At 40.0% G+C, this 281,522-nt stretch overlaps 3 protein-coding genes across 7 annotated transcripts; 1 reads left to right on the forward strand and 2 right to left on the reverse strand.

Annotated features, from left to right (window-relative positions):
• Window positions 1-33,344: 33,344 nt before the first annotated feature.
• plxna3 (plexin A3) lies at window positions 33,345-155,137 on the reverse strand. The gene is made up of 38 exons (XM_084720144.1): window positions 154,803-155,137; window positions 125,329-125,776; window positions 124,788-124,978; window positions 121,875-122,422; window positions 121,354-121,518; window positions 114,629-114,811; window positions 74,151-74,291; window positions 69,387-69,487; window positions 66,264-66,387; window positions 65,970-66,126; window positions 65,570-65,669; window positions 64,723-64,837; window positions 58,991-59,191; window positions 52,102-52,198; window positions 51,010-51,200; window positions 49,777-49,925; window positions 49,575-49,695; window positions 49,316-49,452; window positions 49,040-49,213; window positions 48,856-48,949; window positions 47,647-47,766; window positions 47,377-47,496; window positions 46,198-46,341; window positions 44,195-44,429; window positions 43,379-43,521; window positions 42,218-42,373; window positions 41,318-41,418; window positions 41,089-41,155; window positions 40,645-40,791; window positions 38,640-38,799; window positions 38,420-38,523; window positions 37,096-37,192; window positions 36,880-36,957; window positions 36,690-36,802; window positions 35,580-35,749; window positions 35,276-35,488; window positions 34,431-34,581; window positions 33,345-34,294 (listed from the first exon to the last, which is right to left on the reverse strand). Exons 2-38 carry the CDS (start codon window positions 125,655-125,657, stop codon window positions 34,199-34,201), a joined length of 5,733 nt encoding a protein of 1,910 aa, XP_084576270.1. The 5' UTR covers window positions 125,658-125,776; window positions 154,803-155,137; the 3' UTR covers window positions 33,345-34,198.
• A 12,147-nt stretch (window positions 155,138-167,284) lies between these two features.
• On the reverse strand, window positions 167,285-189,956 carry ptpn18 (protein tyrosine phosphatase non-receptor type 18). 2 transcript variants are annotated; one of them, XM_084720145.1, is made up of 16 exons: window positions 189,743-189,955; window positions 183,386-183,494; window positions 180,354-180,430; window positions 180,017-180,112; window positions 179,773-179,811; window positions 179,053-179,121; window positions 178,901-178,963; window positions 177,749-177,891; window positions 177,286-177,352; window positions 175,282-175,359; window positions 174,959-175,048; window positions 171,193-171,242; window positions 169,014-169,139; window positions 167,898-168,103; window positions 167,717-167,806; window positions 167,285-167,390 (listed from the first exon to the last, which is right to left on the reverse strand). In XM_084720145.1, the coding sequence occupies exons 1-16, from the start codon at window positions 189,812-189,814 to the stop codon at window positions 167,317-167,319; spliced, it is 1,449 nt and encodes a 482-aa protein (XP_084576271.1). In that variant the 5' UTR covers window positions 189,815-189,955; the 3' UTR covers window positions 167,285-167,316. The 2 variants fall into 2 exon arrangements, with proteins under 2 accessions (XP_084576271.1, XP_084576272.1); XM_084720146.1 differs by lacking the exon at window positions 183,386-183,494 and having other exon boundaries at window positions 189,743-189,956.
• Window positions 189,957-191,133: 1,177 nt separating this feature from the next.
• Window positions 191,134-244,677, forward strand: gripap1 (GRIP1 associated protein 1). 4 transcript variants are annotated; one of them, XM_084720147.1, is made up of 30 exons: window positions 191,134-191,286; window positions 194,398-194,464; window positions 197,517-197,578; window positions 197,801-197,827; window positions 198,061-198,168; window positions 198,552-198,714; window positions 199,399-199,565; window positions 199,926-199,965; window positions 205,297-205,463; window positions 208,066-208,113; window positions 208,989-209,020; window positions 209,819-209,866; window positions 210,796-210,895; window positions 211,804-211,881; window positions 213,061-213,153; window positions 213,603-213,644; window positions 214,991-215,125; window positions 215,443-215,538; window positions 215,794-215,904; window positions 216,746-216,847; window positions 217,084-217,197; window positions 218,545-218,622; window positions 226,701-226,796; window positions 227,055-227,111; window positions 227,576-227,675; window positions 229,306-229,436; window positions 231,434-231,550; window positions 232,183-232,276; window positions 242,069-242,241; window positions 243,996-244,677. In XM_084720147.1, exons 1-30 carry the CDS (start codon window positions 191,239-191,241, stop codon window positions 244,074-244,076), a joined length of 2,775 nt encoding a protein of 924 aa, XP_084576273.1. In that variant the 5' UTR covers window positions 191,134-191,238; the 3' UTR covers window positions 244,077-244,677. The 4 variants fall into 4 exon arrangements, with proteins under 4 accessions (XP_084576273.1, XP_084576275.1, XP_084576274.1 ...); XM_084720149.1 differs by having other exon boundaries at window positions 191,135-191,286; window positions 205,393-205,463; XM_084720148.1 differs by lacking the exon at window positions 213,603-213,644 and having other exon boundaries at window positions 191,135-191,286.
• The last annotated feature ends 36,845 nt before the right edge of the window (window positions 244,678-281,522 follow it).

Raw genomic sequence — 281,522 nt, forward strand, 5'->3', positions numbered from 1 at the left:
TCTTATCTGGCCAGTCTGTGAGACTGCAATGTCTTCATGGATCACTGCTGCAGAAGGGTTCAGAAGTAGAAGTGAAAATAAATCTGCTTTTTAATCCCCAGAGTTTGAAACATACACTCTGAGCTCCCCTCCTGCCGATGAAGGAGTCGACATCAGAGCGACTCCGGTGTTTCTTCCTCCAGGAGCTCCAGTCTGCCACCGACCCTCTCCTGCAGAGCTCCCTGCCTCCGAGCAGCTGTCTGTCAGCTCTGTCTCAGCTTCTGAGCTGACAGACTCCTGGATTGAGCATGTTGCTCATTAGCTCTGCTCTTTTTAAGCTGCTCTGACTGATAGTTCAGTTTTATAGCAACTTTTCCTGCAGGAGTTTCCAACATTGATTCATGTCTCACCAAAGCAATGTGCACGTGCAGCTGCACTAGTGGAACAGCCAATAGGAACACCCCGTCTGACAAGCCCTGTGATTGGTTTAAATCTACCGTCACAGGTCAGATTCCCTACAGGCTGAAAATAGAGCCAAGAGGAGGCGCAGTTTAGTTCTCTCTAGTTCTCTCTCACACCACTTGATTTACAATAATGTGAAAAGTTATTAAGAAATTATTGATCAATGATACCAAAACAATGTAGCTTTAAATTTACACACTTTATACACACTGCAGTACCGGTGAGGAGCTGCTGGGGGCTCCAGAGAGGAAAATCAATACACACTTTTATCTCTCACTAGACACACAAGAGCCCATAAAGATAAAAAAGACCACACACACACACACACACACACACAGTTTTCTGTCTGCTTCATAAAAACGTCAAACCTCATAAAGACTTTTTATCTCCCTCTCTGTCTGTTTTTATGTTTTCTTCACCCTCTTCTTCTCCCCCTCTCAATTTTCACCCCTCCTCCTCTTCTCCTCCTTCTCCTCCTCCTCCTCTTCTCCTCCTTCACCCCCCTCCTCCAGTCGTCCTAAATCACACATTAAACCTCGTTAAAAGGTTTCTTCTGGTCGCCGGGCGGAGCAGAGTCAAACAGAGGCACTGAGACGCCTGATTGGCTGATGGCATTTTCTGGGTGGCCAATGGAAAAGTGGATAAAAGTGCAATTTTTTAAAAAGCAGCCGAGGCGAGCGGCCGAGCGACGGAGAGATGAATTAGTCATCTCACACACACACACACACACACACACACACACACACACACGCTGCACTAAGTGTGAGGTCATGTTCATGTGTGAAGGTTGTACTGTAAAACTACTGTAAGTGTGTGTACAACTGAGTCACCACATAATTCTCCCTTTTCATGTGTAATTACAGGGGAAAGTGTGTGTTTGAAGTGTTAGTGAGGGGCTGCTGTGTCTATAACAACTGATCAGCACCCCCACTGTCATTACCAACACCCCTACCCACACACACACCCACTACAGGAACACACAGGAGCTGTCAGGAGGGTTGAGTTACAACCAATGGACAGATTTTCTGGCAGAGGTAGACTTTATTGAAGCAAGATTTTTGTCTTTCTGCGGTAAATCCCAGCTCTCCCAGTACCTGTCACCTGTCATGTCTCTCTCCTGATGGTGCATACCGTCCCATCACGTTAAATTGTATACTAGTCAGCTGCGGCTGGCCAACAGAGGGCGTCAGGGCACTGTACACTGCAAAAAAAAAAAAAAAAAAATAGCTCAGACAACATAAAATTTCAAGGCAACACACTGCAATAGATTTTTGAGCCAAACTCAAACAACTCACATAAGTTTTGCTGACCTATAATCTTTAGTTGAGATAATTCACTTACTTCTTCAGACAAACTTAACAACTAAAAAAAGAATAAAAAAATAAAAAAATAAAAAAACTGGTCACAGTGAGCTGTGAACCTGATTTGTCTTTTTTGTGCAAAATTAAATAGTTTTAATTGAAAATATTAAATTTTAAACATTTACTTTGGTGATTTTACTCAATATTTTTGAATGTGTTGTGAAAATGTGCTGCAGTCTGTTACCTAGAAAACTATGATCTCTCTCTAAACACAACCTTCACAGATCACTGACTTCAACAGACTGTGATGCAACACGATTCTTAAGAACACCAAAACCATCACGAATCTTTGGACAGGGCTCTCAGAAATGAACTGTTGAGGAAACATCTGGGTTCAATCAAGGACACACATACACACACACACACACACACACACACACACACACACACACACACACACACACACACACACACACACAGATAAAAGGAGGTTGTGCAACTTTACTTTCTCTTTGTCAAATAAACTGCTCCTCTTTCACACTAAGTTTTCGGTCTCTGTCTCATCTCTGCATCGACTCTCATTTTCCACCACCTGTCTGTAAACCTGCACAGATCTTAAACAAAACGTTGTTACATTAGAAAACATAATTAGTTTGCACAGGTGCACAGAGGGGAACCCTACAACCAATCAGAGCCATGAAACATGTCATGCAGGCCTGAGTGACACAGGCTTATGGGAGATGTTTGTTCTGTTTTTAAGCAGGAAACAAATGGCAGCCTAAAACGTGTCACCAAAATGTGTTTCTGATCTGATTTTAAGCGAGAAACAGGTGAAGCAGAAGCAGAGTGGTGGATGTATTTAGAACCTCAGTGTGAGGAATCTATTGAAAGTGCAGGAATTAGAATTATTTTTCCTTGAAATTAAACACATTTGTGAGAACTTAAACTCAGAATCTCACCAAATTTGGTACGTGCATCAGTTGTTGTGTAACTTTATGTGTGATATGTGTTGTCATTGATGGGCGTGGCCAAATGGCTCAGCAACGCCCAAGCATGCATGAACACTGGCACATACTCGTTTCATGCCCAGACACTAAAAAGTCTATTGGACTCGCAGCCTAAATCCAACAGGAAGTTGGCCATTTTGAATTTTATTGTCAACTTTTGCTGCTTGATTTCAGATCCCCCTCTAGAGACAACCGCTTCCAATCAAGATGGCTGAAACTCAGATCAAACTGTCAGTCTGATCAGAAATGGATCAATATTCAGTCACTGCAGCACCTGTTTCTGTTAAGATGTTTTCAGAAATAGATTTTAGCTATAATATGATAAAGTTAGTCACCTGACTGCGACGTGAAAACAGACAGGGAGGACGCAGAGGGACCAACATGCATGAGCTCCATGTGATTCTCTGCTCAGGAAGTTGTCACTGTAAATATTTGTTTGCTGACATCTAATGATGCTAAATGTTGTATTTAACACCTTTAATGTCTAATGTCAAACACTGATGCTCTTTGATTAAACTGTCACACTGTGGCTGTAGTGATGCGTGCAGCCTTTAGGGGGCGCTGACAGCACTTTCACCCTCTCAGTGTTGTTGAATTGTGTTTGATTTACTGACACCGCTGTGCATAAAGCAGCAGGCGACTCTGAACCTCTGAAGTCTTTCTGCCCTCTCTGTTGTCACACATCATTTTTTGGAACAATTGGATCTTAAAGTCCACCAATCGGCCATGTTTGACCGTCTTCACCGTCTCTTAACTGTCGTCTGTTCTAACAGAATTATATTTCAGACTCATCGATCAGCTGCAACATTAAACCACAGACGACTAAACCCTCCTGAGTGTGTGTGTGTGTGTGTGTGTGTGTGTGTGTGTGTGTGTGTGTGTGTGTGTGTGTGTGTGTGTGTCTGTGCGTGTGTTGTTATCAGTGCTGTGCAGCCCCCCTGATCCTGGCAGAGCTGAGTCGGTTCATGCAGGGGGTAATGTGTCCTTCTGCTGGAGTGTGTGTGTGTGTGTGTGTGTGTGTGTGTGTGTGTGTGTGTGTATGTGTGTGTGTGAGTGTGTTTCAGTCATGGTGCATGGATAAAACGATTAGGGAAATACAGCCATGAGGAGAAAGAACGAATGGACTTTGGAGGAGAGAAAGATGAGGGAGCAGAGAGGAGAAAAGAAGAGAGGAAACAAGGGAAGGGAAGGAAAGAAGGATAGAAGGCAAAGGTAACAAGAAAAAGAGAGGAAAGGAAATGGGCTTCCTGATTGGTTCATCATCATTATGCCTGTTTAATCGCAGGTGATTTCTGATTGGTGTGTGCTGTTCCTCCAGTCAACCAATAGCTGCTTGAATCTGTTAATGAAAACTTCCTGTGGAGGTTTGACAGCAGCTCAGAGTCTCTGACACATTATTCCAGAAAGCAGCCTGTAATCTGTAATCTGTAATCTGCAATCCAATCAGAGAAACCTAAAATGACCCACAACCAATCAGAGTGATGAAATGTGTGATGTAGGCCCGAGTCACACATGCAGGTTGGTAGGTGTTTGTTCTGTTTTTCAGCAGGAAACAAATGGCAGCCTGTTCGCAAACATCTCAGATTTATTCAGTCTGTATCTTCTAGTGGCTGTTGACATGAGAAACATTAGGCTACATAATCCTGAGCTAATATAATGGTTTGTAATCAGGATTTAATTGGTCCCATCTTACACTGATCTAAAGCTCAGGTTGAAAGCACAGTGTGCAATGGATTTAATTTAATGTCCAAGTCCACCTTTGGTGTCTTGCACCAGGAGCCCACAGGTATCCTGCCCCGTCCCGCCCCTTGTGCGTACAGCACACAGCAGGATACACCTATCAGCTGTGCCCAAGTGCCATGATGAATAAACCAATCGGAAAGTCAGCATTCATCAACTTTGAGAAGCAGGTACGTCAGGAGTGCAGGCGCTAGCAGCATGGCGGCAGATTTCCTGAGAGGAAACAAAGAGAAAAGATTTTAAAGCCAGAGGACAGAGCTCCTGGTTCAAGAAGTGAAAGTGTGAGAGCACAAAATATATAGAGATGGCAAGATGGCAGGAACAGGTTTTAGCCGGTCTAATGCACAAGAGGTTTTGACTCAAATGAGCTGTGCACCAGATAACAAATGCGCCTGGCCATGTCTTCGTCCTGCCTTCAGTTTTAGCCCTCCTGCTCACGGCCACACAGACCAGGTGAACGTTTATTTTCTCACAGACGTGGCAAAAATGGCAACTGTGCTGGTGTCACAACTTGTCAACCACGAACAGGAGAAAGGACCCAAATGCAGAATGCAGCAGGAGTGGTTGACTCCAAAAGTTTAATAGAAAATATTTAAATCTGTGAAATGGCTTCAGGAAATTCTTAATCATTGGTGGCTTCTTGTAAATTCATCGTTAAATTCAACAAATTAAATCACTTCTTTTCTTGTAAAACTCTTTGTGTCAGTTTGTTGCAGCATCTCTGTACTCTGAAGAGCATCTACCTGTCAACAGTCACCTGCAGTTTCCACCAGGCGTGGCTGCACTGTGTTACGGCCGCAGCAGTCGGAGCGATTCGCAGCCTGTCTAGATAAGGCTTGTGTTTACACCAGAAGCGCTGTGATGCGTTTCAGACGCTCCGCTCTGCAGATATAAATATGAATATGCACTGAGTCTATTTTTGACTGATGCCACGTCAATTAGCACAGAGCAGGTTGAACGGGTAGGAAGTCAGACATGTAAAAGGCAGGGAGAATCCGGTTAATTTTCAAAATAAAAGACCCCGTGCAGACTCACGATCATGAAGCCAGACAGAAACCACTTAGCCTGCTTTTCCAGGGTAGAAGCACAAAGAGCAAGGATAGAGGACTGAGCGAGTAAACAAAATCAGATGGACAGATTTACAGAAGACGACATTTTACTGACAGTAAACATGTCAAATTTGTCAAATACTGCGAGTGGTAACTAATACCGGCTACTTCCTTGTCTCTTGTGGAGAAAGTTTCCAGACTCCCTTAAAAAATGTCTCAATTCTGTGACTTGTTGAGTGAAGAGACACATTATAGAGTTAATGAAACACTGAGGGTCAATCAACAGGTCACAGAGAATCAGAGATAATCTACTGTCTGTCAGGATGGTACACTGACATAGAAGAAGAAGATGATGATGATGAGAGAGACAGAGAGGGAAATGAGGAAGGAAACTGGAAGAAAAAGACGGTAATAAAGAAACTGACAGATCATGTGAATAAAATACAGAGAGTCAGATTAAGGATCCAACAGAGAAAAAAAAAAATGTGTGAAGAAGAGGAAGAAAGAAATGATGAGAAATGGAAATGAAGGAGGAAGAGGAGAGAAAGAAGACAGAGGGATTAGCAGTAGTGAGGATTACAACATGAAGAGAAGTCTTTGATGGTCTCAGTTATGAATGAGATGCTGTGTGTGTGTGTGTGTGTGTGTGTGTGTGTGTGTGTGTGTGTGTGTCACAGATTAACTCTTTATCATCCAGTTTAACAGAGGAGGATGTTTAAAGAGGATTAAAATGATATGACAGGTGAAGAACATATCAAACAAGAACAATGAATATTATTCTGCAGAATCATGATGATGTTCAGGTTTTTATGTCTAATTCCAACATTTTTAAAATTCTTGCTTCTTATAAAATCACACAAAGTGGAGACTAGGTGGTGGAAAGAATACTGACAATCTATACATTACATTACTAAAAAATATTACTCAATTACGAGTAAAAGTACTGGTGTCTGAAAAATACTCAAGTAAAAGTTTCTAAGGGTTAAAACATCACATTTCCAGCTGCTGCATTAGAGCTCAACCATTTTAAAAATATCTCATTCCAATTATTTTGACTGATATTGTAGCTGTGAGTTGATTTGCAATATTAGAGGGAATTATAATTTTTACATCATTATTCTCGTTTCATTGAAAAACACATTATGGTGTGTTTTTTTTTTCAGTCATTCCCAAACACTTGATTTTATTTGGTTCCCCACATAAGTAAAATATCTGCAGCACATCTTTTATTAAGCATTTCAAATGCGTATATTGTTTTACTTATTTCTTTTTCTTTAGGAGACAAAGACAATGAGACGAGAACCTGTTGACTGAGTCTAAATGAATTTATGTCTCATTTATAAAGTTTTAACGTGTGTGTGTTTTCAATAAAGTGTCAGGATAATAAGAGATGATGTGAACATGACAGTAAAAATGGTCAGAAATGTTCTTTCATAAGGTTTATTGGGTTGTGATGGTTTTGTCATTTCAAAAAATTGGGTGCTCAGGAGAAAATGATCTGCAGCAACACAACATTTCATTTTTACTGTAGACCATGTTGTTGTGACTCTGATTCACTGAGTCCTGTTCTGTAGTTTGTAACCTGATTAAATCTTTATTAATACTTTTTGTCATGTTGTAAAGTTCAGATATCACCTCATAATTCTTTATTTCTGCATGAAATTAAGATTTTTTTAATGCAAAATGTCTTTTAGGTTGTGTATGGGTAAATCTGTAAGATATTTATATTCAACATGTGTATATGTAAAATTGTGAAATGTCTTTAAAAGTGTGTCTGCTCAGATTTATGGTGCAGATATGGATGCGTTCAGGTTGTAGAAGAAGAAGTGGTCACATGACGGCGTCACCTTCAGTCATATAAAAACATTTTATGCTGTTGTGTCAAATAAAGATAAATCTTGTGTCTGATTTAATATGGTGACCAGACTTCATTCATTAAACATGACACACGGCGTCATGTGACCGGCTGGCACCCAATCATAAATGATGCAAAAGCTGCTCTTTTAGCTGTTGCTAGGCGGTTTAACCCCGGCGGCTCCGTGACGACTGTTTGCAGCCGCTGTGGGAGTAAAAGTCCGACTCCTCAGGAAACTGCCTCATAAAAAACATCTCTGAAAATCTGTTAAAATAAATAAATAAAGATGTCTCTTCTTTCAGTGTCTCTAAATGAATCAGTGAGCTCAACAGCAGCAGAGACTCCAGAGAAATATGACTGTCGGCAGATATGGATGACTTCAGTCAGGTTATTAAGCTTCATAATGTGATCTGCAGCAGGCGGCTCACTGGTTAACTGACTCTGTGTTCAGCAGTTTACTGTAAACTGGATTAGACTCAAGTCTGGTTTTGATCCACAGCAGCAGAGAACCGAAGACGCGTCGGTCTGTTTGTCCAACTGTTGGTCCAGAGAGGAAAACCTCAACAACAACAACAACAACAACAACAACAACAAGATAGTTAAAGTTTCAGGATATTTCTTTGTTCTGATATAAAGAAGCCAATTTTCACCAATGTGATGGGAAAAATATCCTGTAAGTCACTGAACTGAGAACCTTTCTCCAAAAAATTACTTAATACTAAATAATGAGAAACTATTTTGATTCAACGTCCAACAAAACTTTGTCTAAAGTCAACGACGCTGAATTTTCCTGCTATTTAAAGGACACATTATTCAGTTAATCCACAGAACACTGATTTGACGTGATTTAGCACATATTAAAAACATATTAAACAAAACAATATAAATACTGAAGCAAATCAAAATGCAGTTACAATTATTGGTTATGATTTTGAGTCTAAATATTTAGATCCAGAACCTGAAGTCCCTTTTTTATATAATATAGGTCTCACACAGAGGTTATATGAAAATAAAAGAAGAAAAAATGAAAAAGAAACAGACAGAGAAAAAAGAAAAATCACAACAAAATACACAAATATCTCAAAAAACATCAAACTCAACTAATACCAGTTGTAGGTTTTTCTTTTTGAAACACCGACAGCAGCTGATTCACGCGGTTCTTCGGTATGAAAACTGTCTGAGACGTGTTTTAACATGAAGATGAACAGACTGTCTGGAAAAATTCAGGCAAACTAGCAGTTTTATGAACAACTTTGTAAACAAAGTCACATAATGGAAGTTCATTAATATCAAATATGGACAAAATATTCACAGAGGGAGACCTGGAATTTAAAAATGTCGCAGCTCTAATGAACCATTTCTGAAGAAGAAAAAAGTGGCTTGATGGATGAAAAAAATGCAGTGGAACATACAACATTACAATATGAAAGATATGGATATATAAAGCTGTGAGAAGTGGAATTAACTTTCTGATTAATAGCAGGTGAAATAGAGACACTGCACACGTTTACATATGAGGCACAGCAGCACAACTTCACTGATTATTTCCTTCAGTCAGCATCTGATGGTAATCAATATTGTGTTTTCTTCACACACAGTCGAAGGTCACATCGTCAAACTGTTTTAACCGTATAAATCCTGACTTCCATGCAGAGCTTCTACTTTCCTACAGCTCGTACTTCAGCTGCTGAAATGTAAACAGTTTTTGTTGCAGTGATGTTACTGTGAACATAGAAACATTTAAAATGACTGGAAGCAGCTTCTCTAATCACTAAACCACCTTTTAAATGATATTGAGCAGCGTGAGCTTTCCAGGTGATTTCTTTATCGTGTGTTGAGTTGATGTCTGAGTATTTCTTTTAATGATTTACTTTGATGATGAGAAGCTGCTTACAGACACTTTAAATGTTTCTTTGTGCACAGTAACGAGTTGTGCTGCTGTGCCTCGTGTGTAAATGTGTGCAGTGTCTCTTTTAATCTTTTATTTCATCTACATGCAGCCCGTCTGCTGTTAATCATGCTGTTCATTTTTTATGATCAGTGTTTGCATCACTTCAGGTGGCTCATTTCGCTTCACTGGCTCTTGGTTGATTGGCTCTTAAAGGGACAGAGACGCCGGTTTCACTTGATGTTCTAGTCATGTGACATTCAAGGTGAAGCTTTTTACCTGCTTTGTTCTTAGTGAACTATTGAGCTCAATATGATTGTGAATGTTTTTAGTTATATCTGTACTGTATTCTATCTTTACCAGGGGTGGAAGTAACTAATTACATATGTAATTCAGTCATTTTTTGTGTACTTGTGCTTTTTTGAGTATATTTTGAAGTATGTACTTCATCTTGTACTTAAGTACGCATTTCACTATGTAATGTACTTAGTTTCTTTTGAGTAGTCAGTATTTGTTAATCAGTCCCTCCATGATTTTGCAGTTGTTTGTTGTTTTGGGGGCATTTACCTATTTTCATGGCAGCTTTTCTAGAAAATTTGTGCTGCATGTTGTGATGCTTTAAAGAATCTTTTGCAATGAAACTGCTTATGAAATTGAAAACTGCAACCAAAAAAGTTTTCCTTTTTTTTTTTTTTTTTTCGTATAATGTTCTTTCAGGGAGAATAAAACCACATTCTGTTCTCAGTAGCAGCTTATTTTGGGGGTTTCTATAAAAATACAAAAATAATAAGTGATTAAACATTGAGTCGCTGTGTGTGACATTCGTGTGTGGAGCTTCTGTGATTGATGATGATTGATCAATGATTGGTCAAGTTTGCAGAAGAGATTGTGCAGATTTCATGGAGATGAATCATCAACATTGCAACTTCCTGGAAGGACTGATTAAACATCAAGGGTTAAAAAGTAACTGATACTCTGAGTAGAGAAGAATACTTTCTCTGAATACTTTCTCTGCCTCTGAAACACGACTGATCTGAACAACCACACTGAACACTGACGCTCAGCCTCCTCACAGAGACCCGATCTGATCCGGTCTGAACTGGATGCAGGTTTGGTTCTGAAAGCAGTTTCTTTTTTTATTATTATTACTGCGACATGAAAATCAGTTAGAGAGACTTCAGCTGTGTGTGGAGGAGGTCAGAAACACTCTGAGTGGAAACGATGACATGTATTAATGATGAGAGCAGGCTGAGTGGACACACACACACACACACACACACACACACACACACACACACACACACACACACACACACACACACACACACACACACACCCTGTAATAGAATATTCTATGTTGGTACAGTGTCTGCCTCCATCAGTAATATCTGCTGCATGACCTCACCAGTAAACTGTATCACTGTGCGATGATGTCATCGCGCCGACTGGACCTCTGCTGTCACAAACATCATGATCTCAGTCACACGAGTCCAAAAACAAACGGTGGAGACGTCCAATCTGTCAGTGGCGTCTTTAATACAAGAAAAAGTCCTGCTGTAGTACTGTGAGCAGTATTCATGTGGTAAAAGTACTGCGTCTGCAGTAAAATCACTGGAATCTGATTGGCTGTGTGGTCCCGTGGTTCCCAACCTAAGGGTCGGATCCCTCCAAAAGCTCACCGGTTAAATCTGATGGGTCGTCACATGATGAATGAGAGAAGTTTCTGGAAGTTTCTGGATCCGGTTGCACCAATCACAGCTGTTTATTTAATCTGAGGCGGCGGGCTCTCTGAGCGTCACCGGTCCAGATTTAAAAAGTCACATGTCACGTGTGCCGCTGCTCTGATTGGTTGTAGGTCTTTTTAAATTCGGCAGGATCATCCACTTCATTTTACCATTTCATGGACCAAACAACTAATCGATCAGTGGAAAAATTATTGCCAGATTGATTCCTGTTTGGATCTATTTTTCAATTGACAGGACTGTGACAGGATCAATTATTAATTAATTGTTTAATTGTTTATTTGTATGTTTATCACCATGGATGATGAATAAATTGCTGTAATTATTTCCTTCCTTTGTGTCTGGATGCTGCTGGTTTCAGTCTCTGATGGTTCCTGGGAGCAGAGGGACAGAGGTTTGGATGAACCAACAGCTTGTTTTGCTTCTGTTTGTTTGTTGTTTGTTTGCTGTTTTTGTGCTCTTATCTGTGTACGCTGCCTCGGCTCATCATGTCAGGGTTACAGAGGGAGGGGGGCAGAGCGGCGGGAAAACAACAGAAACTATAAATTATTAATCACAAAAAGAAAAAGCTCATCATTTCATCTTTTTTGTGTTTCATTTTCTTTCCATCATATTTTGCATAAATCTGCAGAGGTTGTGATTTTGGGAGGAGCTTTAATTCTGGCCGTTTCCTCGTCTGTCCAAGTGGTTTGTCTCATGAAAACTAGAGCCAATCAGAATGTGGGACATCGTCTCAATAAGTGCAGTCACATATAAAGTGGGACACCTGATCACAATAATGACCACAGGCTTTCTGTTTCCAGGTCGTCACGTGACGTCTCAACATCACCTTTAAAGGAATTTCTTCACACTTCACACAACAACCTGGACTCAAAGATGAGCTGATCAGATTCTGGTGGTTAAAGATCAATCAAATCATTAATCATCATCAATAATTAAATTAACAAGATAAGCAAAAAATAAATACATTTAATTAAAAATAAATAGAACCATAATCCATTAAAGTTCCTGAGAAGAAATAAGTAATCAGATCAGATTGTTGTTGTTTTTTTTGTCTTTTTTTTTTAAACAGAAATGATTTAAGAGAATTCAACATGTTTAAGAGGTTCTTGATTATTTAAACAATATTATCACATGTTATATCAATATTTATTTGATTAAATATCACTTTTATCATCAATACTGGTATGTCACCACACCCCTGAACATTACAGGTTATTTTGTTTGATTCATAAAAGGACAGCATGTAACGACATCAGAAACTTTAGAAGTCAAGTTTGCACCAGATTTATAAACACCCTATATACATAACAAGCAGATGCAATAAATAAAAAAATAATCATAACTATAACAATAATAAAAGTGCAATACACAATACAGTAAATGCAGGTGCCTTACAAAATAAAAGCAGTAGGTTCACACTGCACAGTACAAAATAAAATATGAAATACACAATAACTACCTTATGAACACATTACACACTGTCCTGTATTATACACACTGTGACATACAGAGAAGTTTTTCAGTTATCTGAGACGAGAAAATAGAAATTTTGCAACATTAATTAGAAAAATAAGACTCTCACTTTTCCTCCATTTGCTGCAGAAACTGTTGGTTTTAATTAAAGACGCACAAACTGTGTGGTTATGTACTTGTAACTTCTGTCCAATAATGTCATAAAGTGTTGAGTCCAAATCATTTTTAGGAACAAATATCAGCCTGCGAGTTAGAAAATAAACATTTTGTCACTTTGTCTTTGAATCGAATCACGTCACATGTTGTTTTCAGCATCAGAGAGCTGTAGTTTTATCAGTACAGACCGCAACAATACAACAATACAACACAGACACACAATGAGAGCAGCGACGTGAGGAAAACGTGTGTGTGTGTGTGTGTGTGTGTGTGTGTGTGTGTGTGTGTTTTAACTCTGGGACTGCTGCCCATAAAGTCTCATTAATTTCATGGCAACAGGCCCACTGGACTACAGACAGAGAGCTAAACCTTCTGCTGATGAAGCTGTGTTCAAACACCAGCAGACAAAACTGTTCCACTGTGTGTCTCAACACTTGGCTGCTTGCACTTTGTTTGTGTTTGTGTGTCCTTCTTGTTGTGCGTTTGTGAGGACCGGTTTTAAACGGCGTTATGAGGTCTGTCATAATTATTAAGAAAGATCTCAGAGGGGGAAACAAACTTTATTCTGTGACCTGATCGGGAATTTCAGCTGTGTGACTGTGGAAAAATCAATCAGTCCATAAATAATCATTAGCTGCCGTCTGATACAAAATAGTTCACAATCGAATGAGATCAGATTGATTAGATCAGTGTTTTCCAAAGTTTTTTTTGGACCCACTTTTTAAAAATGACAAACCATCACGATCTGATTCATATCCGACTCAGATCGGTTCAGAAAGGCCTTAAGACCCCTGGAAATGCTTTAATGTGAAGATTGTGACATATCGTCAAACGGCGTTGCCATGACAGCACGGTGACGGTCGATGAAACACAGGAAGTTGCATTAGCTTCAGTGTACTCGGTCGGCTCGTTCATTAACAGTCCAGGTCTGAACATATGATATGAGATTTTCACGTTTCACCATCGTGCACAAAATCATAGTCACAGCGCCACCTACTGGCAACAGGAAGGAAGCCTCCTGTAACAAAAATCTTTTGATTTACATGAAATTTTAACAGTGTGATCGACACTTGATACACTGGGACATAACATGGCATTAGTGGCTGATCTGTAGCACCACCTAGTGGAGACAGGAAGTGATAACAAACTCCTTCCTGCCGTGTCAGATCCATGTGAATCTCGTTGAGGCCGCGGTCACCTCAGGCCCCGAGTGGTGCCGGGGTGCAAGGGCCTGGATTTTATTTTGTAATTTATTTCTTGTAAAACTTTGACAAAATAATTTCCTTTAACTTCTGAAAGGACTTAATGAAAGATGTAAAGATGTTTATTTCACTCTGCACCCACCTTGAGTTATTTCTATTATCATTTTTCTTAGTTTTTTCTTTCTTGTTGTTTTTGATTCTCTTTCTTAGTTAAATAAAACTTGATTTTGAATGTTGGTGTTTGTCTTGTGTTTGAAGATTCGAAAATAAAACAGTTTATTGCTTCTTCATTTGGGGGCTTTTTTCCAAGCAAATATTGATATTTTGCAATTAAATATGCATATATATATTTTGTCACCCCTTAAAGTCTCCATGCCGCCTTTTGCCACCCCATAAATATTTCTCTGGCTCCGCCCCTGCAGCCAGACGAGAGACGTTGGACTGTGTGAGACGACAACATCAGCAAACATCAGACGCAGATTTATTTGGTATGAGCACGCTGCAGCAGGTTTTGTTCATGTTGACAATAAAATAATAACCTTTAATGACCACTAACTGGTTTAAATGTGGAATCTGAGGCAGATCATCAGAATTTCTTGACTGAACTTGACTGAGTTTCACCTCTGAGTTCTTCCTCCGTCACCGGTGGGGATCCAGATGTTCAGGACAGCAGAGAGCAGAGGTCACATGACAACAAGAACATCTGAAACATAAAAACCTTTGATCATTATTTTAGGAAAACACTTAACTTTACAGTGTGCTAATATTTTCTTCTGTAAAATCAGCAAACTTCCATCACACACACACTCAATGTCACCATAAAAGAGTAATTTATGCTGCGTGACACACACACACACACACACACACACACACACACACACACACACACACACACACACCACACACACACCACACACACACCACACACCACACACACACCACACACACACACAAAAGTCCTGCTGACTCAGCCTTGTCATTTCTGTCCCATGTGGTTGCCGTGGTGACCACATCACGTGATCAGTAGAAAGGCTGAAGCAGATCAATTGAATCCTCGTCTGTTCTGTTTAATTGATTGATTAGAAGCCCTAATGGACGCCGTTCTTAACGAGCCATTAGCTAATTGGCTAGGGCTCCACTGTTAGGACAGAGGTGTGTGTGTGTGTGTGTGTGTGTGTGTGTGTGTGTGTGGGTGGGTGTTTGAGTGAAATGACATGAGACAGTGTGTTTCCTCTGCTCCCATTCATACAGATGACATTAATATTCAGCCAATCGATGAGCAGCAGGAGGAATTAGAAAATGTGAAGAGACAAAAAGGAAGGTGGGAGGGAGGAGACTTAAAATGTCTCAAACATCATGGAGATCAATTAAAACTTCACTTCCCATCACACACTTGTCATACCTGAAGAATACATATTTTGTTAGTTTTGACATCTGATGAAAATCTGAGAAACACTGTTGATTTTCTCTTCTTTTCTCTCAGGCTTCAAGTTATCTGTAAGTGCTGCAGCCAATCAGGTTTAAGGTGTTATTGATGGAAAAGATGTTTTCATTCTTCTTCTCCTGACTGGCTTATTTATTTAATTATTTAATTTTTAAACTAGCCGCAGTGTCAGTGTGGATTAGAGTGTTTTATCTTTGAATTAAAGCCAGGTCAGAGTTTTAATTCTCAGATTAGTCCTGGATCACAGAATTTAACCTGAGTACAGTTTCATGAGTCATTGTTTTGTGTTATTGTTACATTTTGCATCATGGAGACATAAAAAAAAAAGGTGACTGTCCAGGGATTAGTCTGTACCTTAATTTTATTCACTGGTGACTTGATGTTTCCACTTGGTTTTGTGTGTGTGTGTGTGTGTGTGTGTGTGTGCGCGTGTGTGTGTATTTGCTGTGGTTTATTCTCTGGACAGCAGACATTATTTTGATCCATTGCTCCATGGCTACTGTTTCCAGTTCCCATTACAGACACCATCTGAGAATAGAGCAGCCAGGTGGGACGTGTCTACCACCTGGAAACAGGCCCTCAGCCCTCCAATAACATCTCAGCGGAAAATCTTGTGCAGGTTTTGTCTCTGGACTGTTTGTATCACGACCTAAATATCTTAATTCAAGATATCTTTCCTCATTAATGAACAACACGTCTCGGTCCAGTCTAATCTCTGGAGAGAACATATTATTATCTGCTGTGAAGCTCAGTGATTAGTCTGATCCACTGGGATGTGTCAGCATCTATATCACTTAAATAAGAATCTAAAAATGTAAATATGAATCTAAAAGTCATTAAATGATGATGATTATAATTAAAATTGACATTTTTTTGCAGCGTGCAGCTTCCCACAGTTCTGTGTTCAACCTACTCTCAGGAGAGCGGTGGTTAATTTTCTCCTGAGGGATTGTGGGTATTTTCATCTCACTAACAAACACTGAGAGGCTCATTAACTGCAGCTCAGAGGGAGAGGAGGTTCGGTACAGTCTAATCCCTGGATGACTGGTCTCTCTTTACTCAGTGTGTTCAACCTGCGCCAACTGTTGAAATGTTTCCAGCGCTGTGAACGTGTGAGCGTTTTTCTACGACGGATGAATTTTCACCACTTCTGTGTTCTCCGTGAACGAGGCAGAAAGCTGCAGCTCACAGTAAAAACTGAAATGTTTCTCGGGTGAAAAATGCTTTAAAATGTCTGGCATGTGCAGCCAGAGAGAACATGGAGCCAGAACATGATGGCAGTCATGGATGGATTAGTGGAACAGGAGTCCGCGGCCCCTGAAGCCCCACACTCTGTTGGTTTGTGGGTTAGTTTATATGTAACGAGGCCGCCGGCAGGACTGTAGAAATCCTGAGGAGTCTGCAGCGTCCCGCTTGTTATGGTTCTCTTTATCTCCACATAATACAGCTGCACAGAGTGTGATCAAGGACGGCGGTCCACGGTGTGTTTTTAACTCTCAGCTGTCTCACAGAACAGATACGAGACCCTGACAGCCGGCGCAGGTCAACATCACACCGAACAAAACCATCAGCTCCAGAGGACGGAGGGACAGCGTGCTCATATTCAAATGTTTAAAGACATGGAGAAGACAAATCACTGCCTAGTATGTAGGACAGCACATCAGGTACTGCTGTAAGGACATGTTAGAAGAGATTATACTACATTTTGTCCACTGGTAGGACACATTAGGGGGCACCTCACTCTTTTGTCCTCACAAAGGACACTTTAGATGGTACTTAATTACATTTTGTCCGCTGGGGAACTGCACTTTTATTGGGCACTTTGTAACATTTTGTCCATTAGAGGACACTCAGTTTTATGTTTTATGTACCAGAGGTAACATCCAACGGTTCACTTTTACATTGTTGTTTTTTAAACATGGCGTCTGCATCATTCTGAGGTAATAAATACTAAACAATCAGAGGACAGCTGTGGGAGCCAATCATAGTAATGTAGGGCGAGACTAGGCGGGACTGTCTCAGGGAAAAAAACATAACATGTCTAAGTCTGTCCATGGAAGACAATGTTGAAACAGAGTGGAGACAAAAATACAGTGTTTTTGTCTCTGGTGCGCCCTCTAGTGGAATCCTCCACAGACAGACACAGAGACAGACAGACAGACAGACAGAGACAGAGACAGAGACAGACAGACAGACAGAGAGACAGACAGGCAGACAGACACAGAGACAGACAGACAGACAGAGACAGAGACAGAGACAGACAGACAGACAGACAGACAGACACAGAGACAGACAGACAGACAGACACAGAGACAGACAGACAGACAGACAGACAGACACAGAGACAGACAGACAGACAGACAGACACAGAGACAGACAGACAGACAGACAGACAGACAGACAGAGACAGAGACAGACAGACACAGAGACAGACAGACAGACAGAGACAGACAGACAGACAGACAGGCAGACAGACACAGAGACAGACAGACAGACAGACAGACAGACAGAGACAGAGACAGACAGACACAGAGACAGACAGACAGACAGAGACAGACAGACAGACAGAGACAGACAGACAGAGAGACAGACAGACAGACAGACACAGAGACAGACAGACAGACAGACAGACAGACACAGAGACAGACAGACAGACAGACAGACAGAGACAGACAGACAGACAGACATCAGAGAGAGATAACAGTTATTCCCGACAGACAGGCTGAGAGCTCTCTCTCTCTCTCTCTCTCTCTCTCTCTCTCTCTCTCTCTCTCTCTCTCTCTCTCTCTCTCTCTCTGTGTTTTGGTGATTCTTTTTTCTCTCCCTCTAAAATGTGCTGTTAATGGGCGTCTCCCATGACAACCATTATTTATTAATAACACACACACACACACACACACACACACACACACACACACACACACACACACACACACACACAGACCACTCCCTAAACTCAGACTGGGTGTCTGAGGTGCACAATATTTCAGAATTATATAAACACAGAGATGAATTTCTCTGAAGTCTGCAGGTCAGACTAAACTTTCCTCGTCTCAGCTCAGTGTCCTCTGAATCATGTCCATATGTGACGATTCTGCAACTCATCATTTACCTCCAGTAAACAGAAATGAAACACATCTGACTGATGTAGGAGACCTGCGCTCTCGTCCTCTGAGGGTAACGGTGGTATTTTTTTAATCCCAGTTCATCATGTTTTTGTGCGTAAATGACTGATGTGTCTGACGACATGGAGGATCCCTGCAGAGACAGAGCTTTACATTAAAGAGTAAGACTCTTTTTGTTTCACCACAAACAGCTGTTTTATCACTCACATCAAGCTAACTGGACTCTTTTAAAAAACTGCATTTTTGACATCGCCATGATTCAAACTGGACACGGACAAACTGAAACTCACCAACACCGTCTTGGTTCGTCTTTCCACTGTTTCAACAAATAATAACTCCAGCTTGATCAAATTCAGGTTTTGATTGACAAAGTTAGATGTGAAAATATTCTGGAGAGGAGAGAGAGGAAGGTCAGACATCAGAGAAGCAGCGAGGAGAAATGATCCGTAGACGTCTGACTGAAACTGGAAACTGATTTATGTTTTTTTCTTGATTTTGGAGGAAAAGAGGTTAGTCAGCTTTTACACTGGTGACATATTTGTAGTTCTGCAAAAGTACTTTTTACTCAAGTACTGTACTTCAGTGTGATTGAGGGCAGCAGCTCAGTCTGTAAGGACTGTAAGGGTTCAAGTCCCACACAGACAGACTACAGAGTGGACTGGAGACGTGCAGGTTCACTGAACCCCTGACTGACTGACTGTGTGTCTCTCTGATGCAGGTCTGTAGGTTCTGTTTGTGCATGTGTGAATTTCAGGCCTGTGTATGTATGTACAAAAATTACAAGAGTGAAAAGAATGTAATTTAAGGATTAATGAAGTATGTCTTACTCTTCTTCTTCCTCTTGAACTAGTTGTACTTGAGTTTTTCCATTTTCCTTCTACATTTATGTGACAGACGTCTGTAGTTTCTGGTTTCTCATTAAGAAAAGTTCAAGTTTAAACCAGCGGCTGCTCTACTTGTCAGCTGCTGATGAGACTTTTTCTAAACTTTTCTGATGGTTTAATTAAATAAATGTTCAAATCACTAAAAAAAATATCAAAGATTAGAGAAACGTCTTAAAAAGGTTTGTGCATCAGAACATCTGACGACCTTTGGAGGGGCCCGACCCTCAGATTAGGAACCACTGACCACTACGGAAAAATATAATAATATATAATTTTCAGAATAAGTTACTTTAGTAACTTAATAAGTTACTTGGCACTTTAATTACATGTTTATTATAATACTTATATATTTTAAATGACTTTTACTTGTAATGGAGTACTTTTACACCATCATATTGGTACATTTTCTATCTTTATGTTTTATGGTTGATTTTATGACTTTTCTTTATAAAACAAAACAAAAAGGTCTGAAAAATGTAAAAATGATCCTGAATTGATGTAAACGACCTCAGGACCTTTCATTACAGATGTTTCTGAGTTTATTAAACTGATATTAATATTGTTGTTTAATCTTCCAGACAACAAACATCTGACTCATCTGATTAAAAACAGAATCAGCTCATTTTCAGTGAGAGGAAGAAGAAGGAGTGATGAAGAGGAGACAAACAGCCCGAAGATCAGATTCAGCTCAACTCATAAAGTTTATTATCAGGTTGGAAAATAAGAATCGAGCCACGAGCAACATTTACTGCTGATACAGTCGAATCTATTTCTAAATGTTAGATCTCATTAAAGCTGCTGAGGGAGAAAATATTCCCTCTGTAGCTGCTAACAGCACACACACACACACACACACACACACACACACACACACACACACATACACACACACACACACACACACACACACACACACACACACACACATACACACACACACACACACACACACACACACAGATGATGCTGAACGCTGTGACCTCACTCTCGCTCATTAACACTTAACGAGACGCTCTGATTATTAACTTTAATATGATCAATCAAATCAAACTCAGCAGGAGCTTCAGACCAGCTGACAGATCCTCCATCTTTAACTCCTGATCTACAGTGATGGAATGTAACTGATTACTTTTACAGATTTGAGAAACCCGAGCAGGAAATATTGTATTTTTGACATCATTTCATTTATCTGACAGACTGATATCTTAATTTACTTTATAACCAAGATTTTACATATAAATAAATATGAAATATTTTAATTAATTTCATTTTACATGTAGAAACATTAAATGGTTCCAGTATACCAGAATATAAACAGATTTTTACATATTAATGCAGAATCTGTCTGAGTAATATTGACCAATCACATTTGAGCAGACTTTGGATGAATGCAGGACAAAAGGCACAAAGACTGAAATACACATCGATGTTTATGTTTGTGTTTATTATTCAGTCAGCGTCTATTAAACATGTCTTTTAAATTACATCATTTATTTTGAAGTAATTCGTTTGAGCTGACAGCTTCATGTTTTTTGAAACTTAGGTTGGATTGTCGCCTCCAGGATCTGCACCCAAACAGGAAGTGAACCCTGGTCTCCTGTGTGAAAGTTCTGTGTTTGACGCCGACCTGCTGCTGATGTGGACTTTCTTCTTCTTTATACTACGTTCATCCTCATCAGCTGACTTCGGAAGTTGTTTTATTCGCTTTTTAAAATGTATCTGCGTTCATATTCAGACATCAGTCGGGCTCAGGACACAGGAAACACTGAGTTCAGGTCTAATGGTGGGTCGGGTTTCGATGAAACGCTGGGAAGTGAAGCGCGTGAACATGATGTGATATAAACTTCCTTTGATCATGAAGTGTGATGATGCTCTACAGTTCTGTGGTTCACACTGCAGACTGGAGTCTCCGTTAACAGACACGTCTGTGTTTTGTCCACTCGTCTCCTCTGCACCGTCTCTCTTTATGGAAACTCATTGCAGATCATGTGACGAAAAACTAAAACATCCTGTCAGTTTTTATGATGAGAAACTTTCTCAAAATAACAAGTTAGTATATCAAAATAATAAATAAATGTATAAAATTATTCTTTGCCCTTGAGATAAATTCATTGCATTATTTTGTCATTCATTGTTTTATTTGAAACATTTATTTGAGATGTACTTTGATTTTTTTTTTTAGTTTGGTCCATGTCCCATCTGCTAACATGGAGGGGGCGGGGCTTATGACCTATACTGCAGCCAGCCACCAGGGGGACATCCAGATGTTTTGGACTCTGGAGCTGACGTGTCGTCCATCTTTACTTCTATAAATGTTTGGACTGAAAATCTTTGTGACGACAGAAGCTAAACAATCAATCGATCAATGGAGAATCAGCAGATTAATTCATCAATGAAAATAATCATTAATCATCTGTTCAAATAGAACAGACCAAGAGTCACAGGGGAGGTTTTACTGCACTGAAGTACTTTAATTTTGAATACCTGAAGTACATTTTTTCTGATTGGTCTGTCAGAGTTCTGCTTTGTTCTGCTGAATGGAACATGGAACAGGTGTGTTGACGTCTTGTTCTGCGCTGATACATAATTCTTAATTATTAGAACCGACAGGCCGACGTTAAAAAGTCCATTTAATCTCATGATGTGTCAGAATAAAAGTGCACGAGACAATATTTTGATCTAAAAGTCTCTCGACTCGACAAACATCAGCAGAATAAAAACAAGCTGACTGAAGAAATGATTACAGAGACCACAGACAGATCTGTGAGAGTGTGTGTGTGTGTGTGTGTGTGTGTGTGTGTGTGTGTGTGTGTGTGTGTGTGTGTGTGTGTGTGAGGCTTTGAGGAGCAGCAGAAACAAGGAAACTCATGACTCATCGCTTTTTACCGTTTATGATTAACGGTTAATTTGGGAGAGTGGCTGCATGTGTGTGTGTGTGAGACACCTGTAGATGCTGACTGGGCAGCTGGTTAACTGGCAGCACAGTCTGAGTCAGGGCTTTACACACACACACACACACACACACACACACACACACACACACACACACACACACACACACACACACACATGCTGAGCTGTAATCAAATCAAAGCTTTAATCTTTAACGAAGCTCGTTTGTCTCTCAGCTGCAGCTCGTCATGTTAACGAGCCTCAAGTCACAAACACACAAACCAGTGTTTAGCTCCGCCCACATCGTACCATAAGACTGGACTGATTGGTTGTGATGTCACAGTGATTGACAGGTACTCTGGGAACAGATCAATATAAGTCATTAACTGGTCATTAACCAGAAACGTCTGATGAGTTTTTCTGTAAGCATAAATCTATAGTTAAAAGTCTTAAAAGTGATTTTACGAATTCATAAATATTTCCAAATTTCTTATTTTTGTGGGTTCTCAAAACCTTCGATGTGTTTGTTGCTTCACATCCGTCTCATTTAAATATTTTAGTGTTTTATAAGCCTCTGATGAATCGTGTTGACAGTAAAGTTGCTCTTCATACGACGACGACCTCTTCAGACTTTCCTCTTCTTCATGAACAGAAACTGAAGGAGCTGAAGTTCAGTGTGTTCAGATCTTTAAAAAAAACTTTAAAAGAGCTCAGAAAGTTCAGTTCACTGAGATTAAAATTAACTAGTTCACATTCATTTTTTTAAAAAATACATTTATTTTGATATATAACCTCCTACCAGGGAGTCTGGCTAGTAGTCTGTAGTTTGACTCAATGTCCCACCCACAGCACAATCTGATTGGTTAGAAGTCACGAGTAACAGCCAATCAGCACAGACACACTGAGTCACAGACAGACAGACACAGAGCTGCTCTGGTAAGCTGAGAGGAGCTGTGTGTGTGTGTGTGTGTGTAGAAGTTCAGACAGCAGATATCACCAAAGTTTCAATAAATATCACAATCTTATGATCTGTTTCTATGACAACAGCATAGTTGCACGGTGGTGATGTCACTGGAGGTCATGTGACATCTTTAAATCAGTGTGTCTTCACAGAGATGAGCTGCAATCTGTATGGATCACGAGACAACTGTTGTTATGATGACATCATACAAAATCCTGCACGATATTCATGTTTTTAAATAAATTAATAATAATAACTATAAAGAATGGTTGTTATTTGAATGGCCTGGATTACGTATAACTATAGTTATTAACAACAATTAACAAAAAATTTTACACCACAGCAGAAAAAAAAAATGTTTACCAACATATTGTTGAAATTTCAAACGGAATTCAAAGTTCCCACTTTCCAGTTCAAATTAAACGCACCATAATGAATGAGAACTGCACTGAGGTGAAGAGACGAGTTTCTCACTGTAACAGACTCCAGTTTAGGCGTGTTTTTATTTCACGCTGACGTTTCTGTCTGTGCACGCTCCCCCTCTCTCTGCTGTGGTCACACTTTTTTTTTTAAATCTGCTGATGGTGTGAGTGACGTTCACTGCTGACGGAGATAACAGCGTTCATTTATTGCAAACTGACCTCCTCAGTTTACCTAAAATATTAGCAGGTTCAATGAACGCTGCTCTTTTAGCGCGTTCATGCACAACACTGGAAATCTGTTTCTGCTGCATCAAAAACATTTTCTGTCTTTTTGGCTGCAGTTCCTCTCATGTCCACTAGATGCTGCTCCAGTTAAACTCAGAGTGTTTTGAAAAGAGAAAAAAATCTCTAATTTCCCTCCACAAATACAAAATAAACAAATGAACAGATCAGCAAACCAGTCTGATTTATACTGCTGCATTAAATCTACACTGCAGCGTAGCCTCATACCTGCACAACAGAACAGGTCGCTTACCATCGACCTCTTGGCGTGTTGTGGCAGACTCAGGCTGTCTGAGGGGCGGGGCAGGAAAAAATAAAAAGGGCACCAGCTGTAGGTGGTGGAGCGGCGGGATGCTGAAGGTCGTGATGCATGGAGAGCGGAGGGCAGCGTATATGGACTGTATCACACACTTTGTCAGGGAACTTCTGCAACATTTTTGTCAAACTCAGAGTTAATCGCCCCCCTTGGTGCTTCTCTTAGTCCACCAGAGTCTAAAGCAACATACGACAGCTTACTTACCTTAACTACATCACATAAGTCATGTGACATTATACACATGGTTAACATAATAGTCTCAGTCTCTTTTGGTTTAGGCACCAAAACCTTTTGGGTACGTTTAGGTTTTTTATCTTTATTCTATTTTGGTTGTTACTTACTAATTGACTTTCGTCTGCCTGTTTCACGCACTTTACTTATTTTTACTTCACGTAAAACTCACTTTTGTTTGTATAAACTTTTAAATTAAACTCTCCTCAAACATTAAAGTGAAACTGATGACAGATCAACAGCTGCAGCAGGTCAGTAAAGACTGATTTACCTTCTCAAAGTTGATCACGTGAAATCATTGAAGAGTTTGTCTGAACTCTGAGCTGCGTCTCTGTCCCTCAGTCTGTCTCACCACCCGTCTGTCTCTGGTGTATTTTAATCAACTGTATTTCCTGATAATGAAAACCTGTGATAACAGCTCCTTTGTTGCGGCTGCTGATAAGCCCTGCAAAGCCTGGATCATTGTTCTCCATTAATTAGTCTGTACCCTTGCCAGCATTTGATGGCTGACGGTGGCGCAGCGGGACGCCGAACTTAAAGTCACCTTACAAACGAGCAGAAAAAGGTGTGATGTGTGAGGAGTCGGCGCTGTCACAACTCTGAACGCTGATTCTGTCACTTTCTTCGTCCAGTTTGACGTTTTTGATGCTCTTATGTTTGATATTTAAAGGTATTTCCTGTTCCTCGACAGTAATAAACAAACAAGTAAACACACAATAAAACCTGAGTCCAACTTTTCCATTACACTTTAGTGAAATCACACAAATATACAAACTCAGCAGAAGGCAATGGCAATGGTATAAAAACTGACACAGGCTATTACATGAAGAAGATTCATCATCATCATCATCATCATTACATTTTAACTCAGCGAAAATAAAAAAATAAAAACAAGGCAATGGCAAATGGTATCAAAAAATGGGCCCTGACTACATCCTGGAAAGCACTGCATCAAGGCGATGTGTGTTTCTGCGTTCGCAGTGAAAATAACAGTTTTTCCAGGCAGAGTGAATGAACGGCGGCGCCGTGGTGCAGCGGGAGGCGAATCACAAGGCTTCATGAGAGGACGGGGAGGATCTGATGACATCACATAAACAACAGGAAGTTGACAAATTTAGATTAGTCAGTAATAAACAGTCATGTCAGATGTGTTCAGCAGCTCTGGAAGGTTTTTTTTAAAAAGCATAAAGACAACCGAATGCAACATCCAGGATTTCTGCAGTAACAGGAAGTTTACTTTTCCTAAATCCAGTGAGACAATTGGATAAATTACGAAATTTTGATAAATTTTGGATCAAGTAAGTAGTTTTGTTCCCAACTGCAGCGACAAAAGAACAGAACTTTGTCTGGATTCGTCGTTTACTCAGATTTCTTCTTGAATCTGTCAACATTCAGCGTGTTCTCCAGCAGGTCTTCTGTGGACATTTGAAACGGAAAAATCAACTCGAGGTCCTCAGGACTCTTCGGTTCATAGTATCTGACTCAAGCACGACTGGAGGAGAGATGGGCAAAATCCTGCACCATTTTTCCTTTTACTGCTTGTTTGTTTGTTTGTCTGCAGGATTACAGACAAATTTCCGGCCCAACTTTCAAGAAATTTGCTGGAAAGGGGCAGTTTGGGTCGACGAAGAAGGATGGACACAAACTCTATTCAGTTCATAATATTTGAGTAGCAACATTACGAATCTTCAAGCTAATCGGACGTGGTCGTTGTCAACATATATAAAACCGATTGGATCCAAAGTGACTCCTCACAGTGAGTCGCCTGATCCTCGGGTTCGATCTGATCGATACTGACTGTCTACGTGTCCCTTTCAGATCAGAGTTTCTTTGTTTTTAAAACTTCTGAAGAAGAAGGAACGGGTCAAACCAAAATAGAACCCGGAGGTTTGACGAACCTGAAGGATCTCGTCGACTCTCATATCGTGACATCATGGCGGATTTATCATATCGTGGTTACAAATGTGTCATGAAGCCTCATGATCTGACACCTGAGGCGCCACCTGAATGAACAATCCCATCCTGAACTAAGACACAAGATCCAGTGTGAGCGGTGCTTCTCAACCGGTGGCTCGGGGACCCGAACGAGGACAAAACTTGGCGAGATCCGGGAGTTTGTTGGTGTAAAATCCAAGACTTTGTTCAGAAAAGTGCTTACAGATAAAGTTAATTTGAAGGTGATGGATGCTGACGCCCCCTCCTGCAGCAGCTGAGAAGCACCGACTCAGAATAATAATAATTATAATTGTAGTAATAATAATCATATTATGGTACAATAAAGACATCTGACTCCCCGTTCAAGCTCAGCGGGGAGTCCAGTGATCTGCTGTTGCTATGGTACAATGAAGCCCGCTGGGATTGGCTGTTGGCTCGACTTCTCTGTCAGTCAACCAACGGTCTGTTAGGAGTCTGCAGGGGTGGGAGGGGCTTAATTGGGGGAAGGGGAGGGGGTGGGGGCAGTCTACTCCCATTGGATGTCCAGGTGGAGATCAGGGCTGTTACCTGATTCCACTGAGGATCCCATTGATTGGCTTCAATATCTCATTGATATAAAATTGATTTTTTTTCTGATTTACCAGGAAATCAATGAGAGATTGATTGATTTCCATTGAAAGAGCACTGTGACCTGCTTCTGAAACACTTGTTTATTAGAAATAATATCCAATGAATGGAACTTTGATTGCCAGGATCACTTAAAATCAACTTCCATTTATTTCCAGTGGGAACTTAATGACACATTTTGTGGATGACAGCTAGTTTCTCATTGGTATAACATGGATTTTTTTCCAGTTTTCCATTAAAATAGTAATCAATCAATAGTAGATTGACTGATCCACTGTCATTGTCTTTGAAGCTCCCACTGATTATAAATGGAAGTTATGTTGGTTTCAAACGGGAGATTCCTAAAACTCACCAAAACCTTATGTTTTGTCCAAATGGAGATTGTAAAAATTGAAACTTTCATCAGTAGGAGTTCAGCTCTCACCACACTGAGTGGCAGAAATCAATTGATCCATTGGTTTTAAAATGGGAGTTCCTCAAATATCCCCACAAATCTCCATTGACAGAGTGTTAAAAACACTTAGAAGAATTCCATTTCACACCAACAGGAGATTATTTTCTCTTTCCTCACTGATTTTGAACAGGAGCAGCCCGTCTCCCTGCTGTTTCCCGTCCCAGCTCCCCTCTCTGCTCATAAACTCCTGGACACGTCGTCTGGATTATGAGTCAGAGGAGTCGAAAGAGTCAAACAAAGAGTCGGACGACTCCTCCGACTGTTCACGGTGTGAGTGAGGTGAGTCTGATGGACGATTGTAATCAATCAAATCTGATCAATCGATCTGTCTGCCTCAGTGATCGGACAAACAGGCACAGGATGGGAAACGACCAACCAGAACTCGTCTTTCCCTCTTTCCCTTTCATCAAATTTCTTCCTCTTCTGATTGGTCCACAGACTTTAATGTGGATGCAGTTGAGATGTTTTTCTGTTCTGAGTCGGATCTGATCAATGAAAAACAAAACAGGAAGTTCTTTACTAAAGGTTTTGATCAAAAAAAGGGTTGAGAGAAATCTAGAACATGTTTAATTTAAAATGACACTTTGGTACAACAGGACAGTTTCACACAGTCGGTGGTCGTTTCCCAGCCTGCACATGGACCTTTTATTACGTGTGTGTGTTAAAATGTGTGTGTGTGTGTGTGTGTGTGTTGTTGCAGTAAAAGTACAACGTTAAGCTCTTTCTCTTTAACGCCGTACAAACTCATAAATCGTGTACATCCTCCCACAATAAATATAAAACTCATCATAAAAAATAAATTAAAAGAGAAAAAAAAAGAATCACTAAATAATCAATAAATATCTCACCGCCGGAGAATGTTAAAAACTCTGAGCCGTCTATGTGTGTGCATGTGTGTGTGTGTGTGTGTGTGTGTGTGTGTGTGTGTGTGTTGGACACTGCAGCTAAAATGAGGTATCAATCTAATCCCTGTTTGTTTTGTTTGCTGTTCCAGGAATTAGACCCGGCCCTCCCACCAGCCTCTTCAGTCTCTGTTACCTCCTCCCAGCTGTGTGTGTGTGTGTGTGTTCAAATCAGAGGATGGATATGATGTCAAAGTGTGTGCGTGTGTGTGTGTGTGTGTGTGTGTGTGTGTGTGTGTGTGTGTGTGTGTGTGTGTGTGTGTGTGTGGAGAGAGACAACAGTGAAACAAACACACACACAAGCTGCCACAGTGGAAAAACATCCAAACGTCGATTCATCCTGAATTTAACTGAATTACTGAAGTTTCTCCATTTTCTCTCCTCCTCAGACGTCACAGAAGTTGTTACCAAAATAAAGTTGAAGAAATGACGCTTTATTTTAAAAATATTACAGATTATAGCTGTGTATTATTTAAATGATATCTGAGCACCTGAGCTGACTTTTTCTGACACTTTTCTTTGAGAAAATTCTACAGAAACATTAAAATAAAGCAAAGTTTTTAAATGTTAAAGTTTCTAAGCCGACAAGCAAAAACTTTGTTTTAATATGTTGATTCAAAATCAGGAACTATTTGATCTAAGAATAAGTAGATCTTAAATATCTGACCAGATATTCAAAATTGAAAGGAGAAAACAGACTGTGTCTTCTTTCAGGTTCAGGATTGAAGATAAAGATTGAAGGTCAGCCTCAACTATAATTAAAAACAAAATGAGGCAGATGAGTGCAGATGTGATCAAAAAACAAGAGATGGGTGTTTTGACGTAGTAAATAAAAATCAGGTTGTATGTAGACTGCGTCAGAATAAACTAACACAAAGGTTTTTTTCAGAGGAGGCTCAGTGACTGAAAGTGAAAACACTGAGGTATTTTAAATGAACTTTTTATGTATTTGTTTCAGTCAACAGATTTACAGCACAGACGTGGACGTTAACCTGCAGGGAGAGCAGGCTGCTGCTGCTAGCACTGCTAACATTAGCCACACTGTAGGGCAGCTAACACTGTCAACAGAAAACACATCTAGTGAGTTTGTAGGATAATGTGTGATGTTCATAATACACAGCGCAAAGTGCCACATTTCTGCGGAAATAAAAATAATATGTGGTTATTAAAGGATGTGATTAACGGCTTCAAACGGCTCTGAATACCCATTTTTTTATACAATGTTGAAACTAATCGATTAATAAATTGTGTGAAATTTGAACAGTTTTCTGCGCGTTTTCCTACTTTTACATTTATTAACTAGTCTAAACTTAAAAATCTGTTTAATCGGCTGGAAAATTAGTCACTGAGAACATTTCTAGAATAAACCATGTACAAATCTTTGGAGTTGCCGGAGAGAAATCTGCACCACAACATGAAGAAACTCCTCCACACCACAAAACCTCCATCCATCCAGTGAATTTGTATTTTTCTTTTATTCTTTCTGTGATGCCTGAAGTGTTGGTTTTCGTTCTGATGGTCACTGATGAGGGATCCCACAGTCCTGGATCAGAAATAAATCTGTTTTATTCTCCTCCTCTCTGCACTAGGAGTGTTTTCTCCTCCTCCTCCTCTCAGAGACCTTTCCTTCCTCAGCTGGTTTGATGGATGACGTTGCCTCCATCTTTTTCTCCCTGATCAGTATTCTCCCTCTCCTCCCTCTCAGTATTCCAACAGAGTCTCCTTCATCCCTCCTCCTCCTCCTCCTTCCTCTCACTTTAGCATGCAAAAAGAGAATCTGACCTCCTCTTTCATCCTGCTCCTCATGCCTTCTACTCTAACATTTATTTATCCCCTCTGCATTTGCAGAACATCAGGTTTTCCTCCTCTTCTTCACCTTTCTGCGTGCTGCACCCTCCTCCTCCTCTCTGCAACTGAATAGTAATTCCTCCTCTTCCTCACTTCCTCAGCATGCAGCCGGCGTTTCTCCTTCTCTACATTGTCTATGCATCATCCCTTCCCTTCCTTTACATTCTCCTCTTGGGATTTGCTCATTTCACCTCCTCTTCCTCCTCGTCTTCCTCACCCTTCAGCATGCTAACAGGAACTCTCCTCCTCTAAACTCCCATCTCATCTCATGGACAGCGAGGTAAACTCCGATCAAAATGGCGACGAGGGCACAATTAAAGACGACACGGTCAATTTTATTTGATTAATCTCTTATCGATGACTTTAAGTTTAAAGGGCGATCTGAGAAAAAACAGGAAACTAAGATCTGATCAGAGATTTCAAAAGCGTTGAAGATACCGATCGGCCGTTTCACACGGTGCGACTGTAAAGAAAAAGATTTTTAATTGAGCTGCAGATACAATCAGTGATTTAACGGTTGAGTTTCCACTGCAGCAGCAGCAGGATAACACACACACACACACACACACACACACACACACACACACACACACACACACACACACACACACACAGGTTAGATGAACAGTGGTATTGGTATGGTAGTGGCTTCCCTCCCTGTTCTATAATTAATCATCTAAAAGGCAGTCTTTTTATCAGGACCCGTCCTCCTCCTCCTCATCTTCTTCCTCACTCGGGTCCTTTTGGCCCCAAAGATTCAAACGACAGTGAAACAACAGCAAGAAAAAAAAAGGTGCTTTGTAGCTTTATGGCATCGCAGAGAGCCAAAAGAGAGACGCTTCACTGTGGCAGAACATTTTCACTGAACACAGTCTGACAGACCTGACGGTGTTTGAAACACATTAAATAAAGATGGGCTCCTTTAAGGGCTGCACAATTAATCAACATTTTTATCAAAATGGAAATATGGCTTTGGGGGCAATATTTGTCAAAGGCAAAATGTGTGAGATCTTGATTTGGTGCAGAAAAAAAATCACACTATATTCATTTTAACATGTTCTTCAATCAAAATAAGAATAATGACATCAAAATGATCATCGCCTCTAATACTGCAATCATCATCACAATCACAGAGGTCCTGCAGGTCACGTGGAAAAAAAGAAGCTGATATGAAAATATGTGCAGATTAGCAAAACGATGCATGCAGATAAATGAAAGATTTGTTTTATTGTTTGTTTTCCCCTGGAATAAAGTTTTTATTCTAAGTGGAGTTGGTGCCATAAAGTAATTAGCAGGAAAAATTGATGGCAGCAGAGTTAGTAGTTGTTGTGTTTATGAATTTGACTAATTTTGGACCCAAACTGGACCTCAGAACAACATTTGATCCAGCTGTGCAAGGTGAAAATGTTCTACCACAGAAGAAGAAGAGGTGTGTGGGGGGGTGAGGCGTGCAGCTTTGTCATGTTTGAAAGTTATCCATCAAAGATTTAACCATCATTCTTACAGAAAACAAGAGCGTTTCACGCTGGGTTCAGTTTTTTTTCAGTTGGTTGGAGCTCAGTCTTTTGTTTTGGACAGGGACCGTCCAGGTGGACGGAGGTACGACTCATCTGTCTGCAGAAAAACAGACTGATATATTTAGATTTGTAGAATCATGACTGATCCGACAGTGTGAAAGCGCCCTCGTTCTTCTTCAGGATGTACAAGAAGCTCATCAAAACAAAGACTCTATCTGAAGCTACACATGCAACAATTTAACCCCTCCAAACGCCACCCAAACCTCCAGGCCACGCCTCCATCCGATACACCGCACTCCCGTTCTGGTCAAACAAGCAAACATCCAGTTTGGCAAGAAAAAGAACCAAACCTTCGACACACAGAGCTGAGATTCAGTTCAGTTCAGCTCCTTCCAAGCAGAACTGACTCATTCAGTCCGGTTAAATCCGGTTCCGTCCGGTGGCGTGATGATGGTGCCGGTCTGGTCCATCGTTCTGTCTCTTGGCTCTCTCTTTCTCCAAACTCCGATGTAGCATAATGTTCAGCTTTATACAAGTTCAGCTCCTTAAAATCCATACTGTCAAATCCACAAAGTTCTTATTACATGTTAACATTTCAATATTTCTTTTTTTCCTTTCTTTTTGTATTCTTTTTTAACTTTTATACTTTATCATCATTATTATCATTATTATCTTTCTTTTTTTTGTTGTTTACAATTATGGCCACAAGTCTTAAAAGTTCTTGAGTCCGATCCGGTTAAAACTCCATTCCAGGTATGTTTTTGATCCGGGTTTGGTCCAAGTCCGGGTCCAGTTCTGACATGATCCGGTCCGGTCTTTACATGGCACTGGGCTTGTAGCTCTGCACAGTATTTCCCCCTGGGCACGGTTAGCATGGTGCTGTAAAGCATGGCTGTATGTGGGTGTATGTGCAAGGTCCGACGTAAAGCGATCTGCACCAACCGGCGTCTAAGTTCGCCAACTGGCGCTGAATCCAGAACTTCCAGTTTCCAGGTCGTTCTGGTCCTGAAAAATGCCGGTCAGTCCACTTCCCAGAGGGTCTTTCACTTCCGGAAAAATTAGCGAGTCAACCTGTGTATTTACAGACCTTGCCTGTGTGCCTGTGCTGGAATGTATTCAAAACTTATTCTGGATTCATTTCTGTTTAAATATTCACGATTCTGGCGAATTCCACAGTCTTGATTGGTCGGGCAGTACATTACTAAAGAGTCTTCCTGGCCAATAGGATGGCCAGAGGCCAGCATGACTGACCAATGACGGAACAGGGTCAAAGGTAGAGGAGGAATAAAAAGTGGGGTGGAAGAGGAAAAGATAGAAAGCAGAGGTAAAGATAGAGAAGGAGACGAAATGAAGCAAAGAGGAGGTGAAGTTCTGAAGAAGAGTTGAAGGAGGAAAGAGAGGAAAAGAAGGGTGACGGGTTCATGGACACAGGTACTGGTCGGTCAGTAGGCATCGGGCTCAGTGTGCTGTGGTACAGAGTGATTGTCCAGAGAAAACATTGAGTGGTTATTTAGAACAGCAACTCAGAAACTTCTAGATCCTGACGAGGCTCAGCTGAACAGTCCAAGGTCAAGTCAAAGTGTCTCTCGGCTCGTTCGGTTCTTCCACGTCTTTCCAGACAAAGCACTGATTTCAAGGTTCGGTCAAGTCATCAGTTTTTTTGGACATCAGTTTATTTGCTTTCTTCTCCTTTGTTAAAGCTTGAAACAACTTTCTGCAAACAAGTTCAGGACTGACTTTCTTCCTTAAAGCTCGACCTGAACGTCTGACGGTGAATCCCGATCCTTACGGACAAGACCAAGGATTCAAGGTGAGGGACCAAAATGAAGACATCAGCAGAGAGGCCTTGATTGACTTGACCTTGTGAGATTTAGCCTGGATCCATCCAGACTACGATGAGGCTCTCCTGTGGTCTTACTGTGACCTTCTGACCATCAGCTTAGTTTCTAGATCCTTCAGACCAAAACAAGTCTGTACCTTTGACGGAAACTTGACTTGACCTCTTGCTCTTCAACCCAGCATCGAGATGGTTCCAAACACCATAATTTGGTGAAACCTGACTCAGTCTTTAGCCTAGTTTCCACAGCCACGCCCCCTCGTTTCGATCCCTGCTCACACCTGCAGCAAATTTAAATCCAAATCCAAACCGACAGATGCATCAAGAAGGTTCATCACGTTGTAAATGTATCCAAATCGGTTCAGAAACTGATTTTCCACCCTGAAAACCCACCGAAAGGAGGTAGTCGGGGGTCCCAGCCAGTTAATCAGTCTTCAAATCAACCAATCGATCAATTGACAAAATAAATTGCCGATGGATTGATTGCTAAAGGGCCGGAGCTGTGGCTGTCAGTTCGGTCCAACACTGAGCAGTTCAGCTGACTGTTCAAACAGTTCAGAAAAACAAAATGCCCTCATTTCCCCCTCCCCCATTCTTCTGTCCCCATCCCCACTTCCGTCCATCAGTCCATCGGTCCTTAAGTCCATTCGTCCTTCGCCTCCTCTCAGCTGCTTCCAGACATCAGGTTGATGGCTTGCTCCAGTTTGTGCCTCAGTTTGTGTTTGCGACAGTACCCATCTCGATCCAACGCCGTCAGGATCTGCAGAGACGGACGGACAGAAATTAAACACAAGAATATACACACAAAGTATCCAAACAGCTCCAGTATGTGACCTGCAGAGACACCCAGCAACTGTGATGTCATCAAGACATGAAACCCCGCCCCCCACCCTCACCTCTTCCTTGTACTTGTTGATGTAGAAGTAGAGCTCACTGAGCGCGCTCAGTGTGTTGAACTCAGTGCCGTGGAGACGGGACTGTTCCACCAGGTAGGCGTCCATGTCCTGATCACTGATGCTCGGCATCTTGGCAATATCCCTGTAGTACCTGCAACACACACACACACACACACACACACGCACACACACACACACACACACACGCACACACACACACACACACACACACACACACACACACACACACACACACACACAATTAACTTCAAAGTAATCATATCAATGAGCTAATGAGTTTCTTTAAGGTTAATTTACTCAGATAATCACCTAAAAATCTAAGTATCCAATAATAATGGTGTAATTTTTCTTTTACTTTTGCCTTATTAGCTGTCAATACTAATTAATAAGATTTATGACATATGACGTTTCAGTGTACCATAATTTAAGTTCAGTATGTCACCACTTCTCTTATTGATGGAGTTACTTTGTAACACTAATGAGCCTCTCTGTTAACCTTCTAGTGATTTAGTTTTATTTGAATTTAATTAGCAGTTGGTTGTGGTAGTTGACTGTGTGAACTGAACTGTGTAAGTGGTTAAAGGGTAACCTAAAGCTAACAGTGTGGTAACTGTTAGCTTGTTAGGTACCTCTCCATCCACCTCTTTTAGTTATGTTTAGCAGCATTTCAGCTAGTTAGCATGTTTGCTAAGTCTTCACCCAGATCATGTAGTTTGGTTAACATGTTGCTACGTCTCCACACAGTTCTTTTAATGAACTGGTTAGCATGTTAGCTACCCCTCCACCCAGCTCTGGTATTATTAACTTGTTAGCATGTTAGCTACCTCTCCACCCAGCTCTTGTAGTTGGGGATGTCTTTAGCATAGAGCAGCTTGTTGGACGGAGAGTCTTTGCCGAGTCGGTGTTCGGACGTCGAGCAGGAGTCCATGAAGGTCTGAGCGACGACTGACAGACAGGCGTCGGTGATGCTGCTCTTGTGGATGTCGAACACAAACTGAGGATTCTTTATGACGTTCACCCAGAACCTGAGAGGAAGGCTGCACACACACACAGACACGAAACATGTCTTACATATTTTTGCCTCTGTCGCGTAGCAAAAGTCTTTGCTAACGTGTGATTTTCTCTCACCAGTTGCTCTTCCAGGTGTGTCGGACATCCGGGTCGCTGATCTGTCGTTTGTCGGCCTGCTCGTCCAGGAAGTCAAACATGTATTTTATAGCCAATGGGAGAGCAGAGCCTCGGTGGGCGGTGCTAAACACTGTCTCAAACAGGTCGTCCACAAACTTCTGCAGCGTCCCCTAGTTGTGGGAGGACCAAAGCACGGGATTAAATATTTTAACAGCCATAATTCAAGTGACTTAATATTACAAAATAAATGTCTCACTTTAGATGCAAAAAACCCTCTTTGGACCAGACTTGAATGTCACGACAGTTACTGCATGGATAACGTTCACGGTCCTTCAGGTAATAACTTTGACTTTACATGCAAAACCACTAAAACATTTTTTTTGTCTCTTGTGTCGAGAGTTAAAGGGACAGTTCAGATTATTTTAAGTATGGTTGTATGAGGAACTTATCCATCGTCAGTGTATTACCTATAGTTGATGGTGGTTTACATGCCCCCAGTCTGGGGAACTTAGCACGGATGCTAAGCAATGAATTGCAGTGGACAGGCTTAGCAACAAATGGCATTTTAGCTGCTTCAAAAAGGTCCATCTAAAACATCTATATCAGTTTAAGTGTACACCATATTTAGAATATTTTCACCACTTTACCTTGTTGTCAGACTGACTTTTCTTAAGGAAAATCAATGTTATAAAAGCCAACTATCACTCTCTTCAAACCAACCAAATCCCATTGACAAAATCAGTAATTTTAGCTCACAGAACACAGGAGGTGTTGGTCTGCTGCTGCCTCCATCTGTTAGTGTGTTTGTGTTGTTGTGTGACTTCAGTGAATCTGAACTAAAATTTTAAAACAACAAAGTCACAGATGGAGGCAGCAGCAGACCAACACCTCCTGTGTTATGCGAGGTAAAATTGCTGATTTTCTCAATGGAGTTTGGTTGAGAGTGATATTTGTCTTATATAACAGTGGTTTCGAGGTGACAAAATAAAATATGTGTTGCTGCTGACCCTGTCCACAGCACTACATTGCTAAGCTTCCTACACCAGTACTCCTGCTGCTTCTCCAAACTGTGTGTGTATGTGTGTGTGTGTGTACGAGTGTGTGTGTTACCTTGGTAGCCAGCAGTCTGGTCAGGTAGATCTCAGAAACCATCTTGCTGCCGCGGTCTCCTTCTCTCTGATCACTGTGTTCGTGATTCTTCACCAGGTGCCACAGTTTCGTTCCTGAAAGCAAACAACACGTATAAAGTACTGCTCATAACTACATATATTTATATATAACTATCCTGCTGCAGCAGTACCTGTCTCCTGGTCCGGGGTGATCATTGGAGCTCTGGATCTCAGACTGTCAGGACTGCTGGACGTCCGAAGTAACGACTCTGAACACACAGAGAGAGAGAAGTTACCTCCTGTGATTGGTTATCAGATCAGAGCGCGTGTGTGTATGAGTGTGTGTGTGTGTGTGTGTGTGTGTGTGTGTGCGTGTGTGTGTGTGTGAGTGTGTGTGTCTGTTGTACCGTATCTGCTCAGGGATCTGGTGAAGGTGAAGGAGTTGGCGATGTTGTAGGCAGAAACCTGCTTCTGGACCAGCGCCACCAGGGAGCCGTCTGTTACCTAGCAGCACACGGCGACACATCAGTCAATCAGCCAATCACTCCCATCAATCAGCTGACTAATTATCCATTCAGTCAGCTAACTCGGTCGATTCTTATCCCTGTCCACAATCTGAATACACTCCACATGTGTCACTGCAGGAGCTGATAAGGCGGCAGAACTCCCTCAGAGAACCGCGACTCAGACTGAGGCTGCACGCTGACGTCAGCCAATGAGAGGAAACGATTTCAACCTGCGTCCTGTGACGGTTTGTTAGACCCAAAAACTAAATAAAAATAAAAAACTCCTGTTTCCTAGATTAGTTGTAAATGTACAAGAAAAAACTGGGAGATTAAAGAGGTAAAGTTAAGAGAGAACAAACCGTTTGCTCTGTCCTTAATCAATCATTGGTAAAATTAACGATCAATTCATCGATCAATCAAACAATACCAAATGTATTTTTTTCCCTCAATTAAAGGTTTCTTTCCATGATAACATGTTCCACGTTCTCTGACAGGGTTACATACACCCTTAGATATAAAGCTGCTAACTAGAACCATATAGGGTTCTTCAGCTTGTCCCCACAGGAGAAACATTTTTGGTTCTTTTTAGAACTTTATATAAAAGTTCACTTGGAACCCTTTCAGAGAGTTCTACTTAGAACCAAGCATGAAGGATTATATCTAGAAACGTCTGAAAGGTTTCACCTAGAACCCCCACTGTGAGAGGTTCTACAAAGAACCCTTTTATGGTGCATTGGTTCTATCTAGAACCCTCTTTGGAGGTTCTATCCAGGAAGTTTCCATCTTTGTAAGGGTGCTAACAAGAATACATCTAGGAGATTCTATCAAGAACCTTTTTAAAATCCAAGAGTTTTGTCTAGAACACAACCAGGGGTTCCACTGAGACTCTTTTTATATTCCAAGGATTTTATTTAGAACACATTCCAAAGGTTCTACTGAGAACCTTTATATATTAGGGTATAAAGAACCTTTGAAAGAGTTCTTCAAGGATTTCAACAATCTTTGAAGAACTCTTTCTTCTACAAAAGCTCCTTTGGATGAAATTAATAATGGAACCCTTTGCCTTACAAAGAACCCTTTCTTCAGTTAGAACCCTTTTGGAACCCTTATTTCTAAGAGTGTAGCCGATGAAACATATAAATAGCTGCATGTTCCAGATGTTTATCTGATAGTAGATTGATTAAATTCTTGACGATGGATCACTGGTTAATTGATTAATGGTTACCTGGTAGTGAGCCAGTGTGTTCAGTCTCTTCCAGTCGCTCTCGATCTTGGTCGTCACGTCTTCGTCCTGCAGGATGATGCGGGTCAGTCGACCCTGACGCCACTCTGACAACACAAACAAACACAAACACGACGTCAGCGTGGCTCTGCTGGACTACATTTGAGGACGTTTTTTTGGACTCTGATCAACATTTCTCAATTGACAAGACTGTGAGACTTACCGAGGTCCATGTCGTCGGCCTGCGGTCTCTGAGAGAACGGGATTCCTTTATAGACGGCGTCCAGCAGCTTGTCTTTGACCTGAGTCACCGTGTCGCAGTTCAGCACCTTCACCGGCACCTCCGTCCCTGCCTCGCCCTCCGGAGGGATGCACATCAGAGTCTGAGAGACAGACAGCGAGCGGTCAGGATGGATTCGTCTGTCTGAACTTTATTACTGTGTGTGTGTGTGTGTGTGTGTGTGTGTGTGTGTGTGTGGTGTGTGTGTGTGTGGTGTGTGTGTGTGTGTGTGTGTGTGTGTGTGTGTGTGTGGTGTGTGTGTGTGTGTGTGTGTGTGTGTGTGTGTGTGTGTGTGTGTGTGTGTGTTGTGACAGTGAGGAAAACATCATTATCGACCAGCTGCTGAATATGAAGCCACAAACTCACACAAGAAAGAAATAAGAGACACATTACAAAGTCTTTACATGAAAAGACGTCTCCACACACACACACACACACACACACACACAGAACCCAGCATTAATTTACATAATACACACACACACACAGCTGGTTGACCAAATGGCGAGCAGAGCTCAGCTGTCAATCATGATGTGAAACCTCATTTTTGTATCATCAAATAACAAATTAAAAACAAACTGATGAGAAAATGAACACTTGAACAAACATCAACATGATAAGAACAAAATAAAATGACAGAAACGTTTATTTGATGAGTACTTTTATGTTTTAGTTTGTCCCAGGGGGCGGGGCTTATGACCTATACTGCAGCCAGCCACCAGGGGAACATCTGGATGTATTTTGTCCATATTGATTCATGTTGATGCCTGTAACTTTTCCATGATACTCAGCTGATATCTCTGTCCCTTTAAGTAATTTTTCAGCAGAACTGACAAATATTCAGCTTGATCAATAACCAATAATAATAATCATCCACTGAACCTTCTGCTCAGTCAGTTCAAACCACTGACAGAAAACAACCTGGACAGATTCTGGAGCTGAATGAGTTCACTCTGCCTGTCGGTTTTATCTGACAGAAACAAACCAAACAAAGCAGAAAGTTCTGCTGCTGCAAAATCTGATCCTGCATCCAATAACGAATTTGTTGTTATTACATGTTATCTAAATGTTTACAATATTTTGAATATTGCACTCTGCTAAGTTGATGTCTCTTTATTATTTTCCATTATTCAGTGTAAATAGATTAGATGTACTGCTGTCAGCTGACCAGGTGATCAGACTGTGATGCAGGTTTGTGGAGGAAATCTTAGAAAAAGTTACTGTGATTGAAAATCAGTGGAGGTTTGGATCAATATGAGTTTCTGACAATGTGATTTAAAGATGTCATGTCAGCAGCGGACTGAGCCGGACTGTAAGCTGGATCACCTGCTGTGACGCTGTAATCAATATTCAATAAACCCTCGTTCAAGTAAAGAAGGAATTTGAGTCAAAACATGATACTTTAAGTGTCAAAGGAAGTTGGAACAACAGGTTCAGACGTCCGTCCACAGCGAGACGAACAACATAAAGACAGAGACAGGTAAATCTCTTCTTCTCCTCTTTTTAATTAACAGCTGCTGCTCATAAAATCCTGCTGTCCTTAATCTGATGGATCACAGACAGGAAGTTCATCTAAACGTTACCGTCACACAGACGCCGGCCAACAAATTCAACCACAACACAACTTCGTAAATGATCCAAATCAAACATTAGTAGCTGGTAAAACTTTTTCAATTTTCATTTTTACAGTGTAAACCTAAATGGAAGTTAACATGTAAAGAAAAGCAACCATTATGTCAAACATTAGTCATTTTTATATATATATATTTTTTTGGCCAAAGTTACAGGAGGCCACTGGAGAGGAGCTGCAGGCTGCAGGTGTACAAAGAGATTATTGTATTTTAATTAAATACATTTTCCTTATCAGGATTTTGTGTTTTATTTTGATGCATTTAATGATACTTGAAGTGTGTGTGTGTGTGTGTGTGTGTGTGTGTGTGTGTGTTACCAGCTGTTTGTAGTCGATCTGCTGTCTGATGAGTTTGTCTTCACTCAGAGAGTAGCGAGCCTCTCCGGTGATGGCGTCGATCGGTCCTTTCTCCATCTGCTGCTTTATGGCACAGTAGAGCATGAAGAGAGGCTCGCCTGCACACTCCTGACACACACACACACACACACACACACACACACACACACACACACACACACACACACACACACACACACACACACACACACACACACACGTCAGCTCTGAGTCCTTCATTACCACAGTTTAATCCTCAACACTCATCAGCAGCAGGATTTAACCAATCCCCTTCACTTCCTATGAATAAATCAGCTGCAGCCCTCATCTGATTGGTCACAGTCAGACTGAGGAGGAAGAACTTAACGAGGTCAATTAAGGAAGGAAGGACTGAAGGAGGGAAGGATGGAGGAGATGATTGGTTACCTTGAGGAATCGATGCAGCAGGAAGGTGAACCAGTTTGTCAGCATCTTCTCAGCGACAGACTCCGTCCTACACACACACACACACACACACACACACACACACACACACACACACACACACACACACACCAATTAAAACATTTTAGATTTATCTGACTTTAATTGTATTATTTTAAAGAGTCTGATTTTATTTTCTTTGTTGCAGTTTTTCTTGTTTTTGACCTCGTACCTCCTCAGCAGCAGTTTGGGATGGTTCCTGTTCTCCAGGTTCTTCTCGATCAGGTCGGCCAGCAGCTGTTTTAGCACCACTGTAGCGTACTCCATACGACCCTGAGGACACAAACATCTGTCTGTCACACTGATCTGCTCTCTACTCCAGTTATTAACTGATGTTAACACCTGAAAAATATCCAATAATGAGGATTACTTAGTTACTAAATCAAACTTTATTGTGAATTATCAGTGTTCATACACAGGCAGCCCAAAATAAAATAAATACAAACACAAAATAAACTAAACTTTACTTGTCTAAAACTTACAAGAGCAAAACAAGAACATGTTAAAAGATAATAATAAATAAATAAATAAATAAATAAAAGTCAATAAATACAGATGATTCATTTTTAACGAACATTTAAACTAAAAGCAGCTGGAGACGTCAGTCCATCTGTCTGAAACATTAAATAAAAGAAAATCTGTGATGTCGGGATGAACGAGGTCATTTTAAGCTTCAGGAACTTTTAAAAGAACCTTAAAATCTGTTCTAAAACATACAGGAAACCAGCGGGGTCATGTGATCATTCTGATTAGTTTCAGTCTGACTGCAGCTTCATGAACCAGCTGCTGTTTTCTTAAAGAGAATCACAGCAGTCTAAACAGAGTAGAAAGTTTGAAATAGAGTTTCAAAGGTCTGACTGATGATTTTCCTCACAGATTAATGAGAATTATTTAAATCTGTTAACAAACACTGAGTGCAGTTTTTCTCCTGCTAGAAACCTTTTATTGAGCTTTTTAAAACTTTAAGTCAGTTACATTCACAGCCACAGGCCATCGAATGAGATGATATGATAATATAAAGATATATTTATTGATCGGCCTCGGAGCGTCAGCGGCGGTGAGCAGCAGGTACCTGCAGAGCAGCCATGAGCAGTGAGGCGACGTTCCCTCGGTCCCTCATGGAGAACGACCTCTGAGCCTCCAGAGTGTGGATGAAGGTCAGCAGGAACATCTTGTTGTTCAGTAACTGACTGAAGAGACGCAGAGCTTTTTCCACGTTAGCCGGAGACTGAAACACACACAGAAGAACACACACAGGTTAATCACGTTCCTGTTTTACTCAAAACTGAAAACTAAAGTGTGCAGCCAGACGAGCCTCATGAGTTCATATAAACATAAATTATCTGTTATTATCTCAAACTAATGTCTTAATATTTCAAAATAATGAGATATCTTCTCAAATAATGAGTTATTATCCTGAAATAATGAGCTATTGAGAAACTTTCTCAATAACTGGATAATAAATCATTATTTCCAGATAGTATCTAAAAATAGTTACCTATATAAATTATACAAAAATAAAATCACCTTTAACCCTGAAGTTAAACTAATCATTCAGATCACTGTCTTATTTGGTGACTGGATGACCTCAAAAAAACTGACAGTATCAAAAGTCTCACACCTAAAATGATGAACTTCCAGGTGAATCTGTTGCAGCCTCTCAAAAACAGAAGTACTATAAATATTTTAGATGCTGTTCTATATATTTAGGCTGTGTGTGTGGCTCAGATCGAAAGCGTCTGGCTGTACAGATCGTAATATTAACCCAAATTTTATGAGAAAGTCAGTAAATGTGGAGCAGGACGAGGATTAAAGCAGCAGGAAAAACAACATGAAAAGATGGAGTCTGGATTAAGAAGACAGAAAACCTCTGGAGCTAAAACGTCTCCGCTGAGAACAGAGACTCAGACAAAGAAACTTTTCTGCCATTTCTCATCCAATTCATGGAAATCCTGCCTCCACCCAGAGACTGATCCACTTCCACACCTCGTTATTAGGATCTGAGAGAGTTTAATTCATGTGTGTGGACGCAGAGAACAGAGGCTCAGTGGCTCACAGCTTCCTGCTGGCTTCCATTAATTAAAGCTGCACGGAGGCCCAGACGCTGAGGAGGCTGTGGAGGGCGGTTCACTTTCACTACACGCAAACTCACAGAGTTTAAAAGCAGCTCGACTTATTTCTGTGAAGTTCCCTCTGTTTGTTCTGAGGATAATGAAGAGATGTTTGTACGTACGTCGAGCTCTTTGAGGACGGGGTGTTCCTCTATTCCAGGGAACATGACTCTCATGGTGTAGGTCCGGTACTCCAGGAAGGGAATCTTCACTCCATCCATGTCGTTGGTCAGTTCCTGGATGTCCGTCTGCAGCTCTGCGAAGGCTGCAGGGAGGAAGAGGAAGAGGAAGAGGAAGAGGAAGAGGAAGAGGAAGAGGAGTTTTGACACCAGATTCTGGGGAAAGGTTTGTTTTTATCCCCTTAAAGGGATAAAACATATAAGATAAAGATAATCGTTATTTTAAGACTTTTCTTAAGGAAAATCAATGAGCCAAATATCACTCTGCAAACCAACCAAACTCCATTGACATAATCAGTGATTTTATCTCACAGAACAGAGAAGCTGTTGGTCTGCTGCTGCCTCCATCTGTTTGTTTGTTTGTGTTGTTGTGTAAAATCTGTGAACCTGAACTGTTCTTTTAAAACACTAAAGTCACACAACAACACAAACAAACTATCAGATGGAGGCAGCAGCAGACCAACAACTCCTGTGATCTGTGAGCTAAAATTACTGATTTTGTTAATGGAGTTTGGTTGGTTTGCAGAAAGTGGCATTTGTCTTATATGACAGTCTTTTCCTGTCAGAAAAGTCTGTCTGACAGCAAAGTAAAAGTGGTGAAAATATTCTAAATATAGTGTACACTTGTGTGTACAGATTTTTTTTAGGTGTCTAAAATACATGACAACAACAACAACAACAACAACAACAACAGAACTCTGGCACCGCGCTGCAGACATAAACACAGGCTAAAAACCCTGTTCTATCATCACGACGTACCCTCCTTGCACTCCAGCGCCACCCGGCTCTCCAGGTTGTCCATCTGCAGCTGGAGGCGTTTGAGTGTGCGGTCAGCGTCACGTGTTTTCCTCTTGTAGGCGATCAGCACGGCGATGATCGCGATGAGCAGGACGCCTCCGCCCGCTCCGATGCCAATGATAGCGGGCAGCGTCAGGGCGCTGTCTGAGTAGATATGGAGCGTACCTGGCGAGTACTCCAGGCCACCGACCAGGATCTACAGACACACGAAAAACAACAGAGTTACATGAGCCGGTTCCTCCAGGAAGCTGCGATCGCAACAATTTATGCAAATTCAATACATACATGTACGTATCAATGAACCGATTCAGTGTTTTCCATTTATTTCTGCGTTTTGCCATCGTTATAGACATTCTCAACACTCTGTGCACCTTTATTTTGTAACTTTGTGCTGGTGTGATATTTTTTTGATTTTTGTAATTCTGAGCCTTTTTGGTGAGAAACACTCAGAACAGAGGTTGGTTTTGTTCCCCCTGGAACAAGTTGTGTTTTATTTTAATGAATTATAACAAAAAAATCTCAATTTTCTTTTGCAATTTTCACCTGGTCCTGCAAATTTATTGCAAAAGATGCCTAAAAATATTGCAGTTAGAAAAGATGCATGCAAAAGTTTTAGCCGTTTTACTGCAGTGACTTTCCTGCAGTCTTCTGTATGGAAGCCCATTTTTCCAACTGAGACAAAAAAAAAAAAAAAGCCCCATGTGAAATCATGACTATTGTGACCCTTTTTATCTCTAATTTCTGCTGTTGTGAAATCAGTCATTTTAAGCAGCAACCTGGAGGGACTGATTTAACATCAGGGCTGCGCTGGAATAAATATAAAACGCTCCTTTTTATTGACACAACGGGAATGTTGTAGTTTTTAATCTGAATTTAAAGGTTCTATTTTTGGCTTTTTTTTTTGTTTTTTGTCAAAATCAGGTGCATGTTTAATACCTTTTAGCCACACACACACACACACACACACACACACACACACACACACACACACACCTGGATACACTCGTATATTAAACGTATATTAATGATCTTTGCTGTATGAATGTTTTATTAAAGCGTTTCCTTTCACAGGTTATAAATATCGATTATAAAACAGATGAAAGCTCGTATGAACAAACTGATGAATAAATGATGAAGATGTGCTGATGATGATGATGATGAAGTGATATGAGAGAGTGATGAAGCTCTAACATGACATTCTGTATTGATTAATAATCGATTGTTTTAATAATGTATCAATAGTTTGTTTGGTAGAGAAGTGGATGTGTGTCACCCTCTGATCTGTGACATCAGACCAATTACCCATGACTCCCTGTGGCTGCACTTAATGACTTTCACCTTTATAGAGACCCCCTCCTCCTATTCCTCCTCCTCTCGTTTCCTTTCCTTCTCCTTCTCCTCTTCCTCCTCCTCTCTTTTCCTTTCCTTTCCTCCTCCTCTTCCTCCTCCTCTCTTTTTCTCTCTGTCCCTAAAGCTTTAACATGATGGACATTCATTCTCTTCAAACGTCCTCATTGGTTCCCAACCTGAGGTCCAGGTCCCCTAAAGGGTGCCGCAAAAATCATAGATGGTCCCCAAAACTCTTTCTGCTCTGAAGTTAGGGTTTATACAAAAGTCTTTGTAAATGTATATAAAAAGACAAATTTTAGCAGTGACACTGAGGTTATGAAACATTTTTAGCATTAATATCTGGGTTTTTTAATTTTTTTAGTGTTGATCTCTGGGCTCTTTCCTATTTTTGGGGGTTGTTAAAAGAAATAATGTTAAACTTAGACTAGAAAAGAGACATGTGCCAAAGATAAAGGTTCTCAGCCTATAATGATGTTTGGAGTGAATCACTGTTCTCCAAGGAAAACAGGTGGGGAACTGTTCTGTTCACTGTTCTAAGTCACCATTCAACGTCGTTCAGTTATCAGCTACAGGTGGAATAAAAAAGAGGGCGGGGCTAAGGTCCCATCACTCACCAGGACTCGCTGCTCTCCGGTGAGATCTGGCGAATCACAGAGCAGCTGGTTCTCTGACACGGTCAGCAGGCAGGGAGACTCTCCAATCAGGACGGTGTAGTTGAGACGGTTGTTCCCGGGAGCCGGAGGGATCAAGTTCTTACCCTGAAACCAGACGGAGAAAAAATCTGTTAGGAGGAAAAGTCCTGCATTGAAAATTAACATAAGTACAAAAGTCTTAACTTCAAAATATACTTAAAGCACTAAAGTTCTTAATAGTATTTATTACTGTGTTATAATTATTGATTATTGAAGTGCTCATCATTGGTGAACATGGAGTGCTGCGCAGCTTGTGAATTTCCTTCTGCGATCAATAAAGTTTTGTCTTCATCTATTATATAATTACTCTGAGTTTTTTGTATCAATCTGAATCTGTGAAGAAAATAAAGTTATCGGATAAATTTAGTGTAGTAGAAATATAAAGCAGCAGAAAATGGAAATACTTAAGCACAGTACGAGTACCTCAAACCTGTACTTCAGTACAGTCAGTGTTGCTGAAACTACTTTAAAACTCTAGTTTTTAACAAAAGCTGTGAGATACGTCACAATGCAAAGAAGTTAAACTACATCCTGACTATTACACAGTTCCTCCAGGATCTTTTTTGGGGATTGTTATGGCCTAAAATTCCTAATTTCATGGAAGCTTTTCTAAAAAATTGTGTTGCATGTTGCGATGTTTTAGGTGTTTTTTGGAATGAAGTTGCAGCAGCACATTAAAATTGAAAAAAAAAAAAAAAAGTTGCAAATTTTGTTGAGGATAAAAACAAATTTTCTTCCAAGTCTTCTGAGTAACGTTACCAACAAGGCTTGAGATTAAATTCTAATAAAATCTACTTTATTTATAAACTAAGAAGTTGAATCTGTATCAGTCCAGGGGATTTTCACTGAGACTGATGCTCTGTTTGAAGAAACGCCCTGATCACATTCACACACGTGGAAGCTGCCCACCACAAACAGTCTGATCAGCCACTGACCAGTTGGGTTTCGCCTTCGCCACCCACCCTGCCGCTCAGGGGACTGAACTGGTGACCTTCTGGTCTCTAAACCACCACTGTGGTTCAGGTCACCGGTGACCTGAACGTGGTGGTTTCTCTCCTTCTTCTTCTTCTTCTTCTGGACTTCCTGTGTGTTTGTTCTCACCTTGAGGATGATGGGTGACCCTGGTTTGACCTCCAGGATCCCAGAATTCCCCAGGGGGTCAAAGGTCGGGTTGGGGTAGTGAGTGAAGGGGGTGGAGTTCAGGACCAGCAGAGAGGAGACCTGGACAGGACCAGAACATTCATACAACATTATTATAACATGTTTCTAAAGAGACTGACTGAAAACTCTCTGTGTGTGTGTGTGTGTGTGTGTGTGTGTGTGTGTGTGTGTGTGTGTGTGTGTGTGTGTGTGTGTGTGTGTGTGTGTTACCTGGTCAAAGATGAAGCCGAACTCGTCGGGCCGCAGCGCCCCCTCTGGTGGGTTTGGTTTGCTGTAAACTAAACCAGGAGCTAAACAGGTCATGGTGCTGTCGTTGACCACAGAGCAGAACTACAGAGGAAGACAGAAATGAGCAAACGTAAAACTTTTAAAGCTTTTAAATCTACTTATGCAACAAATAAAAACAAATAAATTATTACAAAAAACTCCTGACAAACCTTTGCATAGTAGAAATATGTAAATAAGAAAATATGTAACTATGTACATTTACTCTGGAGTACTGCTGTAGATTATTGCTACAGTATATAAAGTAGTTCACATACAGCAGTGAAATGCAACACACACATTAATGCAGCTGGAATATTAATCCAAAAACATCAGATATGACAGGAAAACACTTTCATACTTTAAAGGGATAGTTCAGGTTTTTTGAAGTGTGGTTGTAGGAGGTGCTTCTCCAGAGTCAGTAGATTACCTACAGGAGATGGCGGTCGACACGCCTCTACTGTCGCCTTATTTTAGACAACTAAAAAATTAAGTGTATGCTACATTTATTTTCAGCACTTTACTTTGCAGTCAGACAGACTTTGCTGACAGGAAACTGGTGCTATATCAGACAAATACCGCTCTCTTCAAACCAACCAAACTCCATTAACGAAATCAGCAATTTTAGCTCAGAGAACAGTGGACTTGTTGGACTGCTGCTGCCTCCAGCTGTTAATGTGTTTGTGTTATTGTGAGGTGTTGGTATTTTAAAAGGTTAGTTCAGATTCACAGACGTCACACAATAACACGAACACACTAACAGACGGAGGCAGCAGTAGACCAACGGCTCCTCTGTTCTCTGAGCTAAAACAGCTGATTTTGTTAATGGAGTTTGGTTTGATTATAGAGAAGGTATCTGTCTTATAAAACAGCGGTTTCAAGGTAAAGTGGTGAAAATATTCTAATTATAGCGTTACACTTAAACTGATATTGATTTTTTTAGGCATCTAAAATACACAGGGGGCGTGTCGACCGACGATGGATAAGTACCTCATACAGTCACACTTCAAAAACCCTGAAGTTTCCCTTTGAGTTCATTTTACTGATAATATTTGCTTTAACTTGGAGTGTATTTTACAGTGTTTTACTTCAGTGCAGGATCTCGTCTGCAAAGTGTTTAAAGTTGTTAAAAGGTTGATCAAAGGTTGTTCTCACGTTGTTGGTCTCCACTCCGCCGTACTTCGCTCTGACTTTGGGCTCCTGGATGGTCAGCAGGTTGGTTCCTGTCACTGTTATCACTGTGCTGCCACTGCAAACGCACAAACACACACACTCAGGTCACAGATCGATACTCTGACTGATTATTGATTATTCCTGAGGAGGATGTGGAGTGTTTTACTTGAGGATGGTCCAGTTGGGTTCGATGCTGGTGATGGTCGGGTCCTCGGTGTAGAAGTATTTGGTGTCAGCGTTCGTCACCTTGGCCCGGTCGATCATCAGACTGATGGTGGCGGTGCTCGAGCTTGACGAGCCCGAGGCCGGAGTGATGCAGATTATTTCCTGTTTGGTCCGTCTGGGAGGGAGGGAGGGAGAGAGAGAGAGGAGGAGGTCAGTGACTGACATTTGTTCATTATATTCCTTCACAGAAATAAAAACTCATCAGATCAGAACTGACTTGACAAACAGACACTCCTCCTTCTCGATGTAAACTTTGACGCTGCTGCCGGCGTCCAGATTTCGACCCGTCACCGTCAGCCTTGTTCCCCCAGAGACAGGTCCCTTCTCTGGATGGACACGATTGAAACTGGGGCTCTGGAGGAAGAGGAGGAAGAGGAGGACAACAAAATAGGTTACAAAAAGTACTGTTTATTGTTTATTGGGATCCCATTACTTGTTGCCTTGCACTGTAAAAAGATTTTCCTTCACACACTCACCACGAAGGAGTACGTCTGCGTGGACAGGGTTCGATACTCGGCGCTGCAGACGCCGATGCAGAGCTCAACCGGACCTCCTGGAGAGTGAGGGAGGAGAGCCTCGGCCATGTCGCACACGATCCTGCAGACACACACACAGAGTCAGACACACACACGCCTGCCACATGATCAGTCACGTGATCACACCAACACACACGCTGACCTCTCGGCGCTGATGTACTGCGCTGGGACGGGGTTACAGCGGACTCCAGCCACCTGCACGTGAGCGATCTCCTTCACCTGCAGACCCAGGTTCTCCCCCTCGATCGTCACCCGCGTCCCCCCCTCCCGAGGACCCGTCTGAGGGTCAATCTGTGGTGGGAGGAGTCGATCAATTATCAGTTATTAATGATCGATTACACTCAAACCAGACAGAGAAAACAGAACTGGACATCTATACAACATATTTCCAGTTTACTCTACTTTCTCCTTTTTACTCCACTACTCTCAGCTGACAGTTTTAGTTACTAGTTACTTTAAAAAAAATAAAATCTTTACACAGAAAACATATGGAAAGTTTAGAAAAACGTTTTAAGATCTTCTATAACTCAAATGATTTTGTGATCAGACGGTTACTAAAATACAGATGAAGGTTTGGAAATGACCTCACTAAAGTATTAAAGTTCTACAGCAAAATATACTCAGTAAAATGTTTCCTGTCAGTGTTTTTATTCTGTTAGGATGTTTTTGGGTGAATATTCCTGCTGCATTAATGTGTTTGTTTCTGATGCACGTTTCAAGTTGAACTCATTTTAATGACTCGATCTCCTGTTGGCGAGTTTAGTCTGCAGCAATGCATCAAAAAATTAAGAATAAAAATATTTCATAAAGTGATCCTCAGTGGAAAAAACCTCCCAACAGCTGTTTGGAGTTCAGTGAGACTTTGGCCGACTCTGATTGGTCAGCTGTCCGTCTGACCTGAGACAGGAAGTTCAGGATGTCAGGGATGATGTCTAAGTGTGTGTGTGTGTGTGTGTGTGTGTGTTCAGGTGTCAGCTGTGAGACATGCTGTGTCTCTCGTTGACCTGTGACCTCACAGCCGGCAGCCAGCCAATTAAATGACAGCAACTTGAGTATTTGTAATTAGTTACTTCCACTCCAGATAATAATGTTTTTCGTTTTACGTTAATGTGATTAATCACTTTGATGTTTGGTCTCTAAAATGTAAGAAAATAATATAAATCACCATTTTCAGTTTACTGTCATATAAGATAAAAACTCACTTCTCACAACTGAGAAACTGATGATGATATCTGGGATTTTTTTAATTACTTAAAGAATTGATTGATTATTAAAATATTTACTGATTGGTCTTCTGTTGATGAACCAATTGATTAATGATTTCAGATCATTTGACCCTGTCGAGGCCCGGCGAGGCCGCAGGTTCGATTCCTACCCTGGTGATTCGCGGGTGGCTGCAGCGCAGGTTGTGTCGTCCGTGGTGCATCCAGTTCTGCTCCGGTGAAGGACAGTGTTGTCTCAGGAGACACTTCCTGTTCTCTGTGCACCAACCGCACTCGAACGCCGCCGGAGCTTTGAGACACTGACCGCAGCTGGAGCGCTGAGCCTCGCACTTATACAGCAACGCTGACAGAACAAACAAACAAACAAACAAACAACATCGAATTTAGTGATTCTATGCAGAGAAAATCTGATTTAAAAAACTCAAACAAAAGACTTTAATTTACTTTATTATTGTACTTCTTCATATCAATATTCAAGCAAAATAAAAATCCAGTCTAAACACATTTATTTATTCATTTATTTATTTTTCTTTCATTATTGTACTATTATTATTATTATTATTATTATTTTAATAATAAAAACAGACCAGCGGCCACAGACAACAATAAACACACAAAAACAAAACAAAACCAACAAACCAATAAAACAAACAAACAAACACAAACACAAACAGTACACCAAAATCACACTAAAAATAAAACAAATACACAATCAGAACTACACATCTAAACAAACACAAACACACAACACATGTTGTAACGACCAAAACATCAAAACAGGCCGAACAATCGAGGAAACAAAGTAACCAAAATAAATTAAATATAATTTCATTATTATTATTATTATTATTTTATATAGATATAGACAAATATTAATATCATCAACTTTGTTCGACGCCTTTAAGACTAAACTGAAAAAAACAGCTCATTTACAGAAACACATAATCTTTTATTTTGCTTTTTTCTTTATCCTTATTGATTGGAAGTTCCCTTTTATAGTTTAGTTAAGTAACGGCAATGTGATGAGAAATGTGTTTTTACTTTGGCCAGTTCTTTTAGCAGGTAAAACATTATTTTATTATAATTTGTACAAATCTGATTGTTCAGGTAAAAAAATCAATAAACCAAGAGAACAATCAGACTGTATCAGGATGAGAAATGAGCCAAAATCAAACATTTTCAAAGACGTGTTTGTGTTATTGATAATAAATAACAGGTTTTTATTGATGACAAACAGATTTTACCTTTCATAGAAGCAGGTTTGTCGATGAAGAAATCTCCGTCCCAGACGATGGAGAAATCCACAGGGAGATCGCCGGCCTCGTCCCCTTCATACCAATACTACAGAGACATGGACAGACAGAGACATGGACAGACAGAGACAGACACAGACACAGACACAGAGACACAGACAGACACAGACACAGAGACACAGACAGACACAGACAGAGACACAGACAGAGACAGACACAGAGACAGAGACATGGACAGACAGAGACAGACACAGACACAGACACAGAGACATGGACAGACAGAGACATGGACAGACAGAGACATGGACACAGACAGACACAGACACAGACACAGACACAGACACAGACAGACACAGAGACAGAGACAGACAGACACAGACACAGAGACAGAGACAGACAGACACAGAGACAGAGACACAGACAGACACAGACACAGACACAGACAGACACAGAGACAGAGACATGGACAGACAGAGACATGGACAGACAGAGACATGGACATGGACAGACAGAGACAAAAACACAGACAGACACAGAGACAGACACAGACACAGACACAGACAGACACAGAGACAGAGGCATGGACAGAGACAGACAGACACAGACAGACACAGAGACAGAGGCATGGACAGAGACAGACAGACACAGACACAGACACAGAGACAGACACAGACACAGACAGACACAGAGACAGAGACATGGACAGACAGAGACAGACACAGAGACAGACACAGAGAGGGTAATTAACACTTTTTAATTGGAAAAAAGAAAATTCACTTCTGTGTTAAAATCAGGAAAACATTTTAATTAAAGACGGAGAAGGAATGAGGTGATTTACGGTGTTTGGGGACGTGTGGACGTCTTTTAAAAAACAGAACATGTCAACATCTCCACAGTCAGTGTGTTTAACAGTAACTCATATATCTGTTACTGCAGCTAACGTTAGCCTGCAGCTAATAGATGCTGTTTCTGCTGTTACAACTACTAATGTTAGCTACTGCAGCTAACACTGAATTAGCCAAAAGCTAATATTAACACATCACTAGCTGCTGTTACAGAAATATTTAGAAAGTGATATCTAGAAAATATTGAGATTGTGAGAGCTGTAGTAAAATTAGCTACGCCATGCTAATTGTACTACAACTAAAATCACAAAACCTGAAATTGTTACAGTTGTTTTACAGCTAATGTAGTGTGTTATTACAGCTTAATGTTTGCTATTGCAATGCTATTGCATTGTAAAAATATTGGAGACAAATTTGAACAATATTAGTAAAATGGCTAATATCATGACAACATGTAGCTAATAATTTAATGTTACTGAAGCTACAATTGTTACAGCTAGCATTAGGTGACATTGCTACAACTGATATTAGCTGTAGTAACACTGGCTGAAATCATATTATCCTTAGTAATACTGACTACATTTGCTGTAGTAACTGTACTATGATTTCAGCTAAAGTTACTGCAGTTAAAATTATTTTAGCTAATGTTACTAAAGGTAATAGCTTATGTTACTACAGCTAATATTGTTTTAGCTTATGTTACTAGAGCTAATAGCTAATGTTACAAAAGCTAATGTTATTTTAGCTTATGTCACTGCAGCTAATGTAAATATTGTTAAAACTGCTACAGCTAATATTTGCACAACTAACAACGCTATGGCTAAAGTTAATTTCATTGCTGTTGATAATATTTGTGCTGTATACATCATACGTACGAGTAGACTAGCTGTAGTTAATGTATCACTAGTTAATGCTAACACCACTGCTGTCATGGACGGTTTTGCTACAGCTGCTGTTATTACATTAGTGTACAGCTAATGACACTACAATGTATATTTTTATAAGTAAAATAAACAGCAGTAAATCAAATATTACCACAGGTAGTGTTGACTCTGCTAACAGCATCAGGCTGCAGTATATTTACACAGCTAACAGTACAAGTACAGCAGCACTACAAAGACAACAAAGCCTCTTCATAAAGGATAAAGTCAGCACTGCTTTGAAGAAGGAGGACGGAAAATAGAAACACACACACAGAGAGCAGAGCGGTGTTGTCATGGCGGCTGCAGGTCTCCATGGTAACCAACAAAAAGCAGTCAGAGAAACAACATAATGGATTTAGAGCTGATGGGAACCTGATCTACCTGCCGCTCTCTGTGAGTCTCATCTTAGATAAACAGTGGGGTGTTAATGGAACAAAACGCACAAGTGTTTTGTCTGAGTGTGTGTGTGTCTGAGTGTGTGTGTGTGTGTGTCTGAGTGTGTGTGTGTGTGTGTGTCTGTCTGAGTGTGTGTGTGTGTGTGTGTGTCTGAGTGTGTGCGCATGAAATGAACAATACATCGTCTCCAGTGCTGCTGAAAAGACAGAGACAGGCTGCGTCCTGAATATGTCAGCTCGACTCGAATGGCACCAGATAATCTGACGCCACACACACACACACACACACACACACACACACACACACACACACACACACACACTTATGTGGAGACAAATCAGGGTCATAAAGATTTTGAGGTTGTAAAACAATGTTCACAAATTATTTGACAGCCTGCAGTTGTATATCACTTTTTGTGTGCATGTGCAAAAAAAAAAAACTTTCATGCACATAAACAAGTTTGTGAATGTGTCATGAAGTTTTGCAGTTGCAGAAATATTCGGTCCACATGTTTGTAGCTGTAAAATAATTTTATGCATTTTTGCACACAGGAGTGTGAATTTTGATCTAAACATAATTTGTGCTCATAATTCATGCCCTGTAACTTCAGGGTCACATAAAGAGATAGGAAATTTACTCTCACTCACACACACACACACACACACACACACACAGACACACACACACACACACACACACACACACACACACACTCAACCACACATGCAAAGACTCAGTGAAAGTCGAGAGAGAAGTTGAGTTTTCTGAAAGATTGAAAATCAATGTGTCTTAATGATTCTGGTCTGCTCATTTCATTAACTCACAGCGCACAGACACACACACACACACACACACACACACACACACACACACACACACACACACACACACACACTCTTTAAGAGGTGGCAGCTGTATAACCTTACTTCAGCAAAAAAATATCTCCTGTTAAAAACTACCGTACCACAGGACCGAGGCTGCTGCTGCACACACACACTTCATGTGCATGCTCACACACAACTACACACACACATAAACACATGCACAAACACACAGACACACACAGAAAATTAACAAATTTCATTAAGTCAAGCAGCTCCAGCTCAATATTCCTTCCTCAGCAAAAACTACTTCACCATCATCCAACCAACCAGTGTTTTACTGCTTTTTACCTCACACACACACACACACACACACACACATACACACACACACACACACACACACACACACACACACACACACACACACACACACACACACGGCTGCAATTAATAAAGTGTTGATATTAAAATGATCTTTTCTGCAGAGCTGCAAGAACGACCACATTATTCATAACACTGTGTGTATGTGTGTGTGTGTGTGTGTGTGTGTGTGTGTGTGTTAGAGTGATGACCACACAGCTGAAATATGTGGAATACCAGGACCAATCGAGAGAGACACAGAGAGATGTGTGTGTGTGTGTGTGTGTGTGTGTGTGTGTGTGTCTAATGCCCTGATTTTCCATTAAAAGCAGCCAGCTGAGCCCAACAGAGCAGCATCATAACTCACACACACACACACACACACACACACGCTCCATAACCACTATGATGCAGCACTAACATGAATGAACTGAACTTTGATACCCGTCTTCCAAAGTTGGAGCATCTTTTAGAACCAAGCGGCCATTTTCCATCAACGTGGAACCGGTTCCCTTACGGTTCAAGAACCAAAGTTCTGAGTATTTCCACCTAAAGTGAACCAGTTTTGAACTTGAAATTTTTACAGTTATTACAGCTAATTGTCATTACATCTTAATGTTTGCTACCGCAGCTAATATTTAACATTTAAAATGGCTCTAATAGTTTTAGAGCCAAATTTGACAAATTACAGCTAATAGCTAATGCTATTACAGGAAATATGATTTTAGCTAATGTTACTGCAGCTGTTTTCAGATGTGTGGACCTATTTTTCAACTAGTGATCAATCTGGCGATATCTTTTCCACTCATTGATTAGTTGTTTGGTTCATAAAATGTCAGAACTCTGTGCTAAGATAAAAATGTTTCCTTTAATTCTTTGTTTAACCTTCTTGTTTTTCTTCCTCTGCAGACCGTGACCTGTCTCTTCATCTTTATAAAGCTTCCCTCTCGTGTCTATTGGCTGTTTGGGGCTTGCTGAGCGCCGTGATCGGTGTTTTCTGTCACTTTGCTTGTTCGTCTGTGTAATTCACTGCGAAATATTTTACCCTCCGGGACAATAAACTTAATTCCTGTTCTTTCTATGTTTCTTTTTCCTCTTTCCATCAGCTCTTTCTTGCACACTCTCTTGTTCTCTCTCCTGCTGGGTCTTAATGTCACAGAGCCGGTGGACACTGTTGGAGTGTGTGTGCCGATCTGTCGTCCCCATGGTAACCCCTGCCCGGTCGCTAGGCCTGTCGCTATGGGGTCAGAGGTGCCTGGCAACAGCAGCAGGAGTGTGAGAGTGTGTGTGTGTGTGTGTGTGTGTGTGTGTGTGTGTGGTGTTACTGTGTCTTTTCTTCTTCTGAAAACTGAAATGTTCACCTGCAGCTCCTCTAATGCCCACTAGGTGCTGCTCTGAGAAAACTCACATTATATTGAAGTGAATAAGAAAACTTCTTCCAGCACAGATGATTTTTTTTAACAAGTTCAATCTTATTTCCATAGTTTTGTCCATCATCTATCAGTTATAGCAACAACAGCTAACCCTTTACAGGAAGAAAAGTTTTGTTCAGTCAGGAAAACCAAACAATTAGCTACACAGACCGACCATATTTGGTATCAAGGTAATCCAAAAGTAACAAAGTAATCACATTACATTACTTTAATATTATGATACTGGGATTATATTTTGTCTATATTTTGATTAAGTAATCCTCCCAACCTTGACTTTAACAATATTTTGAGCTCTCCAGATGTTCCACACAGCTGTGAGAAGTGATTCATTCAGCTGTAACTGATGCTGCTGTCTGCTGGTCACAAACAAACACTGCCTCTGTGCTTTTATTTTGAAAACTGAACAGTGTCTGTGTGAAGAATGTGTGTGTGTGTGTGTGTGTGTGTGTGTGTGTGCGTGCGTGCGTACTGTTGTTCTAAATGGCCAATTTCCTCTGGGAATAGTAACTTAATTAAATACAGACACACACACTGACCATCTGTATGTGTGTGTGTTACTGTCTGCATTTAGTAGTGGTATGTCAGTGCATAATGTGTGTGTTTGTGTGCGTTTGTGTGTGTGTGTGAGGCGTCTTTGGGGTGGGCTCACCGACAGGAAGACAGATGAAGGACAGGAAATGAGCACGAGCAGACGGACAACAGTTGGTGTGTGTCAGTGCGTGTAGTGGACGGCGTGTGTGTCGCCTCAGAAAAGGACAATAATCAATCTGTAGTGTGTGTGTGTGTCAGACACATCAAGTCTGACCTCTGAACTCTGTAGGTCACTGGGTCATCACACACGCACACACACACACAGAAACACACACACACACACAGAAACCATACCCTGAGGTCACCATGGCAACTGTAAAGATGGAGGGCATGTGGGTGAAGATGTGGGAGTTGTTGTCCGATTGGTGATGTCATCCATTTTTCATTACAATGAGAAGCTGTTAGACTGTGTGTGTGTGTGTGTGTGTGTGTGTGTGTGTGTGTGTGTGTATGTGCTGATGCTGCAGTGTGTGTCACACTCGTCTGAGTCACCTTCACCCTCCTCTCAGCTTGCAGTGTGTGTGTGGGTTTTATTCTATTCAGTTGTCTCTCAGCCAATCAGAGCTCTGAACTCAACCTGTTATTACTGACCTGACACATTGTGATGTCACAGCATACACATACTATCACCATGACGACCACTACTAGTACTGCTACTACTGCTTTCAATACTAATACTAATACTTCTACTGTTGTGGAGTCAACTACTGACACTGTTTCCATACACTAAGCGTCACCATGACAACCACTACTGCTACTAATACTGCTACTTCCACTACTAAGTGTACTTCTTCTACTTCTAATACTGCCACATGTAATACTGAAACTGCTTTTGCTTCTTTTACTACTATTATCACTGGTAATACTACCACTATTACTACTACTCTTTCTTCAGTTAGAGTGTTACTACACCAACTACCAATACTTCTACTTCTTGTAAACATTTACAGGGCAGATGATACGCTAACAACCGCTAACGTTAGCTACACAGACCAACCGCTAAAGTAATCCATTAGTGTCAGACGAGTAGTGTTACTATGTCAACTACCAATTACTCTGTTTATTCCACTACCAATACCTCTGCTGCCTGTACTACAAGTATTGCTACTAGTACTACTACTGTGTCTATTAATAATACTCTGACTGCTTTCACAACAAATACCATTTCCTTGACAAGTATTACTACTTCCACTTCTACTACAGTTGTTGCTTACACAACTAATACTGCTACTACTGCAGATTCAGCTACTTCTGATACTGCTTCCACTACTATAAGTGCTTCTGCTACAAGTATAAATACTTGTACTACTGCTGCTTGTAGTACTAATACTGCTGACCCATACTGTACATCAGATCCTCAAGAACAAGACAGAAAAACAGACACAAAGAAAGACACCTGAACACTAAAACCTCAGAGGTACTGCTGTTCCTGCTACTACCATATACACATATTCCCAAAACACAGAGCCATCAAGGAGCAGTGCATGCTGGGTAATGTAGTGTCTCACCGAGGTATTCTGACACTGGATACAGGAGGAGTTGAAGCGGACGGCGGGGATGCGTTGAACTTTTCCCTGGATGTTGAACACACACTCGTAGTTCTTCTGACCCGACTGAGGCTGGGGAAGGTTACGAGCTCGCAACGTGATTGGACGAACCATTCCAGCCGGGACCAGGATGTCAGAGGTGGGGAGGATCTGAGGACAGCCCTGCAGGAAGAAGAGAAAGGTGAGTTAATACAAACTCGGCTATCAAACTCAACACAAACACAATTTTTTTATGTTAGAGTCAGTGACATACAAGACAATATCATCAGCATAGAAGTGGATTATACAGAGCTGAGCTGGAAATAAAACGTAATTAGCAGCGAGCCTCATGTTGATCCTTGAGGCACACCTTTATCAATCAATAGAAGTTAGCTTATTTAACATTTACTGTGTGTGATGGAACCATCCTCATCTGTTTTCCAAACTGAAGGATAAGTCAGAGATAAAATTATGGTTTTAAAAAAACAGTAAACAAACTTTAGATTCTGTTAAAATTCAAACTTGCATTCATTGAATCTTTTTAGCCACTTCCTGGCAGCAGGAGTTTTGTGAGGACAACATTGACAAATTAGCCTATCATCTTATTAGTAGCCGTTGATATTTAAGTGTTTTTGATTCAGCTGCTATCTTAAGGTAACTTGCATTACAGAACAGTCCAATTATTCCACTGGAGTCTAGAAATTAGCCCAAAATATTTAAGCCACTGAACTGATCTGTCAGCTAGCCTTATCTACACAATGATTAGCTGACCTGAACTTTAACTATTTTAGCTGCTAAAATGAACCAAATTATTTAATTAGCTCCTTAACTGGATGTCATGTAGCACAGAAAGTGTCACAAAGGGCAGAAAGATGCTAATGCATCAGCTTATAATGTAGCTCTAGCTAACATGTTAGCAACCAGCTGCCTGCTTCCACCTCCAGCAGACACAGAGCAACAGGATTATTTACGTGGAGGGGTGTTAGCAGTATTCATTTTCCTTTAAGCTCTGAGTAAAACTGTGTTTGTCTGCTGTTTGCTGCAGGGAACAGAAATAATGAGAGTGAAGCAGATGGAAAACATGCCACAAAACCAAAACTAGCAACAAAAAGAGGCTAAAAAGAGCTGCTGATAATCCTCTGTTGAGACACAATGAGCAGACACACAAACATCACACATTTCATCCATTGTTAATATGAATTATTGATTGGAGCAGCTTTAAATGTTGAAGCATCAGACATTATTAATAACTCTTTGTTTCCTGCTGTTAGTGCCTGAATGAAAAGCCTGTCAATCAATCTGGCAGCGACAGAAGCTTCCAGTCATTTTGGAGGAAAGAACAGCTGCAGTTTGGTTCATATTTACATCACTACATTTATAAATAAGAAAAATACAGTTTACATTAACCAGCAAATTCAACCAATCCTTTGAATTCTGTGCGAACTTGTAATTTTGCGTAATGCCCACGATTGCTGGGAGTTTAATTTTACTATTTTATGTATTTGTCCAGAAAATAGTGATTTATGCTTGTCATAGTCATTTTTGTGCTGTTTTAAAGACGTTTTAGTCGACATCATGAGCGAGGGGTCTTGTACTTTTCACCAGGTCAGCTGGAGTTTATCGACCTCAGTGCATCATAAACACCGCAAGAAATGAAGACGACGCTTCGTCATGTGTTGAACATCATATAGAAGGGAAGTGTAGCATACGTGTTTACTGAAAATATGTGAATATGCTTAAGTTAAAAAAGTCCACAGGAATCGATGACGGAAATGAAAATTTGGTTTCTCGTTGATTCTGTCGGGAACGTAATTTTGGGACCGATTCTGAAGTGGAACCAGGTCACATTCATCTACACTCTGTGCGCTTTTATTTTATAATTTTGTGCTGTTTTTGAGTTTGACCTTTTTTAGTGAGGAGCACTCAGAGCAGAGCTTAGTTTTGTTCTCCCTGGAAGAAGTTTCCTTTGATTTTATTGAATTATACACAAAAATAGTAACTTTCTTGTGCAATTTGTGCAAATAATGGCTATGAGCATCGCAACATGCCAGGGGTGGATCTAGAGGAAGAAAGAGGGTGACATGGAGACTTTGAGGGGTGGCAAAAAATACAAAAAAACAACATTATTGTGACGTGAGTATGGCGTTAAATAGAAATATCTAAAGGTGGAAATAAAAAGCAATAATTTGTTGTCTTTTCAAATCTTGAAACATCTTTTTTCTTTGGACATAAACCCATCACACAGCCTAAAATGTGGTCAGGACACATCATTAAATTATGTGCATTACAGCATCATCTCTTGCTGCATTCACTTGCACTTGGATTTCAGAGTTTCAGTCTTGGTAAATTTCCATCCAGCCACAACTTTTCATGTATATATTTTGAACAAGAACTGTCCAAAACTTTGGATGGCAGCTGGGGTGGCAAGGCATCTTTTACCTCTTTAGATCCACCCCTGCAACAATCATCACGGTTTTTTAGAGAAGCTGTCATGAAATCAGGTTTTTTTAGGCTGCAACAATCCCGAAAAAGACCCGCAAAATCCTGGAGGGACTGATTACAGATATAGGATTTAGATTAAGGATTATTATGAGTATATATCGAAAAAAACTGCCTGTTTGTCACACTATAAGTAACACACACACACACACACACACACACACACACACACACACACACACACACACACACACACACACACGGAGCTGACAAAGGCAGATATCTTATCACCGTCTGTCATCACTGACGACGGACAGAAACACAGTCAGAGTGTGTGTTCAGTAATGGACAGCTGGTGACAGAGCCAAGCTTCCTGAGGCTGCTGGAAACACACACACACACACACACACACACACACACACACAGACTGACTGTGTCTCTCAGTGTCTCCGTGGGGTGAAACCTTTATTAACGAGCGTCACCACGGTAATTAATTGCCTTGTGACTGACAGGAAGACCATTAGCTCCACAGGAAGTGGACCAGAGCGCAGCAGACACCAGCAGCGACTGTGGAGACTGACAGAGACTGTGTGTGTGTGTGTGTGTGTGTGTGTGTGTGTATCTGAGTCTGTGAGAGAGAGTCTCTCAGCAAACACTCGACATTTATCCAAACACTCGTCTCACCTGTGACAGACTCTGTCTCACCTCTTCTGTGACAGAAACATGAGACAGAAATGATTTTTTTACATGAAAGTGAAGACAACAGAGTGAAAGTGTAAAACGTCTCCAGGGAACGAGTGATAACGAGCTGACAAAGAACACTAATGAAACTTTGATTAGTGTCTCAAACACTCTGCTCTCAGAGTTAAAGTTCACTCCTTTTAGTCTCATTTAATCATGAAACGTCTTTTTTCTGATGGCACGCTTCCAAAAACTTCCACATTACACACAAACCAGATGTGTTCACATCCTGCACACTGTAATTATTATGAAGTTCTTCATTTTTCAGGAAAACTTTTTATTATATTCTGTGTACAGTGAGCACATAATAGGGCAACTTTTGAGGTCTTACGACGTTTTTTAAGCTTTTTGCTACAAAAAGATTTTCCTCATGTACAAACATTAACTTCTCATCCATGTGGGTTTATGGCGCCTACTGTGAGATTACAAAACAATTCCTGTGTAAATGACCCTTTGCTAAGTCCCGCCTCCAAACAGCAACTCTCCAATCATAGCTTAGCAACCACAACTAGGGCTGTCAAACTTTCCATTTCTCTCCATGTTGAAGGTGGAGGAGAGAAACACTCTACGTTTCACGAGTCTGGACAGTTCTTTGTCGTCTCTCAAAAATGTGAAACACAAGCACACATGTGTGGTGAATGGATTAACCTCTGTCTTCATCTGCTCTAATATAAGCTGCAAACATTAGCATGGCTAACTGGCTAACTAATGTTAGCTTACTAGCTGCAGTAACTTTCCCTCCAGTCAAACTTGTTAGATCCACTGCATCTGCATTTGTTCTGTGGGGTTTTGAGGAGGAGGATGTGGACTGATGAAGAATCAAAGTGAGCTGATGACGATGTGTCTCTCTCTCTGGCTCACTGTCTCAGGTCTAAGCCGGGTTAGCTTAGCTCTTATCCCGGCTCTCAATTTCAAAAATTACTCCCTATTTTGATGTTAAATCTGCCGCCGTTATCACTGGAAACTGCATAAATGCAGTGTAAGAATGGAAAGTTTGACAGGCGTAGCAACAGTAACCAAGCAGCAGACCAACAACTGCTGTGTTCTGTGAGCTAAAATTACTGATTTTGTAAATGGAGTTTGGTTGGTTTGTAGAGAGTGATATTTGTCTGATATAACAGTGGTTTCCTATTCAGAAACATCTGTCTGACAGAAAGGTAACGAGGTGAAAATATTCTAAATATAGCGTACACTTGTCTAAACACTGACTATGAATCAACCCCACTTTAAAAAACATGAACTGCCCCTTTAAGTGTGAGCTTTACGTGTCAGTGTTGTAGGTCGTCTTGCAGCTGCTGCTGTGTGTCTCTTCTTCTCTTTCTGCTGACAGATTCTTTTTATTTTCAGCTGCAGATGAAGAGATAGTCGGAGGAGCTCCTCTCCTCTCTGAGGCTTTTATTCTGAAGGAGACTTTAACCTGGCTGAATAAAGGTTAAATACGAAAACATCTGCCTTTCCTCTTCTCTTCGTCTCTCCTCCTCCTCCTCTCACACTCTCTCATCTCTCCCTCCCTCTCTCTTTAGTCAGCCTAATTGCCTTGTAATTAACATTAATTGCTGTGATTGGATGCTTTCATGTCAATTAAGTGGCTATTCATCTTCTATTAACCAATTAGCCAATCAGGGGTTGTTACTGTCGCCCTGTAATGACACCAAGCACCAATCACGTCAACGAGACGCCCTAACGGTGCGATCCCTGCTCGCTCTTTCTCTCTCTCTGCTGGCGAGATAACGAGCAGCCTGAGAGCAGCTCAGCTCGTTAGAGACTGAGAAGTAATCTGTTACTTCTGACAGGTGTAATCTAACTGCTCACATTCAGTTAGTTACTTATTATTTTGTTAATTTGTTTTATTCTCCCTTTTGGTGCTTTTCTTTTGAAAATGTTACCTCACCTCCATGTTTGATTTTTGTTTATTCCCTGTTGATTTCTGTCAGCACACGATTCTTAAATCCCACTTGTCACGGAGTCCTTGAACGCATCAGCAAGGAGAGTTTTAAACTGTGTGTGTGTGTGTGTGTGTGTGTGTGTGTGTGTGTGTGTGTGTGTGTGTGTGTATGTGTGTGTGTACCCTTCACTGTTGACCTGAAGCTTTACTGTTGTTTACTGAACCATGTAATGACAGAGAGAGCGAGCAGCTCTGACCTCCATGTTCCTGTTCTTCACTCCCTCACACCATCAGTCAGTGAAGAGGAGGAAGAATTCTGCAAACGCTGCAGCTTAAATCACTAAAGCACTAAGCATTTTCAAAAATTGAATTAATGAATAAATAACTAAATAAATTGTATTGTTATTGTTAATTGTAAAGTAGTAATTCAAATCAAATTATCCCCAGCAGGTCGTGTTGTTAAAAAAAATGTGTGATGACTTATTGATCAGGAAAATCTTTGGCCGGGGTGAAACCCTAAATCACAAATCAAAATAAAGTAAAAACATAGTAAAAGCAGACTTAAGAGTGTGTGTGTGTGTGTGTGAGTGTGTGTGTGTGTGTGTGTGTGTGTGTGTGTGTGTGTGTGTGTGTGTGTGTGTGTTTTTACCTCCATGTTGCTGACTCGTCCCTCCTGGAAGGAGCAGTCCTGTAGGTTGTTGGTGCAGACGTGACGATATTTACACCAGTGACACGGAAACACGCTGCTGACACAGGAAGTACACCTGGAGAGAGACAAAGAGACGAGGTGAGACAGACATCCGACAGGACTGTGGACCGCCAGAGGACAGGCAGGAACCTTACATCCAGTAAAACAGAGACGGAGGTTCAGGGATGGTTGATGGAGCGATAGCCATAATCTTTCATCTCCATTTTTTTCTCTAACTCGGTGACCATGGAAACGTTTACTGTTGGTCCGAGGGTGAAGATGAGCAGAAACATGTTTATAAAACATAAACATCGTCACTCTGCAGGGGTGAACACGGCAACTCATTCTAGACGTTGTCTCTGATTGGTCCACCATAAAACACAAAGACACAAACCTGAGCAGGTGAGAACACAGATGAAAGAGAAGTGTGTGTGTGTGTGTGTGTGTGTGTGGGTGTGTGTGTGTGTGTGTCCTCTGGCTATCCACACCAGCATGTTAAAAGACATTTAAACACTTCCAGTGCAGAGAGAGAGAGAGAGAGAGAGAGAGAGAGAGAGAGAGAGAGAGAGGGAGAGGGGAAGTGTTTCTGTGTTTTCTGTATCCAAGGTGCCAAGCTACTGTTGCCATGGCAACCACCACCACGCAGATTAGGTTATCCTCAATCTGGCCCCCGAAGGGAGGAGGAGAGGAACAAGGAGAGGAACAAGGAGAGGACACAAGAGAGGAAACAAGAGAGGCGAGGAGGCAAAAAATGGGAGGAGGTCAGGAGAGGAGGCTAGGTGAGGAGATGAGGAAGTTTCAGACTTACGAGTTGAGCACAGAGCAGTTGTAGTAGATGAAGTTGGTGGTGATGAACTGATGTCCCGTCTCAGTGGACCTCAGACTGAGCTGGACGACTCTCTTCTCTCCTGAAACAACATGAGGACGTCTCAGAGACACATCAGGAGGACAACATCAGGAGGACAACATCAGGAGGACAACATGGAGACATGTCAGGACGACAACATGGAGACAGGTCAAGAGGTCAACATCAGGAGGACAACATGGAGACACGTCAGGAGGTCAACATGGAGACATGTCAGGACGACAACATGGAGACAGGTCAGGAGGACAACATCAGGAGGACAACATCAGGAGGACAACATGGAGACACGTCAGGAGGACGCAGAGGACAGAGACACAGAACCAGACCAGTGTGTGTGTCTTACCGTAGGAGTGCGTGTGTGTCGGCAGGTCTCTCAGGGACGGGGACAGACACATCACTTGACCTTTAGCCAGAACCTCTCCAGGGGTTTCACTCAGGTCCTCAAACACACAGGACACGCCCCCTGACAGCGCCGGGACGTTCTGCACTCGAATGGTCAACTACAGACACAGAGAGAGAGTCAGTGTGTGTCCACGTCATCACCTGATCGTCCAATAAGACGCAGGTTTTACAGCGTGTTTAACCCGCCCACTGTTTAACTGAGGACAGCTAACGACCTGATTGGTCTGATTGGTACCTGTGTTGCCGGGGAGGTGACTGACATGTTGCTCGGGGTAACAGAGATGTCCACACATTGGTCCAGCCGGGTGTTGAAGTGCTGAGGCTCCTCCCACTTATCACATGCTTCCTGTCTGGAACACCTGAAGGGGTCAAAGGTCACCGTGAGGTCAGCACACACTTTTATTTATTTTCAAATTTTATCCTTTTTTTAAAATATATATAATTAATGTTATTTTAGATATTTATTACTTCATTATTATTTTGAAGTTTCTTATTTTCCAAATTATTTACTTATTCTGCTTATTCTTACTGTTTGAATGCTATATATTTAATATTTTACTTTTTATATTTTCATATTTTATCAATTCATTTTGTAACTTTACATTATTATTATATTGTAAAATGTAAAGTATTTGCTTAATTGCTAAGTTTTTGATTTCTCTGATTCAATTTTTAGACTATTTATTTATTTACTTTTTTATTTAATAATTCTAGTCATTAATTCAATAATTTATTCCTTAATTTTTAATTTAATCATTTCTTCTAAAGCCTACTTATTATCAATTGTTTTCATAATTGTATGTTAAAAGTTATAGTGTTTATTTATTTTACTTATTATATTCTTGTTTTTTATTCCATCATCCTGTGTGTCAGTAAACATGTGATTCATCTGTTTTATTACACATAACGTATGTTATTTGTTCCATTTATTATTCTATTTTTTAAAATTCATATTATTTAATTACTTACTTACCAAACGGCTTTTTAATTACTTTTCATTTTTAAATAATGTGAATCTCCCAGAGTGCATTTCAACACTCCCAGAAAACTGCAGGACTTGATTTAAATCAGTCACAGTTCATGTAAGAGTCATGAAGCTGCTTCACGTTTCAGTTCAAGAACCAGTTAACACTTTGAGATGGACGCCCAAATGATTGGTTTCATCAAAAAATATTATTGATGAGGTTATTGGGTGACCGTCCCTGCTGATCAGGATCAATATTACATGTTTTATATTCCTGATGAGGACAAACTGTTCATGACTCATGACATGAACTCCGTCTGTCTGCTGGTTTCAACATGAAGACGTCCTGAAGGAATCCAACATGTCCAGAACCTCTGCAGTCACTCTGCAGGCTTTTACTTTGAAAGGGAAGTTAATTGGTTCTTATCCAAAGAGGAACTTCCTGCACCTGCCTGGACGCAGAACATCAAAGACTTCTGACAACTGGAGTGTCAACAGAGTGTGTGTGTGTACCATTTATAGAAACATTAATGATGCCTCATGGGAACACACACACACACACACACACACACACACACACACACACACACACACACACACACACACACACACACACACACACTTCTGAGGCGTCTTCTTGTGTGTTTAAACCAAACACACATTTTCTTTATTTCTTTTTCTTCTGTCTCTTTTTCTTTTATTTAATCCTCCAGTTACAAGTGGCCAAAAGTATGTGGACAGCTGATCGTATGTATCATGTGACTGTGACATCATGTTAATGATAACGTTCTGTTCTAACAGCCTCCACTCGACACCATATACTTGGCGTCCAACAGCAACATGGACGCCAAAACTGCTGGTATCAAGAAGCCTCCGAGGCTAACAGTTTAGCTCATGAATGATACTGAAAAACACGACCTGTCATCCATGACTGGATGTACGGCCATGTTTTTTTTGGGGGGGAGAAGATGTCAAAAAACAATAAAAATATTAAAACAACAACAACAACATTTCAATAGTCTTGCTTTTATGTGATGTCGTCTTTTTATTGGTTTTACTCTATTTTATTGCTTTATTTTTATTTCATTTTATTGTTATTTTTATTTGTTTTATTCTTTTATTTCATTGCTTTTATTGCTTTTATTGTTTTTATTCATATTGTCATATAAACCTGATTGATACCTGATTTATCTATTGGGTTTTTTTTTAGTATCTTTTCTGTCTTTTTGTTTGAACTTCATCTGGTCTTGATCCTGTTTGGCTTCACTGTTCAGCTTCTGTCAGTTTATTATTTTCCTTGTTTCAAAGCTCTTTGTAAAACTCTGTTTTTAAAAGCTGTTATAAATAAAGTTATTAGATGTTGAACCTGCTGCAGAGATCAATGAATGAATTTCACTGGAAGAACAATGTTGTATAAAGACCAAACACACACTAAAGCACACTGTTATATCATATCATGTGCATCTAACACACACACACACACACACACACACACACACACACACACACACACACACACACACTTTGACAAAACACAGACCAAACCTCCTCCTGCCTCCTAATTGGCTGGCTGCCGGCTGTGAGGTCACAGGTCAACAAGAGACACAACATATCTCACAGCTGACACCTGAACACACACACACACACACACACACACACACACACAAATGACATCATCCCTGACATCCTGAACTTCCTGTCTCAGGTGATTCGACGAACAGCCGACCAATCAGAGTCGGCCAAAGTCTCGTTGAATTCCAAACAGCTGTTGGGAGGTTTCTTCCACTGAGGATCGCTTTATTAAATATGTTTATACTTAATGGGGTTTTTTTTTTTTATGCATCGCTGCAGATTAAATTCACAAACAGGATATAAAGTCGTTAAAATGAGTTAATCTTGAAACGTGCAGCAGAAACACGTTACTGCAGCAGGAATATTCTTCCATTTTACTGCAACATGAAGACTTTTACTACTTTAACTAAACTTTCCTGGTAATATTTACAAACTTTTACTTCAGGTTGAGTATTTTCACACTGTGTCATTAGTACTTTTACTGCAGTGAAGGATGAGGATTCTTCCTCCAGCGCTGCTCTCCACGCTTTTTGAAAATATCTTAAACGGCTCTGTAACTTTTACTTTCCTGTTTCATCTGTTTAATTGTGTTGAAATGTTTTTTTTATTCACAATACGATATTGAGACTTTTTTTAATGTTCCTTTTACATTTTGTCTCGATGCTTGTTATGTTTGATGTGAAGCACTTTCCCTGTTGTTTTCCTTGTTGTTGAAATGCGTGAAACAGATAAACTTGTCCTGATTTACTTCCTGTATCGAGACTAAAACGTCGGTCCAGGAACGTTTGGACTCGTGCTCGGTTCAGTTCTGAAGGTTCTTACTTGTTGAAGAGGACACACCAGCCGCAGTGAGGATCTCCTGAACCCAGACAGTCTGAGCAGCTGCTGTACTGCTCACAGCTCTCCACAGGAAGTCTGGTCACCTGAAACACACACACATTCAAAACAAACGTATTCATGTGCACTTTGACATGTTACATGTTGTTTTTAGGCTGCTGCAACAAGTCTCACAATAACACAAACAAACTAACAGACGGAGGCAGCAGCAGACCAACAACTCCTGAGTTCTGTGAGATAAAATGACTAATTTTGTCAGTGGAGTTTGGTTGGTTTGAAGGAGTGATATATTTGACTGATTTCACCATCAGAAAAGTCTGACAGCAAAGTAAAGAGGTGAAAATATTCTAAATGTAGCGTACACTCAGGCTGATGTTGATTTTTTTTCAGGTGTTCTGCTCTGTCCACAGCAGGACACGGCTGTATTGTTAAGAGTTTTTGGACAACAGTGGAGCTCTACGGCTCAGAAGAAGAAATCTGTGAGACACATATAATACTTGTTATAGATAAATTCATTCATATTTGGCTTCTTGGTGACAAAAAGGTGCTTAAAACTAAAGAAAATATGAAGTCTGTACAGAAAAATGTGTTTTTCTAAACTTTTTCTCTAACATTTAATTGATCGACAGTTTGATATTAAGGAGGCAAATTGACTTGATATTGATTTTATGGTTGTAAGACTTCATGGAAATCATCTGCTAATCATTTATTTGTGTGTGTGTGTGTGTGTGTGTGTGTGTGTGTGTGTGTGTGTGTGTGTGTGTGTGTGCATGTGTGTGTGCGCGTGCGTGCGTGTGTGTGTGTGTGTGTGTGCATGTGTGTTATCTCAGTGTGGTTTGGTGGTTTTCCGCTGACATTAACACAGCCTCAGGCCTGTGTGTAACACATTTGTCTTGATTTTGCAGACAGTTAGTCAGTGTGTGTGTGTGAGTAAGTGCATGTGTGTATGTGTGTGTGTGTGTGAGTAGTATCTTTTACCCAGAAGTCATTGCAGCCGGGAGACAGTAAACACAGTGAAACACAGTGGACACTCTGTCTGTCTCAGTCTCATTCAGATGTTCACACATGAATACGTTCATTGTCTCTGACACACACACACACACACGCGTGCGCGCGCGCACACACACACACACACACACACACACTGTCTCCTCTCTGACCTCATTATCAGGTCTTCTTCTTTTAAAGGAACAGTGACGCTGTATCTCGTCTCTGCCAGACTTCATTTAAAAAACGGCTGATTCTGCAGGTTTCATTCTCACACAGTCGTTCACGTTCACACCGTTTGTTCTCTGACACACACTCAGTTTAAACTGAACACACACATTCATCTGCTCCAACACGAGAACATGTCAATCATATTTAAAGTCTTTATCACATGTTAAAAAAAAACACACACACACAATCAAATGTTGTTTTAAATCATTTTCATGCAGGATTTTCATCTTTTCACAGATGAAATGTCAGATTTCACCTGTTTTGGATAATTTCATATTAAGTTTTCATGAAAATTTCATGAAATCAAAAAGGGAACTTTAAGGGAACTGAATAATAAACAACTGAAGGACCCACTTTGGCCTCAGCAGTAATTAAAGATTTCCTACAGAAGTTCTGCATTAGGTTCTTCAATAGATGAAGAAAAAAAAGAAGACTTCTGTATAAACATATTGTTATTTCAGCAGATTTCCTATGGAAGTTCTGTGTTGATTTTTTTTTAAACAAAGAAAATAATCTTTGTGTGAAAGAGAATCTTTGAAGTTCAATCATCAGACTTCCTGTAGACGTTCTGCATGATGTTATTCCAGAGATAAAGAACCAAAGTTCTATAGGAGAAAGACCAGTGAGTGTTAAATCAGCAGGTTTCCAGTAGAAGTTCTGCATCAGGTTTTTCAACAGATAAAGAAAACAAAGAACTGTTCTGTGCAGCATTACGCTTATATTCTTACTATGTTCTGACCATCATTTAGCTCATAAATCTGTGTCTGCGCTGATCTTAAATCAGTGAATATCTAATGGAAGTTCTGACTTTTTCCATGAGGAAAAACTCCACATGTGAGAAAGACATGCTGAGTTTAATCAGCAGATTTCTAACAGAAGCTCTGCATGAAGTTTTTCAACAGATAAAAAAAAAAAAAGAAGAAAATCCCTCTCAGGTGATGAAGAGTTGACTTCCACATGGACACCATCACATAAAACTGTTATTTCTGATGGATGTCAGGCTGATTTTTATTATGGAGCAGACATCCTGTAAAATTTTACTCTTTCAGATTGTTGAGTATCGAAGTCTTCAGAGTTCTTTATGTGATCGAATTTTAAACTAATAAACACAGCAAAGGTTTGATCCTTCATGTTTCTATTAGAAAGAAAGTCGTTTCTACAAGAAACTGCTCACAACAAAGTCTGTGGATTATCTCGAGCAGCTGAGTCATGAGTTCTAAAATGATTTCTAAAATTCAAGACAGACCTTCCATCTGAAATCTGCTGAAATTAAAACCCTTTGTTCTATAAAGAACAGTTTGTTTTCTTTATCTACTGAAAAACGTCACACAGAACTTCCACTGGAAATCTGATGATTCAACTTCCTTTTAAACAACGATTATTTTCTTTGTCTAAAAATTCAAGACAGAACTCAAATAGGAAATCTGCTGAAATAATCATATAATGAGTCTTTGTTCTATACAGAACTGTTCCTTTGTTCTTATTCCACTGAAAAACATGCAGAACTTCCATGATGATTTAACACTCATAAATCTTTCTTCTGTAGAGAACTTTGTTTTCTTTATCTATTGAAAAACTTTTTCCTTTTACCTAAAGTTTATTTAGTTTGTCAAAAAATCCAAGAATTTCTATTTGAAATTTTCTGATTTCTAAGATTTTCTCATGTCATGATGGATTTTTTTTGTATGAGGGGGAAAAAAAAGACAGAACGTCCATTAGAATTTTTCTGATTTAATTCTGATCAGTGCAGATTTATTAGTTTATTGATGATCAGAACATAACGAGCTGCTTTATTCAGCGTCTCCATCATGTCAGCTGTGAGTCTGGATGGATGTTGCGTTTCTGTTTTGCGTAGCAGGAAGTGATGTGATGAACGTTAAACACTGACAGAAATGTTCTGTCTCACACTAAACTGTACAGTTTACTAGCCGACAGTGTGTGTGTGTGTGTGTGTGTGTGTGTGAGAGAGAGAGAGAGAGAGAGAGAGAGAGAGAGAGAGAGTTGTTATGTAACACTGCAGTGAAACTGAGCTCTCCCACCTGTCAATCAAACTGTACCACTAAGATGATGATGATGATGATGATGATGGTTAGGTAGTTCACTCTGAGGCTACTACAATACATGGTCAAACGTTTGTGGACGCTCCAGGTGGAAATCGGATTTTTAAATAATCAGACTCAGTGACGATCAGCTGACCTCCACCAGCTGTTTACTGACATCAGACCCCAAACATGATGAGAACGTCAGAATAACCAACAAAGACAATCTGAAATACTGATATGTTTCTCAATTAAACATATGTGTGCGTGTGTGTGTGTGTGTGTGTGTGTGTGTGTGTGTGTGTGTGTGTGTGTGTGTGTGTGTCGTCAGCTGCACAGGAACTAACAGTTGTTGAACTCGACTCTGCTTCCTCTCAATGGTACAATAAGAGTTTTAACATGGGACACACACACACACACACACACACACACACACACACACACACACACACACACACACTCAGAAACACAGTGTGTATCGTGGCGCCAGCTGAGCGATATTCACATTCACAACTTCCTGTCTGCAGATGTTAAAACAACAGAATTCACACACACACACACACACACACACACACACACACACACACACACACACACACACTCACTGCAGTGCCTCTAATATGCTCTGTGTGTGTGTGTGTGTGTATGTGTGTGTGTGTGTGTGTGTGTGTGTGTGTGTGTGTAGCACATTAAAGTTGTCATTCTAGTGAATATTTTAATTATGACAAAATTCAACACAAAACTTCCAAAGAAAATCTGCTGATTTAAGACTCACACGTCTTTAGAAACGTTTTCTTTTTCTGTCTCTAATGAAAAACCTGATACACAACTTCCACTGGAAATCTGATGATTTAACTTAAAATATTTAATTTGTTCAAAGATTGTTTGTTATTTGTCAGAGTTTCTGTTTCAGTCTGAGCAGTGGAAATATACAGATCTGTGAGTTTAATGATCAGAACATGATTATATTAATATATTTTAATTATCAAAAAAAAAAATAAATTAAGACAGAACTTCCATTGGAAATCTGTCCTTCTTCTGTACAGAACTGTTCTGTGTTTTCTAGTGAAAAACCTGCATCAGGTTTTTCACTAGAAAACACAGAACAGTTCTGTACAGAAGAAGCAGAACTTTAATTGGAAAACTGATGATTCAGCTCCTTAAAATTGTTTCTTTCATGCATTATTTTCTTCACATGAATTCTATTAGAAATCTGCATGTTTTTAATATTCTGCCTCATATATGGAGAAAATACAGAAATTCTTTTAGATTTTTGTGTGATTTCAGTGCAAACATCCAGATTTGTGAGTTTAATGGTGGTCAGATCATCAATATATTTTAATTATCATAAGAATCCAAGCAGAACTTTTATTGGAAATCTGCTGATTTAAAACTCACTGCTGTTTTCCTGAGAACTGTATAAATGAAAAAACAGAAACATGACGTCTTCTTTCACTGACCAGAGATCAGACAAAGAGGTGTGCGTGTTTACCTGTCTGTCACTCAGCAGGTATATGTACTGATGGTCTGGACTGAACACCATGTCTCTCAGGATCGGCTTCCCCTCCACCACCGTCACCGTCTCATACAGCAAAGCATTCTGGGCCGGCGGCGGGATCCCATCCACGCGGATCTGAAACACATGAAGGAACAACACACGTTAGAGACATGCTCAAAGGCCAGAAGCCTGCTGGTTAGCTTGATGCTAAAAGTCCCATTAAACACAATGAGGAAGGCTAACAAGCTGCAGCATCACACAGAGAGCAGAAAACTACGAGAGCAAAACAAGATTCTGATTATAAAATAAGTTTGATTTCCTCATCCTGTTTTAAAAATCACAGACTAAAACCACACACACACACACACACACACACACACACACACACACACACACACACACTCAACCACAAGACTTCCATGATAACTTTTTGCATTTTCACTCAGAATTCATCATTTGAGTCAAAAATGGAAACTAAATCAAAAATGAACTCTGATGTCAATTTTGTTTCTTCCTCACTTACTGGCAAAATCACACTTAAAACCAGACACATTTTTGGAAATAATAATTATTTAAACACAGTCAGCTACATAAACTGACCAGACGATGAACTGCCAGAAAACAGAAGAGGTTCATTAGAGAACACACTGTAATATCTTTGTGATTCGTCCCAGAAATAATCCAGAAATAAAGATGATTTCAAAGATCTGTTGTGGACAAGAGGTGTCTAAAGTTTGGCCTGCAGGTGGCGCTGCACCTGTGACCTGATGCAAAATCATCAGAGTCACTAAAAACCATCAGGAGTGATCCTCTTTGAACCTCCAACGTTTTCCAGAAAGATCATGAAGATGAACCAAACTGCTGCAGCGACGTCTCACTCTGAACCAAAAGTGTTTTTATCAGAAAGACAGACGCCATTTTACAGACATGAGACCAAGTAATGGGATTACTGGATGGTGATGATGATGATGATGATGAAGATGACGATGATGATGAAGATGACGATGATGATGTTGATGGTGTGTGTGTGGTGTTAAACACAGCAGCGGGCTGAGCAGTCTGTTTGAAAATGTGGAGCGACTAAAATAAGATTCCCCAAATCTCCCCAAACCTCCCGCCTCCCTCCCCGCGTCTGACCCAGAAAAACACCACAGAGGAAGAGGAGGAGGAGGAGGAGGAAGAGGAGGGACATGGGGGGGAACGGGGGGTGCGGGAAACTGGGAGAGAGGAAGAGAGAGCATCGAGGACAGACAGGAGGGAGGAAAGAGAGATGAAGGAAGGAAGGAAGGAGGTGGGAAGAGAAAAAAAAACAGCTGGAGGTAAGGAGAGGAAATAAGGAAGGAGGAAAAAAGGAGGAAAAAAAGGTGAGGAGAAAAAGGAAGACAAGATGAAAGAAGAAAGAAAGGAGATAAGGTGGTGAATATAAGAAAGGAAAGAAGAGAAGGTAGGAGAGGAGGAATTGAAAGAAGGACATAAAGGAAAGAAGGAAGGATGCAAGACTGTGCAAAAGAAGGAAAGAAAAGGAAGGAAGGACAGAAGGAAGGAAGGAAATGAAACAAATGAGAAAGGAAGAATAAAAAAGACAGAAGGAAGAATGCAGAGTGAGAGAAAGAAAGTAGTTAGAGGTAAGGAAAGGAAGCAAGGACTGAGGAAAAAAAAGAAAAAAAGGAAGAAACGACGAGAGGAAGGATGGGAGATGTAAAGAGTAAAGGACAAAAAGAAAGGAGATAAGGTGGTGAATACAAGGGATGAAGGAAGAGAAGAAAAGAGGAGGACTGAAAGGAGGACACCAAGGAGAGATGGAAGGATGCAAGTTCTATGAAAGAAGGAAAGGAAATGATGACAGAAGGAAGAAAGGGAACAATACAAATGAGAAAGCAGGAATAACAAAAAAATGGGAGGAAGGAAATATTAAAGAAGAAAAAGAAAGAAAGTAAGAACAGAAGGAAAGAAGCTGAGAAAGAAAAAGAGCAGAGGAGAAAAGGGAAGAAAGGATAAGAGGAAGGAAGGGAGGGAAGGTGGAGGAAGCAAAGATGAAAGAAGGACAGAAAGAAGGGAGGTAAGGTGACAAATAGAGTGGAAGGAGGAGAAGGAAAGAGAAAAGGATTAAAAGAAGGAGACAAAGGAAAGAAGGAAGGATGCAAGGTTGGGTGAAAGAAGGAAAGGAAAAGGAAGTAAGGACAGAAGGAAGGAAGGAAAGGACACAAATGAGAAAGGACGAATACAGCAAAAAGCGTGAGAAAAAGAAAGGAGTTAGAGGTAAGGAAAGGAAACAAAGACAGAAGGAAGGAAAGAAAACAGAAGAAAAAGGAAGAAAGGATGAAAGGGAGGAAGGGAGGGGAGGTGGAGGAAGTAAAGGACAGAAAGGAGATAAGATGGAAGAAAGAAGAGAAGGAAAGAGAGGAGGACTGAAAGAAGGACACAAAGGAAAGAAGGAAGGAAGCAAGGTTTGATATAAGAAGCAAAGAAAAGGAAGTAAGGACAGAAGGGAGGAAGGAAACATAAATGAGAAAGGAAGAATACAGAGTGTGAGAAGAGGTAAGGAAAGGAAGGAAAAAAGAAAATGAGGGAGGAGGAAGGAAGGAGGCAAAGTAGGAAGGGAGAAAGGAAGGAAGGAAGAGAGGAAGGGAGAAAAGAAACAAAGAAAGATGAAGAAAGCCGAGCGAAGGATGAAGGAGGAGTGTGTGTAGTTCTCTGAGTGTGTTAATTAGCTGTCTGCTCGTTAAGCAGCCGAGCTTAATTAGAGCTGACGAGCTACACACACACACACGCACACACACAAACACGCACGCACGGACGGACGCACACACACACACACACACACACACACACAAACACACACACACACACACACACAGTGATGAGGCAGCAGGTCTGACTCACAACAGAACCCACAGTTACACAAATCCTGTTTCACGGACACACACACACACACACACACACACACACACACACACACACACACACACACACACACACACACAGGCAGCAGCAGCAGCAGCAGAGTGAGGGAGGAGACGTTAAAGTAGGACACTGCAGCAGACAGCAAATGCAACACACACTGATACAAGTTTCTGACAGAAATCTGAGCTGTAAAAATGTGTTAAAGTTATAATCCGTCAGTTTTTTTCTACAGTGAAACGTCAAACACTAAAACCCTGTGGAAAAGTCTGTCGGTTTTATTTTCTGATGTTTGTTTTTGACCAGAACACAAGAAAAAAACACTAAAAAGACAAATTTTGAATAGGAATTTGTTACTGTGCTGCTTCTAGTCTTTGTGCTAAGCTAGGCTAAATATTTCTCTGCACAGAGACGAGACATCTGACACAAAATATTGTGTGGCTCGTTCTGAATGATCCTGCAGATAAATCAGTCCTCAATCTATTCTGGTGTTGGCCTGTTTCTGCTTCTATTTGTGTTTTATATTTTGTACCTGAGTGTAATGACAATAAAGACCTTTCTGATTCTGACTCTAATAAAGTTTTGGTTTCTTCTGTTGGAGCTTAAAAATTCTGTTTTTCTACACTTTGTGTTGAGACACATTTCAAACCGTCGCACTCTCTGTTCACTCAGCTGTAATGAAGACACAAAGACTTTCACCAAACCTGCCAACACGGAAACATTTTGTCTGTTCACACACTGATCACTGGTGACCAAGACGAGAAACGATCAGAGGAAACAAGAGAAGAAGAGAAGAACACATGAGAGTAGAAGGAGAAGAAGAATGGAGTGATGGAGCGATAGAGGAAGTGACCTCTGACCTCCGGCTGGGAGTCAAACCGTCAACACCTGCTTTGTTCTGCACACAGCCTGAGGACACACACACACACACACACACACACACACACACACACACACACACACACACACACACACACACACGTGACCTTTAACCTCTCACCCTGAGACAATCCGTCTGCTGTCTGTTGTATTGTCTACTGCCTCTGTGTGTGTGTGTGTGTGTGTGTGTGTGTGTGTGTGTGTGTGTGTGTGTGCATGCGCTGACAGACACACTGTCGCTGTTAACGTTTCATTAACTGTCAGGATCACATGACAACAAACTGAAGCTGTTCAGCTGTATTGATACATGATCTGCACACGAGGAGAAAACATGGACGACGAGACGATAAAAGAGAGTTTGACTTTTCTTGTCCACGTCACAAACAGATGAATGACGTCACCATTCGGAGGAGATTCAACATAAATTTTATGTTGCAATAAAGTATTAAGAGAAAGCTGCTACATGCATATGATTACATAAAATAATAGAAACTAAATATATTTATTCAACATATCTTATTTCATTCTATGTAAACAACACATCACCATAGCAACGTTTGACTCTTGTTTTTCACACAATAAGAAAATCTGAATGTCTATTCAATGTTAATGAGGTGCCTCCTGTCTGTATTTGTTTTGTCCCTGCTGTTGTTTGTCTCTTTTGTCTTGTCAGGTCTCCTGTGTCAGTGTCCTCCTGTTAATCAATATTAATGAAAAAAAAAAAACATCTAAAAATAAAAACAAATTTAAAAAATCACATTAGAAAGATGGTTATTTGTTGAATGAAAATCTACTTGGGGCTCCAGGAATCAGACTTCCTGCTGCAGCGTTAAAACACACTCTGCTCCTCCATCCTGATCAATACTCGGTGGTTTGATCAGAGAGGATCGATCAGATCTGTGTGCAGCTGTTCTGATCAGACGTCCTGCAGCGAATCAATCAGCTGATCAGTTTACAGTTGAAGTGGAGTCAAAGATCAGATCAGATCAGAACCGACAGCCTCTGATCACTGATCAATAGATAAGCATCATGTGAAGGTTTTGTTGATTATCTAAATGTTTCAAGTGAAAAACTGATAAGGGTGTGTGTGTGTGTGTGTGTGTGTGTGTGTATGTGTGTGAGAGAGAGAGAGAGAGACCGAGTGAGAACATACAAACACAGGAAGTGAGCAAACAGGAAGTTCTAACTGAGTGTCGCCGGCAGTCACTTTAAAACTGATGGTTCTCACCACAAATTACACTGAGTACACACACACACATGCACACACACACACACACACACACACGCAAACACACACACACAGAGCATCCATTGGAAATTTGCTAATTTAATTCTCATTAGTCTGTTTCTTTTGTGCAGAGCTTTTTTTAATTCTCTTAAAAGAAACCAAGTCAGAACTTCCATTGGAAATCTGCTGATTTAAGCCTCATCAGTCGTCTGTGTGTGCAGAGCTTTCTTCTATTTCTCAAAATAATCCGGTTCAGAAGTTTGGTTGGAAATTTGCTGATTGAACCCTGAGAAATGTTTCTGCCGCACACAGTTTCATATTATTGTGTTTGTGATGACGGTCGGTGGTCGGTTTCAGTTTGTGTTAAAAAGAGTCAGATTCAAACTGAAGTTCTGCAGAGGTTTATACATGTTCACAAAAACTAATCACAGTTTTTCATTTTCACTGTTTATTCTGCTCAGCTGGTCAGAAACATGATATTACTGCGCACACACACACACACACACACACACACACACACACACACACACACACAGGCCTACAGCCAGCTGCCTGAAATTCCACTGTAATGCAATACCTCCAAGTATGTGTGTGTGTGTGTGTGTGTGTGTGTGTGTGTGTGTGTGTGTGTGTGTGTGTGTGTGTGTGTGTGCATGTGTGTGTGTGTGTGTGTGTGTAAACTATTAAATGTGTGGTCCAGCCCATGGAGGGAGAGAGAGAAGGGAGTAAAGCTGCCAGTTCATCTGAGATAAACCAACTCTATTACTGATACACACTGTGTGTGTGTGTGTGTGTGTGTGTGTGTGTGTGTGTTTAGGGTATTATCGGCCTTAAACACACACACACACACACACACACACACACACACACACACACACACACAAACAGCCGTACCAGCTATATGACCAATGACTGTGGTAACTGATCTGATTAGTGACACACACACACACACACACACACACAGCTGCTAAGTACTATTATTACTCTGTTAACTGCAGAGAGTCTGTGACTCTTAACAGACTGATTAACGCCCCCCTCTGACTCCAATTCAACAACATGATGTGGACAAAAGTATGTGGACAGCTGAACATTCCCTCATATGTAACATGTGACTGTGACGTCAGAAAGCTGCTTGTTTTTCTGCCATACAGTGTTTATTTATTCTTAATTTGATCAAAAATCCCAGTCAGGACTTCCTCTGGAAATCTGCCAGTTTAAGTCTCAGAAGTCTTTTTCTGTAAGGAGCTTATTTGTTCATCAAAAAAAGAAAAAAAGAAAACAAGAGAAATAAATTCCAATGCAGAAATTCCATTGGAAATCAGCTGTTTTTTCCCCTCACTTTGTGTTTCTATCTTATTTGTTTTTTTTTTTATTGGTAATCTGCTCATTTAAAATTCTTTTCTTTTTCACAGATAAAATATATTGTCTTTTCCCCTCCCAAGAAGTAAACATATAAAAACGCTTCTGATATGGTTACTTAGCAAATCTTATTATTCCTCCAGAGTCTATGATCAGAACTGTGTCCATAGTAACGGTCTGTTAACCCATATACAACAGACCTTGGAATGACCAATCAGAATCAAGTATTTAACAAAGCTATAGATAGAAAGAAAACCTCTAATGCAGAACTTGAATTGAACATGCTGATTTAAAACTCATGAGTCTTTCCTCAATGCTAAAATTATTTTCAATGAAAAAAAAAAACAACTCATGCAAAACTTCCATTAGAAATCTGTAGATTTAAGTCTTTTGAGTGTCCACATACTTTTGGCCAAATATCGTATCAGACAGAACTTTTCATTTTCAAATTTTATATTTTTATTTAATCTAATGTGTGAGATTTTGTAAGTGAATGTGTTTTATTTTGGCTTTGATCTTAAATGTAGTGTTTTTTAAATGGAGTTTGGTTCTGTCAGACACATTAGTGTCTGTTAACAGACTCATTCAGCTCTCATTCAATCTGTCTGCTTCTCTCTTTCATTCACACACACACACACACACACACACACACACACACACACACACTACACAGCCTGAAACTCAACACCAGGCTGCACTTTCACTACCACACACACACACACACACACACACACACACGCAGGCTGTCTGTTAGCATGCTACACTCAGGTTTCTTTCAGCTGCTGCTGCTCTTCTCGCTCCACGTCTCACTAATGTGAACAAATTTGAAAATTATGTTTTCCTCAAGTTCAGCTTTGATACTAAAGTATCTCAACAACAGATCAGATCAGTGTGTTTCACTGAAACCTGCACATGTTCAGGTAAAATCTCTGCTCGACAGTGTGTTTGTCTTTATATTAGAACAATAAATGGTTAAAATGTGCTGATTTATATTTATTTTATATTATATTACTGACCTGAATCTGTGCGTCTCATAGATCTCACTTTATTTAGTAAAAAACTAAATCTGGGTAAACACCCACTGGGAACCTGCTGATTTAAATCTCAGAAGTTTTTCTTCAGTTTATTTTGTTTCTGATTAAAAATCTGAGTCAGAACTTCTGATGAAAATCTGATCATTTACTCGCTCTGTGTGTCTTTTGTTTGTTTATTGAATAAATCCAATTAGGTCAGAATTTGCATTAGTGATTTAATACTCCTCTGCTTTGTCATGGATTTTATTTTCTTTGTTTATGAACAGAAAAATGAAACATTAGAGAACTTCCACTGGATTTCTGCTGATTAAAGTCTATATTCTATAAGGAGGCCGTTTTCTTTAAGACATAAAATCAGACTCAGAACTTAATTGGGGTTCTGCTCATTTACTTACTGTGTGTTTTTTCTTTCTTTATCAAATAAATCCAATTAGGTTAGAACTTTCATTATAAAAGATCTTCTGATTTGATTCTGATTTAATGCTCCTTTGCCTTTTCATGGAGCTTATTTCCTTTTTTATTAAAAAACACACACACACTGCATATCTGTTGATCAAACTCTCATATTTCTTGTATTTCTTCTGCATGTAAGGTCACATGTCAAAAAATCCCCGTCTGAACCTCCATTGAAAACCTGCTGATTTCATGCCTCTAACTCTTCCTCAAGAAATAAAATCCTAGTCTAATTTACTTAACCAATCTGATTAGTTTAGAATTTCATTAAAAACATCTTCTGCTAATAATTTTCTCTTACTTTGTGCTTCGTTCTCTATATTTCTCATGCATGATGGTTCTAAAACAGTCTGAACTCCTCTTGGAAAATTACTTGTTGTTCTCACTACTGTCAGAACCTCCACTGAAAATCTGCTGATGTTAATCTTCAGTGAAGTTAATGTTCAGATTTGTCTGCAGAGAGACGACGTCTTTTCTTCTTCCTCTGAGAGTTTAATGATGGTCATGAAACAACTAACCGTCAACAACACGTCAGCAGAGTGTCAGCTGTTATCACTGACATACCTTTGCGTCTCTGTTGTCATGACGACTACATCAGGATGTGAATGACTGAACGAGATGATTAAATATAAACTGGCACCAAAAAGTAAAAATGTTGCCACCGTTTTCTGATCAGACAAAGACGAGGGTACAGAGTGTGTGTGTGTGTGTGTGTGTGTGTGTGTGTGTGTGTGTGTGTGTGATGGAGGGCCATCCTATCCGTTTAGCTCCTTCAGACAGACACTAAACATTGTTCAGTCAGCCATCAGAGCCTGAGGGAGGAGGAGGAGGAGGAGGAAGGGCAGTGAAGGGTGAAACAGGCAGGGGGGAGGCAGTTAAGCTTATTAGTTCCTTCCCATCCCCCAATACACACACACACACACACACAGACACACACACACACACACACACACACACACACACACACACACACACACACACACACACACACACACACACACACACACACACACACAATAGACAATACTGAGACCACCAACTGATGGTTTTAACCCCTCAGGCTCACAGACACACACACACAGACACACACACACACACACACACACTTTAACTAAAAGTGACAGAGGAGGTGAAGGAGGTGAAAGCAGCAGGACACACACACACACACACACACACACACACTGTCTTTCTATTAATTTACTAACTAGAGGAGGACAGAGTTCTTTATACCAGTTCTTGGTAGAACCCACCAGGCTGATTCTAGATAAAACCCTTGGAATATAAAAAGGTTCTCAGTAGAACCTCCTGGTTGAATTCTTGTGAGCAAACGTAGAAAGGTAGAAAGGTTGTGGACAGAACCTCCCAAGAGGTTTCTAGGTGGAACCATAGGACCATAAAAGGGTTCTCTGTAGACCCTCTCACAGGGGGTTCTAGGGGAAAGCTTTCACAGATGGCTCTTGGTATAACCCTGTTGGGTTCTAGGTAGAACTCTTTGAAGTGGTTCCAAGAGAACATGTAGAAAAAGTTCCCAAAAGAACCAAATATTGTTCTCCTGTGAGGACAGGCTGAAGAGCCCTGTATGATTCTAGTTAGCACCTTTATTTATAAGGGTGTGTGTAAATCTGTCAGAGAACGTGAAACATGTTTCTGTGGAAATCAAACTTTGATTGAGGGGAAAAATACATTTGGTGTTGTTTGATTAATTGATGAATCAATTGTTAATTTTGATCAATGATCAGTTAAACTAAATGATTTCCTCTGAGAACATCTGCTGAGGTGTGGAACCGCTGACTCGCTGACCTTTGACCCTCACTGTTCTCTGCTCTCTTCACCTGGCAGCTCATCTTTTCCAGATCACTGATTTAGAGTCTGGTGTTAAACTGTGTCTCGGGGCCGTGTGGACATGTTGAGACATCCTGTGTCTCCTCACGTCTCTGCAGTCAGGACAGACTCACATGTTACTGAAACTGATGGAGAAGTTTTTCAAACCTCTGATCACAGGAACTCATAATGATCAGAGGAGTTTCTCTCAGGTTTGGGTTCATCTGCAGCTGTTCTCACATCTGTTCTGTCTGTTCTCATCTTTGTTCTTCAGTGATTCACTGTAAGATGCTGTCGTGTTACCCGTTATGGTTCTTACTTGTTGTTAATAACAAAAGACCTGAATGACAGTAAAACCCAACTCAGAACCTCCACTAGAAAACTGGTGATTTAACGACTGAACGTCTCTGTTCTGTTCAGAGGTTGTGTTCTTTATTTAGCAAAGAAAAACCTGCTGATTTGACTCTATAAAGATTAGAGACTGACCTTCTTTTTAACCACACATTCACACATATGTACTGTTGGTTTCTGAGAACGTGCAGAGCTGTGGCTCCAAAAGGACGTCGGACATGACAGGCAGCCATGATGTGTGTGGATGCAAATACACACACAGTTAAAAACAAGTATATCTGCAGCCTTCATCTACTCAGAACTTCCATTTAAAATCTGTTGATTTAACTCAACTAATTCTTCTTTATTGCTGCTCATTTTCCTTATTTGTCAAAATAAATACCAGTCAGAAGTTCTACTAGAAATCTGCTGTTTTATCTCTCATGAGCTTTGATGTCCGTTTCTTTTAGGCCTAATTCTTTCTTGTGTGAAGCTTAGTTACTTTATTTGTACAAAAAAAAATACCAGTCAGAGGTTCCATTAAGAATCTGCTGATTTAACTCCCATCAGTCTGTTGTCGTCTGTTCGTAGCTTGTTTCTTTTGTTTATTTAGCAAAATGATACCAGTCAGAACCTCCAATGACAGTCTGCTGATTTAACTCTCATAAACCCTCCTCCTCTTCAGAGCTCGACACACTCGAACAACTCAGGCTGATAAATGACTTAAATTATTAATCGGTGGATTAATCAACTAATTGTTTGAGCTCTCAGAGCTGAGAGGACTGATAGACAACGAGAACCACGACAGGACCCTCCTTTAAGCCTGGATTATCATCACCATGGTAACGATTACATATGATATAATAGATAATGTACACCCATTACCCCCCCCCCCCACCCCCACTCCCTCCCACCGCCTCTCCTGGATTGAGTGGTAGAGCGAGATAGAGATAAACAGAGAGAGAGAGGATGAAGTGTGAAGAGTCTTCAGTCTCTTCAGGGAGCTGACAGATTTGCTCGTTCTTCCATCATCTCCTTGGCAACCGAATAATAATTAATCCACCTCTCTCTCTCTCTCTCTGTGTGTGTGTGTGTGTGTGTGTGTGTGTGTGTGTGTGTGTGTGTGGTATGAAGGCATCTCTGTGACTGTGTGTGTGTGGATCATGTTTTCTGCAGTGTGTGTGTGAGAGAGATTTTTTGTGCAGTCTGTGGTGATGCAACAATATCTCTCCTTCACTATGTAGGGCAGCTGTTAGTGAGGAGAGAGATGATGCAAAAAGAGAAAAACAGGGGAGAGACGGGGGACGACGGGGGAGAGACGGGGGAGAGACGGGGGAGGAAGAAGAGGGAGTAGAGGAAGGGGGAAACTTTTCTCACCTGAGTGATGAAAAAATTGATTTTTCTACTTTAAACCTCTGAAGCAGAAACTGATTTTGAACAAAACAAACCACAGATTTCTTGAGCTGCAACAATTATTCATCAATTATTAAAATAAATGGAGGTTTGAGGAGTAACAGCATCATCTGGACACAAAAGAGTAACTGTATTCCATTACAGTTACAGATTACAAAGAGATAATCAGATTGCATTTATATTTATAGCAGGATCACCGTCCTGGTCTGAAGTTGGAACTTTCACCAATTTCTGTCTTTACATCAATCAATCAATCAATAAACTGAGAACAGCAAAAGAAGAACAGCTGCACAAACTAATAAATAAAACACTTAGAGATGCAGCAAGTAATCTATTATTAACTGACTATTAAATCAATCTGCATCTGTTTTGATAATCAATTAATCAATTTTAGTCATCTTTCAATTTAAAAAAAGTCAAAATCAATCAATAAATTGCACACAACAAAGGACAGAACAGCTGGAGAAAAAAACATAAAACATTATATTAGGCTGAACAATTCCATCGGATTTTATTCTGCAGTAATCCAAAAGGAAACATTACTGTAATATTGTAACAGGTTACTGATTACATTTCTTAAAAGGTAATCAGTAACTGCCTGATTAATGACTAACTACTGTGATAATAATTTCAATGGTTTGAATCTTTTTTTCAAAGAAAAGAGTTTAAATTCTCTGACTTCAGTTTGTGAATATTTTCTGTTTTCTGACGGTAAACTGAATCAGTTTCAGTCAGAGGACTTTACTTTGGCGGGGTGTGTGTTATTATTGTTGTTATGCAACAGTCAGAAAGACAGACGACGAAGAGCAGAGCAGCTCTGAGCGCTAAATATCTTTGACATGAGGAATCCACACAGCTGTGTGTGTGTGTGTGTGTGTGTGTGTGTGTGTGCGTGTGTGTGTGTGTGTTTCAAAAGCTCCTGGTGCTGCTGCAGGACTAATGTCATGTCTATGTAATAAGTACTATCACTACTCATACTACTTCTGTTACTACTTGTAGTACTACAAGTGTTCTGTGGTTCTGAGATGTTCTATTTTATAACTATAACTTCAGATGCTAAAAATCATCAAGAACCTCAGTATCACCACTGAAATCACAAAGCACCCGAATCTCACTGCTAAAAATCCAGATATCAAAGATAAATATGGTTTAATGCTGTATTGCACTGTAGATATTCGATGCTGTATTGTTGTGTTGTTAGTGTGTTACTGTAATTCTGGAGCAAGAATTTCCTTCAGGATAAATGAAGTTCTCACTTATCTTTTCTATCATGTTTCAAAATAAACAAATCCATGAAGAGGAAATCACAGCTGAGTGGACTGAGGTCAAAACCTCAGCATGTGACAGCTGGACAGACAGACAGGTAGAGAGACAGACAGGTAGAGAGACAGAGGACAGACAGGTAGAGAGACAGACAGGTAGAGAGACAGAGGACAGAGCTTCAGAGTGTTTAAAGTGTTCAGTGTGTTTGTCTCTCAGAGACAAAGAGCAGAACACACAGGAATGTTTCTGTCACTGTGAACTAAACATCATATAAAGTACTGATCGTCTGTCTCTCTGACCGTCCGTCTGTCTCTCTGACCATCTGTTTGTCTCTCTGTCTGTCTGTGATAAAAATACTACAGTACAAGTAAAGATCCTGCATATAAAATGTATTTTTACTCTCATTTCACAGTAAATATTTCACTGTGGTTTATATATTTTCGTATGTACAGTCTGTAATGAGCTCTCAGCTGGTTGTTCTACTGTGAGAAAGTCAGCACAGTTGTTTTTTAATCCGTATTAATTCACCAGAGAAGATTTTAATCTATGTTTTCTGTCATAACATATAAAAACATATTTTCTTTTACAGTGTATTTGTTTGATTTTTGTTATCTCACTGCACTCTGACTCTGTTAATATTCCTCCAGCTGGCTGTCAACTCCAATGGTCGTAATTCCAACACTGTCCAAACACTCACACACTCACACACACACACACACACACACACACACACACACACACACACACACACGTGCACGAACACACACACACACACACACACACACACACACACACACACATGTCACCAGTCAGCTTGTTACTCTCCACCTGCTGCTGTATATATCTGCCCATACATCTATCACTGTGTGTGTGTGTGTGTGTGTGTGTGTGTGTGTGTGTGTGTGTGTGTGGTCTGAGCCAGCTGAGCGTCTGTATTTGCTCAGCAGTAATCGTCTGCTTGTTCACATGGATGCAGTGTTTGCTGCTGTCCACACAGCCTGACCTCTGTGTGTGTGTGTGTGTGTGTGTGTGTGTGTGTGTGTGTGTGTGTGTGTGTGTGTGTGTGTGTGTGTGTGTGTGTGTGTGTGTGTGTCTCTGTCCACTTCAGTCCAGTTTATTTTGCTTAATCAGAAAATGAGAAACTGTCACTTCCAGTAAGGGCTGCGCAATTAATCAAAGTTTTATCAATGTTTTATCAGCTTTCTGCAATTTTCAAATTTTTTAAAGGTAAACTGTGTCAAAAAACTTTTAAATGAAAGAACGTGGCGAGGCAGAGACGTTCCATCCAACACATCACTTTATAAAGGGTCTTCATTGGATATAGATTCCTGCAAAAACTGATCACACCATAAAAAAAACTAATAATAAAAAATATTCAGTATCTCTCTGTAGTCAGTGGTTTGCCAACCTAAAACAATCAATATGTTTAATCAATATGTCAATATTTATTTAGGATATTTTCACCACTTTACCTTTCTGTTTATCAAATAAATAAATATCACCCTCTACAAACCAACCAAACTCCATTGATAAAATGAGTAATTTAACCTCATGTTGTTGGTCAAACTGTTAAAAAAAGGAGTCTGAATTCACCAAAGTCACACAACAACACAAACAAACAAACAAACGGATGGACGCAGCAGAAGACCAGCAACTCCCGTGTTCTGCAAAGTAAAATGACTAATTTCACCAGCAGAGTCTCGTTGGTTTGGAGAGAGTGATATTTGGTTTCTTTATTTGGAATATTTTCACATCTTTAAATTGCAGTCAGACAGCTTTTTCTGATGGGAAATTAGTCAAATCTATTACACTATCGTTCACCACCAGACTCTTTTAACAAAAACATTCATTTTTCCTCACACAAAATTAGACTTGTTGGTCTAACACTGCATCAGGGTGTCAGTTTGTGTGACGTTGGTGAATCTGGACAAACATTTTAAAACACAGAAGTGACACACTAACAGATGGACGCAGCAGCAGACCAACAACTCCTGTGTTCTCTGACCTAAAATTACTAATTTTATCAATGGTTTGTTTGATATTTGTCTTATATAACAGTGGTTTCCTGTCAGAAAAGAAAGGTTAAGAGGTGAAAATATTCTAAATATAGTGTACACTTCAATTTATTTAAATTTTTTAGGTGTCTAAAATATGTGTAGCTTCAGTACACAAACTGGGGGCGTGTCGACTGCCATCTACTGCAAGTAAATACACACAGAAGTACCTCATACAACTAAATAACCTGAACTATTCCTTCACTAAAACAGAAGAAACAGGAGTAACAAAGACAACAGCGCAGTTGTCCACAGTGTTTTTCTGCATCTGAGACGTCACAGTTTAGTTTCACTGAATAAAAATGATCCAATCAGCCTGTCAGGAGACAGACATGTTTATCTCGTCTCTTATTTCACGACTCCAGACTGAGCGATGCTTTCAGATCAGATTTACTTCACAGGATCTGTTTCCTTTCAGCAGATTCATCAAACAGCAGTGAGAGCTCAGCTAGCCGCAGTTAGCAGTTAGCAGTTAGCAGTTAGCAGTTAGCAGCTCTGGCTGCAGGCAGACGGAGACAGAGATCGTTGTAATGAAGACTGTGCAGAAAAGTTCATTAAGTTTCCTCTGATTTCACTGATTGCTTCACGGACTTCACCGCCGGTTATAATTACAGACAGACAGAGAGAACATTAATAAATTCTTTCTCTCTTTTTAATGATTGTTCTTTTAATTGATGATCAGTTTTTTTGATTTGACAGTCGACACCGAGCTCGTTAACACAGATCCAGGTGAGACAGAGACGGAGAGGCGGCAAAGAGCTAATTAATTTCTGTAGGAAAATAATTGTCACTCATTTCAGTGTGTGATGAAACATGAGGCAATAACACACACACACACACACACACACACACACACACACACACAGTCTCTGTGAAGTGGGTCGGGGTGTTTCAGTGGAAAACATCAGACCGACTGTGACGACGCCGGAGGAAACATTAATTACAGGACAGACTGTTAACGAGCTGCTTCTTCACACTCAAAACAGGAACAAAAACTCAGTTATTTTTAATCTCGACTGTTTCTGAACTGTGAAGGAAGCCATCTTGTAATTGATCGTTCTGTTTCCGCGGTAACAGGTATGAGTGACAGCGCGATGTGAGTGTGGGGATTTCCTCTGACAGACAGAAGGTGAAGAGGAGTTGTTGTGTTCTTCGTAGAAAAAAAAAGTGAGTGAAACAGTGATGACTCCTCAGCGTCACAACCAACAGAACAGACTGAAGGAAAAAAAACCACAGTGGGATAAAAGGTTCCTCCCTGAAGGTTCCTCTTTCATCAACTGACGTTCAAATGAGACTTGAACAGACGACGACTTGATAACTAGCAGAGCGCAGCAAGGAACTGAGCAAGCAGAGAGCTGCTCACCGCTGGTCTGGTCAAAAGTGCTCTTTTTTTTGGTACTCTCAGAACGTTTTGTCACCTTTATTATGACAGGAAGCTGAAGGTAGACAGAAAAGGAGTCTGACTGAGGTCAGTAAAGATCCGCAGCTACAGGGGAACTCCAGTCCTGTTCACTTTGCTGTAATATTTTGTTGTGGTTGGATTCACATTTGAACTGAAACCTGGAATTTATGGCTGAACAATTAATCAGAATTTTATCAAAATCACTATATGGTCTGCGGCTATTTTCAAACTGCAGGATGCGCAATATTTATTAAAGGTAAAATTTGTGTCAAAATATCATTTTAAATTAAATATTGTGGTGCTCAGAGGTGTCCTCGCCAACACGTCATTGTCTAGACTTTAGAAAACATCTTTGCTTAGTACAGATCCCTGAAAAAACACCATAATCATTTTCATGTGTTCTTCAATGAAAATGAAAATCTTACATGGCAAATCACACTGCAACTGCAACACCAGTCAAAATAACTGCAGAAAACCACCCAGCATTACCTGCTGCCTCAATGGTTCATGAGTGACATTCATGCAAGAGACTGTTAGGACTGGTGCAACTCGCAGGAAGCTAAAACAAGTCATCAAGTTTGCACAACAGTTGCAGTGATTGGACAAAATTTCAAGGTTGTGCAGAATTCACAGGGATTGGTTGAATTTGCGTGAACTGTTACGATCACAGCTTCCTGGAGGGACTGTTGAACAGTCTGAGAGGAAACTGATGATATTTAGAAACAGCAGAGAAAGAAGAGAGTCTGTTTTACTGGGAACACTGGACCTTATCATCACCATCACACGCACACGCACGCACACACACACACACACACACACACACACACAGGGGAGCTCCTGGGAACAGGAAACACTTCTCAGTGGGTCACAATGACGGAGAAACAAAGAGCTGTCTGAGAGACACACACATAATAAAAAGAGAAGTTGCTCTAAATTCTGCTGATCGTCTCACAGAGCTGCTGCAGTGAACTGGTTCCAGTCAGACTCTGACTGGTTTCACTGGTGCACATTTGACATATTTACACACATTTAAAACATAAATACAGTGTGTGTTTTTCTTGGATCAGCTGAAGATGTTCTGCTGCTGTTACACTGCTGTCACACACACGCACACACACACACACACACACACACACACACACACACACTGAGCCCCATTTCATACAGTATTACACCCCCCCCCCCCCCCCCCCCCCTCCTGTCTCTGTATCTTCTGTTAATGTGACCCAGTTTCAGGTGCTCAGTGGATTAAACTCAAACACTTTCTCCCCCTCTTCCTCTTCCTCCTCTTCCCTCTTTTTCCCCTCATTCTCATCCTTTTCCTCTCTGTCCTCCTCCTCTGATCTCTCTCTCCTCCTCCTCATGCAGATCTCCAGCTGAGCTGATGATGCTGATAAATATGTTGATCACATTTACTGATTAGAGCTCTTCTTCTTCATCGTTGCGTCTTCCAGAGCTGAATTATTCTGTAGCTCTTTACAGCTGCTGACAGAAACATCCTGAAGAGAAGCTGTTCACCAAATTTTATCTGCTGTAATGTCTCACACTTCTGCGGTTTCTGTCCACTGGTCGCGTGTCCAACACCTCTAAATACACTGATGCACTGTCAAGGTTTTACTCATCACTAAATCTTCCATAAATAGTGGTGAACTTCTTCAGATTATCTGAAGTGTGGTTGTGTGAGATGCTTTGGTCAGTGGATAAGCAGCAGACACCAACAAAATCAATATCAGTTTAAGTGTGTGTTATATTTAGAATATTTTTACCACTTTACCTTGCTGTCAGACAGCATTTTCTGATGGGAAAATGCCGTTGTTTAAGTCAAATATCGCTTTTTGCAAAGCCACCAAACTCCATTGGCAAAATCAGTAATTTAATCTGACAGAACACAGGAGGAGTTGGTTCACTGCTGCCCCCATCTGTTACTTTGTTTGTGTTATTGTGTGACTTCGGTGTTTTAAAAGGTACGTTTGGATCATCCAAAGTCACGCAAAAGCACAAACAAACTAATCAATCCAGGCAGCAGTAGACCAGGAACTGTGTGTTTTGTGATGTAAAATTACTACTAATTTTGTCAGTGGAGTTTGGTTGATTTGAAGAGTGATTCAGAAGTCTATTCAAAATTCTAAATATAGTATACACTTAAACAGTATGTATGAAGTTGTTTGTTTATGTTCTGATTACAGAACACAGGAAGTAAAAACCCGCAAAAATAAAAGCTTCAATGAAGACCATGAGAGGTGGAAAACTTGAGAAGAAAGCTTGATAATAATAATAATAATCCTTAAAAAACTCATAATCAGAACCATTGACACGTTCTGACCCATAATTAAGAAACTTGTTAATTAACAACTCACTTCACCACACACACACACACACACACACACACACACACACACACACACACACACACACACACACACACACACACTGTACAGTCTGTGTGTTATTTCTCAGAAGTCTAACCATGTTCAGATTTAGACTGGGTGTGGCAGCAGCTCACACACACACTTTACAGAGTATTTTGTGGATGAGCCATGAAAGAGAGAGAGAGAGAGGAAGCACACACACTTGCTTTTCATTCAGACCACACACTGTTTTACTACTCTGTGCGTGTGCGTATGTGTGTGTGTGTGTGTGTGTGTGTGTGTGTGACGTCAGGCTAAAACATGTCCTTTGGGACAAACTTTATGGATTTCGCTGTAAAACACGGTCAATAAGGAGAGAGAGGAAGAAAGAGAGAGAGACATAAAGATAAAACAGAGACAGAGAGAGAGACGAGAGAGAGAGAAAAGAAACAAGAAAAGAGAGAGAGAGAGATGAAGTCATTTCCCAAGGTGAGTCCTGACGATACACACACACACACACACACACACACACACACACACACACACACACTGCTGTGATAAACTGAGTGTGTGTGTGTGTATTTATCAGAGACTCCTGACCGAGAATGAAGAGTCATTTATCAGCTGGCAAGGACACACACACACACACACACACACACACACACACACACACACACACACCTGGGTGTTAAGAATGAACTTGGACACACACACTGCAGATAATATATTTAATGTAATATAAGAGGGAGAAAATAAATCCAGACCAAGATCTATTTTTGTTCACTGGCTCTTCATTTCCAGTTTTTTTATGATTGCTTACACACTAAAATGAAAAATACACACAGATAGTGAAAAGGAGCAAAACTTGAGCCCAGATCTGCACGACTGTAAGCACACTCTCAGCCTCACACCTTCTGCAAAACAATAAATACACTTACCTTCATTAGACACTGACATGATGTCATTTCTTTGTCCTTTCAAAATAAAACACAATTCAAACTGTGGATCAAACATGGCCGTCGGGTTTAAAGACACTTAAGGCCAAAACGCACTAAAAACAGTTTCCCTCTGACAGTTTACATCAGTGAGGATGTTTTAGACCACAGCAGACAGCAAACTGCACACCGACACACACCGAGGAGATGACGAGGGACAGACAACACCTGGACTCTTCATCAGGACTTACAATAATGCAGTGCAGCGGCAGATGTTTCATGGAGGAGACAAGCATCTGTCTGTTACTGAGACAGATATTTTAGTCTGCAGTATATAAACCACAGAACTCTACAGTAACATCAGGGGTCATGATCAATATATATCCATATATTCATGTACTTTACTCTTACAATATCTCTAAAAAACAGACTAGTTCATTAAAAAAAAAGGAGAAATATTGAGTGTTTCATTTTCAGCTGTGGTCTCTGTCTTTCCCTCAGATAAATGCAAAAACAACAAAAGTTAAACAAAGTTAGTTCACAAAACTTAAATATAAACTCAAAGATTTTGATACACTCTCTGATCTGACGAAAATAAAATATCTTCTGGGAGAAAATGGTGCCATCACCATGGAAACCAAAACATATGTCAGTGCATGAGGGACAAACACAACAACACGTGACAAATGTTGTGAATTTTCCTCTCAGATCACAATCTGCCTTTTATATTTTGTTTGTAGTTTCCTGATTTGAACTGATTAACTGATTCTATATAATGTGATTCAATGTTACAAATATATACAATTAGCTTGCAAAAATTTTCAAGACATACATGACAAAAAACTTTAACTGAATGATTTCATAGTAAAGTGGAAACAATTAATTGTAGTTTTATCGGGTCAAATTAAAGATGAGGTTGATCAAAGTTCACTTGCAGCCTGAGAAGACAAGTTCAGGGCCATAAAACCTCCTTCATTTAGGTTTTATTCTGTTATTTCTCCTGAACTTTGCTTCTCAGATTTATTGTTATTCTAAGTGATAAAGGAGGCGTCTTTGATCCTTATTTTGATTTCACCATTTTATCCAGAAATAATTTAAGTGGGAGGAAATTACAAGCTTTCATAAATTATGTGGGGATTGGTCCAATTTTGTGCCTGAAGGGCTGGACAGACACACAAACACATAAAAGCCTTATGAACACACACACACACACACACACACACACACACACATACACACACACACACACACACACACACAGGTCCCAGGTGTTTAGAGGTGCCTCCTAAACACCTGCATTTATTACTGTGGCAGCTAAACCGTACAAAGAGAGAGAGAGAGAGTTACAAGTCACTGCATCAAATAATTACAGGAAACACACACACACACACACACACACACACACACACACACACACACACACACACACACACACACACACACAGTGAAGAAAAGGCCTGGCAATCAGCCACACACACACTCAGAGGTCAAACAGTTAGGTAAACAGAGTAAATCATTACTGTGCTCGGTGGCAGGTTCAAACCCGTTAGCACCGCGACACACCGACGCTAACACACACTAACACTAATACACAGCTCACACACACACAAACACACACACGCACACACACACACACACACACACACACACAGAGGTAATGAGACAAAAGGCCCTCAAGACCTCCCGTCCTCCGTCCTAAACCACATCAGGTCCACAAAAGCTCGCAGTGATTTTTTTTATGTCCTTTTGACTGATACTGAAATCAGAATGTGTCCATGTCCATATATGTTCTCAGCAGCTCTGAACATCCACACCACGATTCCACTCAGTCTCACTAAAGTTATAAATCCTCCTTATTACAGAAAGCTACATGTAAACAGTTCAGAGACAAATGGAGATTTAGCTAGGCTATATTTAGATAAATGGACTCCATATGTGCTAAAATCTAAATACATTTTGAGCATATGGCTGCTGAACATGTTTCATCAACAGATTTTTTGACTAGATGCTGCACACAGAACAGTAGACAGACAGACAGACAGACAGACAGACAGGTAGACAGACAGACAGACAGACAGGCAGAGACACAAACACCAGCTGCTGTTAGCAAACCACCTACAAACACCTTCTCCTGCTAGAAAAGCTACACTCCTCTGCTAAATAACAGTATCACTGTGGTGTCTGCACTCTTCATTAGCAGCTAACGAAGTTACAATCAGCTAACATGACATGTAGCTACTTTCACAGCTTTCTAGAACGATCCAATTAAATTAAATTAAAAAGCACAAAATAAAAAGATTTGCAGCTAACAACAAAGTGTTACAGCTAACTGGCTAATCATGCAACAACTTTATCGTTTCCTGTTAGCATTAGAAAGGGTAACATAGCTGGCTAACAGTTCCTTCTTTTTATTATGTATAGCATAAAGATTTACAGCTAACTGTCTAAACATGCTACAACTCTCTTCTCCTGTTAGCATGACAAAGAGTTACATAACTGACAACAGTGATTTTATAACTTTTAGCATTAGAAAAAATATTAGCGCTGACTACTTAACAATGGTACAGCTCTTTGTAGGCCTGTATGTATCTGTTAGCATTAGCATTGAATCATTTTAATATAAGAGTTATCAACTTCAGTGGATCTTTATCTAAATAACCCTCTGAAAACAACATTTCTGTGCTTTTCTCCAATAAATTACATATAAATCTGTTTATCAGAACAAAACAAAAAAAGTGTAAAGATTAAAATCCGAAACGTTAATGACAGAAGTGGTATTTATAATACTAATATAATATAATATAAACATTTTAATGAACATATTCAGCAGCTGAGACTGAAACAAGTGACAGTTTCCAACTTCATCACAGGAGCTGATCCACATCTGCTTTTAACTGGAACATCTGGAAACACTCACACACACACAGTCAGTACTGTAAGTTGACGTTTTAACACCTCATTGATTCCTGCCCGCCAAGCCCCGCCCTCCTACACACACGCACGTAACAGTTATATTCCACCATTATGGAAACAAAATCATATCCTGGATAATGTCCACACACACACACACACACACACACACACACACACACACACAGTCGCAGGACTACAGAATACATAAACAGGCAAACAAATGCATGTAAGCACAAAAACACAACCCAAGGCGAATCAATAACTGCACACACACACACACACACACACACACACACACACACACACACACACACACACACACACACTGTGCAGCCTCTCAGTCACCCGTACAGAACAATGCCTTGACTTGCCAGACAGAACCATCAACCCATTTTAACTCAGAGCCTCTGGCACTGTGGCACAAACACACACACACACACACACACAGTCACTCACACACACACACAGTCACTCACACACACACACAGTCACTCACACACACACACACACACAGTCACTCACACACACACACACACACAGACACACACACACAGTGGATTTATAGGCGGCTGGTTGGCCCGTGACAGCAGCAGCTCGTCCAGGCAGAGACATAAATCTACGCCCAGGCTTCAGACACGGCCTGCTCTCCCTGATCCATTTAGAGGCTATTATTGGTGGAGGTGGTGATGGCGGTGATGGGGGGAAACCAATCAGATTGAACCTTCTGTTAAAGTCAAGGAACTCCGTGATTTCACCCCAAACATCTTACAAAAAGCTGATGATAACGCACAGGGAGAACAATGAGGAATTATAAATACTACAAGTAAACACTTTTTATGTTTTCCACGAGGAAGAATTTTTCTTTCAGTTGCAGACACAGCTTTCACAAAATATGAACACAGATTTTTGACCAATAATCATCAGTACTGAGGATATTTCCTACAAACACAGTATGATGCTGTAATGTGGCGTTTGTCCTGGTGAGGACGTGACGTCCCCGACAAGGAGACATGTTAGACATTAGGACAACAATACAGATGGTGCCGTGATGCAACACAATCATGGCTCCAAACATAAAGAATTATGAAGATAAATGCAGACCAGCAGAAGAATTTTTCCAGCAGCTGAGTTGAAAATAAAGTGGGCGACAGTGAGTTGAGCACGAGTCAAGAGTCCACAGCAGCTGTTAGCACCAAACAGTGTAGAACAGTAAGGTGGTACATGGAGAACTCAGTATTTTCTGAAGTGCTGCAGTGTGCAAAAAGTCAAAAAGAAACACTGAATTAGAAAGATACTGTGATATGATTCACGATTAGTGGGAATGATCAGATTTACATAATAGTTTTCATTTTCACCCAAACAAAAATGGTTAAACTCATGATGATGTGACATTTGTTGGAGTCTAAACCAAACAAAAAAATCTTTTCTAACATCTGGAGATGAAGATGTGTGGGTCAGAGCTGCAGGACTTCATTATGTCTGTCACACTTTTTACATTTAACAAAAAAACTGCTGCTTCTTCAATTTAGATTTTTGCACTTTAGAGGTATTTCAATTAACTGCGACTCTGTTTGATACTTTTTGAGATTTCACTCAGACAAGATGAGAGCAGAGTTTACACAAACAGTCTGAAAGTAAAACGTCCTCCACTTCTCTAAACTCTGACTGTTTATTTTGACTGCAGTTTATTTATCAGAGGAAAGAGACAGGAGTGTCCAGGGGCGACTACTGCACGCGCTCAGTAACACACACTTCACACACACTGAGAGGACGGCTTTCTCATTCTGGCCTCTACAAATAAAACTGACTGGACTGGAACGGAGAGATGTGATGTCACTGTGATGTCACCGCGATGTCACCGATCCATCCTGGACGCCTTTTTTTGTAAGTTATAAAACACGGATACCTCTCAGGTATCAGATTGGCTGATCTGTTTTGACAAAAATCTTAAAAATCAGGAAGAGAAAGGGGAAGAGGAAGGATTTCTCTGTTGCCCCGGCAACCACCAATCATCTCTAATCTAATTTACAGCCAATCAAAACAAAAACACCAGCTGGTCCTTAACTCAGTGTGAGCAGGGAGGCAAGTGTGTGTGTGTGTGTATGTTTCTGTATTGACATACATATATATATATTATATATATATATATATGTATGTGTATGTGTGTGTGTGTGTGTGTGTGTGTGTGTGTGTGTGGTGAGCCCAGGTGTGAAACTTCCTCCTCCAATCACACACCAATCAACTTCAGTTAATATCCAACCACGAAATATCACTGCTTATTGGCTAATTTACGTGTGTGTGTGTGTGTGTGTGTGTGTGTGTGTGTAAACAGTTACCATTGGGCAAATTCACACTTTAATTCCTTCTCATAACATTTAACCAATCAATGGCCTCTCTCTCCACTGAGGGAGCCATTTGATTGGCCGGGAGCCTGCAGTGATAATTAACCACAAAGTTCAGTTCGATGTCCAACAAAGATCCAGAAGAAACAAACAAAAAACCCACCCCACTAAAAACAAGGTCAGACACGACTGGAGGGAACATCAACACCACCGCTGATTCAGCCAATCAGCTTTTAGATTGATCACCTGCCGGGAAGTTTTTGGTTGAATATATTTCTAAGAAAATCAACCTGCAGAGACTGAAACTTTTTAGAGTTTATCATGTCTTCTTTTTGGGGGCGGGGTTTGAGACAGATTTGACAATCTCAGTGTTGGTGCGTTCAAGGACACTCCGACATCTGAGATTTGTGACCTGGCTGCTGAGAAACAACTGACTTCAATGCAAGAAATGACCAAAAACAACACATTTAAATTCATAGTTTGATGTCAACAGATCGAGCTAAATCTTAAACTTCCTGCTGATGAAGACCATGAGATAACGCTGAAAGCTCCAGCAGAAGCTGATAAGTTTTGTATTAATCGTGATTGTTTTGTCAGAGCAGGATTCAAAAGTTGAATTTTAATGAAATAAAGGTCAGCATGATAACATCAGCAAACTCTTGTTTTGTTAATTTCAACTTCATAATCTTAGCAGCGAGCTAACTTGTTAGCAGGTAACTCAGCAGTTAGAATATTACCAAGAAGTCTTTAATCTGAAATGCAGAACAACACAATGACAACAGACAATATGAAAACAGACAAAACACTGTGTTTCCTTTGTTGGTGTTGTTCAGGTATAAGACATCCCTTCAGAGTGAGGACAATCGTCTTTTATTATAGAACTACTCGCCTTCTTAAATAAAAAAAAAACGTCCCTGTGATGCATTTATCAGGTTGAAGTGAAGCAGAGCTGCAGGAGCAAACTGTTTTTAAAAACAGAAGAAAATGAAGGGAAATTGAAAGCGTCTAGACGCTGACTCATCCTAATCACTCAGGTTCACTCGCTTCATTTCCATCTGGAGACAAACAGAGAGACAGAGAGGACCTGTCCTGAGGTTTACATCACCAACAGGTGACACGTCTGTTTACTACCTGCTACGGCTGCAACGGATCACTGTTGTCTCGTTTCCCGTACGGATCGTCTCCCCACGATTCAGCACACATGTGATCCACTGACGTCATGTAACTATGAACGTGTGAAACACAGTTTTAGTGTCTCTGTTACTTTAATATCAGTAATAAAACCGTAAATCTGACAGCAGAGTGTCAGTGAACAGACAGGACAGATGCTGCTGTGTTTCACCCTGCAGCTCATCTCTGATTTTAAACGCGTCACATCGCCTCGACTGACATCACCACCATGACTTCAGATATTTTCACTGGTCTAACTATGCTGTCGTCATAAGATTGTGATATTTATTCAAACTTTGCTGATATCTGCTGTCGGAACACACACACACACGCACGCACGCACGCACGCACGCACACACGCACACACACACACACACACACACACACACACACACACACACACACACAGCTCCTCTCAGCTCACCGGAGCAGCTCTGTGTCTGTGCTGATTGGCTGTTACTTGTGACTTCTAACCAATCAGTGAAGCCTGCAGTAAACACAGTCCAGCTGGTGTGAATCGTCAGTCCTGCAGGTATTTAAAGGTAAGGTAAAGTATTGCAGATATTAACATGATGACTTGATGATGGCACTAAATGAAAAGTAAAAACAGTTGTGGAGATATTTCAGTCTTTGTTTTTATATCTTATTCTGCATAATAACTTATGCAGAACTATAATTTCTGGAATGTTTTACCTATGTACTGTCTTGCTTTTGCTGTTTGATTTAATGGTCTTTTAAATGCAGTTTTAATGTCCTCTTAATGTTTTATCTCGCATATCTATCGCATTTCTATGCTCCTGTAAAGCACTTTAAATGACCTGATGTCTGAATGGTGCTGTATAAATAAACATGCCTTTGGACTCTGTGTGCTTCAAAATCAAATTTAAACACTGATAAATTGAATCAGCTGATCCTGAAGCTAAACTACAAATGTATCAGGGCTAATATCATATTTCTATTATTTTGTTCTATATTGTGAATGATTTTAGTGAGAATGGTGGGTTTTGCATTTTATTTTCTCTGAAAAATATAGAAAAAAGACGATGATGTGAGTTTTGCTGGAGCCTAAACTAAAATGTTCATTCATGTCTGAAAAATATGATTTGTGGTTCAGTGCATCTCTGCAGCAGCACAATGCTTCATCTATAATGATATACTGTGACATATTTTAACTTCATTATAAAATTGCAGCTCCTGTGATTTAGATTTTGTCCATACTGCAATTTCAGTAGTATTTATATTAACAGTTCACCTCTAAAAACTTACTTGTATTTTATAGATATTTATGTTCTGACAGCAGCGTTTTCCCTGATTTTTGGGATAAATAAACTGAACATTGAGCTTTGAATCAAAGAATTCTTTATAGTGAGTTTGTTGCAGGTGACGGTAAAAAGAACGAAGGTTAAATGTTCCCTCCACAGGTGAGACACGCAGGTGCAGCCGTCTCCCAGTGGCATCAAAACAAAAGTTAATCAATAACCTCGTCTTCAGCGTGACGAGCAGCTCCGAGGTTCTGGTTCATCTCCAGATGATTTCAGCTCCGCAGTCAAAGACAGAAACAGGTGCAGGCTTCTCCTAATAATAATCATCTATATGAATCTAAATCAACAGATTAATTTCCCTCTCTGCTCAGCGGCGACGATTCAGCGCCGCTCGCTGCAGAAAGCACAAAATGATGTTTGGAAGAAGAGAGAAGCAGGTGCAGGCGGCTCGGTTACAAACAGACATTACTGTTATTAGAATAAAAGCCTCAATTCCCCGTCGTCTCATTAGCCAATAATGGCTCCGTTCCCTCTGAATGCCACAGCTGATTGGCTGACTCATCTCCGCTAATTCACTTTGTGCTAATGGAAAAGAGGAAGAGGAGGAGGAGGAGGAGGAGGAGGAGGAAGTGTTCTTTTATTAAAAAAAGAAAGAAAGAAAGAAAGAAAAAGCTTTCAGTCTGTGTCAGTTTGTGGAAATCTGCAGATAAAAAACAAGATTTGATCATTTTTACTGTTTGACACAAAGAGACATCGGCCACATGCCAGCTGGAGGAGTACGAGCAGCACTCGCAGTGCCAGCAGCACTGTTAGCAACAGTTACTATAGTAACAGCAAAAACCTAAGTTGTACTGAAGCTGTGAGAGGTATTTTAGCCTCAGAATCAGACTGAATTTCCATTAGGAGGAGATGCTCCAGATATTTATTAATGCACCTTCATAAGAGAAGGATGAAAACAGAAGGGTTGAAATTTGCACAGCAAGAAAATGAGAGCTGTGATTGGTCAGTTTGGGCTGTATGTATCTATCTATGACCAGACTCTTGCTCAACCCAAAGCATAAAACTAGCTGCAGTGCATGTGGGCCTCCAAAAACACCTGGATCCTACATTGCCCATAATGCAACTGGGTTGTGTCTTTCACAGGGGTGGTTGAAATATGCAGATCTTTTTTGAGTGAAAGTAGTAACATGATGTGAAAATTATTAGCATCAAAATAAACTGAAGGCGTCAAAAAACCTTCAAATATCCCATATCACTCAAACATACGCAATAATCAACTTTTAGAGCCAGCACTGCACTTCAGCATCATGAGCACATTAATGCAGCAATAATTATAATACACTGATATTATATAGAGGTATGTATGTTATGTTATATGAAATGAAATACAGCCAGAATGTCCTCTGGTGTCCTCGTCATTTCAATTTCACCAACAAATTCACCTTGAAGTAACGTTATGACCAAATGATGAGGTGTTTGTTTGCCTTCTTTGCTTTGTGTGTTTCCACAGCGTTGAAATCAGGCCCAACAAAAACATGCACCATTCAGTATATTTAGTATATATATATAATATTATTATATTTCCTCTGTTTAAATTGTTCATATATTTATATTTCCTCTTATTTACATTTTTTGCTCTCCACTTTGCTGCTGCATCACTAAAAACTTCCATGGGACAAATAAAAGAATATCTTATCTTAATCTCGTTATTGAGAGTCCAGCATCCCTGGTCGGCGGAAAGTCCAGAACTTTGTTCTCCGCCCCTGAATCACCTGACTGCATTTATGGTGTCGGTCTTAAACGTTCTAACTCACAGGCGGAGCAGAACTCCTCGTGACCACTAAACTGATCTTCTTGTGTGAAATCAGTGGAATGCACCTTTAATGGCAACACAGGCTGTCCTGTTACACACACACAAGAACACACACACACACATGCATGCGCACACGCATGCGCACACACACACACACACACACACACACAGAGTTCACACTCCAGTTCACTAAACCTGCAGGACTGACTGAGTGGGACCAGGTCAGACCAGAACACACACAGGACTCCGACATCAAATCCTCCAAAAGACATAAGAGTCCTGCTCTGATTGGACAGCTGACTCTGTTCTCAAGTGTGTGTATGTGTGTGTGTGTGTGTGTGTGTGTGTGTGTGTGTGTGTGTGTGTGTGTGTGTTCTCGTGTGTGTGTTTCGGGAGGTGCGGTCAGTGCAGCGTGTCTCCTCTCTCCCCTCAGGCCTGTTTGTTTTGGAAGGAGAACAAAGAGCTGCTCACTCACACACACACACACACACACACACACACACACACACACACACACACACACACACACACACACACACACACACACACCCATCCTCCCGGGACGTCCCCATCCAGCTTCCTGTCGCCTCGTTCTCTCTTAACATACTGATGACATCACCCTCTCTGGGCCAATCAGCTGTCAGATCAGCTGATACAACAACAACACTGATAGATGGGAACTCCAGTACTACTGTTGTCATGGCGACTGATACTACTACAACCAGAGCTGCTCGTGACTGCTGTACTGCTGCTGCTACAACTACAGAAGTGTACTGATGATACTATTTCTGATACTACAGGTACTACAACTGTACCACTACTGGTACTACTACTAGGGTAGACTGGGGATGGCTGCAACAGGGGACAGTTGCCACTGAAGACTCATTCAACATCTGCTGCAGCTTTTATTGAAAAAAAAGTTTTCAGTCATTTTTTTTGTCAAACTGTCCTGATTTTTTTTTCATGAATTAAGCAAACCTTACTGAGTTTGAGTCCTTGATCTTTTGACTTCTGCGTGATATTATTATTGTCACATGCGGCTGATAGAGTGGGGACAGTTGTAACAATGTGCTGAAACTGTTCCCAAGCTAAGCAGCCATTTCAAAACAGACCACAAAACATTTTCAAAGCAGATTATTTCTGTCTCATTGAAATATAGAGTGACTTAAAGACATCTGTAACATCTGCACACTGACTCAAGGTTGGCATTTGTGCTACACATAACAAACAAAACTCATAAAAACCATGCATACTTTCAGAATATTATTTAATATTATGGAGACAAAAATCAAAAGTTAATTAATTAAATTCAGTGTATTTTTAACATGTTGCAGCCGTCCCCTGATCATTGTCCCCTGGGCTGCAACATCTGACTTCTTCCTTTCAAATAAATATTGTGAACGACATGACAAAATTAATCATTTTAAGATGATATGCATATTGACTGACATATGTTTAATACATAAAGATTTGGTTTGTCTCCAAGTAACTGAGAGAAATGCAAACAGTGTTGCAACTGTCCCCAGTCTCCCCCACTACTGCTACTACTACTATTAATGCATCTAATCCAACTAGAACTAAACTATTATTCACTACACACACACACACACACACACACACACACACACACACACACACACACACACACACACACACACACTATCTACATGACAAAATGTTGCTTTATAACATAAAACATAAAATATCCTAAAGACATAATTTCACGAGGAAAAAAAAAAGAGAGACATTTGTAGTTTTATGAGAATAAATCATAAAAGTCACAATATTCTGAGAATAAAGTGCAGAAGATCTTCTCACTATTTGTCTTTAGTTTATATTTCTCAGTTTTGTCATCATGTGTTTAACTCAGGAAATTAAAAGTCAGCGTGTGACTCTGGTTGGTTTCTGTCTCTTCTCTTCATCACACTCCCATGATTCCTGGCAGCAGAGGTCAGAGGTCAGAGGTCAGAGGTCGGCCGCTTCATAAACTTAAACGTAAAGAATAAACATGATGTCTGCAGTGTTTACAGGCTCCCACAGGCTGATGTATGGAAGCTCAGAAGGGTCACGTGTTTAATATCCCAGTCCTGATGGACGACATGTTGACGTCACACTGACAGAGACGGAGGATCAGACTGTTTTCATTTAAATGGACAGACAGCAGCTGAGGACAGTAACCAAGTACAAATTATTTTCATCATCGTTTAATCTGTCAGTTATTTTCTGTATTAGTCGATTTATATCAAGTAAAATGTCAAAAAAAGGTGAATGATGTTGATCACTGTTGTCCAAAGTCCAAGCCGACGTCCTCAAATGTCTTATTTTGTCCAAAAATCTTCAGTTTTATTGTCATGGAGAACTTAAGAAACCAGAAAATATTCAGATTTAAAAAGCTGAAATCAGAGAATCTGGACACTTTTCATTGAAATAATAACTCAAAACAATTAACTGATTATCAACAGAGTTGTCGATTAATTTAATAATTGATTAATCGGTTAATTGTTGTAGCTCTGGCAGTAAATTTATATACAATTATATTTATTGTTATAGATAATTTTTTGGTGAGTGATTTTTTTGTCTTGTGAGTTATAATCAGATTTATTAAACAGACATTTCTGTTCTAAACTCCTTACATAGTTTTAGAGCTGCAACAATTAGTTGATTAATCGATTAATTGATAAAAAGAAATTTAGTGCCCTACTATTTTGATAACTGAATAATTGTTTCGGTCATTTTTTCAGCAAAAACGTCTGATGGCAGTTTTGTAAATGTGAGGATTTTCTGCTTTTCTGACAGTAAATGAAGAGTCTTTGGGTTTTGGACTGTTGGTTGGACAAAAGAAAACAAGTGAAGACATCAGTTTGGGATCTGAGACGTGATGAACAGTTTTAATCGTTTAAATTGTTGAAATAAATGTTGGAATAACCGATACTGAACATAATCGTAAGCTGCAGCCCTACATGGTTTCATTTAAAATAATTCATTATTTCACAAAAATCAAAAGATTAGTGCAAAAAAAAAAAATCCAAAAATAAAGACGTGTGCATCAGAATTTTGTTGTTGTTCTTTTTGCTCCCATTAATCATGTGATGACCCCTCAGATTTATGTGGTGACCCTTTAGAGGGGCCTGACCCCTACGTTTGGAACCACTGGACTAAACTATCAAACTGTACATAAAGTAGATCAAAGTATCTCCACCAAGAAACACAGATGCACCACTAAGAACGAAATACTTAAAATACTTATAATACTCAGAGTACCTTTTGCTCATGATACTTTTGTACTTTCACATGTAATAGAGTATTTTTTTGTTGAATTGGTACCTTTACTTGAGTAAAGGCTGTGAGGATTTGTTCCAGCGCTGGAGGAATGAGAGTTGGTATTTAAAAGGCAGGCGGTGGTGATTTGGGCAGGTTTCACTGTGAAGCTTCCAGAGAGACGTGAGGCTGCCAGCTCTCTGTGTCGACAGTCGGAGCTGATGTGATTATGTTGTTAGAGGAGGCAGACTGGGCCCCAGTCCCAAAACCACACTCCTCCTGCTGCTGCTGCTGCTGCTGCAGGGACACACCGAGCACTCCTCCAACCAGTACAGGACCAGTACAAACTCCTCAAACCAGTACAGGACCAGTACAAACTCCTCAAACCAGTACAAACTCCTCAAACCAGTACAGGACCAGTACAAACTCCTCAAACCAGTACAAACTCCTCAAACCAGTACAAACTCCTCCAACCAGTACAGGACCAGTACAAACTCCTCAAACCAGTACAAACTCCTCCAACCAGTACAGGACCAGTACAAACTCCTCAAACCAGTACAGGACCAGTACAAACTCCTCAAACCAGTACAAACTCCTCAAACCAGTACAGGACCAGTACAAACTCCTCAAACCAGTACAGGACCAGTACAAACTCCTCAAACCAGTACAAACTCCTCAAACTAGTACAGGACCAGTACAAACTCCTCAAACCAGTACAAACTCCTCAAACCAGTACAAACTCCTCAAACCAGTACACGACCAGTACAAACTCCTCAAACCAGTACAGGACCAGTACAAACTCCTCAAACCAGTACAAACTCCTCAAACTAGTACAGGACCAGTACAAACTCCTCAAACCAGTACAGGACCAGTACAAACTCCTCAAACCAGTACAAACTCCTCAAACCAGTACAGGACCAGTACAAACTCCTCAAACCAGTACAGGACCAGTAGAAACTCCTCAAACCAGTACACAACCAGTACAAACATCTCTAAACCAGTACAAACATCTCTAAACCAGTACAAACACGTCTAAACCAGTACAAACACGTCTAAACCAGTACAAACATCTCTAAGCCAGTACAAACATCTCTAAACCAGTACAAACATCTCTAAACCAATACAAACTCCTCAAACCAGTACAAACACGTCTAAACCAGTACAAACATCTCTAAACCAGTACAAACACGTCTAAACCAGTATTTAAAGGTTCAGTTCTTTCTGAAATCCTGTCCGTCCCTCAGAGACTCCCGTCAGCTGACACCCAGCCTCTCACTGGGCAGCAGTGGTGGAGGACTGTGGTTGGACTGGTCACGTCCCAGTTCGACTCTCAGGGTGGAGCTTCGTCTTTTTAAGAAGTGAAGCGGCGTTTTAACTGGTTTTGGTTCCGTCTGAGGGTTTCCTCTGTGTGTGTGGTCGCACAAACCAAACGTCCCTGTGCGGCTTCAGGTTTCAGGTCCTCGTCCACTTCCTGTTTGTTCCTCGCTCGGCCTCAGACCGCCACAGTTTAAACTGGTTTCAACATAATGAGCGGTTTCTTCATAGCGGACAGAACGGACGAATATCCGTCTGATCTGAGGGAACTGCTGCTTCTCCTCGTGTCATGATTTATGTCATATGTATTTTCACTATTGATCAGGGGTCAATAAAGTATAAATATTATGATCATTGTTGTTTTGTTGCTCAAAACTTATTTTGTGATGATCAGTTTGCCATCATCTGTGTTATTTTCTGTTTTAAGTTCTTAATAACTTGATGAAAGTGTTTTGTTTGCTGTTCTTTGTCATTTTTTTGTTCAGATTAGCTGAAGAGTTGAGCTCGCTGTGGTTCAGTGAACTGCACTGAATTCAAACGGTGGATTTATCTGCACTTTAAACACACATCAGCGGTCTGCGGAGGGTTGTGTTGTGTTTCCAGGCTCGGTGGCGGCGTGGCGGCGTCACCGTGAACCCCGGGGGTAAATAAACTCTGCAGGAGTTTCACTCTGATTTAAACGCCAGAAAAAACAAACAAGCATCTGGAAAGATACAGAACACAGAAAGAGAGACGCTGTTTTCTCATTTATGAGTCTGAATTATGATGCGAAGGACGCTGAAACTCTGAGTTCCTCCCGACACACAACATCCTGACAAAAAAAACAAGGTCAGGGACTAAAATACACAACTGACATTCTTTACATTTTATCCACCAAAGAGGAAGGATTCAGATCATTTATTTAACTCTTTGAACTCTGCAAAGATTACTGCTTTTTTAAAAAGTACTTTTAAGTTTTAAATATCTTGAATTATATATTATTATATTACTATTATTCATTTACAGGTTGCACCTTTTCTTTTTCTTTTCATTGACCTCTGTGTGAGAATAATGCAATAAAAACAGGCCTTCAGGTTCTGAACCTGAATATTAACACTCAACCTGTGGACATTCTTGTTATTCTTTATATTGTTTTGTTTATGTTTGTTTTGTTGTCTTTTTTAATATACGCTAAATAAAATCAAATCAGATGCTCTGCGTCCTTAAACTCTGTACAAACTGAGCTATAAGGTTATATAAGTCAAGAAAACATAATAATTGATTTAAGTATTTATATTCTCATGAAGTAAAAAATAAATACAAAAATCTGATGTTTTTTCATGAAATTTTAAAAAAAACTAAACTAAATATTAGATTCCGATTTTAGATTCTAAATGTTGAAACATGAACAAAATGTTTCTCCTAAATTTATTTTAGTTTTTGATCTGATATGATAAAAAGAGTACAAAGGCACTTTGATCAGTCAGGCTGCAGCGTCGCTGCCTGTAGGAGGCTCTTTTCATGGTGTTAAAGGGATAGTCCACATTTTTTAAAGAGCACTCTACATTTAGAATATTTTCTCCTCTTTACCTTTCTGTCAGACAGACTTTTCTGACAGGAAACCACCGTTATATGAGACAAACATCACTCTCTACAAACCAACCAAACTCCACTGACAAAATCAGTAATTTTAGCTCACAGAAGACAGGAGGTGTTGGTCTGCTGCTGCGTCCATCTGTTAGTGTGTTTGTGTTTTAGTGTGACTTTGGTGTTTTAAGGGTTAGTTTGGATTCAACAAAATCACACAATAACAGGGACACACTAACAGATGGAGGCAGCAGTGGAGCAGCAACTCCTGTGTTCTGTGAGCTAAAATTACTGATTTTGTCAGTGGAGTTTGGTGGCTTTGCAGAGAGTGATATCTGGCTTCTTTAACAGCGGCTTCCTGTTGGAAAAGGCTCTCTGACAGCAAGGTTAAGTGGTTAAAACAAACAAACAAAATAATGTAGTCAGATGTGTGTTTAACAAGCAGGATGAAAACACTGTGACGAAAAAAAGACATTCAAAGAATCAGAAAAATCCAGACTTTTGGATGGAGCAGAGGACAGAGATAAGAGACACAGACATGGAGGAGAGTGATGGACAGAGAGGAAATGAGTGTGACAGACGGAGATAAAGTCAACAGAGAGTTTAAGTTACGACTTGTTGTTGTTTCTTCTGTCAGAACGCACAGCGAGCTGCGGCAGCAGCAGCAGAGTCTCCATGTGAAATGAATCAGGACCGAGCGTCTCTGTGGAGGGTCTGCACGTCTCAGCACCGCACTAACTAAGAATTATGGGGCTTTTCCTGCTTCACCAGGACCGGCGGTTCACTGAACCACAGCAGAGAGGGAGAGAGGCACCCATACTGTTGGGCCGCAGGTTCAATTCCCTGTTTAACCAGAACAGACCTTTACACAAGCACTGAAATCTCCTATTTTATTCAGACCCTGAAGGCACCACATCTTTTTCTTTTTTTAGCCCTCCAGCTTTCTACTGACGATGGACAGACCGTCTCTGTTTTTAGTCTCTTGCCAAATTACCAATTAACCCTCTCCTCCTTAATTCAATTCATTAGAGTCAGAGCTCTCGTCCTGGTGAGAGCCAATCACAGCGGTCCAGTTAGAAACCGCTGGAATGCTTTAATAGAGACAAAGAAATGCATGTTTACTGACCTGAAACCAGTCAGAAAGAAGAGGCAGAGAGATTAATAAACCATGTCATGTGCAGGTAAAATCCTGGTTGATGAAGAATAAAACATCTGCTGCAGCAGCTGTGATGTTTTTACAGGTTTTTACACAAACTAACCTGATTTATAGATATTTACCTGCAAGGAACCAGAAAAAAGTGTGACTCCTGCAGGTTTAGTGAGGAAGAGGAGTCCTCTACTTTAAATGATTTGTTTCATCAGTCCATAACCAAAGAAATTCAGTTTCAGATGAAAACAAAGGGAGAAAAGCAGGAAATCTCCATATTTAAGAGGCTGAAAATAGGATTTTCTGACATTTTTGCTAAAAAAAAAAAAAAACTTTTTAATGACTAGTTGTTAATCAAAATAGTTTAACTAATTTTGTTTATTTATTTATTTTTAACCATTTACCCAGTCAGATTTTCTCAGCAGTCATGGGATTTTAGTTTAATTTAATTTAATTTAACCCTTACTGCTGAGCCATGAAACAGGTGTAAGAATATTTCCCTTCCTGATGTTTTCGTTTATTTTTGACTAAAGAAGCTGAACTTGAGCAAAGTGAACGTATGAACTCACCATCCACACAAAACTATCAGACCGGCACCTCTTGTGGTAAAAAAGTGGTATTACAGGCGAGGCTGGGCCGAGGCTAGCTGGTTAGCATGCTAACTTCAGTGGATATCTCTGTAACGCCACACACACACACACACACACACATCTTTAGCATCACGTCAGGGATTATTTTAGTTATTTTTTCACCGTTTTAAACTAAAATTCTTACATGTTGCACCTTTTAATGCAGTAGAAGATGAAAACAGTCGTGGTCTTTCAGAGGTGTTGTTCAGCAGAGCCCCGGGGCAGTTTGTTGTAATCCTCGTCTATTTCTAACCGTCTGGTTGGCTGCTGAAGTGGTGGAGAGAGTTTGTTGGACTGCAGCAGCTCCGAGAGCAGAGGAGGAGGAGGAGGAGGAGGAGGAGGAGGAGGAGGAGGAGGAGGCTTCACTAAACATAGAACAAGTGTTCTCCGCCAACATCTACAACCAAACCCAGCCATTTCCACCAATCTGCTCCCTACACAGACTGCACCTCCGGCTATTCCTCTGTTCCTCCCTCCATCCGCGGCTCTGCGAGGTCAGCTTTCAGAGGAATATCGGCCCCTGTCAATGAATATTAAAGCGGCAGCTGCGTGGGAGGAGAGGTGAGCGGGGTGAACGCCGAGAGGATTCATTCACATCGCCCAGCCTCCATTTTTACTTTTCAGGCAATTAAAATTCATCCTTCACATGGCTGGAAAATGGAGATGATTGTGAGGTCAAATGTGGAAGGAGAAGAGCTTTTTAAATGCATCTTTTAATTTTAATGACTGCTGATGTAGATTAATGTGTCTGAAGTGCTGCAGAGGATGATGATGTATGGAGCGGCTTCGTCCTGATGAAAACTACCAGAGGATTCACATTAATGATTAACAGCATCGTGACTCTCATCTGACCAATCATGTCACTCCATTCAAAAACAAAACACTTCCATTTAAAAATGATAAACTGGTTTAAAAAACTGGTGAAGGAGCCTGAATGATACATATTTCTTATTTTCACCAGGAAACAGAAATAAATTACAATAAGCTTCAGACAGAAAAACTCAGACACACACGTCCTGATCAGAAACAGAAGACAAAGTCAACCACATACAAATTTAAATCTACTTATATCAGGGATCAATCCTGAGATGCAGGACTCTTGTATCACCCTGAAGGGCTTTATTTCATCATAATCACCTGCTCACAGTTCGTTATCTTGATTATTACATGACTACTTACTAAAATAACAAAAATATTTCATGTTTCATGTTCTGTTGTCCTGATGTCCTCGTTTTAGGAACTTTATGTGTTCTTGTGTTGTGTGTTCTGCACTTCACGGGAACATTTGATGTGCTCTGCTGCTACATGTTCCTCCTTAATGCTTTTAATGTGTATTTTATAGCTATTCTTACGCCTGCTCAGGGACTACAGCTAAAAACCAACCGCAATGGCTAAATTAACACATTTACAGAAAGGTGTATTAATATGCACCGTCGCTGTCATGATACATTTTGTAAATAAATACAATAGTTAATTTTGTGGAGCTCAAAGCTTCTTTCTATTAGAAGAGAAAGTAGTTCTGGTGGAAGAAAGTAGTTTCTACATGAAAGAGCTCACAACAAGCCCTGTGGATCATCCTGAGTAAGCAGGTCAAGATTTCTGCAAAGAGACGCTGCTGTTGAAACTTTCAAATATATATTTTTGTCTCTCTCAAACTCAACACAAACACACAGACAGATGTTGACTCCTGTGTTCTGTGAGATAAAATGAATGGAGTTTTTGCAGAGAGTGAGATTTGTCTTATATAACTTCTATAATAACTTGTTATATAACTGCAGGTGACACAGTGACGGTGGATACGTTCCTCACACAGCAGCACTTCAGAAAATCCAAACTATCCCTTTAAAGATGATTAAACCTCATTAAGATTAAATATCCCACTTTAAGTCCACATTACAGCTTCGTCATGGTTTGCTTTGTCAGTTTTAGGGAATCTGTGCAGCTCAGACTCACTGAGGTCTTAAATCCTCCAGAGAGGACAGAGTCCGTCCTGCAGGGAGACACTGAGTCTTCATGCGACTGCAGAGCTCTGAAGGAGACACAAAACAGACACTCTGCGCTGCTAAGTGGGACATTTTTCTGACAGCAGTCTCTGCAGCTTTTTCTGTGACACTGATGAGACGAGTTTACAGCTTCAGAACATCGTCCCTGTCTGTCTGTCTGTCTGTCTGTCTGTCTGTCTGTCTGTCCTGCTGCACAGCTGTGCGTCTGTCTCTGCACCTCTGTGCTGTCTTTGTGTCCTGCCTGTGTATAAAACCCCTGAAATGAACAGATTTTGTTTGCTGTGTTATGAAATCAAAACAACATTCAGCTTATTTTCAGCAGCAGATAACAATAATCAGGACGGAGCCGCCGGCAGCAGCAGAGCTGAACACACCCCGAGCCGAGATGAGTTTTATAAGCTGCACGAAATATGTCAAAGAAATGAAATATTTATCAGAGACCTGCTGCTTCTTATACAGTTTTTTAAATATCACTACAACATTTGTGTTTTAGGAAACTTATTTTCCCTCGTTAATCAAAAATAATGAATCAATAAAAAATTTAACAAACACAAAAGAAAGAAAATTGACTCAATATTTTTAGGCAGAAATGCTAAACAACTGTAACATCACCATGAGAGAACAGAGCGCCGACCACAGAGAGTCCTTCTGGATGCAGCACTGAACATGTACAACTACTCTAAACAATTGATCAATTGGCATAAAATTAATAAGAGACTGTTTTTCCTTTGAACGACTGTAACAACTGTCATGTTTCTCATCGTGTTGGTCTACAAAAGATTAAGGCTGTCTTTATTTTTTACTCATTTATTTCTTTTTTCCTTCTTTTTTTTTGTCATTATTCAGGGTCTGTTTGGACTATTAATATTTTCTACCTTTTTTCATGACATACAAATTTACTTGATTTCATTGAACGCGTTTTCCTTTTAAAGGGTTGTTCTGCACAGTTGGTGTACTGCTGTTAATGCTGAGGATTCTGTAACATCTTTTAAAAATGACAATGAAACTATTTATCTAAAAAAAAGAAAAGATTAAGGGTGTCATTATTCTCCAAATCCATGGTTTGACTTTTGATTTTAAGGTTAAGATGAAGCACACTGGGCTCTCGCTGATCTAGAGGGCGCTGGTGAGCACTTTGACAAGATAAAGCGTCAAAGTTTTGAGCATTTAAAGCAGCAGCAGGTGAAACAACACAACGATGCAGCTTCACTCAGCAGAAAGTTACACAACTTCTCACACACTGAAAACCAACTTCAGAAGAGACAGACTTGCAGGACAAACACCTGATGTGTTGGAGCTGCGAACTGAAGGTGACAGGAAACTCAAACTGTCCGATCGGTTTCTGTCTATCTGTTTCCAGAGAACGAGACGAGCCTGCAGTGATTTTAAACTTGAATAAGGCAATTTTCTCTCCGTCGTCTCTCCTCTCCTCCGTAAATAGAAACACTAGAAAGCAGTCAAAGACCCAACAGCGATTTTAAAACATTCATGCAGCCATTTTCTCTCAGCAGCAGTTCTCAAACACTCTTTCTTCAGCAGAAACAGCACAAACAACTTCAACAGCAGCTTCTCCTGAGAGGCAACAAATCAACCAGCGACATCCGTCCATCCCTCCGTCCTTTCTTTACGTCCTACCTTCTTCAGCTGTCCGCTCCGGGTTCCCACAAACACCACCGTGTGTTCTCCGTACGTGTACGCGGCCACGGCGCCCATGCCCTCGGTGCGGTCCTCGTACAGCGGGTTCCCCTCGATGACCCTGAGGCCTCCCAGCGGCTGATTCAACACCAGGCCGCAGAAATCATCTCCGATCTGCTTCGGCTGTGAAACAGAGAGGAGGAAATGATTAAAACCACAGACAACTTTCATTCAGTACATATAATAATGATAATAATACCAATAAATGATAATGCAGGAGAATCATGATGAATTAGAAGAATAAAGACGAATCCACACCTGTGAGGAGGCAGGCAGGTGTGTCTTTGGTGCAAAATTCATGACATGTTTTTTGTTATCTTGACTTTTATGGTCTTGAAAGAAATATCTTTTTAAATCTAAACTGACCCTTCCTAAGTCCCGCCCCTTTCCACTCTGTGGTCCAATAACAGTTGAGCATGCTTGTTACCCGACAGAACCTCCACTTTCTCCTGTCCTGTTTACATCTTTTTCCCAGGATGGCGAAGGCATGTCCCACCCTCCTCTGCCTCTGATTGGCTTACCCTGATGCTACTTGCTAATTATCACATAATTAATGGTTGATTAATGTGGGTCATTTCAAATACATTACGTGGTCATTTCCACAGAGACCTGGAAATTAAAGCAGCACCAGTTGTTTTCTGAGTTGAAAAGAAAATCACACTTTGAATAAAAGTAAAGTAAAAGTATAGTAAAGTAAATTAAAAAAAAAAAAAAAAGATACTATGTTCGTACTCCATGTGTGGTCCTCAGTAATAATAAATCTGAACAATGAATATGAGCCCGTTGGAACCTTTGGAACAGGAAACAGAACAGGAGAGCATTGACAGATGTTCTGTGAAAAGGGGCGGGACTTAGGAAAGGTCAATTGAGAATTATTAAAGAACCATAAATAACAATAATCGGTGCAAACAGGGGGCGCTGTGATTAAACAAACAAACGAAAACACTTACTCTTCTGGTTGGCGTTTTTTCTCTCATGTGATTTTCATAAATACAAAACAAAAGACATAAATGTGAAAATGGTTGTTGATGGTAGTTTAGTTCCCACATGGTCACAGAAATAAAACTGTGTGTGTGTTTATGTGTGTTAGATGAGGACACAACATGTGTGTTCAGCTGTTATTTCATTGTGTTGATAAGTGAGGAGGATTGAAGACATATTTCTGTATGTTTCTGTGTTCAGAGTGTATAGAAACAGGGAGGAGCAGAGTTATTACAGGCTCACACACACACAGGCGGGCTAACACCCTGTCATTAGCGGGTTAAGGCCGTGACGCATCACAGCAACAGAACGGGGCGGAAAATCTGAAACACAGGAACGACGGTTTAACTGCACTTAAGAGGACTCAGATCAGCTCAGAGTGTCAGCTGATACTGTGAACATCACACCGCAGCTACAGTTTATAACACTGATCTAACTTTCTAACATCTCTCTCTCTCCCTGTGTGTTACTCCTGTCCATCCTGTCCTCGTAATATCATCTGTCTCGTCACGCTGTAGTTCAGAGATCAGACTGAAGCCTTCGCTGTGGACAGACGCCCGCAGCCCTGAGAGCTCGAACACAGGGAGGATTTCTACAGCTGACGTGTGGAGATGACAGATATCTTCTCGGCTTCCTCTGGACAAACTGACTTATTTTCATCTCAATAACAAATCAGACACGTTCTGGCAACTTTGTGAACCCCTGCACTTTTTCCTTCAGAGACTCTGATTTCCCTGAAAGGCAGAAACTGATTGCTCGCCTGCTGATGTCACTGTCCCACTGTTGCACAAATTTCTCACTTCCTGTGAAGTGTGAACTTCCATCCATTTTCTTTCACTTGTTTTTTGCCTCTGCCCCTGAAAGAATATTGATGCAGCAGATTTTACAAAATGCATACCTCTTTTCTTTAAAAGTAAAACAGAAAGTGTTCTTTGAAATCTGGTTTGGAAACAGTCGGGTTAGCTTAGCTCTTATCCCGGCTCTCTTCCTGTGGTGATCGTGGTCCAGCTGGTCTGGCTGGGTGACCCGTCTCAAGGTCCGCTGCACTAATCGAGTCCCTGCTCTTCCTTTTCCCACGTTAATGAGTGTATTTCTGTCATCTATCATGTAGATATACCTGCTGGATTTCACCATCTGACCAATGTTAGCTGAGATGTAAGCTAGCTTTAGCCTCAGTCTGTTAGCATTAATGTTATATCATGTACGCAGCTGTTAGCTAACTTTACATAAACACTTTGACAGGGTTCTTGTTTTAAAACGTGTCAGATGGAAACATTAAAACATCAGCTGGAGACTCTCAGCTGACTCAAGTCACGTTAGCATTAGCATTAGCTTACATCAGCAGCTACACTTATGAAATCTGCTTGTGAGTCTTTATTTTAGTGACAAAATCCACCGTCATCAGCTGGAAATGAGAATCTGCTTCTTTAAGGAATCACAGACCTCATTTTTCAACAGTTACTCCCAGTTTCATGTTAAATCTGCTGCTGTTATCACTGTAAACTGCAGTGAGAGAATGGAAAACTTGGCAGGCATAGCAACAGTAACTAAGGAGGACAGGGCTTTGCAAAAGGTCAACTGAATATAGGTCTAAAAGTTTTTGCAAATTATTTCATTTTGTTTTACATTTAAGTTTTACGTCTTTTAAGGTTGGGACGTTATTAATTAATTTCTAATAATTATGTACATATACATCATTATATAATATATATATAATATATAATGATTCTAACAATTTCTTCTTAATTAGCTGAATAAGCTGGAAATATTCAGATAAACCTGCACATGATCAACGTGCAGCAGCTGAAACATGTTGTGACTGACGGAGACGAGAGGAGACACAAGAAGAAGAGAACGCTTTGTTTTACAAGTGTGTGTGTGTGTGTGTGTGTGTGTAGAGAGCTCATCATTAACTGTGAAGGAAGGTCCTGAAGGTACAACACACACACACACACACACAGGACAGATTGTTACATGTTGTGCAGACAGGCGGCCTGCTGGTGACGCTTAATGAAAAACAAGACTGACACACACACACACACACACACACACACACACACACACACACACACACACACACACACACACATACAAACACAAGAAAAGGGACATTGTCATATTACATCCTAACAATCACACACACACTGGCAGACACACACACACTCCCTGCTGTTTATGATAAAAGAACGAGGTCAGAGCCTGGACACTGGCTCCGCCTCCTCCGTCTCTGCCCTCCAAACACACACACACACACACACACACACACACACACACACACACTCACAGTAACACGGGTCATTAGCTGATGTTTTTCATCACTTTCATCAGCGTGTGGCTGATTGGTTGGTTGGTTAGTTAGTTGCTTGGTTGGATGGTTGGTTACCGAGGGCAACTACAACCCCTGACTCCTCCATCCCCCTCTCCACTCCTCTCTTCTCCTCCCCTCTCCTCCCCTCTCTTCTTCTCTCCGTTCCCTCCACCATCCCGTTCCCAAATGCAAGCCCCAGCCCCTGGACTTGGATCCTGGCGGGTTTCCCTGCTCGGTTGCCATGGTTACCACTGCAGGCCATTACCACCATGAATAAGAACATCATCTTACCCCCCCCACCCCCGACCTGAAATAACCCCACTGCAGAGACACACACCAAGAGACACACCGAGAGAGAGACAGAGACAGAGACAGAGACGGGGTTCTCTCTGTCACGTTCTGATGTTTCTCATCTTTCATCCAGTCATGCAAATAAAGTTTATTTGTGCTTAAATTTCACCGAGAGAAACTGGTGTTCTTCACAGAGTGAGTGTGTGTGTGTGTGTGTGTGTGTGTGTGTGTGTGTGTCTGTCAGCCTGCAGGCAGCCTCTGGCCAGATGATGTACAGTATCCTCAGAGGGAAAAGAAACAAAGAACAAGTGAAGAAACTGAGAGAGAAAGGCAGAGATTTCACTCGCTGCTGCTGGTTTTCATTCATTCACCTGCTGAACGTTCATTAATGATTCATTAATGATTCTTTAATCACTTCATAAACCTGAGCAGCAGCTGAACTTTACTGTATTTACATTTGGTGTTATAATCAGGATCTTTCAGTTGTGTTGTTGCTCATTTAAACGTCTTATTCTGGTTTTAAGAAAAGATCAGAAGAGTTTTTGGATGTAAATTAAACACACTGAAGCTACAGGGTCTTAATGAGGACGACACCTCTCTCTCTGTCATGTTATCATTTAGAATTATGTAATAATAATAATAATAATAATAATAATAAAGATGCAAGCAGCATTGCACTGGCCCTTTCATCACAGTGACAGTCAGACCCTGTGGCGGCTGCAGCCACATTGCCGGATGCCGACTGGTCAACGGGGCTCTGACTTTTCACGGCGTGGCGCTTTAATGTGGCGCTATAACTATGAGTGAACATTGTCATGTAGATGTGTTCAGGGCTGGACTCTCAACAAACGTGAAGTTTGGTGCAGAGCGAATCATTTACACTTAAGTTATACGAATTTCGTGTTTCATGGTGAGACATTAAAACTCGACACCACGCCATGACCACAACCTTCAATACCATAAACCTTTTAATAACTGTTCATCACAAACTAGTCTAGATGGTACACACGGATTTTGAAGTAATCATGACGAATTCTGTTTGTTAAAATAGAAAGTATGAATATCGCCAAAATTAAACATGAATTTCAAAATGGATGACTTCCTGCTGTATTTATTTGTGCGTCTAGGCTTGATAACACATCTGCGTACCAATGTTTTTGTGCGTATCAGTGAAACTGCAGCGGGGGCTGATGTTTAGAGGGCGTGGCCAAGCCATTTAGCCCCTCCCATCAGCAAAAACCACATCACATGTAATTTGTTTTTGAAAGTGAAAAAAGATGATTCAGTTTTGCCTGAACAGTAATAATTTCTTCAGTTTTTGACACTGAGGTCGGTGCTCAGGCCCCAACAATAATAATAATAACAACAATAATGATAATGATAATAATGACAAAATATCATATATTATTTACAGACTGCTCTCCAGAGGCTCCCTGTGGCTTTGGCAAAAATTACACATTTTAATTTTCATAACTTTTCAAGGCAACATGTTGCCATAGATTCTCGAGTTTTGAGCCCGACTCAAACTCTTAAAGTTTTGAAAAGGTTTTCCTGAAGTCTGTGGCTCTTCTGTTCCTCCATAGAGGCTCCATGTGTCTTTGACAGCTGCATTTACACTGAATGAAAGGAAAGAAGTTTAATATTTTTATAGCTGTGTCCTAATAGTCGCCCACATTTTCATTTATTTGTTAGTTGCAGAAAAAAACAAACAAAAAAACCCCCAAAAACTTCACACTCCACTCGGAAGCTGCGACGTGTCTGTAATGTGTCATGAATGTGCAGCAACAAGCTGATTAATGACTCGAACTGACGACGCCGGTTGACTCGGAAATCTTTCGTCGGGGCCCTAAATATTTAACCAGCTAAAATATGTGCCATATTTCTACATCCATGACTCAACGTCTTTTCGTTTATCTGGAGGCTTGTCTCCCACGGCTACCTGTGGATGCTGCGTCCAAAAACAATCTAAAAAATCTACAAACAACAAAAATCTCTGAGGAAAATAGAGAATTTAATAGTCATGACTCCAGATAGATTTTTTTTGGGCTCTTTTAACAGTAAAAGTTGCAGTTATCACTTCCTGGATGCAAATTTATGAATCCAACTCCAGCGACAGCATGACCCGCCCTGCTCTGCCTCTGATTGGCTCAGCCTGACGATGAAGTTTTTGCTGTTCTGTTCTGCAGTCTCAAGTGAATAAATGGAAAATCATTAAACCGATTATTTCATCTGAATGCAGTCCATTAAAAACATTAACTTTAATTTTTTTTCAACCAGTTTGAGATTCAGTAGAAGTGTCCGTCACTGATGGATAAACGAGACCAAACCAATTACAGTGCAACACTTGCTGTAATTTGATGTTGTGGCCTGAATAGAATACAAACAGGCATTTAAAGTAGAAGTAAGACATAAGTCAACATAACACCAGATCTCCACTTTCAAGGGCCAATAAGTGGACTGACATCGACTGGTCAGACCTGCTAATGTTCAGTCAAATGAACTGAAATGAAATGAGTTCTTCTCCTTCTATCGTCTCCATTAACACACAGTGTTGATTTTTTTTTTTTCCACTTTGTTGCTGTAACACCATAAATTTTCCTGTTGTGGGACTAATGAAGGAATATCGTTCTCCCGCCTCAGTTATTATTAATACCACCAGATAAAACCATGAAGCGCTCAGGTTTGGAGCCCACATGCATCACGATCTTCTGTTCCAGGGATGGAAAATGTGTCAATTTGGGGGGAAAATATTAATCCCAGCTCCTCACCACATCACACCAGTCAACACTGCATGGGCCGACAATTTTCGTCCCCACAAAGTTTAACCCGAGTCTGCAGCCATGGCAGTTGGTGTTAGTCATAGCAGCTAAAGTCTGCACAGTCTGTGGTGAGTAAACATCAACTGCACAGACAGGCCAGCAGCCAAACGGTAAAAACTACTCAAAGACAAAACGTGCTTTTTCAACTTAAACCTTCAGCCGCCATCTTTGCTATCAACAGACGTCCCTCTCATCTATCGAAGAATTAGCTAAAGGAAAGACTGACGTCTCAGAGGTTTTAAAGTCTGACAGAGTTGGTGTCTCACCGTGTGGATGCAGGGAAGCTCCTTGTTGAGTAACCATGGTAACGAGAGTCGTCCCTCCCCGCGGTAACAGGAGCGGATCCTCTCTCTCATGGCCAGGTTGATGTCGTGGAGGGTGAACAGACAGAGGACCGTCTCTCTGGGAGGGTTCGAACGGTTCTTCTGACCCTGAAAACACAGAAAACCCACCGACAGAGTCAGAGAGGCGTCGAATCAAAGCCCGGAGAGGCAACGCACTGTCACAAAAACAACGAAGAAATGACAGCTTGTAGACAAATGAGAGATAAATCAGAAAGGTCACAGCAAAAGAGACAACTGAGACTGACAAAAAAATGAAAAAGATTTAAAGAATAAAAACAAACATCACAGAAAAAGTAAAGAAAACAGGAGGAAAGAAAAAAGAAGAAAAACAATCAGAGAAAATTGAACGAAAAAGACAAAAAGAGAGAAAGGAAGAAAGACAGAAAACAAAAGATCAGATAAAAGTTGTCCAATCAGGACAGAGGATGTTGGCGGTGACTCACCTGTGAGAAGACGACAAAGAGGACGTCGTCGTCCTCGGACAGGCCGAGCGCCTGGGCCAGCCGCCGCCCTGGTTTCTGTTTGTAGGCGGCCTGAACGAGCCGGTACTCGACGCCGTCTTTGGTGCAGCCCAGAGGAAACTCGACGTACGAGTAGAACTCGGTGTCGTTGGAACACATCCGGACGATCTTGGAGGTGAAGAACTTCTCGCCGCCGGCGTCCATCTGCGTCAGCTGCGTGTCCAGCTGCAGAGTCAGGAAGTAGACGTAGGTGCGGCTGGAGAAGCCGTAGACGTAGTAGATGTCGAAGGCCGGGTAGAGGGACAGCGTGTCCGATGGGATCTTGATCTGCGAGGAGACAAACTCGTCCTGGTAGACGAGCGAGAACATGTTGACGCTCTCCTCGTCCGCCACCAGCTTCCTGCTGGACAGCGTGGGGAAATACTCTGACTTTCCATCGATGGCGGCGCCGATGAACAGGCGGCTGCCGCCCTTCAGAGGCTTCTTCCTCTTTGGGTCGGCCGTCCAGTCGTCCTCGCCAACAACCACACCTGGAGAGGAGAGTCAGAGTCATGACATGATACTTCTGATCTGACCACTCCCTCCATCTGAACGAACCAATCAGCTTCTTACAGCTCTAGTTTTCAACTGATAAGACTGTGACAGAATAAATTTTTTAACATTTTCTGATATTTTAAGGACAAAACTGATCAATTATCCCCAGATTGATCACTAGTTGAAAAACAGATCCAACAGGTTGAGCGTACCTGTTATCAAATGTTTGGATCCGTTTTTCAACTGAAAAGATCGTGACAGGATCAATTTTTCAGCATTTTCCGACATTTTATGAACCAAACAACTAATCAGTTAGTGTAAAAATTCACCGGTGTGAAAACAGATGAAGCTCGCAGGTGTTTGTCTGGTTCCTCCACCTGTTTCCATGTTTTTCTGTTGCAGCATATTGCCTTTTATATTTAAAATTTTATTTTATTAGAATAAAGTGATCAGATCAAATGGAAGTTTCTGCCTTTTGCTTTGGTATGATCCAATATTTTTGGTACGCTCCACAAAGGCAGAATATAGGAATTTCCAAATAAGGTCAAAGGTCAAATCAGAGTTTAACATTAATATGTAGAAACAAGTTTGGCTCAAGTACCAGAAAACTTGAAAGTAATTTTTCTCAGTTCTGCACAAGAAGAACCTTAAAGTCTTACAGGTTTTCATTTTCTGAGGAGCTGCAGGTTCCAGGTTTTTTACTGGGGTGTCACTGGTTCTGCTGGTGTCCCACAGAGGCTGTTCCAGTTTAAAATTAGGAGTTTAATATTTAACTAATACTTCTATCACAGCGCTGTAAGTGCCATCAGATCAGAGAAACAGTTCCTGTGTGGTGTGTCAGCCTGTGTTTCACAGATCTGCTATGAGACGTGTTGACAAAGTGCGCTTGTCAATCATGTGCTGTTTTGTCCCGACAGTCTTCATTCAGTTTTTTTTTTTTGTTCTGACTAAAAAAACTACAGCAGCTGATTCTGAATAAAAACCTGCAAAACATTGTGACACCCTGACACATGATTGACACGTGCAGGTTGAAAAGCTTTTACAAGCCTGTCAGGAACAGAGTGGAGGGGAAACACTGGAGCTTTGTTTTTCCTTTTTAACATCGAAATTACCAAAACTTTGACATGATATCACATAAAATCTGCTGAATGTCTTTGAATTTAAAGCTGTGGAGAACAGACAGAAGACAATCTGACTGTAGGAAATATAACAGCAGTGAATTTACACTCTGAGACCTCAAAGGTGAGAGCAGGAAATATTATTCCTTAAAACATGCTTTACAAAGATGAATCTGCAGGGAAAAACAGCAGAAAATCAGACAGTTTTAAGATTTTAAATAAAGAGCACAACGGGTAAGAGGAAAAATATGTATTTGTGATTTTGGGGTGAACTGTCCCTTTAACAGTTTTCAAAGTAATAGCACATTTAGCCTGTCTTAGCACAACGGCTGGAAGCAAGGGGAAACTGTTAGCTTAACTCCACAAAAAGTTAACAAATACACCTGCTAACAACTCCTATCTAAAGTGGTCTGGTCTCCAAACCAAACCAAACTCCATAGACAAAAACAGCAAATTTACCTCACAGAACACAATCAATGGCTGCCTCCATGTGCTAATTTATTTTTGCTCGTGTGACTCCCATGTTTTAAAAGGTTAATTTGGATTCACTGAAGTCGCACAGTGACACAAACAAACTAACACACTGGGGCAGAAGTAGACTAACAACTCCTGTGTTCTCTGAGGTAAAATTACTGGTTTTGTGAATGGAGTTTGGTTGGTTTGGAAAGCAGTATTTCAGCTATTTTAGGTTAGGTTAAGTGGCAGAAATATTCTAAATATAGTGTACACATCCTAGACCTCTCTTTGTACAGGTTTCAGAGTTTAAACTCAGAGGGACAAAACAGTGAACAAAGGAGTTTGGTCCAAATGTCAGACATGTTATATAACATGTAAACTATATAGTTTACTGAACAAATCAACATATCATGCTGTTGTTGTATAATTTTTAAGTATAGGAGGAGTAATACTTCAGAATGCTATAAGCCAGTATAAGACACAGTTAGTATAGCTACTGCTGCGTGTTTGTTGTTACGTTAGCAACAAACAACTCAGATATCTAATGTCATGTTTGGTGTTTTTACCAGAGGGTCTTTCGCTAAGCTTAGCACAGACTGAAGGCAGAGGGAAACAGCTAGCTTAGCTAAATCACAAGATAAATTGTGGTCAGCAGAAAACAGTCTGTAATAAAAATTAACTGACAGTCTTGGGGACTGTTGCTGCTGGTTTCCGTCCCACACAATCTTTGTCTTGACTGTCTACCTGCCCAGGTGTATGTGACTCCACCCCCTTCAGCCCAGCTCACCTGCCATCCCATCAGCCTCTCTGGCTCCAGACAGGTAGTGCTCTTTGCGGTGATGCGGCTCTCCCAGTTTGAAGAGGTCCTCCAGTTTGAGGAACTGACAGACGCCCTGCCAGATGGAGCCACAGGCCACCAGTCTGTTCCCAGTATAATCCACCAGTAAGAGCTTATTGACATTATCTGACATCTCCAGTCTGAGGCAGAGAGAGACAGACAGGTGGGCCGTTACACAGGTGAGACAGACGGATAGGTGGGCATTATAAAGATGAGACAGACAGACAGACAGACAGACAGACAGATAATTGGAGAGACAGGTAAACAATGAGACAGATGGACAGATGAGGACACTGACAGGTAAAGTAGTGAGACAGGTGTAGACAGACAGGTAAACAAACAGACAGGTGTAGAGAGACAGGTGTGAAGAGATAGACATATGTAGACAGACAAATGCAGATAGACAGGGAGATAAAGAGACAGACAGACAAGTGTAGAAGCTAGGTGCAGACAGACAGGTGACACAGACAGACTGGTGCAGCAGACAGACCTGTGGGCGCAGGCCCTGACGCTGGGCGGAGGGTAACACTTGGCATTGTCCTCCACAGGTCCGGTCACATGACTTCTCAGCTCCGTCAGATTGGCCGACAGCTTCAGCACGCGGTTGACAGCGCCGACGAACACCTCACCTGTCCTCCGGTGGACCGTCAGGTGGGTGAGGGAGGTGTCGAAGGCTCGGTACACCGCCCTGCCCGACGCCACGGAGGGAGGGGGAGGAACCGCCGGGGCGGAGAGGAGAGGAGAGGAGAGAAGGAGGAGGGAGAGAAGGAGGAGGAGGAACAGAGGAGAGGAAGAGGAGGAAGAGGAGGAGGGGAGCATGGTGGAAAGAGAGAGGAGGAGGAGGAGGAGAGGATGGAGGGATGGAGGAGGAGAGGAGGGGAGGAGGAGAGAAGAGCTGGCTGCAGGTCTGATGAAGAGTCAGCTTCAATGGGACATGACTGTGGAGACAGAGAGAGACAGACAGAGACACAGTCAGCTACAGGAGCCTGTTGGGGACATTTGAAAACACATCATTTATCCATGTGATGAGCTACACGTCTCTAACAAAAGCTTAGTGCTAACCAAGGCTAATGTTAAATCCAGAGATGCTAACAAAAGCTGCTAACAAAGGCTAATGTTAGTTACTAGGATGGTGACAAAAGCTAACTGCTAACCAAGGCTAACATTACTTCCTGTGATGTTTTATGTTTGATTGTTGTTCTTTTTTTTTTTAATTTATATTTGTATTGTCGATTGGTTTTTAAGGACACATTCCAAATGTTTTTACAGGGGCGTGTTGGTAGTCAGTGTGAACACTCCTGAACTTTAATCTACTTTAGTCCCGACTTTATTCTAGTAAATTCTGACTTTCCAGATTTATGAGACTCTGAACTGTTTGTCAGGTTCACCTCCAGCCTGATGAGGAGCTTTAAACCGGCTATTATTTACAAGAAGCTCTGATAGCAGCAGCGAGTGTAGAGATTAGCTCTGTGAGAGTGTGTGTGTGTGTGTGTGACTGTGTGTGTGTGATCGAGGCAGATAGAGTTATTGATCTGTTTCCGTCTGTCTTCTCACTGATTCTCTCATAAAGCTTCAGCAGCTCCAGTAACACCAAGCTGGATGGAAACTTCACTCTCATCCTGGCAGCCATTTCTACTCCATTTACATCTGACTGACAGCTCCATTACACACACACACACACACACACACACACACACACACACACACACACACACACACACACACACACACACACACACACACACACACACACATCTATAATGCTTCCACTAAAAACTCTGTGAAACGTCACTCGACACTAACACCACAGATCCGTTTCATCTTTCTCTGCAGCTGTGAACGAGACAAAATGGAGGATTTTCCTCCGTTTGTGGTCGTTCGCTGCAGGTTTTGCATTAAGAACGCCTCCTGAACACGTTGTCAGCGTTGGCGTCCCAGTGGGAATTGAACCCTCGACTGTAGCAGCGCCTCATATCAGCATGCTGGTTTTCAGCTCAGACACTTTAATCAATAAAAGAGAATATGAGAAACTGAACATGGAAACAAACAAGGATCAGTTCCTCGTCTGTCAGAGACGGATTCATTTTCCTTTAATCTGATATTTTATTCCTCGTCTCTTTGCAAACATCTCTGACATTTGCTGGATTTTTAGTTTGATGCTGCGTTCGTGTACCACACGGTTCCCTCATTACCACGACCACACACACTGTAGTTTATTTTCACTCACATTTCTTCTGACTGCCGCTTTACAACAAATGTCAACCCGACCTTAATGGACAGGCCCGGTGTTATACTGTCAAAGTCCAGTGTGTTTAACCGTCTGGAGCTGAACATGAATGAGTTATAAACAAACAGACCTTTTTGTCTCCACCATCCATTATGAACTCAGAATGTTTCCAACTTAGCATGAAAGAGCTAACAGACACATCAACAAACTGATGGTAAAATAGCTGCAAAGTTTCCACAAGTGACAGTTACAGAGCAGTTCAATCCAACAGTAACACAATTCAGACCAAACAGAGGAGGAACACTTTTCACACACAAACAAACACTGAACACAACAAAAGTGTCTGATTTATTTAAACAGAATGACTACAAAGTTAGCTGTAGTGGAGCCATAAGAAACGTGTGAACTGCTAACCAAGGTTAGCTCATGGGATGGTAACAAAAGCTGCTAACAAAGGCTAACGTCAGTTTTCAGGATTGTAGCAAAAGCTAACAACTAAACAAGGCTAACATTAGTTCCTGGGATGATAACAAAAGTTAACTGCTAACCAAGGCTAATGTTAGTTCCTGAAAAAAAGATAAAACAAGACATGAACACCTCAGACGTTGTGACACGTCACAGACTAAATGATCCTGACTGATAACTGACAGTGAAATGAAAAGTTTGTGATGAAGGTGCTTCTCCTCTGCAGCAGCTCGAACATGTGAACAGTAGCTGACAGCTCTAATGAGTCCTCACAAACAAACTGCCCCGTCTTGTTAATTATGGCGTCAGTGTGTAATTTACGTTCTGCAAATAGAACACGACTTCAGACAGACATGGAGGTCTGAGCTCCACTCGGCAGCTTCATTAAACACACAAGAAGAAGAAAAAGAAACAGAAGAAGAAGAAGAAAGTGGTCTAAACGCATCCTCCACACGGTGACTGATTAACTCTTCATGTGTCAAACACTGTGTCATCTCCAGTGACAGTGATGAGAATATCTGCTGCAGTCACATGACCAGTTCAGCTCCGACTGACTGCCTCTAATGAGACAGTAGAAGAAGAAGGCAACGCTGTTTTCTGAATGGAAGGATAATAAAGTTTTTACTCCAGCAGCAGAGGGGTACAATAAGCTGAGTCCAACAATTAACCCTGTGTCACACTCAAACACACACACATTCTGAGACACACACACACATTCTGAGACACACACACATTCTGAGACACACACACATTCTGAGACACACACACACTCAGGAACACAAAGAGGCAGTGAAAGATCAGCACATTAGTTAATTAGCCTGCTGAGCTGAGGGGGAGACCAGAGAGAGGAGAGGTCGACAGATGGACCAGTGTGTGTGAGAGTGTGTGTGTGTGTGTGTGTGTGTGTGTGAGTGTGTGTGTGTGTGTGTGTGTGTGTGTGTGTGTGTGACTGTGAGAGAGAGAGAGAGAGAGAGAGAGAGAGAGAGAGAGAGAGAGAGAGTGTGTGTGTGTGTGTGTGTGTGTGTGCAGACAACAGACAGCTGGGCAGACAGAGGAGACAGATCGAGTTTCTCTAACTGGACTACGATTTCAGTGGACCATCCATCACCCTGCTGAACCACAGCCTGTGTGTGTGTCTGTGTGTGTGTCTGTGTGTGTGTCTGTGTGTGTGTGTCTGTGTGTGTGGGGGTCAGACAGAAAAGCTAACTGCTAAGAAAAGCTAACACTGCGCTCATGTTGCATCATTCAGACCAGAACTTTAAGCGTCCAATCAGAGTAAAGGTTCCTGCGTGCCTCCTCCCTGCAGGTGAGGAGGTGTTCAGATATTTCTGACAGGTGAGATAACGGCCCGTTTTTTTCTCACGGCCAACAAGTTTCCAACCTGTAAATAAATATTGTTCACACATCCAGAGTGTCGTTACACCTGCAGAGATTCTCAGAAAAACTAAAATATCTGCAGAACAAACACTAAAAGCTGGCCAAAGTTCATCATTCAATGCAACCAAACTCAAATTTAATGGATCTATAAATGTGGAGCTGCAACAATTAATCGATTAATAAATTATTTAACAAACTGTTCATTTAATCACCAACTATTTGGATAATAAATTAATCATTTTGAGTCATTTTTATAATAAAAATATGTTCAAATTCTCTGATTTCAAGTTTTCAAATGTGACTATTTTCTGTGTTCTTCAGTCTTCTCTGACAGTAAACTGAAATATCTTCTTGTCTTGGACTTGATCAATATTTTTCACCATTACAGATTAAGTGATAATGAAAATAATATAATAGTCTAATAATCTAACAAGATGCCGACCAGAAGCTGCTGATGTGTTCACAAAGGTTTAGTCTGGGAGAAAACGCCAGATTAGTTTGCGCTGTTCCTTCTTTATGAGCTCATCCAGAGTCAGACTGCACTCAACCATAAAAACAGATTTCATTTTATGACTTATTTAGTCATTTATATAATTTATGTTTTATGAAAAGCATACAGGATCCACAACTATCATCTGGTTGTGTGTAAGATGACAAATAAATGAACCTTGAACCTTGTACAGCAGCTCTGTAGCTACAGGAGCAGGATCTGTTAGCTGTGAATGTTCACAGCAGTGAGCTGCACTCATTTATTTTATTAGAAGCCTTCTGGTTTTTGTTTTGTTTGTCAAGTCGAGACTTTAATTTGATCAAATCCAGGATCTTATTTATGAGAAAACACGATTTATTTCAGATCTCACTGTTATTTCAAGAACTGATTATTTAAAGGGACAGTTTAACGCAAAATAAAAAATACATATTTTCATGTTAGCCAGAAGGCAAAGCTCTCGATCTACTGGAAAATCCACTCTCACCTGTGGATCATGAAGGGGTCATGGCCGAAAGAATGAGATCACAGATAGAAGTGGCTGAAATGGATTTTCTCAGGCGGGTGGTTGGCGTCTCCTTTAGGGACAGAATGAGAAGGAGGACTCGGAATAAAGCCGCCGCTTCTTTGTGCAGTTTGAGACAGTTAAGGTGGTTCAGGCATCGTGTAAGGATGCCACTGGAGGTGTTCCAGGCACGTCCAGCAGGGAGGAGGCTACGGGGCAGACCCAAGACCAGGTGGAGGGATTATATCTCCACCCTGGCCCAGGACACCTCAAGATCCCCCAGTCAGAGCTGGTTAATGTAGCTGGGGAACGGGATGTCTGGGGTCCCCTGCTGGAACCGTCACCTCCAAGACCTGACAGATGAAGACCGATGGATTTTTCTGTCGTCTGTCGTGTTATTTATCTGTTTATACTGATTTAGTGTGAGTTGCAGAGTTTTGTAGATGTCAGCTGTAGAGATATCTGCCTTCTCTACAACAGAAATAGATGTCATTCAGCTTGTGGTGCCAAAAGCTCAAAAAAATAAATCAATAAATACATTTAAAAAATTCAAAGCCAGAAATCCTGACCCGGTTACAAAAAATAGACTTTCTTCCTGCTGTAGAATCTACTGGAACTACTTTTCTACCAGAAACAGAAAGTAGTTCTTACATGAAAATGCTAATCAGCTCTGCAGATAACAGGGAGATCTGTCTTATAAATGACATCTTAAATTTTGTCTCAGTGGTCAAATAGAAGTCTCATTTTATCTGTTCTCACAGTTGTCTTTACTAAAAAAGTCAAATTTAAGATCGGTGCAGGAAGACAAAAAAAAAAAGAACATTTTAAAACCTTAAATTTGGCTCAAATCAGAGATGAGATGAAGGAGAAGCCGAGTTTAAGAAGTACAAGAAACTGTCTCATATTGGTCTTAAACTAAGCTCCTTAATGTCCAGGAGAAACAGGAAAGACTGGGACAAGATCTTAATTTGAACTTCCCTCTCCTCTGAGGTGCTTTAAAGTCATTCAGACACAAAAACAATAAAATCAGTCTTGGTTTTCTCTTTGTACGACTGCTGATACGCTTCAAACTCCTGGTTCTTTCTAGGGTTCCCTTCTCGACACGATCACTCACAAACAAATCTTCAGAGTTTCATCGTCTACAACAAAAATCTTAAATCCCTGACACACATGTTTACTGTACAGGACTGGAAAAATCTGAATAAATGTGAACTAAATCATCTGATTTGCTGTCATTCACAGGATTTTTAGACAAAGTTAACAAACTTAAACAAAATAAATTTGTACAGTGCAGTTTTCCTTCTGAGTGTTTTTGATTTAACCTCCAGATAGTGTCCAAACTCTCCACGCTGACGCCTGAACGCACCATCATCGTCTGTTTGTGTGTGCAACACCAAATCAGAGCAATGCACGCTCCGGTGGAGCAGCCAATCACAATGATTTTGTGGTTGTTTGTAATATTTTATCTGCATCTCTACAGTTTGTTTTAATATTTTCAGATTTCTTTTTAATTCCTGTATCGGTTTATTTTTGAATCAAACAGTTTACAGTTCAGACTCCACCCAGCTGCTGTGCCACCACCCAACCAGGAGTCATAACCCAACACCTCCCCTCCTCCATCACCTCCATCTGCCTCCTCACCCCCTCTGACCCCCTCCTCACCCTCCATCTCTGTGACTGAGGCTCTGTTTGAATCACAGGCTCCAATAAACACACAACAAAGACACATTGTGCTGCAGCTTCCTGGTCCAGAGGGCTGCAGGGTGGGTTTGGGTGGTGAGAGCTCCGGGGTGGTCTGATGGAGAGATGGACGGAGGAGACGGAGGAGAGCTGGACACGGACACAAGCTGTGTGACCATCTAACTGTCAGGAGAGTCTGAGGCAAACTTATGAGGTGTTGCAAAAGAGTAAAGTGTGAATTAGTCGTGTTTCCATCTCTGCTAGTGAGTAAAGTTTGGAACAGATGTGATGAGCGCAGAGGCTGACGGAGGAGAAACTCACTTCAGGAGAAACTTTATTTTCAGTCACAACAACACCGCTAATACCACAATCAGATGGAACTCCTGTCTATATGTGTTCAGAGGTGGGAAGTAACCAAGTACAAATACTTCATTACTGTACTGTGGTAGAGTTTTCAGGTATCTGTACTTCTCCCTGAGTAAAGACAGTGTGAACTTTTGTCTCCTCTGGACATGTTTCAGCTGCGTCCCTCAGCTGTTACAGGACGAGATAAACTTCACCTGTTCTTCTCAGGACGTCTTATCAGCGTCGGCGTGAAGTGAAACATGAAAGTTACGCGTGAAAGCTCGAGAAAGAGTCAACATTCAGACGGGAGAGATGTGTCTCACCTCTGTTTATACAGTGAGAGCAAAAACGTGAAACACTGTTTTATATGTGATCAAAAATGGACAAATAAATGGACAATAAACTCCTTGCAACTGCAAGTCAAGAAGCATAAATGGAAAATTAACAATAAAGTGAAAAAATATGTAAAAAAAAACTATGAAGTTTAAAGAATATTTGATTGAAATATGCTTTTTCTGTCCTGATGTGGTCAAAAATGACAGACTGTGCCTTTATTCTCCCACTGAGAGCGACTCTCCTCTTGAATCAGACAGTAAATCTGGTGTTGGAGTAACAAAGAGTCTGATCTAATTTGGTCTGATTGTTGTGTCACTTCCTGTAATTACATAAACACAGTGAACTGTGAACCACTGTGCTGCTTTAATACGTCCACTTTAATTTTACTGCAGCCGCCTCTGTAATTACAAACCGCTGTAAACTGTCTGACTGTGCTATTACCAGCTACAACGCTAACACGCTAACACCCTGTAGCACTGTGACTTCACTGTCCCTCTGTAAATCTGAGCTTCTCCTCCTCCTGGAGCTTCTTTGCTTCACCAAACTGAGGAGGTTAATTACAAACTGCTGCTCCCATCAACGCTGACATCATGTTCACTTAATAGAAGAAAGGAAGGATGGAGGAGGAGAGGTGGAGACCTTCTCCTCTCCTGTCAGAGCTAAATACTTCTTCTTTAAATCACATTATTTTACTGCACACAGCACGATGATGTCATATGACCGTAAAACCAGATCCAAAATATAACATCACATCTAGACTCACATCATCATAACAATGTGATATTGACATATTGACCAGCAATGATCTGGATCAATGTATCAATCATCAACGATCAGATATCATCATCTTAAAGATGCCTTTATTTTGAAATTTCCAAAGCATGTATAGTAGCACCTGGCAGGTAACAGCAATCAGATAAGACAAAGACAATGAGGAGATTTATGTCCCGCCCAAAACAAAATCAGCGGCGTTGGAATATTTTGGACGAGGCTGTGTTTGCTGTGTGCAAAAGTGTCGTTACGAGATAAAATACTCAGGAAACAAGAGGAACCTGGCTGACCGTCTCACTCTGCAGGACGCTAACCTCTGCTAACTTTGTGTTCTTTCTTGTTTTTATGGACAAAAGCAGAAAAGTAGAGTGATGGCTGTTCTGTAAATGTGCAGATGATACTGTATGAATCAAATCAAAATCATATCATGGATGATTCTGAGATATCAGCAAATATTACATTGTTGTCAAATATCAATATAATATCACATCATTTACACTCCTAATAACAACACATTCTCCCTCTCTCTCTGACTGAATCCAGATGTGTTTTTAACTGACAGCTGTTAGCTTAGCATAAAGACTGGAAACGAGGGGAAACAGCTAGCATGTTTTAACATCATTCATCCAAAGTGTTTAAAGGACAATTTGCAGATTTTTTTTTTCAGGAGGTTGTGTGTTGGACTGTTTTTTGGCTTGGTGCATGTCAGCCTGGGATGATGTCATTGGATGGTCATTATCAGGATGTTGTTGATGTTAGCAACAAGCTCCACGGCAACAGGCCGAGAAATAACTGCTCCATTAGCTCTGTGTGTGTGTGTGTGTGTGTGTGTGTGAGAGTGTGTGTGTGTGTGTGTGTGTGTGTGTGTGTGTGTGTGTGTGTGTGTGTGTGTGTGAGTGTATTAAACAGCCCATCTATTAGGCCTCTGTCATTACCACAAGGTCTCAGACCACACACACACACACACACACACACACACACACACACACACACACACACACACACACACACAGCAGTAGTAGTATATTCACCATCGTCAGTCGATCAAACTGTTATTTCATTAGAGGGAAACACTGTTAATCACATGACTCTGTGATGGTTGGAGTTTTTTTTTATTAATGGATCAGCTGATGGAAACCAGAGACACTGAACGTCTAAACAGAGTCTCCGTGGTTACAGCGGCGGCCATGTTGGCTCTGTGGGGGCAGACAGAGTTAAACAAACAGCTGTTAGAGGATGAAGCTACAAGATATGATTGTTTGAAAAGATGCATTCATGAATTTAGTTTTTTTTTTGATCATCAACATCTCTGCAGCTCTGCAGCAGCTTTTCAGCCTCTTTTAGCTGCTAGTTTTGGATTTTGGCACATTTCCCATCAGGCTCAGCTGTTTTCATCACCATATATGTTCTAGAAAACCCAGCAACCAAGATGGTTGAGACCAAATCAGAGGTAAAAGGAGGGTGAATATTGGATCATTCCAAATCATGATGTCGTTCTGTGTCTGCTGGATGTGGACGCAGGTCGCTGCACGATTTGGTAAAAGAATCACATTTAGATTATTTTGACTGAAACTACGATATGATTTGTGGAAATATTCACAAAAAAATTATTAAAATCATGATGATGTGATTTTTTTATTGAGGTCTGAACCAAACAAACATGTTTTCTTTCATCTGGAGAACAGGATTGCTGTTTTCTCACATTTTTCCTTTTACAAAAAAAGCTGTGATTTGGTTCTGGTTCTGTGATTTGGATCTTGCACTTGGCCATGTTCTGCAGCCTCGGCTTCTGTTTTTACTCAGCACACTGGATTATTGGATCTTATAGCTACAAGGAACTTTTAATTTTTTGTCGATTTTGGAGGCCCCTGTAAACAAGAATAGAAGCGTTTCCATCTTAATAAACATAAAATATAATATAAATGATTATTCTTCTTATTCAGAATCTTCTGCTGCTTCTTTCTAGCTGCCTGACACACAACTCACCGTAACTCTGTGGCTGGTTTATCTGGTTTGTGTCATTTAGAGGCATCAGGATTAAACTCTGACTCTTTCATAACCTGTTAAAATCTTCTTGTAGTAGCTTTAAGTGCAAAGAGTTCTGTGATTTATTGTCTTATCTCTGGATGATAAGGTAACGTGCAGAGTTTTTTTTTCTTCCACATCGACCGATCGATTGGTTGAAGTTTCAGCTGACCAGATTTTTTGTCGGTAGACTGCAGCTCTACGTTACACTGCTAAAAAAATATTTCACATCATTTCAGAACTTCAACTTCAGCTGCAAGAACCGCGAGAACAACTGTTTCTTCTTGCTCAAAACTCACATTTTAGGACATTTAATCTGTTCATGGTGGATTTTCAGTGTTAGCAGGTAGAGCTGCACAATGGATTTTAAACTTTATCAAAACCACAATATGTCTTCCTGTAATTTTCAAATCAAAGGAGGTGCAATATGTGTTAAAGGCAAAATGGGTAAAAATAAATTGGTACAGATTCCTGCAAAAAAAAAAAGAAAAAAGAAAAAATCCACACCATACTATTATTAACATGTTTTTCAATTAAAATAAGAATAATGATGGAAAAATGATCTTTACAATATCAGTCAAAATAACTGCAATTCGATATTTTTCCAAAATCTTTATCTTCAGCAAACTTGACCTGACCAGTAATTCTGCTAATAACTAGTACATATAAAAGTGACCATTTTATTTCCACAATGACTTTCATTAAAGAAAATTTATTTTGTTTTTGTTTTTAAGCTCGTAGTTTCCTTCTTTCTCTCCGGACCAAAGCAGAAAATGATCCCCTGATGATTCTTCCTATTTTAAGTTCAAAGCGCTGGATTGAAAACAAACTGAGAGCTGTTAACCGTTCGTGGACTGACAGGGAGCTCATTCATCAGACGGTTCTGATGACCTCTGACCTCTCTATAGATCAGCGCCGCACTGACAGGCCGGGCAGGAAATCTAAACAAAGTTTATTCCCGTGACTGACGGCAGAGTCACGCTGCATTTCACTGCACTGGAGGCTAAATTTATCTGCTGCGGTCGTACAGAGCTCAACAACTGACTGCTGATTGGTCACATCAGACTGAGACTGAGCTGGACTTCATCCATCAGAAATAAAGAACAGAGACATGATGCAGATCAATCAGGTATCAATATTACTTCTTATCTCTAATGAAAATGAGTGCTGATGCTGACTGGCATGAGTTTTGCATAATCATATAAAAATCAATTGACTGGGAGTGAACGGAGTCTTTATTCACAGCTGATGAGTTTATTACGGATCATTTTAACATTTGAATAAAGTTTGTTGTATTTGAAATACAGCAGAACTGAACGGAGCTCCATGTACTTGAATGCATCATGTTAAATTTTGATAAATCATAAACTCCAGCAGCTTTTCTACACTTGATCTGTGTGCAATCATCAAAAAGTTTTTCATGAAAACAAGAGTTTTACTGGAGGAGGACGAGCATTTAGAGTCTGTGAGGAACAAAATGAAACCGTGTTCTGTTCTGACCTTCGTTTTTCAACCTTTTCAAAACTTTATGATTCAGCGGTTGGCTCATTTTTATTTCATGCAGCAGGAGTGGAGAGTTTTAAGGACGCCCCTGACAGTAATACCATCCACAGTCGAGCAATGAGCTGCATGAATACGCTGCAAAGTGGCCCGGTGAAGGAAAACGTGGGACGAGAGTCAAAAAGATCTTTTAACTAAGAGACGGCGCACAGTTATCTGTGGTCAGGAGAGAAGGCTGTGGTAAAAAGCACACAAGAAATCAGAGTAATTCAGAGCTGGATGATGGTATAGATAATGTGAGAGTCTGCAGAACCGGTTTGATTTTTCTGTTTTCTCTCTGGTCAGTAAACGTTAATTTCTCTGTCTCTATTAAATCAGTCCAGCGGTTTCTAACTGGACCGCTGTGATTGGCTCTCACCGGAACGAGAGCTCTGACTCTAATGAATTGAATTAAGGCGGAGAGGGTTAATTGGTAATTTGGCGAGAAACTAAAAACAGAGACGGTCTGTTTCAGGTCCAACAAGCTGATTTAAATCTGATTTGAGTCCTAATGTTTCTGATGCAGATAAATACCAAACGCATTAATCTGTCAACATGAAGGGATTGTAGTATTTTTCACGGGAATTTCCAAAAGTCAGCATGAAAAGAATAAAATCTGATATTCAGAGTATCTGTCTGTCTGTGTGAGGGACAACCTGTCCAGCTGCAAACATCTCATTCACACCAAAAACATGTTTTTCTGACGTTATTTTTCATGGATGAAGCTGGTGACAAAAATGAACCAGAGCCAGGACACTAATGACACGTTTAGAGGCCAGAAAAATCTCCAACAAAAGCAAGAACCAAGAAACAGAAATAAAAAAAAAAACAATGTGGTGATTATTTTCCTCAGTTTTTCATACAGATGAATATTAATTCTCACTTCCAGCTTCTGCCAGACAAAAACTCTCACCGATAAAAAGCTTTACACTCCAACAGCAACACGAAGATACGGCACGAAATTATGAATATTTTGGAGGCGAACTTTGGATCCATCTAACCAAATTATCGAGCCTCTAAGAATAAATCACACGGTGGCAAAACGTTCACATCAAGTGAACGCGACCTGGAGCTCATTTTACTCGATAAAAAGAAGATAAACCAACAGACGTGAGGACAGAGAGCTTCACTGTTCGGTTCAGCAGCAACGTATTTCAGGACGTCACCAAAGAAGAAGAAGCAAAGGAGTGATTTTAGAGAGCCGACTGAGCCGGAGCAGCAGCCACCTGTAGGTTAGATGATTAAAGGGACAGTTCACCCAGAAAATATAAATTCAGTCATTATCTCCTCACCCATGTTTCTGTACATGGACAGATAACCAGAGGCTGAACGTTACACATGGATATATTAAAAAACAATGCAGAAAGATCGATTTTAAGAGCTGATATTGGATCAATGAACTAAAAATCAGTCCAGTTCATCAGCTGAGGAACTCTGCTGTTCCACCCTGAAGATCAGAGAGGATTATGGGAAAGACTACATGTCTAAAATCCTCATAAATGAACCTTAACTTCAGAATATTTTCTCAGATATTTAGCTTAAAGACCTGCAGACGCCCTGTTAAATGGCTACTGTTGCATCACTGGCAGGGGGAGGGGCTTGAAACCACCATGACTGAGAGTTTTGTGAGCGGAGCAGCAACAGCAGGTTTTTATGCTCTACGTGATTCAGTGTTGATGTAAAATCTCCACACTGTGTGATAAATGAGCTGAAACATGCAAAAACACCGGTATGGTCCTTTAAACTTCACGCATTGCAGGATTTTATCTCCCGACTGAGACAGAACGTCTCAGACGTCCAAATCAGACGTGCTCTGTGTGCGAACGTGGAGCTGAGAACCTTCTCTGCTGGCTTCATTAGCATCTAATAGAACCCGTTTACCTGAGAACATTAACAGCAGCTATTTTAGAACGTGTGAAGTCCATCCAGAGCAGCGCGGGAAAAAACTCTGAACCCTGCTGCTGTTTCAGTCACACACACACACACACACACACACACACACACACACACACACACACACACACACACACGAGTCAAACACACATTCAAACTGTCCAACAACAACACAGAGTGGTGCCTCTTCACCAGGAGAACGTCTTCGGTTCTTCTGCCTCTTCATGTTGACACAACTTGAATTTCAGCTGAACTTTTAAAGATGTTTTTCCAACTAACTTTAAATCAAATCAACTTTAAGTTCCAAAGCACAGAATTAGGACTGAAGCTAATTATTATTTTCATTATTAATTATTTTCAGATGCAACAACCAGGTCTGAACTAGAAGAAGAAGAAGAAGAAGAAGAAGAAGACGAAGAAGAAGAAGAAGAAGAAGAAGAAGACAAAGAAGAAGACAAAGAAGAAGAAGAAGACAAAGAAGAAGAAGACAAAGAAGAAGAAGAAGAAGAAGAAGACAAAGAAGAAGAAGAAGAAGAAGAAGACAAAGAAGAAGAAGAAGAAGAAGAAGAAGAAGAAGAAGAAGCTTTTAGTCGTCCCGGTCCGTCTGTGTGGGGGAAATACAGTAAGACTGCAGGTTTAAAATAGGACCGTCAGCTGCTCCTCCAGAAATCAAACCTTCATCTGTCTTCCTGTCCTCATCAGACTCACACTGCTGTGACCTCTGACCTCAGTCATCCAGGAGCTGAGTGTCTGCACATTATGAAAATTTGAATATAAATCTGATATTATCACAGTTAACCTGCAGGTTTAATAATCTACAGAATGACCCTTTTTATACAGCGATCACCTCAGTGTGTCTGCAGGTTTCAGATACATTTATTAAAAAAAAAAAAAGATCCTGAGATGAACCTGAACTGATGTCACACTGATGTTTTACACAGTTCAGACGTATATTTTTTATCTATTATGTTCCATAGTGGAGGTGAACTGCAGGTATTATACTTGATAAATATTGTGAAATATAATATCAACTTAAAAAAATTATGTCAGTTTAAGTATTTGCTATATTTAGAATATTTTCACCACTTCACCACCATTACATAAGACAACTGTCACTCTCTACAAACCAACCAAACTCCATTCACAAAAACAGCAATTTTACCTCATAACACATGATTGATCACAGCCTCCATCTGTTAATTTGTCTATGTTTCTGTGACTTTGAAGCTTTTAAGTGTTAGTTTGGATTCACCAAAGTCACACAACAACGCAAACAAACTGACAGATTGAGGCAGCAGTAGACCAACAACTCCTATATTTTGTGACATAAAATTACAGTTTTTGGTCAATGGAATTTGGTTAGTTTGCAGAGTGATAATTGGATTATGAAACACTGGTGTCCTGTCAGAAAAGTCTGTCTGACACCAAGGTAAAGTGGTTAAAATGTTCTCAATATAGCATACACTTGATCAACTGATATTGATTTAAGTGCAGTACATTGCTAGGCTTGGAAACCAACCAAATTCCATTAACAAAATCATTAATTTTACCTGACAGAACACAGGAGTTGTTGGTCTACTGCCGCCTCCATCGTTAGTTTGTTTGCGTTACTGTGTGACTTTGGTGAATCTGAACTAACTTTTTAAAACACAGTAGTGACACAAACACAAAGAATTAACAGATGGAGACAGCAGTCAATTGTGCATTGTGAGGTAAAATTGCGTTTTTTTTTATGGAGTTTGGTTGGTTTGGAGAGAGTGATATTTAGTTTATTTAAGAACTACTTCCTGTCAGAAAAGTCTGTCTGACAGGAAGGTGAGAGATGAAAATATTCTAAATATTCTACATATAGTGTACATTTTGCCGGCGACCCTGTTCACAGCAGCTGTACCACATGTTTGCCTGCTTTTCTTATGTTTGTGTCTCTTTAAATAGGGATGTGAGCTGGAAACTTAAGTTATACGATATTAAACTAAAGAATTCATTCCTCTACTTCACCCTGTTCACTCTGTCCTGCCGTTTAGTCTCTGGGCTGGACATGATGTGATGATTGAAGCCAAATATTTGTCAGGAGCAGACCTCAGATCAGATCTGAGAGCAGTCAGAGCGCAGACTGGACACACTTCACTTCATCTTTAATGGTTTAAAACTGCAAACGGAGACGTCGAGCTGAGACGTCAAGTCTGCGCTGAAAAGTCCGAACTGACGACAAGAAGAGAGACTGATGAAATGTCTCCATTTAAAAGGACCAAACCGCTGTTTTTTTTTTTTTTTTACACGTCATTTACCACAAATCACATGTACTTCAGCTTCCTGTGGAACAGTGAACAGAACAGATCTGAGAACATGTGTTTAAACATTCCAGAGAGGAATTCATCTAAATACTGAAACTGTGTGTGATCTGTACTTAATGAGTAAGGAAAAAAAGGAGTGTGTCATGGTCCTTTAATGGCTAAAAAGACTCCACCCTGAACACACACACACACACACACACACATACACACACACACACACACACACATACAGTGAGTGTATGTGTCCCTGTTGGTTCATAAAGCATTTCTATGGCTCAACAGCTGCAGAGGGATGCCACACACACACACACACACACACACACACACACACACAGGATGTATACACATACATGTATTTGACCCTGAACCCTGAAGGATTAAAACAGAAGAGACACACATTCACAGAGACACTCACACACAGTGTTGTAGCGTAACGTGCTACAGTAATATATTACTTTCAGCAGCAACTCAACAACATCATTAACAGGTTTTCAGTTATATTATTACATTTATTAGTCATGTAACGTGTCACCAAGGGGGACAGATTTAAATCCAGAAGCCAGAGGGCAAAAAAGTGCATCAGAGTTTGTAAAATACAGCCTCAAGAAATCTAACAGCCTCCTCACTGATGGTTCAAATATAAACCAACAATAAACCAACATGAAGCACTGAAGACTGAAATTTGCAAATGCAATATGTGATAAGATTAATGGGAATTAACATTTTTGCATCCCAATTGCATTTTCACTGAAAGAAACTATTAAAATCGTGATGATGAGACATTTGAGTTTGGAGAAGAAGATCTGTAGGTCAGGATGAGTTCACTGACTGTGGATCAGTACCTCATACAACCACACCGCAAAAAATCCAAACTATCCCTTTAATACAGTGGCATAAATGCAGCTTGTTCCCACAGACTGCGGCACCGCTGTGTCAGGTTACGACACAAAGAAAAAAAATCAACTAAAACTTTTACTTTCCGTCAGCTGGCACCGACAACAAACGCTGCTGCTCACATTCCTGCTCGCTGACTCCGAAACATGAACAGAGTTTTCTAAAGTCTTTCCAGAGTCATAAAATCTGCTCTCACAGGATCATCTGACTCGTACCTGAACGCCTCGTCCGGGTCCGTGAATTCAGAGCTGTTCTCCAGGTCACAGAACCCGCACGTGTTTGGACTGAAACCAGATCTGCTGGACGAGTCCCTGATGGACTGAACCACCATCATGTGGTCCCAGTGCAGACGTAAGGGAGTAATATGTTGCAACTGTGCATACACAAATGAATCCTGCGGTCCAAATAACAAGATGGAACCACAGACTGTATATTAAATAGGTTGCAATCCTTTCTAATATACGATCTCTGGTTGAAGCAAGTCTTTTCCCTCCACCCCCTCCTCTGCAGAAGCTCTGCAGGAACTCTGCAGGAGTGCAGGACCAGTCCTATACTGTAGTGAACTCTGTCAGTTGTCTGTGAATGCAAAGTTCAGCCTGTTACTCTGTTATTTAGAATATTTTCACCACTGCCTTGCTGTCAAACAGACTTTTCTGACGGGAAACCACCAGTATACATGACAAATATTGCTCTCTACAAACCAACCAAACTTCATTGACAAAATCGGCAATTTTATCTCACAGAACACAATCAATCACCTGGCAGCCTTCATCTGTTAATTTGTTTATGTTTGTGTGATTTTGGCGTTTTTAAGGGTTAGTTTGGATTCACCAAAGTCACACAACAACACAAACAAACTAACAGATGTTGGCAGCAGCAGAACAACAACTCCTGTGTTCTGTGAGCTAAAATGACTGATTGGAGTTTGGTTGATTTGGAGAGAAAGTTATTTGATGATGTAACAGTGCTTAACATTTTTGTTCAACTGAACAGTTACTCCTTCTAAAAGATTATTAATGTTTTCTTATGACTCATAAACAGACACTCATCCTGTGAACATTCGGTATTATATGAACTCTGATTAATGCAAAACTGGGAAACAAACAAAAGAAAATATTCCAGCCCGGAATAGAAACAGGATAGAAAAAGAGGACAGTAAAGTTGATGTCAGAAAAATATTTGAACTTAACATGTTTCATTAATCTCTGATGACATGTCATGGTCGTTTTATGATTCATTACAGTAAACATGAAACAGATTTCTCCTTTAAGATAATGAGAGTGGAGCGCCTTCCAACTTCTGATCAAAGCAGTTCAGACCTTCAGAATCACAAACAGATTTATGGCCAAGTAGGTTTTCACAAACAAGGAATTTGCTGCAGGATGTTGGTGCATAACAACAAATATAAAACTAAAAATATAAATAAAGATTAAGACAAATACTGTCAGATAAAACAGCATAAATAGAAAAGTAGAAAAAAGACAATAAACAGCAGCAGCCATGACCTCAACATGTGTAAAAAAAACTTTTATTAAATTAAATTTTAATTCATTAAAATAAAATAATTAACCATGTAATATCACAGTAGATATCCTCACAGTCCAGTACGGTAATAAGACATTTTTTACTTGCAATATTCGATAAATTGTTACATCCCTAACAAATAATATTTTATACGTGTTTATTTGATTTTTATTTTATGTTACTTTATTTTAACCTCTATTCAAATCCCTAAGTTGTTTTCCTGGAGTAAATGTTTATTTTCAGCCTGTTTTATGTGGAAAAAAAAGAAAAGAAAATCACCCTGAACACTCGACTGTTTGAAGGACGAACACACAACACACACCTGAACACTTCTACAGAAACACACACACACACACACACACACACACACACACACACACACACACATGAATGTATTTGACCCTGACCTCTCTAAGGGCCAAACACACGTGTACACACGTGTGTACGCGGGCACACACACACACACACACACACACACACACACACACACACACACACACACACACACACACACACACACACACACACAGCTGCCGGAGGTCAGGAGGCATCGAGGGAGGAAGTGAAGAGTGTCGGCTGATTGTTTCCTGCCTGTTTCTCGGCCCATCCTGAGTGTGTGTGTGTGTGTGTGTGTGTGTGTGTGTGTGTGTGTGTGTGTGTGTGTGTGTCACCTCTGATAAAACGCTGTGTGTGTGATTTGTGTTTGTTGTGTCACATCTGAAGCCGATACTGTCGAGCGTTCTAAATCAGCTTTCTGGAGAAAAGAAAACGAACCTGACGAGTCGACGCTGAGAACAAAAGTCCAAATATTTGAGACGTTTCATTGGTTCGGTCTGATCAGAGCTGCTCGCCGTGTTTCAGCAGCGTTCAGGGTCACAGTGGATAAAAAGGGAATGTTTCAAACTTTATAAAGACACATTTAATCCATCGGTCAGACTGATAACAAACTCAAACAACAGCTGAGTCGAGTCGACTGTGACTGGAGGTCAGCAGGTGTCGGTATGATACAAAATGTTCCTGTGAATAAAAACAACTTTTTATAACTTGAAACTTAGTTTATTAACCATGATATCAAGGACGAAACGAGACATGAGTCCACGCGGCAGACATATACCGACAGTGTGTTTGGTACGGTGTCTGCGATGGTTCAACACAGACGAGTGTGAACACTGCAGGTGATTTGACTCTGAATAAAAGTATCATATCAGAGGGATTAGTGACATTCAACAACACTGATTAAATCATGAGTCTGCTCCTTTCGCTCACACATTTTAAAATAGAAACTAGACTTGGACGGTATCAAGGTATTCTGGTATTTAAAAACCCCGGAGGTATGATTATATGGTGTGTTTCTGTATATTAATTTATTAACATGGAACTGAGCCATCAGAGAATTATTTGGAGGTAGAAAAGAAATAATTGGCTTGTCATTTCTGCTCTATACCCTCAGTCTCCTCGCTAATTAATTAAATATGACTAGATGTAGAAAAATGACTCAAAACGAGCAATAAATTAATGAATCTTGTCAGAATCTTGTCAGTTGAAAAAGGACCTATTTTTCTAGTCTTTCCTGTAACAATTGTCGATTGATCCGTTGATCATCATTTTAGTTGTTTGGTAAATAAAATGTAAAAAAAAATGTTGATCAAAGTTCAAAATGACGTCCTCAGAGACATTCAGTTTACTGTCAGAGAGGAATAAAGAAACCAGAACGTATTAAAAAAATACTCAAACTGGTTGATTATTAAAATAGCTGGTGATTAATTTAGTAATCGATTAACGGTTGCAGTTCTAATCCACTTAAGGAGTCAGTTTTGTTTTCCCCAAAACCCCAAAACAGTTATTAATTGCAATATTATTGAAAATGCAATATGGCCGAGTGCAATATCCAAACCACAGAACCGAGTCGCAATTTTTATTCAATATTCAATAAATATCACATTGTCACAACTTTTCACCAAAAATATCAAAAGAAAAGATCATCTCTATAAATCATATTACATACTGCAAACACAATTTCAGTCAAAATTATCACAATATGACTTTTTTACTGAACTGTGCAGCCCGAGTTCAGTCTGATCCAGTCCACCATCACAGCAGGAACACAGCTCAGGAAGTCCGCTCCGGGTTTTAGCGCCATATGTCGAGGTTAACAACAACAGCTGTATTGAAAACGAAAATGATCGATCACAGAGAAAGTTATTAAACTTTACTGTCACACAGTCGACCCTCACTGATCAGCATCATTCTGCAAAACCTCACTGTTTCTGTGTGTTTAAGATGCAAACGTTTATCATCTCTACTGACAACAGAAGCCACGCCCCCCTGTGCCGACATCACGCGGCACTTCATCAGGTAAAAACAACATATTTCTGTGTAAGAAACAAGTACAATCAGTTAAAAAATAAAATAAGATCCATGTACACATGATCCTGAAGCTCAAACCATCTAATGAATGAATTCAGTTCCAGGTAATTTAGCCGACACGTCCAAACCCTGCAGAAACAACTGCATTACTGCCTTAAATCTCCTCAGAAAACACAGCTGGACAACAAACACACCACAAAGTGAAGCAGATAAAGAACCTGCTCCGCCCCGTCCATGCGACGCCTCCATGTCCCATGAATCAGCTGTTTCTGTGGCTGGACGGATGAAACAGCCTGAAAACTCCAAGTCCTGCAACCACAAACCTCCTCTGCTTCTTTTTCTTCTTCTCAAAGTCAGATCTGAACACACACACACACACACACACACACACACACACACACACACACGCATCCTGAGCAGATAGATGACATCACTGCAACAGAGCGTCATCATCACAGACAGACAGACGATCATCCTGTTTTTACACGTATCTGCAGGTTTTTTTAAACACGGACAGAAAGAGGTTTTTAAAAGTCTCTCAGGACTTTTGTAGCTTCTAACTGAATCTCTGAGGTTTGAAATTTAGTTTCTTTCATGTTTGTTCTTTCAGTTTTCAGCTTCATTTCACTGTTTCTTGTTGATGAAAAACATGACATTTCCTGATTTTGTTGCCTCATAATAAACACTTTTAGATGAAAAAACCACAGTTTGCTCAGGTTTCATGTTTCCGTCACTGGAAAATTAGGGCGTCCGCCTGAAAGTGGACCATTTAAATCATCAGTCACAGACGCCTCAGTCAGCTCAGATTCTTACAGGTGAGTTTTTGGTCCCTTTGTCAGTCAGTGTGCATCACAGGAACAGGACAAAACTGATAGAAGCTACAAACATGTGCAGGCAGAAGATTTACATGAGGGTACATGAATATACTTTTATATTAGCTGGTGCACTTATTAAAAATTATTCTGGTGACCAACATGTATTTGTTGACTGATGAGAGAAGATAAATGAGTGGTTGGTAAACAAGTTTCTTGTTTTTTATCTGCATCATTGTACACAGATCAACTATATAGGACTTACTTTATAGGACTTAGCTTAGCAATTAGAGCTGGAGCCAATAAACGCAAATACCTGTGACTACTGCAGGGTCATGTGACCTGAGACTGAATGCTGATTGGACCGTTTCACACTGAAGACAAAAGCCAGATGTTAGTGGGTGTAAACGGGGCTTCAGACAGACTCAGAGGTGAACCACTGCAGGCTGAAAATATCATCTCAGAGTCTGTCTCTCTGTCTGCTGACTCAGCGTTTCCTCACCGCTGACTCTATTACTGACTCAGCGTGTGTGTGTGTGTGTGTGTGTGTGTGTGTGTGTGTGTGTGTGTGTGTGTGTGTGTGTGTGTGTGTGTGTGCGTGTTTATTTTTGAGTCTAATTGTCTACTAATAAACAATGATGTGTGTTTGTGTGTGTGTGTTACAGGAAGACAAAGTACTTTAGATTCAATGTACACACACACACACACACACACACCTGCAGGTAACAAGTTGACCTGATTTCAACTGAATTATAATGAAGCACACACACACACACACACACACGCACACACAAGGTCAAACACATTTGCATATGATCAATATTCCATAATAAGCAGCAGTGATGGATTTCCAATAAAGAGATTTAACGGAGACGCTTTGGAGAAGACACACACAAGCATGTGCACGCGCACACACACACACACACACACACACACACACACACACACACACACACACACAGAGAGTGTGTCGTGTGGCTCGTAGGCTGCAGGGTCGAAGGTTCAACTCCCTCTGGAGCTGAACTGGAGACCAGACTGATACTGGTGACCACAGACTGGAGACACACACACACACACACACACACACACACACACTCACACACACACACATACTCACACACAGATGGAAAAAGTGATGTGTGATGAATGTGCAGCAGGAAAAGTGAAGCTCAGGATGGAAACAAGTCGAAGCTTCAAAGAAAAGTTTCCAACAGGAGTTGACTGTTATCACGTCACCAACAAAATCAATTAATTTATCATCAATTAAAATAAATATTGATTCAAACTGTTTCCACTGAACAGGTCAAACCAACCTACTGATGGGAAAAACACCTTTTATCAGAATGTTTAAAATAATCAAACAGTACTATGTTGGAAAATGTTAGTTAACATGTGAATTAAAGGTAGACTTTGCAGGATTTTTCCCCCAAAAATCGATGCACACACTCCTGGAAAAATAATCCCTCTCAATTATCACAACCAATCAGAAGTGTGTAGTGGTGTCTGCATCTGCAGAGACTCCGCCCTCCACCTGTACCCTCTTATATTCTCATTATTTTGCCGCTCAGGACATTTTTTACCAACACAAAATATTCAAGAGTCATCAATCAACTGTCTTTCTGGAGCCTTTACAGACAGGAAGTGAAAAATCTACTGATTATACCTTTAATGGCACCCAGAATTTTTGCTGATGTTGCAATTGCGATATGGTTTGCAATATTAGATGGAATAATCATTTTTACATCATTCTCATTTTCTTGTGATTTTTCAAGGATCTGAAGGCCAGGTCATTTCTGCAGATACCTCATTTAAAATGGCAGTTTGACACACATTTTAATTTTAACACATATTACAACTCCTGCAACTTGTAAATTGCCCGAGGCCAGGCTGCAATTTCAATCAGATTTTGATCAATTCTTCAGCCCTGCTGCACACTGTAAAGAAAAGCATCAGACACACAACTGAGACACTTCAGAGGTAAAAACTCACATTAATGGAACTAGATATCAAAGTAGAAATCAGGGCTGCGTTCAGCCCCGACAAACCGCAGCAACAGGTTTATTTAAACACAGACAGTGGTGCTTTAAACACTCTGTTGCACTGCCTTTTTAACACATATGTGTTTATGTACATGTTGCTGCTGATTGGCACACCCACCAAATAAGAGAAAACATCATTTATCGACTGAATGTGAACCACACAGCTGCAACAACTGGTCACAGGGCTGAGACTGTATGATTTAGTAGTAAGAAGGTAAGTGTGTGCAGCTCACAAGTTAAGGAGAGCGAGCAGCAGAATGCTGTTACAGCAAACTTAAACTCAGCAGTCAGTTGTCAGTGTGGCAGCAAATGTACAGTTCAGCTAATAAACGCTGCAGCTTCTCAACACCAAGAATAGTCTCATCTGTTGTTTCACAACTGCTGGAAAAGTGACGCGGTTTGTCTCAAAGCAGGAAAGGCTAACATTAAGCTAACGCTAGCACAAGTGTTGTACCTTTATAACGTCGTCTCTGGTGTAAAATACCCCGTTCAGAAGCTTTGAAATCCAGCCTCGAACTGCATCGTCTTTTTGGAGGTGTGGTAAAATAAATCCAAAATAAATCCCTCCTGTTAGCATTTTGTTAGCCGCCCACTGGGAATCCCATGAGCCCTTTGGTGAGCATGTCAACCAATCAGGCTGCATTCCTGACTTGTGTTTGACAGCACTGATTAAGGCTGCACAATTAGCTGCAATTTCAAAAACAATTGCAATATGGCCAAGTGCAATATCTCAATCGCAGAACCAGAACCAAACTTCTTGTTTTCCAGATGTAAAAAAACGTTTTATTTTTATTTATCATTCCTGCTAATCGTATCACATATCACAATCTCAATTTCAGTCTAAATAATGACAACATGATTTTTTTTTAACATATCGTGCAGCTCCAGCACTGATCCTTAGGTATATGAATAAAAAATAAAGTTTACAGTGATGATGGAAACAGCTCCAGTCATTTCATCTATTAAATGTCATTATTTACAACCTCACTGACCAACATCCACAATGTGAGTGTAAAATGAAACCAGAGTGAGGAGTTTCTACATGAGAGCAGTAACCTGAGCCCTGACAGCTGTGACCTCTGACCTCTGACCTCTGCACTTTATTATTGATTTCCTGTTGTGTTGAAGCGGCTCTGAATCTTTCACATGCTCACAGTGACAACAACGACAAGCTGATGTTTAGCAAGTATAATGTTTACCACGTTGTGTGCTAGCATGCTAACATTAGCTAATTATCAGTAAACACCAGCTGAGGCTCGTCTGACCAACAGGATGCAAACTGCAGGTTTAAGTCCTTCCATCGGTCAAAGTACCCAGGAAACAAGAGAACAACCGCCGAGCTGGAACCCACACGCTGAAAACAACGAATTAGCACCTCAGACGCTAACGGTACGAAGTCGGGACAATGACAATTCATCAACGATCAAGTAAAATTTAATCGATCAACTATAAAATAAACATGAAACATGTAGCTCTTTATATGTTACATAGGCTACAGGGTTCCAAAAGGGATCTTCCTGAATGGCTGTGGTTCTACCCAGAACTATTTGCTTCTGAAGAACCCTTTTTGGAATAAATGGTTTGTCAAGGGTTCTTTATAAAACGAGGCGTTCCATTGAGAATCCATTTAATTCAAAGAACCTTTTTTAGAAGAAAGACTTCTTTGTGCAGTTCTCAGTAGAACCCCCTGTTTTGATTCTAGATAAAACCCTTGGAATAAAAAAACAATCTCAGTAGAACCTTCTGAATGTGTTCTAGATAAAACCATTGGAATATAAAAATGTTCCCAGTAGAACCCCCGGTTGGATTCTTGTTAGCAAGAAAGGTAGAAAGGCTCTGGATAGAACCTCCAGACAGGGTTCTAGGTGAAACTATTGCACCACAAAAGGGTTTTTTGTGAAACCTTTCACAGATGGTTCTAGGTTTAACCCTTTATGTTGGGTTGTTCCAAGATAACTTTTATTAAAAAAAGTTCTAACAGGAACCAAAAATGCTTCTCCTACGGGGACGAGCAGAAGAACCCTATATGGTTCTAGTTAGCACCTTTATTTCTAAAGGTGTATACAATGCTGTCAGAGAACGTGGAACATGTTGCTGTGGAAATAAAACTTTGACTGAGGGGAAAAATACACTTGGTGTTGTTTAATTAATCGATCGATTGATTGATCGTTAATGTATTTGATAAACACAATTATCAGCCACACCAAGCTAATGCTAATGCTAACACTGTAGCTTTATTTTACATTTGCTCCGCAGCAAAAGCATCACTTTCAGAAGCTTTGAACTACAGGATCTTTTTTGGAGATTTGATCAAATAAATCAATAATGATAAATTCTGCACAGAATAACTCCTGTAGTTATTTAGCCATTTCTTTGTGTTGGAAATAGTTGTTATTGTTAGCATGTTGTTAGCGCTACATGAACGGTTCAATAAAGTTATTACAGTTCATCCTGAGAGGAAAACATGAAGGTCTGAGTCACATTTATCACCGTCTATCCAACAGGTGTTGAAATGTTTCAGTCAGCGGATAAAAAGTGCAAAAAAAAACTGATCAGAAGCAGCAACAGTTGTCGGTCCGTCGAGCACGTCGCCGACAGTTTGCTGCAGATCTTTTAAACAGACTCAGAATCAGCTGGTCGGAGTGTTTACATCACGTCTCTCGTGTGTTTATCAGGTCACTAACAGACTGCAGTAAACTCAGCTACTGAGAGCTGTGACTGATCCAAACATCAGCTCACACTCACACACGTTCAGCTTTTTATAAATAAACTACAATCTGTGCATGAAGACGCACAATATACTGCTGCTGCGTTCAGGTCACATCAGAGCTGTCGGAATTATGAGCTTCCATCATCACATTGAAATTGTTACTGTAAATGCTAATTGATCAGTGGAAAAATTATTGCCAGATTGATCACTAGTACGTACGTCCCTGCGCTCCACCTGTTTTCACATGTTTGGACCTAGTTTTCAATTGACAAGATTGTGACAGGATGAATTAATCCATTGAATCATTTTTTAATTAAAAAAAGTCTAAATTCTCTGATTTCTGCTTCTTAAATGTGAATATTTTCTGGTTTCTTTCCTCCTCTCTGACAGTAAACTGAATATCTTTGAGTCTGTGGACAAAACAAGACATTTGAGGACGTCATCTTGGACGATCGATATATTTCACCCTTTTTGTGGCATCTTTATAGACCAAACAAATAATTGATTAATGGAGACAATAATTGTTAGTTGCAGCCCTTAGATGGTGGGGCTGTTTCATTACAAATATTAAAAGTTTTTGGTTTTTCTGTGCTGAATAATTCTGATGTATCTGAACAGTAAACAAACCTGGACGCCTCACATCAATAAAAGTCTACTGTTCAACTAAATTTTAAAGGGAGAGTTCAGATTATTTGAAGTGTAGTTATATGAGATACTTATCCAATAATCTGCAACCTGCAATCTGCAACAAAACCCCACAATGTATAGACTCATTTAATATAATCCCTTTCAATCATCACATATGACCCACTAGAGGTGTGTGGTGGCAAAATCCACAGAGATCCTGCAGCCCTCTGCCTCTATTTTCTCAAAATGTTCTTTTAAGAACAGCTTGGACAAATCCTATTGACTCTACCTTTAAATGCACGCTATATTTAGCACAGTTTCAACACTTTACCCTGCTGTCAGATAAGACTTTCCTGACAGGAAACTGCTGTTGCATTAGACAAACGTCACTCGGTGAACCAACCAAACTCCATTCACAAAATCACTAATTTTACATGACAGAACCCAGGAGTTGTTGGTCTGCTGCTGCCTTCATCTGTTAGTTTGTTTGTGTTGTTGTGTGACTTCAGTGAATCTGAACTAACCTTTTAAAACACAGATGTCACACAAACAAAAAAAAATTAACAGATGGAGGCAATTATCGAAGGTGTTTCATGATGTAAAAATTGCTGTTTTTGTCTATGGAGTTTGGTTTGTTTGGAGAAAGTAATATCTGGCTTATAAAACAGCTGTTTCCTGTCAGAAAAGTCTGTCTGACAGAAAGGTAAAGGGGTGAAAATATTCTAAATATAGGGAACACTTAAACTGATATTGATTCTTGTTACCTGCAGGTGTGTGTGTGTGTGTGTGACTTTTTTCTAAAATATGTTTAGCTGCATTTAGTGTCGTCCACCAGGACAAACTGGAGGCGTGTCGACGTCCATCTGAAGGTAACACACTGACTGAGGAACAACCACACTTCAAAAAACCCAAACTGTCCCTTTAAAGAGAGCAGAGCTGAAGAATCTGTGTGTAGTGAGACGTCTCTTCATCACACCATCCTCCTCCTCCTCCTCGTCTCCCGTTCTGATGATTTCAAAAACACACAGTGGTCGTCATCTTTTATTAAAACTGATCGATCACATTTTTGATAATCTATCAGGTTCATCTAACTAGAACACATCACTGTTTCTATGATCTCATCATCTTCATCATTTATTCTGCTGTTTTTCCTTCTTATTCTTTATTGATTGGTTGACTGTTGTTTATTTAATCAATACATTGATTAATATTACTTTCTTTTTCTTTCCTTTTCATCTGATTTGGTTTGAGAATCTTGATTTGTTGTAAATCTGTTCAATATTCTGTAACTTTCTCTGTGCAGCTGTTATTTTCCTCTTTAAATCTGCAGCTAATGATAATTTTTATTATTGATTATTCTACTGAATAGTTTCTCGATTTATTGGCGAATTCTTTGGCCTAAAAGAAAAAGAATCATTCTGTCCGACCAACAGAACAAAACACAGAAATAATCTGAGATAAAAGATGAAAAACAAAAGAAAATCTTCACGACTGAAATCAGAAAATGATCAATTTAAATGATTAACTGATGATCAAAATAGTTTCCAAGTGATTTTCTTTCCATTAACTGATCAATTAAAGGATTGATGGATCAATCATGGTGCTCTAATCTGTGCTTTTATTCACATTTACACAGAATCAATACGGGACAGTTTGATTATTGATCAGCTGATCGGGCTTATCTTGTTATTTTCTTCGCATGAAAAAAATAAATCTCCATTTCTTCTCCATTATTATTCAGATTCAACTGATCGATCAAGTTATTTATCAGATCATTGATCAGTAAAACATCTGTTGGTGAGGACACGTGGAGCTGCTGCATTATTCAAATCCTTCATTATCATACAACTGATCACATCCCTTATTGATGACATGATTGATCACCTACAGACATGCAGGTGACTGCTGTGGACTCACATTTTTATATTGATCCTTATAGCTGATCATGTTGATATTGATATTGATCAATATGAAAACATGTTTTTTATTGTCCTTGTGCTGTTTGATCATTAAAAACTGATCAGGATGTTTACTGATCACCTGATCACATCACTGATTGATATCTAAATGCATCTCCTGTCATGCGAAATCGATCATCAGCTGATTTCTCTTATTGATTGATGTGATTTCGGCTCAGTTTGGAGCTGTTACACAACTGACTGGATCTCTGATTGATAACCTTCATCCTGCCGTGAGTGGAGCTGATCATTCGCGGAGTGAAATCGATCACCTGCCGAACAGTTAGGAGCAGAACCCCGGATCGATCAGTATCTGGGTCTAAGGATGGAGGCTCCTTTCCGGCACATGGACGGACGGATGAAGGCGGATTCACAAAAACACAAACGGGGGTTTTCTGTGCGTGCTTTGCGGGGCAGCACCGCGGTGCGGGGCGACGCGTTCACGCGTTTTTCTGCGTTTTGGCCGCGATTTTAACCGTTTTTCTGCCGCCTCCCCCCCTTTGTTCTTCTTTAATGGATCGGCGTCTGGAGCCGTGCTACCTCCCAGACCCCCTCCTCTCCTCCTCCTCCTCCTCCTCCTCCTCCACCTCCCCCACCGCTCTCCCCTCCACACACACACGCACACACACACACACACGCACAAAACACACGTTTGCAGCCACAAATCACAGAATTTACGCACCGATTTTTACTGATTGAAACAGAGGAAAAACGCAGAGCGCGAGGCGCCGCTCGGTGCACCGACAGAGGCCGAACGTGTCTCAGAATACCCCGAGGGGAAGCAGCCCTACCTGGGGTATCAACCCCCACCCGGTCCCGCTGCTGCGTGGGAAGAAACCCGAGGAAAAACAGCAGATTTCCACGCGTAAAAACCACCGAGCGCAGCGGCGGAGGAGCGGCGGAGGAGCGGTGATGCGGCGGGGAGGCGAGGCGTTTTCCCCCCAAACATCCACACACATACACCCCCCTCCACCTCCACCTCCTCCACTACCTCCACCCCGATACCCCCACATCTGCCACCCGGACCTGAAAAGCCCCCACCCCTCTCCCCAACCCCCTAAAACAACCCCCAGAATCCTCCGGACCTACCTGCACGGACACGCGCAGAAAAAGTCCAATCAGTGATTTAAATCCACAGTCCCACGCGCTCTGCTGCTCCTGCCTCCGTCTTCTTCTTCTGCCGCTCCTCTTCCTCGCACACAGCAGGTCTGAGCTCAGGTGTTAGACTCGTCCAAACGTCCCGAAACAATAATCCAGAGCGGAGACACCGACCTGAGAGCCCCCATCCACACACAGCCTGCCGCGGCTTGGCTCGGCTCGGTCTGTCCCCGCTCCGCCACAGCCAGCCCCCCATCTGGACCATACCACTGCGCACCCGAGGGGGAGGGGGGAGGAGCCATCAGAGGAGATCAATCAAACCGATTCACCATCGATTAATCCACTTATTATCGAGCCTGCCAACATTTTTATTAATAAAAAGGGAATTTTGCGAAATTTTGTGCTAAAATCCTGATTGCTGTGTGTTTTTCTGTCGTGAAGCAGCTGCGTCACCCCTCCAAACAGTGCGCTTTGGTTCAGTCCAGCTCCTTAATCTGCTGTTTGTCTCCTCCTGCAGCCAGATGTGGTGAGAGAGACTGGGAGAGAGAGCATGAGTCACAGTGACAGAGAGAGGGATGTATGGAGAGATGCAGTGATATATATATAGAGATAAAGACAGAGGGCGAGTGAGGAGATGCATGACGATAAAGAGAGAAAAAAGAAAGATGGAGATGGAGGAAAATATGGAAAATATGTGAGGGACAGAAAGGAGGAAGAGGAGAAGGAGAGAATCAAAGAAAACAGGAACAGAAATATTGGAAAAAGAAACAGAAAGATGCTGAAAACGAGGCGAGTTAAAGAGAATCAGGATGGAGGAGGCACAGAGAGAAAGAGACGAATGAAAAGAGAGAAAAGGGAAGAAAGGATGAAACAGAGAGACGAAGGAGAAATAAAACATTAACAGAGAGGTGGAGAAACAGAAAAGGAGAGCAGGAGGGAAGAAGGACATCAGAAAAGACAGAGGGGATGATGAGGACAGGAAGAAGACAAGCAGAATTAAAGTTTTTAAAAAAATCTGCAGGGACCTCTAGTGGTGCAGAAGTGAACTGCAGGGTGTGTCACTACACTGTGACATCACTGCTGGGTGTGGCCAATCACAGATTTCTATAAATGCCATCAGGTATTTTGCGCGTCACGCCACGCCCCCCTTTTGGGCAGAAAAAACACTCATTTGAGTTTATCACTTCTGAGATATTAGGAGCTCAAATCCTTTGACCTGTCAGGTGAACAGTGTGACCGACGCCACCTGGTGGTCAGAGGTGGTACATCCTGACATAAACAAGTACATTATTGATCTCTCATTATTAATCTGTGACTTTTTAAGACACTGATTTACTGTTTCAGTCGTGTGTTCACCCTGGTGTCAACATCAACATCTGTACAAATGATGTTTATTCAGTTTTGTAACAGTGTGTGTGTGTGGGGGGGGGTTCACCCACAGGGGGCGTGGCCAAAGGAAGCCACTTCTGGCTGGTCTGATCCACGACCATCAACATATTTTTATGCACATTTTAAAGAGTCACAATAAAAAACAGCAAAATTACACTGTAAAAGCAGGTTTTCATAACGTTTCACCAACTACTGATCTTTTGTTGAGATGATAACTTTTGTTCTTCAGATAAAAATATATATATATATATCGAGTACATTTACTGAAGTAAAAGTAAATGTTAAAATTTTAATATTTTCGATTCAAACTAATTCTTCAGGTGCTAAAAAAAGACAAATCAGGTTGACAGCTCACTGTTACCTTTTTTTAAGTTTGTAAAACTCTGATTCAAGTTTATCTAAAGAAGAAAAGTAAAGATTATAGATCAGCAAAAGTTTTAAAAGTTTATTTCAAAACTGAAGAGTTTGAGTCAAAATTCAAAATTCTATCACAGTTTGTTGCCTTGAAATTTTTTTTACAGTGTAGAAAAGAACAGTTAATGCTCTTAATGGGAGCTGGAAACTTTTTCAAAATAAGTCGTGACGTGGCGACAATTTAATTGTGTTACTCAGTATATTAAAAACTGTACTTAAATATAATCACATTATATTCTTCTGTGTTTCTACAAACTTCTGCTTAGTAAAATAGTACATTTTTATACATCCTAAGTTTCATGAAATATATATAACTCAGTAAGTATGAATGTACTCTTAAAGTACGTAAAAACTTTACCTCAGTCATATTTTTATGCAGGTAGAAAATACACACAAACACAGGACTCACAACATGTAGCAGTTCAAAATACTGATGTACAATTTGAGTTATATAATAATATTTATCAGCAGTCCACTAAAAGTTCAGGTATTGAAGAAAAGTATGTTTGAAGAAATATACTGCAAGATTATTCACACAGTTAAACATATACTCAAATATTTAACACGCTGTTATAATCCTTTAAATATGGAGAAGAAAACTTCTCAGCTGAAGTTTCTAAGTAGAAGATGAAGATTTAGTGAACATCAGTAAAAGTTCAGGACAGAACATGAAATACACAGAACACAGAACACAGAACACAGAACACGTGTGATTACAGATTAGTCACATCCTGACAGGCTGATGAGTCAGAGTCAGACGAGCTGCTGCAGATACACCTCAGACAGACAGACAGACAGACAGACAGGGAGACAGAGAGACAGGGAGACAGAGAGACAGACAGACAGACAGACATACAGATAGACAGAGAGACAGACAGACAGACAGACAGGGAGACAGAGAGACAGACAGACAGACAGGGAGACAGTCAGACGGACAGTCAGTCAGTCAGACAGACAGACAGAGAGACAGAGAGACAGACAGGGAGACAGACAGACAGACAGAGAGACAGACAGACAGACTGGGAGACAGACAGACTGGGAGACAGACTGACAGACAGACAGACAGACAGGGAGACAGACAGGGAGACAGAGAGACAGGGAGACAGACAGGGAGACAGACAGACAGAGAGACAGGGAGACAGACAGACAGTCAGACAGACAGACAGACAGACAGTCAGTCAGACAGACAGACAGACAGACAGACAGACAGACAGACAGTCAGCCATCAGGACATGCAGAAACTGATTAAAGGTCAAAGGTCAAGTGTCTAAGTGACAAACATATTTCTGCACTCAGAGGGAAAATCAGCTGGATGATATCAGTGAGTTTAAAATTCATCCAGTGTGTAACAGCAGGTACTAACGGGATTTATTTCACCTCCTGCTGCAATGCATTCTGGTCTTTTTCCTGTTTATGTGCCTGCAGGACTTAGTGCCACATCATCATCATCATCATCATCATCATCATCAGTTTATGAAGTTTCTCCTCTTCAGTGAATCGTGTTGTTCATGTCGGCACCAGTTTGTTTTTAAGTTTCAGCTCCATCAACGTCTGAATCCAGTCCATCCATGAAGGGAAGTGTTGACACGTGACATAACGAGGTCAGACACGTCGCTTTGAGCCAAAACAGCAGGCGTGTTCGTATGAGACAGATAAACAGGGTCAATCACGAGTTTAAAAAAGAAACTTTTCATTGCATTTAAGGCCTCGTGTTTTATTTTCTTGTAGAAATCTGCTGCAGAGCGCTGTGATGAAGCACAGGTGTGACATATGAGTGACACTGTTAACATGTTAACAGAGGGTTGACTACACAGCAGCAACATTCAGTGTCGTATATAATAATTAGAAAAACAAGTTCCCACCTGTGAAAATTCACACAAACGGCTGCTCAAGTCACAAAAACTTTGTGCACGACTTCCACACGAGTCTCGTTACACGACACGTTGTTGTTGTCTGTTGATGTCACATACACAGAAACACGGCGAAAACTGTTTGATGGTAAATATATCAAACTGTCTTTTTAAAAGGACTTTAACAAATCTTACACACACTTATGAAACTAATTAAAGTACAAAATCACAAATTATCAGGTGCGCCTGTCAGACTGGGCAGAATATTATTATTATTATTATTATTATTATATTTTGGGGCTGTATGTTTTTGCTCTGCAGCCATGTCGGCTCTCCCTGCAGTCATACTGCTTCTTACCCATGATGCAACAGGTGTGGCCTAAACTCTGGTCATGTGACCTGTTACACTCAACATCAAAATAAATCTCACATAAACAGCAACACATTTATTTTAACCAAACAAAGTTTTTAAGGTGGTATATTTTAGACAAATTTTGAAGAAAAGTCAATTTTTAAATCTTATTTATTACATTTTAAGTTAATTAATTCAAACTGATGAAATTATGACAGAAATAAAATATGTAAGAAACATCTGTGTTTTGCTCGCATGTAATTTGTCATGATATTAGGTTGTGACTGCACATTTCTGTTCACATAGAGCGATCTAGACTAATTCGAAAATTATTTATTATCCTTAACCCTGATAATTAGTTAGGCAAACAATATTTTAGTAGATTTGCTTGTTTCCTTTCCTTTCTTTTCATTTCATTTCTTTCCATATTACAACTTAAAAGGAATGATTTCCATGTGAATGCAGCATGAACCTGAATAACCTGCCACCGTTTGACTGTTAACCACATCTTTAATGTCACATGACTTACTTTTATCATATAGATCCAGTGTCTGTTGTCATATATGTTGTTTTGGGAGTCAAATAAAACCTGACGGGACATGTCTCGTGTCTCGTGTCTCATGTCTCGTTGTCTCATGTCTCGTGTCTCGTGTCTGAATTGATCAGTAAAGAATCAAAGATATGAGATCAAACTGTGCTCATAAACACAGATACATGTGAAGATGTGGACTCTCTGCTCAGACCATCGGGGTGCGTTCAGCTCGGCTGTGGTCTGCAGCAGCTCACTCAGTGTTTCCAGAGCACGTCGAGCAGCTGGAGCCTAAAATAACCCTGAGTCAGGGCTGGGTTCAGGTTCAGGTTTAGACTGGGGTTAGATCCTGCATGACTCTGGGCTGCAGGCTGAAGGTTCGCCCTGTAATCAACTCAGAGTTTGACAGCTCTGGTTTTTTCCTTCTCTCTGTCTGTTTCTGTCTCTGTAATTTTCTTAATTGAAGCCACTTGAGGGGTCTAGCCCTCTCCTCGTTTCATCTTCGCCTTTTCTATTCTTTCCACTGCTATGGTTGCATTTATTCTCTTTCCTTTCCATTCTTTTTATTCTGTTTTCTTTACTTTCTTTTCCTTTCATTTCCTCTTCTCTCCTTTCCTTTTACTCTGTTTCCTTTATCCTTATCGTTACATATTGATGTTCAGGTTTGTTTCCATCCACCTTGACAGTAAAGTAAAGGTGCACAGAGTGTTTTTTGTCGTCTGAGGTGGATAAAAACAGAAACTGACTGAGTGAATAAACGGTCAACACAACAGCAGAAACAAACATTCATTCACATTTTATTTATTTGAATCATTTCCTGGATATTAGAATAATATAATTTAATTAATCAATTTAATGTAGTTAATCGATTTGAAACACATGTTGGTGGAAACTATAGTGAGTTCATCAGGAGAGGAAAACTTTACAGAGAGAACACGTTCATTTCTTTATCAACAGTCTTGTTTTTGCTCTCTCTCACTCTCTCTCTCTCTCTCTCTCATTTTTTTCTTCTCCCCTCCCCCCTCCTCTCACCCCTTCACCCCCCACCCCTCCCCCCTCTTCAGTGTAAATTGATGCCGATCACCCGTTAATCTTTTTAAGTCGGCGTGAAACAGCCAGCAGCATGCATGACAATGGACCTCTGTGTGTGTGTATCTGTGTGTGTATCTGTGTGTGTATCTCTGTGTGTGTGTGTGTGTGTGTGTGTATTTGTGGTTGCAGGACCTACTGTATGCTTCCTTCTTTACATCCCTGCTACTATTACAACACATCTGGACTCTTTCTCTCTCTCTCTCTCTCTCTCTGTGTGTGTGTGTGTGTGTGTGTGTGTGTGTGTGTGTGTGTGTGTGTGTGTGCAGCTGTTAGTTAAATCCTGAGTTTACGAGCTTGAAGCCACAGAGCAGAACAAATTCTCTGTGTCTCTGTCTTTATTTATTTTTACTTCTCTGAGGTTTGTCTGATATCCAACACATCTGCGTGTGTGTGTGTGCGTGCATGCATGTGCGTGTGCGTGTGTGTGTGTGTGTGTGTGTGTGTGTGTGAGAGTTGACATAGTTTATTACCCAGAACCCAAACAGACTGAAAGCAGAAAACACACTTGTTCTCTTTCTTTCTTCTTCTTCCTTTCACTTTTTAAAAACATCCACTTGTTTTTTTTCCAGCTGTGAACCTTTCAATCAGTTTGGAGTCAGCTGTGATTGGTTGTTGATGGTCAGGTGACTGCTCTGGGTATCGATCATGTGACCCTCTGGTTCCACCTGCTGCAGACAGACACAGTATGTAAAGAAGTGAACTGTGACGTCACCGCTTGATGTTTTCGAAGCCTCCAGTTTGACTCTTGGGTTTTCTTTTCTTGGAAGCAGAAGTGGCCATATTTGGACACGAGGGTGGAGCTTCCATGGACAGGAACTGCTGCTCCCTTGGGTGCACATCCTGGGGAGACAGGAGGTGACAGGGAGGGGGACAACTTCACCCCAACTTCTAAAAAGGTGAAGTCATCCCCCAATAATTTTTCTTTCTCAATGATTTTTTATTGGAAACTTTGATCATACAAAATACAAAGTACAAAACTGTGCTCCAAAATTTTTCCCACTTTTTTTTGTTGTGTTAAAACAGAGAAATAAAACAGCACCTTCCTCCAACCCTCCAATGAATGGTTTGAAGGCAGGATGTAGAGGTGAGGAACCACCTGCAGTGACGGTGCTGATGGGGAACATTTGGAGGTGAGCTCTGACATTAAAATGACTACATCACTGCTAAAGAGAAGCTAACAGCTGGTTTCAGACCAGGGTATAAATAAACATTCATAAATATAAACCACATAACAAATTCACATAATAAATAAAACCTAACTGAACTACAATAACTTAAAGTTAACAGTTAAAGCACTAAAGCTCCAGCTTCATACTTCAGGCTTTGGCAGAAATATTGTTGTAACTGTCTGCAAACTTTTGTTGCTTTTAGTGTTGAATTCTTTGGATTGAAATTTAGCTGCACTTCAGACAGTTTGACTCTGTGTTTTAACCATATGTGTGTTTGCTACGAGCCAATGGAAGGCTGCCTGCTGTGTGAAGAGGGCGGGGCCTATTTGTGTATTCGTGAATCCTTGAATACTAAATGATGGGAAGCTGCAGAGCAAAAAGACATTTTAGGAAGATATTTGAACTTATTTTATTTAAAAACATATTAGACACAATGTCGTACTTCTTACAGATCATTTTATGTTGTTTAAAACGTGACCGGAGGTAGTACTTGAGTAGATGTACTTAGTTACATTCCACCACTGTTTATACGATGATAATATATCAGATGTTGTGTTTACAACTTGATACAGAGTTTTTCTGCCCTCTAGTGGCCAAAAATAAAAAGAAAAAACTCCCTTTGGATGAGTTGTGTTACCTGACAGGACAATCTGCCTGACAGCCTGAACTCAGGGCAAAAAAAAATAAAAGTAACTGGTTAGAGGAAGTCGTCCATCCCTGTCTGTCTCTCCGTCTCTGTCTCTCTGTCTCTCCGGGGACGGGACGGCCGCCAGGCTTGGTGCTGAGGTGGTTTCCATGGTTACTGCTGAGCCTCACTCTGACCTGATTGTTCAAAAAAAAAAAAAAAAAAAAAAAAACAATGAGGGAAAACTTCAAAGAGGAGCTGCTCAGTTGCCTAGCAACAAGGCTCAGTGGCAGGACTGCTCTCTCTCTCTCTCTCTCTCTCTCTCAGTTTTAAATCACTATCTGTCTTTTTTCATCACTCTATCAGTCTGTTCCCATCTCTCTCCCTCTTTTCATCACTTTCTTCCTTTTTTCTCTCTTACATCACTCTTCCTCTCACCTTATCTCTCCTTTCTGTTTTCATCACTCGTTTCCTCTCACACTCAGCTCTTTCTCCTTCCTCTCTCCTCCTTTACTCCATCATCATGTTTCCACTCATTTTTCCTTCTTTTTCTGTTTCTCTCACTCGTCTAAAGTTGCTCTCTTCTCTCTCTCTCTCTCTGTCTGTTTTTCTTTTGCTCTCCTCTGCATCAAGTTTTTCAGTTTTCATGTAACTTTATTGACACGACACATTAACACATAAACAAATAAAGAAAAATATGTGATTATAAAACAAAATGGTTATTAAAAAAAGCAATCATTATGTACATCATTAAAGGGACAGTTCACCCTAAAATAAAAAATACATATTTTTCCTCCAGCCTGTAGTGCTGTTTATCAGTCCTGATATTTCTGCTGTTAGTTGGATTTTTTTTTTTCTTTGAACACATCAGCCGTACAGATGTCAGTCTTCTCTCTGATATAATGGGATGAGATGACACTCAGTCTGTGGAGCTCAAACAGGCAAAAAATAAATCGGACAAAATTCAAAACCAGTGTCTCATTCAAGAAATCATGACCCACTTCTTTCAAGAAGAAAGAAAATAGTTCTGGTAGATATTACAGTAGAAAGAAAGTAGTTCCTGCCTTTTGAACAGAGAGACTTGTGTGAGGTTATACTGTGATAAAAGAAATGAATAAACTGCAGTAAGTTGAAACTTGTTATGTGTGTGGATTTTGTTCAGGACAGGTCATGGAAGATTTATTAAAAACAGCTCAAAGTTATCATTAAATGAAGATAAAACAAAAATGTATGGTTGAAACTGAAAGAGTAAATGAAACACAATTCTTGTGAGAGATCATAGAGAGCCACATATAGAATATATCAAATAGAAATTATCCAAATTTATAGCTATCATTTACAAAACAAGGGATTGTTGAATAAGAAAATGTCTACAGTGAACTGTTCACTCATACTGTCATACGTGTCATATTCTGTTGATGTTTGGGGAAATATTTAGCCTATAAAACAAATATAGACACTATAATTAGAATTAAACTTCAGAAAAGAGCTATTAGAATAATAAATAAAGATGGTTATCATCGGTCTGATTGATTGAGTCCTGCACCTTAAAATTTTGAGATATTGTGTTTTTAAAAATAATGGAAATACTGTTTTGAGTTAGGCATCAAAATATTCCTGTTTATATTCAACACTTTTTTTTTTAATTCAGAAAAGGAAATTATAATTTAAGAGGGTTGAGCATCTTTGAAAGATGCTTTATTTGCTGTGAAAACGGAAGGATATTAGATTTGTTAATTAATTGGTCTGGAGGGGTCAGAAATTCAGTGTGTGTGTTTATTTTTTATCTTTTATTTTTTATTTTGTGAGTCAATAAAAAAAAAATCCAGTGAGTTCCACCAATCATAACAGTCCCTCTGTGCAAACGTCATACATGTCTGTCTCATCAATGTTTTGTTTAATTATTCACTATTTTTTGCATTGATATATATATATATATATATATTATATTATCACAGTTACTGAAGAAATTTGTCAGTGTTACTGACATGTTACTGACATTTATCATTTCTCTGTGCTCTTCTGTATTTTCTCTGTTTGTGCTGTTTTTGACCGACTTTGAGCTCCAAAAGGTTTTGTGTCTTTGTGTAAAACCCCTCAGGTGCTCTTCTTCATCTACAAATAAAACATATCTTATTAGAGTTTGTGTAATCCTCAGTCTTTGTGCTGAGGTTACTGAGAACACTCACAACAGAATGTGGTTTTATTCTCCCTGGAACAAGTTATCTTTGATTTTAATGAATCATACAAAAAATATGCAACTTTGTTTTGCAATTTTCACTTGATCCTGCAAAAAATGCCTAAAAACATCACAACATGTATCACAGTGTTTTAGAAAAGCAGCTGTGAAATCAGATGTTTCAGGCCACAACCATCACAAAAACTGACATATATAGGAAGAGATCGTCTGACAGTCAGCATGAACATGATGACACACACCGACAACTCGTCACATGAACACATGAACACACACGTTCAAAAATCTCTCCTTTAATTTCCTCTATCGCTCTTTTTCATCCCTCCATCTATTTCTGTCCTCTGACTGTGGATGCCTGTGGTCTCTGTCCATCGAGAGAGCCAACACCCATGACCTGTGTGTGTGTGTGTGTTAGTAACTACACACACACACACACACACACACACACACACACACACACACACACACACACACACACACACACACACACACTCAGCTGGCAGTGAAAGAGTTGCACTTAGTGGTTTTTGAGAATCAGAATGAATGACAGACAAGTGTGTGTGTGCGTGTGTGTGTGTGTGTGTGTGTGTGTGTGTGTGTGTATGAAGAGTCCTTTGCTAACAGCAAAGCATGATGGGAGTGTAGGAAGGTCCTGTGGTTGCAAACAATTCACACCACACACACAATGAAAACATAGAAAGGACTCAGTTACAGTACAATGTGCAGTGTGTGTGTGTGTGTGTGTGTGTGTGTGTGTGTGTGTGTGTGTGTGTGTGTGTGTGCTGAATCACCTCTGGTATCTTTCGTAACCTGATTCAGATCTGATGATGTCACACACACTCTCACTCACACACAGTCCAGCCAAAGGTTTAATTGAAACCACCTCTTCTTCCTTCAGTGTGTGTTTGTTCTCTTCCTTTACACGTGTGTGTATGTGTGTGTGGTGAAGCTGTAACTATATCATCTCACTGTATTACACACACACACACACACGCACACACACACGCACACACACAGTCTCTCCTGCTGTGTTTCATGCTGCTCTGCTGCCTCCTGCTGGTCACCAGTGGACCTGCAGCAGGTTTAATAAAATCAACTCAGCTCTGACTTTAAAGGACATTACACCAAGTTCTCTTCAATAACGGGGCTGCACAGCCTCTGAACACAATTGTGTGCTGTCCTCTGAGACTCTGGAGGACAAAACAACCCCTGATGATGTCATAAAGATGTCATCAGGGTTGTTTTAACATGTGGTTTGTAGAGTTTAAAACATCAAGCAGGGATAAAATTACTTCAATCAGCTTAAACAATGAGCATAAATAAATTAATCCCTTATATTAATAAAAATAATATAGTGATTTGCATAATGAGTAGTTTTACATTTGATGTTTGAAGTACACTTACCTATTAATACTTCTTTGTACTTTGTCTTAAAGTCTTGTAGCAGTCCCAGGTGCTCATTTGGACAAGGCCTCTTTAAAGGAACAGTTCAGATTATATGAAGTGTGGTTGTCCATAATAGTCCATAGTTGGAGAAGCTATCAGACAGTCTTTTCTGACAGGAAACCACTGTTATATAAGCCAAATATCACTCTCTGCAAACCAACCAAACTCCATTGATAAAATTAGCCATTTTAGCTCATAGAACACAGGAGCTGTTGGTCTGCTGCTGCCTCCATCTGTTAGTTTGTTTGTATTATTGTGAGACTTTGGTGATTCTGAATTGTCCTTTTAAAACAATGAAGTTACACAAACGCATAAACCACTGAACCAATCGAAGCAGCTGTCTCCCAGCAGCTCCTGTGTTCTGTGAGCTAAAATTCTTTGTTTCCTCTATGGAGTTTGGTCAGTATAGCATTTGGAATTTGGCTTCCTTCCACCAGTTCAAAGCTTCTGTGTTAGACGTGTAAACACCAAAACTCCCCCAGAAGAGCTCTGAACTACGCAGCTAACTGAGCTAACTAGCCAATGGCAGTTAAGTTATAGCTAGCAGCGGTTAGCGGCTACTTTACTGTCCATCAGGAAACTCTGTAAATCACAAGAAATGGAGGCGGAGCAGCCAGAGGACATCAGAGGGAAAACCAGAACACATTTTATTATTTATTTTATTATTTGATATTTTTTTAAGAATCTGATGTGTAGGACAGGACTTCTCTGCCTCACCACATTCATTCATTTTAATGTTTAAAGACACATTTTACCTTTAACAAATGTTGCACCTCCTGCAACTGGAAAAGTGCAGAAAGCCATAGTTTTGAAAAAAAAAAAAAAAAAAAGATTAATTATGCAGCCCCAATTCAAATAATGCATTATTTTAATCAACTAAAATTAAATTAAAACTAAAACAAGTCAGACTGACTGAAATATGAATGAACTTGTATTGTATTGCATTTGAGTCAAAAGCCTGCGACTAAAACTAAATCAAAATTATCTCTGACTTAGTGAAATCCTAAAATAAGACAATCAATCTTGGCCTGAACTTCTGGTTGTTAAGAGGTTAAATCGGTTATTTAAACACACGAGTTGTTTGAGTCATTTTAATAATTCACGTGTCAAATTCTTTGCAGTTTGTCAAAGTATCAAAAACAGTAATTTCTAAAACACGCAGGTGTTTAACATGAAGACCTGCAGCACATAAATATGAACATCAGAGAAACAGATCAGATCATCACAGAGACGAAACAACAGACCACGTCAAACCACACACACACACACACACACACACACACACACACACACACACACACACACACACACACACACACACACACACACACACACGGTCTCACAGTCACTTTAAAAATAACTGTTAATGTACTGATCCAGTCTCATCAGATCCAGTCCAGTCTGTAAACCAGATAAAGTCCAGTTGAACCAGTTCAGGTGTTTCATCTCTCCAGTCGGCTCCACTCAGCTGGAGGATCTCTGGGTCCTCTGGGCTTCTGAATACGACAATTAAACCCTGAAAGACACAGAAGTACTTTTAAATACTCACAAAAATACACAGAGAGTTCAAGGAAAACACTTTCTTGGACGTTGAAGTGAACAATGTTTACATTCTGGCAAGTGGCTCGACCGGTTACAACAGGATTTACAGAAATGGAACAGACGCTGCATTTTAATCAAAATGTTTATTTTAATATATTTTTTATTTTAAATTAATTGTATTTGAAAATTGCATTCTTGCAAATGTGCTGATGTGAGTGACATAATGATGCAATGTGTGACAGAGAAAAGGATTTCTCAAATGACGGACTGTTCCTTTAAAGTTTGTACAGGTGTACTGACCGATGCCACCAGGTGAACACAGGTTGGTCATGTCTGTGACGGAGGAGGAGAAATCTTCATAATCATCGTCTGTCGCCGAACGATGTTCAGCTGGAAGAGAAAAGAGTCAGTTTTTAATCTTTATTTATTTTTTCCATCCATCCTTCCCTCCCTTCCTTCCTTCCTGTCCTCTCTTTGTTACCTGGCATCAGGTGATATTCTCCACTGTTGTCCAGCGATGGTGGCCCCTCCCCCAGTCTGTGATTGGCTGGTGTTGCCATGTCGTAGATGGGTGCGGCAGAGTGTTGCCGGTTGGCTGGTTTGTTTCGGGGTTTGACGGTGCTGTAGAGCGGACCTGCTGACGCTCCCTCAGGGTCGTTGTCATAGTGATGAGACAAAGGTAGACTCCTAAAAGATCAATTATCAAGATACTGAGTGTGAAAAGCAAATATTATAAATGTATTATTATTATTAAATTATAGAAATATATATACAATAAAAGAAGGAACTACAACTAAATTTCCTTTTACGACCATGTTGTTAATGTTAAATAAGTGATCTTATATCCCTGTTAGATATATAAGAACATTTCTGACAGAAAGAGAAAACTGTAAAAAGTTGGAAATACTCAAGCTGAGTCAGAATTTTGACTTTCCACCAGCAGCATGAAACCACCTCTGGTTATTCTACACAATGTTTATGACTGCAGGCTGTCCCAGAGGTGACTCTCCACTCTGCACCACGGAGAATACAAAATCTATTTTTTTTATAGAAGTTGTGTCAAACTGCACAGAGCAGATCAAGCAGCCAGGAAATAAGAGACGGTAACGGCATGGAGAATCCAGTCAGTTTTCAAAATAAAAGACCTGCCTGCTGACTCGTGGTAGAAGCACAAAAATCAACAAGAAAGTCAACACAATGAAGGTGTTATGATACGGCTGAGCTCTCTAATATTAAGTTCTCTCTTCTTCTCTGCTTTGACTGCAGCTGGTTCCCCCTCGGTGTAGGTGGGAATCTTAAAAAAAACGCCAGGTGAAACTGCCATGACTCATCTTCAACGTAACAGAAACACAATAGAACAACTGAGGACATCCTGTCCTTTTGACGACTACACTTTGTAAATTGACCGCAGTGTGGTTTTACTGGCTGCTATTTTTGAAAACTTCTCAAAAATAAAAGTCATATTTTGCCTCTTGGTGCAGCTGCAGTGAGAAAAAAGGCTCTGACCTCTGGGAATCGACTCGTGATGACATTTATCACATGACACAAACTCATCAGAACCAACCCTGCGTGTTCTAACTTTAAGGTGTGTCTTTACCTGCTTCCATTGTTGGATTTGGTTGTGGCTACAGTAGAGTAGGCGGGGCCTGGTGGCGGTGGGTGGGGGTTTTTGGACTTGTTGACCACGGCGTACGTATCACTCATGTCAGTCTGCTGCGACAGTCTGTCACCATAAAGAAAGAGAAATCATAACATTTTTTAAAATATAGATTACACAAAAAGCAAAGAAAGCTACAGGCGGTCATTCTGACCCCACAGAGGTCACTGCTGTTGCACTGTTACTTTTTGCACAGTATTAGATGCATCTTGGTTGCTTAGCAACTATCATCGTCTCTATCAATAAATGTTCACATGTGGTCTCAATTTCCAATTTCCTGACATTAAAATACAAATAATTAATTAATTAGACTCAATTCAACAAAGTAGGGGAGACCAGGGATGGTTGTAACACTTTTTGTCTCAGCACCTATAAGTCACTGAATTAAAGCTGAAACAAAGAACCATATAAAAACATTATATTAAAAACTATATATATTTATATTCAGAATAAATGAATTAATCTCTTAATCTGATCCATCATGAGAGATAATATTTGATGCTCATGGACGTTCTAGTCGTTATGAAATTCTGAAACTTATCATGTTAAATTGAATTATTTCAATAGATTTTCAAATAAAATAATAAACCATCAGCTTTCTGTACAGTTTGTAACACAGCAGAGACGTAAGACAGAGTTCTAAGAAGTTCTTCAGGTTTATTATAAACTCAAGTTAAGTGTGAATTGAAGTGTGATGACTGTGAACTCAGCAGAGGAAGTTTTATTTTTAGCTGTTTAACCTTTGTGCTGTTCCTCTGGCAGAACATAGAACACAACAGAATAAAAACTGAGAATAAAACACCAGCTGCAGTTGTCAGATCTGATCTGATACGGACTCAGAAGGGCGGATGTGTTCGCTGACACTTTTGAGCTGTGGAGCTAACGACAGGCTAAAGCTTCTTAGCTAGCTAGGCAGAAACGTCTGGTGCTGCTTCAGCGCAGAAAAACATGAAGGATTTCATCCGAAGAGCAAAACTTCCTGATAGTGTTTACCCATGATTCCAGGTTAGCCTGCTGTTAGCCTGTAGTCACACCAGATAAATGGAAATATATCCTAAAATATGTATTTTTATCATGTTGCCTTGTTGTAGCAGCTTGTTAGCAAGTGAAACCACAGACAAATGATGTACAGCTACTTTTAATAAAGGTCAGCTGTTGTTTAGTTGTACTTGTTTATTCAGTAAGTTTTTAGCGCCTGTATGACGTCATGTGGGTATAAATAAATGATTTCAATTCAAATATTGACTTTACAACATGGATTTATTGATAACATTCAAGTAATTTGCATGCAGATTACGTCGACCCAACCAGCGGACGAAACATCCGACCTGCAGCAACACTTCCAACAGTGAGAAAACCACGGACCATGATGCTTTGCAAAAGAAACAAAGTGAAGCAAACGTCAACAGTAGACCTTTCACATAGCGTCAGTTTAACACTGCAGCCGCTACTGATTTACATCTCAGCAGGAAGTCACTGCGCTCCAAACTTCCTGCTCCGGCCGTGTGACTACAGTCGCCATGGTTACTGATTGTAACCAGTGTGGCCTAACCAGAATGGTCACAGAGCCGCCACACGGGAGGCAAAGTGGCTGATACACAATCAGTTTTTAATCTTGTTATCAGCCTTCTCTCCTGATTTTATTTTCTCTTTCATTTCTCACCTCCTCTTCATCTCTGCTCTCGTCTATTTTCACCTCCTCCTCCTCTTTTTCTTTTATCTACTTCCTCCTTCTACTCTCACCACCGACCTCTCCTTCCTCTCGTTTCCTTTCCTTTTTCATTTCCTTCACTTTTTTCGTACACCTGTTTTTTTTAATTTATTTTCTCCTCTGCTCTCTCATTTCTCCTCTTCTCTAAACCTTCCTCTCATTCCCTCCTCCTCCTCTTCCTCCTCCCTCAGCTCCCTCCTCTCCTCCCCCTGTGCCCTCTCTTGGCTCCATTTCCATGGTAACGTGGTAACATATGGGGATGGAGGGATGGAGGAATGGAAAAGGAGGGTGAGAAAGTGTTAATTTAACACCTTGGGGTGAGACATCATATCTGTCTGCCTCTCCACCAGCAGACAGACAGACAGACAGACAGACAGACAGATCTAGGAGTGATAGATGGACTGATACCTCTTGGTAGAAGCAGGTGTTCTTGTGGTTTTCTTCTCTGGTTTCTTCCACTGGTGAGGGAACAGAAAGCAGAACAGATCGGTTCAGTTTATTTTAAGGTTTTTAAAAGTCTTAAATAGATTTTATGTCGGTTATCAGGTCTTCAGAGACCAAGAGCAGTCGTGTGTGCAATTATTTCCTTCAGTTCTGTTATCTTGAGTTAATTCTTTTGTTATCTCTCATTTCCTCTTATCAAATGTTCATCAGAGATCAGGTGTGTCAGCACGGACAGATGGAGACCTGAGACTGATTTAAACTGGAAAGGTCACAGAAAATAGATAGAAAAATAAACCCCAACCCTGAAATGAAAATAGTTGAGAACACAGTATAAGAAAATCCTTGTCATACTAAATATTAAGATAAATATCCATAGAATATCAAACTAAAATATGAAAATATAAGTAACATACAAGGATAAACTGCACCATATATTTAAAAAAAGTAGTATACAAGAAAAAAATATCAAAAATGTAAAGAAGAGAAATCAGTCTCAGTGTTTTCTCTACATAAAGACATAAATCAACCTGTTATCATGAAGGAGAGCGCTGCAGCCGTCACAAACAAAACTGAGAAACTCCTGTGGACGACTGTAAACTGTCAAAGTTCGTCCACTAAAAGTTTTTTTTTTCCACTGACAGGCTCAGACTGTTATTCTAAATGTCTGACGTCCTTCCTGAAATGATCCTACAGAGACAGAGCTGTTTGTTAAAGAGTCGGATCCTTTTGTTTGACCAGAAACAGATGATTTATTTCTCTGTTCAAACTAACCAGACTCCATTTAGAAAACTGGAATTTCAACATTATTCAAACTGCACAGAAACAAATTAAACTCACATAAACCATCTCTGTTTGTCTTTCCACCGTTCCTACAATCACCAGCTCTGGTTTGGTTGAAGAACGCGTAAAGTCAAAATATTTTCACATTTAACTATTTCAACCAAGGAGCAACAACCAGAACCTCCGACCTCCGTCCCTAATGACATCAAGACAGTCAAGGAGCAACCCAACTGGATTTAAAATGAAAAGTGGAGCTGAATGTCATCTGCAAATAAATAATACGAGATACCAAATCTGTCTATGATTTGCCCCAGGGGCAGCAAATATATATAGAGAAGCAGGGGCCCCAGGACTGAGCCCTGTGGTTCACCATAAGACAGTGGACAGGAGTCAGACACAGAGTCTCCGACAGAGATGATACAACTTCTGTCAGTAAGATAAGATGAGAACCAGTCGAATGCTGTGCCTGATATGTTCTGCTGGTCATATCATGGGATCTTTAAGTTGTTTTCTTCTCATCTTGCTAATGTTAAAATGCTAATGCTAACAAACAGACAGAAGATAAACGTCTGTCTGCTCAGTTTTATGTGAACGTTTCACTCTGTGTCACCTCCTTGAATTTTTAGTGGATAAAATATCCCTTTAGCATCTCATTCTGAGTGAAAATCAGTTATTAAAAGTAAAGATATAGTTGCTTTTATATTAAGAAAATAAAGTGTCGCACCGTGTTTGTATTGTCTGCAGCCTTTGTCTTAAATATCCTGATTTGCACACAAGCTAGCGACCACGATAGCATGTGAGCTTGTGAGGCTAACTACCTCCAGCGGTGTTCAGTGTGACCTTCTTCCTTTTGTGTGGTTTATGAAGCAGAGTAGTTTAAAATTTTACCACAGTATTGTTGAGAGGCAGGACTGTGGTAAACAAACCTTCCTGACAGCAGCTCCCAGCCGCTCTGTGGTCTTTAATTCAAAACCTCTGACAAAGTTTACAGCACTTTTTTTCTTTACTGTTTCTGCCTCATTGATTTTATTTTTTTTTACACAATATGTAATTTCTGCTGTTAGAGGTCTGTCACATTAAAACAATAACTAAAATAAATATAATAAAACAAAAAAAAAAAAACAATTTGGGAGAATATAAGTTCAGACTGTGTTTGTGACCGTGGCTCTGAGCTGAGGATCCACAGTGAAGATTCAGGATAAAAACTTTATGGACATGATGTCTCTCAGATCGACTCGGCATGTCAGGACTTTAGGAGACAAACAGTATGGAGGCATTTTATGTTTGTTTTACATTTGAAAACTGGTCACCATTCACTTCCACTGTTTCTGAGATTCTGTGACACTGTTTTCTTGTCAAACTCAACTCTTAGTCCGTTTTGTGGACTAAGAAACAAACTTTCTCTGCTTCATCATAAAAGCTTTTAGACAACAAAATATCAGAGGACTTTAACTGTGAAGAATTTGTAGTAAATGACACGTGAATAACCAGCGTTTTAAAACCACCTGACTAAAGATGAGCCTGTATCAAGACACACCAAGTAAAAGTACAGATACTTGTATAAAAGAAGACTCTGGTAAAAGTAGAAGTACTGATTCAACTTGTTTACTGCAGTAAAAATGAAAAAGTTCAGGCTCTTAAATGTCCTCAAAGTATAAAAGTAAAAAGGTCGTCCTCTGAAGGACATTTCTACTGGACTTTACATGCTGTTACATTCTGTTTGGTCTTTTATCTTTTCTGTCGTTGTTGCATCTTTAACATCTTGTTTCATATTGTTGCGTTGTTTTCTGATACGTCTTGTTACGTCCTTCACATCGTTGGTGCATCTTTTGGTCATTTTCATCTGACGTCGTTTTGATCCTGTATTTTACACCCTTTTTTTTATCTTATGATGTCATTTTCATATTGTTGTGTCTTTTATGTTGCGTTTGTTGTTTCCGTCCTACATAAAAACTGTTTTAACGGTTGAGCTGTTCCGAAAATGTAAGGAGTAGAAAAACTTAGTTACTTCCCATCTCTGTACAAATAAAACCAAAGAGGTGATGTTAGACAGCAGGAAATTTTAAGACGTTGACAGAAACAAAACACACATGCAGTTTTTTTGTTAGTTTTTTTTACGGTACAGACGCTTCACCTCAACGCTCCACAGAACCTTTCTGCAAAGACAAAAAAACAAAAAAACGCGACCTAATGATACCGAAGCTTCACTCAGGATATTCGGAGACAAACAGCAAACAGACAACCACTCATATTTGGAAAAATCAGCCAGTACTCTGAAATACTTCTCCATCAAAAGTCAGTTTTAATCGTGCATCTCCTTTAGGTTTCAATAGAAGTGGCACCAGAGTCTGGAGTAGATGGTTCAGTTTCGTTGGTGTGAACACACCCCGACATTCTCAGTGCAGAACTTTTTACAGTGCAGTATTACTTGTGGTTATACTTCCTCCACCACTGCAACAGAAAATGTTTCTGCAGAAATCAATTTCTGTCAGTGTTTCCCTTTTTAATGAACTCATGAGTAATAATGTCGTCTCATTGAGCTCAAGATGAGACAGAAACACAGACTCACTGTTGATTCAGTCAAAGACATCAATAAGAAAATCAATCGATTGATCAAACTGAGCTTCATCAAACTAATATCTAATCATGTTCCTGCAGGTTAACGAGACGTTTTTATCATTTAAAGTGAACTTACCTGTCAGCATGTGTCCATCAGTACATTTCTTCCTGTTTAATGTTGTCCAGCTGACACTCTGTCTCTGTGTCTCTGTGTGGCTCTACTCCTAAACTGTCAGCAGCATTTACATACAGGAAGTCAGCTTTAGGTCCACTTCCTCTTTCTGCAGCTGCTCTCAGTCTACTTCCTTCAGACTCAGACTCCAACATGATTTAAATAACACGTCATAGTAAACTGAAAACTTTCTTTTTCTTTGGTTGATTTTATTTTTACCTCTGACAGGTTGCAGTAGAGCGAACCGTCCGACCGCAGGATTCGTTCAAACATGCAGACGACGGCCGTGAAGATGAACTGATACTGATCCTGCAGAAAGAAAAAGAGGAAGTTAATAAACTTTTCTCATCAAACTGTCGGCACTCTGGAGTTTTTAAAATTTCCCTCAACGTGAAGTTGGAGAGGATGAGTGTCATCTCTGTTTCACCGGGTTTTAAATTACACGATTGATTCACAGATATCAGCGACAGCATGAACAGTTGATTGGTTGTGTTTATTTTACCCACAGTTCCATGTGTTCTTCAGGCTGTAAAGTCACCTACTTTAGTTTGGACAGCAGACGGTCTCTGTCTCCGGAGCTCCAGGACGATCTTCATGATGCTGAAGTCTGCTGTGATCTGCTGCAGAGGAACAAACACAACACACAGAAACACACAGAGGCTCCATCATTTCTCTCTTTGTATGATCAATAACCAATAAAGGTACAATCAATCTGATGGCTCTCACAGTTTCTCTCAATCGCTTCGGTTCGTTTTTTGACAATGGGAGTCTGTGGATTTTTGTCAGTTTAGGGCAGGGCTCTATTCCTTTATGATCAAAAGAGACATTTTTGGTAAAAAAGAAAAAAAGGAAAAGAAAAGAAAATCTATCTGGAGCAGAAACAGTTAAATTCTATCTTTTCCCTGAAGACTTTTCTCTTTTTTCATTTAGCATCCATAGTTAGTTTATGGAGACTCAAAAAGACGAGCCATCATCAGAATTAAAAGGAAAAGGCTCCGAACCACAGACATGACTTCAACTTTATCAAACTTTTTCTAACCTATAATCTTTAGTTGAGATAATTTACTTTTATTCTTTAGATAAACTTTTATTTTCTTGTATTTTAAGCCATGAACCTGATTTGTCTCTGTTTTGGTGCCTGAAAATTAAATGGTTTTAATTGAAAATATTAACATTTTAACCATCATTCATTTTCAGTTCAATGGATTTATTCAATGAATTTTTTAAATAAAACTTTTTGGAGTTTCTAAAACTCAAAGATTTAAGTTGATCCAAAAAAGAAAAGTTAATTATCTCAACAAAAGATGTGGAGTCAGTAAAACTTTTTCAGAACTTTAAGAACCACTGAGGTGAAAAAATCACTGCTGTAAACTGTGAATGAGTCACGAGTGTTTCATGGGATGTCACAACGTCACTGCAGGTCTGTAAAATGTCGTAACTCACCCAAAACATTTCATTCATGCTTTAAAATGGAGATCCTGCATCTGTAACTTCTCCAACGGCACCAAAATCTTTTGCCATCATGTGAAATGTACTGATGGTTTTTCAGTAAGTCAACCCTGGAAATTTTTTTATATATATATACAATCTCTGTTTTGTCTTCCTGCACATATTTCTATTGAAAAGTCACATATTCAGAGACCCAGGGTAGATTTCAGAGTTTTACCTCCCAGTATTTATCATTTATATTCTTATTCTTTCTATTACTATTATTCTATGCCTCTTTATTGTATTATTCTTTCTTGCTTGTGTTTTTTTTTGTCTCTAATTGTTTCTTTCACCCTCGTTGCTGTTGTTGCTGCTGTGATGCCTGAATTTCCCTCCGGGGATTTAATAAAGGTTTATCTCATCTCATCTTAAATACAGGATTTGACCCAAATGAAAAAACTGGAGCAGCTCAGTGATGTTTGATGAACTATAAAGGCAGGGAGAGTCACACACAGGACACACGTCTGACCAAACAATAAATCCAACATGTTTGCTGTTTTCAGTGTGCAGGTTTCAGCTCGGAGGTTGTTGCTGTTTCCTGGAGAATCTGAAAACGCAGATAGCACCGAAACAAGCAACCAATTACAGGACTTACACCTGCAGTGTGCATCAGGTGAGACCGTCCAAACCAGGAGAACAGCAAGGAACAACATGCACCAGTTTAGTAAAAATAAAAAAAAGGACGAAAGAAAGAAAGAAAAAGAAGAGAACGTATCTCCTCCTTCTGCCTCCTGACTGTCATCTGGCAGCTCGTTGGACACTTTAGCAAACGTGTGTCTGACAGATTTTGTCAGATTTTGTCAAGAGTTTGATGATTTAAGAAGAAAATCAGCTCATCAGTTTTGATCAGCGAGCCATGTGCAGCTGGTTACTGCAAACTGTACTCGTGTTATTTGTGCACAGACTGATGGCTGATTTATTGAGGCTACTTATGTATTTTTCATTACTGCTCTTATTTTTATTTTTATTTTATCTCTTAGGGAGGAAATACAAAATGAAATGAAAACATTTATTCAGAATATGAAGCATTTCTCTGGTCGTGTGTTATCATGTGTTACCTTGGTAACCAGCAGGTCATGGATGTAGTCGAGAGCACAGATGACTCCTGTCCTCCCACAGCCCGCACTGTGACACACACACACACACACACACACACACACACACACACACACACACACACACACACACACACACACACGCAGGAACAGATGCAGTGTTCATGTTAACTGTGCCATCGTTAGCAGGTGTTACCTGCTGCATATTCACAGCCTCCTGCTTTCAGTGTGTGTGTGTGTGTGTGTGTGTGTGTGATGAGCTCCATATGTGTGATGCGGCCTGTTGAATGTTAATGACCATCTGACCTGCGATCTGTACTGCTGGCAAAAACAAGCGTCAGCAATGATGTGGAATTAACAGCCGTTTAGAGGCGGATGGAGTGTGTTTGTGTGTGTGTGTGTGTGTGTGTGTGTGTGTGTGTGTGTGTGTGTGTGTGTGTGTGTGTGTATGTGTGTGTGTGTGTACCTGCAGTGTACCAGCAGAGGCGAGGTGTGTGTTCCCTGGCTGTCTCTGACTCTCTCCAGCAGGTCCAGGACTCCTGCAGCCTCGTACGGAACGTCGTGATCCGGCCATGACAGGAACTGATACTGAACCAGAGAACGGCTGTCCTGGAGGAGGAGGAGGAGGAGGAGGAGGAGGAGGAAGATGATTGTGTGTCTATCCCATACATATATTTGAACACACAAAACACTCCAAAAAGACCTGTCCTGAACATTCCACAAAAAAAGGGGCAGCTCTGATTTCAGCTTCTTAAATGTGAATGTTTTCTGGTTTCTTTCCTCCTCTCTGACAGGAAACTGAATATATTTGAGTTGTGGAGAAAAACAAGACATTTGAGGACGTCATCTTGGACTTTGATCAACATTTTATGACATTTTATGAACCAAAAACCTAATCGATCAGTAGGAAAATTATTGCCAGATTGATCACTAGTTGAAAAATAGGTCGAAATGTGAAAACAGAAACAGAAGAACACAAAGACTAAATAGAAAAGGAACTAATGAGAAGCAGGTGGAACTCACGGTAAGCAAAAAGGACAAAGACAGGAAGTAAAGACACAGGAGAGACGACCTGGACTGCAAAATAAAACAGGAAATGACCAAATAAACCCAAAGACACTGATCAGATTTAAGACATATTTCCACATGATTTCTGCAGAACATCAGATCATTGTGTTTGGAGTAGTTTTGAAAACAGTGTGTTAGCATGTGCAGGTTGTGGAGTATGAATGTAAAAATAGCTCATAGATTTTGGAAAATGTGGTCAGTGAATGCATCACGTGTGAAAGCAGTGAAAAATGCTTCAGAGTTTGGTCCACATGGACTTCTCTTTCGCTGACTGTGTGAAGGGTGAAGGAAATGTGACTTCAGTTTGGAAGAAAATGTAAGAAGAAGACTGGAAGCAGGTGGAGGCTTTGCTCCATTCAACCAGGAAAAAATCCAAGTGTGTCTGAAAAGACTCAAGTAAAGCTGGAATTTGAACTTTTGTGTAAGACCAGGGTGAGACTGAGCTTTGGTTTAAAGAAGATAAAACTTATTTTCTCCTGCAAACAATCTAATCTAATCTAATCTAATCTAATCTAATCTAATCTAATCTAATCTAATGTGAGGGTTTGACCTGCTGGTATGTGACAGTCAGAGTTCTGATCATCAGGTCTTCATTAGGACGTGTCTCCCCCTGCTGGAAACACACAGAACAGCACATTTAAAACACATCCGTTTGATTTGACTGTAAAAACACTCAGATCTCTGTATTGTGTGTGTTCTCACGTTGTGGACAGTAAACGGTCCAAATGCAGCAGACTGATGAACTGGACTCCAGTAACACTCACATTTTTTCTGTAGAGGACAAAATATGACCACAGTTCATCTTAATAAAGACAAACACACTCAGATTTTACTGTGCTCAGACGACAGCGATGGAGCATCAGGATACGATGAGTTATTTTCAACTGAAGGCGACAACATGAAGTGAGAAACTGGACTGTGACGACACTCGTCTCTGCTCAGTGCTCTTTTTTTTTTTCTTTTTTTTTTTTTTTGTTGTTGTTGTTGTTACCTCTTTCACTTCTCCACAATTTCTGTGCCACGTAAACAATGGGTCTGCTGTTAGCCAGTTTTATTTAACCCTGCACTTTCTTCATACTGTGACATCAACAACAAAAAAAAAAATGTAGCTTGATGATTCAGCAGGGGCAGTTCAGGAGGGGGGCAACAGGGCAACACCCCTGTAACACTGCAAGAGACTACAATAATAATAAAATGATCACTTTCTTGCAAAGATATGGCGCTGAGACCATGTTACTGAAAGAAATACCAATTATTCTGATAAATATTTGATTTTTGTCTTCAATTTTGGAGCAAAGACAACTTCAACTTCTGTGTGTAAATTATCATCTGCACACTGCAGTTATGTAAGAGATAAAGTGATTATAGTAACTGCCAGCTGACACTGGTGTTTTATATCATTAATTCATTTATTTATTTTACCTTTCCCATCTCTATTTCTCTGCAGGCCATGACTATCACCTGAAACACACACACACACACACACACACACACACAGTGTCAGACACAGTCAGAGCTGTCTGATCTCTGATAAAAAACATTAGTTCTAATTGATTCAATTTCTAAAAAATAAAAGCAGAGGGTATTTATAAAAAGTATAGTTTTCATTGCATGTGTGACCCAGACTAATTCCTGGGCAGTGAATGGTTGATGGTGTGTGTTGGACCTTGACGTTGTGCTCCCAGATCATCCTCCAGAAGTCGGTCAGGGTGGAGCTCAGAGGAGCCTGAGAGGCGATGTACTTGTTGTCTCCTGACGCCCCCTGCAGGACAAACTGCAACATCACAACCAACAAACTGCAGCACAGAGCAGCTGAGAGGCTGCAGCAGATTTTCAGACACAATAACAGCAGTAGATGTCTTTTTCTCCTTGCTTTTTATGCCAGGTATTTTTTTTGCCAATCAACTAATTGACTAATTGATTAATAATTTCAGCTATTAAAGTATTGTTATGTTTTACATGAAGACAGACAGAGGAGAGGAGGAAGAGGAGGCAGCGGTCACCTTGATGAAGCTGGCATTGATGTAATCACACTCAGAGTCTGTGGTCAAGGGAGACAACACCACCCGAGACTGGTCATCTACACACACACACAAGCATGCACACACGAACACACACACACACACACACACACACACACACACACACACACACACACACACACACACACACACACAAAGAAGAAGTGAAGGTTCATAAATTTTTCAAGACTCTTTTTTTTCCACCTATGAAACAAAGTCAGCAAAGTTGTCAGCATCATTTTTGATGACATGATTGTTGTTGTAATACTCATTTTGGCCACAGGAGGCTGAAGTGCACCTCGACCCGATGTTCTCAACAGAACTAAAACTGTTCATGCAGAAGCTCAGTGAATTCAGCAAGAGAGAAAACCAAGAAAAAGTAAATCAGAAAAATTATCCTATGACTTTCTTTTCCACCTGTTCTTAAAGGACCAGTCTGCAGGATTAAGTGGCATCTTATAGTGAGCTTGCAGATTGTCTCACCTTCACATTCCAAGCATGTAGAAGAACCTATACTGGGCAATAAACTCACACAAAATGCAAACTGCAAAATATATATGATGTCAGTGTTTAGTTTGTTCTATTGAGTGTAACTAAAGATGGCTGCTGTGCCTCCTCTTCCTCCCTCTGCACAAAAATGAGTCCAAAATATCTGATATGTTCTGAGTCAATTTTAAGGAGCTTCATGTTGTCCATCTTTATATTTTTGTAAGTGATTAATGCCATACTGATTTCTATTCCTGCTCTATTCTGACAATAAATTCCTCTATATGTTCAGCTTCCGATAAACAGGATGTATTCTGACTTTCACTATAATCAGTCAGAACCCTCAGTGTTCTCTAAGAACAGGAGGAATGATTACAGCTAGGATCAGGGATCTGCAACCTGCTGCTCAGAGCCACATGTGGCCCTTTAGCTCCTCTCCAGAGGCTCCCTGTGACTTGAAAAGAAATCTTAATTTTCATTTATCATAGTTGTAGGTCTCACTGTACAAACAAAAAAGTTGAGCAAACTTTTAAGGCAATGTGCTGCAATAAATTAGATTTTTGGGCCCCAATTCAAACTTGTAAAGACTTTGAGTGTGATGGGTTTTCTATGGACCCAAAAGTGGCACTCTGGAAATCTGGGACAGTTGGTAATGAACTTTATTTTATGAGCTGATGAAGAAACACCGGTAACAGTTTGTTCTTCAGGCTTGGAGCCCAAACACAGTCTCTTGGTGTCTGACTCAAGGAATGGGTTGAGCCAAACCTGGACGCGGGACCGAGGGAGAAGACGTGAGCCCTCTGACCCGTACAGTTCCATCCTCTCGCAGGCAGGAGTGACGGAAAGAGGTTTACTGGAGGCAGAGTCAACGAGGCGAGGAATCCAAAACCAGAAGAGCGGATCGACGAAGCAGAGGAGCAGACGAGGAGCGTGCAGCAGGGAAGTTGGGACGAGGTGGAGAAGTCGGGACCAGGAGAGACTTTGATGACAGATGATGACATACCAAGCAGCCACAGGGACAGGCAGGCAAAAACCAGGAATGCTGAGACAGATCTCAAAGTCAGGGACCGAAGGCTGTGGTGAATATCCAGGAAACAGGCAAGGCAGGGGAGTCAGAGACGGGCAGGAGAGTCAGAGACGGGCAGGAGAGTGAGAGACGGGCAGGGGAGTCAGAGACGGGCATGAGAGGCAGAGACGGGCAGGACAGTCAGAGACGGGCAGGAGAGTGAGAGACGGGCAGGAGAGTCAGAGACGGGCATGAGAGGCAGAGACGGGCAGGAGAGTCAGAGACGGGCAGGAGAGTGAGAGACGGGCAGGGGAGTCAGAGACGGGCATGAGAGGCAGAGACGGGCAGGACAGTCAGAGACGGGCAGGAGAGGCAGAGACGGACAGGAGAGTCAGAGACGGGCAGGAGAGTCAGAGACGGGCAGGAGAGTCAGAGACGGGCAGGAGAGTGAGAGACGGGCAGGAGAGTCAGAGACGGGCAGGGGAGTCAGAGACGGGCATGAGAGGCAGAGACGGACAGGAGAGGCAGAGACGGGCAGGAGAGTCAGAGACGGGCAGGGGAGGCAGTGGGAGATCAGGCAGGTAATGAGTACTGGAAAGTCTGGTATGGATGCAGTAGAACAATCTGGAGTGAGATGCTGGAGAGGCTTTATACTGGGCTGATTGGGAATGAGCTGCAGCTGAACTTGCAGGTGAGTGGAGTTGGGCTGATGAGGAGGGAAACTGGGAGAATGGGGAACAGCTCAAAGGAAACTGGGCCTGCAGGACTGTGACATTCAGAGACTTCCAAAGAATCATATTTAAATATTCATGGAAGTGAAAGTGAATGATGGTTAAAACCATTTAATTTTCAGGCACCAAAATAAAGACAGATCAGGTTCACAGCTCACTGTGACCAACTTTTGAAACACTTTTTTTTTTTTTTTTTTTCAGTTTCAAAAAAGAGATTATAATTAATTTTCTCAGGTAAAGTTTACAGGTCAACAAAACTTGTAAAGTTTGTTTCGAAGCTCCAGAGTTTAAGATGGACTCAATAATCTATTACAATACATTGCCTTGAAATGTTTAGTTGTCTCAACTGTTTTTACAGTGTAAACTGATTCATACATTCTTGAACTGTAAATAAAATGAAATAAAATGTGTGTCATACACGTCTGTGGCTCGGTGCTCTGGATGCCAAATTTTAAAAAGAAAAGTCTTCAGGGAAAAGACAGATGATTTTTTCCTTTTTTGTCTGAAAATGTCTCTTCTGATAGTGAAGGCTGCAGACCTCTGAGTGAGATAAATGTGTTTCTATGTTCATGTAGTTACCTGATGTCAAAAATCACAAACCTCTCCTTTCATTTACAGATTTCCTCTCATTTGCTTCAGCAGTAAATATACAAACCTCCCTGTTCAATTTTTATTTATGTCACAGAGAAAAAGAAATAAAACTGAAATCTGATCGTCAAACTAAGAAAGAGACCAAATGAAGTGATGAAGACGTGCAGCTGAGTGGACAGAGACGGGCAGCGTGTTCCTACATGGCAGGATGTCTTTGTATCTGTTCTTCTTAATGTTTTCCTTCAGAGCTCCGGCCTCAGTGGTCAAACCCTGATCTCTCTTCCACACCAGGGTCTGTGAACGCACCGCCTGTCACACACACACACACACACACACACACACACACACACACACACACACACACACACACACAAAGAAGTTTATTATCTAATATAAATTCTGTGATATGATAAAAGAATCAGGCAGCATGAAAAGAAGAAGCAGATCCTCGTAATGATCACAGCTGGAGGAACAACAATTTTAAAACAAACAATAAATCTGAATTTGAAGAAGAAAATAAAGGAATAAGGAAGAGATTAGAGAAATAAAATAAGAAAACAGAATAATAACTGTGATAAGTGTCCAACTGTTCAGAATCACAGATGAAATCTCTCAACAACCATCAGACGATGCACGCACACACACACACACACACACACACACACACACACACACACACACACACACACACACACACACACACACTGATAATATTCCTTGTAAGGCTGTTTGAGCTCTCATTTCTGGTCTTGTTAAGTCATTTTTGGTCGTTACATTTTTGACATCTTGTTGCATCATTTTTCGTTCTGTGACATCTTGAACCTTTTTGGCTTCTGAAAGGAGATCATGCCAGAAAAAGCCCGGGAACCACTGACATAATGTAACATATAAAAGTGGGGCTGAGACTTCCTGTTTTCTCGTAGTAAAAGTTCATGTCCACCACAAACAGCAGCTCTGCAGGTTGTGTCACACACAACACGTGTTGAGACATTCACTGCTGGTTTGATTCTGAACATGAACCTGGTGACAAGAAGAAAAACAGAGTGAACAGAGATTATCACCAGAGTGGAAGCTTTAAAGTGAAACTGAGATCAGAGTGAAGCTCTGCAGCGTCTCAGGTGAGTCTTTCAGGTCTGAGTGACTCATTTCAGGAACAACGACAACGAGGAAGCGGCTCCAGAGGATTAATAATGAACCAGAGAGTCTGCAGAGAGAATGAGGAAGCAGGACTGTTGACTGACTAACCTCCACTGACACGCAGGAGAAAACAGACGACCTGTGGACTCACCTTTAGAACACACACACACACACACTGTGTGTGTGTGTGTGTGTGTGTGTTTCACCTCATCTGTTTATAACCGCCCTGATAAAAAAGCTTGTGTGTATTTTGGGGAAGACAAAGAGCCTGTTGTGCTCTTCAGGTGGTTTCATCCTCTGACAGTTTGTAGGAAACAGGAAATGAAATCGGTGTGATGTGGGACAAACCTCACACACTCACTGAGGACAAAGTGGGTCAGTGCAGCAGCAGAGACGAGGTGAAGAGATCAGAAATAACTCTGTGGTGGCCGTTTGTCACTTAGACATTTTAATTTTAAAAGCAAATGTGTCGCCTGCGTGTTCTTAGTCGCTATTATTTGTAGACGGGTCAAACTGCGGTGGTCAAACTGACACAGACCTGAGTAAAAAGTTTCCATCGTTAAAGGGTCAGCTCACTCAAATGACAAAGAAACATTTTCTTTTTTCTTTTTTCAGCATCGCAGCAGCCTGAACCACCAGCTCTGATACAAGAGACTGAATGGACTCTCAGGTGTCCACATGTGTTCGTGGACTGTGGACAGAGGACAGAGGCTGTATTAATACCTGCTGTATTCAGTCAGACGTGCAGACAGAGGTTCCCCTGAGCAGTGACAGCTTCAGAAACCCTGCAGGTTATTTCTGCCTGTTTCTAAAATCTCTCAGACCATAGCCAGAAATATTCAGAGCCTCATGTTATGTAAGAACAGGAAGGTGATGCTCATGATGCGTCACTGCACTGTGTCAAATATTACATTTATTAAAAAGTCAGTTTGATTCTGAACAGACAGAATCTGTCTGCTTATTCTTGTTTCACTTTTTTTTTATTCATATGTGGCTGTATACAGACTATACATATTATATACCAGCAATTCCCAAACTTAAAAATGTCATGGCCTGAAAAATATAAGATAAATTCTGGTGTTAATGTGAAAGGCCACCAAAAATGGCGTAACACTGTATTTGTCCGAGCTGTTCTTGAGCGCATCAGGACATCGAATACTTGTGTTGGTGAAACGCCCCCAAGTGCAGCAAAAAAAAACTCTACTATGTCATAAGTGATGACCGAAAGGGATTCTGTCATATGCGTCTACACACCGTTTTCTTCAGGAACATGTTGCAGGTTATACCTTTAAACTGAGTCAGATAAATGAAGAATAGCACATAATTATATCCTGTGGCTTTGTTTTATTAGTTCTGACAGGAAACCTCCTCGTAGTCTCTTAGATTAACCGTCTCTGTTTTCTCTCAGGTCGCTCTATCATAGTAAAGAGTTTATTTCTGAACTCTGTGAAGCTGCGTTCACACCACAGAGCCTCATGTCTTCATGTTGTCCTGCTGGTACTAAACAACGCTGCCTGTTGTCACATCGCAGTTTCACAGTTTCACAAAGTGTTTTATTAAGAAGGTATAATTAGACTGAACAGAAGCAAGATACGTTTCTGTGCAGAATCCTGCTCTCACTGTCAAAGTGCGAGTCAGTGCACTAGAAAACCTTCAGTTTCATGTCTAGTTAGCCTGTGTTAGCTAGCGTCTTCAAAATGGACAACACAGAGAAACAAAAAGAAAAAGAAGATGAGAAGAATAAAAAGTGAAAGAAGATAATCCAAAGGAGATATAACACAGCCGAGTCATAGCAAATTCTCAAAAGCAGAAGAGGTGACAAGATGTGACTTAAATCACTGTGAGAACAGAAATATGAAAGTATGATTGTGAGAGAAAACACTGACAAAAACTGTTGAGTTACAATAAAAGCTAATGTTAATATGTGGAACAGTTGTGTTAATGTTGGACCTTCTGACAACACAGATAATATATATAGTATTTACGTAGTGAAGAACTCTGAGTTTAAAGGTTTTTCACTGAAATCACCCTCAGAAAATCCTCAGCATGATTTTAAGCGATTTAATTTTTCCTAATGCCAGACAGATTAAACATTTTGAATCTGATAGCCATGACTTTGTACACAGAGGTGGAATAATCTGAAAAACAGCACATCAAACAAACTTCTGCTTAAAATAAAAAAAACATACTGAGAAACACTGAAGATTCTCAGAGAGCAGATTAAAATGAGCCTGAAACATATAAGACGTCATCGTCTGCATAAAAACACACATTCCAGTGTGAAGTGGACGAGAAAATATTCAGTCATTCCAGGAAGCTGCGATCACAACAGTTCACACAATTTCAACCAGTCCCTGTTAATTCTGCACAACCAATTTCATCCAATTACTGTGACTTTTATCCAAATTTAACCAATTATCATAGCTTTCTGCAAATTCCACCTGCAAGTTTTTTTTTTTTAAAGAACTCCAGTTTGTCATATTTATCATTGCTCTGTGCACTTTTACATTTTATAATTATGTGTTGTTTTGACTGAGTTGGAGTTCCAAAAATGTTGTGTCTTTGTGGAATACCTTCAGGCACACTTCATCTACAAATAAATCAGATTTAATCAGAATTAGCCTTTGCTTGCCCCCACAATTTCATTGCAAAAAAATGCCCCAAAATATTGTCACAACTTTTAGAAAAGCTGCTGTGAAATCAGGCATGTTAGGCTGCAGCAGTCCTATAAAAAGAGCATGAAATCCTGGAGGGGCTGAATATTTCCACTGAAGATGGGGTCATGTCCTCCCTCATTCTGAAAATCACATTTCTCTGTAAACAGTTTCCTCTGAGTGTCCAGCTGCCAAAATCCAGATGAGAGTTTATAGAAACTGAGTTCCTTTCTTGCCCTGAGTTTCGTCTCTCAGACCACATACAGGCTCCCCTCACCTTGTGATGGTGGAGACTTCACAATGCATTGCTATATATTGTTGGGGCCATACGCATGTTGACAGGAAGTTCTGCAGACAGGACTGCAAAAACTACTCAACCTGCACGTTATTTAATAAAATGATTATATTTGATTTACAGCTGGCAATGTAAAATGTCATTATTCTTCTAAAAAGACACTTTAACTCCCTGTCTTGTGTAGTTTATTTTATTTCATTTAGTCTCTGACAATCGGTGTTTTTAGTGGTATATTTACATATATATAAAAACATCCTTATACCCTTGTAATATTGTTCAAAGCAGTGTTTCCCAAACTCCTTTCTGGGGACCCACTTTTTAAAAATGAGGAACCATCGTTACCCACTTCAGGCCCTAACAATAAATCCTGAGAAGAGTTTAGAAAGATTCCTGAGCACTTTTACTGCCATATTATCCTCACACAGTTTGTCAAAATCATACACATTTTAAACACGTCATGAATTAGAAATAAATGTATTCGGCTAAGTTTACAGGCCGTCTTATTAATTTTATTTCCTCTCATCAGGAAAACTATAGGACATTTTAGAATAGAAAAGGACCCATACTGACCGGAGCCATCTGAAAACCACTGCTGGAGTTCACCCTGAGAAATAATTATGAAAAATTTCGTTTTCTTTTGTTTTCAGTAAAATACACAGTGGTGGAGGATATACATGCATGATGCATCATGATGTTTTTGTTGAATTGGCATTAATCTGCATCTGCAGAGTAACTGAAGTTATCAAATGAATGTAGTGGAAAGAAACGGACAATATTTGTGTCTGACTGTAGTGGAGTTTAAATATAAAGTAGCATCAAATAGAAAAACACAAGAACAAGTGGTTACACTAAAATATTACAGCAGCAGTAGCTGCATTTCCATGGACCTGAATATTACACTAATAAACAGAATAACAGCCCGATTAGGATCAGATTCTCTGATCAGGATGGGTGGTAACATGACACAATCTGGACAAGTTTCTGGGAGGAACAGAAATGTGATGGTAGCAAAACAGAACTGGTCTGTGACTGGTTCAACTTATTTGTTGGAGCTTGTTGGTCAAAAGGCTCAAAACAACAAACTGCTTTAAAAAGATGAACAAAACCAGAATCCACCAAACTGTCGACCAAATCAGTGACTGCAAGGCAGAAGTGATTCTGACTCACCTGCTTTTCAATTTTGCAGTCTAATGGATGTTCTTAGAAATTGTATTAACAGGCAGAACAACTTCTTCCTCTGTTATATTTCCAGCAGATTAAACACTTCACAGCAGGTGGAACCACTTTATGCATGTCAGTCCTAACCAGGGCTGCACAGTTAACGACATGTTGTGGAAATTACAATACGGCTTTCTACAATTTTCAAATCACAGGAGGTGAAATATTTGTTAAAGGCAAAATGTGTCAAAAAACTTAAATGAATGCCAGGAGCCTAAAACATGGACGCTCGTCAAGACGTGCCCCCAACCTGAGTCTCATCCCTCAGGGTCCTGCAGCTTGATGACACACCGACACCCTTTATCCCTGTTCATCCCTCAACCCCCTCATTCCTCACCTTAACCCCTTCATCCCTCAAGCCCCTTATGCCTCCCCTCGGCCCCTTTCTCCTTCTTATTGACCCCTACATCCCATCTTTATCCTTTATCCTTAAAACCCCTTCTTCCCTCTCCTGGACCCCAGCATCCCTCAGACCCTTCATCCTTCATCCCTCTCTTTGACCCTGATCGTCCCTCTGCACACGACTCTCTTCCCATCTACAGCAAATCCTGACACCAATCCAATAAACTACCTTTTATACCTTTTAACATACATTGTGGTCTTTGTTAGTGAAACCTCTAATATCACAAATCAGTCAAAAAATAAAATGAGATATTTTTTCTAAATTGTTCAGCCCTAATCCTGACTTCTAACTGTGTTTAGATCTGCATGTTTTACACAACGCAGCCTGACGTCACACACCTCAGCTGGTTTATCAGATTATTGGCTGCAGCTCATTTGAATAGCGAGCACAGGGACGGTAACACAGCAGGTTATTCCAGGAAAGCAAAAGGCTGACAGTATCCTCAACACTGTGTGTGTGTAGCAGGAAAAGTTAATGATCCACAGAGGAGGAAAGCAAAACAAACAGAAGTTTGTATGTTCAGCAAGTGAGTGCCACTCAGAAACTTCCTTCACCAGCAGCACTAACCTCAGACCTCAGCCTGACACCAGGGTTACTCAAATGCTTTTCACTTCATTTTTTGGCTCCAGAAATTCTCATGAGATTTTTAGAAAAGCATGTTTTTCAGACAAATCTGAATAAGTTGGTCTTCTGAGGCCTCTGTGACCCTGTTGTCACCCTAAAACTGTCTTGAACTCAGTTTTAACTACTAAACTGCAAACTTCAAACTGCACTTTGAGGGTGTGAAAATGTTGTCACTTTACTCTCACAGTGTCTGTGTGCAGCTGTAAAACAAAAAACAGACACTCACGTTGTACTCCTGATCCACAGTCGCAGGATCCACAGACTTCAGAGTGGACAGCACAGAGGACAGCAGCTCCATGTCTCATCAAATTACATCCAGCAGACACCAGATATCATCCAACACCTGAGCCTGAGCCTGAGCCTGAGCTGATCTGACCTCCTCTGACTGACTGACTGTGTCGGAGCTGCAGTTTGACCAAACCCCCCCCCTCTCTCTCTCTCTTTCTGTTCTCTCTCTCTCTGCCTCTCTCTACTTCTGTGTGTGTCTCACTTCTGTCTCTATTTTTAACTCGTGTTAGTTAATAATTGAGCAGCAGATAATTGAGCATGTCTTTCTCTGTGTGTGTGCTGCAGGAGGAAGTGTGAGGAAACTTTGAACGAAATAACAGAAAGTTCAGAGCGTGTACTCGATTACTTCACTGATTTTTAACGTGTCAGAGAGATTTTCCTTCCTCGAAGTAAATAAACCAAACACGTACCTGTAACTGTGGGCAATTCATTGTAATGTAAATGTTTTAAATCAAAGTGTTGACATACAGTGGAGATATTTTTCGTCTTTCACTGACAAAAAATGGTTTCCATAGTAGAAGAAATATAAAGTAAGATAAAGGTAGAGAAGGGAGAGTTACAAAACTTGACTCAAAAAAAAAAAGTTATTTGGTTTGTACTTGAACTTAGTCTAAAGATTCATTCTGATGGTGTGCATAAATTGGATTTAGAAAAGATGCTGAGCATAAAAAGACCCTGCACTGTAAACCAAATGCTCAAATGAATTATTTGTAGAAAATAGTGAAAACTTAACTTTTGTCTAGAGGCTTCTGTGAACTTAAAAATGTTGAGTTCCAGTATCCTTTTCATTCTTTTGTGTTTATCAAACTCATAATGTTCAATTAATGGGGCAAGAGTTCATAAAAAGGTCCCCAAAACACAAATATTTCAAAATATTTTTATTTTTTTATTTTTTTTTTAAATAAATTATTATAAATTAAATCTTTTATTTATTACTTCATTGAGTTTAAAATGAAATAATGCACCGTAAAACCAAATGCTCAAATTAATTATTTATATTATGTTGTGAAAACTTTTCAGAAAATGTATTTAGAGGATCTTTGAACTTAAAAATGTTGAGTGCCTGTTGAATTTTCTTTTGTGTTTATTAAACATGGTAAGTCATAATTATGGGACAAAAAGTGAACATTTTGACTTTTTATCTTATAACTGACTTTTTTATCTAATGTCTTATCATGTGGATGTTTTTGTTTCAGCGACGGAAATGGGCTTTCATAAAAACGTAATTAAAATGAAAAAAAAAAAAAAAACTGAAAAAAATTGAAACAGAGTCAGAGTGAGAAGTCTGTCCGTGTGTTTCCTGTGTGCAGCTCTGTTGGTTCAGTGAAACAGAGTCGGAGTGAGAGCTCTGTCTGTCCCCGTGCAGCTCTCTGCTCTCTGTTAGCCGCTCCGTCTCCTCCGCTAGCTTAGCCTGCTAGCTGGCAGCAGGTAAACATGGCCATGTCGCAGGCTCTGTCAGAGGAGGAGTTCCATCGGATGCAGGTAAGAAAAACCCGACAGGTGTCATTTCAGGCGGGTGGGCTGACACGCAGGCAGCTGTCAGCTGTGTGAACAACACCTGTCAGAACTGTGGACAGGTGCGGCATCACTGTCACAGACGTCCGCTCACTGATGCTAACAGCCGTTAGCCTCTAGGGTGGGAGCAGTAAACTAACGGTGTCCGTAGTTAGCTAGCAGCTATCTCTGCAGCTCCAGTTGTTACAGAGAGGACTGTGGTTATTAATGTATGAGTGTGAGGGAGCTGTCGGTCAGTCTGAGCTCTGTTTCTGTCCCCACTGATGACAAAATGTCAGCAGCATCTTTGACAGCTCAGTTCTGTATGCTAGCTCGGTGCTAGCTCTGCTTAGCTTAGCCTCCTCGTCTGAGAGGAACCAGGAGGAAAAAATGGTACTATGCAGTTAGCTTTTTAGTTAGCTTCCTGCTGCTAACTGTTATTTTTATCTGTTGGGGAGCTAACATGTTAGCATCCACGGGACAGTCGGCCCAATGAGAGTCACGGGGTCTGAGTCAGGCTAACACACACACACACACACACACACACACACACACACACACACACACACACACACAGCTCAGTGTACACTATTATATCGTAATAAATAACAGAGTACATGTACACAGTCAGTCTGTCAGTGTGTAAACATGAAGCAGACGGACTGACACCTGTTAGCATGCTAATTGCTAATTGCTCATAATGATGCTGTTTACATACAGGAGGTTGGAGTCTTAGTTGACAGTTTATTAGGTACGTCCATCTAATATTACACTAAAATCCACGGGTGTCAAACTCGTTTAGGGCCACATACAGCCCGATTTGATCTCATGTGATCCAGACCGGTAAAACCATGACATAATAACTTATAAATAATAGGGCTGGGTTAAAAAAAAAAATCGATCAATGGTTTCGAATTGATTTTCCTTTGCCTGGTCTTTTCTCCTGCATGATCTCGTAGCTCAAGATCTCGTGGCCGAGATTTCGCTAATTTTAGTGTGTGGGTCATGTTGGTCAATTCTTAATGAAAATATGACTATTTTTTAATAATGCACCAGGTTAGAGGGTTCCTTGTACAATTTACAGCATTAGTATTCTGTTTCATATCTAAGCAAAACTTTTATTGTAACTGAAATATCCCCAGTCAAACTGATATTTAATTGAATTGGGACTTCATGAATCAAATTGAATTGATTTGGGAAATCTGAATCTATACCCAGCCATAATAAATATACAATTTTTATTTAAAGGTATAGTTCATCCTACAATGAGAAGTCCCTCATTATCTACTCACTCTCATACTGATTGAAGGTCAGGTTTAGCTTTTTAATCCACAAAACGCTGCTGGAGATTCACAGGAAAACTGTGTTGCAGAATCTCCTAAACAATGGAAGTGAAAGCTGACCAGTTTTCAAACATAAAAAAAACAAATGGAAAAAAAAAAACCTCATAAAACACTGCCATACTGCTTGTCTGGTGTAATCCAAGTCCCCTAAAGCCCCGACATGCCAAGGTGACTTGAAAGACGTCATTTACACCATGGTTTTAGCATAAGTCTTCATTGTAGATCCTTAGCATGAAGCCATGTTCTTTGAAAACTGATCACCTTTCACCTCAGTCATTTGGGAGATTCTGCAGTGCTGAGGATTGTAAAACAGGCAGGTTTTCTTTGCATGAGCTGCTTGATAAAACCTAAAACTCCAGTCAGAGATAACAGGTTTCATGATGATGCTTATCAACTTGCTTTGTTAACTCAGACTTTCTTCGCCAGACTGTGTGCGCTCGTTGCTGCGTCATTTGACTCTTTTGCATAAACTGAAGCGATCGCAGGCCGACCACTTCAGTCAACATGAACGAGTAGTTACAATGGAGAGTTATGAAGAATATAATACTATATTATAACAAAATTCAACACTGGTGCTGCAAGTAAGATGAGAGAACAACGCTGGCAGAACATTTCTAATGGACTCAATGAGCTCTTAATGCTTCTGTCAGTCTGACACTGTCCCATAACGAAGGATACATTGAAATCACTTCAGTTTTTGGCCAGATCAAAGTAAAACCGATGTTAGTGATTGTCCATGAGCTGAGCTGCAATACCAGCAGCGCAAGACAGACTGACAGCCAATCAGGATCACATAAAAACATAATTCAAAGTGTCTGTAAGCTGCTTCATCATAACAATTAAAATCTTAATATGACCTGACGCAAATGGGGGAAAAAATGACTCTCTGCATCACCAAACTGAGGTTCCCATGGCAACACGATGCACACAGGTTGTGCTGCTGTAATATTTTATGTGGCTGTGTTGTGAACATTCAGCTCGGCAACTTTGTTTATTAATTTATTTCCTCATCAGAGAATCTATATTGCTCATAAAAAACCTCACTAGGAAAAGAATTGGGGAAAGAGTGATGGCTGATTTAATCTGAAACTCTGAACATAACCTGCTGCAGGCCAGGATATGAGTTCAGCATCAGTTGCCATGGTGATCTGGTCAGGTTAAAAGAGAGACACCTTTGTGATAGAAAACTTTAGACTCAACGTACCTGACTAATACATTAATCTTACTTCAGAGTGACACTGAATTAGATTCCTCTTCACTGGCTCCTCATCAGACTCAGAGTCCAGTTCCAGGTTCTTGTGCTCACTTTCAGAGCTCTGCAGGGTCAGACATCTTTCTGCAGTACAGATCTACTGCAGCCCTGAATCACCAGCCGGTCTCTGATCAGGGTTCGTTGTTTCCTCCTCGAATCCAGGATTAAAACTAAAGGAGACTTTGAGGTTGTGGCTCCTAAATTTTGGAGATAAAGATTGTTGTAATTGTCTGTTTACTCTTTCTTACTCTTACTCAGTTTTATTTGTATTATCTGTATTTATGCTGGTTGCCTTTTTTCTTTTGTGATGTTCTGCTGTTAAGAGGTGACGCATAAATGAAGTTACTGCAGCTCATCATTACAAAAGATTTATAAGCAGAATGAAAGCACCTAATTAAACATGAGGTATAATGATATCAGGTGATAACGTGTGTGTGTGTGTGTGTGTGTGTGTGTGTGTGTGTGTGTGTGTGTGTGTGTGTGTGTGTGTGTGTGCGCACGCAGGCTCAGCTGTTGGAGCTGCGGACTCAGAACTACCAGCTGTCTGATGATCTCAGGAAGAACACGGCTGGTAAAACTCTCCTCTGTTCTTTACATGACGGTGTTTGAGTTAAAGGTGCAGTCCGCTCTGATTATCTTCTCTTTAGCACCACATTAATGTTTAGACATTTTTGTCATCATCACAAAAAAGTGTTTTTTTTCCCACTCACATACCAGGAAAGACTCACTCAAAGGAGGAGGCTTGGTTGATATAATATATTGATATTGTATTGATATGATGATGTACATCACAGTAACATGATGTCATTTTCTGAACTTACCAGGCTGTTCTATCTGTTCTGTTCTTGTCTTTACTAATGATGATGACAAAATTTCATTGTGTTCATATTTTGTTTGAGCACCAATGATCGTTCCCAAAACACTGTCACGATGTTAGTGTGTCTCACTGGACGCACACTGTGAGTAGAAGTCCTGCCACTGGTCGCTTCCTCCAAGTGGCATCGCAGTGTCCGCCTGGGAAACGGCAAACGGTTAAAATGACAAATTAAGGCCTGGGACCCTAATGACACAAACATGAACAAGCTAACAGCTGTTAGCTTTTCTTTTGCAGTGATGTAGCCATTTTAAAACCAGAGTTCGCCTCCCGATGTGAAAATGTTCAACCAAAACAAGTTTTCCCTCGACACTATCAACACTGTTGCTGCGTCCTGGACTTAGCTCCGCCCAGGATGCATCAACACTGTTGCTGCGTCCTGGACTTAGCTCCACCGAGGATGCATCAACACTGTTGCTGCGTCCTGGGCTTAGCTCCGCCCAGGATGCATCAACACTGTTGCTGCGTCCTGGACTAAGCTCCGCCCAGGATGCATCAACACTGTTGCTGCATCCTGGGCTTAGCTCCGCCCAGGATGCTTGTAACTGGTTTAAAGGAATGCAAAGAAGGCAGGGTGTTTTTTTTCTTTTTCCCTCAATAGCAGAATGTGTGTGTGTGGAGTTAAACCTCTCTGCAGCACTATGTGAGACTATCACAATGTTGATAAATATCAATATCGACTGACATATTTAGATAAAAATATTGTGATATTTAACACTCAGGTGTAGTTCAGGTGCAGTTCAGGCTGAGGATGTGTTGACCAGAGGTGGAAGAAACATTCAGGTCCATTATTTACACAAAAGTACTAATATAAACCCTGCAGTGAAAATAGGATCTGCTAGAAGCAAAAGTCCTGTGTTATTACTTTATAAAGGTAAAAGTATGTAAGTTTTATAGCAACATTTAAGTAAAGTATCAAAAGTAAAAAAGTGTGAAGTCAGCAGACATCACCTTGGAGTTTAAAAAACCTGTGATGGACATTTGCTGCTATTTTCTGACATTTTATAGACATTTCAGCCTGAGATTAAACTTTATCATTAACTTTAGTCTTTCTTTCTTTCTTTTTTAATAACCACTAATAAAACAAAAATTTAAAAACAAAAAAAGGCAAGTGGGGAAAGTGAAAAAACATTAATGTTTAACCCTGCTCAGTTTATCAGTTTTCTTAAATGTAAAACTGCAGTTTATCAGAGCTGATAACAGAATTGGTGAAGTTTCTTGACCAGACTGAACTTGTACCAAACACATGAAATGAATTACAACAAAATTCAAACTTTAAAGTCTTGTTCCATTGGTTGAAGTAATTCTGAACATTTTTAAGAGACGTGTGTGTGACTGTTACGTTACGTAGTCATGGTGAAACCACATGTTGCACTGAGTCAGTGATCTAAATGTTCAGCGCAAAACACTGAAACGTGTGTTCATGTCAGCGTTTAGTCAGTTTGTAAGAAGACCTCTGTATGTTGAAACTTCATTGTGAAACAGTGATTGTAAAAGGCTGTAAACAACAGATTTGGCCAAAGCTGCTGTTGCAATAACATCCTGCTGCAGCAGAGTGACGACTGATAAGGCTTTTTATTGGTAAAGTTATCAGTTATTGTCTCATAATGATCACATTGAAATATTAAAGGCAGAGCAGATAAAAAATGTAGAGATTAAACAGACTGTTTTATCAGTTATACTTTTCCTCTAAAGTGATTTAATGTCTGTTAGTATTTGTACTTATTTTGTCTGAGTATTAACAAAAAGGTGTTCAGTCAAGATTCATGCAACAGCTGATAAAAATGCACGAGTACTGAGTACTTTGATTTTTGATTAAAAGAAGGCATAGTTCAGATTATTTGAATCAGTTTAAGTGTACACTATATTTAGAATATTATCACCTCTTTATCTTTTTTATCCAGACACCCACAAAAATGACAAACCATCATGACCCAATTCACAACAGGCCTTATCAATAAATTCTAGGAAGAGTTCCTTTGTGAATGATTGCATGTTCCTGATCATTTTTACTGCCTTTTTCTGCATCACGTTCTATTATATTGACACATTATTGAAAATCAATACACGTGTTAAAAGTTTAGAAATGACAAATAATTTCACTTCAGGCTGAGTTAACAGACCATCTCGTTATTTTAATTTCCTCTCATCAGTAAAACAATATACACATTTTAAATACTTTATAAACTCCAGATATAAATCTTAAATTTTTAAGATCCTGTCAGTGAAAAACTGTCCATATTCTGTCTATAGTCTTTTTTTTTTTTTTTAATTTGGGGACCCAAATAAAATCTCCTGTGACCCACCTGTGGGTCTCGACCCAGACTTTGGGAATAACACAACTGACAGACTTTGGTGACTTTGGTGACTTTGGTGGATGTGAACTAAACCTTTAAAACACAGAGAAGAATCATGTATTTTGTATTTTATAAGCTATAAGTTACAGATGATCCCATTCAAGACCAGAAACTATATATGAGCATAAAGAATTAATAAGAAGTATGTAAAAATATATACATTCTTCTACAGTATATAAAGATATAACAGTAATAACAAATATATACAATAAGAAGTGTGTAAAGGTGTGTGTGTGCCTTATTTACAATATATGTAACAGCAATATATAAATCCAAACCTGCAGTATATGTAAAATAAAATGTGTCTGACTTCATTAAACTGTGGCTGTTAAAATGATGATGATGATGATGATGATGATGATGATGATGATGATGATGATGATGTGTTTCAGAGCTGAACACTGTCCGTCAGAAGAATGTGGTTTTGGAAAGAGATTTTGTCAAAGCACAGAAGGTAATCAATACTTGATTATTAGGAATTATTCATATTTTCTGTACTTCTGTCTTACACAAACAAACTCGTTTTGCCTGAATGTTTTATATTCTAATAATAATAAACGCAATTATTTGACTTCAGTTACAAAAGTTTGAACAGTTTTTCTCTGATTATTCTGATTGAGTCACAGATTTCAGATTTAATTTAGCTCATATTGATCAGTTTGATTTTCCTTTTCAGGCTCTCAATAAGAGCAAGAAAGCTCAGGTGAGTTTACCTTGTTTGGTTGTTATGGTTACCACAGTACCCTCTGCTGGTCAGCTTGTGTCTCACACACTTCCTACACGTCTCATTATTATCTTCTTTTACTGTAATTTATATTACATACATTTTTAAATCTGTGTTTTTTGAGTTTAAGTATCTGAACATTGTTTTATTTATATGGTGAGTTTATATGCAAATTGACTGTAAACATTAATTTTAAGCTTGTATTGTTGTAGGAGGTGGACGCGTTGCTGAGTGAGAATGAGATGCTTCAGGGGAAACTCCACAGTCAGGAGGAAGACTTCAGACTACAGAACAGCACGCTGATGACTGAACTCTCCAAAGTAAATCTCACTTTGATTTATTTTACTAGTTTTACATTTAAAATATATGATTTTATTTATGTAACTAACACAGGAGGTGTAGCAGCACGTTAACAGAGCAGCAGCAGCTTCAGTGCTACGTCATGATGCATTCAGGAACAGAACTGAGTGTAGGTCGCCTGTGATTTGGCAACCCAACACTCAATCACTGTAGTTACACATTTAAAATGGAGGAACATAGACTTGAAGTGTAAGAATCTGCCTGTGGTCACGTTTCCGTGTGTGAAACGCTGTATTTATTACGCAAGTCTCAGTGTCAAGTCTGTCGGATCAGACTGAAGATGTATGAACGGCCTCCCACATGTATATATGTTGATATATGATTGTTTTGTTTTTTTTTCCAGCTGTGCACACAGATCGAACAGCTGGAACAGGAGAACCAGGGCCTGAAGGAAGGAGGAGGCGCCTCTGCATCCAACCCCCCACTCAACCCCGCCTCCTCTCCTGTGGATGGAGAGCTCCTCCGCCTCCAGGCTGAAAACTCCACCCTGCAGAAGAAAATGAAAGGTGTGTTGTTGCTGGCAGGTAAACCCACCTGTCAGACGTGACGTTGACCCTGTCAGGAGGAAGATTCGTCTTTTCACAGCTCTGACGTGTTTCATCTTTTCTATCTGGATTCAGCCGCTGCGAGCAAAGACGTGTAAAATATGTTTGTTGTTTGTGAGGTCGTTGGTTATATGCATCGATTCAAGTTGGCATAATAATAACTGTACACTATAAATTGTTCTGTGTTCTGTTGACAGTTTACATGATTTGTTTTGTTTAAAAAGTTAAGTAAAGAAAAGTTGATCTCTTTAGCGCGGTTTGTTAGCAAGTGTCTCAAAGTTCTCTAAAATAAAATGCAAAAAAGACACAAAATACAGACATAAATAAAACAGGGTGTCTGCAGGGTCTTAAAAAGTCGAAAATACAATAATCTGAATTTTAGGCCTTAAAATTTCTTAAATATGGTTTTGACAGGTCTTAAAAACTGTTGGTTGCACTTTTCTGTCTCGTGATTTTGGGTAAAATTTATATTGACAACGCTGTAAGAACTGCAAAACAAAACCAGCAAGGAAAACAAGAAGCACTGATGAAGTCCGGCCTCAGTGGACTCACTCTGCACTACATTTAATTCTGTCTTTGGATAAATCTCTTTTTTTTTATTTTTTTTATTTTGAACGATGAAACTTGATTCTGATTCTCCTGCAGCTCTCCAGGAGCAGTATGACAAAGAGCTCCAGAGACAGGCGGTCGCCCAGGGCAACCAGAGCGCTACCACGGAGACCGACGGGCCATCCAGTGTCAACGGAGTCTCTGATGTCACAGGGGGAGGGGAGGAGCCAGGCGCAGAGGGAGCCAATGACAGACTGGGACAGGTGATTGACGGAGAGCGTTTCTTAAAGGAATGTTTTTGTGTTTCTTTACAGTTTCAACACACTGAGCTGCAGGACTGTTGCAGAAAAATGTGTTAATTATGTTTTATTCACAATGTGTGAGGTTGAAACTTGAAACTGCTCCACAAATCGTCCAAAAATTTCACATTTCTGCCATGTCTCTCAAATTTTCACTTGAAAATTGGTGGTTAGTAACATATTATCTTGACTAAGAGCCATAATGGAAAATAAAATGTGGGATTAACACACAGGTCGACAAACGCTTGAATCTATATTTGATCATTTATATAAACGTGTTTCTGTATATTAATGTTTTTCTGTATTTTGTCTCCTTGTTTGCAGACGGAGGCTCAGCTGGAACACACAGGGAAACAACTACACGGTGAGTTTCTACTTTCTTTTTCTTACTTATTAGACAGAATTTCCTTTTAAAACAAAAACTCCTTTCCTCTCATGAAATTTCATAACTCTCTGGTCTGATAAACAAAAAAAAACATAAAATGCAGGGCTGTACCGAAGAGTTTGAAGCTTCGTTCATAACACTGACGCTTGAATTCTGCCCAGCTTTTTCTGTTCGTCCTGTTTAAACCTGGTATTTCTGCCTTTGGTATTGTACTTTTTTTTTTTTGAAAGAATTTATTTAAAAATGAAATGTTCTTATTATATACAAAAAGGACGGAGTAATGTGAGACAAGGTCATTTAAAATGAAACTCTCTGCAGACTCGACCTGCTGACAAGACAACGCTCTCATTGGACCAGAGTGCAGGGTATTGATCATTGATATTACATTGTTTATAGATTGAGGTTCAGTGATGGCTGCGTAGGATTGATTCTGTGTTGTCGGGTCTAAAGGTCAAAATTTATTAGGGCTGCAACTAACAAATATTTTCATCATCGATTAACTTGTCGATTATTTTCTTGATTAATCGATTATTAGTTTGACTATAAAATGATGGAAAATGTCGATCAGTGTTTCTCAGAGCTCGAGATGAGATTTTCAAATGTTCTGTTTGGGCCACAACCAAAAGAAAGTCAGTTTAGTATCACAGAGGAGTTAAAAAACAGAAAACATTCATATTAAATGAGCTGGAATCAGAAAATTTTGACTACTACTTCTTTAAAAATCAACTGATGATTAATTTAATAATTGATTATTCAGCTAATTGTTGCAGCTCTAAATTTATTGAACAAAGATAGATTTAATCATTTCCAAAATTCACACCATTTTTTTATCCAGCTGCTTCAGTCCATATTTGTTGGTCTTCAGCTTTTTAAAAACATTTTCACTGCAGTCAGATAGCAGTTTTCTCTGCTGAAACTGATGAGTTCTATTGATTAAAGAAAGTTAATTTGATAAAAAAAAAGATGAACTCACGTAATCTGATGATTCATTTTTCAGATTGAGATTTTTTTGGGGGGTGATGAAGAAATAAAATATGATGTCAGCTTCATTCAAAAACCTCAGTAAAAGCTTCAAATGTAAAAAAAGAAAGTGAATTTGGTACAGCCCTTCTAAAATGTTCAGTTTATTTTACTCAAACTAAATGATAGAATGAGAAAAAGTCTGCATTTGCATTAAAATAATGTTTACTGTAAATAATTCTATTTATTTAATCAGTAAACATGAAGTGCTTCACAGCTGATAGTCGACTCATGGACCAGTGAACCATTTAAATTTCACGTGGAAAGAACCAGCAGTTCTCCTCCATAACGTCTCGTTTCTGCCTTTATTCTCTTCAAGCTTTCATCTGAACACAAACTGTAAACCAGCACAAACAACTTTTCTTCTTTCTTTTGCTTCAGTTCATCAGATTATTTTCAGCTTCATTTAAGTCATTTGTACAAATTATGAACAACTAAATCATACACACAGCTTTTCTAGTCGTCGTTTGGCTTTAAGTGAAATCTGGCTCACGTCAAGTTAAAGGTTCAGTCTGGTGTTTCTCTATATTTTTCTTGTAATTGGCAAAGCTCATGTGTCTCAGTACTGCCTGACTTCCTGTCTGAGGCTCTCCACTCAATGCTCATTGGTTGAAAATCTTTAAAAACTCCTGACACATATACTGTAGTTTCATACTTAAAACAGAAAACATCGGTCATTTTTTCAAACGGCTATTTGCCATAGTTTGTATCACAAATAAACAGGAGGAAGTAGTGAATTTGTTTGGGACTATTTTCTGTGGCGGATTAATCCATATGTGGTGCAGCAGGAGGACTGTGTGTGTGAGACTGAATCAATATAAACTACTTTCATAATGAAGGAACACGTCAGCCAGTGCAACAGTTTGTCTCACTGATGTGTTTTTAATAGTTTTTTTTAACCACTGTGGAGCTCAGAGGAAATCAGGCTGAAATACACATTCAAGACTTTTTAGGAGATGAATTTACTGTTGTTTGAGTCTGAAAAGAATAAAGAACATCACCAGAGCTGCTGCAGAGAAATAAAATACAACTAAATGTTGACTGAGATGATTATTTGTTGATGTTATTGTTTTAATGCAGCTGAAGGGAGACTGATGGTGTGTTCAAGGACTCTCCGACATGTTTCAGGTTTCTGTCTTAGTGTCAGTATGTGTCACTCTGGAAGATTATAAGATTTGTTTGCAGTGTTCTGAGCATCTGCAGCAAAAACAAATAAGTTTGGAACCCAAAGAGTTGGTTCCCGGCTGGAACCAAAAAAGTCGCAGGTTTTCCTTGTGTGTCGTAGCGCGGTCTGTTGTTGATGGTTCTGCTCAAAACTGGTGGAAACATGGACTGGTTCCCTAGAAAGCACCAAGGTTCCAAGAATCTCAGACAGAACCGGTTCAAGAACCAGAGCTAATTCAGATGAAAAAGGTCTTTATTGATATCAGTTTTGAGTTTTTTCACCGTGATACGTTATTATACCAATCTATCAATTCTTAAGACAATGATTCGATATTAGTTGATATCACAAAGTCTGCATTGATACGATTTTGATTCAGTTTAATTGAGGAGTCTGTGATCGATATGAGGTGAAACACAAAAAACAAGTAAATTATGATTCGACAGTTTTATGACTGAACTCTTCCAGACATTTGTGACACAGACGTGCCATGGGAATTTCAAAATAAAGGTGTATATTAAAGCCGATGATATTCAGGTTCAGATCGACGCATCGTTACACCCCTAGTTTTGTGGCACGGTTAATTATTTGATGACACCTGGTGAACAATAGTACAACAACCTGAACAGAACAAAAAATATAAACAAACAGCGACACCTAGAGAAAAAATAGTTTGTCAATACATTGATAAGTTCATTGACAGAAAATTGACCTTTTTTCCATCATCAATTAACAGCGGTTTCATTTATTTGTATGTTTAGCTCACTACCATCCAGTAAATATCTTTTCTCATCTAAAGACAGAAACTTGACTGACTTTCCAAATGCATACTTATAACAATCCATTCCTTCTTTTACTGTTCGGCGTCCTTGAACACATCACTTCAGAGACTTATTAAAAAAAACTTAATCTGGTCCAAACTGCAGTAAAACACAATAACATCAGTTTGATGGAAACTCTGCAGCGAGTCTTTGCAAACTGATTTCCATTCAAATTAAATGAAACTAACGATCTAAAAGCTGATGTATGATTTGGTAAATCCTTTGAAATCTTCTTCCTAATAACAGATTAAGGTCTTGTCACACATGTATAAGGATATTTTTGAGGACGTATTTCCTCCACATTTTGGCCTCTTGTTCACTTGCAAACATCATTTTAGGTCACTTAAAACAGAGATTTTTGAAAATGGGAAACGATGACTCATCACACCAGTGTGGGTGTGGCGGGCCGCTGCACTGCGAGGTCATGTGGCAGAAAGACGTCACATAACTTGAAATAAATAAAATGGTAATTTGAACGTATTGTTGATGTAGACTTTCTGGCCCGGGATGCTTGTGTGAATGTTCTGAATCAATTTTTGTGTTTTCCTGGTGTAGAGAAACTTTGCAAAACAAAGGTCATGTGGACAAGATTTCTTTCAAAATGAAAGACAGTTTTTTTTTTTTTTTTTAAAGATATCAGTATACATGAAGACGAGACCTAAAACATGTGAACACACCACTGTGGCCCATTATGGTGCTTTTTACCCATAATTCTCAAATACTGTCAGTTATTTACCCGAAAAAGGCTTAAATCTGTTAAAGTTTCATTCAAATCCACTTCCCCTCAATGTTTTATGTTACTATCATCATTTAAATTCTGCTTTGTATTTGAGAATTAACGGTGACGTTGCAGCTTTATTGAAGCGTAGAGCAGCTAGCTGGCTCAGGGCAGACACACACTACAAACTGACTCAAACTGTCCAACTGTGAACAAACTGAACATTAACAAGAATTTAAAGAAACATCAACCTGAAATACAAGTTCAGGCTCATAAATCTGGTATTTTCTGGCAAAGGTGCAAAGCCAAAACTAATTTACAGCCGTTAACTTGATTTATAAAAGTGATTTTTTTTTCCATCCGTTCCAGTAATATTACTGTAGTCTGAATACTTGATGATACATCGAACTCAAGAATTTATATTTCTTAAATGTGAGTGCAGAAAAGTTATATCAAACTTAAATGACAGTTTTTGACTGTTGGCTGCTTTTGTATTTAAAAAAAAAAAATCTTCATCTTAAAATTTATAAAGGTGTTATTTTACTGAAAAGTGAAACGTTTTAAAGACATATTGAGTCTCTTTTCTACAAAAGAAAAGTTTCTGAAGTAAATAATGTGTTAGTTTTTGATTATTGTAATTAACTGATGTTGACGTCACACATCTGTGTTTGTTTGGTTCCATGTTATCAGATTTATCTAAATTTATAGAAAAATACAAGTGGAGTCATAATTACTCCTCTACAGGAGCCAAGAGCGGCCGTTCTTACAGTGATGTTTTTTAACGCCATTATCTGTAAATCACAAGTTAATTATTTTGTTGTGAGGAGAAACGAGGTAATCAACCCACTGTCAAGACAAAACAAAGGTGGTTTCCTGTTATTATTTGTAATATTTTAAAATCTGCAGCGTCGGGCCGTGCAGCAGCACAAGTCTAATCTACTTAAACAGATCACAAAAAATAAAAAAATCATTTGTTTGAAGTTACAATCAGACAAAAGTTCTCTGTGTGTAATCTTGAAGATGAGGCAAATATTAGCTTGATAAAAACCTTTTTGGTTGTTCCATGATCAAACCAGACAGTCAGTTTTTAGTTTCCAATAATTATCCTGTGATCATGAGAAAACAAAAGTTGTTTTCTTGTGATAAATTATCTCCTCATGTCAAGAAATCTGCCTTTTGTTTTCCTGAGATAATGAGATTAATTAACCAGTTATCTCAAGAAAATTAGCTTTATTTTCTTGAGATAACAAAATAATGAACTTGTGATCTAAATTACGGCATTAAAAAATAATTATCTCAAGCACAGTACAGCTGATATGTTGATTTAAAGAGTATTTAGAGATGAGACGTCTTGCTGCGGTTATTTGTTTTGATGACACGCTGACCTGAATGTGTTCAGATAAACACGCGGTCAGTGAACGCCTCTTACACTTTGTCGTGTCACAGTCGGTGTTTGACTTTGCAGCTCAGCCACAGAATCCCAGACTGAGATCTGGTCAGACTCCTCCAGAGTTCAGTGGAGTGAGGAGCTGCTGTAGTGTGTGTCTGGCCTAACAGACTGCCCCTGCTGTGTGCGGCGCCCCCTTTAGGCCTGTCAGAGAAGAGCGTAGAGAAGATTGTAGCTAAGCAGGCAGCGCTAGGCTGGTCGGCTGCTCTCTGTCCAATAACTCACTGCTTTGGACCAGAGCTGGAGATGGCACTGAACACCGAGCAGGAGGAGAAGAGGCTGCTGAGGGAGCAGATCCACAACCTGGAGGTACTCTATCACACACACACCTGACACACACCTGACACACACCTGACACACACCTGACACACACCCGACACACACCTGACACACACCTGACACACACCTGACACAAAGATGTGTGACTTCCATCCACCTGTTTCTACACTTTTTTAATCTGTACATTAAAAACATCTGAATGAAAAATGTGTGAAAATTTTCAGAAACACTTCACATCTGTCTGAAAGGATCAAATTATTTATCTAGATCGAGTTCTCTCCAGTATAATGGAACTAGATGACACTCAGCTTGTGGAGCTCAAAGAGACAAAAACTGCTGTTGAAAAATTCCGAACCAGCATCTTTTTCCAGCAGTCATGACCTGCTTACTCAGGAGAATCCACAGTCTCTGTTGTGAGCAGCTTCATGTAGGAACTACTTTCTTTCTGCAGTAGAATCAGCTGGAACTACTTTTTCTTCTACTAGAAAGAAATTAGTTCTTTCATGAAATTTCTTTGACGTGACGTAAAAAGATTGATATTATATTTATTTATTTATTTTTTTTAATTTTTTGCAGAAATAGTTTTATACAAGTTTTTGTTTTTTGAGTTAGAACTCCAAATACCAACATTTTAAGTTGGTAAATCCTCCCAAGTAGCAAAATACAGATAAATGAAGTGAATCCAGGCAGAGGGCTGCAGAGTCTCTGCAGATAAAGACACCATCACACACCTCTGGTGTGTCAGAAGTGATCAATGAAAGGGATTATGTTTATATGAGTCTGTATTTTCATTAAATTTACACTTTTGAAAGTTTTGCCCTGTCACCTGTTAATATAACGTTTAATGAATACCAATAGTATCATTGTTTGTCTGTTGAATATTTCAGTATTGATCAGTCAGGATCTGGCAGCGGGTTTGTGTCGGTTTTTCCTCGACAAATACTGATATTTATGTATTTGTGATGCAGCTTCCTGACACGGTGGGAAATTAACACCAGCCATCAGTCAAATGTTGGTAAAATATGAAAGTGTCTGATACAAAATAATGATGAATTATTGATTGGCAGGTGAATTTTAACATTTATCTGTCAGTGGCTGCTAGATGTTCACATTTTAAAAACTTAATTTCTCTCCTGAAGGATAGACCTGACATGAATGTGAAGGGATTCTCTGCTGGTTTAGGGAAGATGTGCTGGTTGACTTTTATCTGAAAGTCCACAGAAATTTGGCAAATTAAAGACAAATGGCTAATAAAACAGTAACCCTTTGTTTTTAGCTTAGTCATGAAATATTAGCCTGACAAACTCTGTACAGATGTGTTAAACATACCTCTGCTCTGCTGGAACACTTCAGCCTTTCAACAGGCGGAAACAGGAGGTTATTATGATACTTCATATAAATAAGCTGCAGTAATCAACAGTACAAAGCTCTGCTAGTTGTTTTTTACTTTAAAGGTTTCCCATAAGAGTGAGCAGCAGATTAAATAACATTAAAAATTAAAATAAATGAAACCGAAATGTTGGCAGATGAAATAGTCACGTGTAAGAGAGGGAACTAATTAATTCATGACAGGAACATAAATGTCAGCTGAGGAGGAGTGAAATGTCAACATGGAGCAGAACAGCTGAAGACAAATGCAGGGAAAAATCCAAATCACAGAAGCTGCAAATCTTTTGATAAAACAAAAAATGTGTGATAAACAGCATCATAATGACGTCCTGCAGAGCTGCAGAGACGTCCTGACGTACAGATCTTCTTCTCCACATGTAAGAAAACATGTTTCTCAGGTTCAGAACCCAACAAATCTCTCCATCACCATGATTTTAATATTTTTTTGTGATGCAAAAATTATGATTTTTTTTTTTTAGTGTATCATACAGACCTAGTTACAACAGAGTCATGTTTTATCATACAGAGATTTTATAATAATCTCAAATGATTGATTGATTAAATATGATTATTTATTTGTTACTAAAGATTTTGGACGTAACAGGATGTGTCTTCATTATTAATCAGCTCATATTTCCCTGTATTTTCTTTGAAATCAGCTAAAAAGTCTACTTTTCACTTTCACTATGATCACTAAACAATGAAAATAACTTTATTTTTATAGCACAATTTATGCATAAAGTATAACACAAAGTGAACATAACAGCAGACAAAATAAAGAATTTTCCAAAGCTGCGGTTTTTTAAAGTTTCTTCTCATGTAACAGCTCTTAAAATGACAAGATTTCACAGTGGAGTCTGGTGATGTTGTTGAATGGTGAAATCAGTTTTGTTCACAAACATCTGCTGCTGATCTCAGCGGGTCAGAGAGTTGCCTAACAACTGACAGCTGTGTCTGTGGACTGACAGGAGGTCAGTTGAGTAGACCAGGACACATTATGTTCACATGACTCAGACCTCCTCTGAATCTGATCTCAGAGCTGTCCACCTGTGATCAGATCATCCAGGATGCATGTTGACACCAGGTGTGAACCAGGTGTGTCTCTGGAATTTTAACTGCACTAAAATAAACGTAACTGTTGAAATGTTTACGTGTATAAACTCAAACCTGTTTCTCTGTTTGTTTTTGTTTACTTCACTCTGAAAGTGTCCGTAAACATCCTGTGTCTCCTGTCTGCCTGCAGGCGTCCAAACAGGCTGAAATCACCAAACTCCAGGAGGAGATAACAAAGGTAAAAGAAGCCTGACAAGATATCTCATTGATTAATTATTGATAGAGCTGCAGTGTTTAAGGTCAAGTATTAAATTAATAATCAGTTTATCATTTTGAGCACTTTTAAATGTGAATATTTTCAGGTTTCTTTTGTCGTGTGTGACAGTAAACTAAATATCTTTATGTTGTCATCTTAAGCTTTAGGAAACACTGATCAATGTTTTTCACCATTTCCTGATATTTTATCGACCAAACAACTAATCGATTAATCAAGAAATTAATCAACAATGAAAATAATCATTGTAGCAGCACTGATCCTTGATAATCCTTGTTTATACATTTTTAAAACATTTAGAGCTGCAACAATTAGTTGATCAAAAGATATTCAATTACTAACTGTTTTGATAATTGATGAAGTTTCAGTAATTTTTTCAAGCAAAAAGTCAAACATTGTCTGCTTGCAGCTTCTTAAATGTGAGGATTTGCTACTTTTTCTTGTCATGTCTGACAGCGAAGGAAGAGTCTTTGTGTTTTGGACTGTTATTTGGACAAAAGAGGAAGTCTGAGACTAAATGATTAATCGATTCATTGTGAAAGTAACTGTCAGATTAATCAACAATGAAATCATTCACAAACACAAAATTACAACTTTGTTGGGTCTTTGGTTTATTTTATTAAACATCACAGTGACTCTGCATTGGCTGTTCAGCAGAGTGTAAGAACATTTTATTCTGATTTCCTGTCTGTCTGTCTGTCTCTCTGTCTGTCTGTCTGTCTGTCTGTCTGTCTCTCTGTCTGTCTCTCTGTCTCTCTGTCTGTCTGTCTGTCTCTCTGTCTGTCTGTCTCTCTGTCTGTCTGTCTGTCTCTCTGTCTGTCTGTCTGTCTCTCCTCCAGCTGTCTGACAAGTTAAAGAAGAAACAGGAGAGGTGAGATGTCTTCAGGTTAAATTTACTGATCATTTACTGATAACAGAACATTGATACAGAACTCCATTGTGGTCATAAAAGTTTGAAGTCGCAGGTGAATTTTGTGATCCATGATCATGTTCGATGTTAAAGGGATAGTTCACCCAGAAATGAAAATTCAGTCATTATCTCCTCACCCTCATGCTGATTAAAGGTTGGGTCCACAAACTCTGCTGGAGTTTCACAGAAAAACAGTGTTACAGAATCTCAATTTAATTTTAACAATTTAAGCAGTTTTCAGATGTTGTAAAAAAAAACCCCAAAAACCTGAAATGTGTCTGTACTGCTTGTCTGTTGTAATCCACATCTCCTTATGTCCCCACATGCTGTCTGCTTGCATGTGCACACCGTCACACCACACACCCAGTTCAGACAGTGTGTATGTGAACGTGACCGTGGCTCCAACTAAAGATCTACAGTGAAGATTCAGGCTAAAAACATGGTGGAAATGACGTCTTTCAAGTCAGCTTTGGGGCTTTAGGAGACTTGTATTAGAAGAGCAGTATGGAGTATGGATTATGTTTTTTTTTGTTTTGTTTTTTTTTCCTTTAAAATTGGTCATCATTCAGTTCATTGTTTGAGAGATTCTGCAGTGCTGTTTTTTGGGTGAACCATCCCTTTAATCTGCAAGATGCAGTTCTTCTTCTCTTCCTCTGGAGGGCGTGAAAGTTACAGGAACATGAAGAAGAGCTGCAGCAGTCAGAACTGATCCATCACTGTTGATTGATCATAAAGTTTGTTTCTGTTGTTCTGTTGCAGTTTTCAGCGTCTGCAGGGAGAGAAGGAGGTTCTGTACAACGACAGCAGGTCAGTACTACACTTATACTACAACTACTACAGTTACATCTGGTACTACCGTGATACTTTTTATTCTACCATTTGTACCACTGCTGCTTCTACAGGTACCACTTTGACTGCCACTGCTCAGTCCCTCCAGGATTTCAGGGGCTGTTTTTGGGGATTGTTGGTCCTTAAATGTCTGATTTCACAGCAGCTTTTCTGAAAAAAAAAAAAAAAAAAAAATTGATTAGATGCTTGTTGCAGTGTTTTCAGGCATTGAAATTGCTGGAGCAAATGAAAATTGCAAAAGAAAGTTGCATTTTTTTGTGTAATTCATTCAAAGGCAGCTTGTTCCAGGGAGAACAGAATTATTCAAAAGTGTTCTCAGTAACCTCAGCAGAAAGACTCATGAGAACAAAAATTCTAACAAAATCTGCTTTATTCCCAAATGATGAAGGTCACCTGGGGTGTGTACCACAAAGAAGCATAATCTTTTTGAGCTCAAACTCAGTCAAGCACAAAATTATAAAACACAAGTGCACCAAGTATTGATGAATGTCAATAACAAGATGTATGTATGATGTTTTCATGGGGGAGATCTGTGGTGGTGGAACCTCTGAGAAACAGCTGTAATTTAGTCCAAATTGCAGAGTTTGGACAAAATGGCAAGGCTGCGCTGAATTCACAGTGTGAACTGTTGCAAATGTAACTTCCTGTAGGGACTGACGACTACTAATGATGGCTGCCATTTTTACTGTTAATACCACCAGTACCACTGCAGCTAATGCTCCTTCTCCTGCAGGTACAGATACTAGTTTAACACGTTACTGCAGCTTTTGAAACTACAGCCGTCTTCATGTTGCACCTTTTACTGTCACTCTGATGACTTTACAGCTGTCACTAACAGTCGTACAGTTGATGTTGTTGACTTGCCCTTATTGTTTGTTTCTCTGCAGGACAAAGATCGATGAGATCAACCAAAAGAAAGAGGAGGAGCTGAAGGCCTTGAACATCCGCATCCATAAACTACAGTCAGACCTCATGGCAGCCAATCAGGTCAGAGCTCAGGAACACACAGCGACTGGTGGAAGAAGAACTCTGATCTTGAACTTCGATAAAAATAAAATTGTAATTCCACTGTGCAACAGTGCTCCTGAAAAAGTCCTGAATTCAACGCCTTAGTTGAGTAAAAATGCAAAAGTTTTAGCATCAAAATACACTTAGAGTTCCAAAAGTAAACTGTTTCTTATACTGCTGGGCAGCTTAACCATAAATCATAAGTTATTAACTGATTATATTTTGTATTTAAAATCTGATTCTGTAAAGTGACGAGTAACTTCAGTCATAATATAAATGTGGAGGAAAGTAGCATAAAATGTAAATACTCAAGTAGCTCAAATAATCCTTTTTAATCTCACAACAGGGAAATTTGCAGCGTTTAAGTAAACAGTAAACAGCAAGATATAATAAATAAGTAAACAACTAAGATAAGAATAAAATTAGAACAATCCAAAAAAGTATACTTAATTACATTCCACCTCTGCAAACAGCATCACTTCAGCTCTAACTTAACAAACTGATCTTCACTCCACTATGACTTTTTTGTTGACTACCTGTTACTGGGAAAAAAAAGATTAAAATCAGAATGATGTGACCTTTTCTGGGGTCTGTATCAAACCAAAATGTTTTCATTCATCTGGAGAACATTTGTTGTTCAGAGGATCTCTGCAGGAGAACAGTTCTTCATTATAATGCAGATTTTGCACACATTTTTTTCTTCTTCAGGAAGCTGTGATTAGGCTCTGGTTCTGCGGTTTTGATGTTGCTCTTGGCCATATTGCGATTTTGATCATTTTAATTGTGCAGCCCTGATGATGATCATTAAAGCCTCAGCTGTTTGTAAACACCAACCAACTGCCAGTGTTTGTTAAAATCCAAAGTAACTGACGTGTGTTTGTGTTTAGACGACAGCTGAGCTGAAGGAGCAACTGCAGAGCAAAGAGAAGGAACATGAGCTGGCTGTTCACACTCTGAAAGACCAGGTAACACACACACGCACACACACGCACGCACACACACACACACACACACACACACACACACACGCACACAATCAGGAAACAGGAAGAGTGAGTTTAGAGATGAAGCGCAGGAACCAAACTGGATAACTCACGATAGATGTATATATGTACACATCACACTGACAGCTGCTTTACGTTGTTTCAAACGAAAATGGTGGCGACGGTGACGTGTGACCCAATATATATATATATATATATATATATGTATATGTATGTATATATGTATATGTATGTATATATATATATATATATGTATATATATATATATATATATATATATATATATATATATATATATATATATATATATATATATATACAACCTGATGTTCACACAGCCTGACATTTTGCAGCAAGACCTGCAAGCCTTTACTTAGGGCAAAGATGTCAGGTGCAGCAGAAGTTTAGTGAAATTCACATGTCAAAATAGATTTGATAGATTCTTACCCACGTGTAGAAATTCTTGTACACATCAGCAGATCACATGTTTGGATCAGGATACAGTTTTACAGCCGTCTTCCTCACACAACTGCAAATAATGAAGCAACAACTACTTTCTTCTTACTGATGAACAAACTGGAAAATGAGTGTGAAGAAAACATGAACTTGTTTTTCATTGATAATGTGGGCTGAGGAGGAAGGAGATGAGGAAACAAGGTGATGAGGCTGACAACTGTAGGACCTGCTGCCTGTTCTCTCACGTTCCCTGCCAAAGTGACTGAGTCATGAAAACTGGATTCATGTTCCCTCTGAACACGAAGTAAATAAAATCTAACAAATAACTTGAGACGTAGGAACAGAAGGAAACAGAACTCTCTTCACTCTGGCAGAGGAACATCCTGGTGTTTTTCTTGCTGCTGCTCTCTGTGTTTCTGACCTGTATTGTCCTTCTCTTTTCTTCCCTCTCATTCTGATCTTGTCTTATTCTTTTTTCTTACTTTTCTGTTCTTGTTGTTTTGGTTCTATTTGTTTTCATTTCTCTGTTCTTGTTTTTGTTTTCTGCTTTTGTTGCCTTTCCTTTATTTTCTTGCTTACTTTTTCTTTTATTGGTTCTCCTTTCTTTGCTGCTTTCTTTCTGTTCCCTTTGGTTCTGTCGTGTTCTCTCTGCTGCCCCCTGCCTGTGGTGCGTTGGTACTGCAGGTCGCTAATCAGAGCGCAGTCAGTCAGGAGCAGGTGGACAACATCCTGCAGGAGAACGATGCTCTGAGGACAAACCTAGCTGCTCTAGAACAGGTAACAAACCAAGAGAACGTCATATAGAAGCTTAACTCTACGACTAACTGCTAATAAACCTGAAGAACACAAGAACCATAACACATCATCATCTTTGAGGACTAACCTAACTGATCTAGAACAGTAAATAAACCAAGAGAACATCATCTAGAAGGTTCACTCCATCGACTAACTGCTAATGAACCTGGAGAACATACATAGAACCATAACACTACATCATCTGTCATCTGTTTTCCATGAAATTAGCTTTGGTTCTAGAACCGGATTCAGTTCAAGATCCTTGGAACCTTGGTGGTATCTTGTGAACCAGCCTGCATGTCCACCAGTTCTTAGCAGAACCTTTGTAATCGTCGATGTCATCAACAGATGGCGCTGCACAATAGTCTGAAGAATATGACTAATAATAATGTAGAACACCTCACTGTGTGAATCTGTAACCCATTTTACAGGAGAACAGTGCTCTGAGAACCAATCTGTGCGCTCTTGAGCAGGTAATTATAACTTAGACCTAGAACCCTTTTTCTTAGAACCTTAACCTTAGATCGATGGTCTGAAACTGATGTAGACTCCCAGGACCCTGCAGAGCACCTTATAACAACTGTAAAACTGACCTAGAACCTTAACTTTGGGTGCTGTAAGTACTAGAGACAGAACATTTAAAGGTGCAGTAACAGATTCTGGAAAAAGATATTTGACTGTTGAGTCTCAGTCCAGGGTTCTGAAGTTCTGAACCACCAACACAAAGTTCAGGGACAGAGAGAGAATGAGACTCAACAATCAGCTGTCTTTCTCCAGAATCACCTCAGATATTTAACCAAATCATAAATCACACCTGTAGTTCTCGATAGGATTCATTAGTTGTGTTAATATGTTAGAGAACAAACAATGAGAGAACCTTCAATCAGAACCCTCATCTAGAATCCCACATTGTGACCAGGACTGGGTTGCACCAGCTCTTCTTAAAGGTCCAGTGTCTCAGATTTAGAAAGATTTATTGTCAGAAATTGAATAAAATATTCATGTTTTCATTAGTATATGAAGAATATAAAGAATTGTTGTTTTTGTACTTTAGAATGAGGTTTTATATCTGTTATTTCTACAGTAGTCCAGAACAGACAAACCAAACTCTGGCTCCAGAGAGGGATTTTCACATTTCTCTCAAGTTTCATGGCCATCGTACGATCTCTTTCACACTTGGAAGGCTAGAGTGAGTTGAGGAGTATTCAATTGGTTGCGATCTAGAACCTCGCCACTAGATGTCACTAAATCCTTCACGCTGGACTTTTAAATCCTCCACAAAGTTTGTGTGTAAAGACTTTCTCTTTTCATACTGCATTTAGCCCCATGTTAAGGGAACCTGGGCCTAAAAGAGCTTTCACACCGGCACAATTCTGTCTCGTTCCAAAGTGGGCTAACGTCGACTTTAGCCTAGGGCTAGGTGGCTCTGCTCTGGAGCAGGGTTAGCCCCGAGTTTGTGGTGTTAACTATAACCAGGGCTACAAGCAGCCAGTGTGAAACAGCACTAAAAGTTTAGAAGAAGACAATCAGCCAGGTTAATGGAAAACACCTGTGTGAGAGTACAGAGGTAGAAGAAGGGCAGTGTGAATCATGTAGCCCAGAGATTAGCTTATCCCTGAGTTAACTATGTGTGTCTCCTGTTGATGTCCTTCATTGCTTCTGTTGTCACACACTGTGCTGTAAGATCTCTTGTTTAGTGTGTAATATTCATGTCGTCTGTGGCTCCATGCTGACTCTTCAGTCACCTCCATCATCAAACTCTTCACTAACAGCAGATCATTTAAAATATCTGATGATGAAGTTCTGATTCTGTGTTCAGATCCAGACGGTGAAGACGCAGGAGATGAATCTGTTGCGTGAGCAGCAGGAGGCGCTGACAGCTGAACTGCAGCAGAGACGATCTGAACAAGAGAGTCTGTTGGCTCAGAGAGACGACCTCGACTCCCAGCTGCAGGTAACGCGTTTACTCAAGTACACGTTCAAGATACTTGTCCTTTACTCAAGCATTTCCGTCTTATGCAAACATATACTTTTACTGCACAACATCTCAGAGACAAATACTGGACTTTTTACTCCACTACTTGGATCAGATGGAAAATTCATCATCGCAAACCTGAAAACAAGCTGTTTCTCTGACTTTTTAGAGATGCAGACTTCTCACAGGACAGACACTACAAACATATGATGATCTCATAGACCATGATGCATTGCTGTAGATTAAACTACAGCAGGGAGCCGAGACTTTTTATGTCCCGATTTGTTTTCCTTCAGGAGTCGAGTTTTGCCAACAGGAAGTTGTTGGAGCAGCTAACAGAAGAAGGACAAGAGAAGGAGAAACTGCTGAGAGAGCTTGACGAGGCTAAGAAGGTACACACACACACACACACACACACACACACACACACACACACACACACACACACACACACACACACAGGTACACAAACACATAAAGACACTTTGTGCTGTTAAGCTCAAGAACACTAATGATCATAACAAACCGCGTGTGTGTGTGTGTGTGTGTGTGTGTGTGTGTGTGTGTGTGTGTGTGTGTGTGTGTGTGTGTGTGTGTGTGTGTGTGTGTGTGTGTGCGCGTGTGCGTGCGTGCATGCGTGCGAGCAGACAGCAGAGAAGAGGAAGGCCATGTTGGATGACATGGCCATCCAGCTGAACCAGGAGAAGTCTGACCACAAGGAGGCGCTGTCAGACCTCAAACTGCAGCACGAGAAGGAGGTGAGACACCAGAGAGCTGCTGCTGCTGCATTTTACTCTTGATTTACTTTGTTTGTTCCCTCTGTTGTTTTTCTTTTATTCTTCATTTTTTCTTGTTTCATCTGTTTTTCTTTCTTAATTCCTTCTCTCCCTAACAAACACTTTATTTTTGTCTTTTTAGAGAGTTACCGGGTGTCTTCAGGAGAAGATAGCAGATATTTGTACAATCAACCAATTTATCATTTTGAAAGTTATTGCAGCAGTTGTGGGGTTGATACCATTTATTACACAAATTTGGAGCAAATCACTTTTTGACCATTTGATCATTGCTGAAATTGGTCGAATGATTTTTCGAATACTGTTTGGGAATCCCAGTATGCAGACATTTTCCAATAAAAGAAGGCAAAAATAACATACGTGCAAAAGCTGCACATTTTTTGCCTCAAACTTCATGCGATTAGTATAAAGTGTGTGTGTTTGAAAGGGGAGACTCTTGGGTATCCTTACAACTCATTTTCATGCAGATATCTTGAAGTCAGAAGTCAAGACACCCATTTTAAAAATGACAGTGCAAGTTTTTTTTTACAAGCCTAAATTTAGAGTGATATTTTTCCAACTTCCTGACGAGCTAGAATGACACAAACTGGTGGATTCATTTCATCTTTTAGTTTCATATGACACCAACATCAGCCTTTAAAACTGAGCCTGCTGCAGAAAGAAAGTAATGTCACAGAGTTGAAGAGAGCAAAATAAAATATGTACAAATACAAACCAGTTGCATCAGTTTTAGTGAATTAAGTCTGACTTCTGTCTGTTTTGTTTTTTTATTTTTGTCTCCCCTCTGTGTTTCCTCCCCCGTCAGGTTCTCGGGGTGAGGGCTCGGTATGAGAAGGAGCTCAGAGGACTCCACGAAGACAAGAATCGCTCTGAGGAGGAGATCCGACAGCAGCTTAGAGATGAAAAGGTAAACAGGAGGGTGGAGAGGGAGGATGTGGATGGTAAAGAGGAGCACCAGAGAGACGAAGAGCTGAGGAAGTTAAAACGGAGTTAGAAAGTCTGGAAAATAAATGTGACAGTTTCTAAACCTCAGATAAATAAAAGTTTTTCTCTCTTGAAACAAAACATCAGCGTGTTCTGATCTAAGTCCTTGTGTCTTATCCATTACTGTCCATTTTCTAATCATTATGTGTGTGTTTTCAGGCTCGGACCAAAGAGCTGGAGGGTCTCCAGCAGCGGGTGGAGGAGCTGCAGGCTCAGGTTCAGTCCATGGAAGGAACCAAAGGATGGTTTGAGAGACGACTCAAAGAGGCCGAGGTCAGTCTCACTGTTAACTAGACAACTGACAGCTCTGCCAGTGCTGGAAGATCAAATCTTAATTTGTGAAGATCAACAGATGTTTGGTTTTACGCCCTGATAACCATCATCTACTTCTTTAAAAAGATCTATATGGTTCCAACACTGTGTCGCCTTTGAAGTGTTTCTTTAGACACACACCAGACGCAGCAAGAAGAAGCCAGGGATGGAGGGAAAAATACTGGGAGACTCACTGATTCTGCCCTCTGGATTCAGTTATTGAAATGAAAGCTCATTTCAATCAATTTTTGACTCGATATTGAAAACCAGAGTCCTCCTCCACTGCAGAGATTTAAAGAGTTCACTGACCTCCGGTGGTTCAGTCATGTACATCTGTAGAATAGATATTCCTTTGTTAGTCCCATAGATTTGCAGTGTTACTGCAACAAAGTGCAGAGCAAAAATGTAAGTGAAATATTGCATAGTATTGTCACCTATGACATTACACCTGAAAATAAGTACTAATACTACACAGCTGGTGTGAAGTGTAGTGCAGACCAGTTGTCAGTTGTGGTGACATCAGTGTGTTAGATTCAGTCCTGCTTCAGATTCAGTTCGAAGCTACAAAAGTCCTGAGAGCTGACGGTTTAAAAACCTTTTTCTCTCTGCTCTCCTGCACACGCAACAGTGAGGGAGAGAAGGGAGGTTGTCACAGGTTGGCCGCAGATGGCAACAACCCGCCTGAAGGCTGGTCTGGCGAGCTCTTGGACATGATTTGGCACAGCTCAGCGCATTGTGTCCGGAAATGGAGATGCAAAAGAATGGCGAAATGCCAAGTGATGCTGGCTGTGGTCAGAGAAGAACCAGAGAGAAACTGCAGTACAGTCTTTCCCTACATAACCTCAGTGTCTTGTGAATTGAGTGTACAAGGTTCTTCATTGCTGTTCGCTGCATTGTGAAGATATTTTATGTATGAAAAATGAAAAATTTCCAGACAAATGTTCTCAAGTAATGTTGGAGCTGAAGACTGCAACTTTGAGACTGAAATAAATCTGTTGGTGTTGAGTTACAGGGAAGTGAGCTGAGCAGACCTCTGCAGCTGCCCCTCATCTCTGCTGCAGGCTACATTAGCTGCTGTTAGCATGACACACCTCAGTCTGAGACTCAGCTGCTCTTTGTTCAGTTGCATTGATATGTTGGTGCCAAAAAAAGACAAAGAAAGAAATCTCTTCTTCTGCTGCACTGATTTTGATCCTTTTCTTAAGTGTCCATCTTGAGTCTGACATCTTGAGTTTTAGGAGTTTGATGATAAATCTGTGCAGAACTCTTAACTTCTATGAATTTATATAACATTTGCTCTTTCTGCAGGAGAACATAGAGAAGAAGTCTCTGGAACATCAGGACGAGATCGAGCGGCTGCAGAAAGAACACACACTTCAGCTGGAGGTACACACAGAGACACACACTCACACGTGGTTTTCCAGAACAAGATGTTTCAGAGAGCATCTTTGTAAATATAAATATGTGTGTGTTTGTGTGGGGGTGTTTGTTTATACATGCAGTCAGTGTAGGTGTGTATTGTGTGTATCGTGTTTGCGTGCGTGTGTGTGCGTTGTATCCCGTCCAGCTCTAATTGAATGTGTGTTTCTAATTAAAGCGTGGCCGTCTCCATGGAAACGCAGACAGGTTAAATCGTGTTAACAGCAGATCAGAGTGGAGGAGGCTCATGTGAACGCTGACAGTCTGTTCTAGAGACTCTGAACATTCACACAATCTGTCAGCGTGTTGCTGAAAACACACTCATCAGTGAGATCCATCAGTCCTCTGTGTCGGCGTTTCACTTCTTCCTCTGTTGTTTGACCACGTTGACTCATCCCGTCTTTTTACACTCGCACAGATAAAGCCGGACTTCAGTACTGTAAGACAAATTCAAGCTACATCCTTCTGCTCTGCTACATCTCAGAGGAAAATGTTTACTTTTACTTCATTACATTTATCTGACAGCTTACTGAAACTTAAGATTATTGAACACAAAAAATACAGATGAAATAATTCATCATTAGTCCGCTGACATAAAATAAATTAACAACTATTCTGATAACACTTTAAATGATTTTTCATTTTCAAAATTTTAATCAGAGGATAAACCTTGAGATGCATCACCTCATTTTCAAGGTCGTCCACAGGCGCAAAACATGGACATTAACAAGTATTTGATAAAAATCAAGTAAATAAATATTTAAATAATCTAAATAATAAGTTTAATAATCAGCATCACAAAACAATTGAGACATGAACATCAGCAAGTACAAATAAGGACTTTCCCATCATCCCAAACCACACTGACTGTTTCCAGTGTCATCTGAACAAAAAAACAACGAGAAATAAAATAAACAGACTGAGTAACATTCAGACAAAATAATTATAAGCTAAATATTAATGTAAATACAATAGAGCTGCAATGATTCATCCATTATTAAATACAACTATTTAGATAATCAAGTCATTTTTTTAATGAAAAAAAGTCCTTGAATGTGAATATTTTCTGGTTTGTTTCCTCCTCTCTGAAAGTAAACTGAATATCTTTGAGTTGTGGACAAAACGAGACATTTGAGGACGTCATCTTGGACTTTGAGGAACAATAATTGACATTTTTCACCATTTTCTGACATTTTAAAGCAAACAACTATTAATCGATTAATCGAGAAAATAATGGACTGATTAATTGACTCATTGAATCATTCGTTGCAGCCCCAAAACACAGTGAAAACAAGATCAAGTGGATTTAAGATAAACAAGCAAAGAAGTGGATCTGAGTGGAAAAGACAGTCTGCTGGTGCTTTAAACTTAAAAACTACACCTTTAAAAATTTTAGGCACAATAAAAAACGGTTGTTGAGTGTTTAAATGAATGTGATGATCTGAATAGAACTAAAAACTGTTTTAAGTCTAAATGAGAGTTAAAATAAAACAAACTGAACAAACATCCAGTCAGTTAATGGAGCAAATAATCAGAAGATTAATCCATAAAGAAAACAATTATTAGTTGCATTCTGATTCAGAAGACTCAAAATCTTCTAATGAGATCAGACAGAACAACAGTCACACAGAAAAAAAGTACTCTGAATACTTTAAGTACATTTTCCTGATTGTACTTAAATACTTCAACTTAGACCTGGATGATAAACCTGAAAAGTTTATCATGATAATGAAGTTTCATATTCGTATATATTGATAATTATCAATCAGATGTCATGTTGTGTTCTTCAGAGAGTGGAGACAAAATAAAAATAAGAAGGGCTGCATCTGATGATGATTTCCATGATTGATTAATCAGTCAGTATTTTCTCGATTAACTGATTATTAGTTGTTTGTTTTAAAAAGTCAGAAAATGGTGAAAAATGTCAATCAGTGTTTCCCAAAGTCCAAGATGACGTCTTCAAATATCTTGTTTAACTCACAACTCAGAGATATTCAGTTTACTGTCAGAGGAGGAAAGAAACCAGAAAGTCTTCACATTTAAGAAGCTTTTTTCTTTAAAAAAAAATAAGACTCAAACAGATTAATCGATTATCTAAATAGTTGTTGGTTTATTTAATAATTGATTACTTGATTAATTGTTGCAGCTCTAAAAATAAGTTTGCTGTATAAATGGTCTTAATCAGGAAGTTCCTGCAGTTTACACACAGCACTGTTCATTCATCCATATCTCTGGAGTCGAGGTCATGATGTCAGCAGGCTGACGACGGCGTCCTGTTCCTGGTTCCTTTCAGTTCTACAGCGGCTCCCCTCCAGCTGTCCGACTTCTTTAACTGCACTCGTTTTATGAGCCGTCTCTGACTCAACAACACACCTGTTCAGTGATTGGCTGTTTACGTGTCACGGGCCGCACGCCGCATCATTAAAGGATATGACAGGCTGTTTATGAGCCGGGCTGTGAGTTTTTATGGTGGTTTGCATTTAAGTGAAGCGATCAAACATTTTACTGTTGTGCTTTCTTATTACTATTGATGATAGATATCATTTTATTGCTCAGGTGATTTTAACTTAAGGAACATTTTCAGCTCAGGAGTATTTTAACAGTGTGGTCTCAGTACTTCTACTGGAGGAGTCATTGAATCTCCACCTCCGCCTCCCTGTGTCCCCCTTCACAGGTGCATTAACAGGTGATACAGAGCAGTGAGTAGTGGGCCGTACTTAGAACTGGGATATTGTTTTTGATTATATTTATTGTGTAGTGGTTGTATATAGAATTGGGAAATCTGAATAGATGAATCATTGGAAAAGGAAGTGTAGGAATAAACAAGTGTGTGCTTCTTCCTGCGCTTTTTCAAACATGTATGATTTAATTTGCCTGTTGAGTTTGTCGTGTAGGTTTCTTGTTTATTGAACTTTATTGATATTCTCGTTTGGTTTTGTATCTTTTTTTCATTTATTTGCATTATTTTTCTTTTTGCCATGTTTGAAATAAAGAACTTTCATTCTTTCATTCAGAAGTTAACAAGAGAAAATTAAATGGATTAAGAATAGTCTTCAAAGTAAGATAACATCCAGTAAGAATAATACAGTGGAGTGTAACTAGGAACAGGAAGTAACTGTGTTAACTCTTTGATGTCAGTGTCAGTGTGTTGACGTAGTTTGTAGCTGGAGGCGTCCTGTCAGCAGCTTTACACACGTCTCTCTTATAGAAACATAAAGGCTTTTTATGGAAGCTGTTTTTCAGCTGCAGGGGGGTTTGATGCTGCAGAGCTGCAGATGATCACCGTGAAACACTGAGACACACACACACACACACACACACACACACACACACACACACACACACACACACACACATTATTAACTCTGTTAATACAAAACCCTGATCTGAGATCTGCTGCCTGCAGGTTTTCTGATCCTCATTTCACTCGCTAACGAACAGTTGAATATTGATTTCCTGATTTGTTCTGAATCATCACAAGCAAAAATAAAACAAAATGTAAAGTATATTTTTGGTGCCATTTTAAGAGTTTTATCGGGATAAACTTGTGATTTGATTTATTTATTTTGAACATTTAGATAAAATAAAAAGGATGAGTAGAAAAAAACAAAACATGATAAAAACCAAACAATAAATAACGCAACAATTTGCAATGAGAAACAGAAATTAAGATTTGATGTTTGAATAGGAGCAGGAAGAAGCAACATGCTTGTCCAGCCCTGCCCCTGATCCTAATCTATACCAATCCATCAATAATCAATTTGATCAATCTCATATTTACACCACTGTCATTTTTAATACCTGATCAACATTCCTGATAACTACAGTATCACCCTCAGTCTGCTTTACACTCCTTTTAATTATTTCTGTACCTCACACAAATATTTTTTTTTTCTGTTTTAAACTGTCTGATATCTTTACTTTGTTTGAATTCTTCACCTGGTATGTTCCATAAAATTGCAGTTACTGTGGCCAAGGATAGGCAAGAAATTTTCTTATCATTTCATGTTTTTATGTAAAGGAAAAGAAGAAATTAAACTCTCCCAAAAACACTTTTATTAATGAAATGATTCGACCTGAAAATGACACGATCTTCAGATCACAGATTACAAAACTCATTATCCCCAAACAATTAACTCTGCACACAAGAAAAACACATCAGGGCCTGAAGAAAGCACTTACTTTCGTTATCATTACAGTTTGATAATGAACCAATAAAGCACAACCCGCTGTGCATCATGGGATATGTCAGTGTGGATGTAACAAGACCTTTCAGCCAATCAGATTAGCAGGCTGACTTGGTTCTCCTCTGAGGAAACTGTTTCTCCCTGAAGGACCGCAGAGACTGACTGTCACTGATTACTCTGTGTGTGTGTGTGTGTGTGTGTGTGTGTGTGTGTGTGTGTGTGTGTGTGTGTGTGTGTGTGTGTGTGTGTGTTATCTGCTGGATAACAGCCTGGTACTAAGAGCAGAACGAGGAAACTTAATAGGAAAAGTTAATTAATGATGGAAGGAGTCTAATTAGCGGGCAGGTCGGCGGCTCTGCAGGTTCTCCGAGTGTCGGCGGTTTGAGTTTCACTCGTCACGTGTCGTTTCCTGTCTGACTGACTGAACTCTGACGGAGCGTAAAATCAAATCTCAAACTGGGTTAAAAATAATCTCTTGCATCTTCACAGAGTTTCTTCCTCCTGAAATCCTGAAAGATCCCCTCAGTTTTAGGTGATAGTTGATGATTATTAAAAGTTCATTATGTTAAAAAGAGGAAAATTTATTCACACCTTTAAGATTTAAAAGAAAAAAACTGCAAGTAAAGATTATTTTTGTAGTTCAGTAATCAATAGTCGATTATTTTCTCAATCAGTGAATTAATAGTTGTTTTAAAATGTCAGAAAATGATGAATAATGTTATTCAGTGTTTCCCAAAGCTTAAGATGACAAACTAAAGATGTTCAGTTTACTGTCAAAGAGGAGCGAAGAATTCAAAAAAATAATCACATGTAAGAAGCTAAAATCAGAGAAGTTTAACTTCTTAAAGAAAAAATAACATACATTTTCTGATTAATTTAATAGTCGACTAAGTCATTAATTGTTGCAGCTCCAGTGTTTTCTGCTTGTTTTGATGCATGAGCTGTAATTTAGATATTACAGACTAAATAAATTATTTTTGATGTTTCTGCAGCCTGATTCAAATTGATTTTCATAGTGAACTGAACAATAAAGGGCTGAAAGCAGGAGGACGGTTTCACACCCTGCAGTTTGTATTATGAACAATAATTTTTGAAGTTTAGAAGGAATCAGCAAACTTTTTTTGTTTATTTCTCCTGCATAAATAATATTCATTCAACTTTGTTTCACTCTATTTCCCTGGACTGCTGCTCCCTCTTCACTAAGCCCCGCCCTCCTTAGTTACTGTTGCTAAGTCTGTCAAGCTTTCCATTCTCACACTGCATTCATTGCAGTTTCCAGTGATAACGGCAGCAGATTTAACAGCGACATTTGTGAGTAATTTTTGAAACACGAAGTCTGTGATTAAATTAAACAAAAGCAGATTCTCATTTCCAGCTGATGACGGTGGATTTTCTAAAATAAAGACTCACAAACAGATTTCATAAGTGCAGCTGCTGATGTAAGCTAATGCTAATGCTAACGTGACTTGAGTCAGCTGAGAGTCTCCAGCTGATGTTTAATGTTTCCATCTGACACGTTTTAAAACAAGAACCCTGTCAAAGTGTTTATGTAAAGTTAGCTAACAGCTGCGTACATGATATAACATTAATGCTAACAGACTGAGGCTAAAGCTAGCTTACATCTCAGCTAACATTGGTCCACATCCTCCTCCTCAAACCCCCACAGAACAAATGATGCAGTGGATCTAACAAGTTTGACTGGAGGTACAGTTGCTGCAGCTAGTAAGCTAACATTAGTTAGCCAGACATGCTAACATTTGCAGCTTATGTCAGAGCAGATGAAGACAGAATTTAATCCATTCATGACACGTGTGCTCCTCCTGTGTTTCACGTTTTTGAGAGACAACGGTTACTAAGCTGTGATTAGAGAGTTGGTGTTTGGAGGCGGGGCCACGCGAAGGGTCAATTAATCGCAATCAAATTGCAATATGGCCAAGTGCAATATCCAAATCTCAGAACCAAACACAAATTGCAATTTTTTTGTGACAAAGGAAAAGACGACCTGAGCTAAAAATCTTTGTTCTCCAGATGAAAAAAAACAACATGTTTGTTTGGTTCAGACCTCAATAAATATCACAACATTATGATGTTAATGTTTTTTCTTTTTAATTGAACATGAAAATTGTGATGCAAAACTGGTCATTTCCACTAATCATATTGCAAGATCGCAATTTCAGTCAAAATAATCACAGTGTGACCGTTTTACCAAATCTTGCAGCCCTAATTACAATACAAACACAAGACTGTGAAGGCAGCTGACTCACAGTGTCTCAATAAACACCAACGCCTCCTCAGGCTTGTTGTGTTGAAAAATCCAACCAAATTAGACTACGAATAAGACATTTCCTCTATATTTTTATTTTAGTCAGTTCTGATCTTTTTACTTTTTTCTTTTTTACTTTTATTTCAGTTCACTAAAATGTTTTTTCACGCCTAGTTTTACTTCAGGTTTAGTTCACTATCAAATCTTTGGCTGCACACACCTACAAACTCTTTATTTTAAGATTTTCTTGCATTTTTCTGTCAGTTTCTTTTTTTGGTTTGTTGCCTGTGTCAGTGTAATAAAATCTGAACGCCTCAGAAATTAACACAAAAGCTTTTCCTGCCTAATGAGGTGTGTGTGTGTGTGTGTGTGTGTGTGTGTGTGTGTGTGTGTGTGTGTGTGTGTGTGTGTGTGTGTGTGTGTGTGTGTGTGAGGGTTGAGGTGTTTGACGTTACAGGGAATTAACAGACTCGGTTGTTTTCCTCCAGAATTACATGTTTTTTTTTTATTTTTCCTGCGTCAGGTGGGCGGCTGCAGCCTGGGGGTGTTTTTAATGTAGATTTTAGTCAAATTAATTAGCAGCAGAAGATTAGAGGGGAATTAAATGTAGTTTTTTTTTTATTATTATTCTAAATTAATCCCTCAGTCAGATGGATTAAGAGTGAGGGGCATCACTGGAGGTGCAGATGTGGCTTTTTTTTTTAATTGTTTCTTTCTCACAGAGAGCAGAGGGAGAAAAGTTTCTGAGAAAGGTCACTGTTTTTTACTGTTTTCACTGTTTTTGTCTTTTCTTTTACGTCTTAAACGGTGGACATCCATCAGAGCTGTGGGGTCAGTAACAGTTCTGACGTGGACGTCATGAGTTTAATCTGAATCGTTTTTGTTGATAATCAAGGAAATAAAATCATCCTGTGTAGTGTTTGACGATCTCATTGAAACTATTTTTAATTTTTTGGGCTTTAATTAATGCTATAACTAACAATTACTATAACTATTGATTGATCTGATGATTATTTTCTCAGTTCTTAAGTTATATGATCCATAAAATATCAGAAAATGTTGAAAACATTTGATGTCCTCAGATGTTTTTTTTTTTTTTGTCCTTAATCAAAGATATTCAGTTTACTGTCAGAAAGAAGTTAAGAAACCAGAAAATATTCACATTTAAGAAGCTGAAATCAGAGAATTTGGACTTTTTTTAATTTAAAAAATGACTCAAAACGATACGAAACCCAAAAATATTTAGGTATTAATTTGACAGCTGATTAATAATCAGTTAATTTTTGCAGCTTTTTATAAACCCGAGTCTAAAGCTGGTTATAATCCATGTTAAAAAGATCTGTTTTGAGTCGTTGTTTGAAACCGTCGACTGAGTCAGTGAGTCTGATGTTTAAAGACAAAGTCTAAATTTTGGGGTAATCAGTGTTGGACAGGGTCAGCAGCAACACCTAAAAAAAATCAATATCAGTTTAAGTTTATGCTACATTTAGAGAAACTAGAGTTTCTCCATCAGATCTGTGAGCAGTTGAACTTTAACCTCCCAGTTTAGAGAGACAGTGTCCTCATGTGTCTCTCTGTGTGTCTCTGTCCTGCAGGTGAAGCAGTCAGAGATGGAGGGACTGAAGCAGCAGCTGGTGGAGGTGGAGAAACAGAAGGATGAACACAACGACACCATCGGAAAACTCAAACAGGTGACAACTCAAACCATGGAAACTTATCCTCATTCTGTTTTAGTCTCCTCATACAACCCTGTGTTTTATAATCTTAAATAAATTAAGTGTTTATGTGTGTAATAAGTGTGGAAAAGTGTCACAACACACAGCTGTGGATATTTATATCACCCTTACTGTTAATTCAAAATCACTGGTCGTGGTTCTTTTAAGAAAACATCAAGTCAAAATAAGTTTATTTTCAGCTGTGAAACTTTAAATCTGCTTTTCCGTTTGCAGGAGATCAAGGACACTGTGGACGGTCAGAGGATTCTAGAGAAGAAGGGCAGTGCAGCGGTGAGTGCATGTTTACCACAGACAGACAGACGGACAGAGGAGCGATGGACGGACAGACAGACAGACAGACAGAGGAGCGATGGACAGACAGACAGACAGACAGAGGAGCGACGGACGGACGGACAGACAGACAGACAGAGAGGAGCGATGGACAGACAGACAGACAGACAGACAGACAGAGGAGCGATGGACGGACAGAGAGACAGACAGACAGACAGACAGACGGACAGACAGACAGACAGACAGAGGAGCGATGGACGGACAGAATTTGAATAGAGATGAGAGAGAGAATATATTTTGCAGAGTAATTTAAGAGCAGCCGTGCATGGAAAATAATAATTAAAAAGTAAATCCTTCACTGTGTGTTTGTGTGTGTGTGTGTGTGTGTGTGTGTGTGTGTGTGTGTGTGTGTGTGTGCGTGTGTGTGTGTGTGTGTGTGTGTGTGTGTGTGTGTGTGTGTACAGCTGAAGGATTTGAAGCGGCAGCTGCAGCTGGAGAGGAAGCGAGCCGACAAACTGCAGGAGAGACTCCAGGAGATCCTGACCAACAGCAAGACCAGGACAGGTACACACACACACCTGAGACACCCTGACTGTGTGATGTCACCACGATGTCACATGACTCTCTGGTCTGTGACTATGTATTGGTTTATTTCAGCCTCTATTACAGAGTTTAATGACACTCAGGCAGCGTATTTATTTGTCTGTTGAGTCTAAATATGTATTTTGGTGAAGTTGGATGTGGTGCTGATGTTGGTGGAGAACGATGCCACAAGAAAAAACAAAATGTTTCCTGTAGCAGATCAAACGGGCAGCAAGTGGTCAACCCAAACTCCAGACTTTACAACGTTTCAAACACAGTGTCCATGTCTTCCAGCAGGTTATTGATCAGAGCTCCACTCACCATCAATATATCAGAACCTGATGTCACTGAAACTAACAGGAAGAGTATTTATGGCCGGCATTCCCCTTTAAATGCTCCAGTAAGGAGAGACAGCAGTACTTGGCCAGAGTGTGTGTGTGTGTGTTTGTGTTTGTCTAAGTGGCTGCGATGTGATTGTAACGTGGCCGATGGGTCCGATAATCGGCGGCGTGCTAACCCTGCGTCAGGAGGTTCTGGCTCAGTCCGGAACCTGCTGTTCAATATTTAATGCAGCGCTCTGATTCCCAGAGCTGATGTGGACACACTGGCGTCTGCTGGCAAAACACACACACACACACACACACACGCACACACACACACACACACACACACACACACACACACCTGCACAGTTCTGTTTGTCTTCATTTAACTGGATTGTTATGTTGTTTTTCCACTTTATATTTTGTCGTTGTTGCAGATCTTTCTCTCTGTTTCTCCTGGACTCTTTCTTTAACAGTCCCTCTGTCACACTGTTTTTACTAGTTTATACACACACTCACATTCACACACACACTTACTCACATTCACACACACACACACACACTCTCAGAGCGGTGCAGGGCAGTCCTCAGCATCATGTATAATCTATGAGCAGTGATGAATGTTTAAAAGGCTCTTCTGCACAAACCTGAGAATCAGACATTTTAAAGTAGCCTACTTATCTGCCCACTCACAGCACCTGCATTAAAGGGACGGTCCACTGCGTTAAAGGGACAGTCCACTGCTGTGTTAAAGGGACTGTCCACTACTGCATTAAAGAAACAGGCTGCCACATTAAAGGGATGGGTCACTGCCCTGTTAAAGGGACGGTCCACTGCTGCGTGAAAGTGATGGTCCACTGCATTAAAAGGATGGTCTGTCAGTTTAATTAAAGGGATGGTCCACTGTATTAAAGGGACTGTCCTCTGCTGTATTAAAGGGACGGGCCTCTGCAGTAAAAGGATGGTCCACAACATTAAAGGGATGGTTCACTACTGTGCAGGGTTCACTGGTAATGATGGTGGGAGTGGCCTATCATGAAAAGGGGCATAACTTCCAAATTGATTCACAGACTCTCACAAGAACAGCTGATTAACTGTTCATGGCAAATGACAAAAAGGGGACGTGGCAGTGGGAGTGGCCTGTAACTTCTAAAAATGTCCTTATCCAATCACAAAATGACTGAGGGCACATATAAATATCTTAAAGGCACAGTTCGCTGGTTTGTTGTGTTTGTTGAGTGTTTTCATATTTTCCTGAGAGGCTGACGTGGATCATTTTCTCTGTGCAGGTCTGGAGGAACTCGTCCTGTCAGAGATCAACAGTCCCAGTCGGACTCAGCAGACAGGAGACTCGTCCTCCGTCTCCTCCTTCTCCTACAGAGACATGATGAAGGAGGCTCAGCCCACCAATCAGAACAAGGTGGGTGGAGCATCCAGCATAAGTTGAGTGTCTCCTCTTCATGGTATTGATACATATATTTTGTCACTTTTTCTCAATTAACACGAGGTATAGTTCGCTCTATAGTTTGTGACCTGTTATCACTGTGACGGGTCGGATCAAGACCTCTGAGAGGCACTCTGACCTCTCTAGTTGTGACGGCTGTTACCACGGTGATGACAGACTGTACTGTATCATCCAGTCATCCTCCTCTCTTGTCTCTCTGTTTTTGTATCATTACATTTATTTTCTCAGGAGTCTTTGAAGTTCCTGCTGTTATTTTTAGCTCCTTCATTGTTTCATCATGGTCACTCTCTCTGTGTGTGTGTGTGTGTGTGTGTGTGTGTGTGTGTGTGTGTGTGTCTATTGATAGAAACACTGTAAATAGAGCTGACAGCTTCAGTTTATGTAACTGAGTGTTTCTGTCAAAACTGTAGCATCTGTAGAGTCCACTGCCAGGTCAGTTTACTGTGGTGGTTTGGTCGTCATTAGCAACAGCATCACATGATAAAGTAGAGGGGATTGTGTGTCTGTGACATCGTGCTGCTGTAACATTTCCCATCAGACACCTCTGTGAGACGGAGCTGTGGAATCGGGCTTCTCTTTAGTTTATTGTCCACATTTTCAGACCCTGTTTACTCTTAAAGGGAGAACTTAGTTTCTTGTTTTTGTGTCTCAGTGACTAATGCAGACAACAAGTTTTGAAATGTGTCCAGTATTGAGGGAGAGCGCTGCAGGCTGTAATGTAATCCTTATGGATAGCTAACACATAATTACCATCCAAATTAGCATCAAGTTTACAGTAATATAATCTCAAAACACATCCATTTTACTTCACATGCTAACTAATTGTTGCTGGCTTCACAAAATTCACCATTTCTGTGTTCAGTTTGTGAAGAATCTGAGTTTGGAGGCTCACATTGTGCAGTTTTCAGGGACTCTAATAATTTTGGTCAAAGGTCTTATTTTATTTATTATTTCCTTATGGCACCAGCTTGATGAGCAGGAACAGCTAAATGTATTTTATTTAACACCTTTATACAATAGTGATGATATTGCCGTAATAAAAGTAATACTGACTGCCACATGATATGCATTGTTTTCAGAAATATGACTCTGGATATATACTATCTGTAGACGTGTATGATTCAACTTTGTAACGTGGTCTAGTCAGTGCCAAACAATCACAATAAATCGTAAAAAAGAATCTCAACACTTGAAGAGTTGCCATACTTAAGAATCACAATTAGCACCCAAGTATTGTGACTGAACTGAATCATGAGATAAGTGTATTTTCACATCCCTGCTGACAGAAGATTAAGATCCTTTTTGTTTAACAACAAACAGACGATTTATCACTCAGTTCAAATCAACCAAACTCCATTGAAAAACTAGTAATTTTACCTCACAGAACACAGGAGTTAGCTGGTCTGCTCCTGTTTCGACCTATTAGCTTATTTGTGTTATTTTGTGACTTCTGTGAATCTGAACTGATTCTTTAAAACACAGAAGTCACACAATAACACAAAAAGACTAAAAGAATGACGCAGCAGTAGACCAGCAACTCCTGTGTTCTGTGAGGTAAAATTACTGATTTTGTTAATGGAGTTTCGTTGGTTTGGAGAGAGTGATGTTTGGCTTCTATAACTGCAGTTCCCCATCAGAAAAGTCTGTGACAGCAAGGTAAAGTGGTGAAAATATCCTAAATATAGTGTACACTTAAACAGATGCTGATTTTGTAGGTGTACATTTTTAAGGTATACATTTATATAATTGATATATACCTCAATCGATAACAGAAGAAAGGTGATGTTGATGGAAGTTTCAGGTGCTGTTCGACGCAGCATTCTGAGGCTTTTGCACCTAAGAAGTTGTAATTTTGAATCAGCACAGCAGACACTGCTAACCCAGCTGACATCTACTGTTGTCTCTGATGTGATATAAACGTTCGTCTCTCTGTCTCTCTGTCTGTCCGTCAGTCCGGAGGCGGCAGCCCTCAGTCTCAGCGTCCTGCTGAATTATCAGACGACGAGGTCGGAGAGCTGTTCCAGAGACTCGCTGAGGTTCAGCAGGAGAAATGGATGCTGGAGGAGAAGGTGAGGAGTCCCTTCTGTTACCATGACAACCGCATGTCGCATGTCCCTGTCCTGTGTGTCTCAAACTATCAACAAAACGTCCGAAAAGTCAAACAAACAAACCTCCGTGTCCTCCTCCAGCGCCTCTGTTGTGCTTGTTGGTGGTTTTAACGCTTCACTTGATGCTCTGAGTCGACAGTCAGGTCAACAATGAAAAGTTCAGCCTGTTTTTAGAAGCAGGTTTATGTTTTAGATGCATTATTAATGTCCTGCAGGATTCAATATTTGTGCTGTTTCAGGTCAGGCCTGAAGCTGCAATATTTCATCTGTTCACTGATCGTTTGGTGTCGATACTCGATACGTTCTCACATAGAACACTGAAAATTTTACAGCTGCAACAATGCAAAGATGAATTTGTTTATTTTTATGAAAACACCTTTCATTTTTGTTTTACATATTAGAGACTAAAAAAAGAGAAACCTCTGTAAAACAGTACGTTCATTCTTCTGTTGGTAGACGACAGGAAAAAAAATGTACTTTAACTGAAATAACAATTCAAACACAGGACTTTAATATGAACAGAGTATTTCTGCACTGAAGTATTGAATCTTTTACTTTAATGAAGGTTGACTGAACATGTTTTTCTCCTTCAGGTGAAACATCTGGAGGTGAGCTGTTCATCGATGGCTGAAGACATCTGCAGGAAGAGCGCCATCATTGAGACCTACGTGATGGACAGCCGTATAGGTAAGAGACCGTCCCTTTAATCCAGTTGGTTAAAAGTGAAATCATTTTTTAATTTACTGTGATTAAAGAAGAGGTGGAGGAGACACCAAGACGCATTTCTCAGGACAGAGAAAACTCACCGGACACCACGAGAAACTTGTTAGAAGGAACTTATTCGACTAGCAGTTTTGTAGCTAGCTAGCTAAAAGTTAACTCTGCAGATCTTTGGTTTGTTTCTCACAGTGATTTTGTCATTTAGACTGATGTTATTTCTCGTCTCATCCTCTGCTGGTTTGTTTTTGTTCAGGCTGATTTTGTTCTTTCCACATTCTGAGAGGAGAACATTGTTCTCATCTTCTGTCCACTTTGATTTCTTTGTCTTTGTTGTCCATTTTGGAGAAGCTAGCTAACACTGACAATAGTGCTGTCAAGTGATGTTAAATGATGATGATGTGAGTGAAGTGTTACCATGGTAACTGAAGTGCTCATGAGCTGTAATATGACGATAATCACCATAAAAGCTTCTGGGAATATTTTAATTAAAGGGAGAAATTTAAGGTGCATTTTTATGATCAAAAGTTGGCTATAATCATTTTTGTGATGTAGGCAAATATCTTTTCTCAAATGTGTTTTATTTTGGAGAAAATAGGGGTTGAAATTACAGTAACTGCAAAAAGAGAGAGAAGAGAAACCACAGCAGACCTTCATAAATTCAGTTACTGTATTCTGACATGTCAAATATCTGCAAGAAAATCAAATCTGTAAAAATATGTGCAATATACTATATATATATAACAACAGAAAGAAAAATAGAAACATATTAAATAAGAGCACAGAGTCATAACTCTCAGACTCACTTCAGACTCTGAATCCAGGTGTGGAAATATATTAAGATTAATTAATCACTGTCGTATTTTATCATAAAGGTTTGATTGTATTACATACATGTACATCATCTGGGACTTTGGTCCATGAATATCAAAAAATGCCAATCAAACAATTGATCAATTAGTGGAAAAAATATTGGCAGATTGATAATTAGTTGAAAAATAGGTCCATACATGTGAAAACAGGTGGAGCACACAGACGTACGTACCTGTGTTCACATGTATGGGCCTATTTTTCAATTGACAAGATCTGACAAGAGAACAAGCGTCCCGTAATATAATGATAAATGTTGTCAATAAAAAATGACAGTAACAGTAATGTAAAGAATAACATACATAAACGGTGTAATTTCATTTAACAGCATTATCAGACTGATGATTTGATCTTATTTGTCATTATTCTGCTTTTTAAAGCTAAAGTGATCAGATAAAATGGAAGTTTCTGCCTTTTGCTGTGGTATAAAACTCAACTACAAGAAAACTGACAAGATATTTTTCTCAGTTCTGCACTCTGAGAAGTTCCTTACTGTTTCCTTTGTAGATCATTACACAGTTGTAATTAAATAAAGTAATTCATTTCAACATAGAACAGAGTAAAATCTGAAATGCAGTATACTCCCAGGAAATAGTTCTGTGGGTCGTTTTTTTGAATTTGTGTCAGGTTGAACGTAAACATGGTCGACATGTTCACATAAAAAGTTGCATCAGCTGGGAAACTTTGTCCGTCAGCTGTGACTGAGTTTGAGCACGAAGCATCATTGATGTAAAAACACAGAGTCCTCCTCTTCCTCGTTTGTTGAATCCTGTCAGCTCAGAACTGTTCCATCCTTCAACTGCAACACCTTGATCCTGGAGTGCATCCATGCACCGGTGCCTTTGACATGATTTTGTGCATTTTGTAGACTAAGAAACGATTATTATAATTAAAGAAATCAGCTTGATGAGATAAATGTGAGATGATTTCCTGTTTGGGAGCGTTGTGTTCAGACTCAGAGGGAAAATAAAGTGCGTCGGTCAGCAGAAAGTTCGCCGGCTCAGCATGTCGTTTATCTGACGACGACACTTTAATCCTCCGCTTCAGATACGTTCACACAGGTTTACATGGAAGGAACAAACCGTGTTTAACACCCTGACACGATGTCAGCTGATCACACTGATCAATCAATATGATCAGTGTGTATCAGTGATTTCACTGACAGACAGAGAGGACGCTGTGGTCTCCTGTTTGACCTCTTCAGGAGGATCTTCAGTCTGAATTAATATATTTCACATTTAATCTCTCTCTCTCTCCCTGTTAGTACAGTTCATCTCTGTGTCTCTCTCTCATGTGTCCCTGATGTTCAGTGTGGCTATTTTTAGCTGCTTTACTGTTTTAGCACAGTGCTGTGTGTGTGTGTGTGTGTGTGTGTGTGTGTGTGTTTTTTTTAAAAGGTGTTTTTTAATAACTCAAACTATCAGCTGATTTATTTTTCAGTTAAACACCCTCCTCCTCCTCCTCCTCCTCTCTTCATCTCTTCTCTTCATAATGACCGTCCCTGCAGACGTCCATGTTAGAAAATAAACAAACCGTGTAAAAAGTGGACGTTAATAAGAAAACCAGTGAGGTTTTATTTCTGGTTCCCACCTTCAGTCTGACCGCTGTTAATGATCATGTTGAAAATATTAATACAGTTGATGCCAACACACCTCTGAGGCTTAAAATAACTCACTGTAGAGACACCAGATAACCACATAAGAGAGTCAGAAAGCTGTGAGCATCGATTTAAAACATCTACAAGTTCACATCTACAAACTTGAGGTGAGTGGAGCTGCACAGTCTGCTGAGAAAAACAAGTCTCTTAAAACACAATCTAACTGAATCTCCATTAAATACTAAGTCTATTTTTCTTTAATACTAAACTAAAGCTGATATTGTTGATGCATCAACTATTAAACCTTTATAGAAACTGTACAAACAGCGCAGCGTACAGCAGCAGCGTAAAAACACTTTTTCTGCCTGTGCCCACTGACCCACGGCTTCATGAGGGAGTAAAAAGAAGTGAGATTTATGAGTTAGGGAGGTACGTTGAGCCTTAGACCAGAGCTTTCGATGTCAGGAAGGTGGCTGTAGTTTAACCCGGTTAGATCACCATGGTAACTGATGCTACACACTGAACCTGCATCTCTTTGGACTCCTGAAGGAAGCCGGAGCTTCCAAAAGTACAATAATGTTTCAGAATGAACTAGAAGTAGAATTATGTGGATTTCCTCAGAGATCAGTCCTGGAAACACTTCGGTTCGACATTAACTGTAAGTTTGTAGAATCTGACACATATAAGGATGTAATATACTGTGAGGTGTGTGCTGTTATTTTCTTCACTAGCCAAGTAGTCCAGCTCATTTTCCATCAGAAACAGCACATCACAGTTCAGGGCTACAGCTAATGATTATTTTCATAATCAGTTAGTCAGTCGATTATTTTCATAGTTCTTTGGTTTATGAAACATCAGAAAATAGTGAAAAATGTTGATCAAAGTCCAAGATGACGTCCTCAAATGTCTCGTTTTGTCCACAACTCACAGATATTCAGTTTTAAAGTCACATTTAAAGTTTTAAAATATAACACTTCTGCATTAAACTGTCTAAAAACAACTAGACATGAGGCTTGGATGGTATCAGGGTCAATACTGTCATCATAAATAAAGTTATCTGAAACACTGAAGTTGTTTTTATTGATGTAAAATAAAAATATACTGAAACTTAAACTAATAAAATTCTAATATTTAATTTATTAATAGGGAATTTATCCAAGAGAGAATTATTTGTAAGTGGAAAAGAAATAATCATCTGGTCCTTTCAGCCTCAGTCTCCCTGTTAATTAAATCTGACTAGATATGAAATCATGAAAATATATACATATACACTTTATTTTGACATGACTTTGTCCAACCATGAAAGCAGTTTATTAGCCACATGATACGTCTCTTAATCATCTCCCTTCAGGCAAATGATGTGCTGGTTTCCACGGCAACAAGTGTCATCAGGTCCTTTCATAAGAATCTGTGGAATAAGGCTGCTTATTTCCTCTATATTCATTAATCTATAGGTCAGACGTATTTAAACACAGAAACAGAACATTATAAGCAGGATGATGCTACAGTGACTTGTGTCACCAGCTGTCAGTGATTTGTTTTTTCACATAAATACCATCGTATACTGTGAAATGTCAGGAAAAATAGATACCATCCAAGCCTACTAGACCTATGTTATATATTTTGAGTGCTGTATCTATATTATCCCAAATGTTTCCAACAATATTCAAACCAGAGAAATCTGTATTTTACTGAAGGTAACAAGATATTTTCTTGCTTCCAGAAAACATGAACATGATTTCTGTCCGAGTCATGTCATGTAGATGATGGTAACAATTCCCATGATCCCACACCACTTCATCAAAATACATCTTTTGTTTTAATCAGAGGAAGGGAATGTTAGATTGTCTTTCCTGTATTGTTTTTTTTCTGTTTGGGCCGTTAAAAACCTAGTTTGGACACCAAATTGAAGCACTCTGTGTCCAGTGGGTCCTGGTCTGTCCCTGCTGTTTACACACTTAGTGACAAATTTCCTAAACACACTCGACCTTCATCTTCGTCAGACTTTCCCGTTCTGTTTGACGCGTACACAGTTTATGATGAAGAAGAGAAATAACTCACGTCCAGAAAACTTTCTAACAAGTGCCAAACAGATGGTGGCAGATTGACTGTAATAATTCATCGTAATATTTGAAGTAAACAAAAGCAGCTCCTGATTTTGAAGCGGAGAGTGTTGATTTATCTGAAATAATGACTGTTTGATCAGCTGTAGCTGTGATGTAAAACTGTGTGTGAAATGTGGTGTACAAATAGTTACCTTTCCTCCAGCCCTCCTCTCTTCCTTCATCCTGTTTTCTTCCTTTTTCTCGCTGTTTTTTTTCTCTCCTGCTGTTTTCAATTTCATGTTTGACTGGTTTAATTCTCCTCTCTCCCTCCATCTCACTCCCATTAACACTGTAATAATGGTAAATCTAATGGGCAGTAAAACTGAGAGCTGAGCTGCACACTGGACTCTCAGAGTGTGTGTGTGTGAGTGTGTGTGAGTGTGTGTGTGTGTGTGTGTGTGTGTGTGTGTGTGTGTGTGTGTGTGTGTGTGTGTGTGATGAATATTTGATACTGCAGCTGTTTGGAAACACACAGTCTCTCTCTCTCTCTCTCTCTCTCTCTCTCTCTCTCTCTCTCTCTCTCTCTCTCACACACACACACACAGTTATATACATCCAGTGTTCATTTACATTTAGTTAAAACTTGTCGTGAAAACCTGACCGAGCGTGTCTCAGCTGTTATAACCTGCTGCAGGGTTGCTAGGCAACAGTGTTGATGCGTGGAGCAGTTGGGGGGTCGATGCCTTGCTTCGGGGCACCTGGGCAGCTCCTGCTCAGGATGACACGTGTACCTGAGCAGTAAATAGGGACGCCTCTGTGCCGCTTCATCATGTCTGATACAGCAGCCTGGAGTTTCTGCTGAGAACAACGTGACTCCATCTCTTCACCTCTTAAACAACTACGATGTTAATAAAACATTTGTTTGGAGGCACTTTGCTTAACCTGCCATCTAAAAAAACATCAAACTGTGATACAGATATTCTCCCCATTATCAAAACTGCTTTACGCCCAGCTGCAGTGTCCAGATCGCAGAACCAAATCACAATTTTTACTGTGTAAGTACTAAGTACTGCAGAGAGGACCTGACGTAAAAATCTTCAGATGAAAGAAAACACGTTTGTTTGGTTCAGACCTCGCCAAGCATCACATCATCACGATTCTAGTGAGGTTTTTCTTCAGTAATAATGAAAATTGTGATGCCGTGTTTGAAAAGTGCTTGGATTTTTTAGATAAAGTGCTTGAAACTGTGATCATATTACTTTTGTAAATATATCGTCTCTCTAACTGGATAGTTTGAGATAAGACATAAAGCTTCATGGCTTTTTTCACACCAGATGAAGACGACTCTGCTCGAGCCTCGCTTAACACTCCGAGTTCGTGCTTCGCTAACTGGGATGGTTTGATGTCAGGCCTGACGAAGTGACGATGTTCTCTGATGGAACGGATGATAACATGCTGGGAGGCTGAAAAATACAAATGGTGGTTGAAGCGAGCACCAAATCCTGGATCAGCCTCCTGTAGAGTCTGCAGAAAGGAAAGAGTCTGCACTTCTGAGCCACACAAAGATTAAACTGTCAGAGGGAATTTTCAGTCCGGCTGACACTAAAGTTCACCATGAGCTCGTTTACGTGATGAATTCTCAGGTTAGATGATGTGGATTTTCAGGAGGGATTGAGGGTCAGACAGTATTTGAGTCCTTCTGTTGTCTGACAATTACAGCGTCTTTAAATGACAGCCAATAATCTGAACAGTAACTTTAGTTTCTTCCCACAACTGAATATGCAGCATGTTGGACTGATGCGTAGTTAGCCAGCTAGCAGCTAACTTTGGCTGCACTTTACACATAAACTACAGACTCTGCTTCATCTGCCCTCTTTGTTATCCTGCCATCATCTCTTACCAATAGATCAATATCTGCATGATCACTCCCTGACCATGCTGGAAGTGAAGCCTAGATATTTGTCATGTGATTGTTTATTGTCACATTCAGGTTATAAACAGGGTTGAGTGAAATCACATGTGGTCACATGTTTATGTCATGTTTTATAATCATCATATTCATGCAGAAACATTTGATGGCTCCTGCTTCACAAAGATTTTATGCTTTTCTTTTTAATTACTTAATTTTAATATAAATCTGAATGTGGATATGTCAACACTGATTACTTGTGTTATTTAATATTAGCGCGGGAATCAATAAGCATCATTGAAAGTTTCTTAATAATTTCTTAAGGATCTTAATTTTGGAACCATTTCCACTTCAGAGCTGGTTCTCGATGCCCGATCCAAGTCTTACAGACCAATGAAACATTTAGAGACATGGAACTTTGTTGTGTTTTCCTTTAATTTGTCACCTTTATGTAGAATTTATCTTAAACATAATTTTAGTTGTTTATAGCACAGTAACATCTGATTTATTGATTCATTCTGAGTGTATATACAGTGTAAATATGGAGTTTATCACAGCTTCAAGATGATGGAAAAACTTAAGAAAGTGCTTAAATCAGATTTTGTAAAAGTTGAAGGAACCCTGCAGACGATTAGAACATGTGACCGTGTGACTTCAGTCTGAACGTCCTCACTGAGGTTGATTTATGATGGAGGTGAACGCTGACGTCTTCACAGTTCAGGTCACCGGTTCGTTCAGTGGAAACATCCAGCTGTTCTCCAGCTGTGTGAGGCTGTAAATCCACATGCAGGTAAACACACTTACAGGTGTTCAGCTGTTAAATATTTACAGCACACACACTCTGCACAGTCAGCATCTTCAGACACCGCTGCTTTCTATAGGAACACACTGCTCTGTGTGTGTGTGTGTGTGTGTGTGTGTGTGTGTGTGCGTGTGTGTGTGTGTGTGTGTGTGTGTGTGTGTGTGTGTGTGTGCGTGTGTGTGTGCGTGATCTACACCTCACCATAAAACCTCTTCTGTTCTCTGCTTCCTCATGATGATCAGTATCTCTTTAATTTTTTCTTCATTTGTTTTTTCTTTCACTCCCATCAGTTTTTCCTCTTTTATCTGTCCCGCAGTATGTGTGTATGTGTGTGTGTGTGTGTGTGTGTGTGTGTGTGTGTGCGCGCGCATGTGTGTGCTGCAGTCTTTTTATTCCTCAGTTTTATGTAGCTCTCTCTCTCTCTCTCTCTGTCTCACACAGTTTGAGTGTGTTTGTGTCTAATTTTATGATGTTAAATGTGATGAACAAGCTTCTCTGTAGTACCATCAGGTGTGTGTGTGTGTGTGTGTGTGTGTGTGTGTGTGTGTGTGTGTGTGTGTGTGTGTGTGTGTGTGTTTGCACGTGTTTGGTAGTAAAACTGTCTCATTTACAGCTGAGCTCCATAAAAACACAACAGATCAACATCCTCCTCTTCTTCTCTTCTCTCCTCCTCCGTTTCCTCCTCCACTACATCTTTTGTATCCTCTCTCTTTCTCTTCTCGTCTCGTTTCCTTTCCCTCCTCCCTCGTCTCACATTTCACCAACAGTCCAACACGTGTATGAAGGTAAACATTTTGTTCAGTACTCCTCCTCCTCCTCCTCCTCCTCCTCCTCCTCCTCTGCTGTGTCAATAAAAACTAAATGATCCTTTGCCTGATTATAAATCAGCAGGTTTCACAGGTGAATCCAAACCCTCAGTTTTGTCTGTCAGGTGCTGCTTCAGCAGACTTACCTGAGGAGTGTTGAACAAATTCATCATCTCATTACAGCAGGAGGTTACAGCAGAGAGGAGGAGGAGGATCTGAACACACTCTGTGGCCAAAAGTATGTGGACGGGTGAACAAGTTGTGGAGCTTCCTCATCGTCCTTGTATCATTTGCACAGATCAAAGGAAGTTTTTGTGTTAGAAAAAGTGTTAGTGTTTTTTTTCCTTGATTTGATGATGACAGTTCAACAGTCTGTGGCTCTGAGACGTTTCGTCCTCCTGCTTCATGGTGTCATATAGAAACATCAGCCTGTCCAGTAAACAGACACTCAGCAGTGTTAGAGGGAGTCGGGTCAGACATTTAGAACCAGTGGGTCTGTCCTGGTCTGTTCCTGATCATCTTGTGTTCAGGGATTTTGTGTTCTGCCATCTGTCGTCTCTTCAGGCTTCCAGCTGGACTAAAACCATTAAACCAGTCTGTATCTTTTCTGCTGCTGTCGGCTTCTTCAGCTCATCAGATTTAACTTGGACACAGTGGACTGGATGTTTTTGTGTAAACTGTGTCTGAGTTGTAGTTTGTTGTTTGGTGCGAACACTGAAATCCTCTCAGGATGAATCCTGATAAGTTTAGTGATCCCTCTGAGATCCCTCTAATCTTCCTACGTCTTACTTTAGAAGTGCTTTCGTTTTTTGACCAGATACCTGTAGAACTAAATATCATTCCCATCCCACTCTGTTTGCTGCTAATAAATATACCTGCTAAACATCAGCATGTTAGCCGTCATTGTTGTTTAACAAACAGCCTCAAACTCACAAAACTGTAACCTAGATGGTTTATGAAGCTAATCTTTGCCTCAACCTCAAGATTAAAGCTTCAGAGAGCTCACACAGATGATTTTTTTTTTTTTTGTGATCACCTACTTATGTAGATACACTTTTTGTCTCTTTGTGCTGCTGCATTGCTGCAGATTTTCAGATGACTTTGACTGTGGATCAACTGACCATCACAACATTACAGTGGAAATATGTGCAACTAAACAGAGCTAAAACATGAACATTTAGATGGACTAAATTATGTCCACCAACAAAAATCTGCTCAGATGGAGTTTAGTGTCTCGCACACCATCAGTTTCCATGTCCACAGGTGTGTGACCAAATATACAAATTATAGGAATGAATAGTACTTTCTGTATGCTTTCATACTTCTCATGCATTAAATAAATTGATTTTGGATGAATGCAAAACACTGCTGAGTGTAGTAGATGATGAGTAAGTTTTAATTTTTGGGTGAACTATCCCTTTAAACTTTCCAGTCCAGCCTCGGTCGTCATCACTGTGGTTAAAGATTTATCTGCACCGTGTTGTTTTGCTGTATCATCTCCTCCAGGCAGAACTCTGTAAATGTTTTTGTGAGCAGCTGCTGTCTTTAAAACTCTTTATAAAAAGGTGCATTCAGCTGTTTAACAGTCTGACAGCAGAGAAATGTTTATTTGTCTCACTGGAAAAATCACAACAACACAACAGGAAAGAGTCTTTATTAATTCTGGAAGAAAGGATCTGATTCATCTCCTCTTTGTCTCCTCTCCTCCTCTCCTCGTCTCCTCGTCTCCTCAGACGTGTCGGGCAGCGCGGTCGGAGGTCACGGAAGCTCTCAGGGAGACAGAGGAGGTCTGGGTTCGGTCCTCAGAGATCTGGTCAAACCAGGAGACGAGAACCTGAGAGAGATGAACAAGAAGCTGCAGAACATGTTGGAGGAACAGCTGACCAAGAACATGCACCTGCAGAAGGTAACACACACACACACACACACACACACACACACACACACACACACACACACACACACACACACACACACACACACACACACACACACATACACACACACACAGTATGACAACTCAAACAGTTTTAATGACTGTAAATTAAGGTTGTGACAAAACTGCAATACTCTACAAACATCTGATCTCTGAAATTTTCAGAAATACTGAAAAATCCAAGAATTTCTCTTCAGACGTCGTTTTTTGTCCAAACTGAGAAAATTAATTTTAACACTTCTGTTATATCTGTCCGTTAGATAATCGACTAATAGTTTCCACACAAAACACAAATCGCACAAAAGTCCAGAGGACATGCAGGAAGTGATCAGTGTGACGTCACTGCAGCTCAGGGTTTCTGGGTAATGTAGTTCACCGTGAAGCTCACTGATGTTAGAAGTTAGAAAATGAAGCAGCTTTAAATCTACATGTTGGACGTGTGTGTTTGTGTGTCTGTGTGTGTGAAGCGTTGCCAAGTGGTGGGCGGTGGTAACTGTTCCCATGACGATGAGCATGAACAGCACAGCTTTAAACATGCTGAGTGTGTGTGTGTGTGTGTGTGTGTGTGTGTGTGTGTGTGTGTGTGTGTGTAGGGCTGTTAATTCATAGTGGGGGGTGAAGTTATGTTTTGGGGAGTGTGTGTGGGAGGACGGAACGCCCAGAGGGAGGTCCAGGTTATACACACACACACACACACACACACACACACACACACACACACACACACGCACACACACGCGCACACACGCGCACACACACACACACACACAGTACCCTTGACAGAGGAGACAAACTTAAGTTTCCTGTTTTGTTTTGTTTTTTTTTCTCTCTGCTGATCAGAACTCATTTTGTTCATGTTTATAAGGAACTCAAAGGTTCCTTCAGCTTGTTATTGTCTGGTTCCACCGCAGTTTAAAGACCCGGAAGATTCTGCTGATTAATCCACTGACGACCTTTTTTACATCATTTCTGTGTGCGGCCGTGCAGCGACGTACATCGTCGGTCCAGAGTGTTAAATTAACTTGTCCACCTGCCAAATGGCTCGTAAATGTTCACATTTAACCAGCCAATCAATAGATTATCAAAGTTTTGTTGGCCGGTGAGTGAAGTAAATCTATCAGCCATTAATTAATATGATTGATCTGATCAGTCTCTCAATGGATAATCTTTAACCTTACTGATTAAAAAACTGCTCAGTTTTGAGTGATTCCTGACTGTTTCCAAATTAAAATTTAATTTACAAGAAAAATGGTTATATATATTATATATATGTATATATACATGCATATTTTATATACATACATATATATATTTTTTCAGTTCACTGATATTAAAAAGAAAAAACAGAAAATCGTCCCCAAACTGAAACTTTTGCTGGACAGAGAATTTAAAGGATTAATCAGCTCATTATTTTATGTAATGAAAACTAGGACGGACACTTTTCACTTTTCTGAGATTTTCGAGACAAAAACTTAATCAGAACAACCGATAATCTGATAGATAAAATAATTGTTAGTAGCAGCCCGAAAGGTGATTTTTAAAAAATGATGTCAGATGTGATTTAAAGTTCCGACCTGTTCATCATTAATGAAACCGTCTCCGCTGAAGGTTCGTTTAGAATCGCATCACATGGTTGAACAGAGTTGACTGTTGTCATGGAGACGTACATGGTCAGATGTCCATGTTGTTCAACATTAATAACAGCAAACTGTTTCCTTCTGCAGGACCTGGAGGTTTTGTCCCAGGAATTAGTCCGACTCAGTAAAGACAGCAGTCCTGGAGGCAGCGCAGCCGGGTCGGGATGAGACTATCGCCTGGATCCATCCGTCCATTCCCTTCCCTCTCACATTTGTTCACCTCAGCTGGGTGTGGGCTGGGCTCAGACTAACACCTGGAACCATCATTTCTCCCTGCGTTCATCAACGTAAGACCTGCTGTGGGGGCCCGACTATTGACTGGAGCCACTATGATTTCACCACCTCAGTCTGCCTGCTGGGCCATGACTAAATACTGGATTTTGTCCATCTGTTGTATCTCGAGGAGAAGACAAATGAAGGGAGGAAACAGAAAAGTTTGGGCTCAGCTCATTTATGTTGCTGTTGAATGTACTGTGATTAGACTGCACCACTCAGTTCCTCTTTCGAGTCCTGGCTACGACCTGGAAAACACACAATGTAACAGACTCTAAATATTTACTTTTGCTGATTTGTATCTGATGTCTGTCTGTTGGGTCATGGCTAATTCCTGGAATACACATGCCTGGTACCTTAACAAAGTTCTTTTATTGGTTCTTACTGTGCAGTAACTCTGTTGTGATCTGGCTATTTCCTGGGCTTCCTGCATTCTAAATATCTGGAGTTTGACTACGACCTGGATCATTTGAGAGGTTTTCAGATTTGACAAAAATCATAAGGTCATTGTTTCTCTTGAGCTATCAGCCATATCTCATGAGTGTCTTTAGTTGCCACGGAGATGGTTTATTTCCTGTCAGGTGAAAACTAAACCATCTCCATGACAACTGAGCAAAGGTGTAGTAAGTGGACTTTGTGTTAAGTTTTTACATCAGATGAACTTTTTGTTGCTTTGGGTTTTTAACTCACACAGATCATGATCATATCAACACCAGGCGTTAGACCTACCCGACAAACGTGGCCGCTGGTCAACAGTTCGTTCTTCACCTCCAACTGAAAAGTAAACAGACGCAGTGTGAATTAAAAAAGTCCAAACTTAACACACACTCATGTCTCCTGTCCACACCGATGAGACTGTGGACTGTTTCCATCTCTTCACTTAACAAGTCATGTTTCCATCCAAACGTAGCACGAATTTTAACTGAATCAGAAAGAAAATGTGTCACAAATTCAACCTGATATCGATTGAAATGAGATTTCAGTTTCAGTAATTATTTCCATCCCTGCCTGCTTTTGGTATCTGAAGTGTTGAGTGTTTCCACGTCCCATTTTTAGAAAAAGAAATAAACACCTCAAGACAGCAGAAAAACTTTAGAGAAATCAAGGAAGTTTTCTTCCATCAACTTTTTCTGATGTGATACTTCAACATGTGAATAAAGATGTTGGAAACGCGGCTGCAGTCGGTGTGAACAGGAGAAGTGATTGTTGTTTAAAGCTTCACAAAATTCAGCTTGTTTGGAGACAAACGGCAACAGAAATAATAACTCTAAAATCTTTAGACATAAACTCTTAAATCACTAAAATTACAACAAAAAAAAAAAAGAAAAAGGTCACAATATTTTCTGTCGATATAACTGACACTCTGCTGGTGATCGTCTCTAACTCATTAAATCAAAGTGGGCCATGTCTATGTCATGGAGCACAAACATACTGGACTCATACGTTAACAGATTGTATGTTTTCTATTTCATTAACTGAGTTTTTATGTGTGTTTGTATGTCGGGCCGTGGTTATTTCCTGGTCACAACTGTGTGTCTTACATGTTTTTGCAGCTCAGCTACAATGTGAAACTATTCTGCATCCCTTCTTTTATTTATTCCTCCTCATACACTCGGGGATGTGAAATGGTTCATGGCTGGGGACTATTTGCTGGATAATCCTCATCCATAAAGTGTAATTAGTGCCTGTTATTTAGAGGTTTTATTTAAAAGAAATTTAAAATGAATTTATTAGCTCATTTTGAGATTTAGAATCAAAACAAAATGCATGACAACAAGATAAAATCTACTCAGAAAAACAGAAAAGTGGCTGAATTTTGGATGCGTGGAAAGATAAACTAAGATCAAAATTAGTTAACGACTTTTTTTTTTCTTCCCCTTCTGGATTGAAAACTGAAAACGAGTTGATTTGGGGTTTGGTTTCCCTCTCCTCCTCCTGTTGGGCATTTGATGTAGTTGGGATGCAAAATGGCTCAATACAAACTAAATGTCTGTATCTCTGCTTTATGCTAACAGAGCTTTTTATCTCCGGGGTATGTCTATATCTTGGATCACATGAACTGTAATTTGTCTTGCATTATAAATTTTTTGTGAGTTGTTTCCATTCCTGCTGGGGACTCCAAATGGTGCAGTAAAAACAAGCGAAACTGTCAGTTTTGGCCGCTTTTTTTTTTCCCCCCTCCATGTCGGGCCGGGTCTACTTCCTGCTTCAACAACAGATCTTCTGACTGTATCTTAGAATCTGCTTGTGTTCTGTGACTCATTCTGACATGAAGTCAAACCGTCTGCTCTGCCTTCGTTTCTTCTCTCGGACTCTGACTACGTCCTGGATTGAATGTCTGCTGCAGGCTGCTTCTGCCGACCAGGCTCTGACTACATCCTGGGCATTACCGCTTGTAGCAGACTGTGTGTTTTATGTTGTAGCTGCTTGTATATTTCTGCTTTATATTGGTTTGTACACTTCAAAAGAAATATACACTTCAGTCTGATGTTAAAACGAGTGAGAAACACCTGACATGTTTCAGTGCAGCTTCAGGAACAAACATGATAATAAATTTAGAAATATTCAAAAACATTGACTGAAGAAGATAAATCTGGTGTTAAAGATTTAAATGAGACTAACGTCACTGTAAAAACAGTCCACAGTCGGTCGAGCTGCACTGAAAACACTGAAGCTTTTTCTCCTCCTTTCTCTTGCTGCACCGGACTGACTGAGCGGGATCGGTCTATGTGCTGGGCGGCGTCTCGGCCTGTTGCTATGTTTTTGTCTGTAATGTTTAAATCTGTATATATACGCTGTGATATGACTTCTAACTGTATGAAGAATCAACGGATCTATTTATGAGATTGATGATGATCATGACGCTAATTATTGTAACAACGAGAACATATGATAAATGATAAAATATTGTCTGGAGACGACGACGACGACGTGTCGGTGGTTTTTATCTGCTGCTCACACAAACTTTCACCTGAACTACATGAGAACCAGAACACAGTTTGTGAAGGTTTAAAGTTAAATTTAAGACGTTATAAGACAATTACAGTTTAAGACTTTTTTCACTTCCATACTAAACAGTTACAAATACAAATTACATTAGTTGTAATTATTATTTGTACAATGTTGGTTTTGTTTTGTAGTTGTTGGTTTCTGTAGTTGTTTCTGGCTGATCAACACAAATTTTCCCAAAAAACACACATGCATCACACTGAAGCAGTAGTCAGTCCTCAGCAGTGTGCACGTACCCGTCATCCCCCGACTCTCTACACCTTCGTTTCCTGTCATTTCTTCAGCTTTCCCATCAGTAAAAGCCATAAAAAGGCTGAAAAAATGTAAAAAATGAGATTTAAGTTAATGTAACTTAATAAAAGTAACACTGGCTTCATAATTCAATCAAGTTGTCTCAAAATATTCCTCCTGATCTGAACTTTACTACATTTAAATTCTCTGTTTTGCTTAAAAATCATCCAGCGCCAAAGTCTTTTGTTTTGAAAGTCACAGTTCTGCATCACAAGTCTTTACTTCTTTCAGAATTTTTCCTCATGAATCAGTAAATCGAGCACTCAGTTAATTAATCGTCCACTCAGAACGTTTGTCCTCCACCAGCAGCTTCACAAAATCTGAATCTGATCTGAAACATCACAACAAGGAGGAAGAGGATGGATGAAGGAGACTCTCTCTGAAGTTCAGACTTTCCAGTGAACTCATAAAATCATCTTCATTAAATAAAGTTTGAATATTTTGTTCTATTTTTTTTTTTTTTATCTCTGCAAGCGATTAAAGAAAATGGTAAATGTAAAATTTCAACATATAGATTTCCAGTTGCACAATTTTTAAGGTGAGTTTAGAGAAACTTTATGAACTTTGCCGAATTCGTAAGAAAGCTTGAATAATAAATAATTTGTTATCGACAAATGTTCTACATGAAGTTATTTCTTCCTTTGTGTAAAAACCTCGTCTGTTTGTCCCAGCATGTCGTCTGCTGCAGGTTAAAAACAACACAGTTAATGTTTGTGAAACAGAAATAATAAACCTGCTGATCACCGGTGGAGAAACAACTGAGAGCTGAACAGGTGTGATTGGATCAGCTGAGACAGATGTTAATACCAGGTGTAAACAGCTCTCACTGTTTTCTTTTCTCTTTAATCAGGCAGCTTTTATCTACATGGCTCTGTCTATTACCTGAACTATATGAACTATAATGGATGTTTGTCGTGCACCGACTGTTTTAAACATAAATTCACACCTTCCCTCGTTAATAAACAGGTTATTTGCAGATTTGTCTCTTTTTTCTTGTATTTTAGTTTCCTAGCAGCTTTTTTTCTTTGTGCTGAAAAAAAGGTCAGTTTAAACCTTTAAAAGATGCTAAACAAAGACAAATTTGAATGTACTGTGATTCTGTTGGGCTCGGTCTACGTCCTGGAAACAGAGGAGGCCACGTCTCTTCAGTGTTCATCTGTTACATCAAAGTTTTCCAGAGGAAGTTGAATAAAGTTTGGTTCTTTTATTCTCCGCTGGTGACTTCAGTCTATCAGCTCTGTGAATCCTGCGCACACTTCCCACAATCCTCTCTGGTTATTGTTGGATCTTGTCGGGATAAAAACTCACTAAAGTTTGGTGATGGAGGTCGAGTTTCAGACGCCGCCTCGCTCTGCGCTAATTAGCTGTCTGGCGCTTCCTGTCCCGCAGAGAGAGACAGATTAGAGGGGTGACCGCTCGCCGCTGACGGGGTCCGCCTTAACGAGATACCGTCTGATTGGCTGGGGCCGGGGGTTAATTGAAGGAGAGGAAGTGATGAGTTCTTTCAAATGTGCTTTTAATTAAAAGGAAACCTCAGAGGGAGGCTGACTGTTCCTACGGCAACCTGTCTGTCTGTCAGATTGTCTGTCTGTCTCTCTGTGTCTCCACCTGTCTGTCTGTCTGTTTTTGTCAAAAAGCTGCTTATCTGCTGTTTTCTTCCTCTTCTTCTGTGTTTGCTACCTCAAATACCCATAATGCATCACTAGTGTGAAAATATAATTCAATTTCACCTGAAGAAAGAAAGACACCTTTTGGGACGCCTTTTCTACGTGTACTTCAAACAGGAAGAAGCAGATTTTAAATAATATCCAACTCTGTCATTTCAAAACGTTCCTGCTTCAACAATAAAGGTGTATTCTGTAAAATTCATTTACTTTATGGCTCCAACTTAAAAGGGACAGTTCACCCCAGAATCTAAATCTTCTGGCCTGTAGTCCCGTTTGATTTCCAATTTTTTAAAATGTACTTTTTGGTACTTTGAGCACCGCAATTTTCTGACATTTTATCGACCAAACAATTATTATGTGCATATAAATGCACAAAAAGATTCATGAAACTACTGACTCAAACTATTAGGAAGAAAATTCATGGAAGGTTTTAATTCAATATTATAAGACGTCACAAATTCAAAGTGTAAAGAAAAGTCAACAGAAAACCACAGTCACATATTTTGGTCATGTGAAGCAATAAATGGCTTTTGGGATAATTCTATTAGCCAACTGTCAAATATCTTAAAATAACTAGCTATTTTTTTTAATGTTATTCTTATTTTTATTATTATTATATTATTATCACTTATTTTCTGGTCTTGCTGTCATTTTCATTTTCATGTTTGTGTTTGTTTTTCTTTTTCACTCTTGATGTGCTGAACAATCTTCAAAAGAACAACAAAATCCTAATTATTTAATAATATTAGAACTCGATTAATCAAGAAAATAATTCATCGCCTATGAAAATACTGGTTGTTGCAGCGTTACTGTCAGCTGATCACATGAAACCTCACAGTAAATCTTCTGTCTGCTGAGGTTCTGTCTCATGTCTCCATGTTGCTGCTCGACGTTCTTCATCACTTCATCTTCATCTCTGATCAACACAAACAAGCAGAAACGTCGAGGTCAGCTGAAGGAAGAGTCTGCAGAAAATTCATCAGACATTTGACTAAATCCAGCTGCTTTCACGCCTGACTGTGATGAGTTTGGTTCCTTTTTTCATTTATTTTTCTACCTTCCTTCATCTTCAGAAAATAAACTGGAGATTTGGAGAACTGATTCTAAAACTTTGATCAATCAATCCCAAAAATGTTTTCAGAATGAATCAGTCCGAAGGAGAAACGTGAGGAGGTGAAAAGGACAAATGAAAGAAGAGGAGGAGGAGACGGAGAGGACAGAGGACGAGGAGAAATGAGAGGAGGGGGTCAAAAGAAGGAGAAAGGAAAGAAGAGATGATGGTCAAAGAAGAGAAGGGGTGAGGAGTGACACAAGGAGAAAAGGAAGAAATGAAATGAGACGGGAGGAGACGAGAGGAGACGGAGGGGAGGTGAAGGGGAGGATGACAGGAGGGTAAAAGGGCAGGAGAGATTAGAGGAGGAGGTGAAACTGTATCAGACTGGAGGGGCAGCTCTGAGTGACGGGGGGAGATGATGATGCTGGAGGAGGTGAAAGATGAGGAGGAGAAGAAGAAGAGTATCAGAAACAGAAACCTGATGGTTCATCTGTTCTAACCAGACTGAGGGTTCTAGTTAAACGTTCTATAGATTAACTGGATAATTTAATCTGGGCGTAAAGTGAAGTCAGGTCACTGGATACTGGACGTCTGGGGTCGACGCTGACATCAATTAGGGAGTAAATAAAATCTGAAATTGATAAATCGGCCAATATTCATATATTCATGTATTTATAGAGAGAGAAACTCCTGCACACTGTCTCACTTTCTGCTGACGATGTTTTAGTCTAAAATCTAAACGCAGAGACGCCTCAGTTTTCAATCGCCCAATCAGAGGACAGCTGAGATGATTAACTGAAAGTGCTCGATGCATCATCAGCCAGACAACAGAATTTTAAAAAATAATCACAATAAATAATACAAAAATAAATAAACCTTTAATATCCCTAAACCACCGCAGACCCTGCAAAAAAAACATCATCATATATCATCAGAAATGTTTGAAGACATAGAATTAATATAAAAACACGAGTGAGCATCAATACAGTTTAAATATTAGCAGGGAATTCTAAAGCAAGGGATAAAGAAAATATGGATATTCTTCAAAAACAAAACAGTGAAAATGTTTAATGAAGTCTGTGTGAGTCTGTGACAAGAACAGAACAGATCATCATCTGAATATCTGTAAATATCTTCACAGTGACAGCAGTGACCAAAGGTCCAAACTCACAGAAAAAACACCTGCACAGGTGTGGGCGGAGCCTCAAGATGATAGAAAGTTTTCTCTGTCCTGTCAACTTTAAAACTACATTTTTTTTTATTTTACTGCTTAAATATGAACAATATTTGGAGCCGTGACTTTACTGCACACATGGAAATGATTAAAATGACTGAAGGTCTTGCAGTAAGAGACCAGAGGTGTGTGTGTGTGTGTGTGTGTGTGTGTGTGTGTGTGTGTGTGTGTGTGTGTGTGTGTGTCTGTGAGGAAACACTTAAAGTAGAGACATACATGCACTGTATTGTTCAGCCCTGAGTTTAAGCAGCAGCAGTGAAACAGACCAGCAGTTTACTGTGATGAATTTAGATCTTCACTCTCAGCTCATTTATTCTCCTCTTCTGTACACTTCATCTGCTGCGTCTGCTGAAGCCTCGCTAAGATATGCTAAGGTAAGCTAAGCTAAGCTAACAGATCAGACCAGTTAACTACAGTTGAATGAATTCTGATGTATTATTCAGGTATTATAAAAAAAAGTATTTATGTGCAAATCATTTCCTGCCTAAATTCAGTTGAACACAGTGTATTTTTATTAATATACACTCATTCTGAATTTGATACTTGCAAAAAAGTTGTGACAGGAGCAATAAAATACTGGGACTGAGCTAAAAAAAACACCAGTTTGGCTAAAAAAAAAGAAACAAAAAACTAAAGAAACATTAAAACTTTGAGCTGAAGACACACCTGCAGAAGTTTCTCCAAAGATCTGACTCAGCTGCCTGAGAGAAAGAAGGAAACTTTATGTCAAATGATGTTGGTGCACAAAGATGAAGCGTAAATGGTTAAAAAGTGCATCATGTTACGATTAATTTGATATATGACATGTGGGGTCAGACGGGTTCTTTAAGGGTGAAAAGACAAAAATCTGTCTTTTCTGTTTTGGTTTGACACTTTAACGGGACATTTAGGGTGATAAAAGGTGTCAATGAAAGTCCTCACAAGTACAGAAGGACAGACGGGTGTGAGGATAGGATGATGATGTAACGGGGCTCTCTTATCGCCCCGGGAAACCAGGGGGTTGCCACGGCGATCCCCACATCTGACAGAGAGAGGGAGAGAGAGGGAGAGAGAGGGAGAGAGAGTGGAGCAGTCGGGTTACAGAGTTTAAAAAATTCACGAGTTTTCTCCTGCAGCGGTCCGCTAAATATAGACTGTGTGTGTGTGTGTGTGTGTGTGTGTGTGTGTGTGTGTGTGTGTGTGTGTGTGTGTGTGTGTGAGATGACAGAATCCGTCAGTTTGTTTTCGCAACAGAAACCAACAACATGTCTGACAACATGCCTCCTGAAAGAAAACACCTTTTACTGTCTTCTATTCTTCGCCAGAGAGGACATTAAACGCATCGCCAAAGGACACAGTGAATTCATCACGAGAGAGGACAGTAAACACACCACCAGAAAAAGAACCCTGAACACGCCGCCAGAGATCTGACCATTCTGGGAGAGGAATTCCCCAACTGTGTGACGTTAGTAACCACCTCAACAAGGATTCACAATCATAAAAAAGAACAGTAAACGCATCACCAGAGAAGACACTTAACGCATCACCAGAGAAGACAGTAAACAGGTCACCAGAGAAGACAGTAAAAGCATCACATGTGAAGTTTGTAATCACCTCAACACCTCAAGGATTCAACATGATGACAGAGAACAGTGAAGGCATCAGCAGCCTTTAGTGAAATATACAGTCATTAGTAAAAAAGTGAGGTTGTGACGACAGCAGACCGACTGGACGAGTCCTACAACAGATCAGGACCTGAACTGACGTTGTATCAAAGAGAAAAGTCCAAATATGAGAAAACTGCTGAATGTGATCATTTCTCCTGACGAACTGTCGGTACGAGTCGTTCTTGCACGAGGCCCGATGCTCCTCCAGCCACCATCATATAATTTTACATTTAATTTCACTGCTGCTTCTGAACTTTATTAAACGTCATGAATTTGCAGTTACACGACTCTGCTGAGCTGTCGGCCCCGTGAGCTTAAATCAGGCCAGTTAGCGGCTACAAGTCTTTGTAATTCTTTTTGCCAAGACAGAAAAAAATCTAGAGAATCTGCAAATCGATCATGTGATTCCAGCTGCCTTCGTCTCTGTTTGCGAGACCTCTGGGTTCAGGCTACATTAACTGAACAAGCTGTTCACAGTCCGGACGATTGACATGAATAAAGACGGACGCCGTGTCTCCTCCTCCTCCCACTGGACAAAAAAAAGAAGCCAAAACATCCCAGATACAAACAAAACCATCTTGTTCTGGTCATGTTTGTCTAAAAGATTATTTCTGGGGGGTTTCTGGTCCTTAATCAACAGGAGAGCTTCAAGCCACAGGCTGGAATCAAACCCACGGCTGCTGCTGAGGACTCAGCCTCTGTACCTGAGCTGCACGCTACAGGTGGGCGATATGTCCCTGAAATAATACTGTGATATTTAAAGTTATTCTGTGGTAACAATATTCTTGATGACAAAATACTGAAGAATATTTATGATGTAGAACTCTTGTTTTTGTGAACCGGGTGTCTCTGGTTGAGCTGCTGAAATGATCGTAATGCTCCTGTTGTTACAGTCTCTTTTCTCTAACTTCAGTTTCTTAAATGTGAATATTTTCTGGTTCTTTACTCCTCGCTGACAGTAAACTGATGATCTTTGAGTTGAGGACAAAACAACAACAAAACATTAAGAAGACAACAATCATTCAAACACAAACACTAAACACATCACAGAAGAACAGAGACAGTGAATGCATCACCCAAGAAAGCTCTTCGGTGTAACATGAGAGGCAACAAATGCATCACAAAACAAGACAATAAAGACATCGAAGGCATCATGAGAGAGAGGGCATACAGTAAATGCATCACAGAGGAAGACATTGAAAGCATCACCATAGAAGACAGTATACTGATGGCAGTGAATGCATCAGAGGTATTCATCCTTTTGTTGTTTCTGTGACTGAAGACAAACTGAAGCTCAACTTTACACTTAAACAGACTGAACTCATGGCTGACAACACACACACACACACACACACACACACACACACACACACACACACACACACACACACACACACACACAGTCAGAGTGCAGTGTGGGCCCCCAGAGGCCTCAGTGTATTGATTGGACTCTCAGTGTGTGTAATGAGAGCCGCTGCGTTTGTTTTTAGCTTCAGAGTGGGAGGAGAGAGATGTGGCACTGCGGCAAGACACACACATTAACACACACACACACACACATTAATACACACAACAACAACACAAACGCACAGGTCCAATCAGAGATGTCCGTGTCTTTTTATAAACACACACACACACACACACACACACACACACACACACAGAGTGAGCAGTGTAGGAGGCTGTAATTGAGAAGAAACAGCCTGAGGTCTGATTACAGCAACACTCAACACGTCTTCTCTCTGTATGGATGTAATTTGTCTTTTGTTCATTTCTTTTCTGTCTTGATTCCTTTAGTTTGTTCGTTTATTTCTTTCTGTTTGTTATTCAGTCTGTTTTCAGTCGTCCTGATGTTCAGTCCGTCCAGCAGCTCCAGACTGAAACACGTACTGGACGGTCTGTGATTCGGTGGTTCACACCTTCACGCTCCCCTCGGGATGAACCGTAAAAATTTGGTGACCCTCTGACTTTTCATATAGCGCCATCATCAGGTCAACATTTTAATGTGTCCAGTACTTTGGTTCACGACCACATACCTGCAGAAATAATGACATTCCCATCATCCTCAGCTGGACCCTGTGTTTACTGACCGTCCACCGGGGTGGGATTTACTTATCTGATGACTCCCACCTGATCAAACTTAGAAATAAATCAGAATAAATAATACAAATAAATAATAAGTCAGAGGAATAAACCTTTATTTATGGTGGAGTGTGTAGGATGAATTCAGCAGCGGAGAAGCTGCTCTTCAGTCTGGTGTCCAACCTGCGGCTCTGGAGCTGCATGAGGCTCTTCTTCAGTGACTTTGTCTAAAAAATGTAATTGAAATGAATAACAGCTGGTTTTAGTTTTCATTTAAATATTCATGCTTCATTGTCATTGGTCTAAAATGATTTTTGTAAAAATGTGTAGCTCTACACAGAACAAAAAAAAGTTTTAATAATTTGTCAACTAAACTACAACTCAGTAGATTTTCTTCTAATGTTCACTTGTTGCTAGTCTTAACTCATCGCAGGTTAGCTATGGATGCCAAACCCAAGAAACGAAAAGTTTCTGCTGAAAACAGCTGCGTCTCCAGACAGATTTTGTTTTTGAATACTTCTGTATCTCTTGTCAGACGGCAGCAGGGTGAACAGACTGCAGTCACAAGTTCACACTTAAAGAGACAGTTCACCTAAAAATGAAAATTCATTCATTATCAAGGTCAGGTTTAGTTTTCAGTTCATGAAACTCTGCTGGAGTTTCACAGGAAGACAGAATCTCACAAACAATGGAAGTGAACGGTGACCAGCACGACCAACGTGTTTATATCACGTAGACATTTCTGTCCATATTCACACTCTCTCTCTCTCTCTCTCTCTCTCTCTCTCTCTCTCTCTCTCTGTTTTATCAGCTGATAGAGTCGTTATAGTGAACGTCGCTCAGTTTAATTGCAAACTGATCTGTTCAGTTCACCAAAAATGTGAGCACGTTCAATGAACGCCGCTCTTTTAGCGTGTTCGTGCATGACGCCGCTCTTTTAGCGTGTTCGTGCATGACGCCGCTCTTTTAGCGTGTTCGTGCATGATGCTGACTGCGGTTAGGGAGGATATCCTCTCTTTGTTTTTTCAGCACCGCTGCAGCAGCTTCACTTCGTGTTTTCACCACGCTGAGCTCTTTGTTTCCACATGTTGGCTGCCGTCTTCCTGAATCATCTCCACAGATTCACAGTGATGTCATGGAAGAGTCCGAGACGTTCATGAACCAAACATTCTGATGCTATTTTAGCTTGTGAACTTTTAGAAGACAATTAATTAATGAAGTAGTGATTATTCTGTCTTCTTCTCAGTCTTAGCCTTCTTATTTTTATTTTTCTCTGCTGAACATCTTTGCGCAGCAAAAAAAGAGGTTTTTTGCAAATTCCACTCAATACTCAGGCCACAAAAATGACACTCACTGACCTCAAGGTGGCGCTGTAACAATCAAATTTACGTTTATCTTGAAAACAGCTCAGCCTGGACTCAAAATTCTTTCATCATTTTACTCGTTCAATTCATCATCTTTGCTGAAACGTCGACTTATGACTTCAGCTGAGTTTTATCGAGGTGATTCTCGTTGACTAAAGTCAACAATCTTTCATCAATTTAACGCCTAAAATCATCAACATCTGATTTTTACGACCTGTTCAGACCCTGTTCAGACCCTGTTCAGACCCGCCTGCAGGTCTCACTGTGTTACGTTCAGGTTGATTCACTCTGATGATGATGTTGTGTTTGTTTGATTGTTGTTCAGTTTGTGAGGAGCTGAGGACTGACTATTGATTTAGTCTGATCAATAACTGGAGACACATTATATTTAATGTGTCACATATCTGTTCCAGTGCTTCCTGTTCAGAAATATTTGTGACATTTGATAAAACTGAAGAAATATTTAATTTATGTGAAAAACTATATGAGAGATTAATGGAGAATAAAATAATCATCGCCTCTGTTTTGTGCTGACTCAGTGTGTTTCGCTGTTGGCACAGGTGAGTGTGTGTGTTGTTATCTCTTTTGTTGTGTGTGTTCAGACATTAAAGCTGGACTGACCTGACTACCAGGTCACATGACTCTGCTCTCTTTGCTATGTGATCTGATTGGTTTTAATGAGGCTTCATCAGAGCAGCAGCATCATGTTTCCCTCCTGCTGACACACACACTCTCTACTCAAGAAGTGTTTTATTATAAATATATGTTCAAATCTGAGTTTGGAAACATGAGCTTGTGTTCCTTCTTCTTCTTGTTCATCACACTGAATGAAAATCTGATCTGGATGGAAGGTGAACCACAATAATAAAGTGCAAAGACTGGAGGGTCAGTTTTCATCGGGTCATCAGGTCCACTGAGTTCAGACTGAGGGGGAAACTTTCCATCACTGGAAACAGAAGGTTATAATCACAGTGTTCAATCAATGATTTATCAAATATTCACCTGCTTCACATGAGAATCATTCATGTTGAGTCAAACGAGTGAAAAGTAGAAAACAGGATGGAAATCAAACATTTCTGTTTGTGTCAGTGCTGCAGAAAGATTCTGGCTCCACACACTGATATTCTGCTAGGATTAAAAAAACAACAACAACAACAAAAAAAAAAAAACACTCGGTCTTGTTCGTATTTCTCTGAACCAAACTCAATCTTGGGCGGAGCTAATCCCAGAACGCAGTGACAAGTTTCCCTGCAAAATGTGTCAATCAATAAAGTTCATCTTATCTTCAGTGCTGAGATGCACCAACATGTTGTTTTGAGTCCTAACAGAAGATTTACTGACAATCACATCAAACCTGAAGCCCATTGGCTACCATCTGATGACACCTCAGGGGAAACAGCCAATGTCTGGAGGTTTCTGGTGCAGCCATCACTTCCTCTTCCTCGCCGGTCATTTCACAGTCAACAACCTGAGATGTGAGGATGGAGTCGGAGGCTAATCTTTATAAAAACAGATATCTGTGTCTGAATGCAGATGATTTTTTAAAAAGCCAATAAAAACTTTTCATCAGATGATAGCTGAGGGGATCTGAGTTCAAATTTGGGCCGACGTGTTCTGAATCTGTTCACCTGGAAACTAGAAACCGTCTCAAACGTGACTGAGTGTTGGCTGTTATCTCTTTTGTTTTCAGAGCTGGACTGACCTGACTACCAGGTCACATGACCTGCTCTCTGTCTGTGTGATCTGATTGGTTTTAATGAGGCTTCATCAGAGCAGCAGGATTATGTTTCCCTCCTGCTGATACACACACACACACACACACACACACACACACACACACACACACACACACACACACACACACACACACACTGGACTTCTAACATCTTGACACCATGTTGGACATAAGTGTTTTCATTTTTACATGTTAGACTTTTGATTGTTTGCTTCTGATAATCCATAAAAATAATCAATTATCAGTGAGTCACAACTCAGACTACACACAGACACACACCAACACACACACACTGACTCACTACATTACATTATTTATTATTATATATTTTATTATTTTTTCTTGATTTATGATGCTTGCTTGTGTTCTTACTTTTGTGCATTACATAACTTTCATATTTGCTTACATACAATATTTACTGAGGTGAGATTTATGCTGTAAACCTCGAGGGTTTTTTAAAGTCTCACCTGCACAATTTGCTGTTTCTTTCTTTTGTTGTTGTTGTTGCTGTTGTTATTCCTGCTGCTGTTTTATTGTGCAAAATAAATAAATAAATTATAAGAAACAATAAAAACAAACCACAATACTTCCAATAACAAAGTCGTGTCTCTTGCCTACAGATTTTGTATTGCTATCTGTGTATAAAAGTAAAAGAATAAAAAAATTCCAGACTTCTCATTTATATTACAAACATGACTACAGTTACACACAAGCTGGTTTCTAGCATCAACTGTCTTGAAAAAAAAAAGTCCTTATGATTAATAAAGATCTGTGGACATTATTCTGCCTTCATCACACAGGACAGATGAAGACTGACAGGACAGCGTGGAGAGAGAGACAGGGGACATCATGGACACTCTTGGCTAAATGATTCACTGATCAATCACAAAAACTGATCTGATGTGACATATATCAATTAATGAACAATAAAAGATGAGAGAATCACGTCATGTTATCACACCACATGTATCTTCAGGGTTCAGTGAGATTTACACTGTTAAATCTTTTTCTGTGTGATATATATTCTTCTACTGTAAATCCTCACTGTGACATTTTTGCTGTTAATATTCTGTACAATCCAATCTGTCTGTCTGCCTAAACTGTTTACATTGATTTATTTTAAATATAATGCTACTACAATTTGTGTGCAATTATCCTGCACAGTTATCCATATATCTGTACATGTGAAGAGTGTAAACAGTCTGTAAAGTAAAGTTCTGTCAAATTTAGAACTTTATATTTTATATTTTTTAATTCTTATATATATGTATATATATATATATATGTATACCAACCACTTCCTGCTGATAATAATCCTGAACTGTCGTCTCACTGTTCTGCACTGCAGCAGACAGACAGACAGACAGACAGACAGCCTGTCCTACACACTGAAGCCAGATGAACGTTTAGTAAAACAAAACGCTGCGAGCGTCCCAGCTGGCAGACGGGACTCGCCGTCTGACAGCAGAACACAAAGTGAAGCCAGAGCTCAGCAGAACAGAGACACACACTGTCGGCTCAGCGTGTCAACAACTGATCCACAGGTAGATAAGGACGACAGGTAGACTGATGGACACACTGAGGACATAATGAAGCTGTCTCACAGAGACAGACAGACAGGACTGATGACACACAGACAGGAAGAGGCGGAGAAGAAGAAGAAGAGCTGATTTAATGATGACTGAATCAGGACCGAAGCCAAATACAAACTACTGATAAGTGGGTCAGATGATGGAGGCTGGACAGACTCCAATATTTAGATTTAATTTAAGACTTTTTAAGATGATTTTATACCACAAACAATTTAATACCTGTCTCACCACAGAATGACAGTATGTCAGAAAAACAGCAGGTCAGCAGGTCATCCAGTCACCTGGCAGGTGATTGGATGAACCATGTGGAGGAAATCGTTCTTTGCTCTTCTTTCAATGAAGAAATAACTGATGCTCTCACAGTTTCTATGCTAAACTCTTCAGAAGACGCCACTGTTTGTTTAAAACGAGTTGCTTCCATAGACGCTTCTCACTGTCGTCACACCTAAAAACCACGCCCACAGCTGCCAGTAGTCCCACAGGACACTGATTGGCTCACACCACCTCTGGTGCAGACACAGTCGGAGAACTTGAAGCCCGGCACAATGGATTCTCACATGATCATGAAAGTCCAGCTGCCTCGCAAGGTAAAGGGACTCCTTCCAGGTGAGTAAAGTTAGCATGAACACTGAATCTGAACCAGTCAAAAAAATAATAAAAATAAATAAATAAATAAATAAATAAGGGCAAACATTGAAAATCTGGTTGGGAACCAGAGTAGCTGAAGAACCCTAAATATATCCCCCAGCAGTACCAGACGTTCTGTGGCAGGTTCCCATTTGTTGATCTCACCTCATGTTAAAATAAGTTGCGGACTTCCTGCTGCCATCTGACTGAATCCACGCCGCGGTCTCATCTGCTCAGGGTTTTTTTCGATGCGAACCACCAGGCCTGAAAAAGATTTGAGGGGAAACACTGAAAATGTTGGAAAGTACAGAGAGAAAACCTCAGAGATCTACTGAGTGACCTCCTCTAGTTTTGTTTGTCATCATCTCCTTATTGACAACATGTCAATGTGTTAAAGAGCCTTAAGAACTAGAAGAAAGTTTCCCCCTGCATCTTAGACATGATTAGTCATTGATTATGTATTGATTATTCAGTCAATGGTCAGCTATCTTGATCATCGATTAATCGGTTCCAGTTGTTTTTATGCACAAACTGAAAATAAAAACACAAGGATGAAAACACACCGACTGAGTCTGTTAATTGAATTTATTTCTAACTGATCAGAAAATGTAAATATGAAAACAGGAGCTGATTGAAATTGATTGGAACTGGATGGAGGATTGATTGAGAGGAAGAGGAGTTTAATTTCTACCATCATATCATCTGTACAGTTAATCCCACACAGACAGACAGACAGACAGACAGACAGATCTGGTTACATCAGGACAGAACAGACAGTCAGGGGTCTCGTGCAGGGAGGACAGATGGACAGGTGAAGAGACAGGTAAGACTCAGCACACACAAACACGTGTGATCATGTTGCTGTGGTGTGTGACAGTTCAGAGAGACACAAAGAGAAGATCAGCAGGGCAGACAGGCAGAACAACAGACAGCTTCAGGTTTCAACAGGACCCCAAACTTTCCAATGACAAAGAGACAGACAGACAGACAGAGAGACAGACAGACAAACAGAGAGACAGACAGACAGACAGACAGACAGACAGACAGACAGACAAACAGAGAGACAGACAGACAGACAGAGACAGACAAACAGAGAGACAGACAGACACAGGCAGACAGACAAACAGAGAGACAGACAGACACAGACAGACAGACAGAGAGACAGACAGACAGACAGACAGACAGACAGCCAGAGACAGACAGAGACAGACAGAGACAGACAAACAGAGAGACAGACAAACAGAGAGACAGACAGACAGACAGACAGACAGACAGACAGACAAACAGAGAGACAGACAGACAGACAGAGACAGACAAACAGAGAGACAGACAAACAGAGAGACAGACAGACAGACAGACAGACAGACAGACAGACAAACAGAGAGACAGACAGACAGACAGACAGACAAACAGAGAGACAGACAGACAGACAGACAGACAGACAGACAAACAGAGAGACAGACAGACAGACAGAGACAGACAAACAGAGAGACAGACAGACAGACAGACAGCCAGAGACAGACAGAGACAGACAGAGACAGACAAACAGAGAGACAGACAAACAGAGAGACAGACAGACAGACAGACAGACAGACAGACAAACAGAGAGACAGACAGACAGACAGACAGACAGACAAACAGAGAGACAGACAGACAGACAGAGACAGACAAACAGAGAGACAGCTCGACTCAGTGCACTTTTGGCACCAGGTGCTTTTTTCAGTTTCATGCCCTCTGCAGCTGGTACTTCCTAAATGTAGGCGGGATTCTTAGCTGATCGTCATAGCGACGGCAGGTGAAACTGCTGTGACATCATGAGTGTGACACAAAGAACAACGGAGGATGTCCTTTAATTCTGACATCATCTGCAACCAAACATGGTAATGATTAATCAATGATTGATACATACCTTGTTAAGAATTTGATTGATGAAGTAAAATTTAATCTACTGTCACATAAAGATCTAAAACAGATTTTTATGAGAGCGCTCTGCATGTTATCTGATATTCAAGTATGTGTGTTAAACAGTGACGTCTCTGTGACGTTACTGTCTGTGTCGCTGCACGCATCATGTGACCATCGTGTGGCCGGGAGTGGAGGCGAGCCGAACCACGCAGGGGAAACACAGCATACGAGAGAGAACGATAAAGAGAGAAAGACAGACATAAACAAAGAGGGACAGACAGACAGAGAGACACCAGTAGTGTGGAGCGAGAGTGGACAATAAAAAATGTCCAACAGTGAAGTCGCTGCCAAATAAATATTAAAAGCACAATAAATTTGAGACTATTTATGAAGTTTTAGAACCAGATTCAGGATCAAAGACCACAGCTCACCCCCCCCCCCCCCCCCCCCCCCCCGACCCCCCCGTTTTCACACACACACACACACACACACACACCTCTATTTGTTCAAACAGGAACCACAGGAGGCTCTGAACTTCAGAGCTCATGAAGAGACGGTACCCCACCTGTCGTCCCCCTGCCACCAGCTGACACCATCACACCTGACTGTCCATCCATGACCTTCATCTCCCCCTTCATCCTCTCCTCCCTCCTCCCCTCCCATCATCCCTAAACCTTCCACCACCTTCTCTCTTTCCCTTCGTGCCGTGTTCCTTCCTTCTGACCCCGACTCCATCCGTCCTACATCATCTTAATAAACAGAGGTGGAAAGTAACACAGTACAAATATTTAGTTACTGTACTCAAGTTTTCAGACACTTTTTACTTTTCCTCCGTAAATTTGCAAACAAATATCTGAACTTTCTCACGTTTTATAAACAGACTCATTACTTTAGTTTTAATGACTTTGAGGTGAAATATTGATTATTGTTATTTTGCATCATTGTGCATCAAGACTGATTTAAACCTGAATGGACGAAACAATAAGACACACAAAAGACGACTGACTGGTGGATCCATCAGAGGACATCACAACAGACAACATGAAAATCACTACATGATCCTAATTCAGTCAGATCCTAGTCAGTAGAAATGTCCCTCAGAGGACAACTTTCTTCTTTTGTCCTCTGAGGACATTTCGGAGCCTGAACTTTTACACTTGTACTGCAGTAAACAAGTTGAATCAGTACTTCTACAAGTATCTGCACTTCTATACTTCAGTTAAGACTGTGTGGACAGAAATCACACCTCATCTTAAATTTACCTGATGAGGACAGAGCAGAAATCTACAGACCACTGCAGTCTGAATGAATACACAGATTCTGTAAACCATCTCTTATTGAAGAAAATAAATAAATAAATAAAGTTCCAAGGGTCTGGATGTTTACATTTCATCTGAGCTGTAAAGCTAGGACTTTCAAGTGTAATATTTTTTTTTATTTTTCCTCCACTTCATTACTTTTCACAGTTGTAGAAGAAACATTCTGTTTGTTATCAGCAGCTTGTTGTTTTAATAAAGACGATGTTGGATTTAACATCAGTTTCATTCAGTTTGACTCCTGAAAATATAAATCTTCTAATCAATAGTGTAAACATAATTAAATTTAGAATTAGCAGGTTGTTTAAATAAAATTCAAATGATATAATTTTTAAAAATATTTATGAATGATCAAAAGGCAGATTGAATCGCTCTGTTGTACATCCTGTTACTTTAACAAAGCTGTGTTCAGTACTGGTCGTACTAATAAAGTTTAAATTTCAAAATAAAAATAGATCTGTTAAAGTTCACTGACCTGATTTTATATTTTCTATATGAAAAAAATAATAATAAAAACTGCTGTATTAAAGAACAGAGTCAAATCTTGTCACATCCCATTATCTAATTGGCTGTACCTAAAGATGATGTCATCCCCTGGGACTGCAGCGGAGCATGTGATTGGTCGGAGCTGCCAGCCTGCAGCAAAACACATTTTTATTTAGTCCTATTATATATCATCCAAGAAGAAATGATTGTGTTTTATAACCTTCACTTTTCTTCTTTCATTCATCCCTCGTTCTCTTCTTTCTTAAATAACATCACATCTGTGTGTGTGTGTGTGTGTGTGTGTGTGTGTGTGTGTGTGTGTGTGTGTGCATAAAGCTGCCTGATAGAAATATAGATGAAATAAACACAGAGAAGCCATTACCTCCTCCCTCCTCCTCTTCCTCACTATCAGTGGCTCCATCATTACACTGACAGACCAATAATTACTTCTTTTTCTTCTTCTACAGTCCAGCCGTGTGAAACACCACATTATCTGTCTGTTCTCTGTCTGTGCTTTTTCTTTGGTCTCTAATTATTTTCGCCTCAGCTCAAACCTCCGTCCACCTCTCTCTGTATCTTCATCTTCGTCTCTCTTCATCCTCTCAGTTCACTCCTTCTCACAGCTGCTTCACTCTCAGTGCAGCTCAGGTTTTCATCATCGATCTGTACATTCAGTCCATAAAAATTACAATTACAGTCTCTCAAAGGTGAAGTCATGTAGTGTATTAACATTAGTATTTTCTGGGAAAATAAGAAAACTGCTGCTTTCCTCTTTGTTCTTAATTAATCATAATGATCAGGATGACGGCTCTTAAGATGAACAATTAAATCTGCAGAGATGAAGGAATGTGATTGGCTCCTCCTCACAGACAGACACTCTGATATCTGTTTAGATGCTTCAACAAATCTCCACACCTCAGACACACAAACATCACGTGCACATAATTAAAGCAGCATCCTGTCTGCCTGTCGATGTGATATTTCATTTTAAATACTGACGATGTGCCACAGACACACTGAACTAGAGATCTGCAACCTTTAGGACCAAAACAGGAACAGAAATCTGTCTGGAGCTGCAACTATTACATTTTATTATTTCCCTTAATGATGTTTCTTTTGATTCAGTGTCACAGCTTGTTTATGGAGACTCAAGAGGACGAGACGCCGTTATAATTTAGAGGAAAAGGCAAGGAGTCATAGAGGTTGGCTATGACGCACAGTTCAGCTGAAAAATTAATAAAACATTTTTAAATTTAGTATAAATGCAACAGATTTTTTATAGTTGACAAATGTGAGAATCACATTACACTGTAAAAAACAAAATAATACAATAATAGATTTTTGAGCCAAACTCAAACTCTTCAGTTTTGAAGTAAAATTTAAAAAGTTTTGCTGACTGATAATCTTCAGTTGAGATCATTTACTTTTTCTTCTTCAAACAAATTTGAGTCTTTGAGTTTTAGAAACTCAAAAAAATTAATTAATTAAATTAATTCATTAATTGAAAGAAAATTCATCTGCAGCCATTTTGATTTATTGTTTCAGTCATTTTTAAAGAAATCAAGTCAAACATTTTCTGGTTGCAGTTTTTTAAATGATATAATAAATTCTGTTGGTTGGACAAAATAAGCAAACTGAAGACGTCACTTTGGGCTCTGGAAAATTGTAAAAAAACAAACAAATAACTTTTTATAAATGTCAGCTCTTTTATTTTTCCTGTTCTAATATGTGTTTTCTGTTTTACTGGATTATCTTAATGTATTTATCTTACTTTACTTTATTTTGGACACAACATTTTATTTCAGTCTCTCCTCATATTATTAGCATTTTCTTTTGTATTTTATCAATCCACTAATTAATTCATTGATTAGTTTCAGCATTAATACAGATCCATTATTCTTCAGCCCTTTTCTTCTCCATTCTTTTCATTATATGCTGTAAATATTTTACTGACAGGCATAAAAACATGATAATAATAATAATTAGTTTGAAGGCCTCCACAGTAAAGCTGGTTTGACTCGTCACAAACTGATCATCACCAAAACTCTGGAAAGAATAACAACATTAACAGTTTGAGGGGTTAATAAATAAATAAATACATTCACTTTACTGTCAAACCACAGACAGTCAGACAGACAGTCAGACAGACAGACAGTCAGACAGACAGACAGACAGTCAGACAGACAGTCAGTCAGACAGACAGACAGACAGACACACAGACAGACAGTCAGACAGACAGACAGACAGTCAGACAGTCAGTCAGTCAGACAGACAGTCAGACAGACAGGAGGTGTGTCTGACTAACATTTTCAGAAGAAGTTTTGAAGTTTCCTTCATGGAGGTGAAGTTGTTCAGTTGTTCTTCCTCCATCACTTTTCTGACATTACTGTCAGCAGCGGCGTTACTAGTGTAACTACGTTTCTCAGTAACGTGGTCGTGACGTCGCTGTTTTCTTCATCAAATAGTTTTTCAGTAGTGAAGCTACTTTAGAGATCAAATACACAGAAGCTGCATTTCCCCACGCATTTCTAAACCGTAAATGCGTCTCTTCCATGTGACGTCACGTACCTGTCGTCCTGCTGATGCCCGCCTTAAAAACATGGCCGCGAACTGTGTGATGCGGCGGGGCGGGATGGAGCGCGCGCAGCAGGGGACGGTGGCGGAGGAGGAGGCGGAGACGTGACGTGAATCTTCATGACCAAACTTTAACAAGTTCATGTTACTGATCGAGTTCTCACAGAACAGTTACACGTTCCGGTGTTTACTGTGGAACCACAAAAGAAAAGCTCCTGTCAACATCCAAGACGTCCAACACAAACTTAAGGACACGTTCAGGTATTTCAGGTAAAGTTTTTTACTTTAGTTTTATTATAATAACCGTGATTCTAATAAACAGAACAATAAGCGACACATGAAGAGACCAGATCTTAGCAGCGTGAGTCAGATGAGACAAACACAGGATACAATAATCATCCAGCAAAACAAAAAACAACAACAAAACAAAACAACTAAAGCTTTTTAACAGAACAGTGGTTCTCGTCCAGCCTCAGCAGTGTGTGGGATCTCCCAGAACAACAAGTCTGGATCCATCTGTTTCACACTAATTAGTCTAAATGAAATATTTACTCCCTAAATTGTTTAAAACTTCAGGACACAACCAGAAAAGTTGAGTCAGGGTCACCTGGACTCCTGTGATGCTGATGAGACCTCGATCAGGACCAATCAGACGACAGCATCGATGCAGAGACGAGCAGAGAGGACAGAGATGTTCAGTCCGGGAGGAAACGTGTTCCTGTCATGTGAGCACATGTACAGTATACAGTACATACAGTATGTGTGTGTTGGTGTGTGTGTGTGTAACCGTAGCTGGTGGGACAGGAAGGACGGCGTTGTGTGTCTCGTGCAGCTGCAGTCTGATCCTGAGGACAACGTTTAATTATAGAACAAGCATGTCAAGATGATATCTGCTTCTGTCTGGAGGACCGGCTCAGTGTGTGTGTGTGTGTGTGTGTGTGTGTGCGTTAGAGTGGTTCATTATAGATCCTGATGATCTGATATTGAATATCTGGACATTATTTTAGCCTCCGTCCTCTGAGCTAAGACCTGTGAAGACATCAGGACAGTTAGTCCAGAGTCCAGACCACTTAAAATAAATGTTTGAACAGTTATTCTGGGTATTTTTTTTTTTTTTTTAGATATAAATAAGTTATTCTAATTATAGTTTTATGGTAATGTAGATTTTTTATTTTGTCCTGAGTTGGCTTTTAAAATGTAGGAGTGAATCAAAGACAACAGGAAGACGTCTGAATTGGGTTTGTGTCACCGCAACACGTCTCACTGCCAACTGATCAAACGAGACTGACCGAGCTGAGAGGCAGGGAGAACTGGAACATATAGACTGTTACAGTGATTCATCAAGTACAAAAGTAAGAGGAAAAGAGAAATGGTCACTAAATGTGCCGATTATAACACTATATAATTATGACAGAGTTTAAAGGAGAAGATCAAGGAAACATGTTAAGTTCCATTCTGGGACAGAATAACTGTTTTTGTTTGTCCGTTTCATGTTAATTAGAGATCAAAATAATGCCGAATGTTTGCTGAATGAGTCAGTGTCTGTTATGAGTCATAAGAAATCATGAATAATCTTTTAGAAGGAGTAGATGTTTCTAACAGTTAAATTGATCAAAGCATTAATGTAGTTTTGCAGCAGTGAGACAGTCATTGAACACCAGGGTGTGTATTTTCAGATCAGTTCTCAGGATAACAGGCTGAACATTTACATTAAATTAGTGCAGGACTCATCCTCACTTGTTATTTTCATATTGTAATGTTGCACTCATCCTGCACTCCTGCAGTGTTCCTGCAAGTCTTCAAGTAGGGGGAAACAACTCCCATTTAATTTGCCATCCATGGCTCTAACTTCTTATTTGGACTGCACTACTTATTTTCGGATGTGCAATTGTTACTTGTTACATATTGCTCTTTTTTAAAAAAGGTGTAAGGCAAAACAATCAGTATTATTATTGTACCGTTATTGGGCTTTTATTCTGAAAGGGCTCAGTGCTGTGTTCATTGGAGATAATAATGAAGTGTATCTCTTGTATTAAACTCAACACCAGTTCACTCAGTTCTCTCAATATTATACATCCATGTTGTTTACACGGTTCTTCTTCTGCTGTTGCTGCGACACCTGTATCCAACATGGACGACACACTGTGAAACGTTGAGTTTTGGACCCTAGCAGCTCAGGTGCATTAGCGACTTAGCCAGTTAAAAACCCATAGACATGAGTGTGCATTACCATTTTGCCCTCACACCTCTGACTATGCAAATGTTTAGAGATTCTGCCATTATTAAGAGTTTTGCACATCTTACTGAAAAAAATCAAGCGTGACTCCACAGTATTTTTTCACTTCATTGGTTTTACAAAGAGCCAGTCATCTGCACATCTGTGAGCTGTGGACAGGTCGTGGAAGCTCCTATTGGCTCAAGTGAGGTTTCAGTCAGAAGGTCAAACTGCAGCAGCCATGTTGAGGAACAAAAATCACTTTTATCTGCACATAAACTCCAGACAGACAGAGAGGAACAGAAATGGAGGATTACAAATTCTGCCGGTTTGTTTGTGCAGTGATGATACTGGATTGGATCGACTGGAACTTTTTCAATGGAACAGGACTGTTTTTATTTGAATATTATCGATGTGTAGCTGATTCATCAATGGTGAGTTGCCTCAGTCTTATAATTGATTCTTTGCTGGTTTGTTGGTGATTGTACCTGCTGTTGTTGATATTATTGGTATCCGTGGAAACACAAAAGATGTATATTTTGATGGCTGAAGAGTAAACACCTGCAGGGTGGTTTGGGCTTTAATTGTGTTATTAACTGAAAATGTTAGTGGACTGGAAAAAAGCGAAAGGTTACTGAGAATATTTAAAAACCCCAAAGTGTTTTTTTTCACATTTATGTTTGGCCAACAGCAGCCTGATCAATTTGTCATGTGACCCCCGATGGAAAATAACTGCCCACCCCTGGTGTAAAGGCTCCATAAATAACCCTGTTTGTGGATAAAACTCATGTTTACTTGTGGTCAAAAGCAGGCAGGCAGCTCGAAACAGGCAAACTTATTCAGAGAGAGGTCAGAGAGGCAGAACAAAAGGTTGGAAAGTTAAAGCAAACACACAAGAGACCACCTGGCAGGGAGTGAATGGAAATGGTACGGTATATAAACTGCTGCAGGACTGATGAGGGAGAGAGGGAGCAGGTGAGCAGGAGGGCGGGGGAGGTCAGGTGATGGAGGATGACTGGAAAAGGGTTACTGCAGGATGGGCGGGAGGGGCCTGCTCTGAAATGACAGAGTCAGTATGTGGCAGGAAAAGCAGAACAGACTTAGACAATTATCTTATAAAGCCATTATTTTGATAAAATCATCGGCTGGTCGACCTCTCATCTATTCTAAGACTCTAGACTAATAATCAGACACGCATTTTCGAGTTCTCCATAATTATCCTGTGATTTTGAGGAAACAAAAGTTGTCACAATAATACTGATACATTTCACCCGTTACATGAAGTAACGGGTGAAATGGATAAAAATGGAAATTTATGGGTGCAGAAAAATGAACTAACTGCAGGCGAGAACAATAATGTAACTCGTGCAACATGTTTTTTCCCTGGAGAAATCAGTGATGAAAATGTTTGTGCAGTCTTTATACATTTACATTCACTAATACAGTACTATCAAGCCTAATTAGGCAGCAGGATTTTATTGTGAAACCTACAAGACAACTTTTGACCTCATATCCTGTTAAACAATAGGACGTTGCCATTTGATACGACAGCGATGACAGCTAGATGATCACTAAAATGGATGATGTAAAGTCCACAATAGTCAGTGCATAATCCCTAATTGTGGATGATACACCGTCTAAGAGTTTGGTGCGCTCACTGCTTGTAAAATTTTTCAAAAAGTATTAGCTTTGGCTAGCTACAAGCTAAGCTTGTTGTTACTATGGAAACATATCAACAGCTGCAGGAGCTGCACCAGGTGAGAATGAGAATGACGTGTATGTGTGTTTGATCACCGGTGTGGGTCGGTGCGGATCTCACTTAGAGATAATTACGGGTAACTGGTTGGTTCTTTGCGGGTGCGGGTTTGCAGAACTGGAACAGTGCAGGACTCTGCTGTTGTGTCAGTTTAGTTCTAGTCTCAGTTTTGCTCAAGCAGGACTCAGGTCAGCAATAATAAAAATCCAACGACCAGGTAGACTTTCAAAATAAAGGCACAAAAATGACTTGGTTGGGTTTAAAAAAAAGATCATGGTTTGGGTTAAAACAAGACGCCTTAGTTCACATGCATAACATAACTTTCGTAACCTAACAAATGTTACGTAATTTACCGACAGTATGTTACGTAACATAAAAAAAGAAGTCAGTGCTGACTTTTGGTTTCACATGGGACACGAGCCTCTGTGTTTTTTTGACCAGTCAGTCCAACCCACCTCTTTTATACTCTGACTTAGTTGGTTTTTATACCACAAGGGGCTCAAACAGAAATGCCGTAGAGGGGCATCTACTGCCTCAAAGTGTGAGGGCTCTGACCAAGCTGCTGTATTTGATGCATTAGGAGTAAGAACAGGCTGGACGTCTGCTGCCCTTGAAGGCTTATTCTGATGCTGAGCTACATAAATACAATAAACTTGACTCTCTGTGAAGGACAGATTGTCTCAGGCCCCGTCCCTCTCAGGGGGGACGTAGTTTCTGCACAGCAAAGACATTTAGTACATGAATGAGTGAACGTGAATATGAATGAGTGTGTTTCAGAGAGAGAGTGTGTGTGTTGTGTGTGTGTGTGTGAGAGAGGGTTGCGTGAGAAGGAAGTGCCTGCTCGCACTCTTTAATGTAACTCCACCACCCATTGACCTTCGTGTGTGTCTGTGTGTGTGTGTGTGTGTGTGTGTGTGTGTGTCTGCACAAGTTGCGTGCCAGCATGTGTGTGAGGATGTGCATCTGTTTGATCATATATTTTGCTGTGTGTGTGCGCTCTTCTTGTTTAAGCGGAGCAGCTCAGAGTTTTAGACGTTCACAGTGAGGACACGTTGTCTGTCTGCTCCTCGTGTCTTTAAAGGTTGTTCCTGTAAACGGTTCGCACTTACTTTGAAGTTAAGGTCAGAAAGCACAGAGAACCATACCAGAGAAGCAGACACAAGAACCGCAGACCATCTCTCTGATGAACAGTTAACTTCAGTCATTTATGATGTCAGTCCCTGTGCAATAACACTAAAACATCCACTGTGCCTGAAAGTGAAGTTCAGTATATTACAGTTTAAAATACACACTATTTAACATCTTCATCACTGTCAGAAACACTGTAAATCTAAACAGGTTGTATAAACTCATACATGCAACATTTTGTCTTTAATACCAAGAAAAAGTTAGTATCAAGATACTCACTGCCAAAACAAACTTGAGGCTGAAATGATCCCAGTTCGACATTCGATACCTCACAGATCAGAATCCACAGATGAAATCTGAACTATTTAATTTAATGTTAGTGCAGAGCAAAGTGAAAATCACCTTCAGTTTCTGCACAAGCACACTGATATTGATCCATAATAAGTAGTGAATGTTGCTCAATTCTAATACCGGACCATTTTTATTATAAATATATTGACAAAGTATCAAAATGTTGGTATACTGTGCAACACCAACATGTGCTTTACATTACCACCTACTGTATATATGTAAAGTAATCTTTTACCTTCTTTTAATATGTATTTCAGCACTCTTTACACTTTCTGTATTCTTGTTTCCTGGTGAATCCTATGGGGGTACCAGGGCTTTTGTTGAGAGAGAGAGAGAGCTGTGAGAGCCGCTCTCAGTGGATGTTGGACTCCTCCACGGTCGTCCCTTGTCTCTGATCCTGTTTGTGATCTTTATGGACAGGATCTCAAGGTCCAGCCGAGGTCAGGAGAGTGGCCAGCTTGGGAACCTTTTTGCAGATGATGTGTTTCTGTTGGCTTCATCAGACCGTGACCTTCAGCACGCACTGGGGCGGTTTGCTGCCAAGTTTGAAGCAGCCAGGGGGACAGTCAGCACCTCCCGGTCTGACGCCATGGTTCTCTGCCAGAAATTTCTGCTTCTGGGTGAGGAGTGAGTTTTGAGAATTACATATACCATTACATTTACCATCTGGCCTGGAAACATCCCCCAGGAGGAGCTTTAATGTGTTGCTGGTGAGAGGGACGTCTGGAATATCCAGCTAGATCTGGTCATACACTGTACAGTTTTAGAAATGTTAATGTTTAATTCTGAGTCCTCCTGTTCGAGTAAATCCTCAGTGATGTCAACCTAAAGGTCATACATGATTTATGGTCTCGTACTGTACGGTCCATTTGTCGAGCCACGACCTGAGTGCTCACATTGTATGAGTAAAAAAGAAAATAACATGGACGTCAGCCCCGTCAATAAAGATTTGTTTGAAAGCTTTGAGGCAGGTAGAAGGTTTTTTGCTAGCAATAATGCTAACAAGGCAGAAGAGTGCTGCCTTGATCATCTGAACCATCCTGTGAGCTCAAACTTTTAAGATCAAAGAGGCAGTGCCGTATATGAACAGGTGATGAAGACGATGCGGACAATATGGCTTGTCCATTTAGCAGAGAGAATTGGAGGTAAACTAGTTATGTTTTACTGTCCGTATTTTCTGTCCACATTATGTGTTGCATGACCCAACCTTGGATAAGCACAAGAAAATGGATGGATGAATTCACAGTATTTATACATCTTTTTTCACCCTTATTTGTATGCACATAATAGTTCTATTGTTACTCTTTATCACTGTTGTCCTTTTTTTGTGGCTCCCCGATTAGCTCTTTGGTTCTGATTCTGAAATTGTGAGCAGGCAAACATCCGCACTCATACAATCATTGTTGCCTCTTTAGTCGACTCCAGCCTGCAGGGTTTGTGTGTCTCTATCAGGGTGTGTTTGCTGTCTGCAGTCGGCCTGTCCCAGCGGGGTGGACACTTCAAGACTCCAAACAGCTGAAGTTTAGCAGTGTCTGCTTTCAAATGCAGCGTCAGCCCCGAGAAGTCCTCCTCCTCATTCATCCTCTTCACTTCCTCTCGTTCTCTTCCACTGTTTTTCTCCTCCCCTCCCTCCTCTTCCTCTGTTATTTCCTTCCCTCCTTTAATTGATCCAAACCTTCCATCTCTCTCTTCCTCCTCCTTCCTAACTCATTTCCTCTGTCTATCTACCTCTTTCCACCTCTTTCTTGTCTTCCTCCCCCTCTTCTTCACTTCCTCCTGCTTTTAAAAACATAAATATAGACCTACACATAGTAAAACTCCTCTTCCTCCCCCTCTCCTTCCACTTACTGTCTTTTTCTCCCAGTCAATTCTCTCTCTCTCTCTCTCTCTCTCTCTCTCTCTCTCTCTCTCTCTCTCAATCCATATCTCTTTACCCCCTCTCCTCTCCTCTTCTCCCCCTCAGTCTCCACTCCCTCTCTCAGCTCTTAAATGCAGAACTTTGTGTCTGAATTTGGCTCATTCTGTGTGAGTGTCTCATCTATCATGCATGAGTGTTAAATTATAAACTCTGGGTCAGTGCGCCGCCCTCAGCTAACATCCTCTGCCTCTGACACACACACACACACATACACACAGAAAGAGAGAGAGTTAACAGCAGATGGATATCAGCTCTCGATGTTATCGGGGAACACGCTGAAGTTGTCCGTCCTCCAGCAGGACTTTCTCCAGTCGTCCTGCAGCTCCTCTCTGCTGGTTAGAAGTTGTGTCACAGATGCAGAATCTCTGTTATCGATGCTGGCTGGAGTTCATATCATTTTGTAGAAAATTAATCTTCCTTCAAAGCCCCCAAAATTGATTTATTTTTTATCTTGTACAAGATATGAAACTTATTTGCAAAAGATACTAGATATAGATATTATATTATAACTTGAGCACACAAGATAAGATAAAGAAATATGTAATTTTTCATGACTTTGAGAGTGTGGTAGAATCCAGTATCAAATCCACTTCCTCAGTCAGAATCCTTTGAAATCCCTCCATGCACAGCTCCAGTTTTGCATTTCCAGTTTTGTATCAGAATTGATCCATTTCCCGCAATTATCTCTAAGTCACATCTGCACCCACCAGCACCCTAAACCATTAATATGGTAAAAGTCCTGTGACCCGTGATTAAACACACATACTCTGATCACACCACACTTTCCACAAATAACAGACTTGGCCTTTGATAACATACTGTCCCCGATTTGATATTCACCATTTTCCCTTCATGTCATCCATTTTAGCTATCAGTCCCATTGTTTAGCAGGATGTGGGGTCAAAGGCTGTGTCGTAGTGTTTTATAATAAAATCCTGTCTTCTTATTAGGCTTGGTGTTACTGTAGCAGATTTAAATGTCAAAGAAAGTGCACAATTATTTTCATTTTGTAACTGAGCTAACTAGCAGCTACAATTAGGAGCAGTTGGCAGTCACTTTCGCAACAAGTGAAGCTATTCCAGACTTCACAGCAGCTTTTCTAAAAAATTGTGATGCATGTTGCAATATTTTTGAGTGATATTTGCAAAGAAATTGTGGGAGCAGATGAAAATTACCAAAAAAAAAAAGCAGTGACTTTGTTAATTCTTTGTATAATTAATTAAAAATCAACAACTGGACAACTTCCTCTCAGTGTTCTAAAACTTCTAGCAAAATATGCTTTAAGTAAATGAAGAAGTTCACATGGGGAGCATTCCACAAAGAAGAGCTCAAACTCAGAACAAGCACAGAATTTAAAGAATATATAAGTGCACAGAGCGTCGATAAATGTCAATTAAAATCAATAAAAATACAACACAATAGTAAATAATAAAAATTAAGTTGGTTGATTGAGATGTACATTAAAGAGCGGTAAACTGTTCAACTGTCTCAGGATTTATTATTACATCAAGTCTGTAGGTGCAATCTAACAGATTCACACTTGGTGATTATAACTGAGAGAAGCCAGCTGATAATTACTGGGCCTGTGGAACAACCATTATTATGGAAAGCACAATTTACCAATAAACCAATACAATAACCAATTTCATCATTATGTTTTTTGCTGCAAAGCAAAAGTGGGCTATATAAAGGCAGAGAATAGTGTTTCCCCCTCAGTATATGAGGATTGTGTGTTATGTAAGATCTTGTGAACAGGTAACCTGCAGCAGCTCGACACTGAATCTCACTGAGCTACCTGGCACTCAGGTGTGGTGGGGCACCGCTAAGCTAATCCAGGCTAACCTCCGCAGAACTATTTACACCTCTGCATGAATCATTCATGGAGAAAGAACTCCTATAAATTAGACATGAAACAAACACTTAGCTGTTGGCTACATGCTACATGCACCAGTTCTCAGTGTTTTATGGGCCCAGATCCTCTGCGGAGGCAAACACAAGCCAACATCAGAGTTTTAACCCTGTCCTCTGATTGGTTAAAACCCAGTGGACTCGTTGATTTTTTGTCTCGTGGGCTGCACAGAGGATGGAACATCATAGAGAAAATAGTTTCCTCACTGCTGCTGTTTAACTGTCCAGAGTAAAATAAGCTTCACTTCATACATCATCGTTACATTATATACATCAACACAGTCAGCGAGTTTATTAGTTTTTCTCTCTGGAGGCTTCACAGCAGACTATTAGACAGGACGATATTGGAGATGGAGATTGCGATTCAACAGGGATGATGGAGCGGCAGTGAGGTGTTTGCAGATGAGATGAGTTTTTAACTTATGACTGATGACAGTGACTCCTCTGTTTGGGAGGAAAATGTGGAGTGGGTGGCCTGGTGACAGAGACGCTGAGAGGAAGGAGAAATCCAAAAGGTATTCTCCCTAAGAAAACTAAAAGTAAAAAATTGCTGCTACGAGCAAACAAACAGCAATATCACATCCTGGACTCACTGTCTGTCCTATTAATGACGTTCAGAACAGACGAAGGACGCTGCGAGTCGTCCTGAAATAAACATGAGATTCATATGAATTGAAGAGGAACCATTTGAGACATTAGTTCACACACAGGAGATGAGAAACCATGAGACTAACAGCTTTTCCATAAACTTTCTCTAATTGATTATATAGCAGTTGTTACTGACCAGCACTGGAATGCTCCTGGCTGGCTCGCATGCTATTCGCTCGCTCAGGTAGTAAGTAGAAGAAATCAGGTCAATAAGAGCCGACAAAGAGGAACAGAATCAGAAGATGGTGTCAGTGAGGACAGCTGTGTGTCCTCAGCTGTGAGGGATGTATTGCGAGAGGACAGAGACGGTGTGCGGTGTGAATTTTTTGGGTGACTTTTAATGTGACGCAGCGGCTGGTAGCAAGTGACTGCAGAAGGAAGGTCAGAGCAGTGCGGAGGTGAAGGAGGTGAGAAAAAATGACGGAGTGCAGATTAGCTGGTCCCTGTTTGTCATAGCGTCCTGTGGGGACGGTTTGATGACAATATTTCTATTTTTGTCTTTGTGAGACTTTTGGTTTGGAGTTTGGAGTCATGGAAATGAGGATAAGTGTGGCGACGCCTGCATGCTAGTTCAGGCAGTCAACTCGAGCTGCAGCACCAATCACATGTCACACGCCTCACTCTCAGTAGAACCAAATGCACCATTGCAATCTGGAGGTCTGTTTAAACTGCTATACCTCCCTTCACTCACCCTCTGCCTACAATGCACTGCTGCCCTGCACTGGTGTCGCTGCCTGCTTTTTTAACTCCACCGCCACCCCAGCATCCACCTGCAGGCTCCAACGAGATACTAGATATAGATATTATATTATAACTTGAGCACACAAGATAAAAGATGTAATATAACCATTCTAAAATGTGAGCTGTCTGACTGAAATGCTAGTTTTTGCACATTTTCATTTTAACAGATGTGATACGAATGTTCATATTTGGTGAAAATGTTCTGGATTACATTCAGGATGAGCTCAGCTGCTTTACCACATTAAGATGTTTTAAATGTCATTTTAATCATTTGTCCAGTCACTCTTGGAGCCACGTGTTCGTTCAGTTGATATTTAGTGACTATTAAATTAACTTACATCTATTTGATAATTGATTAATCGTTATGAGTCATTTTTTTAAAATGAAAAAAGTCTAAATTCTCTCTACATTTGTCCAACACATTACTTTGCAGATTCAGATGAATTAATAATCAACAAATAAATTATTATAAATAATTATAATTACCGTACCAAATATTATATGAAATTATATGAGGATAAGACTGTATTGATCCAGAGGGAATTCAGAAGTTTCATCAGCAGCAACATTAAAGTGATGAACACATAAATGCATCAATAATTATAACCTAATAATATAATACATAATATTATGCAGTGGGCCATTCTGCATAATGAATACTTTTACTTTTGCCATACTTTAACTTAACTATAAGATCAGAGTACTTGTTCCATTGCTGTGTGCAGTAAACCAGTAAACCAGTAAACCAGTAAAGGTGAAGGTTAGTCTGACGGTCAGTTTACTGGTCGTGTCCTGACTGTCTGACTCTCTGTGTGAACTCTGAGGACGTCTGGGAGTTCCCTGTTTGTCTGGGAAATGTCAGTCTACTCAGCACTGCTGCTGCCTATATATAGACACTACACACACACACACACACACACACACACACACACACACACACACACACACACACTCGAGGGAATATGATCATTTGTGTGTGTGTTCGTCTCTCCTCCTTTTCTTTCTCTGGATTCCTCCTGCTTTTCGTTCTCCGTCCTCCCCCTTCTCTCCCTCCCTCCTCCCTCCTCCCAGACTGCATCGGGCCACTCTGAATTATTAATGAGGTCACACACACACATAGACACACACACACGCACACCCAGTCAGAGTGTGTCTCCTCTTACGATCAATATGTCCACAAAAAGCTTCTCCTCTGACACTCTTCTTCTTCTTCTTCTTCTTTTTCTCTTTTTCTTTTCTTCTTTCCTAATGAAACACCACTGAAAGAAAATTAATTAATTAATTAGTATTGTGTGTAGTATTCTGTGTAGTATTGTGTGTAGTGCTCTGGAGTATTCTCATCCACACTGTTTTGGTCTAATCTGTTTCACTCAGCTGATTTCTTTTTTAAAGGAACAGTTCACCATTTTGTGAAATTTTGTGCACTTAGTTTTTTCTGAGAGTTAGATGAGCTTGATCTCATGTCTGTGTGTTTGGTTTATTGTAGAATTCTGCAAAGGACTATTTTTTTCATCCCACTGCAGCCTTGAGCAAAGTTTAAACCGCCCTCTACCCATGAGATTCGTGTTGGGTCCCAATGCCTTCCCATAGTTTATTCACAGTAATGAAATATATTTACAAAAATCCAACTTATCAGACACAGTCAGATAAATAGATAAAGTCTTGGACTCGTCATCGCTGTCTCTAGTGTCTGACAGTAAACTGAGTCATGTTAACCAAATATCTGTGAAGAAACAGTGGCATCAGAGGTACTCCGATTGTTTACTTAAGGAAAAGTAAAAGTAATGGTGGCCTGGTAGCTCCGTTGGTAGAGCATTTGCCCCATTTACTGAGGCTGTGAGTCCTCTTCAGTGTCCGCAAGTTCGACTCCCACATACAGCCATTTGCTGCATGTCATTCCCCTACTCCTCCTCCTCTTTTCCTGTTATTTCTTCAGCTGTCCTATCAATTAAAGCCATTAACCTTTAGTTGACAGAAATAATGTGAAAGTGAAGATAAAAGTAGAAATTCTGTGGTGATAAGAGAAAACTTAATGGAAAATCTTGTGCCAGAGATTGCTTAAAAATTGCAGAATAAGCAAAGTCCTGAATATCCAGGTCCATATTACTTAAACATTAAGGTACTAAAAGTATCAAAAGTACACATTATGCAGAATGATTTCTTTGAAAGTGTTTAATTGTTTTATTATCACACAATATCGTATTATTTTGATTTGACCACTAATGAAGTATTTTAATGTTGTATTTCCTCAATTTGGCACCTTTTTTTGGATACTTTTTTACTCTGCTGAGTAGATTAGCAGCAGCATGAAGTGTTTGTTGATGAGATGAGTTTTTAACTTATGACTGATGACGAGGAGTGACTCCTCTGTTTGAGAGGAAAATGTGGAGCGGGTGGCCTGATGATAGAGACACTGACAGGAAAGAGAAACCCAAAGGTATTCTCCATAAAAATACAAAACAAACATCATATTCTGGACTCACTGTCTGTCCTTTTAATGGGAGGCTGCGAGTCGTCCTGAAATAAACATGAGATTCATATGAATTGAAGAGGACGTATTTGAGACATTAGTTCACACACAGGAGACGAGAAACCATGATACTAACAGCTTTTCCCCAAACTTTCTCTAATTGATTATATAGCAGTTGTTACTGAACAGTGCTGGCGTTCTCCTGGCTGGCTCGCATGCTGTTAGCTCACTCAGATAGTAACCCTGAATGTACCATTACTGCTCAGCTTTGCTTCTAATTTCTCCCAGTGGCCACTTGATGAAATGATAATCGGTTTCACAATAAACTCTGATAAAATACGTGACTTTTAGTACCACCATTTCAAATTTTGATTATTATTGTATGCTTGATTACCACGCTTTTAAAAACTAAAAATTCTATCAAAAATACTTTATTGATCCCCGGGGGGAAATTGTTGATGTTACAGATGCTCCAGTTCAAGAACAGAAAAAAATATACAAGCATAGAAATTACTGGTCAACATTTTTCACAGTTTCTTATGTTTTAAAATAGACTGATCAATCGAGAATATAATCGACTGATTAATCTTATATGAAAATAATTGTTAGCTGCAGCCTGGATGGTATTCAAAGAGAAAGAAATGACTCTCCTGTTGTCCCACGGAGGCTTCTGACAGACAGGACTGATGTCCCTCACTGGCTTCTCACAAGGAATTGAACCAACTGTGTTTGTTGAAACTCAAAACCAAGACGGAGACAGGAACTCGGACTGGGAATCAGACCTCTGGGTGTCTGCGGGGGTGGACGGCGGGAACCCTACTAATCAATGTTATTTTATTTTGAAAATCAAATCAAACAGGAAACAGTGAACAAAGTCATTAAAAATCTCTCTCCTGGTTGGTTACACAGAAACTAAAACTAATCTGTCTTGTGATATTAATGAAAACCCTGTGTGTGTGTGTGTGTGTGTGTGTGTGTGTGTGTGTGTGTGTGTGTGTGTGTGTGTGTGTGCGTGTGCATGTGTGTGTGTGTGTGTGTGTGTTTTAAGTTTACCTGGGGGAATGCAGGAGTAATGGGGACTTAAACAAACTGTCCCCTGAGTCCAAACGCCCCTCACACTACCTGATTAACCATTGATTTTTCCACTGTTCTCTCTCTCTCGCTCGTGCTCCCTCTGTGTGTGTGTGTGTGTGTGTGTGTGTGTGTGTGTGTGTGTGTGTGTGTGTGTGTGTTTCCCGTCTTTCCAACACAATGTAAATAAGTCAACACAATTATAGCTCGATCTTCACTACAAGTGGGAGGAAAAGATGGAGAGAAAGAATCAACAAAAGCAAAGAGGAGAGAAGTGAAGACTTGAGAGAAGAAGAGGCTCTGAAATCATTTTATCAAATAAATATCTCATTCCTGTTATTTTGACTGATATTGCAATTTTGACATGATTTGCGATATGAGAATTTGAGTAGGCTGTATGCCGTTTTGATCAAATTTCGTTCAGTGTTCAGCCTTATTATGAACGCAGAGGAGCTCTTTCAGGTTTGGTGGATAAATCTGGTTTCCAACAGCAAACTTTCACTGCAAAGTTAATGTCATGGGGTTGGTAACTACTTTTTTCTTTTCAGTGTCT

This window comes from Lutjanus erythropterus, chromosome 6 (genome assembly GCF_056507025.1).
Source record: "Lutjanus erythropterus isolate fLutEry1 chromosome 6, fLutEry1.hap2, whole genome shotgun sequence".
Taxonomy (NCBI): Eukaryota; Metazoa; Chordata; class Actinopteri; order Lutjaniformes; family Lutjanidae; genus Lutjanus; species Lutjanus erythropterus.

Coding starts and splice junctions, on each gene's coding strand:
- plxna3 (XM_084720144.1), bottom strand. CDS start 125,657: ATGCTCCCCTCCTCCTCTTCCTCCTCTTCCTCTCCTCTGTTCCTCCTC. Junction 69,488..74,150: donor ACCTGCTGAGTGACAGACAG/GTAAACACGCAC, acceptor TGTGTGTTTCAG/GTGACCAGACTTCCTGTGGA. Junction 34,582..35,275: donor TACAAGAGCTGGGTGGAGAG/GTAGCTAACATG, acceptor TGTGTGTTGCAG/GTACTACAGGGATATTGCCA.
- gripap1 (XM_084720147.1), top strand. CDS start 191,239: ATGGCCATGTCGCAGGCTCTGTCAGAGGAGGAGTTCCATCGGATGCAG. Junction 215,539..215,793: donor AGCTTGACGAGGCTAAGAAG/GTACACACACAC, acceptor GCGTGCGAGCAG/ACAGCAGAGAAGAGGAAGGC. Junction 227,676..229,305: donor CAACAGCAAGACCAGGACAG/GTACACACACAC, acceptor TTCTCTGTGCAG/GTCTGGAGGAACTCGTCCTG.
- ptpn18 (XM_084720145.1), bottom strand. CDS start 189,814: ATGGAGCTGCTGTCCTCTGTGCTGTCCACTCTGAAGTCTGTGGATCCT. Junction 180,431..183,385: donor ATACAAAGACATCCTGCCAT/GTAGGAACACGC, acceptor GTGTGTGTGTAG/ATGACCAGTCTCGGGTGGTG. Junction 171,243..174,958: donor TCTACTGCAACCTGTCAGAG/GTAAAAATAAAA, acceptor TTCCCTCACCAG/TGGAAGAAACCAGAGAAGAA.